The 288,358-nt window shown below is 42.0% G+C and overlaps 7 protein-coding genes across 17 annotated transcripts; 5 read left to right on the top strand and 2 right to left on the bottom strand.

The window, feature by feature from the left end:
* The first annotated feature begins 112,275 nt into the window (after positions 1 to 112,275).
* On the top strand, positions 112,276 to 145,895 carry LOC113961771 (lipase member M-like). 2 transcript variants are annotated; one of them, XM_027672332.1, is made up of 11 exons: positions 112,276 to 112,721; positions 116,588 to 116,654; positions 137,070 to 137,181; positions 138,326 to 138,443; positions 139,111 to 139,309; positions 140,024 to 140,133; positions 140,811 to 140,947; positions 141,465 to 141,611; positions 142,665 to 142,736; positions 144,279 to 144,350; positions 145,515 to 145,895. In XM_027672332.1, exons 1-11 carry the CDS (start codon positions 112,652 to 112,654, stop codon positions 145,746 to 145,748), a joined length of 1,338 nt encoding a protein of 445 aa, XP_027528133.1. In that variant the 5' UTR covers positions 112,276 to 112,651; the 3' UTR covers positions 145,749 to 145,895. The 2 variants fall into 2 exon arrangements, with proteins under 2 accessions (XP_027528133.1, XP_027528134.1); XM_027672333.1 differs by lacking the exons at positions 112,276 to 112,721; positions 116,588 to 116,654 and adding an exon at positions 135,427 to 135,620.
* Positions 112,689 to 119,497, top strand: TMEM72 (transmembrane protein 72). Of its 4 annotated transcripts, XM_027672336.1 has the most exons (5): positions 112,689 to 112,721; positions 116,588 to 116,654; positions 117,065 to 117,128; positions 117,857 to 117,996; positions 118,182 to 119,497. In XM_027672336.1, exons 3-5 carry the CDS (start codon positions 117,118 to 117,120, stop codon positions 118,640 to 118,642), a joined length of 612 nt encoding a protein of 203 aa, XP_027528137.1. In that variant the 5' UTR covers positions 112,689 to 112,721; positions 116,588 to 116,654; positions 117,065 to 117,117; the 3' UTR covers positions 118,643 to 119,497. The 4 variants fall into 4 exon arrangements, with proteins under 4 accessions (XP_027528137.1, XP_027528136.1, XP_027528138.1 ...); XM_027672335.1 differs by lacking the exons at positions 112,689 to 112,721; positions 116,588 to 116,654; positions 117,065 to 117,128 and adding an exon at positions 117,135 to 117,270; XM_027672337.1 differs by lacking the exons at positions 112,689 to 112,721; positions 116,588 to 116,654; positions 117,065 to 117,128 and adding an exon at positions 117,191 to 117,281.
* Positions 145,896 to 148,496: 2,601 nt separating the features above from the next.
* Positions 148,497 to 163,505, top strand: LOC113961803 (lysosomal acid lipase/cholesteryl ester hydrolase-like). Its single transcript, XM_027672414.1, has 11 exons — positions 148,497 to 148,571; positions 148,784 to 148,865; positions 152,494 to 152,632; positions 153,960 to 154,074; positions 155,115 to 155,313; positions 155,920 to 156,029; positions 158,875 to 159,011; positions 159,585 to 159,725; positions 161,156 to 161,227; positions 162,153 to 162,221; positions 162,971 to 163,505. Exons 3-11 carry the CDS (start codon positions 152,501 to 152,503, stop codon positions 163,202 to 163,204), a joined length of 1,209 nt encoding a protein of 402 aa, XP_027528215.1. The 5' UTR covers positions 148,497 to 148,571; positions 148,784 to 148,865; positions 152,494 to 152,500; the 3' UTR covers positions 163,205 to 163,505.
* Positions 163,506 to 166,204: 2,699 nt separating this feature from the next.
* ANKRD22 (ankyrin repeat domain 22) lies at positions 166,205 to 194,254 on the bottom strand. Of its 3 annotated transcripts, none has more exons than XM_027672416.1 (8): positions 194,233 to 194,254; positions 193,280 to 193,384; positions 176,796 to 178,156; positions 170,718 to 170,909; positions 168,808 to 168,915; positions 168,404 to 168,481; positions 167,445 to 167,543; positions 166,205 to 166,675 (listed from the first exon to the last, which is right to left on the bottom strand). In XM_027672416.1, exons 3-8 carry the CDS (start codon positions 176,814 to 176,816, stop codon positions 166,598 to 166,600), a joined length of 576 nt encoding a protein of 191 aa, XP_027528217.1. In that variant the 5' UTR covers positions 176,817 to 178,156; positions 193,280 to 193,384; positions 194,233 to 194,254; the 3' UTR covers positions 166,205 to 166,597. The 3 variants fall into 3 exon arrangements, with proteins under 3 accessions (XP_027528217.1, XP_027528218.1, XP_027528219.1); XM_027672417.1 differs by lacking the exon at positions 194,233 to 194,254 and adding an exon at positions 193,540 to 193,820; XM_027672418.1 differs by lacking the exon at positions 194,233 to 194,254 and having other exon boundaries at positions 176,796 to 177,109; positions 193,280 to 193,421.
* On the top strand, positions 193,936 to 216,176 carry STAMBPL1 (STAM binding protein like 1). 4 transcript variants are annotated; one of them, XM_027672413.1, is made up of 11 exons: positions 193,936 to 194,235; positions 205,567 to 205,761; positions 206,666 to 206,883; positions 208,248 to 208,323; positions 209,730 to 209,825; positions 210,493 to 210,847; positions 211,427 to 211,509; positions 212,433 to 212,570; positions 213,195 to 213,307; positions 214,819 to 214,918; positions 215,873 to 216,176. In XM_027672413.1, exons 2-11 carry the CDS (start codon positions 205,678 to 205,680, stop codon positions 215,927 to 215,929), a joined length of 1,320 nt encoding a protein of 439 aa, XP_027528214.1. In that variant the 5' UTR covers positions 193,936 to 194,235; positions 205,567 to 205,677; the 3' UTR covers positions 215,930 to 216,176. The 4 variants fall into 4 exon arrangements, with proteins under 4 accessions (XP_027528214.1, XP_027528211.1, XP_027528212.1 ...); XM_027672410.1 differs by having other exon boundaries at positions 193,939 to 194,235; positions 211,427 to 211,551; XM_027672411.1 differs by lacking the exon at positions 193,936 to 194,235 and adding an exon at positions 194,348 to 194,465 and having other exon boundaries at positions 211,427 to 211,551.
* Positions 216,177 to 216,637: 461 nt separating this feature from the next.
* ACTA2 (actin, alpha 2, smooth muscle, aorta) lies at positions 216,638 to 226,868 on the bottom strand. Its single transcript, XM_027672415.1, has 9 exons — positions 226,762 to 226,868; positions 224,050 to 224,221; positions 222,592 to 222,720; positions 221,157 to 221,267; positions 220,572 to 220,656; positions 220,322 to 220,483; positions 219,887 to 220,078; positions 218,804 to 218,985; positions 216,638 to 218,070 (listed from the first exon to the last, which is right to left on the bottom strand). The coding sequence occupies exons 2-9, from the start codon at positions 224,176 to 224,178 to the stop codon at positions 217,927 to 217,929; spliced, it is 1,134 nt and encodes a 377-aa protein (XP_027528216.1). The 5' UTR covers positions 224,179 to 224,221; positions 226,762 to 226,868; the 3' UTR covers positions 216,638 to 217,926.
* A 15,692-nt stretch (positions 226,869 to 242,560) lies between these two features.
* FAS (Fas cell surface death receptor) lies at positions 242,561 to 254,855 on the top strand. Of its 2 annotated transcripts, XM_027672424.1 has the most exons (9): positions 242,561 to 242,658; positions 248,335 to 248,488; positions 249,033 to 249,167; positions 251,175 to 251,283; positions 251,777 to 251,841; positions 252,202 to 252,279; positions 252,422 to 252,495; positions 252,985 to 253,009; positions 253,808 to 254,855. In XM_027672424.1, the coding sequence occupies exons 1-9, from the start codon at positions 242,629 to 242,631 to the stop codon at positions 254,251 to 254,253; spliced, it is 1,116 nt and encodes a 371-aa protein (XP_027528225.1). In that variant the 5' UTR covers positions 242,561 to 242,628; the 3' UTR covers positions 254,254 to 254,855. The 2 variants fall into 2 exon arrangements, with proteins under 2 accessions (XP_027528225.1, XP_027528226.1); XM_027672425.1 differs by lacking the exon at positions 252,202 to 252,279.
* The last annotated feature ends 33,503 nt before the right edge of the window (positions 254,856 to 288,358 follow it).

Raw genomic sequence — 288,358 nt, 5'->3', positions numbered from 1 at the left:
TGGGTGACTGAATATCTCTCCCTCTCTCTCTCTCTCTCTCTCTCTCTCCATTCCTCCCCCCCCTCCAGCTGCAGCCAGCACTCCCTAATAGCCAGTAAATTTAATCTTTTATCTGAATGCTAACAAAGAAAGGATGAATTCAGAAACCTTAAACAGACCCACTGTTGATTTCAACACAGCTTGAGACAGCCTTTTTTAATAATACAATATTCCAAATTTTTAGTGTGCTTGTATCAAATTACATTTCCTCTTAAATGAGGAGATGGCAACATTTCTGTTGCTTAGAATTTTTGACTGGCATAACGCAGCAATGAAATCATTATTATCTGAAGTTGTTTTAAATCCCCAAAGATTATTTCTAAAACAAGTTATTTCTGGCCAATACAACACAACTTGTTATTATTAAGAAATTTTTTGGTGAGTCAAGAATTAAACTGAATGTCTTCAGGTTGGGAAAATAGTACCCTTGTTTTCATCTTTTTCTCACTAATGCTATTTGATTGTGATCTTCCTTAATATTTCCTGGACTTATTATCTGTAAATAAATGCCACAGTGTTCACACAGAATCTATGTTTAAGTGGAGTTAAGATTAACAGTGCACCTCAGCCATTTCAAGTAACATGCATTACAATACATCACCTCAGGTTCTAGAGTTAAGGATAACTACATTAAGAATTCTATACATATTAGGCTGTTGGACTGTACAATTAAGATACAAAATTGACCTTATCTCTGGTTGTAACTTCATCTACTAGCCCACATGATAATAACTAGAGCAGTTTAGCATCTCTGTCTCTAGATGCAGCTCTGTTTCTTTTTCAAGATTAAGTTTTTAAAGCATGTTTAAACTGCTTATTTCCACATAGTATGATACTCTGATGGGAAGGAATGAATCTAAAATGTTACAATCAATATTAACTATTGCATGGTATCCTTAGCATGCAAAGTTAGGAGTACTTGGAGATTTTAAGTGTTTCAATATTTTTATGTATTTATATTCTTTTGTAACTAAACTCTGAAATTCTTTGGTTTATCATATTAAAAAAAAATAAACAAGGCATCCATATAAAATTCTTTCTTCAGTTACTGGCTATATGCCCTTAATTTACCTCCATCTTATTGTCATTCTTGTTTTGCTTAAGAAATCTTTTTTTAATAGCAGTCTTACTCTTGCAACATTCCTCCACGATGGTTTTTTCCCCCCCAAGACTACTTATCAGGTGAAAGCTTGAAGGCTTTGCCATCTTGTTGCACATCCAAGCAGCTGCTAGAAAAGGACAACTCCAGTGTGATTTGAAGATCTTTCTTTACTCCTGTCTGACTTTCCTGTTTCAAGTGCTAAAACTATTTTCCCTCCCTACTGACATGTCAGGGTTCTAAGCTCATCCATGTGTAGTGAACAGGACTTTTTGTATTAAGCATTTGCAACAAATCAATATTAACTAAGTCACTTGTTGGATTTATCTGCAGAAAGAAAAATAATTTCCCCAAATAACCAGATTTCAGATAGAATTGCAAGAGATCTGTTCTCATCACAGTAAAACAGCCGCCAACATTCAGGTACACAGAGATATCCATAATGTATTTTGGCCCTGAAAGATTCCTTGGAGGGCAGAGGGAGAGATCAAATAGAGGTCAAGTGAGTAACTGTTTATAGATGGTTAACTAGAATGACAGAGAACTGTGGTAGCTGCTTTTCCAACAGTGTTTAAAAGTTTAAGCTTGCTTCCCTGGGAGTTTTGCATGTGATTTCAATGGATGTGAAACTGGCCCTTAAGGGCAGAATCCTTCTCTTCTTTTATCCCAGCAGAGCACATCCCAAGTTGCTCTAACCTTTCATGAAGAAACTCAAAACGTGATAAATTTTCCTTGGGTTTAAGTTTTGTTATGAACATAGCTCTTGGCCCTCACTGTGAGGAGTTTCCTGAAAGCTTGGGGTAAAACAGAGCCAAGTTTGCCGTGTTCTGCCTCTCCCCTTGAGCACCAAGCTGACGCCGGGGAGGGGATTTTATTCCAAGAGTGTTTCAAACTGTGTGGCTTTGCTTGGGTTTCGCTTGGACTGTTCAGGTTCACTGAGCTTGCAGGCCACTTCGAGGAACCTAGACCTCAGCAATAAAGGTTCACTATTCCCAGCAAGGAGAGGTGTCTGGGAGGTCTGGCCAGGGCCAAGCTCAGCTCTGCCTTTATACTTCCTCCATGGGAAACTGATGCGTGGAGAACCAGAGCATTAGAACCGAAACAACCTGAGTCTGCAGGGAAAAGATCGAGCCCAAAGGCCAGGTCAAAATGGTCAGGGGTCCTTACAGCACCCAGTTCATTTCTTTCGGGCTTTCTTTAGACTAATCAAATATGAGCTGCAAGTCTCTTGGAATTTTTTTCTATTATTTGCTTTTAATTTAAGATAGGCATGAATAAAATACCATAACCCAAATATCTACAGACTTTGGGGATTTTCAGACTCTGAAACAACCTTTCCAGCTGCACTCTCCCTCAGCAAAGACCAGGGGCCTCATGGTTTTGTCTTATATTAACAACTTGCATGGTGCAATAAGAACAGATCTATAGAGGAAAGCATTCATTCCGTTCCATTTTAAGGGTTTTTTCTTTAGCCTAGCTGTAGTCTCATCACAAGGACTGAATCTCTATTTAGCAAGTGGAGTACATGCCCTTCTGGAGTTCATTTTATGACTTTGTTTCATCCTGAAGCAATCTCATTCACACATTTAGAGACAGCTCTGCGGTGCACAGTAAACAGGGATAGGGCATCACATCCCTGATGCTAATTAAAACCCAAATGTAAGTGCAACCTCAGAGCCACAGAAGCCGGGTCCGTACCCTCCCCGCACCCCGGGGTACCAGCCCGCATCTCCTCGGGCTGCAGGCGCGGGTGGGCGCAGCCGCTTTCGGTGTCCTGGGGTGCCCTCTAGTGACTAGAGACCGGGCCCAGGCTGGGAAGCAAACACCATGGAAAGCCTTTCCTCACACTTTTTTTGCATTTCGCTTTCGGTTTTTAAAAGTCTTCTTTTATCTTTTTCTTTTTTTATCTTTTGTTTGTTTGTTTTTTGTTTTGCTTTGGGTTTTTTTCCTTTTTTTTCCTTCTCTTTTTCTTTCCCTTTTTCTCTCCCTTTTTCTTTCCCTTTCCTTTTTTCTTCCTCTTCTTCTTTCTCTTTTTCTTTCCCTTTCCCCTTTTCACTTCCTTTTCATTTTCGTTTTCATTTTCATTATTTTTTTCTTTTTCTTAATCCTCCCCATTCTGCAAATATTCAGGAAAAAACATGAAAATTGGAATTTTTTTAAAATTATTTTTTATAATTTAAAACCTCAATTATTTTAGTGTTGCTTTTAGAAAGTCCTATCGTCAATTAAAACCACAAACACAGCCATTTTAGAAAAGAGTAACCACTGAGTCACATCACACAAAAGACCAGAGTAATTGGTAAGATAAAAAACAAGCAAGAAAAAAAAGAATCATGTGGGAGGGAAAGGATAGTGTGCTGTGTGCTCAAAGCCAGGCAACAGTGCCTGGGCAGCATATTCATGGAATACATAGAGTCCTGATGGGACAGATAATGTAAACTAAATCTAGTTTTCATTTAGAGATTTGTTCTCTGGGCTATGGGCAGCTGTATTAATCTCACATTGAAGTGAGATCCAGCAAACCACTTGTTTGTGGTGATGGAAACATTTCATTTGCTGGAACTGTTCTGACACTCGTTGTCTAAAGTTGCCAGATGGTAAAAATGTTTAGTTTGCAATAAACAATCATTAACATCACTTAACATACATGTCACTCACACTACAAGAACATATGTCTTACAGGTCCAGGCCTAACTTGGGCCTGGAAATTGGGACACACTAAATGCCATCATTTGCTCTCTTGCTGGAGTGGTGTTTTACTTGTAGCTTTACTGGATCTTACAACCAATAGCTGATTGCATAACTGAGCTTTTCAAAGTCAGCTCCTCAACCTTTGCTCACTCAGAGGGAAACACTTGCACAGAAACAAGTCCCCAAAGTACATGCCCTCCCCAGTATGCTAGCAGAAATATCAGCTAGTCATTTTTCCTCTTTGGAGTAGCTCTGGTCTTGTGGCTTGTAGTTACTTTTCCTAATTTCTGCCTCAGAATTTGGGCTTTAATATATGTATCAGGAGATTATCACTATACACACTGAAACAGAGGGACTAAGACCAGCTGGTACTCCCACAGTATCTTTCAACCTAATGGATCCACAGCTGCTTTTAAAACTTCAACCATCCAAAAGAGCATCAAAGAGTCATTCAGTTATAGGATCTGGAGAAGTACAGTAAAACCATCTAGCCCTTTTTTTCTCACAGTGCAGGGTTATTTCTGATTGAAGATTTATTGCTGTTGTGTTCAATTGGTGCTTAAAAGTTTTTAGAGATTCAGCTTCTATTTCTTCCATCAGGAGGCTTTTCTGTAGTCCAATATGCCTTACCATCAGAAATCTTTTCTTCCTAATGTCTCTATTTTTAATTCCTTCCTTCTGGAGAGTAAAAATTCTACTTATACTAATTTACGACTTTACAGTATTCCTCTCTAGAGATGGTTTCTATTTACTCTTTCATCTACACAACCAAATGACAAAGGCCCATATTATTTCATTGTCATACATCATGAGTCTCAAAAGTGTTGCCGTTGTTGTATCTCAGTTCACAAACATGGACTGACATTTGCTGATGTGCAGGTGGTTTTATATTTTTTAGCATCTGCATCTTTGTTAGCTCACTAAAAGCAGTTTGCATACTTTTTTCAACATGACAAAGACCATATAGGAAAGGGATTCATACAGACTGAATTTCATGTCAAGAAGTTCAGCCATGATTTTGATTGACCAGACTGGAACACAGTTGCCCAAACAGTAAACATTTGACAGAAGCATCTGAGAAGGCCTTGTAATCTCATTTTTTGGAGTTCCTCAGAAAAATCAGTATATTCATGACTATGTGTCTGCAGGAATTGGTTCCTCAAAACTTGCCTCATTCAATAAAAAACACTGAGATTAAACAAGGCAATTTAGAAGAAAATCTGTCAGACAGTTTTGCATTTCTTCTAATTTACAGTGACTGCTCACATTTTCGGGAAAAAAGAACTAGCTCAAAATGCTTGTTATGTATTTAAACCCCGCACCTTCTTGTTTTGTGACATGTACATTAAGCTAAGCCCTAAGAACGTGACATACATTAAGCTAAGCTCCAAGAGCCTCAGTCTTCCACTAGGGAATAAAGTAGGTGTTTAAATTTGGCATAGTCACCCTGTTCACACATGCATACAATCAATTCCCCAGCATCTGCAGCACAGTTTACTTACAGCTTTTTTGTATGTGCTAATTTAGCATGTACACAAAGCTCTGACAGTATATCCCAGGTGGAGGGCTCGATCCTTGGCCCCGCTCCCACTCCAGAGAGCAAATACAGCACAGAGGTGTCAACATCTGTTAAGAGCTTCACAGCTGGAAACTCCCCATGTGCGATGAAGTGCCCAGTGCAAGGCTGGCCGGTGCTTTCCTCTCATCCTGCCCTGGTGCAGCTCCCTCGGTGGTGAGTGTTTGGGGGCAGCTCTGCTGTCGGACCTGAGCTCAGTGCATTACAGAGGGAGAGGACCTCACTGACACAGTACAACCACCTAACACGCACTATGACATTTACAGTGCAAAGAATACAGAGGAAGATGCATGAGAGCAGTACAAAGGCCACATTATTTCAGATCAGAGGTGTATATAGTCCAGAATCCCCTCTCCAGCCATGGTCAAAGAGCAGATATTCAAGGGTGGAGGCATGGCTGAAGCTTCCTGCAGCATGCCCTCTCGGCATATGGCCCAGAGTCTGGGCTCAGCTCCAAGAAGGATGTGAAGCTCCTAACATCCCACTGATTTCAGCAGTTTCAAGCAGGTCTCGCATCATTTGATTTTAGCAGGGAATCAGAAACTTCAGTAGAAAGAAAAAAGCATGTATATAGACTCTAGTTTTTTAAAAATTTTGCATCATTCTCTATGAAAAACAAAATCCAGTTTCCTTCCCTACTCCACCCTGATTATAAAGAGCTTTTTTTAGCTCCTGCAATATCTGAAAAACTGCAGTTAGAATTTATAGAATAGTAAATGTCTGCCCTGAAGATAAAGTCAAGAACACCTGGAAAAAAGAATAATATTGGACCTTCCTTTCCCAGCAGGAGCTGATGGCAGTATCCCTGTGCAATAAAGTACCTATCAATAACTTCATTGGAAAAGTGAAAACAGTAGAGCTGCTAGGACAACATGCACCAGAAAGACAAGGAATTCAGGGCAAAGAGAGACTTTAGGCTTGTAAGATCGGTCCTAGAATACTGAATCCGAGAGGTTAGAGGTTACAGTGGTGTTTCTCCCTATGTCCAGCTGGCAGATTACAGCCAATTAGTTTTTCTTGTGAAGAAGAACAAAATTAATTTCTGTAGTGTGCCCATCTAAGGGCATAAATGATAGTTTTTTGCAATCCCCTTTCCCAGAACAACACCACAGCAAACATCCCCTGCTCCCATAACTGAGGAAAGGAGAAGGAATGTGCCTGGACCAAGCCACTCTGAACGAGAGGCCAGTATCTGATGTACTGGCTCGTAAATGACACCAGAAGATTCTCTCCAGATTTACAGCCTCATTGGTTCTGTGGGGGCTGTAGTTTTCTCTTTTACATTTCTTGGAGGTGTTGCAGGCACTCTCAAACAGGAGATCTGATGTGGAAACAAAAGCCTTTCAGATCTCCCACAGAAGGTAGCTTTTTCCTCCCAAGCAAACACCCTGACCAGGTGGACTGCCTGCAGCTGGGATGCAGGAGCAAGAGTAAGTTATTTAAAGGTCATAAAACCCCTTGGGCTTAGCTTTTATTTGTGGAAGGAAAACCCAGGTGGCAGATGCTTCTCTGCACTCCTCCCAACATGTGCCAGTGAGAGCAAACCTGCCTGAGAGTTGTCTGCAATACAGGTGAAGCAGAAATCAGCTGTGTTGGCTGTATGAAATATACATCTATGGAGACAATGCTCTTTATAAAGATGTCTTAGCACCTCGTAGATTTTATGAAAGGGGGGTCAGTTCCCTGAATGGGGACATCAAGTCACCGTAGGTCTGTGGGGTGCCTGCCTGGCCTCCAGTTGCCATCTCAGAAATACCTGAGTCTATAAGCTTCTTATCACCTGGCAGGCATGATGCATACCTGAGCTCCTCCAAACAGCATTAGAAGCCTGTATCTAGGCATCCAAATCCCACACAGAGTATTCTATCCTGGCTCTTTATTCCCATTTTAAGGATGGGGGAACCAAGGCAGAGGGTTATTCTGGACAATGGCTGCAAGAGCGTCCTTTCATTTGTCCTGAAGCAGTGTCTGCGAGGACAAACCTTGCTTGCTGCAGATGAATGCTGCCAGCTCCAGCTGACTTCAGTGCCTGGTGTGAGAGTTCTGGTCTTTGGAAAACAGCTGCTCAAGGAGCACTACGGCACTAAGAGCTATTTATGGAATTTGGGATTACACAGGAACCCTGTACTAAAGGCAAGGCTAAACCCAGGCTCTCAAGCAGTGCAGATTACTGCCATAGCTGCAGTGATCCTCAGCTACAATGGCTCCTTGTGAAAACTGAGAGACTTGTAGATGTTGCCAGAGATCATTAATATTCTCTGTCTTCCATTTACCTACTCCAAGTCATGGAACCGACCCCAAGTCCCTCATGGGACATGGGGCAAACATCCATACAGCACAAGCATGCTCTTGCACACTGCACTGAATTGCCCTTGGCATGCCTGTGCTGCCTGTAATCCCCATGAACACACACACACTTACATATGCAGCTCAGCCAGCACCACTTACTGCTCTGTACCTTCAACTCTGCCTAAGCCCAACTTCATTTACTTCCACACTTGGGGCAAATGGGTATGGGATGTTGCAATGATCTATGCAGCTTAAAGCCAATGGCCCTGGGAAAGTATCTTGTGTGTCTATGGGGAAGTGTAGAGTTTCTGGCACGTACATATGCAAGGCAGCAGCAACGTAAACAACAGGCATGAAGCACATGGCACAGCATCTTCTGTCCTGACTGACAGAATGACAGTTGTGTTGGAGCATTGATTGAGAAAATGAGGAATGATATGGCTGATCTGTATTGCCCCTGCTTTGCCGTCTGGCGCCTTGGGAGAAAATTGCTAGGAAGAGAGCAGCACTAAAAAGCAGCAAACATAGTCCCAGGCATGGAGAGTTCAAGGCTATCAGATCCTTGGTGGCCTGGGACTGCTGCTTGTAGAAGGGTCAATACAGAAAGGATTAACTCACTGGCGAAGGGCCCAGTGAGTGTGGGGCTTCCTTCCAAAACCTCCCAGCCTGAAGGGCTTTATTCAGCTCTAACTCCAGATGCTACAAAACAAGAGGAATAGGAATTTCCCAAACATTTACTCTACTAGGGCTATGAGGCTGGAAGAGAGAGGGGGATGCTTGTTCTCATTAGGGAAAACCACCTAAAGCAGCAAGGTAGGACAATGCTGAGAAGCAGGGGCACAGGCAGATGAACAAGAACTACCTAGTACTTGGAATAGGACCTGACTCAGAGATACCAGCTTTCTTAATGTCCACTGTCTGCAAGCCCAGAGGTTGCTTAAGGCATGCTCAGCAGCTGGCCCTTCTGTCTAGTCTCCCCAATTTTAATCTGTGTCACCCTCTCATCCTCCTTCCCATGACTTTGCTCAACTCATACATTTATACTTAGTTCATTTCCACATTTTTTTAATTTATGCTCCTCCAGCTCCCTACTTCTCCCCGCCTTTTCCTTTCTTTTCTCTCTTCATTTTTCTGCCTCTCCTTTTTCTCATCCTGTCCTTCCCAGGTGCTCCACTCCACTGGAAGCACCTGATAGAAGAGTGCATCTCACACAGCCCATTACAGATGTGTAAGCACTAGAAATGTCCTTGGGCATGTAGAATCTGTACCTTTGCGAGATATTGCACAAGACATCCCACAAAATCCTTCCCGAGCAATGGCCCTGCATGCAGGAAGGAGGGCTCAGAAATATCTGCTATCCATGTCCTCTGCTCTTTGGGTGTGTCTCTGATCCATCAGATGGTACTTTCAGCATTTCTGTGCTCTGTGACTAATACCAGATCCTCCCACATGTTTTCATTTTATTTCTAAGAACTATAAAGCTGTGGAGGTTAAAAAGTACATCAAGGTTTGAGAACTCCAAGATTACACAATACAAGGAAGGATCTTCTGGTCTGAGTCCAGATTCCATAATCACACAAATAATCCTCTTATTGCATACCTCTTTCACCCAGTCTGCTGACAGAATCTTTCAAGGTCTGAATGCTTGAAAAGTTAAGGACTTTCTCTTAATTGCAGCCTTAATTTATTCTTTATCCATTTATCCCTAACTTGTTCTTGCATGATACAGCCTATGGTGTAATGAATCTCTTCTCCCTTACTTACAGACAATACTTTCAGCTAGTCTTTTTGGGAGTTTTTTCAGATTTAGTTATGACAAACCTTTTGGTGTTTTCATGTCCAGTGCAGTTACTGCAGAAGTCACAAGCAGGACTGTCAGCTCCAGCCTCATCATACAATCTTCAGTGTCATCCTTCATCTATTTCCACTTGAATGGGGTTATCTAGCTGGTGCCATCTCACTCTGGAAGGTTACACTTCATTTAGATGTATTGAGTAAATTCTCAGGTCCACTGATACTCCATCTTCTAACAGCAAGGGTAAAAGGGCACAGGATTGTTTATGTTGGTTTCAGGCTCAATCATAATGTAGGGTTTTGTCTGAGTGGAACTGCAGAATTGGAGCAGCTGCCAGAATTCAGGAAAACTGCAGGATTCCCTTCAGATCAAAGACACACACTTTCTTCTTTATTCCCACAACCAATGCTAAGGAACTCTGTTGTGTGCTTCAAGAAAAAAAAGTCATGTTTTCCTCCCTCATCTCTTTTTTTCATTGGATCTGATTGAAAATTTCTCATCAAAGCTTTTTCAGTAGACATTTGAGCTCTTGATGAAGAGGAAAAAAGTCTCAGTGCCCTTGGAAACACTCAATTTTTCACTAAGTAAACAAACCAAATTATTTTTAGATCAGAACAGCAGAGACAAGGGAGAAAAGCAGGAGGATACTGGGTCACAGTGGAAAGACAATATGTTTTGTGTCAAAATGGAATATTTTTCAACCAGTAGTACAAGCTCATCAGAAGTTCTTTAAATTCAACTTCTGAAAATCTCCGTCAACCCAAAAACTGTTGAAAAATAAAAATCTGTGTCTGCTTGCCAGTCTGTTGACTCCATTGATCCAAGTCAGGAGACAGGCTTTTGAGTGGGGACTGGTGTCTGAAGCAGAGATACATGCTTTTACTTATGTTACAGAGTTAAAATTTTGTTTCAAAGAATCTCCATTCCATCCCACTTCTTGACATCTTATGGATTTTTAGGAAGCTGTCAGATGGCCATTTGTGCAATATCTATCAGAGCAGGTTAGGAGAAAGCTTGTTCCTCTTCAAAAAGACCCCAATTCAAGGAGAAACCTTTCTCTAATTAAGCACAGTGAACATCAGAATATTGCACTCAGAAGCTGACAGTCTGTGCAGTGCATAAGCCGCCTTCTTCTTCAAACCCCTGGAATTATCTGGCATCTGGACAATCGGTTTTCAGAAGTAAGGGGTCTTGAGCTCTTATAAACAGAGATCCAAGTGTTGCTGGAGCAGAAGCAAGAGTGATCTTGCAGCTGAGCAGATCCAGCAGCAAGAAGACACTTAAACCTGCCTAGGCAATCCTGGCATCCAGCAGCAGGCAGTACTCATGGCTGGACTCCAGGTGTCAGAGATACAGATACACTCATGCTGCACACTGGAGGGGCACAGTTAAAACAACACTTGTGTGTTTTTGTAAAAGCCATCCAGAGGATATGAGGGCCACCAAATCCCAGCAACCTGAATAAGAACTGTAGTTCAGCTTCCCATCTCAGATTCAGCTTGGTACAAGTTTTGAAGAGAGAAATAACCTGGAGAACAAAGGCAGGTGAATTCTGTATGGGAACGTAACGCAGGTCTCTTGCCAGGCAGATGAGACTCTTTTTGGAGGAGTTTAATTTTGATGTCAGGCTGCTCTCCTTTTCAAGAGCCAGTGATGAATTTTGCACCACTGAGTTATGCTGTCCTGTGTGACTGTAGCTCTGTTTATTTTGAAATCTTGCTGTGCTGGAGGGAATTTACAAGCCAGCAATATTTCTACTTTATGGCACTTCCTTCATCCACATTCCTTTGTCTGGTCATTTACACGGGCTGGGCCCACGAGGAGAGGTCAGGGGGGCACTCAAGTGGTATCTAGAGGCTCAGAATGGAAACATGTTTTCTCACGCAAAAATAAATAAGGGAGAAATGTTTTCATTGCAGAAAAGGAGTAAAGGCTGGGATCACCTCAGAGAGCTACCAGGGAACAGCAGGCTGCCCAGCCAAGGTAATTAACAGCATTTAACAACAGGCACACACTGTACATAACATGTCTATTCTAGTGACACCCTCTTTGGCTTTGGCACATGTAAGTTTGCTTGCTTTGAATACTCAGCAGCTGAAATGCAAAGCTGAGATGCAGTTACATCTGAATGAACAACTAAGGAACTGAGGGGCAGGTACATGTCTCCTCTGTGCTGCACCTGAATGTAAAACAGTCACTTCCTGTGGACCACAGATGAGGATTTTACATTTGAAGAGGCAATAGATAAAAAAAAATAAATTCTCCATGCCAATACTCTCTCTACACTGAGAAGTGGTAGAAACATTTAAGGTCAGGTTGGATAGGATTCTGAGAAACCTGATCTAATTGAAGGTGTCCCTGCTTATTTCAGGGGGTTTGGACTAGGACCTTTAAAGGTCCATTCCAACCCAAACTATTCTAAGATTCTATGATGCCCCATCTCTGCCCTTCTCAGGAGCTGATTGAGAATCCCAGCTTGGAATACTCTTCATGTAGAGTTGCTCGGAATCTTTATCTCATCTAATTTCTTCATTTAAGTCTGCAACGAAATGAAAAAGACATTTGTGAATTTTAAGTATCTAACTCCCCAACCAATCCCACTGAAAAATCAACTGACCACCCAAGCCTGAAAGATCTACAAGCATGGCACAGTCTTACCAAAATACCAAGAGCACCCAAAAGAGCGATGTGACTAGCATCAAAGCTGGGGTAGTTCTGGTTAGGCTGCAGTTTCCAGCTGGGTCAGCAAGGTGCCGTAGAGTGGTGTAAACCTACAGGAAGCTTTGTCACCATGCCCCTTACCCAGCAGAAAGGACTGAGCTCAGCGGATGTGATTTGGCTGTGTATACCTGCACTGTGTATCTCACCTTCAGTCCAGAGGACCTCCCTCCTTCACATGCATGCAGACCACCACCTGCAGTGGAAGGTCTCAGCTACTTTAATTCTTTCCATGTATTTGTTACGAGTCCTGTTGGTCTTGCTTCTGCCTTCCCACCCCAATATGACTGTATTTCTGCTTTAGATTACACAGGCAATTCCCACACAGGCAGTTTGTTAAATGTCCTTGCAATGACAGACAGTACCTTAGAAAGGCACAGAGTGCTGATTTATCTGAGGTTACTAGCTACAGCACGTGGTTTAAATCAGATCCTCGTCCATGAACAGTGATACAAGGGAGAACTGTACTTAATGGTAGTGAAGGGAGCACATCTCCCTTCTTAATCACACACAGATTTCCAGTTGGATAGAGGCTTGGCTGCCTATTTGTCCTTTATTACATAAACCATAAACACACACTCGTATACCCAGAACTTGTCCACTCTAATCATCTATTAAGAATTCCAGATTCCTTCTGCACTATCCAGAGATCTTCTTTATTATAATATCCTTTCCTAAAAATTTATACAAGCTAACTTCTGTTCTCATCCTATTCTCATCTTTTCCCAACTGTACTGAAAAGATCAGGTTCCTAAAGAAGCTGGTTTTGAGGCTCCATGTAGATGTCCTTAACTGGGTAAGTACAGCATTGTCACTTGCAGAGATTTAAACATTCAGCAGATTTGATTCTCTGACATTCTCTTTCATACTAAAACAGCTCATGTGAATTGAACGCTCTTCATCAGCTCCAGTGAAAAGCCAACCAGATCACCTTATGCCATCTCTGAGCAGCACGAAATACATGTAGAGCACTCATATAGCTCTGTTTCACAGCTGGATAGTTGTGAGATAATCTCTTCTCACTGAAAGAGGTTCAAGGAAAAATGGTTGGACAACAGTGTTACCTTAAATTGTCATGGCATTTTAACAGCTATGTCAAAACCTAAATCAGATGGGACATTTACAAAGGTACAAAGCAGAATTAAGTGCTTGCTTCTCAGTGGCTCTCATGAGGAGCTGGACACCTCATAGATATTTGTGGCTTTGAAGAGAGAATCCAAATACTGGACATGTGGGTCTTGCCTAAAATATCCTTACAAAGTTTTTTTTGGCAAAGCCAGTTCTACCAGAAAGATTAAAGAAAAGCTTGTAAAATTCCATTTACCATCGGATGTAACTCAGACATGACATTGTAATGTCATCAGAGCAGGATTGCTGACGTGAACAAGAGTGTTGGCAGCGACTTCCATGGGACCAGGATTGGCTCCAGTTTTCACATTTCCTAGGCATTCTTTGCTAAATGCTATTTTATATAAAGATGCATTTGTTTGGACTCCAGATGTTCAAGTAACCTCCTGTCATATTTTGTCTGCATCCCAGCTCTCCCATCTGTGATCTGAAGTGTTATGAGGTAAAAGTGGAAGGATTTATTTTGATCTCACTTCCATCTGTTTTACACTGACTCCTCTCTTGATTTGTACCAGTGTTTGAGAGCAGGGCTAAAGTGCAGTTCTGCACTGCTCTTACCAGTGTAAACCCAGAAGGCCGGGACATTCACTCTGAACTGACCTTTAGCAATTATTTGCAGAGTTATTTGGGATAAACAGTTGTGATCCAGGAAATCAGCAAACCCCGTGCAGGCACTTGTTCAGGGAGAACATCTGCTATGAAACACTTCAATTGTTACCAATGCTTAACAGATGGGCACTGCTGAGGCTAATGATTGTGAAATATGAACTTTACAACGTTTCTGAGCAACCCATGGCAACTTTACTACAGCACATCCAGCGCTGACATCTCTTTATCTACTTATCAGAGTGCTCTGAAGGCAGCCCTGATTTGGAAGCTCTGGGGAATTTGCATCAGTGCCAGCCTTGGTTACAGAATAGGAAATTTATGAACACTTCTCTTAATGGCTGGATTATAACCAAACTGACAACCTGATTCGGGCTAGAATGGCCCACAGTCATTGATGGCAAAGGCTCCTTTTGGGTGTCAGAATATAGGTGGGGTTGGAGATCTTTCCCCTCCAGTTCCTAAGAAATACGCTTCTGTTCCAGGGCTTGTCTGCACTGTAATTTTCCATGACTGGTGCAGACAGTGGACGTCTGAGGGCAGAGAACCATTCTCAATAGATTAGAACCAGCCAAAAAGTAGCATCAGGAATGTCTGTGTGGGCACTTAAAATCAACTTAGAGTTTGCACCAGCTTACATAGCACAGGCATTAGTCTAACGCTGCTGAGCAGGTAAAGATGCATCTGCAGGCAGCTAAAGACTCCTGGTTCCAGTATTTAATTCTGTAAAAACTTTGTGTTGCAGAATCCCAGCTGGAGGCAGCAGGATCACCAGCATAGGAAACAGGGAGACTTGAATTCCAAATGGGTGAAAGGTATCCTACAGCCATGCAGAAAAAAAAGCAAAACAAATCAAAAAATCCCACTGTCCAAGAAATTCAGAATGACAAAAACCTTCTGCTTCCATCTTCACTGTGTCTTGGCAGATATAGCCAACAGATCCAGGGCAGTGGGGGATGGTTTTTTTATCTCCTTATGTTGCAAGAAAAAATTCTCAGAGCACTTTGTTGGAAAGAAATCATTAACACAGGAAACAAGAATTAACAGACTGCAATCATCTTTGTTACAAATGAGATGGACCCAGTTTGTCTCCCAGCTGCATCACTGGAAATCCACCAAGGGAAGCTTTTTGGACATAAAGATTCTCCAGGGCTTGGAGCACAAGCCATGTCACAGAGATTACAGGAAGTTTTCTGCAACGTAGTGCTAACAGTTTTTACAGGAGACCTGAAAATTTCCATGCCTGGTCCAGAACAGAATCCCCTGATGCTCAGCTATCCTGTTCCTCCCCAGGTCTGGCTGCTGGACCAATCCTAACACAGCCAGCAGCCCAAGGTGATATCACTTGCCAAGTATGAAGTTTGGGATTGAAATGCCTCATCCTTTCTCATTTTACTTGCCAGCACTATCCCTAAGCTCTAGTCAGGGCCTCTTATTTGCCTGAGAACTAAATTTAACCAAATAGTAATAAAGATACTTTGCATGCTCATCTGACACTAAGAGAGAAGAACTGGTGGACAGATTATTGGCATGTGGAATGATCTCTTTTCAGACTTTCTGTAATACTGTGGCTATTAAACTACAAGATCATTAATAATACACCATTTAGCTTGTTTTTGAAGGGTGGAGGAAGGACTGAGAATATATGGACGAAGAGACTGAGGAGAAGAAGCTGGAACTTCTTCTTCTGGCAGCAGGCAGGGAGACAAACCCCAGCTGTGCATGTAGCACACTTTGATGTATTCGTAAGGCGTTGAGATAGCACAGTCATTTCCAAATGTATTTACTCACGGTGGTAGTCCAGCCAGCTGGTGTGTCTGTGCTCCAAGCTGGGAAAGATCCCTGGTCAGCAAAAGAAGATTATACTGGAACTGGGGCTGTGAGGAAGCCTGGCTGCTTGTTTCTGCTATAGCTAGTATCTCCTGGTGAAAATATGAATGCTTTTAAATTTTGCTTTTATGACAGCAGACCCTGGTATGGGTTTGAAGGATGTAATATTCTGCTGCTATTTTTTTTCCCCGTGCACTGAGAGAGAGGAAAATGAAAGCTGAGATGCTTTAGGCTCACTTAAGCAGAAAATGCCAATCTTCAGATTTCTCTTTTTTTGAGCTCTTTTTTGTTATCACAAGAAAGATGCCCCCTCATCTCTGAACTGAAACTGTGTATCAAAGGGAAGAGATGTTTAATAATAGCAAACAGGCGATAAGAGTTCAAGTTTCCGCCCTCCCACTGAGTGAGGAATTAATTCTGGGAAAGCCCGTCACAAACCCTTCCAGATCTTCAAATCCTCTCCAAGTCTGCAATATTGGACTTAAAACTGCTGTACAAATGAGGGCTGTGCAGAGCCTGGGCTCTCCACACTGTTACTGCATCACAATCCATTTAGCTCACACCATTTTACTGCAGCCCAATAACCCATGTCAGCTGAAGCAGGACTGGCAGTAATCCCAGCTGTCCCTAGTAACTAAGGAGAGATGTTGGTGTAACCTGAAACCCACGAAGGCACCCAGGATGTTACCACTCCATAAAGATAATCACTTAATGACATAGCTCTTGATTTCTCTGGCTAATTGGTTGTATTCGTGGACTCTTACATGAATGTTGTGCCAAGGCACAGAGGGGTCTTGTAAAATGACAATGTTCACCCCCCGGGACAATTAAAGGTGCTGGTTCTCACCTGACAGATGCAACAATCTCTACCACATTCTCAGCTTTCACATCTTCCCTCACACTCCGTCTGAACTGTCCTGATGCAACTGAAAGTTATGTATTAAATAACCTATAACTTTATAACTTTTTTGACAAAATGCTCCTTGACTTTGATCAAGAAGAAATAGCCTTCAGTTACTCCAGGGGAAGTTTAGATTGGATATTAGAAAAAAATTTCTTCACCAAAAGGGTTGTCATGCATTGGAGCAGGCTGCTTAGGGGAGAGGTGGGCACACATCTTTACAGCATTGAGAAGACTACTTGGCAGGATCAGCCCAGTCACATGGGCCTGGTGCTCAGCAGCAGCTTTCCTCATCATGCTCATAGCACAGCGGCCACTCCAAATTCATTCAGCAACCTCAAACCCAGGAGGAGGAGAGCACCAAGGGGATTCCATAATTATCTGCTAAAGCCTCAAGCTCTCAGCAGGCACCACCTGCTATGGCAAGTCCTGCCATGTTCAAAAAGCCCATTTTGCTCCCCATCAGTTTTAATGCTTTTTCTATATTCTAGTGCTCTTCTTAGACACAGCAACTGGTGCCACTGCAGGTTGTCAGGGGAGGCCCTGCAGTGGGAATGGATGCTGCTTTCTTTAAAAATCACTTCTATGAAAGATTCTCCTGGAAAGGAAGTTTTGCCTTTGGCTCAAGATCCCCTGTGCCTGGACAAGTCATCTCAGCAGACAGAGAGTGCCCCAAAATAGAAATAATGGGACCAGTGACAGGGCCTTCATCTAGCAGGCATGACTGATGCTGCCAGGGTGGCGGGCTCTTCCCCTGCAGCATGAGAACACGGCATGTCTCATGGGAAAATGCAGACCTGTAACCCTGATGTGCGAGTGCCCGCCCTTACGAATGGGTTGTGACGGGCTGACAGAGCTTCACAGCTTCTCTCCTGACTGCTGCCCTTTCATACCTCATTATTCATGTTTATTCTGAGGTATATATTTTGGCTGGGTGGGAGAACATGTTTCTTTCTTTAGAATTTTTTTCTTTCTAGTAATCAGTGATTAGAGTTCCTATTCCTCCTGTAGGCCAAGTTCAAAGACTGATGTACAAGATAGTGTAAGGTGGATTTAGTTATATTCTTATCACTTATCTACAACCCCAGGCAGATAAGCAAACCACTCATTATACACCTAGGGCAGAGCGAAGCATCATTTCAACTAGAAAACCTGTCTCTGACTGGTATCTTTTTGCATACTTCACTTATTTCTTATTTTTACTCTTTACTTCTCTGTAAGTGAAGAGTACTCAGGTGATGAATTACACTGAGCTATGAATGATACCACTCTTAGCCTTAACTTCACAAATAATTCAAGTGAAATTCAGAGGTAATACAAAGGAGTCAAAGAAGAAGTAATAATGAAGAGTCCAGAGCCACCTTCTACCATGTCATGCACGATCAGGAACCTGAAGGAAACTGTGATATGTACAAATCTGAACTCCCTCTATGACCTTCCTTTACCATGTAAATCTTAATAGACAAGGCAAGACAATGCTTTTTCATACAAAGGCTTTGCAATTGTTATACTGCTGCCATAAACTGTGGATGAAATTATTCAGAATGGAATAATCATTTGGTTTGCTGCCTTCAGTCACATAAAGACAAAATATCCTGACCATTAGGCATCATCATATAGGAAAAAGTAGTAAGACAGTCCTCTCCTCGCAACAAAGATCATGGTTGTAGCATTGCTGATTTTGCACTGTTTGCATTGTTTTCACCCCAGAGACTTCCCAAATGGTCCTGCTAAGGCCTGCACCTTCAGAGTAGGCAGTTCCAGACTGTATAGGACGCCACGATTAAGTCAATTTTAATTTCTGCAGCTCTTTCTTATGCCACCCAGAAGAATCCCTGCTGCTTAAGGTCAGTCAAATATAGTCTTCTTTTTTGGGGGGCTGCATTGGTTTGTGAGCAGTAATACTGTTTATAGCTGTGCAGGTAAGAAAGGGTTAAACAAGCTTTATGTTTAGAGCACCTAAAAGGGTCAAGGGGTTATTTCCTTCATGTGTAACCATTTGACCAGGTGCAACTGTGGAATTTTCCCTTCCTCAAAAGCCTTAAGGTATAGATTACTTCCCAGAGGTGCATAATTAATTTAATGGCCCAATCCTCTGTGGATATGGCAAAACTTAGAAATATTGAGCACACAGTGGCTGGAGAGACTGCAGAGATTTGTTTGGTAAATACCATCATCAGCCCTAGCCTCACTTTTACATGTATCATCATTTAGGATTAGAGAGGAAACGGAAAGGGAAAAGTCTCTGTCTGAATCCTATTTAAGTACGTGAGTTCAGCATTGACTTCCATGAGTTATTTCTGAATTACCCTTTTTAAAGCAACTTCTTTTTCCCTTGGCACTTCAGTGATCCAATCCCAAGATACATGATAAAAATGCACCAGCTTTGAGAGTCCTGGAACTTTTTTTCAGAGTTCTATCAGAAGCAGATCACATCTTTAAAGCATGCTAGTGAATTTTATTGCTTATGAATGACTGTGGAAAAACAAACAAACAAACATATCATACAATAGATATTACTTTTTTTTGTTTGTTTGTTCCTTATTATCAACACATTAGACCTGAAAGGATTTTTGACATAAGAGATATTTCTCCAATTTATTTCTATGTAAGGAAAGTCATACACACCTCACTGGAGCCAAAGGGAAAATTCCTCTTTTCTTCAAGAGCACCAGGATGGTACGTCAGAAATATGAATTTTGGATAAGAATTTCAAGATCAGGCAAGCAGAGCACACCAGCCCAGAGATTCAAAGACTTCACTGTTTGAAGACTCCACTAGACACTGTAAGGCCTAATACACATTTTTGCAAGATCCTGAGTGGTACTGAGGTAATGTGGACAGTCAATATTTTCTAAATGCTACTCAAAACAAAGAGTCAAAGCTCCAATTTAATTTAACTGTTGGTGAATTAAAGACCTACACCTCACTTAGCCTAAGATTCAACCAGTCAAAGTTAAGATGACTAAAAATCAGGCCCTGAGTAGAACCATGTTTTTCTAAATTGCCTGTATCTGTGTGGTAGCAGCTGATGGAGGGTATCACAGCTCTAGAAAGTGATTTATTTCACTTGACTTAGGTTGACTCTTGGCCCTGTCAGTCTCTCTCTACATCAACTGAGAATAAAAACCAGATTGAGTAAGAGCTTGACTGTTACCTGCATGATTAGATAAAAGGTATCTTTGTTCTACTAACTTTGAAAACATTGCCCCTGTTCCACCCTAGAATGTCATGGACATTTCAGAACTGATGGCATCATATCAGAAGACATTGACTTTCAGAGTCTAGCTGAAATTAGGGTGGATTTAAGTTTTGGCACATATTTATATTTTGTATTTGGTTTTGTTTGCTTTTTATTAGTAGTGGTTCAACTCAACACCTGAGAAGCCCTGAATGAAAAAAAAGGTCTTCGTTAAAATTTTAACACCCTTGCCACTTCAGTTCAGAGTCAGGAGAGCTCTCACTATGCATGTAATTGTTTTTCCACAGTAAAATGCTCTTTGCTGAAGGATAATTGATATGAAGCTTAAAATTCTAGCACCAAAATACAAAAAAAAGTTAATAACTTCTCTAAGTATTTGTATGGGCCTCTGATTCCATCCTCTGGAGTCCCATCATCTTCTTCAGGGGTGGGCTAGTAAATTGTTTTCTTGGCTGCCTCACTGGCCAAGTTCACCCACACACATCTCATGTTTCAAGGAGTCTGATCCCTTAGGTTCGTGTAATGTAACCAGTTTCTTTCCTGCAAATATGAAATGAGCACATGATACCATTTCATTTCTGCTGTTAGATCACAGGCAATTCACTGGCCTCTGAACTGATGGGGAAGAGCCACCAGGCACTCAGTCTGCACAGGCAGAGAATATTAATCATTATGTAAATGTGTGTCTGTATTCACAGGCCAAACTGTGACTGTATCAGTTAAGAGCTGAAGAAAAGCAAAGACTGCTTCCCAGTATCACCAGCTGAAACTGTCCATAAATGCAGGATTTTGCTTGTTATTAGGAATTTCTCTCCTGATTAGTCTATTCCTCAAAACCACCAAAAATATGAGGGTATTTCTACCCACCAATCCACCAACCAATGTCTTCATTCTCTTCACAAATGAGCTGGGCTGAAGGAACCCCTCAGCCTTCATCCTACTGATCCCCTGCCCTTTATTGCTGGGCATAAAACAAACTCAAACTCTTACAGCTTCCCTCATCCTCTGCCATTTGGGCTGCATTACAGTCTCCTCAGATATTCACAGGAGTACAGTCACTTTTTAGTCCAGAAAGTCCTACCAGACATACTTGCTTATACAACCAGGCTAAGCCCCAAAACTCCTTGCTCCTGCAACAGAGACCTCCCACATGAGTATGGTGATACTAGGAATGTGTGCTGGGCACTAATATTTCCTTAGATGTCCTTGGCCCATCATGTCTTTACAATGTTTATGGTTTTTTCGCCTAATCAAAAGATCTAAGGGAAGTTCAGTGGAATAAGGTAGCAAACCTGCTATTGGGGGAAAGGGAAGATTATGTTAAATAATACCTGTTTTAGCTAGGTTACAGTACAGTGAGTTGTATATTGATATTTTTCAGTATCTGCCCAAATCAGGAGTAACTCTGCAATCTTTCTTCCTGTGCTAACTCCTATATCCTACAGAGGACTAGAGCAGTAGGAACCGGCCAACAAAAATCCCAGTGCTGGGAGCTTGGTGGTACCAGGACACAGGCTCCCTGCCAGGATCTGCTGTGGAGGGTTTCAGGTTGGGGATTACAGGTATATTCTGGTGTGCAAATTCTGTCTACAATGCTGAGATGATTCTGAGCTACGTGTTAGTCTAGAAGACACGTTCAGCCAGGCTGCCTTAACTTTGGCCTTTGCTGCAGCACAGTTTTCTCCAGCTGCTGGAGTGGTCTGAGGCTGGGAAGGCACAAAGGTGGTATAAAGTCACTGTCCTGCAATCTTTCCCAGGGATAGGAGTCATGTGCTGTATCACCTGTAGACCTATCACATAACCTCACCCCATCAGCCCAAACCTAAACACAGGTCCCTAAAGGCACACCTGTCTCTTTGTTTGCAGTCTGTTTAAAGCTGGGGGAGCGGGGGGACGATGCACGGCCACACACTGCTCAGTACACCTGACCAATGTTTCCCTCTGAAGGATGGACCTGAACTTCAATAAAACTAATCAAGAAGTGGAGGAAGCAGTAGATGTTAACAAGCCACTCATCTTGTAATCCTTTAGGGGTGACTTTGGTGGAGCTGCAAAATTGATGTGTAGCAGTGCTCTACCGAGCTGGGAGCTGCTTAGTTTGACAAAGTGATCTCGGGAAGGTGTGGAGACACTGCAGTTATTAACAGATATTGAAAGCCTGCATGCAAGTACCATGGAGGACAGACAAATTCACTGAGGTGCCAGAAGGACAGATAAGAAGGGATAGAGAAAGGAAAGTAACAAAAGAGTATGGCTGTCAGGAGTAATTTTGCTGATATTACTCAGAGAAATGATCCCCTCCCTGCTTCAAAAATGTAAAACTAGACTGGATAAAATAATAAAAAAAATATATACAGTAGAAAAAGCAATCTGGACTCAGCTTCCAAGGGTGGACCGAGAGTGATTCCAGGAAGACTTTGTCTATCATCTCCATGCTTGTCTCAAATTTCAGGTTCTCCTGGGAGTGTTCATTCAAATTTATGCAAAGTTGAATTAAATAACATTGGTCTACTGTGTATTTTACCATAAATTCCACTCAGAATACAATGAAAAGATATTTCTAAAGACCCATAAGATTTTGTCAAATGAACAAAATCAAGTGGGACTTCCTGCCTGGATATCTTTGTTTTGAGATTATCCAAAGGCTTTTTCTTGACAGAGATTCCCCAGATTATTATCATTGTTGTTTCCTGTAATAAAAAAAATTCCTCAAAAGTTAGTTTGAATGAATGCTGAATCTGTGTTTCTCCAGCCAAGGAGCCCTTCCCAAAATCACTGGAGGCTATTTGCCACTGTTTTATGTTAGTCTGTCACTGATAGATTGACTGAATGCTCAACTGTGTCCGCCTGCCAAAGATCAATGGCTTCCTCCAGAAAGAAAAGGCCTGGGGGGAAGTGGAATGCCTGGACCAAACAGCTTCCTGGTCTCCCATGCAGTTTATGGGTCTGATAATCTTCTTGCTTATCTAAGGGCAACACCAGGGTTCATCCCCATCCATACAGAGTAGAGATATGCAAGACAGTGTCTCTATCAGTGCAGGGGCCAGTGATATCTTAAAAATCACATGAACTATCTTTTTTTAGTTTCCTCAACATTTTATTATCAAAAGAACATAAGGTAAAATAAGACAAGAAAGACAACACTGTGACAGACTTCCTTATGCAGCAAGTGATGGGCGAACTCTGCAAAATTTAGACATTATTTGGTCTGGATCAATAACTAAAATACATTGGAGTTCACTTGTGAGCCACTCTATATAAGAGAGAGCTACTGACAACCTCTAGAGAGTTGCAAGAAAAGCTGATAAGACCATCAGGAGTCTAGAGCACATGAAACATGAGGAGAGGCTGAAGGAACCTGGTTTTTCTAACCCAGGGAAGGAAGGCAAGACTGGGGAGGAACTGATTGCATCTCCTACTTCCTGAAAGGTCTTGTAGCAAAGATAGAACCAGACTCTTCAGAGGTGTACAGCGAAAGGACAGATCACAACAGAGACAGGATAATTCCAAATGGATGTATGGAAGACAACCATCACTGGGAGAGGACTTGGAACAAGATGACAAGAGAAGACAAGGAGAATATCCCCCCCTGGAGATTTTTCAGAACTTTCTTGGATGAGATCTTGAGCAACCTAACCGCAGGTTGAAGTTGGGCCTTTTTTGAGCAGACAGACTAGATTAGCTTCTGAGGTGCCTTCAGATCTAAATTCTTCTGTGGTTCTACAATTGCATTTATACTGCTTGAACCTACTGAGACAGGGTGAAAATGCCAGTGACAGACGTATTTTGCTAGCATGACTTCTGGCTCTATCTGGAAGAACAGAGCTTGAATTGGATTCTAGAAATGGCTGAGTTTAATGTATGCATTGATTTGCCAATAGCTGTGTCCAACGCATAATACAAGGTCAAGCAGATTTATTGTAGCATTTTAATCTTCACCGAGTTCAGAACACCTGAAGCAGCAGCAAATCATCCTCCAAACTCTCACAGAAACCTTGTAGTGGCTCAGAAAAGATTCAAATCCACTTCAGATTTTAGAATAATGTTCAGACTGGATCTTGTTTCTTATTAGGAATTAATTTAAAACTGGAATAGTGGCCTTCTGTTTGGCCTTTACTCCCATACTGACTTTAACTCAGTGCTCTTCCATTGAATCCAATGAGTTCACTATTGATAAACCTAAGGATAAATGGGAGCAGCACTTACAGACCTCTGCAAGAACAACATAGGGAGTTCTGGCTGCTCCTTCGTGCTGCTTTACCCTCCTGATTCATCCCCCTGAGCTAATAGACTTGTCCCACTGTGGGTAGCTGTATTACTCCCTTCTCCCTCCAAAAAGAGAAGCAGGAGATGCAAAGGAAGAAATAGGAGAGTGCTTCACTTACTTTGGGACCCATTCCTAGCTATATATCCATCTGTGGTTAGTTATGAAGTCACAGAAGCTAGAAGAAGAAAAAAGTAAGAAATATTTCTCTTCTGTGACAATGGGGAAGATTGTTCCTATCATTCCTCCCCCACCTTCCCCCAACCCCTTTATACTATAAAGGCAAATCCTTTATATTCTCACTGGTGAGCCTAATATATGCCACAGGAAGGGAAGTTAACTCAAATACAAGACTAGAAACACTCTAGGACAGAAAGAAGAAATTGACTTTAACACAGCAGTTGCTATTAACTAAAACTGAACATCTAATCATATTTCTGTGGATAGAGGGCCAGATTCAGTTTCTTAGGGATAGCAGTGTGGAAAGCTGCCTTTTTTTCCCCCTCCATAAACTGCCCTATTTTAGCTGGAGATAGAATCTTTCTCTTCTCAATTGTGCCAGGCACCAGAAAGAGGTTAGAGTGACCTGCCTGAGGGATGACTCCCCTTCCTATCACACAAACAACTCCTAGTTTGCACAGAACACTGCTCTTGTGCTGCTGGAGCCTTAAAGGTTACACAGATTACCACTAAAAAGCAGGAAGTCCTATAATTTGTTGAGGAAAACTGCGGGAATGAGTTTGGGCCATTATCTCTAAATATCGTGTTTGCACATGACCTCTGCAGAGCTGTGAATGGCACTGCCAGACGAGGAGCTAGGAGTTTAGGCAGCACAACTCAAGACTGACTGACTTCAATGGAGCGATGCTGGATGGCATCACATGAGGATACAATATTTGACACGTGTCCCTCTATAAAGAAAAAAGATTTCTTGGCATATATCCTACCTTCAGTATTTAAAATTTGAAAATAGCCTTTATTGCTTTTTAATTGGGATGAAGGAGGGAGTATGTTTTCTTTGGATCTTACTTCAAAGCAGATGATCAGTGTTGCTGAAAATAAAGAGCCTTGTTTAGGCCTCTTCTGATCTTACCCGCTAAGCAAAATAAACTCAGATGGGAGCATCCCCTTCCATTCATGCTCTCAATGCATATCATTTCCCTTGAAGGTTTATTTGAAAAATAAGAAATGCCAGGCTTCAGTTTGCATTGAGCAACTGCCTGTTCTCAGGAGATTCAGGTACCAGCAACCCTCACCAACCAGTCCTTTTGGCTCCACACAGTCAAAACAGAAAGACAATAGTCAAGAGTCCGTGTCTTGGAGCTGTTTCTTTCTACATATTCATGTGTTACAAGAAACCACCTTGAAAGACCACTAGTTAAATACAGGGGATAATATACAAAAGCTCTCATATGAATCCTCCCCCTTCTTCAACCCAGTTTCTCCTGCCTAAAGGAGAAAAGAAATTAATTGATGGAGAGCTGAAATGATTACCTTTTCCTGGCCTTCACATCTGCATCAACTTTATTTAACGCAAGCAGATGGAAGATGGGAATAATACTGCATTATAACACTGATAGGGAGCTTTCAAATTTGTTGTTCCTTAGTTGTTTTCTTGAATTAGGAATACAGCATTCAAGCTGAGAAGACCAGTGCCTGCCCTTTACCCTGCCCCTGAATACGAAAAACTGGATCCTCCAGGGTATGTTGTGTCTACTCCAAATTAAAACTTAAGATCAAGCGCCGAACCATGTCCCAAAAGGACTACACAATATAGACACCAAACAAGAAGAACAGGAGCACATCTGATGACTAGAATGTTTGCTGTACTTCTGAAGAGCCATTTAACCGCTTGCTCAGCAGAACTGGTTCCCTATAGTGAACACTTTCCTTTTCAATGACAGGGCAACCTGCTTCAAGAGTCAGCTGGATTCATCAAGTAAAGATGGGGGGGACTTAAATTTCAACTTGATAGTCTACCACAGGACTGTAATAACTGGGCCCCAGACACAGCCAGAAATTACCAGAAAATGTATGCACATTAGCAGTTTCATAACAAGGAAAAAGTTCAACAGTCCTCCATTGCCTCCTGTTGCAGTGCAGCCGAGTTCTCAGTACAGATTTCTGTGTCACTATGTACTTCACTTTAGCAGACACCAAGGACCATGTGTATCACAGAGTGCTAATGAACTTCTCAGTCTAACAGGGTATGTTGTTAAATTACAACATGGAGCCTAGGAATGCATTATGACCATTTAGAAAGTGTTACTGATGCACTATTTTAAATGCTAGAATTTCAAAACCTGAAAATACTTGGCTGGAAACCATAGCAGCTCTGTCACAGAGGCCCTGTGGGACCTTCTGGGAGCTGTATTTCATGTGCTTCACACTCCTGTTGTCCCCTGGGCATGATGCTAGGTTGGGTTAGATCTCCTGTGATGCATGACGTTCTCTCTTCTTGTTCTCCTCTCAGGCCTTGAGGTTGAAGCAAGAAGCGATAGATGACATATATCTTGAGTTCAGTAAGGCTTATGACACTGTCCCAGGTGACATTTTCAGAAACAGAGAGGAAAACAGTCTAAATGAAGCTTTTCATAACTTTATGCCAAAATTATATATATAAAAAAGTTAGAGATCAGCTATAAATTGCTTAGACTTACCCTAGAAAGATATATGGTATGGGATTACTCAAGGGTCTCTTCTGGCTCTGGCACTACTCTTTGTTTCTGTTAATGATTTTGGCAATACAAGACGGATTACCCTTTCAAAGCCTAAATACAATACCAAAGCAGTGAGATGGAACAGGGGGAATAAAGACTGGATGTTGTATTTAAGTTAAAAAAAACTCAAACAACTGAACACCAAAACTTGACCAATTTAAACAATTATTAGAAAGGAAATTTGTGGCTTGCCTGGTTACAAGTCAGTATTGAGAAAGGTCAAATACTGTACTTAGGAAGAAATAATCAACTGAACAAAAGTCAAGAGATGGTGAACGACCAAGAAAACAAAAGGTCTACAGCAAGTGTTCTGGGGACTGCAGTGGATAAAAATCTGAAAGTCAGCCAACACTCCCACCCTGCTGTGAGAAAATCCAACATGAAACAAACAGAAATGCCTTATGAAAGGCTGCAAAGAAGTCTTCCAGTCTGTTCAGTAGTGGCAAGGTCTTAACTGGAATATGGACTGCAGTGTCAGGCACTGAACTAAAGATACGGATAATTTTGGGAGATTTCTCTAAAAACAGTGATAATAATCAGAGGACTAAAAAAACAAACAACTCAAGAACTCCTGGCCCTTACATGAGGAAAAAGATTTTAAAACTAGTATTTAATCTTTGGAAGAAAAGCCTGAAGGCCACAAATCTTCAAAATAATGTGAGGGAAACAAAAAACCAAAAATCTCTAACAGCCATAATTAAAGAAATACTGGCATATATAGCCTAGAGATATTTGAAACTTCATTGTTGTAGACTTTTAGAAACAGATCGATAAATACATGTAAGGAAGAGGACGGTGCAATTAGTCTTGCCATAGGGCAGTGGGTTGGGCTACACGACTCATTAGATGATTTCTCCTATTATTGCTACAAACCTATGATTCCATGTGTGCTGAGCACAGCACCTAGACCACAGAGTTGCACAGGGACATGAAACCAGCAACTCCCATGAGACACTATGAGAGCATGTCAAAGTGGAGTAATGTCTTTTAGCTAGGATGTTATAGCTAAAATACTTCAGTTTTCAAGCATTCTGTATTTTGACAAATATAATCTAAAATTGCTGCAGGAAGTACACCGTTTTTCTCCCCCTGGAAAGTTTCCTTCTACTTAAGTCCCAAGTTCCATATAGAAAAGTATTTTTGAGGCAAAATTTCAACCACCTCCTTGTACTGGGTAAGCATATTGGAAATATGATGTGGATTGTTAACTCTATAGCTTTCGCAGTTTAGATAGAATGTAGAGGAAGGAAAAGATAACTCACACTGGAGAGGGGACATATTTGTGCAGGACTCAACCCTCAAGAATTCCCTGAGGGTCAGAGCAGTTAAATGTATAGCTTCTGTAGGCTTCTTAGGGAAACTCACTCTGAACTGACCTAACAAATAAAACCCCACCTACTGTGATTTCTGGCACCTAAGTGATCCTTTCACTGCTGCACTGTTGCTCTCCTGTCAAACAGGCTCAGCTCGGTGGCTCAGTTGTCACCTGGCAGTGAATCATCGCAAAACTTTGCTGTTTTAGCTATCTTTTTTTCTCTAGTCCAATCCACAAAGAGCCTCAGCATTAGGAGTCTGATATTGAAATGGCAGAGTTGTAGCCCCTTCTGCATCTCAGTGTTAACTGTGACCACACCTCTCCCTGCCCCTTGGATCCTCCTTCTTGCACTGGAGTCCACCCCCTTCCCTGTCCCTTTCCAGATGGCACTCAGGAGTGGGTGTAGTGCAAGGACCCCTGTAGCCCCCAATAAAATTTCCAAATGGTCTTAGCCTTAGATGAGGGGGGGGAGGGTGAAGCAAGAAGCTTCTTTCCTTCCTCCTCCCTGCACTGGCTCTCCAAATTCTACTGTCTCCATGGTTAGGGATGACAGCTAACAGCAGCCCTGTCTAATGGGTCAAGAATGTGGCAGGGGTTCCACAGCACAGAGGCACAAACACCAGCTCCCCAACCCATAAGGGAAAGTTGGCAACCAAGAAAACTCCCCAAACCCTGGAGGCTTAGTGCTGCAGCAGCTTTTCTGCAAAACCAGCAACTCTCACAGGCAGTGTCATAGTGAAAACTCAAGAGATAAAGGAAGAAAACCTCAGAAGTGTTTTGCATTCTTCATGTAAGATGTGATGATTTTAATGGGCAGCAAGTACTCAATAGCCAAAGCAGTAAATATATTCAAGGTGTCTAACTCACAGTGAAACTCCTTGTGATGCAGGGAATACGTGTGGTTGAAGAGTTAAGCCTGAGGTCTTCTATCCACAAGAAAGAGGCAGCTGAGGTACCTGCACAGTTGCCTTTACCCAGCCTCCCAAAGAGCAAATAAACTTAACCCCCCACACTTCTATTTAACTTTCTGTAGAGCCTCTTATTTCTTTCTGTGCCATCTTCCTAAGTCACACATACACACTATTCATAAGAATAACTCTCCTTTACAACAAGATTGACCCCACCATACGTGTTTTCAGAGCTCCTAAGGTGATAATGAACCTGAGCCATAGCTGGGGTGGGCTGAGGCTACAGGCATTTGTTGCTTAAACTGTTACACAAGGTGTTACACTAACCACTGGCGGAGTCCACAATGGGTGAACAGCAGCTCCCAGCCTGGTGCAAAATGGCAGTCCCTTGATTCAGAAATTAAATTAGTGATTGGGTGCAGAACAGAAGGGAAATGGGCTGGTGGGGGAAGGAGGAACACATGCTGGTGGGAAAGGAGCCTTTGCTTTTCCTGTCCGATCCTAGCACCTTGGCCTTGGCCCTGCAGGTTCCAGAAACTTCTGCTTTATCCTCTCCAGGCTAGAAGAGGCTTTTATTTTTAGAAAAATCAGTGCCACGTGCAACTGTCTTAAGCAAAGGCAAACAAAATAAAACCACAAAAAACCAATCCAAAACACCAAGACCCCAGACAAACTTATGAGGTTTATAAGCAGTTCAAATCCTGGGTTATCCCTTCACTAATGGGGTTTGTCTGGTGTTACAGAGATCCGAGCCTGGGCCACTGGTTACAGGGAACACAATGGAATTTGAAGTGTAATTAACAAAAGAAATCCCACCACCTGCCTTTAACCAGCCCACATGTTTCCAATTGGGCTTACAGCCACAAATGGATAAAATTGTGCTAAACAACTATTTGAGCACGTGACAGAAAAAAGCCTCCTGAGTCATAAGCCAGATCCAGATGCTAAATGGCCCACAGGAATCAAAACAAGACCATGTTCAGGAACATGGGTGAGGGGGAAAGGGAAGGATAATTTTGCGAAGAGAAGACCTTAATACTGAGCAGCCCATTTAGCTGTAAATGGCAGCTGTTACCAGGCTTGTGCTAAGATGTTGGTGACTACCTCAGCCTGAAGGAGTCAGGAGAAGAGGCTTCACCACCACTTATCTCTAACATCTGCAGTAAGGACCCTTACACAAAGCCTATGCACTCCAAAGCAGTATAGCTGTCTTCTTGTCTCTGCACATAGCTGGGCATTTCAAAATGGGAAAACATTCAGCAAATGTCCAGTAACTCACAGAGCCAAGACAGGAACATCATGCTCCTCAAAAGGAAAAGGTGTCTCTCACTTTTGGGAAATACAAAAATCTGCCAGCCATCTGCTTTTATCCGGTGTTTGTGGTATGCACAATAGCACTTCATGTTGACTGCCCAAGTCTAGCTCTTTAGACAGACTTGGTGCCAGATTGTAACAGGCCTTCTGATACCTACTGTGACCCTGAATCAAAGGATTCACAGGAATCACTGCTAGGCTGGAGTTGCTCCACTTCTGTAGTTGAAATACAAATGTAAGTAGCTAATTACAACCTCTTTTCATCCCAAAACAGAACCTTTTGAGCTTTCTATGATAGTTACTAGCAAGCTGCTGCTGCTAATTATTTAGGAATAGTAGCATCCTCTGAAACTCAAAAAATGCAAAGAGAATTCAGATAAAAGTTTTAGGTCCTGTTGTGTAAAAAGTGCCCTCAAGACAGATAATTTGCACCCAGCCCTTAGGTGCCCCCAGGGATCTGCTGTCTCCCAGAGAGAGGAGAATCAGATGCCCAAGAAAAATAGAATTGCCTAGTGACACTCCCCCAGCTCAGGGCACACAGATCAAATCAGGCTTGCTTCCAATGAAATGCCCTAGGTTGAGCCTTCTGGAGTTTTCTAAGAAGTCACAGATGAACCAGAAACATAACAGCTGGCCCCGGCCCTCCGCTTTGTACCGTCAACACAGATGATTGTCAGCTACAGCCTCAGCCCCAGTGTTTGGGGACTCTCCAAATGCTAAAGCAGCCACTTCCATTTCAGACAGCAGGGCCAGCTCTGGAGCCTGCTCACAGCCCACACAGATGAGGAAGAGGATGGTGGTGCTACACTGGGTGGGTGCAGAGCGCACATTCAAAAGCCCCCGTACAGTATGTGTTCAGTCCAAGAGGAGACTGGGTAGCTCTGGTATGAGGTACATATGCTATGTGCATGTGTGATGGCACGGGACTGGCAAAGGTCTTTATGTTACTATCAGTCAGAGTCCTGGGTATAGAAGCTCAGCACTGCCAAGTGTTACCTTATAGGGAGGAAAAGATTCATCCTGGTGGGCTCTTTCCACACACCCTTTGCCTGGGACAGCTGTTTGGTGTCAGTGTCTTTCAGGTGGCTGCTGAGGACCCCTTGGGTTGTAAAGAGGCTCCGGTTTTCAAGGCTCAGCATTACTGCTCTGCAGAAAGAAATGTAATAGGCAACTGGGATTAGGGAGGAATAAAATAGGGTTAAGAGTCTGTGCTGCATAGGCCTCCTTAGTTGAACACCACTGATGCGATCAAAGATGGCTCTGCTAAGGACCTTCTCTTCCCAACAGCACAGCCTGGGAGGGTAATGCCACTCCTGGGCTGAAGTTGCATAGAGAGAAGCACCCTGTGACACTGGCAACAGTCTTGCCCCAATTGTTCCATGGTCACTTACATTATTACTGGAACTTTTCTAGCTCTAATTTCTATTAAAAAAAAAAAACAAACAAGAAAGAAAAAAACCACATTGCTAGCGTTAAGATTGCTGTAAGACTATGGGATTTAAACCTTGTGATACATATTTCTTATAAAAGCTATAGCCAAAAATCAATTTAAAAGAAGCTGCAGCTTCCGATACACAGTCACATATCTCTGGAAAGATGAATTAGATTACTGTTGAGACACACACTCCACCCTGCCTTGAACCCTGTGAATGCATGGGTGGAGAGGCAGCCAACCCACTGAATAAATATAGTCCAAAGACAAGTACAGGGGAGCTGAGGGACGGAGAAGGGGCAGGTTTTGCCTGGCCAAGTCCTTGAAAGTAACACTAGCTACGTGGTCTGCCAATTCTGCCAGGAGCAAGTCTGGGATGCAGCCCAGCTTCCCAATAACCTCAGTGCACTGTGCCAAGGAATCTCAAGCATACTGTGCTGGTAATCAAGTGTAGTGGGTACTGCCAGCTGTTCAGTTCCTGCCCTCAAATCAAACTGGTGACAGGAATGCTGAGACTACACCTACCAAGCCTACTTCTAAAAGGGATTATCAGCTCCAGCCTTCTCCCCACAAAGGCTCTCTGTGCCAGCAGGCCAGTCGAAGGAGACAGGGGCTGCTGAGCCTTATTTCCTGCTGTAAAAGGGAAATGTGCTGCATGGCAGCCACAAACCAGGAGTATTATTGATGCATCCACCTTTAAAGTGCTGAACGCGCTGCTTGGAGTTGGTCAGCGTGTTGGTTATTAATGCCTGCTTGGAAATCTAGGAGGAGAGTGGAGTTTCCACATGATGAAAAAAAAGCCATCAGGGAGGAAGAACAGGGCTGATATTCTGAAGTTTTCCTGGGAGAAGTAAGGTTTCTCCCTTGAACACATCAGTAGCTGTCCTTATAAAGATCAAAGTCATAAGGCAGCATACTCAAATCTCTCCTTGCTCCTTGCTGCTCCTTCCTTGTTCAGCCAAGTCTATAGCTGATGATGCCTGCCCTTGGACATGGCTGACAGGGCTGTCTGGGAGCTCAGACAGACGGATGGCAGCAAGTGAGGGCAAAGAGCTGACAGTACAGGACTAGTGTGAATTTGTGCATGCAGGTCTGAAACAGATCTAGTTCCACTCACTCCCTGAGAGATGTTGTGACTTAATCATAGATGCAGATGGGAATACACCTCTCTACTAGCAGAAGGAAGCTGGCTTGAAAAGAAATGTTTCCTGTGAAGAAGGGAGTGATGAGAGATCTCTGAGAAGGCCAAGACAAGAAGTCTAGGATGTAGCGAAAGGGGTTTTGATGAAAGAGGACTTGTAATAGGATGTTTGAGAAAAGAGTAAGTTGTAGAAATATAAAGGGAAGAAGAGGCATGAAGATAGAGACAGAACAAGGAGGGAGGTCAGAGAAAGGACATGGGGAATGTAAAAGGAGGAATTTGGTATGGGGAGATACATTGGCATCAATCTGGTAGTAGCAGTACTACTAATTTGATGCTCAAATGCAGAAGCCTCTCAAAAAAACCCAAATACACACAGATACTCACACCTGGATCAAGCTATTCACCAGTGGGAACATACCTGTGGATGAGTCACAAATAAAGGAGGATCCTTTTCTAGATTATTTTTAATGTAATAATTAATATCTGTTCTTGAGCAAGATGAGCTATTGTGAAATGCCAAGGGTCTCCTGGCCAAGCATATAGCACCAACTCTATGGGCACAAAATGGACTTTTTCAGAATTTATCAGTCTTTTAGTTACTAGTTTCTGAACTGGAGTTCACTTAAGAAAAACCCATCACCACACAACAAAACCCAAAACCAAACAAAACCAAGCAAATAGGACCCAAAAGAAACCCAGTGAGCTTGTTTTGTTTTAAAAAGTGACAGACTAACTGGATAACTTTCCTTTACATAAAGAAAAAACTCATGCATTTCAAAGCTCTGTACTTTTAGCATTAATTGAAATCTTCTATGCAGGCTGCAGTGTGAATAGGGGAGATCATAAGCAAAATAGTTTATCAAGACTTGATGTTTTGAAAGTTGCAGCATTAGCCCAAAGTACTTAATCTAAACAGACCTGACTTTTGCTTCACATACAAATAATGTTAAAGCACAGGTTCACTTCTGGCTAAAAGGAGAAACAAACAAACTTGGACATGGAGAAAGGGGTGGCTTTGAAAAATCTCAGACCGGGATTTTCAAAGTTCCAGTGCACCATGGTTCAGATGCACCATCCCATTAATTTTAATAACTACCTAAATTCCCTAGTAAGCTTTGAATAACTTCAAAGTTAAATTCTTCTTATATTTGGGTATTTCCTTTACTTGACCCAAGTTTGTTCTTTCACAGTGAAAAGAGAGGTGAAAAGAGTGTTCTGTGCATTCTGCTCAGACAGAGCTCTGCAGGCTTCACTGCCTAAGTTTGCAGTGGCCATCATCAGTGCTGCCTTCTCTCCCACACACTCAACTCAAGCCCCCTTGAATGCTATTTGTTTGCCTTGCTGCTGACAGAGATTGTACAGATCACTTGGGAGAGGACGGTAAATCATAACTATTATGACAAGCTGCTTCTGACAGCAGGTCCCTCTTGTCCCGTTTCTGGAACCTTCTGGACTTTGTTTTATGTGTTTTTGTGGTCTGAAATATTCTATAAATCTCTTTCAACCTTTCAGAGCCTCTCTTTGTATCTCACTCACACAGTTCTGCAATTACCTATTGGACTGGGAAGGTCCAGAGCTGACAACTCATTTTTAGCCTAGCTACAGTTACTGTATCACCTCACTAGCCAGTTCCTCATTAATTTTCCATATTAAATTTTTATGAAGAAAAGAAATATTTGAGCAGGTATAGAAGATGCACAAATAGTAGATTCATAAAACCTTGAGCTCAACACCTTTCCATCTGCAAAAACATCCTTATAATTCCAGTTATTTTTAAAACATTCTTCCGCAAAGAAATGTAAACACATTAAAACATGAGAGCTCTGTGAGGAAAAGTGATTTACCTTGCAGAGAGCAAGGACTGAGGCTTTCAGCATTTTCACTGTAACTCAGTACCATTGTGCCCCAGTTTTTTCCTCCACAATATAGAAATAATAGCAGGGCACATTTTCTTTGGTAAAAAACATCTTTTTGACAGTTTTGTTTTTCCACGAAGGACAAAAAAGATATTTTGTTTGGAAAGTGAAATTGGGAGGTTGCAAACTGAAGACTGGTTGCTTTAAGCAGTTCTCTAGGTAAAATTATAAATTAGGAAAGTACTGTCTATGCACCCACAGGAGTTATGCACATTAGAGTTTTGTGCTAACTCCTGTTGGTCATCACAAGCTCCTGGTTCTACATTTTGCATCAACATAAGTCCATCCCCTATTGGTATGTAAATAAAATGTACACTAAAGTCAAAAGCAGTTGAAATGACTGAATTACTGCAAAGTCAGAATCCTACCAGGCAGTAGGAAGCTCAGCAGTGTGCCAGCAGGAAGAGGGATAAATAGGAAGGAAAGAAGATGGCAAGAGGGAATATTCACAGAATTGTCCCACACTCAAGACAATATGGCTTTGTGTTCAGCTGAGGCTTTTGGAAAGGTCTAGGACGCTCCAAGCAAATATGTGCCAATAAGAAAATGTTCTATTGGTTTAGATTGCTCTTTTTAGTAGCTGTAAAATGAGAAATCAGAAAGCTAAGAATGAATCAGTGTATTAATTATGCCACCCAAATAGCAAAATCATACTTGATACCTGCTCTGGTTTGTGCTGCAATAGAATTAATTTTCTTCCTAGTAGCTGGCAGAGCACTGTGTTTTGGATTTAGTATGAGGATAAGGTTGATAAAACACTGATGCTGTAGTTGTTGCACGCCAAGTCAAGGACTTTTCAGTTTCCTATGCTCTGTCAGTGACCAGGTGCACAAGAAGTAAGGAGAAAGCATGGCTGGGACAGCTGACCTAAACTGGCCACAGGGATATTCCACACCATATAACATCATGCCCAGTGTATAAACTGGGGGAAGTTGGACAGGAGAGGTCAATCACTGCAGGGATCCGATGGGCATCGATCAGTGGATGGTGACCAATTGTATTGTGCATCACTTGTCTTTCTTGGTGTTCATTCCTCTCTCTCTTTATTATCTCCCTTTTCATTGCAGTTATTATTAAATTTTACTCAATCTCAATTATTAAACAGTTCTTATCTCAACCCACAGGTTTTCCTTTTTTCTGATACTTCTCCCCATCCCCTGGGGGATGCAGGGGGGAGTGAGCAAGCAGCTGTGTGGTACTTAGTTGCCGGCTAGGATTAAACCATGATTCCCTAAAAATAAAAGCTACCCTAAGGAGCATTTGAGAAATATTGTTATGAATACTTGCATATACATTTCAGAACCATGATTGTAAGTTAATTTCATTACACTATTTACTTTTTAACAATCTTTGAAATAGATGTAACATATGGTTTACATATGGTTTATTCACATCCTTGAAAGACATATGTAATGTCAGTCATTTGAAAAAGTCTTATCCGATTCCATAATATTGAGCAGTACATTAGTAACATATGTTTTATAAGTTTTTTCTTCTGTATTAATGACATAAGGAAATGCACAAACATTAAAGTTTTAAGAAAGGGAATAAAAATCTCATGAGCCTAAAAATTCAAAGTAACCATAAACCAGTGACTGTGAAGAGTGACAAAGGACTTCTAGGTCTAAAGAACCAAAGCTGATAGGTAGCAAAGTGCTTTCAGTTTGAAAATAGGGAAAACCTTGGAGACCAGGAAAAGCATTTTGTTCCTGAATAAATACAGTTCATTCACAGTGGCTTCTGTGTCCTTCCTCAAAAAGGGTTTAATTTTTAAATAATTCTAAAATAAAATAATACCCTAATTTAAATCGTTAAAGCTCCATGAAAATGGTACTCCTCATTTCAATTAAGACTAACACACACCTGGGTTTCCCTGGAAATTAGCTGTTTTTCCAGCAAGACACTTTATAAGAGTAAACACTGCCCAGGCTGTGCAGACATCTAATATACTGGCAAGTCAAAATATTCCATGGAAGACTAGTAACTCCTACAGGGCTACCCATACGGCCAGAAGACCTCTACAAGTGTGTGGATCAACTCAGAAGCAACTCCACTGCACACGTGCAACTCTTGAATGAAAGAGAGGAGCTTAAATCCCTGAATTCTGTTTAAATAATTAAAAACTACATATATATATATATATTCATAGTTCTGTGACACACTTAAAAAAAATCACCTGTGAAAGCAGACACTAAAAACCACCCAAAAACCCCCAAATCCACAGTTCTATAGCCCAGCAAGTTTTTAGAGGCAATATTTTCTAAAACAATGCTTTCCTTCTCCCCATGCAATAAATAATCCAAAGGTGTCATCCCTGCATCTGAGGTCTGCTTATCTCAGAAGTTTTAAATACATCAAAAATCACTATGCAAAGTGAATTAAAGCAGTGATTCCACTTAAGCTAAGGACTGTAAGGTTGCAGATAAAATAGCACTGGCTTCTATAGATTGACTTTTCTGAGACTTGCTAAGTTATAAAAACATTGCAGTTAGTCCAGGAATAGCAGTGGAGAAGCTTGAGTTCTCTGGGAAGTAAACTTCCAAGCAGTTGTTTGTGAGCAGAGTTGAGCCCATGGTTAATTATCACTTGGGGAGATGCCATCCACATTTTGGCCATTAAAACAGTTCAAGAAACAGTGTACACTTCTGTCAGAGGCCCCTGAAGGATGAGAGGGACACCACTAGGTTGAAACTAATCACCTTTATGATCTTAAGCCAAAGCTTGCTATGCAGTTTTCAAAATGTTGGGATCCGCAGTCTGCACTGGCACACTTGTGGAGAGACTCATCTCCCCTGCTGAGATGATATCCTTCTCTCAAAGCAATGCTGAGTCTCAGCTCTGCCTGCAAGTGCTCTAGTGGCTGGTGGGATAGGGAGGGTTAAGCGTGGCTCTACTGTAGCAATCTCTCTTCATAGGATGTATTCCAGATATTACACTGAAGTGAAAACAACTGGGAAAGCTCTCTATTCACATGACAGTGGTGTAAAGCTTTTGCTGCTAATTACTGTTTCTTGAATGGAACAATGTTGGCTGAAAATCCCCTGAACTTGAGGTCAGGAAGCCACAGCTTGCTTTGCCAGAGGAGTCATGTAGACAAAGAAATGTGCCCAAACAGCACAGCTCATACACTCTCCAAGGGTGGCCTGGGGCTACATCACCTGAATAAAAGGAAAGCATGGCTGGCATAAATCCTTGTGACTATAAGCACCTGCTCTGGTTTTATAAGCTCTATCTTCTAAAAGATAGACATACATATGTTCAAAACTTAGCCAGGGTGTGCTGCAAATCCACAGTGAGCACAGTGAGAGCAGTAACAAGATCACTCGTTAGTCTCACAGGTCTCCACACTCTGGCTTGCAAAAAGGAACAGAAGTTCTTTCCATGGCCATGATCCCAAGTACTGACACCAGCTGCAGTCGTGCAAGGGTCATTTGTCTCAGTGTCTGATTCCCAACACCAGCCTCTCACTGCAGCTCTACCCAGTACTAGTTTTTTATTCTGCACCATATCCACAGCTGCAAACCAGGGGAATTCAGGTCCTGCATTTCTCAGGCTCCAGAACCCACCAACACAGGGATATTTCATTTAATGAGCTGCGTTCTCCTTTGACAGACATGACAGTTTTGACTAGACCAAATATATTCTACATATGCTTTTGATTAGGATCCACCCCGTTGTCCCAACATATTCCCTGCATTGCTTTATTCTGTGTTACACAGGGTCAGCTTCTAGATCTATGTATAACATGAGATAATTGCCAGTGACAGGGTGCAAAGCCCCAGGCCAACAGAGAAAGGGAGGCCCATGCTGCTCAGATCAGATGTCCAGAGACAGCTGCTCTCTTGTCACCTAGGTGACATGCGAATAACATGTCAAGTTTCTGCCTGTTGCAAAGTTTTGACTTCACCTTGATAAAATGTTCTTTCTTTATCAGCCAGCATAGCCAGTGAGCCAGGATGGTCACAAGGCACTTCCAAGAGATGTGTCCACGTCACTGTCACTCCGATGCTCAAAGCCAGCTGGTGCATAGAGGAGCACGTGAGACCTGAAGGTGCTCTGGGATATGGCAGCCATTAACAAACAAATTTGCTGGTACCTACAAGCCACAATGGGTGAGCTGCTAAGGGTCAGTGCCAGGGCTGATGTTTATGCTGAAAGAGGCTGTGGGCTTTTTTGCTTCTTGCAGATACATGGAGAGTTAAGGCTCAAACACTCCTTACTACAGAAGGAAGCGGCCACAGAGTTCTCATCCTCCAGATAAGGCTGGGATCCCTATCCCACTGAAACCATGGGCAGTTTAGTGTCCAAAAGCCTCTGGAGATGTTGGGGTGCAACCTTTTCTGCCACACACTGAGTACCCTCCATCCCTGCTGTCTGCCTTGGCAGCAGTGTCTGAGCATGCTTTATCAGGCTGGCTTTCCCTTCCAGATGTCTGTTGAGAGAGGATGAACCACAAACGAGCTTCAGACTTTACCTAGGCTTTCATAGCCTGAGTTCATCCTAAGAAAGGGGCATTATGGAAGTGTTCCTTAACTGCAGGCACATTCATATTAGTCATAAGTGATGCAGGACAGCCTTGGTACCACCTTAAGCCGCACCAGCTATGTAGTGCCTAAGGAAACTGCATTATATTACCTGTAACATACATGCACTTGCCCTCTCAATTTCTATCTCATAGATGGGAAATACAAGGCACCAAGCAATTCTGGGACTTACAGATCCTCCAGAGAGCAGAGAAATGTACCTGCCTTTACAGATTCTCACCATGTACATCTCTGCACATTGCCAGTGCTACCTCCACCAACTGCACACACCAAAGCCGGAAACTACAGGCAACCTGGAGAAATGGAAGTGCTAAAAATGAACTCATTCCAGAGCAGGAAGGGGCCAAGGTCAGTCTGCAGGATGAGTTCAAGAGAGTTATCAGAGGGAGGAATAACACAAGGGATTGAAGCAGGTGATCTGTCTCCAACTGGGCCACTCTTCAACAAGGAATATCTCTGCAGCAGGAAAGATTTTCTCTTTTTTTTCTGTGCTGTGGTGCTCAGCTGCCCCTGAATTTTGCAGGTGCACTCAGCTGAGACTCATCCCAGAGCCTTGCATTCAGAGCACATAAAAGCTATGCCTCCCCCTGTGCCTAAGTGTCACAACAGTGTCAGCCCATCTCACCGATCAGAAGCGAACTACAGCGGGGCTACTGCACAGCCCCTCAGCATGGTTCTGGCCTGCCAGCCACAGAAAGGAGCTTTAAAAACATGACTGAATGAGGTACTTCCATAGAAAAGCAAAGATTCAATACAGGCTTTATAGCGTAGTATTTGCAATATTTTGCCTGCAAAATAGAGTTCTTGAAAGAATGCATTTGACTTGCTCAAAACATGGCAATTTCTCTAAGCTTCTCCAGCTGAAAAACTTCTTCTAGTCTTACACAACCATGACAGAATAATAATTTGGCCTGTAGCCTTTCGCCCCAGGACTAGCTGAGGTGCCTGCCATAACACAGACTGTAACATAGGGGCATTTGGATCTCCTGTAACCCACCACCTGGTAGCTATTGAAATCATCCTATTTCCTTACATTTACTACTTGCCAACAAATAAAAAAATCCAAAAAACAACCACACATGCAAAACAAAAAACCCAAACAAAAAACCCAAACAAAACAGAATAATGGCCAGTCTTCGCGAACGAAGATTTTGGGGAAAGGTCTTTTTACCTTTCCAGCCTGCGCAATGGATTTTTTTAGGTGAGACACAGCATGCGCTGAACTGAGCCCACCCTTTAATCCTAAGGTTCAACTGCCGGGGCCAAGCAAGCTTGGACAATGGCAGTGAGGTCCTCAGGACGTAGGTTTGTTTAGAGTGACCTTCTCATAGATGGATGGCCTCACAGGGCTAACGAGCTACCATCTGCCCGGGGGACTTGGGATTCGAACCCGTGGTCGCAGCAGTGAGAGTCCTGCATGCTAACCACTAGGCCACCAGGGGTCCCCAAACAAAACAGAAACAACAACAACAAAACCCAAACAAACAAAACAAACCCAAAACCCTGCTAAAAAGCTCTTGGTCGCATCCTGTCAAAGGAAATTGAAATCTCATCAGTTTTCAGCAAGTCTCTGAGAATACATTCGACTGATGGAAAATCAAAGAGACAAGGATGCTTTGCTGGAGCCAGTGGCATTTGCTGAGGGTAAAATCACACCCAGCTCTAACCCACAGCCATGCTCTGCAGCCAGCACAGCTATTTCAGAGTTGCACAACCGAGCACAGACACACACAAATGCCTGCTCTCCTGTTAGGCTATTCAGTAATGGTATCTTAAAAAATCCTGGTTGGACATCAGCTGTCTTCAGGAAAGAAAAGGCCATGATGTGAATGTGAACAGTTGAAGGGCAACTTTAGTAAGGGACTTATACTCTTTGAGGAAGCTTTTGCCTTTATAAAGAAAAAGGTGACTGATCTGGTAAACTGGAATACAGTAATTTTCACTTCCTAAATGGTTAGGAGAGAAGATAGGCTGCTTCTAACATGTAACATGCCTCTCTGACACATGCAACATGCTATACATCACCTTGCCTACCTGGATTTTACCTGAAAATAGCTTCTATCTTTTGTGTAAGATGAGGCACAGACTCATTATTCTGAGGGTAGGTATGCAGCCTACGTGCAGAACAGGTGAGAGGAGAGGGGCTACGTCTGTGTTATATACATAACAGAATAGGGGAGGCACATGGGACAGAACATGGTGCAGGGAAATCAGGGTGGGAAAGACACTCATAGCAGAGATGGGTTTGAGACATGGCTGCTGCATTAAAAGGGATAATGAGCTTGTAAACAGTGTGTCCAAGCCAATGCCTGCCCTCCTATACATGCTCCACAAGCACTTTCTTCCTACCTGGCTCCATCCCCCAAAAACACAGACCATTTGGATCAAAGCAAACCCAGCATGTGGCAAAGCAAGGGAACCAGCCTGTCAGCAGGGGCTCACCAGCCCCTCACCACTTAAGAACACCAAGATCCTGCTTCCTGCCATCCCCACACAGCTCATAGAAACAGCCACTGCACAAACCCAAGCCCCCTCCAGGAGCACATACCTTGCCAGGAAGCCTTCACAAGTCCCCAGGTTGAACAGAGGAGGCAGGTCCCAGCAGGAAGTATTGCCACATCCAAAGACCTCCAGATAGAGGAGGGCAGATCAGAAGAGCACGTGGATATGCTTGGGACTGTAGGTCTGGGCCAACCCCTCCCCACAGAGCCCCCGGTGCCGAGGGCAGGGAAAGGCCCCCTGCCCCTTTTCACCATGTGTGTGGGCTGAGCAGGGCAGGGAGACCCCTGGCCACCACCCACCCCCAGACACAGCAGCCTGCAAAGCTAGCCCTCTGCTGAAGAGCAATTAAATTCCTCGTTAGCTGTAATTAGCAGGCACCCCTAAACAGAAGCCCAGCAGCAGGACAGGGCCAGTGGGAAGCCAGTTTTTGTGGCTTGTTTTATCAGCTCCCGTACGTCTCAGCTCCCTTTGCGTGTGCTGGAGCCTCACTAGAGGCAGCACCTCTGAGCAGGAGCCGGATCCGCATCTCAGCAGCGTCAGCCACTGACCCCCGCTGATTTTGGCAGGGTATGGATCAGCCAGCTCCCTGAATAGGCTGGAAGTAACAGCCTGAGAGAACTAAGCCTTGGGCTGAGCTGCAGCCACCAGCATAAGCTGCTTGGGGGTCTGGGGACTGCGTGCTGCTGACTGAACTGAGAGTAGCTCCCATTAGTTATCCCACCCCTCCTGCTCGGTGCTTATGCCTTCTTCAAACCAAGGTTTGCAGAAGTCTTCTTCCCTGGGTGAAATCTCTTGCCAACCATTCCACCCAGACAAAATGTTCCAAGTAATGGGAACTCACCTCATGTTCCCAAGGAGGATAAAAGATTGTCCTGGGCAGGGAGACCTGCCTACACTGTTGTAGTCAGAAATGCTGTCCATTGCATTTCTGGTCCTCAGCAAGTCAAGTGGGTCAGGCAATATAATTTTTCAAACTTCACAGCCAGAAGGAAAGGGGGTCCCTAAGTGGGCTACCGACCATTTGTTACAACTTACTTCAGCACGTGTGGGTGGCAAACTACTCTGTCTTTACAAGGCTGTTAATGTGTGTGGTCTAAAGGACCTTGATTATTTTCAAGGCAAAATTATCCGGGGATGAGAGAAACCAAGAGGCAGGGAAAAATCAGAAGAGAGGAAAAACTTGCAAGTGTACACTCCTGTTCTTACTTTGCTTCAGTTTGGTTTTAAATGGGGCTTTGCTAACTGGGTGCTAGGCTATGGGCTGATGCTGTTCAATCACCAGCCAGTATTGTGCTGTTTGTCCCCAGGATTCCCATGCTTTCACCAGGCTGGCACAGCTGCCTGAGTGCATGGCAACTCAAGCAGGAGAAGGTGTCAGGGCAGACTGGCACGCTGGGGTGGCTGCATCAGAGCTGCTTGGGCAATATTTCTCTGAACAGCCAGTAAGACAAATGTTACTCTGCCTGTTGTAGGGGAAAGGTTTTGGATCCTCTTAAAAGCCTGTCTCATTAGCTGCCAGCCTGTTTATTGTATGTCCACATCCTTTGATTAGTATTTAAGCACCTGGCCTTTGCTTTGTAGCACATGAGCTTCCTACAAGCCTTAATGCATTTATCTTCACAGATGAATGTGAGGGAAGGGAAGAGCTACCAACTCCCTTGGACAGAGCAGATCTTATGATGCACGTCTCTTAAATCCTAGACTAGCCATTTAATCCCTCCAATGTTTAGTGGTCTCCAACTGGTGCTTTAGGTCATTCATTATTTATAGTATATGCCTGGCTGTATGGTATTTCATTACCTCTGGAGGAGGATTGCAAACAAAGAGTCAGGAGTCTCTGTGTCCTCCTTAGCCTCAGAGACACTGCAGGACTTCAGACTCTTTGGAGATAATCCCGTGCTCTTTCAACTGATTTGTAAAGTTGCTCTTTGTAGGAGGGGAAAGGATCCATCGCTGTGATGTACAGGTCCTATGTTCAGTTTGTTACTGTCATATTGAGCCTGCAAGCTGAATGTAGAGAAAAGCTCACAGAAAGCAAGGTAGCATAAAAAAGTGCCATTATTTCTAGTTCACTACCGTATTTCTTAGTTCTAGTTCTCCAGCGGTAGTTCTTGCTGTGACTTCACAAGAGTAAAAAGCCTTTCACGACCGGGTAAGTTCTTCCCATGAAGCAACTGAGCAAGGCTCCTGTATTTATCTTGATGTGCTAAGTAGCCTGAGCTCCAATTCTTGTATTGCAAAGCAATCACAAACTCTCAGATATTTCTTTTTTGAGTGTGTAGCTTTCCACTGCAACCTCGCTAATTTTTCAATTTTTTTAAATGTAAGCCCTGTTTTAAAATGTCCTCAACAAAATCTTGGAAGGGGAGGCAAGATGTTTTATTAGACTAAATGACAGCTGGAGAAACTAGACAAGCCTTCAATTAGCGAAGACTTTTGCCTAATGAAAGATACTGCTTTTCTCCAGCATCCGTGCCTTGCTTGTAGCCTTAAACCACCTCATCTTCAGCAAAGTATGACAAAGAAAGCTTAGAAATCTTAGGAAGCCCAAACATTTAATCTCTACTGCCACAAAACAGCATTATTCTTAGGACTGCTCTGCCTGGGTTGGTTTGTTGTTGTAGGATAACTCACCAGTACTAGGCAGCTCCTATTTCTTAAACATAAATCACCACTAAACCTGTTTGTTTGAGTTCAAAACCAACAATGGTGTACTCAAATCGCAATAAATTAGTTATGTAGGGTAGCCCAAAGAAACACCAAAAACTACATTAAGGCAAGGAAGATACAGTAAATATTTTGTTAAGCTGTTGTCAGAGCATAAGGCAGCTACTTTTAAGCTATAGCTTTAATCTTTGTCTGGCTACAGATATTTGGTGAGTTCCCTTTCCATCTTCCTGATTTGTCTTCTCAGGCTTCAAAAGTTAGAGCTGGGGTAAAAGATCCTCCCACCTTTCGGCAGGTTTTGAGATACAGCTGCCCAGGATGCACCTGAGCTGAGAGTCTGCAGTATTCTTTCCCAGCAGCTAATGCAGCACCTGGGGAACAACCTAATGCCAAAATATCACATGGACAGAGAAAAAACATTTCAGGAAAGCATCACTCCTAAAGAGAACGAGGCAGACTGTAAATCTATCCAGCTCTGCCTCCCCTACAGCTGGGAAGGTCTCTCACTTCAGATTCCCTCCATCTGTCTTTTCGGCATTGGTCTGTCACCACAGAAAGCTGCTGACAGATGGCCCCGATTCACACAGCCACGCAGGAAATCCCGATAACCCATTATCACTGTGCAGGAATTCATCTCCTAGACAGGCATCCCTGCCCACCAGTGTCTGCCGCTTAATACACTTAAGTCCCAGCATCATTGTAGTTGCATCTTTTTAATAGAGTTTAAAAAAAGAAAATTAAAAATGAGCAACACCATGAGGCGCGTTCCGCCTTGCTCAGTAATGCTAGTGGGCAGCTGCTTGTGCCAGAGGGCTTGGAATGGTTTGTTCTTTTTCCTCAGTAAAAAAAACAGACTTTGGAGAAGTCGTAAAGTTTCAGTCAAGAATAGATCTGCCCTGTGGTACTTCTTGCCCAGTATCATCTTCTCAAGAGCTGCCCTGATACCAGGGTAAGGGAACACATGCTGCCATTTCTGTTCCTGCACAGCAAGAAAAATAAGTTGTACCATACAAAAGACATCACGTGCTTGACACTAAGGCTGAGTTGATGTAACTACTTTGGCTTAAACGCAAAATTATATTTTTACAGCATTACACTGACCAAGCTTCTATGAGGAGACCGGGACACAGAGAATAGCATAGTGAAAAACAAACTCTAATAGTACAGTGAGTAAAAAAATTATATTCTGGATCAATTATTTACATGCTGCCCCAAACCCCACATCTTTAGATCTGTTAAGGAAAGAATGTTTATTTTACAGTTAAAGAAAGATACCACGAGATACAAAAAGTTATTTCAGACATTAAATGAAAGCATTCCTGAATGGTGAAAATCATTGTGTACAGAAAGGGCACAGAGAAGGAGCCTTTGAGAAACCTGAATAAGAAAATAAATCTCTCCTTATTTGCCTTGGAGAGTCTTTTTTTTTGATGTCAGCTCAACTTTTCTTTGAAACCTTTACCATCAAGTTGCATACTGCAAAAGGGAAACAGAGATGTTTATTTATCAGAAGAGAATTGCAGGCCAGTCTCTGCCCAGGCTGGTCTCTGTCCTCTTTACAACTGCTGTGATGGCAAATACACCTCCTAACCCTGGGTAATGGTATTGCCCAGGATAAGAAGCTGCAGCAGCAGTATGCAAACCCCATCTGTATCTGGGGCACCCAGAGGGACAGTATGAAAATGTTCACAGCAAAGGGTGAAATGGCTTGAAATTGCATTTGTCATATTCTATTCCTTATGAATATAGAAATATAATTTTCATTCCTGTTCCTTTCCCCAGGATGGTAGGAAAAATCACTGTATATCCTGAATAAGTGAGTGAGAAAAAAGACCATTTGGAATTGACAATTAGTTTGTAATGTAAAGGTAAAAAGATAAGGTTTTCTCATGTATACTTTCAGTGCAAAAGAAGTCTTCCTGTTAAATTCCTTGGTAATTCCGTAATGTAAGAGTCACCCAATGCAAAAGCACTAAAAAATATTATTAAATTCATGCCTATCTGGAGGCTACAGCCTGTTACAAGCTCAGTATTTTCTCTTCTCAGTCCCTAGCCACAGCCCTCACCACCCTCATCATACATGAACCATGCAGAGAAATAAACTCTCTCCAGAGTGGACTCTTCTCTGGGGTCTGAAGCCATCTGTGCAGGGACAATTGGTGGGAGGTTTGCGCTGCCAACACCTGATGGTGGGACGGGGGCTGGAATCTCACACAGGCTGCTCTCAGACTGCAATCAATCTCCAGCTTGAGATGGATTTGGGCTAGTTCTTAGAAAAAAATTGACCTGCTTGGTTACTGTGTTTGGATTTTCTTCAAATGTGTCTTCATTGGATTGGATATGTTTCGCCATGGACTCATTAACGCCTTCCTCACAGGGACTAGAATGCCTGAATGTGTAATTTTCCTTTTACCCTGAAAATGTAATTTCCTATTGCCACCAGTGCCAGCAATTCTTGTTAAGGCTTTAAAGGGAGCCTTGCCCCTCTTGTACATCACTGTGTTATTCACAGTCTCCCCATAGCTGTATACAGTACATGGGGAAACTCAACCAAGGCCATTGAGAGAGTTGCCTATCAGTCAGAAAGCTCTGGGCACTGTTCCTGGGGTTACACATGGGGCAGGTGCAGTGAGGGGCCAAGAGAAGCAAAGGACACAGCTGCAGCTGCACATAGCTGCAGCCCATGGCCTGAAGCAGAGGCTGCAGACCATTGCACCATTTGTACACCATGGGGGAGCAAATTCCATCACTTCAGCAGGTGCCAGCCCTCCTGAGACCAGATCTTGGGTGGCTTCAGACAGATCCTCAGTGCTGAAGCAGTGCTTTCTCTGCCAGGAAAGTCCTGATGCATTTTCCCCACCATCACAAACCTTGGTGTATTCAGCCAGCTTCTTGTTTTCAGAGATTGATTTCAGGAAACTGAGATACCCAGCTTACAATCTCAAACTGTTTTGTGCAGGTGATCTCTAAAATGAAATCTAAATATGTCTCCCCTAAAATGACCTATTAATATTGATATTGATCCAGGCTCTGAGCAAATAATTGAATGTACTTCTACTATTTGGATAGCTAAATATTTCCAATTAAGAGTGTTACGAACAATGCATAATATGTTTGCTTCGGAGGAAGGCTTAAGGATTTAAAGCTCATGTTAGAAACATTAGCTGCTGTCACTAATGTGACTTGCTGACTTGAGTGTTTATTTTTTCTGATTTTTCCCCCATTCCCTCCAATTTTTCAATTAAAACTTAATCACCTGCCTGCTCACTCACTGCAGAAGTGATAGGGAGCTTATCAGCTGTCATAAAACTTTCTTTGGTTTCACATTTCTCTCTGGCAACACAGAGAAAAGGTCAGTTCTAGTACTGGCCTACACACTAAGCCACACTTTTATTGCAGTGTTGTGGCTTAAGCCCTTGCTTTAGAAATGTGCATTGGGTGTCGGATGGTGTGTTCATGTCCCATCTTCAGCTTTGCCTGAGTGTCTTCTAGTGAGCTGCATCGCCATCTCATCAGCAGAAACCAGGATCCAGCTCCTCAGGAACATACTTCTTGTACCTTCTTCTGAACTGGGTATGTTAATCTGGTTTTATGGCTTATTTTCATATGTTGAATCAAACTATGGTTGTCTCTGCATATGTGAAATGAGTAAAGAACAGCAGACCTGTGTCCCAGCTGAGCAGCTGTTCAGTGGAGAGAAATTTCTGCAAAGATCTTTACCTTGAAAAGCGGGCTGAGTAGGGACAGCAAAAACACCTTACCTGCTAGGAGACCACAACAGCCTAGTGCTGTTGCATTCATTTCCTTAAATAAGCCTGTAGTTTTAAAATGATCAAGGACTTGTTTAAGCTTGTAACCAGAGCAGTGGCTGGAGGGAAGCTATAAAGGGAGTTTGTGTATATGTACAATGATAGCAGTGAGAGAAGAGATTAGATAAACAGAAGATCATTTTACAGCATCATGTGCCCCACAAACCTCTCCTGGCAGAAGATGTATTGCATCCACTCCAAAACAATTAGCCGACCTGACAAGCAGGGAGTATTCACTGGGGGTAGGTAGCAAGGGTGATTTGTCACCGAGACCCCTAGGCTATCAGAAGAGCAGAGGCCAGGTTTTTCCTGGATGCTTTTATGGCCGGCTGTTTATTTTTAAGAATTAATTTATTCTTCCTAGTGGGTTTGGTGCTGCAGCATGCTAGAAGAGCTGTTGTGAGTGTCATATCCCTACAGGAAGAACCAGGGAGAAAAATTTGGCTTCCCTGGTTTTCCAAGTGCGGTGGAGGTCAGCAGCTTGGCTAGCCCTTGTGCAGACAGAGCATCAGGGCCTGGAAGCATCATAGTGATCCTCTGCATGAGTTGCCAACCAGGCTTTCACTCTTTCTGCCTCCAAAAGGGAGCATAAAGGCTCCCCAAAAAAGATTTTCACTCTGTACTGCTGTAAATGAAGAGAATCGTACACCTGCAAAGATCTTTTCTCCCAAGATGCTGAACATCAGAACTATCTGGAGGCTTTTCAATAATATGGGGAAAATTAAATTCCTGTTTCATCTGTAATTTTGGGGATGGCATATTTTGCAGATGCAGCAAAGAGGCAGTCCTGAGATGGAAGTGTAAGGAACTGGTGGGCCTCTGAGCCCCCCAAAAATATTTCAGAGTAGCTCTTTGCTCCTTAAGCTCTCACCTACTTCATACAACCCCAGGTGCAGCCCTACTGAACTCTTGCCATTCTCACTGGCTGGAACTACCACGTACCTGGGAAAACCTCATACAACAATCAACTGCCCAAACTATATCAGAAAGAAACGGAGTGAGCGCAGAGTCTGCAGTGCACTGGGGAAGATCACAGACCTGCTGGCAGAGTCCCGGTGCCCACTGCTGAGGCAGTGGTCCTTCCCGTGGTCCTGGTTAGCTGCCAGCTGGGCTGGGGGAGTGGGTGAGCTAGCATTTACCTGAACTACAGATTCATGAGTACAGCTGCTCTGTATCTTTGTAAAAAAATACTGCTTGACATGCATTTTTATAAATACTAGGCTGTTTTCATCTGGATCCTTTTGGCATTCCCGAGGATTGCCCACATAGCCAGATGAAAAATGTTTGCAACCACTTTCCATATCTGATTGGTTTTCCTCATTTGAGCCTAGCCTTTTGGAGCCCATGGCATTGTGCCCATTTCTGATTGGGAGGCTGAAAATTTTTAAAAGGAGAAAAGTAAACTTCAGATAATAATGATATAACCTTTCTGCCAGGTGGTGTTAGCAGCAGGAACAGGCAGAGTCAGACAGTGTCTAGAGTTTCCATTTAATATAACTAAAATAAATGGTCCTAGCCTCCACCTAATACCTTGCCCTCTAGAGTTTTAGGAATGTAGACTGTAAATCCCTGATCACCTTTAATTCCTGTTATTTTCTGAGCCCAAAGTTTATGTTATTCATCAACTGACTGAACTAAAACCTTCCTGAGAACTCCAGGCTTCTTGGTAAAAATCCCCCTAGACCTCACCTGTCAGAATCCAGTGACTTTTTAAAGCTCAGTGGTGTCCAGAAGTAATACTGCAGTGTTTGAAGCCCTAATGCATGAGCAGATATCCATCCCTGAGAAGGCATCACCAGAAAAAGGAGTTTTATTTGAGAACCACAAAGTCTCAGTGTGGTTTGGGAAAGCATTTTCTGTCACTGTCTTCATTCCAGAGCTACAGGCAATCTTTTAGATAGACTGGATCCATGCCACAGCGTGCTTGAAGATTCAGTCTGAAATTTGTACTTGATTCTCATGAGAAAAGTTACCCAAATATGGCATGAGTCTGGTACACAGCAGTCTTGAATTTCTTTATCCTAAATGGCTCCTATCCTGAACAAAAATGGAAAGGTAGTCCTGCCTATGTGTTAAATATCAGGGGGAAAATTAAAGACTTTTGCTGCTTCCCTTAATCTCCCACCAGGGAATATTTTTCAAGAGTTAATGAAGCAACGACAGAAGATCCATTAATAGGTAAAAAACCTTATATGGAATTCCAGATGGATGGCTTTTTCTTTTTGCCATGGACCAAACTCACACTCAGCATTTTTGATATGAAAGAAATATTGTTCATGACACTTCATAGGAGACTTTACAAGGAAACTGGCAGGAGTTGTTGGGCTTTCCATAGTGGCCTCCCACCTACTTACTGTGAATAGATTAAATCTGTTTCCAAAAGCAATAAGCCATTTAATTGATCAGAAAGCTTAAAGATTCTCTCTGAGGCTAAGCAACCAGCTTCTTTTTAATACAAGTCAATGCAGAAGAAGATCCTGCTCTACTGCATCAGCAGAGGAGCCAAAGCAGAGGTTTCCTCCTTGCTAGATGAGGCTGTCACTGTGTCTTCTAATGCCCTAACCAGAGCTGACCTGGGTTTTGCTGGGCTGCCTCCCTGGGTAAAGGATCCAAAAGCTACTAAAGGCAACCATATCCTGTGCCCATGAAAAGCATAATCATACTTGAGACACGTTTGAAATCAGTCATCTCCTTTGGGCACCAACACAAGTGTTCCTTGATGTGGGGATCCTGTGGGTTGAATGGACACCTGCTGCTTGAGCTCACTGATCAGCTATGACATTGATCTGGCTATTGTGCTGCTATAGCAGTAGTTTCAGAGATATGTTTGCCGAATTTTACATGTGTATAATTATTCTATTTAATGAAATCCACTGAAAACTCTCGTAAAAAGATCTTTGCTGCTTTTTGCATTTAAACAGGACTGGTAAGTCATAGAGCAAAGATATTCAACTAAACTGTTTAAAGGCACTTTTAAGGCTCAGTTTCTGAACAAATGCCTCTGTCCCTCATTTCTTACACATTACAGATGTCAGCAGACAGAGGAAGTGACAGGGTGGTTGTGCTTCTCTACCCTGGGCTGCAGAGGAGGAACCTTGCAACATTTGGTACCCGCTGACATTTCTGGGGCTGGAAGCTTCATACCAAAGCATAGTGCACTGCTGGCTAGACAGAGGCAATGGAAGTATGTATAGGGCTATGGCTTTATTTGTGAGGCTACAACTGAACAACACCCACCGGTTGAAAGAAGATTTTAAAAGACAGACTGTTTGCTGCCCCAGGCAGAGTTCCTACAAAGATTTTTAAGCATCTAAGTCTTATTTTCTATAGATGATCCAGATCTTGAAAATAGTATGATCTTTGGAGTAACAAAATACATCCACTTACAGGTCTGCAGAAGTTTGGGTCAGCAGTTCAGACCACTGGAAAAATACTTTCCCCCGGGAGAAAAAGGAAAATCCAGAGACCTCATTGATTTTGGTATAGAGGCTGAATAGTCTATATTTCTTTGCAGGATCATTCAGCCTTTTAATTTATACAGCCACACCTTACCACACGTGTCCAGTTTACCTTCCTGGTAAATTCTTCTTCCTGGCCTTTCAAGTGCAGGATCTCACCTTTCTTGGACGTCTCTGAATGATGCTCATAGGAAAACAACCCTCGAAATGCCAAACAGATGTGAAAATGCATCTGAAGAGGAATGTATGGGTGTTGTCTGTCTGTCATCACCCCTTTCACCATTTTGTCTCCTCCCCTTTCCTCTGGTGCCCACCTCTGCCAAGCTACAGACAGGGAAGCTAGGTGAAATGTGAAACAGAGTCCTGTTTCATCTGACCCTGTTTCTGCAGTGTGAGCTCTCCATTGGTCTTTACCTGGCTGTGTGAAATTCAGCTTCACTTCATTGAACATTTGCTTTAAGGTGGAAGAGTAGTGCTTTGTTATTTGGGGCAGGTTCCTATTGAAGAGCTGGTCTACCTTAATAAAGATCCTAAAGATAGGAAATCCCAGAAGTCATTTGTACTTACACAGAAAAAGCACCACCATCACCACTCTCTACGTTTGTATCCACTCTAAGAGGTTGTTACCTTTATTCTCATTTGGCCACACATTTTAAATTCAATTTTCTTTTTCTCAACCTGCTCTGAAAAAAGTCAAACACCTTTAAGCAAGCAGGTTTGTTTTGGTTTTGAGTTTCTGTTTGTTTGTTTGTGGGGTTTTTTTTGGTCAGAGGGAAACGCTTTTTTCCCAAAACATATGTTTTTCCTCTGAGATTTTTTTATAACAAAAAGAAAAGGTTTTCTGGCAAAATAAACACAGGCCTTATTATAGTGATTATCAGAACTTTGTTTGATAGAAATATAAATGCAGCTAAAAACTAAGAATCAGTATATGACCAGTTTTGAGCTAAAAAAAAAACAACAAAAAATCACATTCCCTCCCCCAAAGTACCAGAAATTTGCAGCAGATCCCTAGGGACTTTATACAAATATACACATATAGCCTAAATTTCTCAGCAGAAGTTAAAAATAAGATCACTCTGAAACCAACAGAGTGACACTATCTTCAGCTTCTTTCAAGAAGGGTTTTTTTCTCTTGCAACCATTTTCTCTACATTGTACATTCCATTTTCTACAGGTAATTGAACAGCTACGTTAACCAAAACTTTCCTACAATCTTCTTAAATTATAGCATTTCCCTGCAAATGCTTTGAAAATCTCTGATTTCCAGTGCTTTCAAAACAAAGACCACTTCTCCCCATCTTGTTCTTCTGTGCAACATGGGACAGAAGCATGCAACATGGGACAGAATATGGGCAACAAAGCACATTCTTGTTGCCCATATTGAGAAAAGAGAGGGCATGATTTGCTTCTTGCCTGTATCTGAATAACTCAACTGCCTGTGGTAGAATCACTCCTACATTTTTGCCACCATGGACACTTAAACTCTTCTTTTCACAGTGTCATTTGCTCTTCTGCAGAAGTCCACGGAGTTGCTGTGGGGACTTGAATCACCTTGGTGCCATCGTCCCAGAGGACCCCCATTAACAGACTGTGCCCACCCCACTCGATGATCTCAGAGGTATTTTCCAACCTTAATGATTCCATGATTCTGTGAAAGCATAATTACAAGGCAGAAACAAGGACTGTCCATGAAAATAAACAAAGCAAATCATTACTTAGTAAAAATGGACTGGATATGATCTTAGTGTGGCAGAATTTGTGAAAGAAGCTTTAGTTTAGGGAATAATATGTGACCTTTCTCTTTTTCAAGAGAAAGAGGCTCCTGGCATTCTTCAGCTCTTAATTTGCCTGAAACCTGAGCCACGTTGATATGGATCTTTTAATTATTGTCCTCTGTTGACCTGGACAAAGCATTGTAAGAAGGCTTCAAATCCATCATTCCAACACTTTGACTGAGTGCTCACCTGTTCAAAGGTTTGGTTTTGGTTGCTTTATTTTTTTGAAAAACTTGCAAGCAAGCAGAAAGAGAGAATATTTTCTACGATCAGTAAGCCCTTTCAAGCAGCCACTGTAAGACTGGGAAAAACATTTGTTCTACTCACTGATCCAAAAGACCAGAATTAAATTCCCAGAGACAATAATAATTAAAACCAGAATAAAACAAATAAAAAAAAAAAACCAACACAACAAAACCAAACAATTAATAAAGCAAAACCATGACTTGGTTAATTGCACTGGAATGAATTTGACCAACAGATGGCAGCTATGAAAAGTAAGATGGGTCGTGTTCCCAGCCATGTAAACGGAATGAAAGCACTATAACCCATCTGCCATGTAAAAATGTTATTAGTCCTACTCTTGAGAAAAGTCATAGTAAAAAAAACATTCTCAAGTCAATTGGGTTTGGCCTATTTGCAGCAGAAAATGCTGTGCAGGGATATTCATCACCATGCTGCAGTGTTCCCTGATTAGTCTATGACTTTACGGCTTTAAGGGCACACAGGTTTTATTTCTTCTGTAGAAAACCTTTTGACATACAGAGGGTCAGGATGAAAATGGAGGAGAAAGTATAAATGCAGGAATGTGCAGGGACTATTCTGCCAGATGACATGTAGAGGGCTGGAAAGATCCCAGGAATAATAAAAACACCAACATGCAAATATCAAAGCCTCAGGAGGAGAAAAAGAAGGCTCACCAGATGGGTGTGTTAGGGGCCAGTGCTCACCCTGGGGACAACCAGGAAAGCATCCCAGTCCTACAACACAACATAGGCCCCTGGCCACCAAGTGTACATTAGGATATGGGCACATAAACCTCTCCTCTGAAGATGCCTAAGCAAACAACAAACACCTCCAAATACCAGGGAAGAGTTAGACATGGCCAGATGCTTGAATGGCAAATGCAGTAGAGATGGAAGGTTCCCTTCTAGTGAAAGTCTCCATTCAGGTGACAATTTTTAATTGAAAAAATATAAATGTGTACCAGGTGGGGGGTTTTTTATTATTTGAATGATTTCTAGCTAAACTAGTGATTTTTGGTTTGAAAGAGTTTCATTTTTGAACTGAGAAAATTTTTCTTTGTTGTCAGCTATGTTTCTGGACATAGCTGGTACAAGAAGAAAAGGCAAGCAAGGAATATGGGACTCCCTACCCCTTATCATTTTCACATGGGCACTCCTTCTGGTCTGCTGCCTTCCAAAAGAGCACTTTAGCCAGGAAAGACATGAGTAGCAAAGAAGAGGATGAACTTGTGCAGCAGAGGAAAAGCTCTACTCTGACCCGTGTCAGGTGATCACAGGCAAGGATCAAACGTGAAGAAAAAAAAAAAAGCTGCTTCTGGTGTGCTCTTCTCGGCTTTTCAGAAAAGCTCAAAAGCAGCCATATGAAAACACAGAGACTGCTTATTTAATCTGGGTTTTAAACCTGAAGCAAGCATTTTAGTGGCACAAAAGGCAAGCAAAACAATGAAGGTTAAAGGGGTCTGTTGGTCTGGAGTCAGAGCCTGAAGGTGTTCTTAGGATGCACGTTTTTCTTTGTACTCATGATTTCAACAGGTGCTGATCAGACCAAGGTGCTGAATAAAGGCATCTAAAAGGAAGTATGGTATAACAGTGCAATAGCCTTGGCTATAAGGTACACAGGTGAGGACAGGAAGAAAATCAGCTCTTACCTGCCGCTCATCATTTCATGCAAATGTTGAACTGTCTGGTTCCTTTGAGACTGGCCCCTTCCCACAGAGGCAGAAAAACTAAGTAGATTTTGTGGGGTAATTAGTTGGCTTGCCACTTTAGGAGTATTTGAAGATCATGTTAGGAGTCCACCTACATTTGTAGGCAGTTGAACATCTTGTGAAATCTGATTCTGTTCTCTAAGACTTAAGAGTAATCCAGAGCTGGGGAATGCAATTAAGCAAATAAGTCAGAAGCATCAATGTCAGAGCCAGTGTATCCTGGTTTCCACAGTTCTTGGGGCAGCAGACTGAAGACAAAGTTGGGCCAGCGCATGGGCACCTATGAATTGCACATGCTGGAGGCTGCGTGTCCGAGCCTGGCAATGGATCCCTGAAAGAAGTGGAGAGGTGCTGGAGTTCTGAAGAGGCATCAACTACCAGCCATAGTGAGCAGCACACATTCACTGCCCACTGGAAGAGGGGTAACCACAGCGTTCCCAGGGTATGATTTGCAGGTGCTCAGCAGTACTCTGCCCCCTGGCCCTGAGCCAGCTCAAGCAAGGTGGTAAAGCACTTCTTTTGCTTCATGCATAGGGGCAGTGTGCTGGAATTTGTGGGGACGACATGTGTCTTCACACATAACCCCAGGTTCAGAGCTTGCAGACACCTACTCAGTATGAGTGATGACTGTGAAGAAGCTTCCCAGAACCAGCCTATGTTTTGCTGTGACTTGTTTTCTCCATCTGTAAACAAGCTACGGCATTGACACTGTGAGGTTCTGTGAGGGGAAGCCCAGAGATTTTTGGAGGGTGCCTTTAAAAGAGCTAATGATAATGAGCTGAGCCAGGAACCCAGTGGGGCCGGATTGTGTTGCCATGCAGGCTGTTTCTAATGGAACCAAGGCAGAAGCTGTAAATGTCAGGAATTTGTCTGCCAAATGAAGCATTATCTGTCAGCAAAGCCTGCCAATGTGATGGCTGTGACTGGGAGAGGTAGTTAAGTGAGTTAAGTGTTCCCTGAATCAAAATTATTTGTCCTGGATTATGTGGATGTCCTCAGTCAGCCAAGGGTAAACAATCAGCTTTGAAAGAGATGCACGATTTGTAGAAACACAAGAGCACCATGGCTACCCTGCTGACTGCACAGTATGCAGTGCAAAGGGATTTTCCAGTGCCTGGCAAGTGCAGTGCGTGTTGTGCCCCCACACCTCTCACCTCGTTCACAGCTCAGTTTGCACAGTGTCATCTCTCCAAGCGTCAGGGCAGCTGGAACCAGGACTGCTGACTACGTGGATTTTGCAGCTTATATGAGATTGCTCTGAAAAGCCACAGTTTCTGGTGAGGATGGATTCTTTGTTTCTTCATTGTTTTTCTTTATTTTCTCTCTGAAACAGCTTCACTTAGTGAGCCTGACTTTAATAAAGTTCCCGCAGCAGCCAAGCTACTGTCCAGTCTAAGAGGAACACAGCTACACATTCACTCCTGAATGTCTACCTCTCAAGTTGGTTTTGATGCCACTGATGAAAGTGGCACCTTAACTCAGTTCTATCAGTGCACCTCTGAGCTGGGTTTCCTCTTCTCTTGTTTTTCCTGTACCCATACTCTCACACATACTTTTGCAGACTTGACCTGCAGGTAAGAAGGAGCATGTTTCCCTATTCCATCGCCTTACAGCAGCATGGCAGTTCCAGACACAAAGGCCCGTATAGGAGCCCACCCATAAAATCCATCAGCCCTCTCAACCCTATGCACCCTTGGAGCACCAGGCGGTCAGGATACATCAGTATTTCTCAGCTCTTCCTTTAAACTGTAAACAGGCAGATCCCCAATATGCAGCAGCCCTGCCCAACCACTATCCAGCCTCTGGAAAGGGAAACCTTTTTCTCCCGTAAAATGCAAGAGGCAACTCCAGACCATTTTCTTCATAAATCTGCCAGACTTTCCCAGATGATTTTAGTGGATGCAAGAGATGTTCCATGTTATGGAGTACACAGTTCTTTTTGTCCACAGGATCCATAGGTTTTTAAATCCAGAAGGAAATGTTACAGTCAAGCAACCTGGTGTTTGGCATCACACTGGCTGGAGAACATCATCCCCTGTGGAGGGGTGAGCCCATCCTTCTGCTGGGGAAAGCTGTATTTTAAAGAGACACCTGGTCTTGATTTAAAAAACTACATATGATAGAGAACCCAGTACAGCCTCTGGTAAATTATTTCAGTAGTTAATTCTCTTCACTGTAAAAAAATCTGCACCTTATTTCCACGCTGAATTGTCTGGCTTCCAGTCCTCTAGGTCTACTTGGACCACACCTCCAAGAGAAGCGTTCTAGCATGCAGCTCTCTCCCTTGGCGGCTGATGTAAAGCTGGAACCGGTCACCTTTAAAAATTGCTTGAACTACATCTGCAAATTCTTTTTGTGAAAGGCTTAACCCCGACACATTCACATGTGCTGAGCCAACCAGAAAAAAAAAGAGTGATGGATAAGTCAAGTCCAAAGGTACCGCTCCAACCCAGTTTCTGACAGTAGCCATCCACAAGTATTTAAATACAAATATAAAACTTAAGGGAGGCAGAGTGGCCCTTTGCATGACAGATCTCTGCAGCTTCAGCCCTCAGGAGTTTACAGGGGTTTACAGGTACCAAGCTGAAGGTCGTAGTGAGGCTTATTGGCTGAGGCATAAGGCCACCCAATTTCTGTTCCTGTGGCTTCCAGCCTGCCTGGGCATGGGCAGATTGAACTGCCCTCTATTTCCATAGAGTTTCACAGGCATATCCTTTGATAAACTTTACAGATGAGCCCTGAGGGCAGGTTTTCCAGGTACCAACTCACCCACTTTTGTTACCTCATTAAAAAGCTTGATCGAAGATCTGTGATTTCTCACCAAAAGTCTCCAGTCACTTTCTCCTAATGTTTCCCTACACAGACCGTGACCAGGACCACGGTTTGGTACCTATCCAGTCACACTTGTACTAAATTAAACACAGAGAAAAGACTTTAGCTGCATTTTGGCTGTCTCCTGGACTCACAGCTCAGCATTTCTGGCTCAGTATGCACCACCACTACAAATGCCCTAAGTTGACAGTATCTGGTTTACATTTAAGACAGTTTATACAACTCCTTTGGCTAGGTTTTCACGAAATTTCCAGCAATGTATATAGCCAAATAAAAAAAAAAATCAGAATAGATTATTATGCTTTTCCCTGACAAATATCACATGCTTCTGTGTTTACTGTTACTGTGATGGCACATAGGTACACCAACCTCAGGCCAGGCCCCTTTCAGTGCTCAATGCTATATAGATACAGGAAGAAAAAGCCACTGCCTCACAACAAGTGAAGCCAGAGTCCTCTAGGACACTGCCACCTCCTAGAATGAAGTGTTGTTTCCTCCCACACATGAAGGTACAGGGCACAGAGACCACAAGAGAGTTTTGGATATACTGACTGACTGACAAAACCATCACCTCACAACTTTGGCCCGATTTGAAATGCACCAAGTGCTAGCAAGGGAGCAGGTAGTAAACTCTGCTGCTGATTAGCAGCTCAGGTGATATGCAGCGAGAGTGATGGGAAAGAAGTGCTGGCTAACCCTGACAACAGCACAGACTAGGAGATCACCCCCTCCTAGATGAAGTTTGGGTAGGACATAAGACTTTTTGTTCCTGGCTGGGAAATCTGCTGAGCACGTCCTAGCTAAAGGCATGACAGGGAACTTCTGGCACCAAGCCCATACCTCATGTAACCCAGTAAGGATTGCTGGCAGAGTGCCTCCATAGTGGGAGGTGGGCTACAGGTCAACACCTGATTTCATGCTGGTAGTCCAATGCCAACACTCAACTGCTGAATATAGCCAGAGGGCACATATTTGCTCAGCACACTTCACCGACAACACTGAGAAGATTGCTGGAGCATAATGATCCATGGGAAGCAAACTGATTCCTACTGTGATGTTGTTGGATTCAACTCCATTTACTTGTGCCCACTCGCTCTCAACACAGCAAACGGCACATGATACAAAATGGCCATGATACAAAATCCTGCGAGTGCTGATAGGAAGCTCTGAGCTTTCTGCAAGCATTTTTGTGGTCTGAGCTTTCCTTGCAGGAATATTTGTGGAAAGCAAGTAAGTGTGGGGAATAGCATCAGCATGACTTCCCATCTTTTATCACACTCATATTTCAGTATTTCTCTCCTTTGATAGATTCACCAGTATGATAAGCAGGTCACAAAGAAGTGGTGGAACATTTTCCCATTTGCAAAATGCAACCTAGCAGCACGACTCCTTGGTGTTATGATGGTGCCATTACCACTATACCCTTTGCTTGTAACACTGGAATTTCTTGGTACCTCCTGTACTAGGCTGTCAACAGGCAGTGCTCCCTCAATATCAGCGCTTGGCACTTTGCACACACTGACAGTGAGCGCTGCATCTGGATGAGAACATGAGGATAAAGTCTTGGCACAGTTTGTTGTTACTTGCAAGCCCAAGGTTCATGTCCCTGAACTCCACCTCTCATGCCTGCTGCTTGCCAAGGTTTAGAAGACATTCACCAGTGCAAGGCTGGCTCAACCCCCTTCAACAGTTAGAGTAGGCCACGCATACCCATTTCCTTTCTGTGCAAAACCACAACAGATATAAATCCCCTCCTGATTTCTAAGAAAGGATAGCAAACAAAGAGCAAGTTTACAAACTGGCCTCCTCTCTCCCCTCTCTAATAGTGCACAGTCATTGGCTTTGTGAACTCAGTAGTCTGTAGCAATTAATTACAACACATGCTGGGCAAACACAAGTTAGCTTACAAGTATATAGAGGCAGAGCTGGTTGTTGGTTTGTAAGTGATAAGGAAAACTCCAGTGGTCAGTATTTTTTTTTCTTCTGTAAGTTTGGTGCTCTATCACAAACCCAAAGGTATCAGGATGCTCAGAATGCAGACTAAGATCCCATTGGAAAAATCCTGTATGGAAAAATCAGACAAAGCAACCACTGAGCTCTGGGATGTTCAGAGGAGCAGCCTTTAACTTGAGATCCTTAGCTACACATGCTCACTTTCATTCAGACAGACAGGAAAAAAAGGGCTATAGAAAAAGAAAGCAAACATAAAGCAAGAACTTCACAAAAGAGAAAGCTGCCAATTATCCAGCCCCACTGCTGCAGCCCTGACCCTGCCCTGACAAGCCTCCAGCCTACATCATGGGACATTCTGCAGTGCTCAGCTCTGGCAGCACACTGTAGGGATTGCAGCTTCTTTTTGGTGCCTGGGTGTCATCTGGGTGTCAGATATTTCTTAGCTGCTCTCACAACCGGGCCGCTGCCCTCTGCACCTTCAGCCAGCATTTATTTTAGTGCTATGGTGCCTCAAAAGTCACCTCTACACCACATTCTGTTGCAGGAAGCAACAGAATTCCAAGCTTGTGCATGGTCATGGTGATTTCCAGAGTGTCACTGGAGAGCTCAGGGGCTGCATTTATGCTTTCCATCTCCAAGGCTTAATGCTCTTTAACCTCTTAATCAGATTGATCCCCCTATGGAGGGACAGACATCCTGTTTTCAGCCTGGCAGAACAGATTGGCACCTCTGTCCTGTATCGGTAGGCTACAGGGTTTGTGTCCCTACAGCCTTCCAGAGGTAGGGACTGTTGTGTTGGGGTGCCAGAGGTAGGTGCAGGTACTCAGTATGAGGCCACACACGCGGTCAGCCCAGCAGGATTTGCCTACCACTCCATGCTATGCCTGTACCAGTGCTCCGGAAAAGCCCTGGGCTACTGTTTCCCCTCCCACCTTCTGACTGTCCAAGCCAAACTGTGACACATGGAGGTCTCTCCATTTTGCTTGAAACATGAATGTGCTGCAGCTGGTCAGCAGACTATTTTTTAATGAAAAATGGCTGTAATATAATCATTTGCCAGAAAATCAATTTTCAGAAGCAACAGCTAATTTTTCTTTTGAAAACATCTGCCCCCTCTCAAATATTAGGGGTTTTTTCTTTTTCTTTTTAGGAACCATTTAAGATTTTAATTGCAAAGCACACACAAACTCAAATGTCATCCAACACTAGAAACTTGGGAAGGGTCACGGTATTTTCTAATAAAACATTATTTTCTGTAGAAACTGTCAGCAAAAAAAGAACATTGAAATAATACTAATGAAGAACATGCAAAACCAATATCCTCAGCTTTCCAAGTCTGGCCAGCATATAGACAAAGAGACCCCAAACTCAGGAGGCAAGTGAACTGTCTGCAGCACAGTGAAACTCTCTTCTCATTGTGTATCCACACAGTGGTGCAGCAGAAGCATGACTTCATAGGACGAAACACAGCAAGCCCATCATTAGTTTGGTTCTGTAGTAAACCCCACACAAGCTGGTCTCTCTACAGCTTCAGGAGGAAAGCAGCTGTAAGTTTATTAGGGCCCCTGCAGCCCTTGGCATGAGAGGGATGTTGATCTTTGCCAAGTCTCATGCTTCAGTCATCACAATTTTGATGCACACAGCAGTTTTCTGCTGCTACCATTTTTATTTAATGTGTCTATTTAAAGGCAACACTTTAAACCTGTTTTTCCTCTGGATCTGGAGAAGAACTGTTCTTTGAAATGGATTGATGCAGCCTGCTGTGCCAACTGCTTACAGAGATAAACACAGCTGCCTGAGCCACCCCTGCTCCCAACAGCTTGGCAAATCAGTGTTTAGTACATGCGAACATTCTCCACGTCCCTGCTCCTGGTGAGGCTGGTGGTGGGTATGGTGTTTTGTTGCTCAACACAGCCACACTGAGAACCCACAGTGGCAGGAAGCACAGATGCTTCCCGAGATCTAGATAAAGTCTTCTTAACAGGAGGTGCCTGGGCAGCCACTGCGGGTGTTGAGGGGAACCACTGCCCCTCACCGCAAGAGAAGAGTGTGAGGAGGTGCCCCACAGGAGCCTGTGCTGGCTGGGCTTCCAGAGAGGGGCCCTGCTGCCAGACTGAGCATTAATTGCTGCTGCTCTGCCTTTAAAAATAATGGCCCCAGGATGCAACCAGCTGCCTTGTTTTGCCTCCTTAGGGACCATGGCTGAGGGCCCTCATGGTGGGGAGCAGAGGTCCCAGCACAGCCTCCCCCTGCAAGGAGACTCCTAAAGAGTTTCTACTGGAGGCTGGGCCTGGGATCTTCAAAAAGAAGACAAATCTCCCTGGAGACCCCCAGGTTCAGCTGAGTGCTAGAGCCTGGATGAGCAAGGGAAGAAGCAGCCCTCTGTGTGCTCCTCCGCTGACCCCTGTGGTAGCCATGGGCCTGGGCCCTGTTCACCCCCTCCAGCTGCAGATTCCTGAGAGCTCAGTCCAGTTCCCAAATGGTTTCTCTTCCCCACTGATGCCTGTTTGTATTACGGAGACACCGCTGACTGGCTGAGCCTGACTCCTGTCACAAGCATCACCACAAGCCCTCACTTCTCACCAGGGCCATAACAGCCCTGGCCCCAGATTTCCAGCAAAATATCTGAAATTCTTCTTCAGGATGGGCCTAAAAAAGGCATGTATATACAGCCCTACTAATAAACAAACTTCCCCCATGTTGTTTGACCTTTTTAATATTTCAGTCAGCACAGGAAACTTCTGGTAAAGGGAATGGGCAATATTTCGGAGGGGGGAAACAGCCTGTTGGTCACGAGTTGAGCAGTGAAAGCTCCCCTGGGAAGGCCATGGGAGGGAAAGAGGCTGTGCATGTTCATTCCTTGTCCCTGCTATTTTCTCTCCAGTAAGAGATAAAATACCACCAAGGGCCAGGTCCAGCCACTCATCTCTCAATTTTAATTGCCTTTCTGGTCTTTTGCAGCCCATGTCTAAGGATGCAAACTGCCTGATTCTGGGAGATGGAAGAATAAAAAGAAGAAACAAATACTGATACACATTGAAATTTTAGGTCAAATATCTTGCTTTTCTCCCCAGGCACCTGATCCAGTTATTATAAGACACTAACAAGAAGCACTTTTTATTCTGTTTACATTCTGAGGTCATATTTTTTTCTGTTTTTCCTTCATTGCTTTATTTGGCTCTTGAAGTCTCTGAACTGCAGCTATGGCCAAAATGTTTCTCACCTGCTATCATGGAGCCATCCCTTGTACCACAGAGCCATGTAGTCCAAAGAGACAGGATTACCTCCCATCAGCTGAGATGAGGTACAAAGCAAAACCTTTGCTATTAAGTTCCCAGGGTGGGAGGCACTGCTTTCTCCCCAGCATATACAGCCCAGGCCTCTAGTCCAAGTGTACACCCTTCTGCAGCTCCTTCTCATTCTTTTTAGCAGAGGAAGGGCTTCATCACTTGCAGTCCATGACCTCTGTCCTGGGCACTAACAGCCACTGGGTTGCTGTCCCCAAAGGCAGCAGTGTCTTTCTTGGAGGAATCACTTTGGGGTGTTCTCCAAGCCCTGTGTGCCTCCCGTACTCACAAGCAAGAAACAAATGGCCTTGGAAAGTGCTTTGGCATACAGGGAGCAAGGAATAGCTTCAGTCTAGGGAACTGCCGTGTTGTACAGACCTAGCAGACGGCTATTCCCCCTGACTGCTTGCTGCTGCCCTGCCAGAGATGGGATCGGGGAGGATGCCCACCAAAGGGAGACAGGTCCACCCAGTCCTGCAGCAAGGCACTCCAGCAATGGCTGTGCAAGAGAAGGGCAGTGCCCAGCGCTGCAGCACAGCACTGACATCTGGGGCCAAGCAGGGGGCCAAGCACCACAGTGAGGGGCCAGGCTCTGCCTTTGCAGCAGACAGGCAAAGGCACATCTGTGATCTATTTCTTGTGCTAACAAGGATTCCCTGCATGAAGTCTTTTAACTTCCGATTCCTGTTCTTGAAGATGAGGCTAATGATAGTCCTAGGATCTCCTATAAAGTGAAGAGGAAACTTCAGTAATGCTTACAAAATCCTTCAGAAAACAGTCTGGGGATGAGCAAGGGTGATTTCACCAATAAGCTGTACATTAACCTGCAGCCTGACGAGTCAGGTTTGCTTCCGATTGTGGAGCAGTGCAGCCAGAGGAAAGTAGCTGTGTTGGAAACAGTTCTATTTTGCCCACCCGGACTGCAGTGGGATCAGCTTAGGACTGAAATAAGCTTTGGGGAATCATTGAACTCTGACCTAAGCTAGAATAATAGGATGTGTTTATGTCTGACAATGGGGGAGCTTTGCAGAAACCTCCAGTGAGCTCCATATGCAACACTGTTTTTATGGTCCTCCTAAGAAGGGAATTTCAAGGGATTGTATATGCCTTAAGTGTAAATTATGACATGCATTAAGGACCACCCACATCTAATGGATGGTCGCCTCAGCCCACCATTTTCATGGTGAATTGAGAACAAATTCCACAGACCCTCTGGTTTGCACTTCCACAGAATAATATATTTTCAGGTCAGCAGAGCTGTCTGCTTCTCACACAATAGGTTCTTTCTCCCTTTCCCCCATACCTGTCAATTACTCTCTGCCTCTGCTGTAATTTATGTTTTACTTCCGGACTGTATGACTAAATTCTGGAAATGTGTGAGGGTACAGCAGCTAGGAAAAGCCTGTTCCCAGCCATGGTCAGTGCGGTGTTACCACTCCAGAAATCCAGATGGGCCCAAGGAAGCCTCACAGATGCACTGCATTACTGCACAACCTGTGTTGAAGATGGCAAGACCTCTACCAATGGGCTTATTTTTGTAGTTTACTTCAAATATTTCATGCTATATAATACTAAGGAAAAAAAGTTGAGTTAGGTTAGAGGGTTAGCATTTAGAGGTCAAAAAATTTGTGGCTCAAAGAATAGATGCAAATAGATACATGGATCAAGGCAGTATGTAAGTCTTCAAACTCTTCCTTTTGTATCTGCTCAATATTGTAAACTACATGTGGTGTCTACCAGATGCCGCTGGAATGAGCAGCTTGTAATTGCCTGCAGAGACTCTCTCCCTAACCTGAAAGGACTATATTTAGGACCACAAAGCTGAGCCAAACTTAGCTTTTGATCTGCATTACTAGGTAATAGCAGAAAAAAATCATAGCTCCCTTGTTAAACTGGAGGTTTTCATTTTAAACTAAGAAGTGACTATTTTGCTTCCCAGGGCAGAGACTGCAGATGTTCTTTCGAACTACGTTACTCAGTTTCAGCGACTCTTCTGAAAGGTTCTCAGTAGGTTGATCTCATGCTGTCTTCACACTCAGATTAACTTTAAATTGAACCTTTAGCAGGTATAGCATGTCACTGTTTTGCAGCTCTTGATCTCCAGTGATGTTACTAAGCTCAAATTCTTTCCATCTTATCTAGAATAGAAAATCACTGAATTTTTTCACTGACTACATTTGAAACCTGTTTCTCTTAAGGATTAATCATTGCTGTTATTTTTGAAATGGAAAGTTTTTCTTCATTAAGTGCTGACAAATGAGATTCTACTGCATAAATATTCTTTGTAATAGACTGCTTGCAGTTCTTACATCTCAGAGCTTGTGAGGCTAGAAATAACAGTGGAGAGAAACCAGGAGTTTGGGATTTCCAGTAATGACTGAAAACTAGCCCTGACAAAGGACTGGAATATAAATGATCCAAACCCAAGGGTGACCATCATAATTTAGAAACACCTTCCTCAGCTTCCCCACAACGCTCAGGCTCTGGGACATTACTGTTATCAGTCTGGCTGACTTGGTTGCTCCAATGAAGAAACAGGAGGGCCGTCAATGAACATCTAACACTATTAGATTGTGCAGCAGCCAACTTGATCCCAGCAGCCAACCAACACACCTGTAAGGACTTTGCTCTAAGTGACTTTTTTAAAACAATGCAAAGCACTAAGTGTAACTACTACCTAATTCTGAATCTGGCCGAACTGTCTCTTAGAAACAAGCCAATAAATTTCGTCCTCACTTTTCCCTTTTTGTTGGTTCTGCTGTTTCCCATCACTGCTTTGCTCCTACCCTCTGTCAGGCTCCCTCTTCCCACCTCCTTTTTTCCACATGTATAATTCACTTAACATCAGATGCACTATATGTGTTTTCAAGATTTATGCAGTATAAACACATCTTGTCAGTAGGTTGTATTTACTGCCAATTCATTTACAATCTGACCATGGAATAAGCAGTTGATTTTTTTTCAAGTTGAAATGGTTTGGATTTTATGTAGCAAATATTTTGTGTTGACTGATTTTCAAACTGCCAGCCATCTGTCTATTATTAGCATCAGACCCTGACAATGGGAATATTCTGCTCATTAAATCACTGTTGAGCAAAGTGTTTAGGTTTTACCATTAGGAAAAAAAGAAAAGTTCTTCATGTTATGAATGGTTCTCAGGAGATATGTGCTACCATTTAAAGCCAAAGCTAATAAGATCCTCAGAAATCACCCTGTTCATGTTTCCAGCTTCAAAACCAAAGGAATGCATTCTGGAAAGGGCTTGCTGGATCATCAAGTCCACTTCTCATAGCACCACAAAATACAATTCCTAGAGGCTTGGCTTATATTTGGTTTCTCTATATCAATTTGCAGCAGATGATCACTGTCATATAGGCCTCCAAACTTCAGCATACCTACCTATACTCAGAGGGAATTGCAGATGCTCCATACAACTGAATGGTAGGGTCACCAGTTTAAGTGTCTAAAAATATCTCCAAAGTTTGAAAATAGTAGTGTAGCCAATGCTAAATGCCAGACCTATCTCAGATCTGACATGGAGAGATCTCACCCACAAAGCTAAACTGCCATTTACAGGCTCCCTCTCCTCATGACTTCAGAGAAAGGTGCCACATCTAGGCCTCTTGGCAAGGCAGTGAATCCAGCAGTATTCTTTCTACAGCAAAACTTCTGAGGGCACCTAGTGTCTTTTTCAAAGAGGTGGCATCCCTCCAGACATGCCCTGAAACTTGCAGTATAAACTCAGCAGCAGTCTTTTGCAGTCAGTGAAACTGATATTTGAGAAGAAACACGTAAGCATATGTGCTGCTTGTGCTGAGGACCAGGAATGGACGTCTGCATGCTGAGTGAAGTCAAATTCCTGCATGCACATTGCAAACCATGGGTAATTAAAGACAACATTCATTTTTGTGAGATGGTGAATACTCTGACCTCAGCTCAGCCAAATCATCACATTGATTTCACATGCCTGGCCCCACCAGCCAGCCAACCCACCTGTGAGGACTTGGCTCTCAGTGACTTTTTCATAACAATACATAGCACTCAGTATAACTGCTACTGTAATAGCAACCTTCAGGTGTAAGCTCAGAGGAGCAAAAGAAAGGATCATATCATCCTATTTTTGAGAATGCATCTTTTAGTACTAGGATGGTAAATAGCTGAAGAAAGAAGCCAGCATTAAATGAAAACTAAAGGAAGTTCTGGGTTTGCATCCCATTGCTGTTCAGAGGAGCAATCCTACTTCCAAGTTATTAATAGCAGCACAGTTTAATAACAATAATAATAAAAAAGACATCTGGATGAAATCAGAAGAGGGGAGCAGAACCACATGTACACAGGGAACCCAGGCATGTCCCAGGCTCACTCACATATTTTGTTACAGAAAAGCCAGAGTATTTCATTGAGGGAGGAGAAGGAAGCCAGCCAGAAAGCACTCGAAACCTGTAGCTCTGCTACTTTTAAACTAAACATCAGTACATTTCTGCTTATCTCTTTACCCCTGCAAAGACAGCTTTTGCTGAATATCCAAATGTTAATGGAACAAACCTCAGGGAAGACAGCCAAGCCAAGTATCCCTGCCCAGAATTAGCTTTTCTCCTTGATTGCTCCCTTTTTCATCTGTCCAATGTTTCCCAGCCTGTTTCTTTCTCCTTATTATGTACAGAGATCATCCTGACAGCCTTCTAATTCATCTTGACTTGTACAATAGGCTCCCCCAGCCCTAGGTGCCTCCAAGTGCATGTGGTTTGCAGCAATTAGGGAGGGCAGATAACAATTGCTTCTCACGTACAAATCCCAGTATGGATGTTCCTTGGCAGGGAGAGAGAGTTGCCTGCTTTGCTCTGCCCTTGAAGAGGGAGGATGAGCCAACTGGGGCAACATGAGCTTTCTCAGCCATGCATAAGCCAAGACATCTTTGGACACAAGAGTGACAAGGGTAGCACCATCCTGCACTGCCTTCCCTCCACTTATCAACCAAGCCCAGCAGACAACCAAACACCATTGCCATTTGAGAAGGCAAAGCCAGACAAGGTCACCAGCCAAATACACGACACAAGATCACTTGAGAGAGGTGCCTTGTTTGTACTTGCACAGGGAGAGAACTGAGGGCAGCTGTTCCCAGCTCTGCCCTCTCTGGCTTGCCTGCTTCAGGAGGCTTTGTAGTCCCTAAATACAGACCCTCATGATCCAGGTCAATGAGTTTTGGGTCCACAGATAGTAAAGCCACCAGGGACTATTCTGTTCCTCACGCTACACTGGTCAGAGGACTTTTTCCAGCAACTCCTATGTCTAGGCAGACAAAATCTAGGTGGGAGTGTGTAGCTTTCAGAGAAGATATCCTCTCTCAGAAGTGTTGGAGAGATGACTGTTCCCCACAGCTGATCACCACATCACGGGAAAGTTGCAGACTGGCTCCAGTGCAGACATGAGTGAAAATAAGGATTTATAGTGCAGCAGACAGGAGGTAATTACAGTCTGTCTCAATAGTTACCTGGGGACTAACGACCTTACACAGATGAAATGGTGAGGCTATTAAAACTGATTTTCTGAAAATACTCAAGCAGTCCTCTGACAGCTGGACAGACAGGGATGTTACTAGAATTGCTGGTCAGAGCAGTATCTGTCAGCACGCTGCCAGGGAAATATGCTGCAGGAATGGAGTCTGCCTCACATGTTGCTTGCAGAGCCTCCTGGAGAAACTCTGCTTGCAACAAGCAATTTGTAAGGATGAGAACAAGGAAATCCCTTTTCCTTCAGTTAATATTAAGTATCTTCCCACTTACCCACCATTTTTTTGATCTCCTTTATCATCTGCTATATAAATGCACAGCCTAGGAAGAAGCATTATTAGTATGGAATCAAGAGAGAGTAAGAAGAGGATTGATATTGGGAGGCTGCACAAGAAGAAATCTGGTAACACATAAAAGGGGGAATTTTAGGGAACTAGATTTTTCCTGATGCAGATACTCCCTATGAACTTTCTGTGGACTAAAGAAACAAAATCCACCAAGTGACAGATCTAGATGGAGTTCTTATCGCAGACCACAGTCCACAAGTCTTTTCTCTTACAGCTGAGGGAATGCCTTTGCAGTAACTCCTTCTCAACCAAAAAAATAAGTCTTTTCCCTAAATAGAAATAATATGGAAAACTGATCTCATTTTGGGCCTGAAAAGTCAATACGTCTCTACTACAAATGAAACTAGAAAAGAAAGGAGAGCAGAGCTCTATGAGGCATTAGCATTAAGATATAAGTACTCATGCATTTTTTACAAGTTGTCTCTAGTGTACAACTGCAACACACAGCTAAAAAAAGCCAGCATTTTTAATAATTCAAAAATGAAAGGACACCACAACCAGAAGCTGCTTGAATGGTCACATACAAGTGGGTTGGGAAAAAACCCTACAACTTTTCCTCCTCTTTATAAATCTCAACCATTTTCCTAGTCCCCCCTGAATGAACATCTCTCCTAACTTTCTGAATACTAGCCAAAAGAACTCACTTTTAAACTCTGCAAAGGATCCCAAATTGAAAAAGGCTACCACACCTTGGAAAGGCAGGATCAGAATGAAAAATGGCCTCGATAATTGGAGAGATAGTCTTAACGAATATGAAATTTGCTAAGTTTAAGTACAAAGTGTTCCCATCACAAGGAAAACTCAAGTGCGGAAACAGAGGAGAGAATGATGAGCTGTGCACTGACTGAACAGGCAACTGCACAGCATGAAATGGTCAAGTCAGAAACTCAATGAGTCAATGGTGTGATAGCATTGCAAACAAGACAAATTTCCTTCTAAGATGTTTTATCACAAGTGTTGTGTGTATATAACACAAGAGCAATGATTTCACTCTTCTGGAATACTGTATTCATTTTGGGGCACCACAATTAAAGAGAGATGTAGAGAACTGGAAAAAGTCCAAAGGATAGCAATAGGAAGGATCGAGGTATGGAAAATAGGGCCCAGGAAGGATAGATGAAGGAAGTAGATTTGTTTAGTCTACAAAAGAGAAGACTGAGGAGAAACGTAATAGCAATCTTCTCACATTTAAAAGGTCAGGAAGATTATGATCGATTGCTCTCCATGCTCACTAAGCGGAAGAAAAGAAAAATCAGTTTTACTCCAGGCAAGTCAGGTTTAAAGGTGTTATTAAGAAAGCTTTCTGACTATCAGCATAGTTAAATATTTCAGCAGGTTACCTAAGGAGGGTTTTTTATAAGAAGTCATGCAAACAACCATAAGCATTGTCCAGAAATAATCCTCCTGCCTAAGAGCAGAATGATGAAGGAGATGTCTGTAAGCTCATTCCAGCATTACAAGATTATAATGAATGTATGTTTTTTCATATTAATATTAGCCCCAGGAAAAGCTCAGAACCTGTGCCTGATCTTCAGCTTTAGAGAGGTTAAACTGACAATAAAAGGGGACAAAATTTCATCCTGGGGTTACCTGCACCTTTGTTTCTGAGCACACATCAAATTAGTATGTGTTTAGCACATGAAAACTGATAAATACATAACATACATGCAAATCAACTTGGATGAACACTTTTCCTCCATAAAAGACCATAGTTTGTCCCTGAATACCAAGCTTCTCAGAGACATTGGACTCCCAGTGCCATGTGCAGAGTGAAAATCTGTTTCAATACTTTATTACCAAGTTACATTTTTATTTCTGCAGCCTCTGTTTTGGTTCAATAATAGGGTTCTTTGCTAAAATTTCTTTCCAGAAAAATCCTTTTGGATTCAGTCCTGTTCTGGAAGAATGAGCTGACAGGAATTGTAGTGGCTTCAAATGCTCAAACATCCCCTCTCCCTGGAGTATTCTGGCCAATTAGCCAACACCGGATATCCAGATTTCTTGTCCAGCCCTGGAGGTACTCCAAAGGAGGTACTCCAAAGTTTGTTAGTCTCAACTCACTCCTGGAATCTACCTTTATATATTTAGTCTGTCACCATAAAAATACTGCATACTTTGGGGAAGAAAGCAAATAGGAAATAAATTCACAGATGAAATTTAATTTAAAGGTGTTACCAATAGTAGGGGAGAGAGAGAAGACACCAGTGGGTTTAGAGAGATTTTAAAACACACTCAGAGCATGCTAGAACAAGCAAGGACTCAAACTGGGGATAACCAAGCAAATTAATTTGGGGAAAATAACCTGAAACAAAGATTCTGCTCTAGAAGAGCAGGAGCTGAACGCAGTAGTGCTAGCAAAGACTTAGGAATGGCAGCAAGCAGCAAATTGTCTGAGCTTGGAGACAGCAGGAGCTGCAAGATGCTGTAAAACTGGGGAAATATAGCACATGCTGTTATTAGAGAAAAATCACCACCTTTTTACTCCATGCCAGATGACAATCAGATAACTGAATCTCCTTTCTTAAGGCTGCACAGCCCAGCAACAAACCATTTGGATATTTGGGTATCTCAGGCATTCCTGTAGCAGAAGATCCTGGTTTCTCCCTTTACCCTGGCATGTCCTGTGGGCCCAATACCACTGCTAAATGCATCCTCGCTCCCAGCCTTTGTGGGGCAGAAATGCAGACACATTTGCTGTATCTCTGAAATTCCAGAGGGGCTCAAACCCTTGCAAGCAGTAACAAGATAAAGCACAGCACTCCTCTGCTGCAGCCGTGGTGGGGAAGGGTACAAATGCTGTCCCTAGCCCCAGTCCCTGGAGAGATCAATTCCCAATTTCATTTAATTGCTGAATGCATGCAGCAAAATCTATATCTGACCCTTACCTTTGCTTTGCTCTTGCCTGAATTGTTCCAGCAACCTTTTCCAATCGCCCTGCCAAAGGCCTTCCAATCCTAGTGCTGCCTGGGCTCTGTTCAGGATCCAGACTTGGCACGTTGCAAACACCAAAATCAAACTTATTAGCAGGGAATTGGGAAGCTGTCATGAAACAAACAAAAATCATCCCTCCTGGTCCTCTTTCACTACAAACCAGTGTTTTCAAGTGAGACCAAAACACTGCTCAGAGGAGTGTAACACTGAAGGAAGAGACAAAGCAATACAATTGCAGGGAGCCAATTTGATTTGCAATTGCACCTGGACCAAGAAATAAACGACATCATTATCAGCAAATTGAAAACAGATCGGGGCTAAGTGTGAACTTGAATCATAACAGGAGCCCAATGCTGCTTACAGGGAGCATGGTTCTGGGGGAATTCAGAGAGGGTATGTTGTGATGATAGTTCTTGTCCCCAGATATTTATCCTGTAGCATGAAGCTGCTCAACAAACATACAGAAAGCCTGATAGCCAAAGTTCATAAAACTCCATCACATTGCAGGGCCCACACCATCAGCAGAGAGGTCTCATGCCTCCAGGAGGGAAAAGCAGCTAGACAAACCATCCACAGCCACAAGGGTGTCCCATTTCCAGGCTACTTGCATGCTGCAGACAGATGTCAGCTGGTGTTTCGTGTGGTTCAAGGATGTGGGTCAAAGTCGGGGCTGGTTTAACAAAGAAGTTCGATGGGGCTTATTAAGGACAAGCGATTCAAAGCCGAAAGTATTTAAATAAATGCCTCTAAAGCTTGGGGTAGACAATGCCTGCAGGCATGACATTTTTGAACTGGAGAGTAGAATTCCTCTGCCTGCTACAGAGGCTCTGTGACAACAGGGAATTCAGCAGGGACACATCCAGCTCCCTCACCAGACCATCCACATATACCTTCTCTACATGTAGTTCTCCCTCTCCTTCAGCCCAGGCAGTTGTTCAGGTATTGTTTGACAAACATATAGGTAAGTAAAATATCTTTGAGAGAATATTTTTGGGGGGGCAGAAAATAATATTTTCTGCAACGATATTAATAATTGTTGACATAATGCTATAAATATACATTTTTCCCAATTATCCTGAAATTCAAAATTGTGGGAAAACACACCAAAGATTTAACTTTTTTCTCCTTGGAAAAATGCTTCTTCCATGATACACACAGACCTGATTCTGGCAGGTACCAGCTCCACAGAATGACATGAACAAAACAGCTCAAGGAACTCAGCTCAGAGTCCCTCCCCATGACAGGATAAATGTAAGCTCTGGTAGGGTTACAACAGGCAGCACATAAGAAGTCCAAGTCCTTGCAGTACTTCAGGCATCCCACACCTTATTGCCTGTCTCCCCCACCATACTTCCAGACAGACCACTGGTGCATGGACAGACCCCATCCCTTCCCAGCCTAAACCTTGATGCAGAACATGCAATCTGTTTCCATTCACAGCCAAGGCTTGCTGAGCTGCCAAATCATCCACTTCCTTGCCAGATCCATACATTCTCATCCCAAAAGAAAGCGGAAGCTGTAGATTACAATTCCCACAAAACAAGATCCCTGAATTATATGCATATTGAGGGCTGCTTCAAACCATTGTGCCTGAGAGAAGGCAGCCCCTGCCATGCTGCAGGCTGTGCATGGGGCTGGTCTGCAAATGGTGTGAGCCACAGCCCCTTAGTATCTCACCCCAGTTATTTTTGGGGACCTCACATGGCAAGTAGTGCAGAGCCTGTGCACCACGACTGTGCTAGCACAGCCCCTTGGTTTGAAGGTTGGGTGTGGAACAGGGCTCCCGTGGCCTTGCCATGTCAGAAGATACCTTAATGCCTGCAGGAATAGCCCTGCTCTGGCCTACACAATTTGTCACATCCAAGCTTGAATAACCGCACATCTCCACAGCCTGCAGCATCACTGAGCTGTGAGGGGGAATTACTGCATGGAGTAGGATACTTAATGCAAGTTAACTGATGTGCCCAAGAGCATACAAAGAACTAGTGACAGTCAGAGGAAATTCCAGAAATCCTGAATTCTGACATTAGGCATCTCAGTGGAAACTACTCCTAACTCCTCTGGACAGCTCTGGAAACCCAGGTTTCATCTGCAAGAGTGGCATTGGATTAGGGGAGGGGGAAAAGGCTGATGTCGACCAGGCAACTCTGAATGTCAGGTGTTCTGGATTCAGTTCCTTACAGTTTGTTTTTCCTTCCCTGTAGGTACTCAAGCACTCTTTAATTTAGCATGAGTGACAATTCCTGTCTCAGAGGTGCTTGGTGAGCAGCCAGGAGCAACCCAGTAATAAAACACCTTCCCATTGCTGATAAGAGAGCATCAGGGAATTGTACTGTGAAGGACCCACCCTAGAGAAAGAATGCAGGTAGCCTGCGATGGATCAAGTCCAGCTTCTTCACTCCTCCCTCCCCCGAAATGGCCTGAGCAATAAAACAGCAAAACCCTCCCTTGCTGGTCTTGGTTGACAGCCGATGTTTGCAGTTTTGTCTAGAATAGCACACGGTCATGACCTATACCTGCAACACTGTCTACCTTCCATCTTAGCCAGATAGGAAACCAATCACCATGGGAGACACCCCTCTAAGCAAGGTCTGGGAGGCTTCCTCAGGAATCAATTCACACCAAAAGGCAGGCTATTTTCCCTGACATGGTTTTCAGGGCAAGATTCAGCCTCTGTCCAATGGCAAAAGCCATATGGCCACAACACATCACAGCCTGGAGCACCTTTGTCCCTGGGTGACACAAAGATGACTCTGAGGGCATCAGGACAGAGCACCCCTGGCCCCACACTAACTGATGGATGATGGTTAGAAGATACCAGGGACACTCAAAGTCAGGCCTCATGGTTTGTAAAATAAAATGCTTCAACAGTAGGCTTTACACTTTTTATGTGTAAAACACTACAAAGAGCAACTCTGAGAAGGAAAGGGCTTCATTTCTAACACCCATGAGACAAAGCATCCTTGGCACTGCAACATAGTCTTTCCTGGGCCACTGAATTTTTCATCAATTCATGTACTAGGAAACTGGTTCAAGGCCAAAGAGAGACAGGGATTTTCATTTTTTCTCCCAAGCATGTTTCCACTGAGGCTGTGAATTAATGCAGGCAGGGCCCTTCTCTGGGCAGAGCACCATGTCTTTGGGCAGGCACCTCCAACAGTGGAGGTTGAAGCTACATAAACAGCCAAGTTGGTCTTTACAAGCTGGTCAGATACCTGGCTATGAATCCCCAGAGACTGGCTGCATGCTCCACTTTATAGCAGGATACAGGAGGGCAGAGCCTCTACGTGGCATCTCTATGCATTTCACAAGACAATCATTTCTCCGTAATAAGTGCACATGGGAGGCAATCCTAAATCCAGTGGGACAGATGCTGGACCCCAATGCAGAAAAGTTGGGGTGGAAAATCTCTGAAATGACTTTCACTAAACATACATTTAGGCACCTGGCTTTTGGTCATGAAAGTACTTACCTCATAGTAGTATCGGTATATGACCAGGAGAGTATTTGCCATGAACAGAAGAGTTTAAAGGATGAAAAACTCAGGATGATCTTTGAAGATAAGCAGGGGAAAATACACCACTTACTGCCCTAGTCCAGCTGCTGTACTGCCTGGTCAGCAAGCAAAGCTGCTTTTTAGAGATTGAAGGAACACTCACTCATTATCCTGGAATATCTGACGGTTTGTGAAAGAGAGTTATGTTGACCAGAAGGGAACCACTCTCCATCCCTTTTAAAAATATTTACATATTTTACTTTTTTCTCCCTCTTCCTAAAGGTACTATTGAACTTGCCGGGATTGTGTAGGAAATTGAACATGAAAACAACATTATCCAGAGCTAACTCCAAAACATTCACATCACTGTTCCTTTCGCATATGCCTGTCTTTCAGAGTCCAGAGCAAGCAGTGGACTCCAAAAAGAGTTAAACCCACAAGTAGTAGACCCATGCACAAAATGTTGCCTCCAAATCCAGCATCCTCCGATGCACAGACATGTCTGATATTTCTAGGAGCACAATCAGACCACAGAGACATTTCCAGCCAAGCAGAGATGACATAACAGACTTGGTCTGGTCCTGTTTGGCTTCAGTAACTGCCCATAAAAAACAAAAATGCAGAGTGGTCACAGGCCTGCTGATAATTTGGGATGTTTCAATTTGTGAAACAAGCTCCACGTTTCTCTTGTGACTAGCCATGGAATAACAAACAGACTGATCTAGTTTCACTGCTGCTTGGATTGTCAGTTTGATTTGTTCTCAGATGTTATAGGTTACTTTCTGCTTTACAGAGACATTCAGCAAAGCAGAAACCCAGAGAGGTCCACAATGTAACGACATAGCTTCATAAGGATTTCAGTCTAATGGTAGTTGTAAGCTTTACCTGAAGGTGCAGCATGGTGTGTTTCTTCTGAGCCCTCTCCCTCCTGGTTTGTTTTTTTTTTTTGGTGAGGGTTAAGTTTATAATGCTTAATGAATTCAACTCCCTGAAGTTTCGCCCCTTGCTCAAAACATCAAAAGGTCTTGCTCCTCTCCCCCCCTCTTCAGGCACTTATTTTCACAAAACATGAGAACTGTGTCTTTCTGGTAAATTTGGATGAAATTAGTTGCTCCAGTGAAAACACTGGATGGGTGAGATTGAAAGGCACTCATACATGTACAAATGGGTTTATTTCATAGCCTTTGTTTCCTTATGAAACAAGAGTAAAACCAAACAAAAAACAAACAAACAAAAAACAAACAAACCCACAAAACCCCACAAATAAACAAAAAAAAACCCCCAAACCAACAAAAAAAAATGCAGAAAAGAGTGAAAGTTACTGAAAATAAGGAGGAGGCTAGAAACAAATCACAGCCAGCATGAGCAGCCATTTATTCACCCTTCAGTGAATAAAGGCAGTGTGTTTTTTCTCTGTGGCTTAGCTGTAGGATATTCTAGTCTTTGCAGAACAGATTCAGCTTTAATTCATTGTTTGACATTATTTTTATTGTTGATCTGGATGGCCCTGGAAAGAAAAGGATTTAAATTACAAAAAAAAATTATTCGCAGACTCAACTAGCTTTGTGAACCCATAAAAGAGTTTGCAAGGTTCATAAAACCTCAAAAGCCAGAAAATCCTCCACCCTTGATTTCCTCCGTCCTTCAACCCCAGTCTCAATTCACTCATTGCAGGATGTTATGAGTTGCCTCCTCTAACGGACTGTAACTTTTATAGTCAGAGATGATTATGTTGCCTTCACTCTTTCTTGACATTTCCCACTGGACTGGAGCCTGCGCTTGAGCAGAATCCCCCAGGTAATGAACCTGACCCTTCTGCTGCTGGCCAGTTGTGAATGAGCACTGGTGGGCTTGCTTGGCTTTGCTGTGATGCCAAGAAATTGTTTGCACAACAGCATATAAGTCCCTAATGCATTATTCTCTGTTTTTCTTTTCCATTCTGCTGAACGAAGAGAAATCCTATTCAGCTCCTGGGCAAGGGGAGTGCATCCTCTCTGCAGCACCCCCAAGTGGCTACCAAGTGATTTGGGGAGAACAGGAAATCATTATATTTTAATCCAATTGGATTATATCTTAATCCAAGCCTGAAGCAGCCTCCCCCTCCTAAAGGCCACATTTCATGTTCCAGTAAAGCCCTGAAAAAAGAATATTTTCAGAGGGAAATAATTTACACTGATATATAGCCTGTGAGAATATTCCCCAAATCCTGAATTCCTGATAGATCCCATGACCCAAGTCCATGTGTGTCATAGCCTGTGTAGCCAGTAGTTATCAGTTGAGGCTGCTGCCAAACGCTAAGCAGGAAGTTTCAAGCCTCTTATAGGAAATACAGTAGAGTCACTGCAGTGAAAATGCCCATTTTTTATGCCTGACATCACTACAAAGGCAGAGGAGATCTGGAGGTTGTACAGAGCAAAGGTTCTGGACACACATTAATTTCATGAAACCTCCATTGCATTTCCAGAGGTCCATGCTCACAGCCCTCTCAATGCATTTCTGAAAGGCCTTCACTGAAGCTATGTAAGGTTTGCTTTATCCTTAATGTAAACCTGCATGGTGCCAGTTCAGGGAGATACCAAATGGTGTCTGTGGAGAGGATTTACCTCACACAGGGCTTTGTGAAAGCTCACAGTCTCCTGGTGTCTCCTGGGTCATCACATCAAGCACAGTGATGACTACCTCAGCAGGTCCAGAGCAGCTCTCCTGCAGTGTTTTGCAGTGAAAAAGGTAGGATGTATTTCCATCCTTACTCCTTTGAAAGCATTGCTAGACAGAGAATGCCAAGTTTGATCCTGTCTACGACAAAGGCTGAAAACACTCTCAGGAGCCTTGTCCATACCAACAGTGTTTGTTGCAGCTGAGGACTAGGATATTTGGTCACCTTTGAGCAATGTTCATTCATGGGACATGTGAGTAGCTGATACATTAGAAACAAGGCCCCTGAGCCCAGCTTCTCCTCATGAGGGCAATTCAGACAGACAGGAATTCAAATACTCCTCCCTTAGCCCTACACACTGTTTGACAGCTCCGTGACATTTCAGGAGCTGCAGAAGCAGCCTATAACGTAATGCTGTGGGGGGACAGACAGAAAAGAGAAAATCCAGCCCAGACTGAGAATATCAAAAGAAAAACAATGTAAAGGAGAATAAAACACCTCCCAGCCAACATGAGTAAAAATGAACCAGTGACCTTGAAGAGAGGAAGAACTATCTAAAAAAATAAAATCGACCCCATAATACTTTTATTAAAATAAGACAAATACACACATTGATCTGAAGCAGTCACCAGCAAAAGAGCTTTAGGTCAAACAGCAAAATGCTGGCAAAGATACCGGAAACTGAGACGTGTATTAGAGTAGGAGCTGTGCTGTCTGTAGGCAGTGCTGCTGGGTACCCACAGCCACCCACAGCATGGGGCAGCCTTTTGCCAGCCTGCTCAGGGGCAACCACAAAAACCCAGGGGCAATCACTGCTTGCCTGAGGTGGCAAGTGAGAGAACTCACCCTGTGACCACCATGCTGAGAGCAGGTACTCACTGGCAACAGGAAGCCAAGGCACAGAGCTTGAGCTTCTCTACACAGCAAAATGCTTCAAAGACTGTTTTTGAAAGAAATCTTTCCAGAAGTGCTATGCAGCTATCTTTAAGAACATGATGAAAATACTAAATAAATCAAATACTTAGTATTAAACATTTACTAATCAGTCTTGATGAACAGAAGCATAGTTTTAATTGGAATCTAGTTGCTGTATTAGTCATTCACAGAACATACGTCTTGTATTAATGGTGGTGTTTCCTTTTCCCATAAAGCACACTCAGTTTTTCTCAAAAGACAAACATATGCTTCTAAAGTCTCCTGAAGAAGATCCAGGATCCTTCTTGGAAGCAGCTCCCATTGTGCCTGCAAGAAACCCCGAGCTGTTTGCAACATGGTACTAATCACAATCACTGCCAGCAGTCACAGACTTTATCCGAATAGGGAATTTTAACTCACCGAAACAAATGAGTTACTTATGGAGAAGGAGCCCCCCATTCTGCAACAACCACATCCAAATAGGCAGACAGACTCTTTCTGTAAACCAATATGGATAAGTGGCTGTAATTTTCCTAAGTCACCTTTAAAACATGGGCTTTATTTTCAGTTCAGCCAGAAATGACCTTGTGTGACTTTGGTTCTAGTCTCCTTCTCAGTCTGCAAATTATTACTCTGTAATAGGCAGAAGGACCTCACTCATATTACCAGTGTGCTGCAGCCAATGTGCTCTTTCTTGGAAAGAGGGTGGCTGCCAGAGTCCAGGGCTAGAGTGTTCAGTGAGTTACATTCATTACATAGCAAGAACAACTGAGAAAAAATAAACACTTCTCAAGTCTATGACTAACTGAAGCTGTAAATTTCAAACACTTATTACAGAGTCATAGCTTAGTAAAACAACACGGGATGTGTTACATATCAGAGGGTAACCTTTAAAGAAGGACTTATGCTCTGGGGAAAGTTTTAAAACAGAACAGGATGAATTTTATGTGCCTTTTTTTTCATGTGGTTCTTATAATTAACCAAACTGTCACAGAAAATCATCCTAGAGGTCTGGATTCAATCCAGCCCTCTCTAACACATATCCCATCATCCACTCCACTGCTGAAGTATCCATACCGTATTCATTAAATCATTAGAACCGGTGAACAATTTTTCAATAGAGTTTTTTTCCCAGCCCCTCTGTTTACAAATTTCCTCTAGGCAGATTGTGGGGATTTATCCCTCTTTTCATTTTATAGAGCCAAATATAGCTTTTCCCAAGGGACCAGAGCACCAGGTGCTTCCCAAAATGTTCTTACCGCGTCTACCCAGTGTACGTAACTTACTGCTTAGTCCCTCTGCCTGGTCATTCGGGGCACACGCCACGATTTCTGATTACTGACTACATAACCTTACTTGATTTAAATAGATTACCTTTGTTTCAAAATTAAACAGCAAAACAAAATCTTATTTCTTGGCTAAATGCATGTTGGCCAAGGGCTCAAAAATCACTCTCCATCAACAATACAAATCTTCCCATGTGCAAGAACTCCCAAAACAGAAAAAAAAGGGAAACACAAAGAGACCAGATGCTTAGCTTCTGGTTCAACAAATTGTTTACAAACAGGTTTCAGCTTTACAACCACTTCTCCGTACAATCATAAAGGGCAGCTACAGGGGCCCTGGAATTAGGTTTTTCTCCAAGATATTTGGGTGTTCAGACCTGGATCTTGGCTTTTTCTGGCATGGAAATCCACATAAAGGGAACTTGCATATTGGAGGGAGGGTGAGGACAAATCTCCGTCTGAGAAAGTTTAGCTCTGTGTATTGGGGATGGGCAATTGTTCACTGAAGGTCACAGTTCATCATGTCCAAAATGCTCTCAGACATCTCTATTACAAGAGCAGCTGGGATGCAAACATGCAGAGAGAGAAATATGTTGCACACATTTTTTTTTCCATATTTTTTCTCAGATTCAATCAGTGAGAAAATCTGTCTGGGTAAGGAAATATGTAAACACATGTGGTAAGCCATGCAAATATATGGAAAATGTCTGTTCTGTATAAGAAAGAGTTAACTATAGAAAGACTCATCCAGTGACTTCAATATTTGCAGCCAGAGAACAATCTAAATTTATCATTCTTTGTCATCTTGATACATATAATTTTAAAAGAGATCTAATGGAGCACCAGGGTATTTGTAACTTTCTATCAGTCAATGGTGGACCTGAGCTGTATGAATAATATTTTAAAATAACAGACTTGTGTTGGTTACAAAATAGTTACTTCTCCTCATGCTCAGTTAGGTGCAGAAGGCAGCTATGTTTCCTGGTCTGGTTGTAGAGTGTAATAGTGGAACCACAAGACTGGAAAGGTTCACCTTGTTTGTGAGTCATATGTTGTTTTGTATACACTGACAGGGCTATCTGTTTTGATTATACAGAGTAGTTTGAAAGAAGAGCTCACATCCATACTCTCATTCTTAGCTTTGTTTTTGATTCACATTGGCTGTTGTAGATGCTCAGTCTGTTCTCCAGGTATTCACATGGAAGTGACTGAGACATGCCAAATTTACCAGCAGCTTCTCGTTAGTGGCTCTTCCTTGATTATGACATCTGGTGAGATTGATGACAATAACAGAAGAAAAATGTGAAGTTCAGTCATTTGGAAATGACTGAAGTGGAGACCATTTTGCACAGTATGATGTTGAAATGTTAGGAATGACTGAGGCCAGATTTATAGCTCAAGCAGTTTTACATCTGTATTTCATTTGTGAGTAACCAATACAAAAAAATACCCTTAAAAATTTTAATCATTTCCCAACTGACCAAGAGCTCCAAATATTCTGTCAGCAATATAACCTAGACCACAGAATGTTGTTCTCGTTGAAAGGAATTTCCAGTGTGTTGTTATATGGCTAGTCCAATAAACCTGTCGTAGTCAAGGCTGTCAGTATCCCACTTTTGACTCTACAGAATGATCTTCAATTGCTGGTCAGTAAGAGAGATTCCTATAATACTTCTGGATATGACAAGGAGACCATTAAAAACTTTTAACTATATATCTGCCCCTTCATATATATAAAATATATATATTTTAGCTCATATCTACCCTTCTTCAGTAACTAATGGCCATTCTGCACATTGGCCTGCTGAAGCCACTTCTCCCCTAATACTGTCCACAGCTCAGCATGACAGAGAATCATGCAAAAATAGGGTAAGTTATGTGAATTTGGTGACCAGGCTGTTACCAAATTAACTACCTTTCAGAGTTATGCAAAACTGCTTTCATTTACAGTCATGCATTAGGAGCAACTGATAGTTGATGAACACATCTGATTAGTTTATGGCACACAGTGAGAACAAACTGAGCTTAAACTGTAATTAATGCTACCCAAATATTCTCCTTACATAGCACAGATGTAAAACCTCAGTCAAAATTATTCTATTTAACACACTTGATTAACACTGCCACACAAAATCAACAATAGCCCAAAAGTTGCTCAGGTTTACAAAATGAATTAAACCATCTTATTAAGCCAGTTAGTGTACCACTCACAGGTATGTATTGCTTTGTAATGGAAGTTAAGCGCCCAGTTCAGTGCCTAATCACTTTCTTGAGTGTTCAGCCACAAGACAAAAAGGCACTTAAATGTCCCCCATGTCCTTAGAAGGGCAAAAATAATAGCTCTTTCCTTACAAGGCAGCTGTTCTGCTTGCACACCATGTCAGGCAAGGTGATAAGACAAAATTCTCATCCAAGATACAGTAGATAAATAAGCAGAGACATTTTTAAAGCAGCTGAGCAAGTGTTGCCAGCAACAAAGGGTTTTATGATTTTTGCATGCATTTGAAGTCTGCGGTTGAATCATAAACCAAGATGCTCTGATTAACTTCAAAATTCCTATTTGCTAGTGTTATGACCTTTGAGCTGGGAGCCATCCTGGTTACCTGTCTGCCAGGCCCTCCTACAGGCTGATGGGGAAACATGATGAGTTTTGAGGGAGAGTTGACAGGATTTTCTGATGGGTTGCTGTACTCCCAGAACTATCCTCCTCCCTCCTGACAAGGTCCAACACTGCATTTATGAGAAGCAATTGAAAAAGAGGAGAGATTACAAGTCTGTCCTTTTCCTCTCCTATAAGCAGGAAGGCAGAGTACACTGACTGCAGTGATGGAAATTCAACAGACAGGGGAAGGAGGGTTCTTTGAACAGATGCCTGTTGCTTTTCAAGTAAACTCTGATAAGGTATGACATGCACATAATAAGGTAGGAAATGTCTTTCTGTGTTTACTTCTAAACCAGAGTTCCCCCCTTTCTGAAGATTTACTATCTCCTTTTGGCACCACAGTCACACAGGATTCACTTTCCCTGTGCACTGGCTGATGGGAGCTCTGGCTGGACGCATCACAGTTTGCTTGAGACCCCCCTGAGCACAAGGGAGCCTGTCCTGGTTTACCAGCTGCCTCCTCCACTGTACAGAGCACTGCCTCTGAAGCTGTTTTCTGTAGGGAAACTGGCAGGGAGGGAGACATGCCTTACAAGAGTGCTGTAAGTGCCCTGTCATCCACAGACCTTTAAGGAGCTCTTGAATTAATATGATTTCAATAAGCAACCCAAGAGGTCATGGCCAGGTCCTACCCAGTGACTAAAAGCCATTCCTCTTGGGAGGATATCGCTATCTGTTGCTCAAGCACATCATGGTTGGTCTGCATCCTTCCTTGGTGAGATTAGCACAATCTAGCAGGGCAGCTTTGGGCACCAGAAGGGAATAACAGAACCCCCCAAACAAGATTTAAAAGATAGGACTTCCTATACTTTGACTGACATGAAAAGGGATTTTACCTCACATAATGTGAAGGACATGAAACATGGACTCATGACTTAGCAGTGATGAGACCTAAATTTTCCAGTAAAGTAAGTTTTATCCAAATAAAACAAATAGAAAACAATAATAATTGCAAATAACACAAAATGGTCCCACCTTCATTGCATCAAGGCTAAAGGGATCTCCCCCCCTCCCCCAAAGCATGCAAAGAAAACCAAACTCAGTCTGTAAAAACAAGCTTCTTGTACCTCAAAGATCTTGTGAGCTAATAATGTTTGCAAGGCACTTTGAAGGTAAGTGGCACTCTTATAACAATGCAAATGCCTGTTTGAAGCACAAGTTACAACTGCACATGAGTGCCACTGGGCTGAACTGTGAACAGAATATCTAACCAGAAGCCTGCTCTGGTTTTACCAGACTGACACCATTCACTGAGTTTAGTGCCTCCCTCCATGTTCTCATGGATCTTTCTGGATCTCATGCATCTGCTTCTCATGGATCTTCACCAAGTCTGAAGAGAAGTTCTCACATCCCTACCTATGATAGACTGCCTGACCAGGAAACATTGGTATGCAGAGCTAATCCTGCAGGAGCTGAACATCTTAGACAACTGTGGGCACCAGTATCACTGAGCTACAGCCCCAAAGATCCTACTGAACTGATTCGCACTTCATTTTTTTTACTGTCCAAAGGATATATTAATTATTCAGGACTGCTTGTGCTGGAGATCTCTTCCTGATTAGGCTATGATCCAGTAAATCACATAGACCTACTCAAACTTTAAGGCAGATCCCTGGAGTCAGTGGTCTCATATGGTCAAAATCAGAATCTAAGTGCTTCGCTGAATCAAATGTGATTACAGGGAAAGCAACTGCCTGCAGTTAAGTCCCCAGAAACACACTAACTGTTGGCAAACAGCAACAATTAGCAAACATGAACAATGATAATGTCAAGATACACAATGTAATTATCTGTACACAAAACTGCAATATGAACTTGTATAGCTATGAATAAGGCTTTGTTTGTTAAACTGGCCATTTCTCAACACTTAGATGCATGTGAACAAGTTGAAACATAAATCAAAGATATAAGCCAGGCATCCTCAACACTGGTGCTATTAGTCTTTGAGAGTCTGGACTGGACAATGCTTTTTAAATAAAAGACATTTCCATAACACATGCTGTTTATTTTTTTCTTCTACTTCCCTGCTGGCAAAGATACCTACTGACCAGTTTAATTTTCACTGCTTTCAAATTTTCTGGCTGCCCCTTCTGATTGTAAACATCAGTGGAAAAACATTTATTTGTTTAGAAGTATGCTCTTGGGAAGACTCATAAAAGCTATTCTTCAAAATCCTGAAGCATAAGCCAAATTTGAGAAGTCTTGTAATTTTCATTCTACCCCTACAAAATGCAAGACCTTATATTCTGCACAAGTGCTAACAAAAGGAAGCGGGGAATCTTGGAATTTGTTAGCCTCACTACTTACTGACAGAAAATACATGAAAGTACCAGAACAGGTCCTACCCCACCAGGCAGTCGCAGCACAAGGGCTGCCAGGCAGCAAGGACACTCCAGAGGGGAAAGAGGAGATGGGTTTACATCAGTGCAAACTGGGACCATGTGCTACTGTGGACATAGTTGTGGGCACTGAACACTGGTCTGGGTGCTGGTCACAGAGAGAACTTTTGTTCCATGTTTCCAGCCATTTTGGTGAATTATAAGAAGGTAGAAGATTTGTCCCAGACAAACTTGTTCAAAATTCAGAAGGGAAATAAAGAAAGCAACAATTGTGGCGCTTTTTTTAATAATTATTTTTTAAGAGAAAACTGAGCCCCAGATGACTAACTCCTTTTAGCAAAGGTGCAAGGTTAACAGTGTTCCTTGCTCTTTGCAAATGCACATATTAGTCAGGAGCAAAGCAGCTTTATTCCTCATCTTTAGGTTACAATACACACCAGCTTTGAAACCAAGTAGGTTTCTTAAAATTGAACAAAAACCTGAATTGTATAAATCTGTCAGTGAAACGCTTACAATGCTTCTGACAAAGGAAAAATGCCTGGCTCCATACCTAAAAAAGTGATAAAGATTTTTTTAGCGTGATGTTTTCCTGTTCCTATCATCTTCAACATCATCTGAGTATCCTTGAAGGAAACATGATGTCAATTTAGAGGACAGGGATTTTTTGTGTGACTTGTCCTAAACATTGGTCAGCCTTTGGTGCCTCTGCCCAATGCAGTGAACAAGGCAGAGGGGATTATTCCTTCCAGTCAGTTATGTTGTGGAGTGGTTGCACTGGAAGAGCAGTCACTATCCTGTTACAATTTTGACTCTTTCCCACCAAAAGTCCTGCATTTTTAGTCCTTTCCCTCCAAGTAGATGATTTCTGCCTGAAGTTTATCCTGTGTGGTCTCCTGACAAATTCTTTTGTAGCGGAAGTTTGTGGCTCATCTGACAAGGCATTCACATCACTCACGTTCAGAAAAGCCATCCTTGCTTTCCTTGGGAACTCACAGCTTGTCTTAGAAGGTTCACATTTTTCATTTGCTTCCTCTCACGTGGAACTCCCAGGAAAAATAGTAACTTTGCAAGTGATTCTGCCGTTGTTTGCTGCAGGGTTTTCTTTACTGAAAACTCTGAACTCCCTTCTCTTCTCTGTAGAGACAAAAAAATTCAAGATAAATTAATCCTCTGGATCAGAAAGCTTTACCTGTACCTTTCAAACTTCACAAAGGGGAGTTCAGTATCAACCTGCTGGGAGAGGAGAGTGGTGCATTCTCCAAGCTCCTTGGACAATCTTAAGCAGAAATGGTCCTGTCTGGGATGGGGGAAGGAACCAACCAGCTGCTTACTTGAGGTGTCTTCACAGCCAGCTCTTCACAGACAGAAGAGTAGATGTGGAATGCCCCACACAGTAACCTGTATTTCACACCACAAGCCCAGACAGCAGCAGCAGCAGTTGCCTGATGCTCTGATTAGCAAATCAGGAGCCCAGTCTTCCTGCTGAGCTGAGAAGCTAGTTGTTAATTGACAGGTTTTGGTGATTTCCAAGTGTCATGACATGAGCTGGAGGAAGACAATTAGCAGATAACTGCAAATAGTTTATCAGGGAAATTATTTCCATCAGTGGACAAAACAGCAGTTTGCCATCAGGCTCCACAAGTTCACTGGATAGAGATAACATCCGTAATTCTGGGCTTACAATTTCTTAAGTGATTTACTTTTGGTCACTTTGTCCCTACATTCACCCAGCTAGTTTGACTCATTGTAGCCCAGCTGAAGAGGAAAAATGGCTGGAACAGTCAGTGTGCAGAGAGCATCAGCTGTATCTCCCAACTCCCCAGCATCTTCCTTCTATTATTCATCACACAGCACTTATGTATCCAGCCCACTTGAGCTAAAATGATCAAGAAAAGCCAGAATCACCTTTTGTAACAGCAAACAAAAGTTTCCAGTGTAGTCAGTGCTAAAAATACAGGTCATGGACTATTGCTCCACAAAACATGAGCCATGGGAAAGGCAGAACTCGTTTAACAGCTCCTCACAATTTTCTTCCTCCTTGATGGCTCAGCATGGGCTCTTAAGTCCTACTGTCTGCACAATACTATTGCTTTCACCTACCCTAATGCATCCTGTTCAACACTGCTCAGTCCCAGTGCCCCACAAATACAAAATTTAGTAAGATCCTGTGAAGGTAGGGCAGCATTACCCCCAATTTACAGATAGAACAGCAAGGCACAGAGCTAAAGATCACAAGTTGCCATGCTGAGAAATCAAGGCCCAGGTTCTACCAGGTTTTAGGTACCCACTTTAAGTGGGGCCATCATAGCTCCTTCACACTCCCCCAGAATAACACTATTGGCCCACATCTACCTATGTCTGTCAGTCCCAGGCCATCTTGAGTGCAGACACGTTTGAGGACACGATTTGCACAGTCTTTACACTGCCTTTGTAGGATTTAACCAACATTTGCCACTTAGCCACACTGATCTTGTAACAGCATCTTCTCAACTCTGCACATCCCCTTTAGACAGTCCCAAACCACCACAACCCTTCTCTTGTACACTCAGCACACAAGACTATGACAGTGATTAACCAGCCTCATATGCAACCAATTAACTAACTTTTCAGGCAAGTCCTCAAGACTCCACACTTCACTTTGTCTCCATAGGCATTTTTATCATGATGGATAATCTGTCTTCAGCACTGGCAAAATCCTCCTGGGACAGGTAACTTTTCTAGAGGTACAGAATGAATAGCTCTCATATGCATGTATAAAGCAAAGAGGAGGAATCAGAGGAAGAAAGGCCAGAAAAGGTATAATTGTATGAATCTGACCAAAAGAAAGGAAATGGAGATTGACTGGAAGAAATGGCTCCCAGACCAAGGAGGTGTCCAGGAAAAAGTGACAGATTTCCCTTTAGTTAAGACCATTAAAAGGTAGTTTGGACAGAGTTCAGGAAGAAATAATTGCATTGAGTTTTTGCATGCATCATATGCCAAATAACTACTGCAGAACTGGCTTGCTACTACAGCATTTGTTTTCTGTATCATTGTTTTGCAGATATTTCAGCTGCACAGAGGAGCTAAGCTTTACTCACTTAGGTGGAAAACAGTATCCTACTCACAGCTGGCCTTCAAACTCCAAGAGCCAAGTCCCTCCCACTTCCTGCTGGCAGGGTCCACAACCAGTGTTACAAAACTCTTCATCCCTCTTCCTAGGCAGAGCATTAAGGTACAACATGCAAGTGATCCTCCATATAAATATCACTATATTCCTTAGCACAAAGTTCACTGAACTTTTTGGTGTAAATTGCATTTTATTTCAATCAGGAAAGCATCAAAACTACAGGAAACAAAAGTAAACATGTTAAACCAAGCAGCACATTTATGTCCTCATGCTCCTGATATTCAAATTGCCCAAATCAGGAATTTAGCCAAACATATGACAGCCTCCTTCTGTCCTTCAGGATGCCTTTGCGAGGGAGGAAGAACTTCTTCACTGTGCAGGTGACTGCTCACTGGAACAGTGAACAGAGGGGTTGTGGAGTATCCCTCACCAGAGATATTCAAGAACTGCCTGGACACAATCCTGTGCAATGGGCTCTAGGATGACCCTGCTTGAGGAGGGAGGTTGGACCAGGTGACTCAGTGTGGTCCCTTCCAGCCTGACCAAATCTGTGATTCCAAGAAGTCAGTGGAGCTGGTGCTTTTCCTATTACAGTGTTGAAATACAGGACATATGTTCCAGTCATGAAGCCAGCGTCAAGCTGCACTGGCATGACCCATGCACACTGTGCTAATGTCACAGCAGACACAAAGGAGCACTGATGCACCTTCCTCTTGCCGTGAGAACTCAAAGGAGTGTTTTCCAATGACCTGAGGGTTTTACTTCAGCTTCATGGGAATGTTTTGGAGGGTCAGTTGAAAGGAGGAGCCAAGTCCCTTGAAACCAGCCACAACCTCACCACCCTCTTACACCCAAGTGTACACCTCCTTCAATAGCAGCTTTAGCCACGCTGTCCTGGAGGAGTAGTCACCACCACCAGCAGAGATGAGAGGCAGCAGTTCGTCAGAGCCTGCTCTGTATCACTTGAGAAGAGATTGTTCCAATACATTGTGTTAGTTTTATGAGACAGACAAGTGTCCATTGGGACATAAGGTGTAATTATAGTGCAATTTCAATTAAGAATCAAACTTTGGTCCAATAAGGTAAAAAGGTCAGTGCTATATCTAGCAATACAGATGGATGATGGTTTTGCACTTGGCTACAAAATGAAGGGAAATCCTAACTGGGCCAAAAATATCCCTGTCTTCAGCCATGATTTGCTGCCAAGCATCAATCCCAGAGCAAATTCTGAAAGGATATTTGCTGAGATTTACAGTTTAAGCAATGTATTATACACTCCTTTGTTTTAGCAGGTTCAGGCTGCAACTTCCTTTCTTTCCAGAAAGCTTTTTTCCTTTCTTTCTTCCTTCCCAAGCTTTGATCACAAAATAACTAGCTGAAGAGATCCTCCTTTACAGTGAGAGTGTTTCAACTGTCAAGTTTTAGATTATAGTAAAAAAGAAAACTCGCACATTGTCCTGCTGTAGCTTAAACAAGGATTTAAGAAGCAAACACAGAAAACAGACTTGTCAGTTAATCAGTGGGAAATTATCTCAGAGCACCTCCTAGGGGACAAAGTCTGAGAAAACATCTGGAAGGGAATTGGATGAAGCACTAAGAAAACAAATAGTTAGCATAGCATTCAAAAGGCAATGTCAAAACAGCATAACTTGTTCAAGCTCTAAAATTCCATCAAAAATTCAATATGCTCAAAAGGTGTTGGACACTGCTTAACATCAAAAGTCAAAAACTGGTCCAAAGTGACATGAAAGAGTATACTAAGCCATAGGCTGATTAGGAAACCAGCTGAAAACCTAGGAGGAAAGCAGAGGTCAGGTAAATTCACATGGTGGCTGGAAGCAGTAGTGCAGGCGAGCCAACCCCAGCACTACAACTGTTCTTTGGGGCTTTTACAAGTGACTCAGGCCATATACAAAGCACTACATCTTTACAAGAATTCAAAGAAGTGCTACACAGGAAAATTCTTTTCCTTCAAATACATCTTAGCCTGGAAGTAAATTCTTGGAAGAATTTACATCAGACTGGAATAGCAGGGCCTATCCAAATAAGGCAGACGTCACTAAAACAAAGGATTCATCTGGACCAGGCTAAAAAAACCTCAGTGCTTGGGCACAGAGAACTATGCCAACAAGATCTGAGCAGAGGATAAAATGCATCTGAAAGATAACATGAGAAGCAGAGTATAGGGCTCTGAACTTCTCACCCACAGATATAATGAAAAAGGAGCAGACCCTAAAAATGAAAAAAAGAATTGGCATATTATTACATCAGTGACAATATCTGAGAAATTGCAAATGGGGTCACAATAACTGTCCACGTCCCCCAGAGAACCCGACAGCAAATTATGGGTATAATCAAACAAATCTGCTCCTTCTGCCATAGGCAACGTTTTCACCTTGTTCAATAACACTGGTAAAAAAATTGAATAGCTCAGATATGCCTCTTGTTCAGAGCTAACTTGCTTCCAGAAACCTTTGGCAAAGTGGACAATGCCTCCAATAGCAGAGGTTTCTTATGAAAAGAAGGGTTATTATTTATCTATGCTTTCCAGAAATTGTCAAAAAAATTGTGATCTGAGCAGAAATGAACTGATTTTATCTTGCTCATACTAGTCAGAATTACCATCAACTTCACCAGGACAGACTTGTACCATAGGAAAAGGAAATCAGTGGGAGAACTTCCTTATGGTTTTAAATATACTAACACAGTGTGTCTCCCAAATCTGCTCATGTGCAACTGATAACAAATGCAGCAGCAGATCCATAATTTTGCTGATACAGATTTTAGAAGACATTAAATCCATGGGCAATCCCACCATAGTAAAGAAAGGTATCTTAAAAACTGCTCATGAGTTCACCTTTGTGGGAAACACCTTTTATCAGCACTGGAAGCACACCAATTATATGTTTTCAGAGCGAAAGGCAAGCACTGATTACCAGAGTCTCATGCTGACATGGAACCTTACTAGTGTCAGCACTGAGACAGAATCTATAGTAGAAAAAAAAAAACCCAACCAAAACCAAAAAAACCCACACACCAAATTTCTACCAACCTCTCAGTTATGGTGCTTGAGCCAGAAATATGGACAGAATAAAGAATTTTAAAAATTGGGAGTGTTCATGACAGCCCACAGCTGCAAAAAATGTGCAGGAGAAAGCTTCTGTACAAAAAGGCTTGTCACTTGAGTTCTGCTTTGGTGCTCACTAAACCAAAAGGCAGAGAAGCTGGTCCATAGAGGCCCAGAGCAAAAATGATTGAGACAGAAACTTTACACACTAACAACTTGAAGAAATTAAAGGAAGAGCCCAGGAAAGACCTGGCTGGCAATTCTCAGTCTTCTGCACCTGACAGTGCAAGCTGCCAATTGGTTTGGATATCTTGCTATTTCCAGTTTGATGTGACATGGGAAACAAAACTTCTCCTTGTCCTGACTGCTATTTGAACCCAGCATTTAAATCCCAAAGGAAGAGGCTTCATTAGAGGTGCTAGTTCCCAAACTTACAAGATACATACCAAACAACACCCCAAGCTCTAGCTAATTAACCTTTTATCTCTCAAGCTTTCAGCCCTTTTGCTGGAATCACACCACGGACATTGCTCCTGCACCTGGTTTTCCATCTTTCCCTGTGATCCCAGTGTCTTTGGCTCAGAGTTTGAATTCCCCATCTCCTCCAGGCCAACCCCTCACATTTAGTGTTCCTGCAGCCTGACAGCCAGATGTGGAGCTCAGCCTCAGGGCCACACTGCTTTCTTTTTCACTCAGACTAAAGAGCTGCATCAGCAGCTGACATCTATTTGTTTGGGTTTTTTTTTTAAATCATTTTACTTGCCCACATGTTCAACTGAAAAGTGCTCACAACTGCTGGAAAAAGCAGAGAGTCCAGCTTGCCCTGTGGATGCAACGGAGGAGCCAGCAGTCAATTCCTCTCTAGAGGTGCCTCCAGATCACACTAAGCAACAAGAATCAGTCCGGGAAGCCAAGCTGCTATACACAAACCATAAACTATCTGTCAACACCCAGACCTGATCCTGCCCAACTTTCTAAATAACCCAGACCCACAATGTTGTTCTGATGAATCTCAGAGCTCTGCCAACATTTCTTGGACTGCCCATCTCCAGCTATCAATACATTGAGACCCATATTCTTTGTACATTCATATTTTAGAGGCAAAAGCTGGGAATGAAAGTGTTATCCACTTCTAAAGCTCTCCCTGCACAGAGGTACCCACAAGGTGTGTGCTCACAAGCAGCCACTCACTGCCATTCCTATTACTCACGTGAAAAAATTGTTGAGCATGAGAGTTTGTTGTTCCCAACAACTTCCTAATGTGCCTGATCCAGATATGGCAGCAGAGCACTCCAGGTAGGCCGGTACCTGCAGGGCAACAAAAACCTAATATAATGCAGGAAATAAGTTAACACCTGAAGCAAGGAATACAAGGAGATGAACACATTTAATGCATTTTAAATCAAAGGGTTCCTGCCTGGAACACTTAGGAAAACTAGACAAGTACAGCAATAATGGGAATATTTTCTTGCTTCTGGGCAGTGAGAGGTTACTTAAGTACAGCCCTGGGCACATCAGTTACACAGGCTCAGCTTAGAATCTGTTTACACAGAACTGAGAGTGCATGTCCTGGATTTGTGTTGTAGCTTTTATTTGTACAGCCTTCCTTTGGGCTTCAGAGCTCTTCAATACTACACATAACAAAAATAAATTAGATAAGAGCAGAGCAGGAGCCCCAAGAACAGGAAAAAAAGACAACAATACACCCAGTGCATCCAGTCTGGCTACAAACTGCAGCGGACAGCAAAGTTTCCAAATTCTTTTGAAATATTTGACTGCTGCAGCGATAGCATGATGGATTTAGATTCAAGACACTGAAGAACTATCCAAGAAAACTAAGCCTTTGATTTGCACTCAAGTAAATCTTCCTCTGAATTAATCTGCCCAGCTCTGAGATAACACATGGATTATTTTTTTTTTTAACACAACCTAACATAAACAAATCCCCCACATGCAGTGAATGGTGGGGAAGCAAAAAGGAAAGCAGTTTTGTACTTTCTAAGGAACGGAAAAACACTTTGTCATTCACTCTGAGTTTGGCTTTCAGAAGTGCTGCCAGGGCACTGAGTGTTTGATATAACCAGTCTGCTACCAAGAGCTTCATTTAAGCACAGGGAGCTGCCTGCATCACTGTGTGATTCTCAAAACAACAGGGGTCTGGGTAACATCACCTCACCCACTCCTGCTCTCCCTCAGCTAAACATGACAGAGAAACTGCACCAAGAGCTCCAGCCTGATGAAGCCAGTGGGTACTTATACAACTGCATAAACTGGCATTACTGGTCCCCAGGGGATACAAGGCTATGAAGGCAGGCTGGCAATTTTCCAGCAGCAAATGATATCAGCCTTCACAACTGGGCATCACATACTTTTTTATCCTCTTCTGCCATCAGGAGCATCATTGTGTTGTTCCACTGCTTGTTGCAGGAACAAGACAGTGTTGTAGGACGGACCAAGGTGGGATGGGTTCTTGTTTAACCTGCACAGATCCTACAGAAAAAACATGTCATTATTTCTGTTCCTGAATTTTACGGTCAGTAAACCTAACCTCTGCAGTAACTCTCTCTCTGCCAGTCCTGGCTGGACTCAGCCCTTCTTTGTCCTTACAGTCCAGACCCTGTCCAGGCTGCAGGGGCTGACTGCCCACTACCCCTCTGCACTGCAGGCACGGCCCAAGTTGGAGGGCAGTTTCCTGGGTCTGGGCTCAAACCCAGCCCCCACACAGAGCCCATTGCCCACAGGCTGTGTGGGAACACACAGGTGTTGAGCTTTGCTGGGGGAAAATATCTCCACTTCTTAAATGTCTGCTGCAAAATCCCTGCTGTGTCTGTTAGTTTGTATTCCTCACCAGCAATTTTTTAGGAACAGCTGAGCACTCGGATTCCCCTTTCCCTGGGACTGAAAGCCAAGCAAACCCAGCTAGTACACACAGCTGTTCCTTCATCTAGAAAGAGTGTTTCGCATCTGGCTAGGCCACTCCTTGAAAGCACAGTGAGAAAACATACTTGGATATCAGTCAATTAACACAACAAAAGACACCTGAAGTAGTTCTTTTTGTGCATGCTAAATGCTATCCCTGAAGCCTTCTGGGTTTCTACCACAAGGATTTTCTCCATGCAAGGAAAACTTATCTATTCTCTTCTTGGCACGCCTCAGGCAGCATACTACTTATTAAAGACACAGCCCTCTTGTTGGAATAGCCAAATAGAGCCCGAGTTAGGAACATGGGTTCTTCAAGCGGTTTCTGCTCAGTGGTGCATCTGACAGGTTTCCATCACTGACAAGCCTTTGCCAAGTGATTGTGTCTATTGCACTGTAACTGCAGTTATGGAGATCACAGTTGATGAGTGACAGTAACAGTTTTTGACACCCAGTCTGATGCAGTCCAACATCTTTTCTCACATGGCTGCACTGAACCACCTCACAGCAGTTTGAAGCAACAGTCCTTAGGCACCTGTGTGGAAACTGGGTCACAGACCTGCACTGACCATCCCAGGACCACCCCACCTGCTCACAAAGGCAGGACTGGAAAGCAAACCCAGACCTGTCAACTCTCAAGACTGTGAATTCAGCAACAAACCACCTGATCACAAGTAAAATCACTAGGACTAGCAGGAGACCCAAGTCTTGCAGCAATGAAGTACATTCAAATTGAGGCAGACCTTGGCTGAAGATAAGCTGCAGCACTGCCAGGAACGAGCAGGGACAGACACACGATCTGCTGTTCAGGGCAGTGTCCCACATCTGAAGGGCTGCATTTTTACACCCCTTTTCAGCAATAGCTGAAGAAACAGCCCAGAGGTTACAGACATTAGCACATTATGTGGAAGGCTAAAGGGATCAAGTGAAATAACCCATGCCAGTTATTTTGCAATATCACTGGCCCTCACCTACTGCACTGTGCACAGACTGGTGGGTGGGGTGTGGAAGAAGCAGACAGCATCTCCAGCTCAACAATTCCCATTTAGAACCAACTGACTGTTTAAAGAGAAATCCTGAATTTGGGGTATTCAGACAAGTACAGCATTAGAGTAGTTAATATGCCTAAAATTTACATCAGTCCCAGAGGACCACATTTCCTGTACTACAAACCCCACAAGAAGGGGAAATTAGATTTTTCCTTCATCGATGTTTGGCTCTGTTACAGAGGCTTTGGCTTTTTGTCTTGCAGGAGCTTCCCTGGGGAAATTATTTCCTTGAGGTCTACTTTCTCCTTCTGCCTGGCCTTCACCTGAGCAAGGGTTACAGAGGGCCCTCAGCCTGATCATCAGGAAGTCTCCAAGACTGAGACTGTCCAGGATCCCTGCAGAGACCAGCTTTTCTCTGCATCAGGCAGCATCTTGCTGGCAGACACCCTCAAAGAAAGGGCAATTGCCCAGCAGCTGATCTACAGTTGCCCATTCCACTCCCTATGGAGAATATCGGGACAGGAGATGGCCACAATGCATCCTTGTAAGGCAGTGAGCACATGCATCCCAGAGGTGCCAGCCTAGACCCACAGTCTCTGTGGGTCTGAGACTTCTCATTCATACACCACACCCCAAAGTTATGCACAGAGTCCCCACTATCCTGCAAATGTAGCAAATCAGACCCCTTCCCTCCCAGATAGCATGGCTGTCACCCTCATGCCAAAATCTGAAGTTTCACCAAAATGCTAATGGGCAAGGAGCTGGAGTTCTCTCCTCCTGCCCTCCTCCATATGCATAATTTAAGCCTGAAAACTGTGTGAGCAGTAAAATACATCCCCAAGGAAAAAAAAAATCTAGTGGCTGTGTGTGACCTCACCCCAGTAGCATGTTAGTTTACTTCTAGATAAAGTTTTAATAGATTTTGACCTCCAACATCAGGAAGACCTTCCTCAACAGCCACATAGCCTGGCAGCCTACTCCTTTGTTTGTGCAATACTTTCAGGAACTTCTCAATAAAGTCAATGACAGGAGCATACATCAGTTTCTTAAAATTGTTAATTCTGTCTGTAGACACTTCCAATACCCTTAATATTCCAGCTACTTGCCATCCACAGAGAAATCATTTGAGAACACAGCTATGATCATACTTTACTGGGAGAAACACAGTTAAGCCTATAAAGATCAATGTTCAACTTGAAATGTAATGTCATTGCAGGAGTTAGTCATAGCTATATTGACTATTGGCTGAGTTTCTTGACTGTCACATAGCTGGGTCTAGAGAGGCTAGGTAAGGTTTGTTTTGCTGCCTGCTTAAACACACAGCACAACAAACATTCTACAGCAAGGAGACAAGAGCATGCCAACATGGACAAGTGAAGCTCAGGCTGTAGAAAAGCCACTGTTCATTCCCAAGTGATCCTGGGCAACTCACTTCACTTCTACATTTATATAATTTATTTTTCTGTCAGTCAGTTTAAAATATTACAGAAAACTGATATGCAGAACAGTAGATAATGCCTACATGGGCTCTCATACACAGTATGAGTAAAGCCTAATATGCTTTGAGGCTATTTTTTGTCCTCCATACCAACATAGTAACAATTTGCCATTGATTTCAACAGAAATAGGCACATTTAAATTATATTGAAACTTTGTGAAGGTCAGCACAATTCTGATATGACACTATGGAAAACAGCAAAAACAAATATAAACCAGCAGGCCAGGGGAGAGGGAAACACCTTCAGTAACGTGGCATCAGTGTCCTTCCATTCCTGGTCCCTGTGACATTTTTAACAAAATGTAATGCATTTCACAGGTAAAGGTTCTGCTAAAGCTAAGTTTGAGGTATGACATGTAGGACTCAGCAGGGCTGTGGAAGACAAACTCACTGCACAGAAGAGCTGAAATGGTGGCAGAGTCCTCAAGAAAGGCACAAACAATATCTCTGTACGTGCCAAGACAAAGCACAGGAGAACCAAGGGGTTTCAGAAAGTATTGAGGACTGTGAAGAAGGAAAGTTTACAGATGTTTGCACAAGTCTTCTCTGCAGGAAAGCCAAGTGACATGAAAACTTTGTGACCCTGTGTTGGCCTAAACAGCAGCAACCAGTGCACTGCACATGGCACAACTCTCACCCCAAATACCTCAGCCTGAGGATATGAGCACACAGCAGCTCAGACCTAGGGCAGATCAAACAGAAGATGTATTAAGAGCCACATTCCCCCAGGCCTTCCAGAGGGGCTTAGGAAAGGGTAAGGAACGAGTCAATGACACAAGCTCAGGCATCACAGGGAGAAGAAATGCCCCGGCTGTTTGCTGGGCTGACAATGCCAGCACAATTCAGTCATCAGCTACAAGCAGAGCCCAAGACAGTAGCCAGATGGAAAGGACTCAGTAGGCTGAAGCTGTGAAGAGGGACAGCCTGTAGGAGACATTGCAGTTCCTCTGTACAAAAAGCCGGAGTTAGGCACTGCTTCTGTGATCCAAGGGACAAAGCTAAAAGCTGCTGGTCTGGCAGCAGTGAGACTTCATGAGGAGCAGGGCAGGGAGTTTGGAGAGAAATTGAAAAAGCAACTGAGCAGAACAGCATTTCTGCAAAACTACTTCAAACTTCATTGAATTTACTTCCCTACGTAACACAGCTGACCAACAAACAGAAAATAAGACCTTTAAACAAATAGAACATTTACTGCTCTTAAAGACATACCTCAAATACAGGTTTGCTTCCAAACAGTAACAGAGAAAAAAAAAAGCCCCCATTTCTCAAGCCGTTTATCTGCACTCACTCTCCACCCCAACAGCTGTAGAGCTTCAGTTCTGCCTAATACCTCTCCAGATTTATTGGATGCCCAGCTAAAAAGCACTGATTGTTCCCTGTTGCAGTATTTTGCCACGGGTGAGGAATGTGGGAGGGATCCATAATATTTTTATGACTATTATATGACCTTCTGTTAACTTGATGGGATAAGTCACATGGCTCTCCCCAAGAAGAGGGCAAAAATCCCTTGAAATGCATGCTCATGGTGAGGCATAGAGGTCAAACCAACAGTGGAGCCTGAACACTGTTAGGAGTTTTAATTAAGAGTTATGAATCTAGATACTATAGGTTGCTATTTTTGGAGCTGCTAAATTAACATGTGAGTAAGAAACAGGAGGATCTTATCAAAAGATAGGGCACTTCTGCCTCCCACCATTAAGAGATATGAAATTTTTAAGTTCTGTATCTAAAACAGCTATGATTTGTGGTGCCTGATTTATCAAGGCCATAGAGCACCAAGGCAAAATCTTGCCTCTACTTCTGCCTCTCCTCATGCCAAGCAGCAGCTAATCCCCTAAAGCCTCTCATCAGCACAGATTGCATTTCTTTAAGAAGGGTGTCACCTCCCCTCAGTTCACTTAACACACTCTAAAGAGTAAAATTAGGTGGCTTCTGCCTAAAGCTAGATGATGCAACATTCTCTCATAAGAAAGTGTTGCTGGGTTAAAGGTGAGAGTTTTGCAAGCAAACATGAGTCTAAAGCAAGAATAACTTCTGTTATATTAGATTAATAGAGCTTGGATTCATTAAAAGAGAATTTTACCTCCAGTCAAGACCACTGTTTTCTGCCTTTCTAAAAAAGGCTAAAATTTCCTTTGGATTTCGTGCCAGAGTTGAAACAAGTTTTACCATAGGCTACAGGAGATTCATAATCCTGCATTCCTCAATCATAGGAAATTTCATATCCATCAACTAAAAATGCTACCACAGCTATTCCATAAACGCGTTAAGCCGCTGAACTAGCGACAGTGAAATTTTTATCTGCTAACACCCCTGAGAGGCAGCCTTAGCATGAAAAAAGGCAAGCTAAGCCCTAGCTCCTCTCAGGGCTCAGGATACCCCAGTGTGGTAAGGAAAACCCCATTCCCAGGAGAGGAGAGTGACTAAGGTTGCTGGGGGCTCACAGTGGGCACACCTACAGAGAGGGAGGATTTCACCACTTTTTCTGAACAGAGCACTGCAATATTAGGAGCCTGGATATTCAGAAATTACCTTCCGGGAAACTGCTGTTTGCATGGACACCAGGGAACCTGGCAGTTGGATGCAGAGCCTGCTTGAACTCCAAAACCTCACTTATTTCCCCAGCTTTCTTTTCTGCCAGAAAAGCACAAAACAGTCCAGGGAGTCAAGAAGTTTCTTTTTGGAGCTGGGGGAACTACTTTTTCATTCTCTTTATAATTAAAGTGCATCTCATCAGAGGACATGAGGGCAATTTACCTTCTCAAGGGGAGGAGATTGATGGCATTCAGCTAATGGAAACAGTCTGCTGGCTAGCAGGTGGTCCAGAAGTCCTATTTGTTTGTGCAGGGAGCAGTCCCAGGCAGGGCAGGTAAGCAGCGCACAACCCTTGCTACTCCCAGTAACCACAACTCACAAACAGCCTCAATCAGCACCTACACAAAGTCTACCAAGGACAAGAGTGATGAGCAATAATTTAGCGCCGTTTACAGCACCAGCTTGGATGAGCAGCACCATCTTCCCCAAAGACCTCAACATCACCAGCAGGGCCCCTGTTGATGCAGAATAACCAGGAAAACAGACCGTGGAGCTTGAAGGAAAGTTATGTACTTCAGACTCATGAAAGTTTCATTTACTCTGCTTATAGCTGCTAAAGGAAGGAATTAGTGGCACTGAATGTAACATTTCTGCCAAATACATTTATGGTAAGAAAAAAAAACCTTTCAGCTGAGACCAAAGCTATTTCTGGACACAGATCAGCTCCAGCAGACCTTTCAGGTGAAAAGTCAGTAGAGCTGCAGCAGGCTGTGTGCCACTGGAGTTGCTGGCAGAAACAGATCCACTCAATACCCTCTGCACCTGTGGGAACAAAACATTTGGTGAACTTGTTTTCAATTCCTTTGGAAGCAAAGCCAAACATAAAGCCTCAGACTATAGCAAAATGGGAGTAGCCACCCCTGCCCAGCTAGCCAGCAGCTGTGATGCTAAGGCTAGTGACAGCATCAAACCCCATCAAACTCACCATATATCGCCTAGCTGATCAAGCAACATTAGGTGGCAAATTCTTATGTTCTCCCCTATCTTTGCACCAGTCCTCAGTGCCAACAGTAACTCAGCTGAAGCCGATAAGCCCAAGGCATCTGTTTTGCTTTTAACCAAGGCTTGTGCCCAGCAGGCCCATTGGCAAACACTGAAACATTCATATCTCACTCAAAGCACCTCACTAGCACATGGGGCATGCTACATTCCCAAAATGCCCATCCAAGGTTCAGTTTGCTATAGCTGAAGTTGTCACCTGGCCTGAGACCCCACCAGGGTCACATGCTCATTGCAAGCTGCCCAGTTACCAAGCCTCCCCAATTTCCAGCAGAGCCAGACACAGCACAAGCTTCTGCCCACCCTGCCAGGCACCCAGCAGTGCACATCTGACCCTCTGGGTAGCATGTTTGTCTAGAAGAGGCACTCACCTTTAGAGCCTTTCACCCAGGTGTCTCCAGCTCCCACTGCCAGGCAGGTCCTACTTTCAAGGTGCTATTTTGGTGGGGAAGTAAAAGTAACACCAGCAACAGATGGGCAGGGGTCATTCCCTAATAGCTCAAAGTTCACTTTCCAACACATAGTGGCTGTACCCAGCTTAAAGCTGCCTTCTCCACAGAAACAAACGTCACCCAGCAAAATTTATTTAGCTGCTGCCTTTGATATTTAAGTATCCTACTGTGCTCCCATAGGCCACCACAACCAGCCAGCCCACCCTTCGCCTAAGAGATGACCTCTCCAGGTGAATCTTGGCTGAAATCCTGAAACCCCAACAATTCCCCCCCAGGTGCAGCCTGGGAAGCAGGAAAAAGGCTGGGGAAGAAACAAACAGAAGGATGCTGGCAGTAGATGAGCAACAATATCTATTGCTAGCCTCAGATCCCAGCTTTAAGTGTTGGGATAATCCTATAACAACATGTTGAGAACATTTCTGGAGGGTGTGACAGCAAGCTGTGCTTGGGCAAGCTGCAGCAGTGCACAGTATAAAGTGAAGTTCATGATCAGATACAAACACAATCAAATGCAGATATGTTCTGCTCAGGGACACGGTCTGCTTGCATAACAACATGCCTGACACTTTGCTTTCTTTTTAATGGGAACAATTTGTCAAAGAGTTTGTATCTCAAAGCAAGTTATAACTTTGTGCTTTAAATTAATAAGAATGCTTCTCTTTTCTGAGTCATTCCCATTCAGAAATAAAGCAATGCCAGCTGGTCCATAACATCCCCCAAATCATTATCAGCAGAGAGGGGGCAGTCCAAGCAAAGAGCTTGTTAACACCAGTCCACAGGCTGAAAGACATTAATCTGATATTTTTTTAAGCCTGTATGTAATTAGAAAATAATGTAGTACAGTTGGAGTAAGAGACAAGAAAATTTCATGCATCTTTGGAGATTTTATTCTAGGTTTTTTTCTGCAATTTTGACTCAAAAATATGCCATGAGCAGTAGCACAAGCCCAGCAGGACCACATTCACATATGGTCCTCTGCTGCAGCCAGCCCACCTCCTTCTTAACTGAGAACTTCTGAAAAATAAACGCTGTTTTCAGTGTTTGATTTGACCAGGACTTGATTTGCAAGGACTTACTGTGAAGAAGACAAAGGCAAATCTGAGACAAGTTACTTCCTATTTGGCACCAAAACCTGATCTGAAAGACATTCCTCAAACTCAACCCTGTTGCCCATGAGCAGATCAGATATTTGTCCTGCCACCCTCAATGGGCATCATGATGCTGGCGAGGGGAGAGGGTAACTCCACAGCTGCAGCATGCCTACAGCAGTTGAGCAACAGTCCTGTCTAATGTTTCATTTTTTAGTAAGTATTTGCAATTGAGAAGCAAATGCTGCTGCACAGCATGTTTGTAGTAAGCAAAAGAGAACAAATACATACCAGGGAGGAGGGATGTGGGAGGAAGAGGAACGCATAATCGGCTCCCAACTGTCATCAAGTGATTTCTCCTTCTGGGGGGTGTTCATTGAGAGAATGGCAGCAAACCTCCTGGATGCTCACATGAGAGACCTGAGTTAAAGCACTGCAGCTAGAAACCTCAGGCCTGACTCTGATCAGTCTTACGTGACAACTAAAAATGATCAAATCAGTATGTATAGATATATATATATATAGATGTCGTATAGTCTATAAGTCTGGGTTGGTTTTGCAATTTCAAGCTGTATTAAAGTGAGGATGTTTAAAGAAGGGCCTGAATCTGACCCAGGTTCGTATCCAAAGGTGACCTCAACTTCTGGTCCTTTTGCTCACAGCAGAAGACAGTGGCATTAATGGCCACACAAGCCAAGCGAGCCCTGGAGTTACCTCCAGCCTCCTCAGTTTTCACTCATATTGCCCCTTAGCCTTCTTACATCTTATTCCATCTTCATTTTTAGCTTTCTAAGTCTGTGGTGGCCTCTCAAACATACTAAATATAAAAGTGTGGACTCAGCTATGTAAATAAAATGGCTTATGTGGTGAGCACACATGAGAGCAGGGGGCCTTTCCCATGGATGGGAAAGCTGATTGCCAAGCAAATCCCAGCCCTGCACTCCTGCACAGAGAAAGGGAACCTAAGATTGAGGAGCTGTTACAACTTTTCTTAAAACAGCTGATCTTTTTCTGTACCTAGGATAGAAAATGGCAGTCACTGGCACTCTAAAATCTGCTTCCAGCACCAGAAGATGGAGACCTGGAAGAGAGAGGGCCAGGGGATAGGGACATGTGGGGAGGAATTTTTACGGATAAATGGTATGCAACCAGAAGGGAGAGATTTCTCCAGTTTTACTGTTGTGTTGCTGGTATATGTGTACATCAGTGTTGAACAGAGTTGACAACTTATGTGGGCAGTTGGAGATAATTTGTTTTAGTGACTCCCTTGTTCCTTCCTGAAAGAGAAGCAGCTCAGACTTGAAAAATTAATCACAGGGCAGTTCAACAGTGATGTTGACTGGATCTCAGTGTGAAGTGAGATGCAACACAGCCAGTGGTGAGCAGGATCACAGGGGAGGCCCAAGCCAGATGAATATAATACATGGCAGCAGTATGCCCATTTACCACAGACTCACCTGGATATTTGATGTGATGGACAAACTCACATTTACATCCCAGCTTGCCAGCTGAGGCCGGGACAGCCTCCCCTTCTTCCTCCAAATCACAGTAGCCATGGCAGGGTCACAAGGTTTGCAGGACAAACGTCCTTTTTTTCTGACTCAGTGCCTGGTGCCTAGGATGGGAGACAGAGTTGGGATTTGGGGTCCCTCCAGGGACTCCTCTAACCTTCTCCAATCTCCAGGAGGTCTGTCTCCTTTGCTGCTCCTTCTCCTTGCTCTCAGCCTCTTCCTATTCCCAGCCCCCCCTAGGGGTGACATGACAAACCTTCTGGCTTTAAACTTATATGCTTGAAATTCTTTTGGACAATCTAGTAAAAGAGGTGATGGATCCTGCTGTGCTTGTTTGCTTTGCAGCCTTTTGGAGGCAATGCCAAGTAAAATGAAGCCCCAGAATAAATCCTACTGAACAGGAACATTTTTACAAATAACCTCAGCTACACAGCTTCCAAGACCTTGAGCATTTCTACATCTCTACAGCCAAAAACATGTGTTTTGTATTGCTTCACATAAATCTCCCTGGTTATTTATCTGCATAAAGCCTTCCATAAATTGCTCACTGGGACTTGAAATGCAGCAAGCAGGCTCTTTGATGTATGTCTCAATCACCAGGTGCATCAATCATTGCAGTGTACACCTTGTTTGCTTCCATGCAGGAAGAAGTTACCGGTTCCCTTTGCTAGAAAAGAGGGCAGAGTCAAATGGTTTTGATGGATGGATGAATGTCTATGGGCTAAAGCTTATGCACAGAGCTTGTATATACTGCATTACTAGCACTCTATCCTCCCTCTAACTGATAAAATACTCCTCCATCAGCCTTCCTTATGAAATATACTCCAGACTAAGAGCCTGCACATGAATATTTGATCTTTTTGTGAGCTCCTTTTACACTACTGCATTTCCTCCTGTGGCGGGAATTCCTCTCTGTACAGGAATAAGTAGAACATTGGTGTTATTCTGTAGTGTTAAGGTGGTATTTTAGTCTTGTTGCAGACCTGCTCCACACAGAGGTGGATCTCACTCTTCATCATTACAGCACAACATTTAGCATTCATTTTGAGCCCTGGAAATGAATCATGGGTTTAGGTTAGAGTTTAGCTAAGTAACTTCCTTGATTGAGAGCTAGCATTGTATTTCACAAGGGATGTGCAGATTCACTGACAGGCGGGCAAGATTCATCATCCTTGAGTAAACTGTACTGCTGACATGTGATACTGTCTGGATCAAGGCATCACCGTGCCTCAGTTTCCCCATTCAAAATGAAAATGAGTCAGTGCAATGGAAAAACTAAGATCGTTTACTTTATGTTGACACATCACTCCTGTTGGCCACATTTCCAGGTCTCAATGATGAGAATCAGCCTGCATATACAGAACACTGTAAGATGTCATACTAGTCCAGGGAAAGCAATCCCTTGTGAACACCCTAACCCCTGCATGTAGCTCCTGCACTGCTGCTACAAGTTGCTGTCTCACAGGGTGACAGCTGATATTACAAATTTATTTTTCAGAGTGGAGGTTGAAGGAATGGAGAAGTTGGAAGAGGGGAGATGGAACCTTAGAGCAGCCTGGCCAGCAGTTCAAACACCTACTGTGACAGCCCAGAGCTCATATCCACTGATAGCTACTGAGGAAGAAATTGTCTGGCTATGGGAGCAAGCTACAATCTTTACTCAGGGGTCCCACCAGCAGCTGATTCAGACAGAATATGTGTGATTGATTTCATCCCTTCTTCAGCTCCTACAAATAGGCTGAAACTGTTCTGGAGTATTTCATGGGTAATTTTTCTGCCTCTGCACTGCTGCTCTGTAGTTATCTTTGGTGCCCCCTGGACTCTGTGCTGTCTTGTGACCTGTGATGTGGGGCTGGACGTCTTTTAATAGAGCCCACTGCTAGAAACAATATACTATTATTAAAGGTGGGGATGGGTCTTTCAATCTACAATTACCTCCCTCTTTGATCATTCCAGTCCCATGCAACTTCTTGTGGGGTGAAGAATTTTCCAGTGTCAGTGGGAAAAGTGGATGTGTGCTCACATGTACCCATGTGAGGTGAAATCCATGGCTTTCACATCCAGATCACCAGCTATGCATATATTGCAGTAAGTGATCCTAAGCACAGCCTTTTCCATCTGCTCTGCCTGCCCATATGTGCATTACTGATTGCTTCTGGACGCCTCTTAGATAATACTAACCAACATACCCACCTGCTAGGACAGCTTTGTCACATCAAACTCGGGAAGTGTTTTAGACTTCAACCCAGATGTGCAGGCTCTATGGAAAAAGGAGATGGACCTATTTTTGGTGTAACAGTCCATTGAGAGGCACTGATGCCAATTTCAGTGTGATGAGTCTCTCCCAAGTTCTGCAGCTGACTGACCCATGGTGGGGGTTCCTGTGTGTGTGGGCCACATGTTCTGTGTGACATGTCAGTTCATCTTTGAACCCATCTGGAGTTCCCACAGTCATCATATCTGAGCAGTTTACAGCAAGGGAGTCTGACCAAGCCCATACTCCTGCAAGAAAGAATGGGAACTGAGGGGCAGCAGACATATAGAGGACATGCAGGGACTTGTGCAGGGTATAGCCATGCCCCAAGGCCACACATGTAGCTCCCTTTATGTTTCCCTTCCCTCTTTACATGGAAGTAAAGGTCTTCTGTCATCCACCTGAGAGCCAAGATCAGTCTCATAAAGACCAGAGATTCCTAAGGAAGATGGACAAGGCCTGCAAGTCCCCACTACCAAGCCCAGCACTGAGCTCTGCTTCCTTTGCCCTGGGCATACCACAGTAACCCATCATACCGAGACTCCCCCTTGACCCCACTCCCTCTCGGTGGAGCTGACAACCAGCTCCTTTGCTGTGTTGCCCCACAGTGCAGGGCAGACAGTCCCACTGGAGAGGGCTTCTACCTGCAACCCAGAGCAACCCACCACTTGGTGCACCAGGCACATCCCTGATGAGCTCCCTGGCAGCTCCCTGGACAGAAGGCTCATGCCTCCCACTGCCTGGCATCCCCTCCCCCTCGCTAATTTGGGGGAGCATCCCTGTCCCTGTCAGGCCTCTGCTGTCTCCATGATGCTTTGTAGCTCCCAGCCCCACTCCTGCCTTAGGAGTGAGTCCTTCTAACCACTCACTCTCTGCTGTCAGCAAAGAAACTGCACAGGCAGATGAGAAGTGGTGAGATCAAAGGCATTTGTTGTCTTGGGGCTTAAAGTTGTAGTTAGAGTCTTGCATAATCACAAGTTGCTGGAGCTGGACACGAGCCTCTGGGAGCCCTGCTATTGAACTGAAGATCAAATGCATAACAAATAAATGTCATTTTGATCATTCTTGTTATTACAGCTTATGGGTTTTCATTGCATACATACATACACATGCATACGTGTGCATACATCCTGATGACACATCTCTGTGCCAAATACTGTGTAAAATGCCACAAGGTCAGCACACAGTGCCCAGCCCACTCTGTCTTGGAAAGCAGAGTGGCACTGGGATGGGGATTGATCCCAGCTGTACTGAGCACAATTGAGACCTGGATGATGGCCAGCCAGGAGCACCTCACACATGCTTCCACAGGGAGCCAGTGTTAGTCCAGTTTTTGGGAACCCTCTAAGGTTGGTGTCAAACAGGTGACCAAATAAGAGAAGGGAGGTTTATGCTGACATGTTGCCTTCCTGAGCAAGAGGAGTTAGCCTGGGAATGAGGTGAGGAGGTTTGCAGGTTTCACAGGGAAAGCAGGAATCAACAACAAGTCAGAGGCACAGTCTACTCGGACCCTTGGCCCTCATCCACTGGAGGAGATAGAGGTGCTGTAGAGGTCTGTGAGATCCCCACAAGTGTATCAGATGCCTTCCTACATCCATTTCTGTTGTTTGCCTTTGCCACAGAAGCACCAGCCTCAGCCCCTTCCTCTGGCACCACCCCCACATCATCCCACACTACAGTGTTGTGAGTTTTATTAACACCATATACCTGGATGAGAGTTCACCTCCCAGCCATTGCCAGGCACAAGGTACAGACTGTGCAAGGGCCAGGCCTGGCCCCAGGATGAACCCAGTGTCTCTCCTTCCTGCTGTCAGTGAGAGTGTCCCTAGGAGAGGCTGTGAGCACAAAGGCTCTTCATCAGCCCCTCCAGCTCACCCTCTCTGCTGGTTTAACCTCCAGCACTGGAGCTGTGCACCAAAACCCTCTGGGGCTGGCTAGTCTGATGTGGGACAACTGAGGCAGTGTACTGCTGAGCCTTAGCATCCCTGGTGGGGTGGGAAATTCCCAGAGGAGCAGATGCAAGTTCGGTAGCACGTTGATCCCTTTGATCTCAGAGCATAAAGTGAAAGAGGCCAGTTATTGATTTGTGTTTGCTGCAGCTCTGGACTCTCCCCAGCCCCTTCAGATCCATGTGGTGTCTATCATGCTTTTCTTGTTCAAGCAGTAAAACTTAACGGTGCCCTTTCATCCCCACCTTGCAGAGGGCTGGCTACAGCCTGCCTTTCCCAGGGAGCAGACGGACTGTCTGTGTAGTGGTGGGGTCCTGCTGTCCCCTGCTGGGCATCTCCAGCACGGCTTGTAGTGCTGCCCCGGGTTTGGAAACTCCAGAGGGCATGATTTTGTGGTTATAACATAGGAAGAGGGGGCACACTTAAGATTTTCTCTTTAGCTGTTCTGCTTATGTGGCTTCAGGCACCCACTGCCATGTTTTTCTCTGCCCCAGGAGAGGAAGGAGGTCTGCCAAGCTTGCCTCAGATGCTCTCAGTTCATTTAGACTGGTTTGGAAAGCTGTGGACCTCTGGGGATACAAGGCAGAGCAAATCTCTGGACTGCAAGGTGTTTGCACCCAGTGAACCCACAGTTGCAGGTCGGCGCTCACAATCAGCTGAGCCCATCTACCATCAGCTGGCTGCAGTGACAATCCATTTCCTCTCCACGCAGGTGACCTGGTGGAAGGAGGGCACAGGAAGGCAGCACATGGCACCACTGCAAAGGCTCTGGACAGCTGCCTGCTGGCTCCCTGTCCTTCAGTGGGCAAGGGAGGGTGTTGGTGTCAGTCTGTTTCAGATGGACACATTGGTGGAAGGACCTCTGCTGCCACTGCTCAGAGAGGGGACCAAAGCTGCCAAGCAAGGCTGCCAGACATGGTGGTTATAGCTGAGGACGTGGAGAGAGGAGGGAGGGAAAGAGCAAAACCAGATTTCCAAAACATTGTACAAGGCAGTTTGGGAACTGTTTTTATACACTGGGCAAGCTAAGTCAAGCATGTTTCCCTAAGTTTCTTCCAGAGTATGGGTTGTGGCACCCTGTGCCCCATCATGGACATCTCCACTCTCTGCAGTGCTCTTGCATCATCACCATTTTTCGGAGACAAACAGGAGGTGTGTGTGCTGCTCCCCCACAGCCTTACAAGGGCAGCCACTCAGCACAGGTGCTGCACTGTGGCCTTGATCACAGAAGAATGGCAGCAATGGTTGTGCCACAGCAAAAATGACTTGAGCAAAGTGTGAGAAGGAAGAGATGAAGGCAAAGACTACCACCACCATGAAACCCTAACATTGAAATAAAATCCTCAAATCAACCCATATATCACAGAAAGGAGCCTGTAAATGTGAATCCTGGCTGGCAGCCAAACTGCAAATGGCAAGCCTCTGTGCAAGAGAAGTGGCTTAATGTGCAGTGGAGACCATTGCTATTATGTGTCCTGGAACAGCCTGTGCTGCTGCATAGGTTTTGTAATGTTGGTTACAGTCTATTAAACCCCTCTAAGATCAGAAGTTCTCAGTCCTCTTCTGATTCCATAGCTCATTCCTAAAAACCTTACCAAAACACTCAAATGGCTCATAGCTTCATTAAGGGTATCATCTCCTCACTTGAACAGAGGCAGAATGAGAAAGGACTCTTCTACCAAGGAAAATCAAGTTTATCTGAGGTTGCTTTGTAGGAGCACTAGACAAAGAAATCCTAAATGGAAGGAAGGAGTGATTAAATGAGTGTAGGTACAAGTCAAGTCTGAAGATACCTGTCCAGCTCACTCCATGCTACCCTCCTGGGCACTGGAGTGAGAGAAAGACCTAGTGCATGGAGAAACAGTGGGTGAAGACCTTATGTTACCCCAGGCTAGGGGTTTCCCCACGCGGGGGACAAGGACCTTCAGGAAGGCTAAAATAGGCCCACTCAGAGGACGGAGGTTGGGCAATAGCTAAAGGAACATGGGAAGGAGATGGAAAGTTTAGATTGTTAATGTATTAATCTGCGTTTTCCCTCCATCACCACTACCGGCACCCATAAATTTACATTTATCTAAACCCCCGAGGTATGTTGCTTTCCAGAAAGGAAACATTGCTGTCAAGGGCACTTGGACAAAGTCATTTACTTTCTGAGTGAGAGCTCAGCGAAGTTGAATAAGAGCTCCAGAGTAACAGCCCAGCAGGCTGCAATGCCCATGTTGGCTAAGGGGACCCCCGTCACTGGAGGAGGCAGCAGCTTACTGCCTTGAGCGGTGCTGGGTGCTGCTGAAGGGTGGGTGCTGACAGCTCAGGGTTGCACTGTGGTGTTTTCTGCTTTTCATCAAGCCTAAGCTCATGGCTCTAAGTGATTCTGAAAGACTCTTATGTCTTTCTTTCATCTATTTGCTCTTTAAGTAGTTTTCATGTTTGCAAAGAGACACCTTAAATTCAATGCATCAATGTTAAAAAAAAAGAACATAGCAGCAAGGAAAAAAAGCATCCAGACTGTTTGCACAACCTCAGGGCTCTTAAGCTGGTTTGGTGATTTCTGGAGGCAGAGGGTGTCCCCGGAACCTGTGGCAATGTGCTGTGAGAGGGCATGGGGATGACCCAGGCAGTGCCCAGTCACAGCGGGCAGGGCAGCAGGGTGCCCTGGTTGGGCTTTTCCTCATTCTTCATGTGATCTTCCCTGCTGGCTGCCTCTGTTTTCCACTTTGTGTCACTCTTGAAAAGGAAGTTTTGACACACCAGTGAGTCACCAGTTGTGAAAAATGGGTAGTTCCTTCAAACACCCGAGGTGGTGCAGGAGGACAAGAGGAAATGTAAACACCCAAAGGCAGTGCCAGTGCTGCAAAGCAAAGACACATTTTTGGTTTGCGCCATTCAGTATTGCCCTAGGGATACTCTGGAAGTCCTTCTCCAGTGGGCTTTTCAATTTTTCACATGAAAAATGCGCACTGTGCCCTTGGACCAAGTCATCTCTACCCCCGGGTCAAGTCAGTACAACACATACTGTCCAGGTTCAGCATTGTGGTGTCAGGCAGGTGAGAAGGGATCACAGGGGACAGGTTCAGCTGGTTGCTGCCTCCCTGCAGGGCTGTCTGTGCATGAGCTGAGTGTGATTCACCCAGCCCCTTGCCTGCACCACTGCCAGCTTCACAGCAAGCTCAGTGAGGGGCCAAGGCTTCAGTGACTCGCCAGACAGTGGCTGCAGCACAAGGTGACCTCACTGACCTGTGAACCTGCAGCCCAGTGGCACCAGACATCCGTGCTGGGACTGTGCTGTGCTCACATACCCCTCCCACTGGGACTACCATGACCAGATGCTGTTGCCCACACCAGCTCTTCCCTGAGCAGCAGCATGTGGGGATCGATGGTGACCTCCAGAGAGATGCACCCTGTTGAAGCACGTAGAAGTGTGGGGCTGGGGTCCAGTGCAGGCCAGTTCTTTCTTGTCTTGTCCTTCTGGTATACCTAGGGCTGCCCCTCTCCTGAGGCAATGTGTCCTGCAGAGACAAGCCAAGGACCCCCAAGCTGTCTACCAAATCCAAGGCAAAGAGGTCAGAGTACCTGTTCAGCCCATTCTGCATGTTAGGACACTTGTGAGACCCTGATGCTGCTCAAATGGCTCTGATAGCTACAACACAAAACCACATTTCACTGGGGTTCCCAAGCAAAGAAATACAAATCTCCCTTGCTATGGTTGGCCAGAGTCTGTAGGACCTCTGTGAATAAATTTGATCTCCTTGTTCCTGTGGTTGCACATCAGCACAGACACTTCCCAAGCCATCCTAGTCTGGAGCCTGGAAGAACTTGATGGTGAGCAGCAACCATGGCAGGGGGCTGAGCTGCAGGGGGCAGTGGGGCTGGGGTGCCTCATTGCTTGCCAGAAACGTGCTGCTCTCTTGCCAAGAACAAATATTGTCATCCTCACAAATGGTTAACCTGCCGGGAGCTGCACAGCACTAATGACTTCACATTCATTTAATCAGCTTGGGCTTCCAGAGCCTCCTCCTCGGGAGCAGAGAAGGCCATGCACCCATGCACCCGGGGTACAAATGCTCCCAAAGCCGCACCCCTGCCTTACCAATCATTAATCACCCCGGGCCAGCAAGGAGCAAGCGGCAAGCAAGCAGGAAAAGGCCAGGTCTCCACAGCCCCCACGGGAGCAGCAGGAAGCAGTGCTGACCGGTTCCCTGTGGTGGCAGCTCACTCTCCGACCACCCTCCCCTGGGAGGCCCTGTGGAGGTGGCCAGTCCTGCACGCACAGTCCTTTCCTTCAGGAAGGTCACTCAATCCAGGGAGCGGGAGGCTCTGCCTGTTTCTGGGAGCTGCTGAGCTACACATGAGGTGGGGGCTCTGAAGAGGAGTTTCTGCCTGGCTGTACTGCAGTCTTCATCTCTTCACCATGCAGCATAAGGTGTTTTGGAGTGCCCTGGAGTACACCTGCCGATTGCTGGGCATCGCCACCGCAGCAGGTAAGAAGAAATTCTCTTTTTCTTTGTCACTAAAAGGCACTGAATGGGTGTTGGGACCCCCAAGCTGCCTCCCTGCCTTTGGCCGGGTGCAGCCACTGCCCCATCATATGAAGGGGACAAGGAAACTTGCTCGCTTTTGCTTTGGGACCCAGGGAGGGAGCATGCTGGGTGCCTGGCCAGGCTCTTTCCAAACACTGTGGGAGGTACAGTGAGACATCAGAAAGGAAGAGCCAGCACTCAGTATGTCAGAGGGAAAGATAAAGCACATATAGAAAAGAAAACTAAACCATATTCTTCTAAAACAGATAGGGGCACAGTCAAGATGTGAATGAGACTGAAAAGCAAAATACTCATGAAAGACTGCCAGGCTGCTCTGTGACATGTGAAGATGAAGGAGGAGCTCCTTGTGTTTTGCACAGTGAAATGTCCTGTGCCAGTCAGGATGGAGAGGTGCCATCCTAGCCATCACAGCACAGTTACTGCAAAAGCATTGCTCTGCCTCTCTAGTAACCTGTTGGGGAGCAGGCTCGGAGCAGTTCACATTATAGCTGCAGTACAAACATCATAAATTCACCCACCTGGCTAGTTGCATCCTCTCACCCACTGTCAGGGGCTGCTTTGGACCAGGGTGTTCTGGGTTTGGTGCCGCATCCGAGCACTTGATTTCAGGTGACATGCAGGTGTTTTGAGCCAGGTGTCAGACACAGCATCTCACCCAGAAGGACTGAACAACCCTCTAACATGGATGATTCTAGATGGGATTAGGGAAGAAACTAAAGCAGAGGGCTCAAGGGATGACTCTGGCACTGACTCACTGTTGCTGACTCACATTTATGGGACAGGACAGACAACACTTTCTGCCTCAGTTTCCCCATCAGTAAAGCAGAGATCAAGGTGCCTGATTTGTCTAAAGGCTGGAGGTATGAAGCAGAGGTTCCTGGTGAGAGGTGACTTGAGGTGGTATCTGTGGTTCCTGTTTCAGACCCCCAGGGATTTCATAATCAGACACTGTAGAGGAAGTCACAGCAGGCCCTCCTAACTTTGCATTTCCTTTATCAACTGCGGACAGCCATAAAAGACACACTTTGCTCTTGTCACAGGCAAAGTAAAAAGCACACAGGTCAGCTGAAAAGTGCACAGGTCCCCAAGGACACACAAAGCCCAGCTGGGATGATGAAGGCCCTGGAATGTGCTTCAAATGACTGATACTGATAACAAGCAGTGATTTGAGTCTCTGAGTTTACACAAACTCCCAGTAGATAAGTGCGCATCATGATGAGACTGCAACAGTGGGAGTTGGGACACAGCTTTAATCAGCAAATGCAAATCTCTTCATTTCTCCATCCCCATCCCCCTTGGGCTCCTATGAGCCCCATGCTGATCATATTCTCACTTAAAGCTCCCAGGAAACTCATAGAGACCTTCCTGGGATAAAATGTGAGTTTGTTGCCACGAGAAAACTAAAGCTAGAACAACAAAATTGAAAGTAATTTACAATGTGGAAGTGTGTTAGTGGAATATAATCTCTCTCTCCTTGTTTGCTTTTCATCATTTTGCTTCATCTGCATCTCTTTCTTGAGTTTTTCTTTAAATGAGCAGTGCTGTTGTCTCTCTGCTGAGCATCACAGAGCATAGGACAGCTGTACGACCAATCTCTGCGCTTTTCCATACCTTTGGTGCATTCCCAGTATCACCTGACTTTCCAAAAATGCCATTGAAGGATGTGCCTATGTTTTATTCCTCTATGTGTCTCAATGGAGTAAGAAGTCAGCTTGATGCAGTATTCAGTGCCTGATGAAGTGTGTGAGGTTTTTGCATGAAATGGAAACCACACTGAAGAGACTCCCATGGGTTTTGTTTGAAAAAAACTATGAAAGAGAGAGTGCATCAGCCTCACTAATTGATTCTGAGAAGGCCTGGCCAGCTCGATATGCTGCTAGTAAATTCAGGTTATGCACATAATATAAACCTCCCTTTCCCCCAGGATCTTGGAGTGTAACAGCTGTCTGCAATGATGTAGCTACAGGGTTTCTTCTGTATGAGAAAATGGCTAACTTGTCTTATGGCAAGTTAGCAAAATCAAATAGCCCTGCAGTTTGCTACAATATCGAGGCATCTCTCTAGTTCAGCGGTTTTAGGCCTTGTGATATTTACATCTAGGAAAGAGTTCCTACTTACTTCTTAATTCTCATGCTTTCAACCATTTAATTCCTAATCATGTGCCTTTAGCCACATGGTTTGGACAAAATCCAAATCAAGGCAGCGACTAGTCCAAATAAACACCTCGGAAACAGCTCTTTTCTTCCTGCAGATTCTTCATCCAAACAGCTTTGTGGACAAAGCAGAAGCCGTGCAAAATGAGGAAACCTCCCCATCCAGAGCAGAGGCTCGAGCGTAACAGCCAAGCTGTTGAATTCTGCATTCATCCACAGGGAATAAATGAATAAATGAATGAACTCCACATTTGTAGGGAAGATTATAAAAAACAGTTCTCAGTCACAAGATAGTAGCGGACAATACTTTGCATGTAGGATTACACAGCTCACGCAGCTTCACAGCCCTCTGACGAGACTAACTTCTCTGTGCTCTGCTCAGGGCTGGAAAGGCAGTGGAGGAGGGTGGCACATGGGCCCCCTGTGTTCCCTTGGCTGACAGGAGCTAGCAGCTGCAGATGACACAAGGAAAATACAGAGGGGCTTTGTTCAGCCCCAGAGGGAGAGCTGACCTTGGTGTTGACCCACCCTGCAGTCTTGATGGACAGTGATGTGCATCCTTGTTTGGGAGCCTGGTATCCTTCTCCAGATGTGGCAAACCACAAGTCAGAGAAATGGACCCAACCTGCATCTCAAAACTTGGGCAGTAGGCATTGAGCAGGATCAGTGGTGAACTTCCTGAGCACCAGTGAATGGGTGGGGACTGCTCAGTGAGGTGTGGAGACATCAAGTGCAGACAGGAGTGCAGTGATTGTCCAGAGTGATGCTTTGGCCATAAAATCTGGGCTCCATTCATCTCTGTGCTGCTGGCACTTGTGCACTGTGACTGCAGCTGGTGTGAGGCACTATGTTTCTGCTCCATTTTAGAAATAGTCTTGAAGGAAACTGAAGGATGTTGAAGGAAATGTTCCATCCCCTGAAGCTATTGGCCAATCCATCAAAGACTTTAGCCTTGTTAATACTCTTAATCCCCCTTAAACTGACTCCCTGGTGTGCTGTACTGGCTGGGGCATTGAGAGAATGTTCATTCCCTATTTTTAATCTGCCTGCTCCCATTATATGTTTTTCTGTTTGGCTAGCAAAGGATCTTGATGCTATGGCTACAGCCCTTTGTGAAGGCAGCTGGCACAGTTCCTGTGTCCTGCTGATGCCCTACAGCCCTGTGTTGGGTGAAGCAGGCCTGGGCAAGCAGGAAGAGCAGGGGAGTGAGGCTGGCAGGCAGCGGGGGGACCTGGGCAGAGATGGATGGGGTAGTGGGCAGTGGGCCCTGTGGCAACAGTGATGTGGTGGCGTGGTAGAGGGTGAAAGGGTCACAGGACACCACCGCTCACTTGCCCTAGCAGTCCAAGGCCAGCTGGTATCCCCAGAGCACCTTTCCTCAGCCCACACAGTGGCAAGGCTGCCATAATAGTAGTGCTTCTGGGATGGGTTTCGGGGCTGTGTGTCAAGGCCAGCATTGAGCTCTGACTCCCATGGGCTGGTGTGTCAGCATGAATCACTGATGCTGCCAGTCCATACGTGCTGCACTGCATGGGAGAAGCAGCCTTGCTTAGCCTCTGGGGGAATGAAGGCATTGATCCTGGGAGCTGGTAGGGCACCAGGGAATCGGGAACTAACCCTGCAGTCAGCATCTTTCCTACCTTCTCTTTCTAGTGCTGATCGGTGTGGGCGTAGAAACTCTGCAGCGAGGACAGTTCAAAAGCCTGGCTTTCTATCTGCTGTGAGTATTTTTGCCCCTTTGCTGGCAGAGGGTGACACAGTCAACCCCTCCACCATATATGGCACCAGACCAGACTGCAACAACAGCAGGGAACAGTGTCCAAGGCTTTGGGGATTTCAGGTCTCCATATTGAGATTTCAGAAAAATAAGCTATTTCTGGTAGAGAAAGACATGCTACTGCAGATTCAGGCAGGCCAGAGGTGACACTGGCTGCAAGTTGACTCCCCGGGGACTGGAGGGCTGTGAGCTCTCCTCCACAAACTATCTGAGCAGAGGGTGTTCGGACCTCAGCACACAGACTGTTGTGAACTGGATAGTAAATTCTGGCTCTCTGTGCCCCTTCTGCCACCTAGACAGTACACTTAAGCCCAGCCCTGTCCCCCTGACAGATCTACCTTTCAGTTTTTCAGGGGTTGCAGTTACTGTCTGTGAAGGCTTCTTCTTTGTCAGTTTGTTCCTGGAGATGTGTTTCACGTGAGTAGACCCTGCCCACTCTTCTCCAGCCTTGGTGGGACCTCCTAAGGCAACTTGCCTCTTACAGGCAACACCAGACCTGAGGGAGCTGCAAGTGCCAGACCAAAGGTCCTTTCCCTAGTGCCATGGCAAGTGTACTCAGGTAGGGGTGAGGTAAGTGGGGCCGTGTCCACCACCATTTAAACCTGTTTTTTAAACTAGGTTTGTGCCTTAATTTGCTGAGCACCAGCACAACAAACTCTGCTCTCCAGCATCCACTTAACACAGTATGTAGGGACAAGTACCGGGGTTGAGGAAAGAGCCAGATCCCCAGGGTGAGCTTCAGCTCCCTTCCAGAGACAGTGTAGAAGTTAAAATTGAAATGTACAAAATCCTTATGTACTTTTCAGAGGCTGAGCACTGCCACTGTCTTCTAGCATGAACTCAAAAGCCCTCATATCTTGGAGGCAACACCTTACTCCAGCTACTCAGAGGCAACAACTTACTCCGGATAATACACACTTGATTAGTGACCAAGTGGGCAAACACATTGAGAGATTGCCTGAGATGCTGGACTCTGGCAGATGCAGCCCTAGACTCTTGGCTTGGCTTACCTTCCCTGACCAACACACCAGTCTCCTGGAAAACCAGAGTGAGGATCTGCACATCTGGGTGGGTGACAGTTAGGTCCAAATTCTTGCCATGTGCTTGGTGCCTCATCCCACAAGGACCTCTCTTTCTCTCCCCAGTCACAAGCCTGAATCCCTGGCACAGGCCTGCTGGAAGCGAGCTAGACGCCCAGGGAGCTTCCAGAAATTCCTGGGGTACACGCTGCTTTCAGTGGCTTGCTTCCTGCATCCCATCCTCGTCTGGCATGTCACCATTCCTGGTGAGAAGCTTGTGTGGGGACCAGTGCAGACAGAAGAGGAGCATGGTCTGTCAAGGGCCAATGAGGGTGGGGATGTGTGGGGTGCTGGACCAGTGGCAGATGGTAGTGAGCTAGCCAGACCAAGCACTGCTTGGCGAGCTCTTCCCACCTGCCACAGCCCTCAGCCAACATGGCCTTCTCCCCAGGGTCCATGCTGGTGATCACTGCCCTGGCCTACTTCCTGCTGAGCAAGAGGAGGAAGAGCCCAGGACACAAAGAGATGCATCCCCAGACGGGCCAGTACGTGGACCCTTCAGCCACCATGGCAGCCCCAACCATCGTTGGTGACACTGAGCAGATCTACACCTTCCATGGGGCCCAGAGGGAGCAGCACCACTCACTTCTGGGCCACATGAAGAGCATCCTGAAGGGCAGCAAGGACAGGAGCTCAGCCCCAGTGACTCCTGCCCAACCAGCAGCCATGCCAGTCCCTCGCAAGCAAGTGCACTTCCAGGAGAAGGTGGTGCAGATCATCCCCTCTGTCAGCGAGAGCTTGGAGGACATGGAGAGTGAGGCTGAAGAGACCACATCAGACACAACACCCATCCTCACACCACCAGATGCCCCCATCATCATCGCCCCACTCAGCTCCACAGGGCTCTTTTGAGCCCTCAGCAGGAATGAGGACATGACAGACCTGCTACCCCTGGCACTGGCATTGCTCCCTGATGCTCCAGTAGCCAAAGGGCCCCAAGAAGTGGCTCTTCTTGCCTTCCCTGCACCCATGGTGGCAGCTGTGCCACCCCCCTTTTCAAGGGGCTGCCCACTCTACATGGTCCCACATGTTGTGGCAGGGCCAGGGGACAGGCAGTGGTTCAGCCAGGGTAGTGCCAGGACAGAGAGGTTTCTGCTCCCGTGGCCTCTGACATGGGTCACCCCTCTGTTACAGCACTACACATCAATGCAGCTGCTCCTGCCTAACATCACAGCCATGGCACATACCTCCCCTCTGGCAGCAGCAGGCAGGAAAGGCAGAGACTGACATGCCCCAGAGCAGCCTCTGCCGGGGCAGTTGTCTCCCTTTGGTCCTTTGTGCACATTGGAGAGCTCGGGGCTGGGACATGTTCAGCACAGGGCACTGCAGCCTGCAGGTTCCCTCACAGCACCTGCACCAGCTGCAGCAGCCTGGGACATCCAAAATGTCATTTTGGAGGTGGGCTGAGACCAAGCACACCCCTGGGGCTAGCACCTGCTCAGTACCTCCCCTGAGACACACCCTGAGCCCAGCAGGGAAATTACCTCTGGCCTTGGGAGCACCTATGGGGCAGCAGGGAGCACTCTGGGGCTTCCTGGTGTCCCCTGCTTGGACAGACCTCTTGATTTAGGAGAGCTTTGGGATTATATGGTAGCTCAGGTCCTGAGATTCAGCACTACGCTGGCACGGCAGACTGTGTGCCACTCCCAGTGTGTAATTATGGCCCCTAGAGGGCAAAGGCAATAATAAAATTACAGTGCTCTCTCACCAGTTCCCTCCATGCCAGCTCTTCCCTGAAAACTTCATCTCTGGCTTAATCTGCCTTTTGAGGACCGTTCCCTTATAATCAGGCATTTCCATCCTGTTCAGTTTATGCCCTTGGTTCTCTCCCACCTGAGAACACGTGGGAAAGAACTCAGGTGGCTGAGTTTCCTTGAACATGGGACATTAAGCCACACTGTCACAACTGTTGGGATGAAGAGTTGTGCAGACTCCAGACACACAGTATTGGGGTAAGACAATGGTAAAGAGAGAAGTTCCCTGAGACCTGCTAGACTATTTATAATGTAGAAGCCAATTAAGCTGGCTGTTTTTCTTCAAAATAGGTTATTTCTTTTCTTTAAAATCTCACCTTTCCAAGTGACAATCATGCTCATTTAAGAAAGCGGTGTAATCAGAAAACAGTTGAGATAAGAAACCGGTGGTATTTTTAATAAACTCTTTTAAACTCACTTCTAATTTGGGAGATGGATGAGGAAGAAGGTAAAAGATGTTGACTCACAATATTTGACTGCCTGTGTTTGATAATGAAACGCTGTCAATAAGAGAAGCTTATGAAGGGTTGCACATGCTTGTCATTCCTACAATCAGACATAGACAAAACCTTTTTGTTGCATCACCAGCATTTAAAATGATAGCTGGTATCAATCTGCTCTAAACATGATGCATGGATTAGAGACCTCTTGTTTCTGACTGCAGAATTTAACCTTCCCCCCATAATTGTGTGTTGGAGAAGAATCACGTACACATCTGGCTTTAGGGTGGATTTGCACCTGGAAAAATATTTTCAGAAAATTGCACCCAGTTCCATCCTAATGCTGCACAGCTGATAGCAGCAAGCCCAGGATCCAACCACAGCTCCACCCTCAACCTAGTGTGTTCTTCACATTAGGAAATAAAAAATAAAATTATTTTCCTCTGAAGTTGGTGGCAAACAAGCATACCTGCACCCATGAAGGTCCTGACCCAGCCATGCTAACAGGGTACCCACCCTTGCCAACTGCCCAAAAAGGTTGTGCCTGGAGCTGGCTCCCCAGGTCAACTACACATCTGTTCTGCAATTAGAACCACTCTCATACACAGAGTCAGCTTTCTGCATCATTCAAGGTTCTTCTTTGAACATTGCATAATTAATTACACACAGAGAGATAAACTTTGTTGAAAAGGCACCGCTCCCAGTGTATCAGGCAATCTGCTGACAAGAAAGACCGCAATTCTGCAGACTCCTCTCTAGCCCTCAGCAAAGGGCAGCCTGGGTGGGAACTGCTGCTCCGAAGCAAATTTCATCCTTCAGCCCTTACTTGCTCAAGCCCTTACTTGATCCACATGGGGCAGCAGGGCCAGCTGGCAAGGGGAGAAGCAATGTGGTGAGAGCACCTGTGGCACCCTGAAGTGTGTGGGGCACAAATTTCCTTGCTGTATGAAATTCTTAAAATGAGTTTGTAGTTTTTAGAGTCTGAAGAATTAGGTTTCAGTTTTTAGGCTCATCTTTTAAAAGTCTGTTGTAGGTTTCCCTTCAGAAGCAAGACTGGGGAAAGCTACAAGGTGGGATGTTTTTTCACCCTTCATGGAGACAACATTCAACCTGGTCACTTTTCTTGCCTGCTCCCTTGTGTTGGCCTGGCTCCTCTCCAGTCTCACAGCTAGCTGGCTCAGGAGATAAAGGCTGGGAAAAAAAACTGCTCATCTTTTCTGTGGTATTAAATTGACTGCTCAGTTAAGGTCCATGGCTGACTCACCCTGGAGTCAGCCAAGAGCCTGCATCAGTGCTAGGGAAGTGGATATTCCTTCAGAGGCAGACAATTTGTGCCCCTAAAAGCACCAGAGGAGTGCGATCCCACCACAGGAGCTGATCTGCTTCCTGGGTTGCCCCTGCCAAGAAGTCCATTTGTACCTCCTCTGCTCTGCTCCTCACCACCCATCCCACCCCTGGTGCCATATTCCAGCTCCATCAGCGTACAGACCTTGTTAGCCCAGAGGAAAAATAATTAGGCAAAAGAAAGCAGGTGGCTCTCTTCTTGGGTAATGAGCCAAGTAAATTCAGGGAGGGCCAGCCACAAATGAAGGGGATGGGGAATAAAAGCACCTCTTTCAGAGGCAGAAGGCTGTTAGAGCAGCTCAACTGCTTAAAGAAACACAGCCTCAGGCTTTCTTTAAAATCGCAGTGCAGGGAAATGTTCAGCCTCAGGGGGTGTCAGATGACTTTGCAGAGGCCTCAGAGATTATTCACTCAAGTGTACACTTCTCTGTTGGCCCCTCTCCCTAAATCTAGCTGAGAGGGTTATCCCAGAGGAAAGCACCAGAGATGCTGTGGAGGGCTGTGGGGGGTCTGTATGAGAAAAACTCATATATGCAGGGTAATTGCAGGAAAAGAAAAAGAGGAAGCACTTGATGCTATTAACTGTGCAGTGCAGTAGTATCTGAATTTGAGCTGCTTGAACTGTAAGTCCACACAGCACTACATGAACTCTGCTATATAATTTTTGCCTCCATTGCAAAAATTCATTACTCAGCTGATCCATTGAGATTAATCTACTGAGTTAGAGTGCATAAAGCTATAAACTCCTCTGGATTCACATACTGAAAGGAAACAAGATGAATCATCCAAACGAAATACATGAGTAAGGTAAAACTCGGTGAGGTAATCCTGGCAGAAATCCTTTCCTTCAAAGTTTCCATGAAAGATATCCCTGCATGAGGAAAAATTTTCCTGCTTTGCACGTGCGTGTGTAGTGGAAACACTCTTCAATGCTGCTTGACTGCTCCCATCACAACTTTGTGAACTGCTATGATGCAAACAATTACTCCATTATAAGTTTTATATGAAGACAAAACCAGATTTCGGTGCAAGCTTTAGTTACAATTCTTCTCTGCCTCCACTGCACACTAGTATGAGTAGCTGTTGCAGAGCCCCAGAGACAGCCCCACACGACCTGCCCTGCCACAGTGCTCCCACCTCACACCAGGTACTTAGATGGTCACCCTACAAACTCCCTAGCTCCCCACTGGGACTCGGGTCCCCAGGTTCTCTGAGCACTGCTACATGTTTGAAACATGGAAATGAATGTTTTACCCAAACAACAGCAGTGTTAGGAAAATAAGGTACATTTGAGAGAAAAGTGTTCAGTTTCTGCAGTGTCAGTACTCAAAATCAGCAGTGCCCTGCTTGTATCTGTGACTGCAACACCCATGGCAGCAAACGCCAGTGTCAGCATTGGTGGTGTGGGTGGCTCCTAGTTCAGTATTGAGTCATATCCACATGCAGGAGAGGACCTGTCTCCACTTGATTCCAAATGCTTCATGTTCACATACCTGCAACCCCACCACTCATCATCCCTGCACCTTCTATGCCATTCAGGAGATTCTTCCATGTGCTAGGCCAGAAATGCAGGTTCTGTTTTGTCTGGCCTCCCGCATTTTGTGCTGTGCAAGAAGTTACAGGAAGCAGAAACCAGATCCCAAACCTGCCTGGGATTGCTTGGAGCAAATTGCATAATGCAAAATCAGGAATATGACTTCCAGCCACCGTATCTCGTCTGGCATGCCACTAGTGAAATGACTGCATAGGTTATATCTGAATGAATGATTAAGGCACCTTTTGGATTCTAATTATAGGCAATTATTCACTCAGCATGTGACTAAATTGAATCTTGTTTTGAGGCTTTTGGCAAAACACCAGGAACCAACCCAGGTCTTTGGATCGCAGACTAAAGAGGGAATCCATATTTCAGAGAGAAAAGGAAGTAAGTAAAAATGGGAAAAAAAGGGAAGGGTAATGTTTACTGGCAGCTCTTCCTTGTCCCATCCCAGACTTCCTACAGCCCAGGAGGAAGTTGTGAACAACATCTTAACATTAATCCCCATTACATTCTCATCTCTTCTTTCTGCCCAGACACTCCTTCACTCCAAACCTTTGCACCCCAGAGCACCATTTAAAAAGAAGTATCGCCTTGATCAAGTCACGCTAAACAAAATTACACGTACTGTGACACGATTACACAGTTCCTTTCTGCCCCTCCCTCTCCAAAACTGCCCTGTAGGAGTGGTTGGGTTTGGTACTCACCCAGATACCCAACCTTATTTGTTAGCCTGCAGCTCCCTGCTGGCACCCAGCTGGTGCACAACCCACTGCCCCTAGACTTGCTCTCCCTGGAGTTACACGCTTGCAGCTGCAGTTTTGGGTGAGGCTTTCAACACTGCAGAGGGAGGTAACATCTACCAAACTGTGCCTAGAAGGAAAGAAGGCAGCAGACACAGGGGATATGCCCAGTGAAGAGAGGCTGTATGGCAGCCCTAGATAACTTGTTATGACTTTCTGGGTTTTTTTTGGCAAATCTCACCTTCCAACTCTTGATGCCTGCTTATGTGCTGCTAATATCACACTGTAAAAAAGCAATTTATTTTTTTCAGCATTGTTTTTGCTAGACTGCATTGCTTCCTTCAATAGCATGAGAAAGCAGAAGAACACAGGAGTTTTATTGTGCACAAAACTGAACTGAAGAAGCTCTTCTATATTGGCTACTCTCTCAGACACACTCGAGTAGAATCCTCTGGAGGAATTTGGTATAGTGACAAGACTTTTGAATTTGATATAGTAGCACTGCATTTCTCCCTTTCAAGGTGGGGAGGCTTACTCTGATTTCTTTATTACTTCTTTCCCTGTTGTGCCTATTGAGGAGACAGTCCCCAGCACGGGAACAAGCCTGTCTCCCTGCCCAATCAAGTGAAGCGACCACATCCCATTTTATGTCACACACTGCCAACTTATGTCCCCATACCATGTGCTCAGAAAGTCTGAGGCTGCCAATGAATGTGCAGGTGTATTACAACACTTGGATTCTCTCCATGCTCCCAGATTTAGTGGGTGAAGTCAGATGGGCCATTTAACCTGAAGCTCTTTTCTGGGATACATTTGCAGCCGCATGGCAAGGAAGCTTGATCTGGGAGTTCTTGGGGGATTGGACTTGAGAATGGAATTACACCTTTTAGCCACATATTCCTCTCAAAAACCCAGGCCCAGGCATGAGAGTGAACCTCATCTTATTCTTCTCAAAATAATTATTATTCCAGCTCAGCATCTGTTTCTCATGTGAGCATAGGCAAGCGCAGAAGAAATCATCAGCTGCATAAATGAAAATCCAAGTGTCTTCCCCAGCATAGACATATTATATGTTCCACACTGAGAGTGCACGTTGTGACAGTGTAAAAAATATAACAATCTTACTGTCAACATCTCTCGTGGAAGTGCCCTAAGAAGGAAATTGCAAACAAGTTCCTGCTGACTGCTTTGGAAATGGAGAAGGCTGTGCTTTTGTCATTACTTTTCCTGGCTCTTATCCAGTACTAAAATATTGCATTTATGCTATAATTATTTTATCATTGTTACTCATTGTTTCAAGTTTTCTTCCCTTCCAACTAGTAGTCACAGGCACAAACATTTCCTTATTTAAGCTGGTTCCTTCTAAGTCAAAATTAAATGCCTTTATGTTCCACTTACATAGCACTTTCGACCACGGAAAAGCTGGCACAAAATGGCAAAATATTTTTTGCTTTGTGTCCTGAAGCTACAACTAAGAATGCCCCAAATCCATTAATTGTAACATTGCTCTTTCCTGAATTACTCCATCAATACTCTGTATCTAGACAGGGCACCATGACAGATCATGCGATACAAGGCAAAAATACCATATGGAATTTATACTGCCATAAAATTTTGTTGCAGCCACTGTGCTGGTTCTGCCCTGATCAGTGTCCTGTGTGACATTCTGGACAGACTCTCTCCTTTCTTGTTACCTGCTTATAGCTGTAAATGACAGCAGAGAGATACCCAGAGCTCAGCTCCAGTTGCCTGCCCACCTGAGCATCTTCTGTGGCTCCCGCTCTTGTGTGGCTCACACCTGTGAGACGCTCATACAGCCACTCAGGACTGTATGGAACTGCCATGCAAAAGCTAACCTTTGTTACTCAATACTTTTATTGAAAAAGTGATTATTTGAGTTATTGCTCCACAAACAGCTAAATCAGTAAAACAATTTAAAAAAAAAGTGTAAGAAAAGTCAAGTCAAGCAATGTGTTAAATCTTTTTTATAGGACTGTAACTCCCATGTTGCTGGCATTCAGATCAGCCATTCAAATGGGAGTGTTTTCTTGCTAAAACAGATTATACATCTCAGGCAAGCACAGTGAAAATTACGAGTTGAATGGCATGCAATCAAAGCTAGGCTCAAGTACAAAATCATTAATGATTATTTTTAATCAAGTAGAGTTTTCACTTAACAGTGACTAGAAATTACAAGTTGAATCATATTTCTGAAAACATTCCGTGGATTTTTAATGCTGTAGTTACTAAGATGAAAGATAATTTTTATAGCATTTTGCATTTGCTCTATCCTTTTAAGAAAGAGTCTGACATCTTTGGAAACTTTCTTGTGAAGCTGAGTAGGTGTGTACATAGCTCAGTACCTGTGCAGGATAGCTGCTAAGAAGAACTGAAGCCAAGTAGAATTTCTGTTTTACTATACTGTGGTTTATATTTCATTTGATCTATTTAATCACATTTAAAATCTGATTTATTCAAAATGGTCATGAGAAACTTTAACAGACCGCTGAGTTCACAAGTCTATAAATTTACTCTGCCTTGGGTGAATCATTCACAAAGGGATGTGTACAAAAAACAGGAGAGGCAAACGGAGATTTTTTTCCTTCATCCTGAGCAGAAATATGGCAACTTATAGTTGAATTTGGAACTGAAATTGTCACATATGTTAGGAGTGGCTCTTTCCCCTTCAAAGACCAGAAAGCAGACTAAAAAAAAGCAAATATGTAGCAAACATAGACAAACGTGTATACATGATGATTAATTGCCCCGTATAACTTTTCCATCAGCTTTTTCATTCTGAGATGGTTTGAACACCTTGTGCAATACTCTGCTGCTTGCAGCATCGCTGTGTGGTTTCGTGGCAAGAGCAGCAGGACAACGTGCATCACTTCTCAGTGCGGATGGAGATGACTGGATGGGACTCTGAGACATGGCACATCAGGATGTGTATGGGAATGGCCTGTCCTTACAGTGCCACAGCTGCAGCTAACCAGCATTTCCTCAGCTCATACAGGAGGTACCACACCTCTTCATGCTATGATTGTATTTAACAAACCAGGTTCACCTTAAATGACCACCCCTATCTATTACTAATAAACAAGACAAATGTGCATTGCATAATAAGACCCTGCTATTTCATTCTGTGTCACTGCAGTAAATCCACATTGCTTTGATGGGAAATATAAAGATGATTGTCTCCAATTAGGTACAGTGACAGTATTTCTGACTGCGATTTCCAGACACAAATGCATGTGTGCATGCTGGGTGCAAACCCTCTGGGATTCACATGCTGACAGAGCTAACCTCTGCTGCACAGCTACACATACACTCAATGGGTATCACAGATCTCTTCAAGCCAAATGGTCTGTTGCATGTAAGGAAATATACCATGGCTAGAAAAGTAATAATGGTGTAAAGCAGCCTCATCACCAGAGTTAATATCAAACCAAATATATCAGAAACAGGAAAAAAAAAGCAACACAACTGAACCAAAACCCTCTAACCTGCACAACATCAAAAACTGGATAAAAAACTATGAGATTACCTATAAAATATTCTGAAGTCCAAGGATAATATCAAACTGTAAATGATCATGATAGTAATTTTCAAGCTTGTCATAGCTATGAAGAGCCATAATTTAATTTATAATGGTGTTATACATTAATGAATTTACTAAGATTTTATTGAAAGGTTGGTTGTAAATTCCATTAAAATTACTATTCCTGGAGTCATATGAGGATATAATGAGTTTCTGTTGAAAGAGTCATACCTCAGTCATACAGAAAAGGGTTGAAAACTGGGAACACCTGCTGATCCTGGAGAGTTTGTTTGTGTCTTTAAATGCACAGAACTGACTGGTCTGCATCACCCGTTAAAGAGAAAATATTTAGAATTCCTCTCATAAACAACCTCCTGCTTTCACCCTTTCTTCCCTATAATGTTCAGCTACAAATAGCATAAATTTTGCAGACAACAGGTGTTCATGATTTTAACCAACTTGTGCCCATCAGTTGTCACAGATGGACAATTTCTTCTACACCTGAAAATCTGGCTGTTGCTTTGCATAAACCAAGTGAAGATTACCTGCAAATCCAGTCTTCATTATTTACTAATAGCTTTGTAAATAAAGCAATCTTTAACAGATAAGGATAAAACATAAGGTAAACACTTCACAGACTCCAGACATGATCCAGCAAGAAACTGGTTCAGCCAAAATTACTACATACAAAGCCGAAGACAAATCCCAGAGGCAGGCAGGATGCCCAAGTGCATCTGAAATGGCACTAAACCCCATGTTTGGTTACTTCTTGTTGTTGGATCCAGGGACTGATTACTGGTGTGTTGAGTAGCCCCTTTTGCTACGCTCCTTTCTTTGTGGAGTGTTAGGTAGCAATGTCTAAAGATTGAAATAAAAAGAAAAAGCAGATAGATTAGTGCCTGAAATTCTGTGATTCTGAAAAAAAAATTTCCTCAAAATTCCCTCTGAGGTGAATTGCCATCTAAGGGAAAAAATAGCTGTTGTGAGTAGTGGATTGTATGTGCAGACCCTGTGTGCATATACACCTTGTATTTATGATTTCACCTGCTGGTAGATGGTAGCTGGTGTACTACGCAGAGGAGTCAGTTTGCAGTAAGCAATTACCTATCTCTGTCTTTGATTTAAATTTCTGGTAAATAAACTCCAAGGTTGTAATTCTCTGTAGTCCCAAGTGAAAATTACAGGCTAGTGCTCACAGAAGCCATCGCAGAGCTGACCGGCCCCTGATACTGCTCCCCCTCCCTGGCGCCACTGGCAACAAACAGCGTGGAAAAGGCATCACACGTGGGAAAGCCATTGCGCATGGGGAAGGCATCGTGTGGGAGATCTGCTGAGCTAGGCAATCCTGCAGTGGGGAAGGGAAGGCTGTCTCCTTCCACAGATAATCCCAACAACCCTCCTCAATGTCCCTTGCTAAGACATACAGTGTGAAAAGGACATTGTATGGTGACACGGTTCACTTCTGTGCCGTCTGGAACAGCCTCCGAGGTGTTGAACATGCCGGGTGAGAATTCACGCTACACAAAATGCTAATGTATCTTTCCATGTACATTCCAAACCCCTCAGAGACTGGGAACTCCCACCCATTTTTAGGTGGATCCTGTCTTCTCTGAACTGTCTTATTTCAGTTCCTCCCTTGTTGAAATTGAACCATGCACAGCCATGCAGAAAGCAACGTCACTGACTTCAGGGTGCTTCCTAAGCCAGTGCCTTCCATGGAAACAAATGCCTTCTTATGAAATTAAAAAAGCAGGTACCCAGTATACACATCACATACAAGTTTTGCATGGCTCATTGCCCATCAGGCTGTGTTAGTAATATCAGAGGGTCCATAATATTGGAATGACTCATTTATTAAAAATACTGATACATGTCTTTATAATTTGAAAATTATACTAGTCTAAAAAAAATAATTTTTTTTGCAATAACACAATCCCTTTTCAAAACATGAAGACAAGAGCAATCCAGCAGCAGTGTAGAAGCATATAGTGATTTTATTCAAAGGCTTAAGGAAGGATGGTTTAGCTGCCTTCCTGAGGGATTATGTGGTCTGTGTGTTTGTCTGCATGTTCCCTGGTTTTCACTTGTAACAGCATAGTCCTCCACAAAATAACTAAAGATTCATGTGTTGCATGACAAAAAGTTGACCAAGAGAAAGATTACAGGTGTCCTGACCAGTGAAGACTGTAGCATGATTAGGAAATTAGAAGAGGAAGAAGAAGAGCAAGAGAGATACCCCAATCATTGGAAATATTTAACTGGAGCTTGCAATCAACTGTAACGTACAAACAGATAGGAAACCAGTGTTGCTTCACCTAGCTCTCAGGGAACAATTTATTAAACACAGAAGAATTCTGGTAGGATTGAATGAAAATTCTGACAGCATTGCTAACTCCAAGAATCTACCTGCCTGTCAAAATTTTGTTTCTTTTTTTTCAAATATTTTCTTTTTTTTTTTAAGTCAAAAAAATCACTTCTTTATCTCCAGTAGTCTATTCTCACAAGTCTCTGTCAGTGCAATTTAATAAGGACATTTCTGTCTTTATGATTTATATGAATAAAATCTGACATCCCTTAGGGCACAAAAGGAAGGATTTCAGCCACAATTTTCATTTACTTATTTGAATATTCATTCAGATTAGCAAGACTGCAGTTTGAACTGAAATATCCCTTAGAAGCTGTTCAGACAAGTAGCAGGGACAGTTCATGCACAAAATCCTCCTAATCGAAGGTGCCATCTGGGAAACAGGAAGGAAACAAAAGCCCTGGAGACCAAAATTCCTTGAGAAGATTGAATAACACCGATGAGTGGCCCAACGTCCTAGTCATTAGACCTGCACACTATTTATTTCAAGATGTCAGGATGACCTGAATGAGATAACAGGAATATAACAAGTGCAGAGTGATTTGGCTGAGCAGTGGTGTAGGGTGCCAGGGAGTGCAACAGCAGGGAGATGTCAGCCCAGCTTTGCAGCTGAGGGGCAGGGTGCAGTGCAAGGGGTACAACTCCTAAAAATGATGCTGCCAGAGCCAGGTCTTAGCTGGTACCCCATATGCTGCTCTGTAGGGATGCTCAGACCAGAATCAGCCTGAGGATCACTGCACCACAACTTGTTGGACAGTGAAGATGTGACCAGTTTTCCTGTTGGCTTTCAAAAGGAAAAACAAACTGCCAGCTTTTCAGACCTGTTTGTCCTCTAATATTGAAGCCTCTCTGGTGCAGATTGACAGACCCACTAGCAGAGAGGTTGGATCCGTGAGGCATCCCTGCTGAGGGACAGTGTCCTGTTACACAGGCCTTGGGAACTCACTACTTTTCAGATGGTCACTGTTACCCGCTCCAGGGGAGCAAAACAGCCATGACACCCCTCTGCAAAGGGATCTTCCTGCTTCAAGACACTTCACAAAATGCTTCTAAAGGTCATCCTGATCATAAAAAACACATGGATTTCCTTTTTTGACAGTAAGAATTATGCCCTTGTCTGATATTACTTGTTTTAATTAAAGAATATTCTCTTGCTTCATGAAAACTTGGAATGTCTAGTGCAACATCCAGTGGAGCAGAGCTTGAAAGTGGTCCGTAAGTTTCATTTGTCCTTCGTGCAGTGTTGTGGAACTGTGTGTTGGCACTAACATTTTAGAAGTAAACTTCTTTCACGTAGCAAAGGAATGAAATATTTTGTTGACATAAGTAAAACAGAACATGTAGATTCTTCATTTGGTTTTGAAAAGAATCACTTTGAGGTCAGCAGACAGATTTTGTCTTTATAAGGGAAAACTTCTATTGAAAACACAGACTATATTAGATAAGCAGCTGTGCTATTTAAAGTGCATTTCTATATCTAAGGTTAAAATATTTTTATGCTCCATTTTCCTTACAAAAGATCAAAACAATATTGTAAGTCTTAAGTACAAAGTAATCGTCTTAATTTTATAATTACTTTATATTTCATTTTTTGTTTTTCTGTAGTAGGCAATGGGGGAAAATTAACGTTGACACCCAGAATTGAACAGTAGTTTGTATTGATAATTGTATCTTCACTTTTTAAAGAAAAAGTATTGGATCTATGAGTTAGCAATACCTTTGCTATTTCAAACAAAATTCCTACTGTGTGTAAAGGTACAAGTGAAAAAATAAGGGCTTTACAATTTGGAAAAAGCACATCTATGATTATCTAACCTGTTGACACAGCAAAAGTTAGCGGGATATTGGTTTTTATGCATGAAAAAATTCAACAAACCATGATGGAGATGATTAGTAGTGGAATTCATATTTGAAGAGAATTTTCCAGCAGAAAGAAGGCAAGGAAAAGAAGCTCATGGGAAGAGAGCCGGTGGTCTCAGCTTCCAGCCACCTCAGTGCTCAGCCCTGACCTAATCTCATTGCCCACTCCAGGCTGCTGCCAACTCAACCTCGCTTAGCCCAGTTACAGGTATGCAAAGATCCCAGTTTGAGTGGAGAACAAAGGTTTTGTGATCCTGTTTCTAATCCCCCTCAGCAACCTCCTGCTGTCTCAGAGCAAACCTGTTACTTTAATTCTTAGCTCTAAGAAAAACCCAAGCCACTCTGCCCAGAGTCCCTCTGACCCATCCTTAAAAATAGCTGGGTAGGTCCTGCTGATGCCAACACAAAACTGACCATAGCACATTGCATGACCCACCCCACTCTCATTCATTAGTCCAAGCCTGCCAATGCTTAATGGCCTATGCTCAACTCACCAGGACACTCACTAGCACTGACTGGTGCACACTGAGTGTTAAGTCCTGCATAGTGCTCATACTGGTTCCAGTTCTTCTCCTGGAGGATTTGAATTCACTCTCCCAAGACTTTCATTTAGCAACAACTGCAAGAGAAATAAAGCATACTTAATTTTCATCTTTCCACACGTGTAGGCAGATTTGTGAGTTCCTTTTTTTCTCTAATTACAATAGATACCTATGGGGGTGATGAGGTATTACTCTATACATTACTACGTTACTACAAAATCAACAGAAGGATAAAAATTACACCTGCAGATTGTGGGGCAAAACAATTTTAACAGTTATGCAAAGCTTATAAATTGCAACACAGACTTCATCTACCCTCAGAGGTGAAGAAATCCTGGCTTCCATACATTTCACAAACTTCAGCATCAGCCAAAAATTATTGTAGAAATAATTGCTGTTTTCACAAATTGTATTTTCCTTGTATAAGTTAAAAGAGAGGCTGGTGCTGATCTTTCCATTTGCAAGCTGCCCCTTCTATGGGTGACTGGTGCTTGGGCAGGAGGCCAACACTACCTGGGACATTCCCAGACAAGGAGCAGAGTGTGAGCAGAAGAGGCAGGCATGCAGCCCTCTCTGTCCTTCATGAGCCCTTCCTTTTGACACTTCTTACTATACCTTACACCCTATACACCCAAGATTCATAATTATCTAAGTGCCAGCTCAGAGCTACCTCACTCATCACTTACGAATATTGTGCCACTCAACCTCATTGCTGGAAATCCACAGGCCAGCCCATGCCATTGACCTTGATGATGAGCACCAGGAATATTTTTGCAGGCCTGACAGTGCTGAGGAGAATCTTCCACCCTGTTCTCGCTAGTGTTCAGCACCTGTTCTCACTAGTGCTTTATGCTTTTGCACTCCAGTCTCTCTTTGTGTGGACTCCATTGGGAGGAATTCCTTCACTGTTTGGACCTGTAGGGTCCATTGCTGAATAGGAAAGGTCTGCCTTCACCCCCCGAAATACACCTGTCCTGGGGGCCAACAGTGGTCCAGCCAAGACAACAGTATGAGGCTGGTGGCTGAGGGCAGTTTTTGCATTATCAATTGTATTATCCCAGGGATACTGTGGAAAGCGCACTGTTAGACCCTGTTCTTAGTTCTCAGTGCTTTACTCACTCTCAAGAAACAACTGCTTGCACCATTATGGCATGAAATGTTTTTAAAGCCATAGGAGTGCTTGAGGGGTTCCTTCTGTTTTTTGCTGCTTTATGTTCCCTTGGATACTCCTGGACGGCAGCTTTCACAAAAACAAGTCTGTCTCTCAATAAAGCATACCTCCCCTTAAGGGCCCTCCTTAACATACTTAAAATAGCCAAATGTTTCTGATAAGTGCGTACACTAGCTGGATGAAGAAGCCAAAAGGACATATTTGATCCATGATGAACTGCTATATTCAGCTGTATACAAATATCTTTCATTCCTAAGTCACTTCCAGAGCCAGGTCTAATTCCCAAAATAGGAGGGAATGGGGAGAGCAAAGAGTTTACAGAAAACATCAAAATGCTAGCGATTATATGCTGGACATTGCTGGGGCTTTCATCCATAAGGAGCACTGAAGGAGTTGACTTTCATAAACTGAGTGTGTAGTCAACAATTTATACAGAAGCACTTATTTATATAAGGACACCTAGAGAGACCAGTTAAAAGTTCATTTACATATGATCACATTTGTGAAGATGCAACCACACCTCTCACAGCAACATCTCAACCTTTAAGCATTTCCACTTAATTCTACACCTGATTATAATGTGAGTAACTTCCCCTGAAACCTGTCAGTTTACAACAGAGTGTGCATGTCTATTTTTTTTAGAAAATCAACCCAATACTCACTCTTGTTCATCTTCTTTCCCCACCTCAAACACTCACTTCAAACACGTACTGCCAATAACCTGCAATGACTTTATCCAATAGTTTACTGTTTATGGTATTATGCCATTTATACCTTGTCCTTTCATGCAATATTTTTTTTACTGAGTTATTTTTGTCATTGAAGCATTGCTTTGCACTAAAGAATGAAGCTGGCTTTGTTCACCACGAGTTAATAGCACATCTTAATGACTTAGAATAGCATGAGGTACTCGAAGGCAAGTATGCATTTAAACACTTCACTCATGAAATTCATGTCAAGCTTCAAAAGACACTGATACTTTAAAAAGGGGAAAACCTGCTTTTCTTAGAGGGAAGATGAAAAAACTTAGAGTATACGGAAGGAAATAATGAGAAGATTCAAAAAAACACCCCATCCCATGTGTAGAGTCAATATTTGAAAACACTCCATGTCCTAAATCATTTCCTCTCCTAATTCCTTGCCAGAAACTGAACTCAGACCTTTCTATTTCTCTTTGAAGGCCTGATAACAAGTCTTGTAGGAACAAGTCTTCTCTTGAGATTTTCTTTCATATTTCTTTCTGATCTGTAAATATTAAAGAAAATAACTTCTAAGGATATATTAAATATTTTTAGTCCTAACAACAGCCAGTATTGGAAGAAGAAATCATGCAAGCTATAAAATAAATAGAAATGTCAAAGCCTGTTCAAAACCTTGCTCAACATTCATTTCAGTGTCTAAGCTGATCTGTTCTGTGTGGATGAACAGTATCTGTAAGACAGAATGAATATTTGGACAAACAAGTATAGCAAAATGAACAAGAAAGAATAATTGGTTTCAAGATTTAAAAGTACCATGCTGGAAAGGCAGAATGTAAAACCTACTGAGTTTATACCAGAGAACATAAGCGGAAAAAAAAGCCTCAACTCAATCATACTTCTGCAAAATTTGTACTGTAGTTGTAGTGAAGACACCAGTCCTGTGGTGAAACATGGCTCCACAAAAAGAGCCTCACAAAGGCCACTATCCTGAAGACATAACTGTCTACTCAGAACTACCTACCTAATTTCCATTGCTGGACAATATTGGCCCACTCCCAATATGCTTGAGACCACTGACACAAGTCTGCCCATTATGGTAATGTTTCCCGAGTCCATACAGATTATAGAAAAGCATACTAGTTTCATAACTATTCATTTAGGAAAAATCTATTCAATTCTGTGACCATCTGAGAGATGAAAATATAAATAGAGGAAAATATCCTGAAACCACTCCTGCAACAATGTAGAATTATAGAACAGCAACAAGAGCATTAAAAGAATAAAAGAAAAATATGTGCAATAACATCTGTAGAGGTATCAAGAGTCAGAGTTCCTTCCATCCTTTCCAGATAACATGAGAAGCTGGAATTGGTAGGTTGTTAGTAAAAGAGAAAATTGTTGCAGGTTTATTGACAATTTCATTAGTTATGATAAGGTATATCTATGAATATATTTGTTTTCAAAATTCCTGATCCTGCTCTGCCACTCCACAGAGGCTGGTATTCTCCTTAAAAATCCAGCAATCTGTGATAATAAAAGAGCCTTGTTATAGCTGTTGTGTCTAAGGAGCTGGAAAGCACGAGGTTTAAGGATAAAAGGAGTCACCTCTCTCTGGTGCTACCTTAGGGAAAAGCTGAAGTGATAGTAGAAGGAATGGGGAGCGGGGAAGAAATAGCTACTTGTTGTCAAGGTGCTGCATGATTGGGGAAAAAGCAGTGCATGACCATCATTTCACTGCCATCTTTACCCAGAACAGCTTCCTAACATTCAGGAATTGAGTTTCTATTCTTCAATAGCCACAGTTGCTCAGCCAAACTCATGACTTCTGGCACAAGGTCAGTAATGCTTTGAATTATTTCTGATCCAAAACTGATGAAGACTTTGTGGGAGCTGTAAAAGATGGTATCAAACCTGAGCTTGAGGATTTACTTTAATATTTGGAAACAAATATATTTCATTGTGTTGTTTTGTTTGTAACTCATGTAGGTGACCATATGGCTATTTCTTGAAAAGTTCCTTTTGGATAAAGAGGAGTAGCCTGGCTCACCTACCTTGAATTTAGGTAACTGTGTGATAGCTGCAGAGGTATGGGAAAATGGAAAGTGAGGGAATAAGAAAGTAGCGGCTTTAAACCAAAAGAAAGAAGTCTAGCTCAGTAAAACAGAGTTTTTTTAAACGTCTGTTCCTTTTTCTGCAAAAGGAGCCAAGTATTTTCAACACACAGGTTGTACCGGAATGTAGTGCTAGGAAGTTAGAATTGTTGTTCTATCATAAGAAAAAAATAGGCTATCATATTACTCTGGAAAAAAAGTTTAGAGGTCTTCTTGATTAGGAAAACAATAAATGCAGTAGGTTTTTTGGTTGATTCAGTCTGGCTTAAAGATCTGTTACTGGGACAACAGAAGTTCAGATGTGGCCTCCAGGGGTTTGTGTCAGGTAGAGAGGATGCTGATTCAAACACTGCATTTTCTTTGAGCTATGAGTATGTAGGTCTTCACAGACAGTGGAGCTGTTATGTGTGCATCTAAGCAGGATAGTTACCCTTCAGATTTTTTTGTTCCTTACTTGCTGAACAAAACTGGATGTCCCTCTACTCAGGGACTCAGCATTAGATTTAGCAAAACTTTCTTTTCCTTTCTCCATCCTCATCCTATAGAGTTGAAAAAATTTTGCCATTAAGCAGTTTTGTATACGTTTCACCAGCCAACTATAAGTAACTGCTCTATTAAGGTTACTAAGTTTTCAATTAAATGATATTTACTTTTTTCACTTTATTTCCTTTTTTCACTTTATTTACTTTTTTTATTTTCAATTGTCTTTGCTTTTTTCAGCTAACTATCAAATAACTTGTTTGCACTTTGAAAACTTCACTGACAGTGATTGATTTACTTACAAGTTGCCCAATAACACCAGTTTCCAGGGTTAACCAGAAATGTTTCCAAATCCATCTACAGAACAAATGCGTGGTATGGTAATGCAAGTGACCTACTTCTCAGACAAATGAGTGAAACCCACTTTTCCAAAAGCTTTGCTCCTTTCCTTGGATTCATTGATATTTTTGCCCTATCAAGAGCAACATCCTGGTCCACACCTTAGCAGAGAACCCGGGTTGCTGCTAGACTCCCTCAGATAGGTGTTTGAAATCAGCTTTGTTATGTTTAATTAACAAGTAGAGTCCCAGACTGGCTCCATTTACTATTAGGCAGAACTTCCCTCATCAGAGACCCGTTGGATTACAAGTGCAGAGCAGGACTACTGACAGATGAATGTATCGGTTTTTGCAGAGAGAAGATATGGCTGTTTGTTGCTGTGATGTGTTTGTTTCAGGGAATTACTTATTCAGAAGAACTGAGAAGAATGGAGAGAGCTGTGGATCCTGAAGCATTTATGAATGTTGTAAGTTGCCCGGTGGAGTGACCTGAGGGTGGACGTAATGCGTGTCTTACAGTAGAGAGGTTTCTAAGTGTTAGAAAGAACAAGGTAGATAAGCTGCTTTATTTGACCTATCCTCTGTAGTCACTGTATATAGTATTGCTTTCTCTTCTATTCTCTTCTGTTTGCATGTCTAACAGCACATCTTCTCTTTGATAGAAATTGAGGCAAACACCTTCCCTTAGTAAATCTCCAGAGTTAATTTCCTTTTACACATCACTTACCAGTTTGCTGTTGCTGGCACTATCTGCATATCTGAAAGAATGACCATCTGGAATGTCAACATTTCATCAGCAAAGAAGTCTCTAGATAACTAGTGGTGACCAGCATAGATCAGAAATGGCCAGCTTTTCAGAAGAAGATCTTTCGCCAAGCAAACTTGTTTAGGTCTTTAGTCGCTTTTTAAAATCTTGGGGTTTCTGTCCTGCATGACAAAATACATTGAGTAATTCTCTGAGTACAAGTTATAAAAAACAACTCTCTTTTGTAACAAACAGGTTGAATGTTACAGGGCAAAAGTAATATTTACTTCAGATCTTAAGATGGGCTGTGCTAGTGGTTTCCCTCATGACTATGCCCAATCTTGTTTTTTTCATAATGTAGTCAACTTCTCAGCAGTACTCATTGAATCTATGCAGTTCACAATAGGGTAGTTGTGAAGCTTTCTGGGTTTCTCTGAAAGTAGTTTAAATAAACTGGTTACAGCTTCCATTGCAGCAGACCAGGAGCATTGCGCTCAGGCAGCTCCTCATCTCAGCCACACACCTTATCTCAGCTCATAAACTCCTGCTATGAGTTTATAGTGATTCTTTTATCATCAGAATGCAAGGTCTTGTGATGATTGTATAGCAAGAGTATAATACAATTTTACACAACATATTTTAACTGAGTGGTAAAACCTTAGATATAACAAAAAGAATAAAGGAAATTTGTTGTTGTTTTTTTGAGGATTACGATATCCAGTCTGATGATGCTTTATTCAGATGCTTAACATATGTGGATTAAATGCCCAATCTGCTTTCTAACATTTCTTCATTCTGACTATCTTATGCATGTAATACATGAAATGAAGTTCCACAAGCAAATGCATTTGTACCTTCTCTTCTAGAATGAGCTCATTAATTACAAAGGGTACCCCAGCGAGCAATATGAAGTGATGACAGAAGATGGTTATACCATTACCATTAACAGAATCCCTTATGGTACTCAGAATCAAGGAAGCTCAGGTACAGTTCTTTAATATGATAGAAGACCAGCCTAGATAGGGCATGTTCTAAAAAGTGATACCTTGTATTTGTATAATGTCCACCAAAGCTTGTATACGAGTGAAATTTTAAGAGCATTCTGGCTGCCCTGAACAACCTGCAAGATCTACAGAATTAATATCAAATATACCTATTTATAATAAAAATCCATTATAATATGAAGCATATGCCTCCTAATAAGAGTTGATGAGTAAAAGTTAGAAAAAAATAAAAATAGAATAAAGGTTGTAATCTGCCTAATCAGCCTGTTTCGAGAAAGCAGTTGTGGCTTCTAATTTTGCTTTGGTTTTGCTTTCATGAGGTTAATATCAGTGACTGATTCATATTTTGAGTAAAGGAAACCTCTGCAAACAATCCCACACCTTCATTCTCTGTATCAGAGTTGAGAATCTCAAGCTGAAGCAGCTGAGCTACACAAACAATGACCAGAGGGTGCCCAGTTAGATGTCAGGCAGATCTTTCTGTAAATCCTTACAGAAGCTTAGAAGTTCTCTCTTACAGACAGGGATATTTTGTCCTTATGATTAGTTGATGCAGGAACAAATCCCAGTATTGAATAATATCCCTCAACTACAAAGAAATGAAAAAAAGTTATGAATTGTTGTTTTGTTTCTAATTTGCTTTTCAGCTTTGAAACCTGTTGTGTTTCTCCAGCATGGATTATTGGGAGATGCTAGTAACTGGGTCATGAACCTGCCCAACAACAGCTTGGCCTTCATGCTAGCTGATGCTGGGTTTGACGTTTGGATGGGAAATAGCAGAGGGAATCGCTGGTCAAGAAAACATCAAAAATATTCCATTGATCAAGATGAATTCTGGGCTTTCAGGTAGACAGAACCATTGAAGGGCATATCCATTGCCCATCCTCACATATTAATTTCAGCTGGCTAAAAATCCTACCTTTTAAAAAGCATTCTTTACCTTCACTTTTGCTGAGGTGCCCCTATACGTGCATGTGAACTGTAATAGTAATGGAGACTACTTTAATTACTGCTAGAACAGGTTCTTCAAACTACAGGCATAGCAGCAGAGCAACTCAGAGGAAACTGCACAGGTGATCTCCAAGCCATTCCTATGCCCTGGAGGCAATTTTGGCAGCTATTAGAAACATTAGTCTGTATATTACAATATCACAAAAGTGGTAGAAGGAAAAATGTAAATAATTTTTTCATTTATTTTAATGACTGTTTAGAAACAGGCCTTTTTTTTAATGCCAGATTGTATAAAATGTGTGATTCCGAGGAAGGAGCTCTGTTATTTTATCATCACCTGTTTCTTCTGTATATTCAGTTACAATTCAAACTGACACTTCTTGAAGCTATGGTCCTTCTGTTAAAGTCAAGGGAGAAATTACCCCAGAAAATCTTGAGTAGTATCTTCCATATCCAGTGTCAGGAAAACACAGAACCTAAAACAGATGAATAATTCACTAAATGGTTCAGACTGTTTCTTTGCTGACAGGCCACTAATAAAAATGGGAATTCAATTCAAAGTCTGATTTTTCATTTGTGCATGCCTCTCTTTCAATCTCCTGACTGCAGTTTTGATGAGATGGCAAGGTTTGATCTTCCAGCAGCAATAAATTTCATTGTGGAGAAAACAGGACAGGAAAAGTTGTACTATATTGGATATTCACAAGGTACTACCAATGGTAAGTTACACACAACAGATGAATGCTTCAGAAAAACAGGAGTAAAATGTGATTTGAGATGCTGAGCTACTGAATGTACCTGGGGTTTTCATTTACTCTTTGCAGGTGTGAAAAATACATTTTGCATTTATTATAAAGACAGTAAAACATAATGGACCAAATACATTGCTACTGGAAATCTGTCGACTTAAAATTATACTGGAAATTACTGTGGGCCGTGAAAATTGTTTCTTTCCAAGATGCAGGGGTGTGCCCCACAGCATCTGATCAGTTGACCAAAATAAACAAAACAGGAAGATGAGAGTACACAGAGAGAAGTTGGCCAGTTTGGACCGGATGTACACACAAAAAAAGAAAACATGAAATTGGACTGACAGGAAGAAAAACAACTTCTCCTCATATGAAATGCATGAATGTACATCAGAAGTATGCATTTCTGTTTAAACAGGCCTGCAAGAAAGCTGCAAAGGCAAAATATAGAAATTTCTCCAAAAAGGGAAAAACCTACAAGCTGGTACTCATGGAGATGAGGGATTTCACGTAAATCTAGGCTGAACCACAGTCTCTGAGCAACTAACAAGGTTGCTTGTAGGCTTGAAGTTGCAGAATAGCATTTATTAATAATGAAAAAAATGTACAAACAATGGTTTTTTAACTCAACTTTTTTGTTTTCTCAGCTTTCATTGCATTTTCAACAATGCCAGAGCTGGCTCAAAAAATCAAACTCTATTTTGCATTGGCACCTGTCACTGCTATTAAGTACGCTAAAGGCCCCGCCACAAAACTCCTCTACCTTCCTGAAAAAGTGCTCAGGGTATGTGATATCTTGGTTTCGACTGTTTAACTGTAAACTTGCGTGTTCACCTCTTAAAATGGTTAAACAGAAAGTATAGGGCTTTGTGAAGTCTACTTATTTGCATGTGGGTAGGTTTACCTTACAACTGAAGCCTTTGAAAGTTCAGACTGGGCATTAAGAAAAAGCTTTGTATCGAAGGCAATACTGCAGCACTGGGATGGGTCACCCAGAGAGGCACAGAGATGCAGACCCTCCAAGGTGTCCAAGATTTGTGCAGACAAAACCACAACTGATATGCAAGCTTAAAATTAATTGTGAACTGGAGTTAATGTTTAACGTATCTCTTCATTAAAAGTGATGTAACAGAAATTGAGTAATGCCCAAGAAGGCTGATGCAATGCAAAACCAAGTTATTTCTTTCTTGTTTGTGGGAACATCAATTGGCAAATGGAGAAAAGCAAGTAAGAACCACTGACAGTGCTGGAGAAGAGGAACAATGTACATTCTTAAGTGAATGTTACTTTGTATTTCACAGGGTATGCTTGGCAAAAGAGAATTCCTTCCCCAGACTGAGGGTCTAACAAGGATAATAGCCCCTGTCTGCAGCCACCGAGCTTTTGCCAGCCTTTGTAGAAGTGTCTTCTTCAGTCTGGGTGGCTGTAACTTGAAAAACATTGATGTGGTATGTATAACTCTTGCCAGCTCTACTGAGTCTAAGCTTATGCTCCCAAAACTCACCTTCTATCCTGTAGTGTAAATCCTGAATTTCTGTTAGTGTGACTTGCAGGGAACAGTCCCCACTACCGGACAGCAGTATGTGCTGATTGCCCTATCACTAGCAGGGGATCACTGCCTCACTCCTCGGAAGAGCACTTGGCAGCATCCCTGCAGTCAACAGCTGCTCAGAGCCCCCCAAAATTCTGTAGTCTGCCTTCTGCCAGACCTCACCCAGGGCACCATATCCTGGTTCATACTGTGTCTGCCACTGGTCTCATGAGAAATATTTAGTATGCTGGTACACTGCAGAAGAAGAAATAAAACACTTCATGTTTTCTCTTTGCAACAGAGTAAGGAGCACATAAATTTCCCCTTGTCCTGCTCCATGCCTTGGATCATCAGGGATGTGCCCAGAGGCACAAGATACCTTGGGGATACCTGAGAGAGAGTTGGCAGACACAGTTATTAAGACATACTTGGGCACCTCATGCTATGTTCAGCTCTAGGTCAGATCACATCAAAACTTTGCTCCAGCATTTTTAAAAAAATGCCTCAGAGTGTGTTTGCCAAGGAGGGATCACAGAGCAGCTTGTTAAGAGACCTGGCAGGACTAAAGTGTGTTTTCTTTCAAATAGTCATGCATTCCTAAGGCAATTACATTTCCCTTTGCTGTTCTGTCCTAGAGTGATGCTCTCTCACATATGATCTGATACAGATTTCTGAAAAAAACCCACCTAGTTTGGGGTCTAAATTGCTGACTTTCAATTCTATACTTTCCACCTGTAGATTCTTTTAGATTCTCAGTCATACTAGAAAATGTTCTGATTGGGGATTGTTCTTCCAGTGCTACTCTTAACCTAACACATTGCCATATCTGGAGTAAATCTGAAGGAGTCTCCAATCATGCCACCACAATTTCTATTGGTTTTATCAATCCATGACACTGCTGTAGCAGATGTTTTGATGTACATTTGAATGGAAGGGAAGAAGACAGTGCTCACTGAGTATTTTCTTTCAGAACCGAATCAATGTGTATATTGCCCAAACCTCCGCTGGAACTTCTGTGCAGAACATAGTCCACTGGAGTCAGGTATGAGCAAACCCCTGGAAGACAAAATACATACTCACCTTGGAGTGAATAGAGAGGTTTAGAGATATCCTGCTATGAAGCCATGGCTTATTTCTTGGAGACACATGTAACTTGTGGTTTACAATTGAAATCTCAATTCAAAAGACTGTTTTTCATTGATCTTTCTTTTGCCAGCAGGATAGAAATACCTTGTGTGATACAGGCACTTTTGAAGCCAACAGTGTAGTGCTGCATTTGTATAAAAACGTGTATTCTGAAAGCTGTGTATCCAGATGTATATATCACTCTTCTTATGGGGTATCTAGTACCTTTTATAAATGATGTCCACAGTTCTGTACAGAACTTAGCTTAAGACATTAGTCATGTTTCCAGTGTGGAGTCAAGAAATGAGCAGAACTTAGGCTGCTATGTAAATGATCAATTTTACTAGTAAAAGCCCATGTAGTTTCATCTCTTGCTTTCAAAGTTCTCAGTATCTGGACAGCAATATAACCATAAATAATAAACTCTTTATTTAGTAGGCTCTTTATATCCCATACCTACAAGGTACTGCCACAGTACTCCTATAGCAGCAATGCTGATGGGAGCTGCCTTTCTGTGTTGGGGCTCACACTTTCAGGATTCATAAAGCCTGGGCTCACTCACAGAAGCCCCTGTAGCAAGGCTGGTTTCCTGGCTGCACCACAGGCTCTGGAGCAGCGCAGGAAGCAGCGCTGAGCACAGTGAGCTTGCAAGAGTGTGAATGCACTTTTCAGCACAGCAAACACATGGGTATGTCTGAGTGACATCTGCACAGGCATTTACTCAAAATTAAACAATACTTTTGGCTGTTCAAATAAGATATTAGATTTGATGAAGTTGCTTTTGTAACCATGACTTAGACCTGTAAAGAAAAAGGGTCCCAAAAACACAGTGGGGGAAGTTCTGCAAACTGACGCAGATGTAATTCAGCATCTAACCACAGATTGGCAAGCACAAACATGCAGAAGTAATATTCCTGAGTCTTCACTGTCCTTGCTGTTATTACTATTCAGGGAGCCAACAGACTTTCAATATTAAGCTCCCGTTGAAGGTGTCTCTCACAGTAGTAACAACCCATGCTGTAGGTAAAGCCAAGGAGCACATGAGAAGAATTAGAAATGGTGATTTCTGTACTTAAAATAGAGTGAGAAGAGAAAACATAAGATGGAGCCACTCATAGAGCTGAGTGATGGCAACACGACTGTCAGAAGAGGACAAGACAGTAACAGTGAGGGGAACTTGCTGAAGGCAGTTGTTATCAGCAGTTTTCCAACCTGAACAAATTGCCTGCAAGGACATTTCTGGGTCTTTCTGCAGAGGAGATGATTTTTTTGGTTCTGACAAAAACATTTGACTCCTTTTCACTGTTTGACATTTTTAATTAATTTACTATTGGCTCTTTCATAGCTCTTAGAAGAACTTCTGTTGGGGTTTTAGATAGGAGTCAGAGGCTCAGCAGGAAAAGAACACACAAACTTAATAATGTCTTTATAACTACCCTTCTCTTATTCACCCTTCTAGGTGGCCCGCTCGGGGAAGTTCCAAGCTTATGACTGGGGAAGTTCAAAGAAGAACATGGAAAAATACCAACAGGTATGTTTTGGTGAAACAATATTACCACCCTCAGACATCACAGAAGCACAAAGGAAGAGAGCAAGTATGTGGGAAGAGACACATTTTCAGAATATAAGTAGATGAAAATATTACTACTTTTTACTTGGGAAGTCAGTGGAGAAAGCATACAAGCATTAATGGAAACAATAAATTTAATACATTTTAAAAGGAAGAAAGAGCAGGGAAGAGCAAAACTTTTTAATTACATGATCAATGGGAATAAGAGGAAGTAAGGGCAGAAATTATATAAAATGGATTTTGAAAAAGAAAATTAATGGAAAAGAATAGAGACATCTTACCTACTAGTGGATCTGAAACAGTTGACAATGCATGAGAGTTCACAGAAACAATATTAGGAAGAGCACAACTGAAGAACTAACAGCCACTCCTAAATTCTGGCAGCCAGAGACAAAAGGACTTTTTCCTCAAGAAGACTCTGAGGAACATCTCCATTCAAGACTCTAATCCCATCCTTGACCCTCCTACCCTTTAGGTCTCCACAACAACCTGTCATTACGAGCTACATGTTTTAATTATGGTTTGCATGAAACACAAATTCTTTTGGTTTGACATGAATTTGCTTGCTCCTGGAAAGTCACTGGATGCCTTATTGGTTTTGTGTTATGAGAAGTAATGGGATAAATACTTCCTGTGTTCTTTCTTCATACTATTTGTGATTGTATAATCTTGTCTCCTGTACTTGCTCTGGCCGCTGTTTTCCAAACTCAGAAGTCCTAAGATACTTTCCCTCTCCTCCTACAGAAGCCACTCCATGATCCTTTTCATCCTTGTCACAGGTGTTTTCTAGCTAGATCATGTTTTCTGGGACTGACCAGCACTTCAAAAGGACCATGATTGGGGTTTACCCAGAGGCATCCTGACATCTTCTGTCTAGTTCCAGGTTCTTGCCCTAAGATTCCTAGTAGAGAGGGCAAAGACCCAACAGTAACTCTTTGTCAACCCAGGAGGCGTTTTACCTTTGACGCTGCTATCAGTTGAGTAAAAGGCGAGCAAGAGAACTTCCTTCCTCTTCGGTTTAGGCACCTCTACTTCGAATAGTGACAGAAGAAAGCCCAAAATGGACATTTAAAGTTTTCTGTGCTCTCCTGGACATTCATTCCTGTACTGCTTCATGTTTTCTAGACTATTCCTCCTATCTACAACATAGAAGAGATGACTGTACCAACTGCAGTGTGGACTGGAGGACAAGACTTGCTCGCAGATCCCAAGGATGCAGCCATTTTACTGTCTAAAATTAAGAAGCTTATCTATCACAAGAAGATTCCTGAATGGGCACACCTGGATTTCATCTGGGGATTGGATGCACCTTTGCATATGTACAATGAAATTATTGATCTGATGCAGAAGAATCCTTAACCCACAACCAGTAGCCTTACCTGACTCATTCAACAATATTCAGATTCATTTGGTACGAAAAAAAACCCTCTTCTGTTGCATCTGGAGTCAAAGAAAGGGTTCCTCCTGCACACCCCATGTCGCTCCAATGCCTTTTGCATCCTGATAGTGCACTTCATATTTTCTGGCAACCCTGTGGCTCTGTAATACTTTCTTAATTGATACAGGTTAGATTCTGTGATAACCATACTTTGCTAACAGAGGACAGGGTTTGCTTGCAGCCTGCTCTCTTCTTTAGGCTGTAACAGTAACAAAAGCTGGATATATTCAGTGATCTCAAGATGTTTTCCATTCTTCATATTATTTCGCAGTTTATTGGGCTGACAGTTATTTAAAGGCATAGTGTAAGCCAAGACTAACTCTAACAGTTGTAGTATTTATTAATTTTCTTATTAAATGAGATGATAACCATAAAGCAAAAACTGAGTTAATACAAAAACCCCTCACTCCTGAAAAGAAGATGGTTTGTCTTAATTTTAAACAGGACTGCTCACTGTTTTCATGAGGAAGAGCAAGGGACACAGGGAGACCCAACAGAAAACAATAGCCGGTCTCATGGTTCAAGCATGCACTTGGAAGCTGGGAAACTTGGGTTGTAGGCCCACCCTGAGATAGGGGAATATTTACAAACTTGATCTCTGCTGACAACACTTTCAGGATCTGTGTACATGATCTTTCCAGTGTGGGAGAAAGGAGCCGATTTTATTTTGGCAACACTTCCACAGGACACTTTAGTTCAAAGTTATACCCTGAACCCAGCAGGAATCTCACATCTCCTTCTATTTCCCACGTAAGCTACTGGCTACCACACAGCTGAGCTGTTCTGACCTTTATCGTGGCTCTGAGCAGCCTCTCTGGAGTTTAAACATTAAAATGAAAAGCACCCAAACATTGCTAGAAAGAATCCATTATCTCCACCCCATGGGTATTTAGAGCACTTTGACCACTACTGAAAAGGGCTGCTTTCAAAACAGTGCTGAAGAAACTGTCATCCTATTAATTTCCCAGGATAACTATGACCCTACCAATCTTCTTTCAAAGAGGTAGTTACTGCACAAAACCATTCAGTTGAAGGGTAACCTCCCTGGTTATTAGGTTACAGCATGGTAGGTCACCATCCCTCCACAATAAAATGCCATTAGCTTCACTGTGAAAAGAAACACAGTGCATTTAGGGGTTTCCTTTCAGCATGACAATTTCATTCTCCATTTGAGTGAAATGTTAATGTGGGCCAAGTCTGGGATGCTATCCAGGGCAGGTACAGCTGTTAGACTAAGACAGTTCACTGGTGACACTGTATGACCAAAGGACCAGCGCCTCACTCTGCATAATGGTTCATTAGCCAAACAAATTAACCATGGCTGTTGCCACTTCTGCACCTTTCCCTTCCAAAACAAACAACAGGTCTGTTTCATCTTCTAAGCCCACTACTGAAGCCTGTCCTGTTTCCTTCTGCTTCACAAATGTAACTAGAGTTTGATCCAAACAAAACAGCTCTCCTCCAGACAAGGACATTCCTTACACCAAATACAAATTCCTGGAGTCAAATACCCTTCAGAGAGTCAATCTTTCAACTCTCTCACTGCTTGTAGGGGAAATGTATGAGGACTTGAGGCCTACATTATAAGTTTTCCATACTTTCAATGGTAAATGAAATTGCAATATACCTGAAAGTAGCCAGAGCATTCCTTAAGGTCACCTAGGAAAGAGCTTGCAACTGTGCAGCTATTTTACTACCTGAGACACCATAGAGGAGGCAGGGTGTTGAATTTTCTGGAACATCAGTAAAAGCAGGTTGGGCAAACAGCACTGGACACATTGTGGGGACTGTTGATCTCACCTTGGGACATGAGGAGGGATGAGGCATCATGTGATTAATTATGTGATTAATCTGAGTGATTAATTTATCATTTAATGGAAGTTGTTGTCACTTACAGACATCAGAGAAGCCAAATTATTATGCTTTTCACTGAGAAAATACCAAATTACATTTTTCGCTATCCCAAACAATGTTCTTTACTTTGTATGTAAAGCAGAACTGCTACTGTGCCTTCACTGACATCCTGTTATTTCACTCTTTTCCTTCCCCCACTAGTCAAAGGTATCATATCATTTGCAATGGTGTTCCCAAGAATACATCCCTTTCATCTGGTGTTCTTCTAAATGCTCATCAGCCCATGATGAAACACAAGTTCTTCTGAAGACACTTGTGAATGAATTGGCTGAACAGGCTGATCCTCACATAGGATTCTGCTTAGTTTATAGCCCAGCTGCCCAAGGGCACAGAACGAGTCCTTCTGCCCATGGTCATCAAACCAATCTCAGTGAGGACTGAGCCCTCAGGCTGACTATAACTAATTCAACCATTAGGCAAAGATCTCCAAAGATACCATGTTTTTAGAGCTGATGAAAATGGCTTGGGATAAACAAGACCCCTTGTTTGTTCCCTCACTGGGAGAAAGGTTGTATGTTGTGTTCAAGCATTCTGTGGCACTGGAGTGTGACAAATGCAGAATAAGATGGGTTTGATGAGTTGTGATGCTCAGTGGGAAACAGATTTAGGTCAATCTGGAATCGTAAAGTTAACATAAAGAAATTAAAAGCAATAGCAGAAACTCTTCTTGAGAGACTGTGTTGAGAGAAGCTGGACACTTCCTCATTTTCATCTTAAAAGATTATATTTGAAGCAGCCCCTCAGTTGGGCAACAGTACTGGTTAAGGTCTGCCACAGCCCCAGCAAACTGGAACACCCAGGTCCCAGCTAAACATCCTAACCACTGATTTGTAGGTAGTCTGTAAACTCTCCCGCTCCATAGTGCATTTTGGGTTTGTGAATTAAACCAGAAGATCGTTTTCATCACAAAGATTTCCCCACTTCTGAAGCATTGCCAAATCAGCACTTAAACACGCTCTACAATACATGCTGCCAGCTCATGACACTCGCAGCTGCTTCCCTGAAGTGCTCATTTTGTTTTGACTTCCTTTTATCTGCGCAGGTTTCTGCCAGTGAATCAGTCTGCTAGTGGAGACGGACCAGGCACAGTGGCAGAAGACACAAGCAAGGCAGTCAAAGCAGAGGTAAGTTGCTTGTATGTATGTGTTCATGGTCTCTTTCTCTGTTGCCTGTCTCCACAGAGATGTGCTCTCTTGATTTTGTGCAGTTGGTTGTAAAAATAGACAATGTTTTGCCTCTCTGATCTGTAAGCCTATTGCTATGCACAGAGGTGCTTCTTTGCTCAAATTAGAAGACAAATAAGTTTGATGTGCACAAAGGGAAGAAAAAGAGCAACTATTTAATTTTTCTCTACTTGTTTTCTTCAGTCTGAGAACAAGGGAATGAATGTTCCAGAATTGCAACAATGTGTGTAATCTGGACCTCCTGTTCCTGCCGTGTAATGCACATGTATGTTTTGTTAGTGAGTAAGGCAGCAAATTCTCATATGTGTTTAGTCACAGTCGCTTTTCTGGTTGGTGTGTGGTTGCCTTACAGCTACTGTGAAATAACTTTTAGACTTCTTAAGGCACAAGGTTAGAAGGATGAATTTCGGAATGGCTTTCATCTTAGTTTCACTAAATCTTAAAAGTACCTAAAGAACTTTCAAGGGCATTTCTTTCTCTGACCATTTTTCCATCTAAACATGTTCTTTTATAAGAGTTTGGTTTCACTAAATCTTAGAAGTACCTAAAGAACTTTCAAGAGCATTTCTCTCTCTGACCATTTTTTCATCTAAGCATGTTCTTTTATGACAGTTTACCATGCCCAGTAGTTACTTAGTTATTTCACCTCACTAGGTGGAAACAGCTGCTCACATCTCCTGTCTTTATTCCTAAAGTTTAAGGGAGTAGCAGCCTGCCAAGATTGATAGTACTCAGCCCGCTGTATCTCATTTAAAAGGTGAATACCTGGAAGTCCATGAGCCATGCCAGCTAAGCCAGGTGATGACGGAGTGCATTGAGGAAAGTTTGCCCTAACAAGAGGAATAATTCAGCCTCTGCATTGCCACAACTAATCTTGGTAGTGATTTGGAAACAATCTGAGCAGAAATTTTTCTTCCCAAATGAGATTCCCTGTGCAGGGAGAGAGAGGTATATTTTACTCCCACTAGAACAGAATAAAACAGCAGAAGGCAAAACACTGTTGCACTGCCTGAGTATGTAGTTGTGAAGCTTCCTGTTTTGACAACAGAAATTAAGAAGTATTTGATATACAAAGGGAATCAAATGGATGTGTCTTGATGCCAAGTTTAAAGTTTTGGGTGTTTCCAAATGCTGCCTCATTTCAACTGTTTGATGACTCATGAGATTTAATTCTTCAAATTTGTTCAGTCAATTTTAAAGGTTTAATTGAATATCACAAAAAGTCAAAACATATTTTCCTATAAGGATGTTTAGAGACTGAAAAAATCTCCTGGTTACCCCTCTCTCATTCCCACAAATCCTGTTCATATTCCCCATTACTTGACAGGGAATACTTTCTTATTTTCTCTTGATCTTGATATTGAACATTTCCAAGTAGAAATAAACTTCATAGAGCACCATATCTCATCATAGCAGATGACTTATGTCAGAAGCAGACTCAATAAACACGTGGCTGGATGAGAACCTCTGTTCTTCATTAAAAATTACATTCTCCATGTCTAATGTCTGGTTTAAGAAAGACTTGTCTCCTGAGTCTGCTTAACTTCCTAATGAAAACTGTACAACAGACACGTGTCCTACGAAATTCACTCACAAACCATGCATGCTGTAGCTGCTTTGAAGCTACATGGACACTGAAAAGTTGACTAGCTCACTCTTGGTGACTGCTCAGCTGATTGCCAGACATAACAACAGCTGCCTTCAGCCTGCCTCCCCTCATGCAAGGTTAAACCCTGTTGAATAGTCCTTCCCTGACAAACAGTCCTCAGGAGCTCCTGTGAACCCCATTACCTTACAGGCTTGTATCTCAGTGCTGAACTTGGCAGATATTTGACAATTACATCAAAAGTTAATTATGGGATGGACAGAAAGGTGAACTAACATGAACACACCATGGTCATAGAAGTATGTCCTCTTCTTCTGAGGAAATCAAGCTCACAGGAGCAGTAATGTCCCCAGTCATTACTGGTGAGGCAATCTTACAAGACACCTTGATGAGCTGAAGCCTTACACGCATTTCGTGTACCTTTTGTCCCATGGATTCTATTGTTGAACATTTGGGTCTCCTGCCTGATCTTTATGGTCTTTATACACATGCAGAATGGCTGCTACTTTTCCCTTCACAGCCCTCATTCTCTCTTCCCACATTCAAGCACAGCATACAAAAAAATCAGATGTATAAGGGCTTTTCCAGAATGTGTGAGCACAGTACTGAGCTTCATGCATTAATCTTTTTTGTACAGTTCTTTAGAAAGAACAATCCTATCCCCAAATCCCATCCCCTGCAGCGGTCTTGTAGGCAAGGAGCACTGAACTTGTGAGCACTTCTCTTGCTCTCCAAACAATTTTAGCCCATAATCTCACACTCAGTAACTTTCTGGGTCACAGAATCTGTTCTTCCCTTTCCTAGGTTGTATTCAAGTCAAAATTTTCATGTTGAAAAAAAGGTCTGGGAAGGTCACAGAGAGCAGTATTCCTGCTCTCATTGACCTGGGTTCTGGAAAATAAAGACTGAAGCTTGGAAGCAGTATCTCCTACTCCTACTGTAGGTGGAGTTGACACAAACTGGTACTAGGGTCAACTGCACTCTGCAATTTCTATTCAGAAAAGCTAATCTGGCACCATCAGTCAACCCAGGAAAGGGTAAGATCTCACCTCCCCATGACCAATGCAAGATTTGCACTGTGGACAGCCATTTCTAAGACAGAAAGGAGACAGGCCCTTGGCAACACAAAAGCAGTCTCAGGATCCACTGCTCACTGCTCAGGCTGCTTGGCTGGTGGCCAAGAGGTAAGACTGACTGGGAACTGACTCATGGGTATTTTGGGGAGCCACACATGGCCACCTTGTTTGCTTCATATTCTCAGAGGAGCTAATTCCAAGCAGGACCTGAACCTGGTCTTGGGCACATCATCCTGTGATGAAAGCACAAGCTGGCACTGAACTGGTGCAAGTATGTTCCCCTAAGCCAAGTACATCTCCTCACAGAGTCCTTGAATCACTTCTAGCCCCTTCATGAGCCTCATTATCTGATCCCTCACCCCAGTATGCCACTGACAGCCCTAGGAATGGCATTTGATCACAGAAGAGGAGAGGGCAGGTTTAAAGAGAGCCCATCCTGATCCTCTCTCACCTCATTCCTGAGGAGACAGGAAACAAACAATGCTTTCTTCTCCGTTCACCTCTTCTGCTGGCAGAAGAGTGGAGAGAGATAAAGACAGGCAAGCTGGGTGATAGTCATCTGAGGTACTCATGCTTCTTTGTCAAGCTTCTCCTAGACTCATACCAAGAGCTGGCCTTGCCTATTGACCACAGTTCTCTAGGAATCTATAGAGTGCTCAGGCATATTCTTGCGCGGTATCCCAAAGTGTTTTATTCTCCCGTTCTACAACCCTACCTGTTAAACAGGGTGAACTGTAGACAGCCCTTTCTCACACAGATACTTATTCTGCCCTTTGGGAAACAGACCTTGGGCAACCTTCAGGAGACTCCTACCTGGGTCTTCTGGTGGAATTCCACACCACTCCCTTCCTAACAGGCACACCCCTGCATGTGCTCTTTCACACAGCCTCAAGATGTGGTGCCTCCTCCTGCTGCTCTGCTCCCAGGGAATTGCCTTTTCAGCAGGATTCACAGCACCCTCCACTCTGAGTGCAGACACAAGCCCGTGCAAGAAGACTCGCAACCCTGAATGCTTTATGAATGTTGTAAGTTGGGTCACCTACTCTCCCTTTCTTTCTAAAGCTTCTCTCCCAGTACCATTACCACTGTTCCATAACTAACAGTCCTTGTCAGGAAGCTAAGAAGGGCCCCTTTTACATTTCCCATTTTCCCAGTCTGCTGTTTCCAAAACCACTGCCTTAGAGTCACCATCAAAATGAGGGCTGGCTCTGAACGTGCCAGGGACATATTGCATGAGGGCAGACACATAGCACTGTGTCACAGTGCACAGCCAGAGAATGCTGGCTGCTACTTTTGGCTCCAAGGCTAGGCAACTCCCCAGAACTCCAAGACTAGGCAATCCCCTGGATGCCCAGGCTACTGAATTTTGATCCCAGAAACTGGGCTCAGACCTGGACTGTGGCTAGAGCACAGATTACATGCTCCAGTCCATATCAAACTGAACAACAGACTTTTGCTGCATGTGTTTAGGGTGAACCCCAAGAGATATATGATAAACGTGAAGCTGTGTCATGCCCCATGGCAAATGTTTGCAGCCAGCTTTTTTAATACATGTTGGTATTTTGGGCTACCGCAAAAAGGGAGGAGTGCAAACCTGGCAAGAGGACAAAGAGCCCTCCAGCAACAGCCTGGAAGAAACCTTGATTCTCCTATCTGAACAGTCTGGGCTGCCACAGAGAAGAATTCCTTTGCAGTGGAGGCAAAGGCTGGTTTCTAATCTCAAGTGAAGCAAAGGCCTGCCCTTCCATAACAACCTGTTTGCTCAGAGGTAGGAGAAGTTGAACCCCTTCTTCAAACAGCAGATTCTCACAACACAAACTAATCCAAGATGGCTTGCCCTGAATCACCAAAGATTTCCTCAGAGTACATGCAAAATTAGGTGTAGGTGGTCTTATGAGTTCCTTTGACAAGGTCTCCACCCTTGTTTGCCTTGCCTGCATGGCTTGCCTAACCACACTTTGGCAAGAAAGGATTCATTATGGACCCTCCCCACAGCTTTTGGCATTGTCTTATGCAGATAGGGCGGCATATTTAATCTGTAGAAAGGTACGATCTGTATCACCCTTGCAAAACATGACAAATTGTCTCCCGAAAGGTTAGTCACTGAGTACAGTTCTGCCTTGTCCCATAATAGGGAGCCAAAAACCAAATAACTACGATCTAAGCAGGTCTGGAGAGGACTTTGCTGCGTCTTTTTACAAGACCTGTAATATTTATTGTCAGCCAAGGTCCTTGTGGCCAGGGGCCTTGCTCTGCCATCACAGTACATCTCACATCCACACTGTTCATTTTGGTTACCCTCCAGAACAGGACAACTTGCACATTAACAAACTCTCCTTTGGCTTTCCACAGAGTGAAATTATCAGATATCATGGGTACCCCAGCGAGGAATATGAAGTTACAACAGAGGATGGATACATTCTTGCTGTTTTCAGAATTCCTGCTGGGAGGAACAGCCGAAACACAGGTGTGACAGGGTTATAGGACATAAAGAAGGTCTGAAAGCCAACTTTTACCTTGGTGCCCTCCCCTTGGCACATGCAATGGCATGTACCACACTTTTCCATCTCCACAACAGCATCTAGTCAGAAATGTGGTTTGAACACTGAACCCATCTGAAGTCTGCACATTCGCTGTCTCTGTCCTTATTTCAGACTTTTCTAATAATTTTGTCATATCCCAGTTTGGGGTTTTTTTGCTCAAATGACCTGTGGGGATGGATTGGTAAACTGGATTTGGGAAGGTTTTGTGTTAGCACACTAAGTAATAAACATATAAAATAGAAGCCTGATAACAAAGCCTCTGAGGTTAGGTATACGAATATTCATTCCAGGGCTTCTGAAGGACAGAGATATTCTTGAGGAAGGAGGTAAGAAATCATGTCATCAGTGAAAAGCAAAAGCATTGCATCAGTTTCATCACATTTCCTGAATGGAATAAAAATTTCCAGCTGAAATTTGAAGTATCCTGGGTACTGCTACTTTGTTTAGTACTCCTTGTTAGAATTATAGAATTATTTATTTCAGATGCCTTCTCTTAATTGGATCTCTTCCTTTGGAGACCATTTGGACCAGCCTGACTCTCAAAGTAAGGCTAACCAAGGTTAGATGAAGGGCCTCTCAGCCCTGCTCACTTGGTTACCTAAGAGTGGATATGCTTCTTTGGATGAATTTTTCTTTGTCTTCCATACACTATTACTCCCTCAGCAGTTTTCAGCTTTGGGTAGATAGTTTCAGGACAGGCCCTGTAAGTTGGCTTTCCAGTGCTAGAAGAGGTGGGGACAGGCCTCCTCAGTAAATTCTTTATTTGCCAGACCTGTCATAAAATGGCTATGAAATGTCATAAAAAGGTTCCTGCTTGCATGGAACAAACCTCCAGGTTTCTCAGAACAATATCTAAGTATAGTTCTCCTGGGAGCTTTTTGAAGAAGGAAACCTCTCACAAGCTGAACTCTGCACTTCAATATTAATTACTGCTCTAATATAAGAATATTTTAATCTTTTTCAGGGCAAAGGCCTGTAGTCTTCCTACAGCATGCTTTTCTAGGAGACGCTACTCACTGGATTTCTAACCTGCACAATGACAGCTTGGGCTTCATCCTCGCAGATGCTGGCTGTGATGTCTGGATGGGAAACACCCGAGGGAACACTTGGTCTTTAAAACACAGGACCCTTAATCCCAGCCAGAAAGAATTCTGGAAGTTCAGGTACTCTGTAGAGAGAGAATTACTCAACATAGAAACTCCAAGGGGACTAGATAGCTTCAGCCTTATGGCTTTTATCTAAACCAGCATCGTAACAGGATCTGCACCAACCAAGGAGAGTAAAGAACCAGATGAAGAAGGATGCTCGTAGCTACACAGAGCTGGGAGAATTGGCTGGGGAAGAGATTTCAGACACTGGGAAATGAAATATCATGCTGTGGAAAAGGGAGTACTGTGAGAGGGAGAGAAAGAACCTCAGCTAGAACAGGCTGAGCAGCCTTGTCTAGAGATCTCTAATCTCTCACAGTTGAATTCAACCGAGAAAGACGTGTTTTGTAACCCATGCTGGTGAAAGCATTGATTAAATTCAGTTCCCCAAGGGCTGCAGCTGTCAGGCAAAACTGGCATCTGCTCTACAGAGAGCCCAAGGCATCAGGCAGCCTGGCTGTACAGCTGTGTCCCTCTGCCCACTTCCCCAAATCAAGCAGACACAGCCTGCAACCTCATCCTTCAGTGGGTCCTGTTTGGTGCAAGGAACAAAACTGACATTCAGTAACTCACACTGTGGTGGCTGAATTATCCGCAAGCTTTTTGTGTTTCTCCCTTTAGCTTTGATGAAATGGGTAAATATGATATTCCAGCAGAGCTGTATTTCATCATGAATAAAACTGGACAGAAGGATGTATATTACATTGGTCACTCTGAAGGCGCAACTGCAGGTAATGTTAGGACACTTATTAACAATGATTCATGTTCCTATCTGATCAGTAGGTGGGTTTCTCTATTGATTCTGTTGTTTTTCTTTTCATAGAGAGTTAGAAAAACATAGATGGTTTTCTGCGTTGAGATTTGGAACATATGCAAAACTTCTCTAAAAACAGTTTTGGTCACTGTTAATAAGCAAATAAACCTAATAGCAGATGCAAATATTGTTTAACTTTTTAAATAATTAGAGACATAGAAGTGAACATCTACTGGGTACTTCAGGTACTGTCATTGGCTATTTTTCTCAGCAATCATAGAATCATAGAATCATAGAATCATAGAATAGGTAGGGTTGGAAGAGACCTCCAAGATCATCAAGTCCAACCCCTGATCCAACTCCAATTACTATATCATGGCACTAAGGGCCACGTCCAATCTCTTTTTAAAAACCTCCAGGGATGGTGAATCCACCACCTCTCTGGGTAGGCCGTTCCAATGTCTGATAACCCTCTCTGTAAAGAATTTTTTCCTAACATCTAACCTAAACCTCCCCTGGCAGAGCTTGAGCCCATGTCCCCTTGTCCTATTGTTGGTTGCCCGGGAGAAGAGACCAACCCCCGCCTGGCTATAACCTCCCTTCAGGTAGTTGAAGAGAGTGATGAGGTCGCCTCTAAGCCTTCTCTTCTCCAGACTAAACAACCCCAGCTCCCTCAGCCTCTCCTCATAGGACTTGTGCTCAAGTCCCTTCACCAGCCTCGTTGCTCTTTTCTGGACCCGCTCCAGCACCTCAATGTCCTTCCTGAACTGAGGGGCCCAGAGCTGAACACAATACTCAAGGTGTGGCCTCACCAATGCAGAGTACAGGGGAAGGATCACTTCCCTGCTCCTGCTGGCCACACTGTTCCTGATGCAGGCCAGGATGCCATTGGCCTTCTTGGCTACCTGAGCACACTGCTGGCTCATGTTCAGCCTCCTGTCGATCAGCACCCCCAAGTCCCTTTCTGCCTGGCTGCTCTCCAGCCACTCTGTCCCCAGCCTGTAGCGCTGCAGGGGGTTGTTGTGGCCAAAGTGCAGGACCCGGCACTTGGCCTTGTTGAACTTCATTTCATTGGAGTTTGCCCATCTCTCCAGTCTATCCAGATCCCTCTGCAGAGCCCTCCTGCCTTCCGGCAGGTCGACACTCCCTCCCAACTTGGTGTCATCTGCAAATTTGCTGATGATGGACTCAATCCCCTCATCTAAATCATCGATAAAGATGTTAAAAAGGACTGGGCCCAGCACTGACCCCTGGGGGACACCACTGGTGACCGGCTTCCAACTGGATGCAGCTCCGTTCACCAGCACTCTCTGGGCCCGGCCCTCGAGCCAGTTCCTGACCCAGCAGAGAGTGCCCCTGTCCAAGCCGTGGGCTGCCAGCTTTTCCAGGAGTATGCTATGGGAGACAGTGTCAAAGGCTTTGCTGAAGTCCAGATAGACCACATCCACAGCCTTTCCCTCGTCCACCAGGTGGGTCACCTGATCGTAAACGGAGATCAGGTTGGTCAAACAGGATCTGCCCCTCCTAAACCCGTGTTGGCTGGGTCTGATCCCTTGTCCATCCTGTAGCTGCTGTGTGATTTCACACAGGATAATCTGCTCCATAAAGAATTCCAATAAGAATTTTCATTAAGGTCTTTGTTTGTATTGAGACATACAACTAGAATCATAGAATCATAGAATATCCTGAGTTGGAAGGGACCCACAAAGGTCATCAAAGCCCAGCTCATGGCCCAGCACAGGCCAGCCCCAAGAATCACACCATGTGCCTGAGAGCATTGTCCAAATTCTTCTCTTCTTGAGCTCTGGCGGGATTGGTGCTGTGACCACTTCCTTTGGGAGCCTGTTTCTTGTGAACAGGATGGAAAAACTAAAAAGATAAAACAGCACATATAATACATAATTTAAATTAACAGAAGACAAGGAAAAATAACCTCAACATTACTGTCATGTGACTTAATGTCAATCCTACAATTTAAAGTGTAGTTCATGAGTGGCTATAACTGGCCACATTACTGTTTAAAAGCATAGTGCCCGAGACTGAAAATTAGGAAAGAAAAAATATTATTAACTTCTTTTCTCTTAGGCCCAACCATTAGCATTAATTTATTTCATGGTCTCTGAATGCACCTAACTTTCTTCTAGCGTCAGCTGAAAGCTCTTGATATTTATGGTTTATATGTAAGATCCATGAACAGATATTGATCAGAAATGAACAACTGCCAGTTCATTAGTGTAAACAACCTAGAAAAAAAAGAGAAGGAACAGTGGGAAAACCATAATATTATCACAGCTCCAGATCTTACCTTCTTTGCCTCTCATAAGAGATTTAAAGACCCTCAGGGCAAAACAAACTAACCATCTAGGCTTTCTTCAGCTACTGGTGATGCAAACAATTAGTTGAAAACACTCAAACCTCCCAGTATTCAGCTGATTATTCTACAATTTCCTCATGAAAGCATAAACAGATAATATATATATATTATATATATTATATATATTATAATAAACTATAATCTGAAAAACTCATTTTTTATGAGTGTTTCTTGAACTTTAGAGGGAATTAATGTTGTAATGAAAACCTCATTGACATGTTGCCACAAAAACTGTTCTGATGACATGCTCTAAACCTCAGAATGAACTTTGCCTCCCAAATAAAATTAGTTTCAGGACTTATCTTCAACACTTGCCTTAAGCAAAACGCAGCACAGACAAACATGAACAACAGATGGCAAATCTGGTATCAGTACCTACTGTTTATGTATTTAATTTATCTGTAGAAGATATCTTCACTAACTCAGTCTGTCTCTTCTCTGTTTGCAGGCTTCATAGCATTTTCTACATACCCTGAGCTGGCTCAACGGGTGAAAGTGTTCTTTGCTCTGGGTCCAGTAACTGCATGCCCACATGCTACAAGCATTCTGGTTAGGATAACAAATCTTCCTGAACCACTGCTCTGGGTATGTAATTTTTCCTTCTAAGGGGCCCGATGCCTTACTAACCTTCACGAGGTTCACTCAGCATGAGATGAAGTGTTCCCAAACAAGTGACCTGCTGACACTGAGCTAGGGATGAATTGAGTGCTCTTGAAAGATCTGTTCCCAAATTCCATGGGGAAAACAGTCAGGATACAGAGCTTTCAGCAGCAGATCCCTGTGAAGCAGGAGACTGGTGAAACTCTATCTTGTTGTACTCTTACAGTTTAACTAATATTTTGCTGGCCTCACGCAGGAGGAACTAAACAAGTGCAATAGCAGCCATGGCAGTCTCTAGGACTTCAAAAATGATTAGGCACTGAGGTCATTACACTAGAAATAGAAGGATGGCTTCCTCCAGGATTGATTATAATAATATGAAAAAGGAAGAATAAATGATGCATTATGGGGAAGAGGGTGTTTTAAGGGGTACTGTGAGGATAAGCTGTTTCAGCACTCTGAACACTGCTCTAGGAGGCTAGGCTATTAGCTACAATTTCCTGCATAAAATGTTTCTGTAACCAGAAAAAAAAGTGTTGCACTTTTCCTTTCCTTCAGTTACTATTCGGCTGCAAAGGAGCCTTTCACCAGATCGGATTTCTGAAAGGACCCGTGACACAGTTATGTACAAACCTGGATAAGTTTTGTGCCCATGTTCTCTGTTACATAGCTGGAGGCAGCATAAAAAATCTGAACACGGTAAGTATATGCAAGAACACCTACTCAAAATAAAACTAAAGTGATTTTGGAAGTTACACTTGTACATTTTCTCCTTATCTAGTTATTGTCGTGCATGTAAACATACATAAACCACAACATAGTTCTCAGCAGACTGAGGGAATGCCAGGACATTGTGTGCTGTCAACAGCAGCAGCATGACTAGAGGTAGTGATGGATGGGACCAACAACTTGGCACATTCCAATTCCAGAAAGAAAAGACTGAATTCAGACTACACCTATATTGTATATGTCAATAGATGTACCCTCTCTGGGGGCTAAGCCAACCAGAATTGGTCACACACAGATGTTCTTTAAAAAGAAACAGTGAATGATGGAGTTGAATTTATTCTTGGCAATACAGTTGCCAGTTTCTTCCCCTGACATGTGGACACTGGCGTCCTCTGAACACTGGAATAGCTAAAAGTCAGGAAAAAGCCCCTTTTTAATTCCCACTTTTAAGACTACTTGCACCAAAACTTGGTCCCAAAGAACAACCGTAAAGGGCATTTTCCCATTTTGTTGACCTTAGAACTGGACCCAACAGCTCAATCTACAAGGTGCAGAGCTACACAAAGTCCTTACGTTGTGCTGAGGAGTGCAGCACACCTACAGTGGGATTCACAAACACTAATGCATCAGTCATAGGGGACAGGAGAGATAGAAGAGTTTTCTGTGTGCTTGCCAGCATATGGACACTGTGGTGTCAATCCCCTTTATAGTGGCCAAAGTGCAGAAGCTGGCCTGTATAATGTTTATTACTGCAATATCTGTAATGACAGGGAGGCATTTTTTCCATCTATAACCACTTTTAAAAGCACACATGAGAAAGCAGTTAGAATCAAAGGTTCAATGCAAAAGAAATTAAAGGCATCGCAGCCCTTTTGAATTGCAGAGCTAAACCATTAAGATATTTCCTGATTTGTGTTAAGTCACTCATGTGGTCCTCAGGGCAAGGTAACACAGCTGAGGAAGAATCTGGGGAGATGGGACTGGAACATCTCCCTAATAGAACTACAAAGAATACAAACAAGCTGGCTTCTTTAGGACTAGGAGTAAAGTGAATAAAAAACCAAATCTTCATAAGACTTATACATGCATGGGAGTCTGGTGTGAGATGGGAAGTCTACTTTGAAAGAGTTGAAAGGTTTTTCCCTAATTTTTCTGGGCACAGGATCCCACAGCAGTACTGTCTTCGTGGAATGTACTGCTTTCCCAGAGAGGGCATGCAGATACATACTCTTAACCAGCTCTTCTGAAGTCTGCTTCTCCGTTTTCTGCCTGATATTCAAAGAATACCCCATTAATATGGGGGGTTTATACAGCAGCAGTATGTTGCTCAGTTTCTTTGCATTTTTATTCTGTCACAACACCGGGTCTCTGTCTTTATAAAATTTCTGCTTTCTCCTCAGAGTCGAATAGACACATACGTAGGACATTCCCCAGCTGGAACATCAGTACAGAACATTGTTCATTGGCAACAGGTATAACTGTGCACAGATGTATAAACAGTCTCTTACTACTGCTTTTTATGCAACCAACAGCCTACAAGGAAATCCAGAGATGATGGATCTGGGAAACCGACCGTCACACTTTCTCACCTGCTGCCACGAGCACCTGCACACTTAATGTAGTCTAGAATGTAGATTTGCTCTTGAAGATACCCTTGACAATGATTCCCAGCAGTCAGTCCCACAGGATATAACTAGCCAGGAAATGGAGAAAAACCACTGACAGCTAGTGACTTTACAGTCTATTTTGCCGGCCTCTAACAAAGTCAGGTGGATAAAAGCAAACACAGACACAGCAAGATAAAATAGCAAAGACAATACAGTAAGCAGATTTCTAGCACACACCCAGTTACTTAAATCCTTGAAGCAAAGGTTTTCTAAATTGACAGGCCCTGGATTTCTTTCAGCCTTTATTACATACAACTACTCACAAATGAAATTACTTGTCATGTTCGTGCAAAAAATAAAATCACCAAAACAAACAAAAAACTCCAGGTATATGTACTTAACTCTTCACTCATCAGTCCTGCAAGGCATATTACACTAGACTAGTAATAGCCCTGACACATTATAGGCATTCAGGTTCTCTTTCCATGGGACAACTGAACCCAACTCTGTATTACAAACAGAAACCCCAACCTTAGTTACCCAAGGTAGTAAAGCAAAATTTTAAGTAACAAAACATACCAAGGGTGGAAGATAAGGATCATGATAAAAAATTAGCAAGAGAAAAGGCAATGAAGCCACTTATCCTATGATCTACCCTCAATATCCAGGAAGCCTGCAACCAGAGAAAAGTGTGGGAGTAACTCACAGTCCACTACCTGAGCACTAAAATGCCTCCTGCAATCTGCTTCTTGGTCTCCTGCCACTTTCATTTTATCTGTTCTTTTAACAGCTAGCACATACAGACCAATTTCAAGCTTACAACTACGGCTCTAAGGAAAACATGAAGAGATACAACCAGGTAAGGCAATATGGTTTCCTTGAGAACTCATTCTTGGGTCCTGGTAAAACTAAGAATAGAAAAACTCAAATTTTAGCACATGTGAATGCTACCAAGGGAAAGAGAGGTCTCAGGTAACATTTCAACTGAATCACACACAAAAGTATAAAAGTCTATTCACAGACACGGCATGGACAGATCCTTGCAGACAGCTAACAGAAGTTCTTTTTGCCTCCCCTACTGATGCAGGGATGTGTCCAATGACATGCCAACTTAAATGTCATTCCCAAAAGGCAAAGAGCCACACCCAAGTCCTGGGACTGGATGGGTACAGTGCTCCTCAATTCCCCCAAAATATTCGGGATCTGCCTTTCAATTAAGGGAGGAAATTAATTTCACAGCTACAGTGATCTCTGCAATGGACTGACAATCATTTCCCTTTTAATCAGCACATTTGACTTGCAGTGTCCTGTGCTGTCTGCTCTTCACAGACAGAAAGACTCCAGAGATATAATCAGTCCATTTCTATCTCACATACTGTCTCAGAAATTTTCTAGAGTGAAATTATAAATGGCCAAATTATTTCCTTGTCACTTAAGTTCCAAGCATGAAAACTAAAATGAACAGTTGCACTCCATGGCCCAACTAAATTTATAGATCTTCACACCCCGAATATCAGGAAAGAGAAGGAGAGATGTTGTCACAGAATCCTTCCCTAAACATAACTTTTGATACAACAGCATTTACTCAGCCTTCTCCCTTTCTTACAGACTGCTCCTCCTGTGTACAAGATAGAGGAGATAACCATACCAATTGCTGTTTGGAGCGGAGGAGAGGACACATTTGCAGATCCAAGAGACACGGCAAGGCTACTTCCTCAGATTAGTAATCTAATTTACCATGAGCATTTTCCTACATGGGGACATCTTGATTTCATCTGGGGCCTTGATGCAACTGAGAAAATGTATATGAAAATCATTGAACTAATAAAAAAATACTTTTGAAATTAATGAAAGCTGAAAACATGAATGTATTCAAGAATGTACTGCAGGGATCATTTAATTTGAACAGCTTTTATTTCTACGAGACTGATTTGCCTAAGCCTACATTCTGTTGTTCTCATGCATATCTTATGTACCCCATCAAGGCATTCCCATGCCAAATTTGTGTCTTCCTATGGAGATCTAAAAGTATGATTTGATCATTTCTCTGTTGAAATGAGCACCTTTATTTACATTAAATTATTTATCCCCTTGACAGAGGACTTGGCTTTTTTTTTTTTACTTTTTTCCCTCCTCACAGAGATCTTCAAACGCAAGAAACTGAGCAGACAATAGGTGACTACCAACATGGGTTTAGGAGGGGCAGATCCTGTTTGACCAACCTGATCTCCTTTTACGATCAGGTGACCCACCTGGTGGACGAGGGAAAGGCTGTGGATGTGGTCTATCTGGACTTCAGCAAAGCCTTTGACACTGTCTCCCATAGCATACTCCTGGAAAAGCTGGCAGCCCACGGCTTGGACAAGGGCACTCTCTGCTGGGTCAGGAACTGGCTCGAGGGCCGGGCCCAGAGAGTGCTGGTGAACGGAGCTGCATCCAGTTGGCGGCCGGTCACCAGTGGTGTCCCCCAGGGGTCAGTGCTGGGCCCAGTCCTTTTTAACATCTTTATCGATGATTTAGATGAGGGGATTGAGTCCATCATCAGCAAATTTGCAGATGACACCAAGTTGGGAGGGAGTGTCGACCTACCGGAAGGCAGGAGGGCTGTGCAGAGGGATCTGGATAGACTGGAGAGATGGGCAAACTCCAATGGAATGAAGTTCAACAAGGCCAAGTGCCGGGTCCTGCACTTTGGCCACAACAACCCCCTGCAGCGCTACAGGCTGGGGACAGAGTGGCTGGAGAGCAGCCAGGCAGAAAGGGACTTGGGGGTGCTGATCGACAGGAGGCTGAACATGAGCCAGCAGTGTGCTCAGGTAGCCAAGAAGGCCAATGGCATCCTGGCCTGCATCAGGAACAGTGTGGCCAGCAGGAGCAGGGAAGTGATCCTTCCCCTGTACTCTGCATTGGTGAGGCCACACCTTGAGTATTGTGTTCAGCTCTGGGCCCCTCAGTTCAGGAAGGACATTGAGGTGCTGGAGCGGGTCCAGAGAAGAGCAACGAGACTGGTGAAGGGACTTGAGCACAAGTCCTATGAGGAGAGGCTGAGGGAGCTGGGGTTGTTTAGTCTGGAGAAGAGAAGGCTTAGAGGCGACCTCATCACTCTCTTCAACTACCTGAAGGGAGGTTATAGCCAGGCGGGGGTTGGTCTCTTCTCCCGGGCAACCAACAATAGGACAAGGGAACATGGGCTCAAGCTCTGCCAGGGGAGGTTTAGGTTAGATGTTAGGAAGAAATTCTTTACAGAGAGGGTTATCAGGCATTGGAACAACCTACCCAGAGAGGTGGTGGATTCACCATCCCTGGAGGTTTTTAAAAAGAGATTGGACGTGGCCCTTAGTGCCATGATATAGTAATTGGAGTTGGATCAGGGGTTGGACTTGATGATCTTAGAGGTCTCTTCCAACCCTACCTATTCTATGATTCTATGATTCTATGATTCTACCAAACATCAAGGAATCCAGCCTCAGAAAAACTCATAGAAGCATTCTGCTGCCCTCCATGCCTACAAAGCACCCAAATGTCTGCTCACACACTCTAAAACCCTCGATTTTGAAGACCATGGATGGCAGCTGAGGAATAATGAAATGCAGACCCATCTGGCAAGGTGCACTCCAAGCAATACAGGTTCCACCCCATGAATTATTCTTGACACTGGCAATGAAGCTGTTTCAAGCACTCTTGAGATATCAGCTTCGACTTTTAGACAGCTCTGTGTCTTGTCCATTCTTCCTTTAAGCAGGTTCTAAAACATGGGAAAGCAGTCAGTTGTTTTTCCTTTCCAGCCATTAGCCCTAAGAGATGGCATCTTCATTATCCATGGAAGTGCCTCACATCTACTCACATAGATCTGGCAGGTAAGAGCGCCTGTCCCCAGATTACACATAAAGTGTTCATGATTACAGGCTCAAACAGGGAGCTTGGTTTCATAGGGTGTTTCTGGCTGCAGACTCAAACTCAAATTGCCCAACCAAGACCCTTTGCAGTTGGACTTGGCATCCAATAGAATAGTAACACTGAAAATTATCTGTTTTCTTCAACACAGGAAAAATACACAAGCTGGTCCATGCACCTAGTGTAGCACCCATTAGCAATGCTAATCACGGCATCTATCTACTGCACTTCTGACAGCTTATGGGAAAAGGCCAAAATTGTCAACAAAAATAAAGATCCATTAGATCAAGAAGGCAAGATACAGCAGCCTTCCAAAGGAGATTCCCTTTTATTGCTGCATTATTAAATCACAAAGCAGCGGGACACTTTAATACCTTGCTTACAAATGCAGGTTTTCCTCTGCTTTCACCTATGCAAGATAAGATTCATGGATATATTATTATTATTATTATTATTGGTATTATCCCCTGCTGCATGCATCACTCTGAAAAGCATACTATCCTGCTAGTCCCATGGGAAGGATACATCTGGTTCTCATCAACAGCATTTCATTTATTGATTTTTTTCTTTAGTACACTGTTTATATTGGAAAGGTAGTCAAGAGACCTGTTTCTCTACTGTGCCAAACATATTTTCATTACTATTTCTTAATGTATTAAAGTGATCTGGGAATTTACTTTCTCTATGGTCTCCAGCAAGCCATTGAATCTCTTTTTGCTGTGTCTTACATGAAAAAAAAAGAGAGACGATAATCCTACCCTTGTAGCAACATAGTGAGAATTAAGGTGTGTGAAACTTGTAGGAAGGATGGAAGGAAAAAGAGCTCAACTGAGAGACCTATTTTCCCAGTCACTCCCATTGTGGGAAGAGAAATACTAAGAGAAAGGGTACCAGACTTTGTACAACTGCTGCAGCATATTGTTTAGTTCCCCTATAGAACAAGTAATGTGCACTCTAAAGAATATTTTATTTTTGCATTGGCTGCCAACCATCATATGCAATGTTTAGGCTTCCAGATATTTTATAGCTAGCTTTCAAAATCCACAGACTGCAGAAGTCAAGTAATAAAACTGATGAAGAAGATGGTAAGGGCAATATTTTGACCACTATTGCAATCATTCATGGCTCAGTAAAATCAAATTAACTCCTTTCACCCCACACATGGCCTTGGGGGTACTGACAAGTCTCACACAAAGTTGTCAAAGTCTACAGCAAGGAATGGGTGGATGTGGACCAAGTTTTTATCAGGTAACAGCCTTCACCCTCTGTTGGACGTTTGCTGTTATGCAAGGTGCATTGTCAGATGAGGTAATTTGCTGCATGTTTGAAAGTCCTTGATGACTAGGAAGCTTTTCTTAGCATGCTTTCAATGTTGTGGAACTGCAGTCTTCTTGCTATATCTAAGGGAGTCTCCCCATCCTGAAAGAAATAGATGAAACACATTGCAATATGATAGGTATCGATCAAGTACAAGGAGCTTTCCTGAATTTGTCACCCAGATGCAGTGGTCTCCTGTGTAAGTTCCCCTGTCACATCTATGCTCTAAAACAAAACTTTCAGAACATGCCAGAGCTAATACTTCTTTGAAGACAGACAGCCATTCCACTGTTTCCTGGGACTAATATCCAAAAGTCGATTTTGGATATTAGCACAGTTTTAAATCTTAGCACAGCTAAGATTTGGATTCAAGAGCAACATGGGTAATACATTGCTCACCTCAACTCAGTAATGCAGATACTCCCAGGTCAATATTGATTTGGGCAACATTTTAGCTATTCTGGTGACAGGAGCAGCTTGACTTAGCCTCTCTCAGAATAATGGTGTTCAACAGCATGAAAAGCACCTAAGAAAGCTCTTACCACTCCCCTGTAGCCTGCTTCTTAGGAACAGAACTGTAGAGCAGCTCTGAGTTAAGCAGATGTACTGTAAAGACAGCTGAGATGTGCCAAACCAGGGGACATAAGGGCAGTGTTTACTGGTAGAAATCCAGCAGTGAAGGATTTGTACTTCAAAGTTGCTCTTGCCAACAAAAGCAACGGAGCAAACGTTTTATACGAAACAGGAAACAACTCCACTTCCAGGAAGCTGAGCACCCTTTTCTTTAAACTGCCGCACACCAGCTAAGACTTACAGCACACTGATTCACCCTCATGATAAGGAAATACAGTTATCAATTTCACCTTCCTACCTGATTCTTTACTGAAGTGTCTGCATGAGCTTCAAGCAGTAGAGGAATGACTTCCTGATTTTTCATTTCACAAGCATAGTGAAGGGCTGTGCTACCAGACTGAAGGGAGACAGAAGCAGATGAATTTTAGTTCTCTGAATTCTTTAGTAGACTTTAAGCAAGTACCTGTAGCCTTATCAGTTTCCCCCAACAGCTGGATGCAAAACACACATCAGTTTCTACCACAACATACTACACAGTAAAACAAATACATTATCATAAGAGCAACAGGAACAAAGAAAAAAAATCATTCCTTCCATGGGAAGCAGCTGCTAAAACAGGTCTGATACCTTCAGCAGGAAGCCAGTAGTTCTTTACTAATTTCAGAGGATTCAAGGATATTGATCCCAACAACACTGTTTGCTCGCACTTCAGCATTTTAGAATTTGGTTGCTGATAAAATTGGGCATTCTTTTCTATCTTAGAGTACAGGAGGTCTTTACCACACCCAAGTAGGCTAGTGGATACAGGACTCTGTCTATGGCAGATCAGCACACTCTGATGACCATGAGTACACACAGGGTCTAGCCCTGTGGCATGATCTTTGCCCAAAAATATGCTCCAGTCCAAGAACTCATAAATGCTGATAAACTGAGACCCTTATATCAGTAGAATCTTTATAGGATCAGGTATTTCATACATAAGTATCTCAGTCCAGCTTACCTGGATTCTCTTATGCGGGCATTGTTAAAAAAAATTAATTAGTTGATCAGTGGGGATTATTTCTGTGTACATTAGTATATTGAAAAACTGCTGCCTAAGTGTCAAGGGGAAACACTGAATTCTCCTGGTACATCACAGTCAGTTCAGTACCTGATCCCATTCTATAGCAGGACTATGTTGCTAGAAGATTCTGAAGTCTGTTTTTAGAATTGTTGCATGCATGCAAACCACATTTACATTTTTATAAATCCACTTACAGAGTCTGTAGCATTCACATCAGCTCCAGCTCTGAGCAACATCTTGATCAGGTTTTCATTCTGTTTAGTCTTTGAGACCTGTTTGGTGCAAGAGAAAGAGTAACACAGTAAGACAGTTCATCTATATATAGTGCTAAGTAAATTTGGGCTAAGTACTGTGGTTTTTTTCCAAAAAGAAGAGTGTCTTCTGCAAATACCAGGTTGATGCAGTGCTACAATTCTGTTCCTACACCAACTATATTCACAGCAAAATTTCTGTTTCTTCTGTTGTATTCATCTAGTCCTTGCTTTAAGAAAGCAGTCCTGTGTACTATACAGGTTCCTAGCCTGAAATACTGCCATGAAAAATGTCATAAAAGGAAAGGGAAAGATACAGTGTTTTTCCTGCTTGCATCCAGACTCACCATGAGAAGATATCCAATAAGCATAACTGGCATGAGGATTATGATGAGCACATAGTCAAGGAAGGTAAACCGTTTTCTCACAGCATAATGCAGGCAAGTGCGGTCCTTCTAAACACAAAATAACTCTGATTAGCACCAGATTCAGTGATCTGACTTTATTTGTTTAATATTGACAAGAGTAGACCATTTTAGATTTCACAAGCTTTCTTTTAGACTATCTACTGGAAATATTCCTCTGATTTTCAAGCAGAAACAGACACATCTTGCATTTTGCTTCCTTCAAGTAGAAGCATATTTAACACATATAGGGGCATGGAAATTGGACTACACATGCAAGGAGGATGTGGGATCCAAATGATTCCATGTGTATGTCTGCACACTTGGACATGGCTGCAGAGACTGAAAGGACAGAGTGGACATCTCATGGGTACTATCACCACCCATGAAGTTAAATTAGCGGGAAGAATCCCCACAGCTCCTCTTCTTATGGAGGTGCTGGTTACTGAAGCAAGGACATATGAGACTTTAGGACATCTCCTTTGGGACATCTGAGAAACACAGGCAAGTAGCAATAACCACCACAAATTCCTAGTGAGAACAGAGTTTAAAGAAACTTTGAATACTGAATGTACCAAAGCAACTAACGGGCAGGGCTACAAAGTTTTGTGCTAAAGTGTTAAGCTTCTCGCAGATTGCCAAACTGGAATTTGACAAACTAGGTTATGGTGTTACACAGGGGCCCAAAGTAAGCAGAGAAGCCCTTCTGTGCCACCTGCTGTTCCTCATTCTCAGTCTTGAGCACCACAGTTAAGCTCTGTGCCCAAGGGCCTTATTCCCCCTATGAAGGTGAAGCAGGGAGGCATTTAAGAATGCCAGGCATGGCTAGCAAATGGCTACCAGTGAAATTTAAACTATCTTAATGCAAAGCACTGAACCCTTTAAAAGGGTCTTTGAGGTAAGATGGACAGCTTTCTGCATTAAGAAGAATAGGTGGGATAGAATATTCCACAGGCCTCATGAACATTTGCTGCCCTTCTATGAAAGGAAAAAAGCACTGGAAACCAGATATGTGAGATAGCCCACAAATGAGCAGGAACTTGATAAATGTTGTCTTGTATGAGATGATATAATACAATTGACAATGCTGTGGGGTTTTTCCTGGCTATTTAGCACCCTTGACATCATAAGAATAAATTACTAATGAAGCCAGAACACACATCTTTCAGCCACTTTTTATTTGTAACCTACCAGAAAATTTATCACAAAAACACTTTCTCATCACGTTAGGCATGGTACTTAGCTGTTGGCTGGGGTTAAACAACAACAGCAAGGAACGTCGGTTTTCTAAATTAGAGAATAGGGCAGAAAGACAGAGAAGGCTTCTCTCCTTGCCCCCTAGGATGCTACTGCTCTGTACTATGACAAGCTGCAGGTCTGGCGAGGAAATAAGGAATGTTTTTATAGAGTCAGTCTCTCTTCGGGGACACATTTGTGAAAGATCAACAGGCTCTTGTTCAGACCTTCCTTTTAACCAGGGTGAAGAAAAAAGCAGAGGAAAAAAGACTACAGAAGAGACAGACAAAGGTGGAGGGCAAAGTGAATGTGGAGTGCTGCATGGGTAAGCAGGCAGAATCCACTGGGGACTGGGGATGGCATGCAGTGTTACCTAAACGGGGAACATGAACACAGAGAAAAATTCAGGTTTGCAATGTTTATTATCTTGTGTGCATTAACAAGTTAGGCAAAGAAATGAGGAGACAAACAGAAACATATAGGTTTACTGAATTATAATTTGGGGGTTATAGTTATATCTCAGTAGGAAACAAACATCAGGTTTGGCTGTGCTTGCCAGTGTGCCCACTGGCACTCCAAGAATCTGAAAGAACAGTTGTAGCAAAGTGTCCACTTACCTTATTTCTGAGGTTGACATCAGCATGTCTTCTTAGAAGATAGCTAACTATCCTGTTGTTTCCCTTTTTACATGCACAAATTAAGGGGGTGTCTCCACTGAAGCTGTCCTGGATATTCAGATAGTTGCAGTTGCGCTCCAAAAGGAACTGAACTTTATTGAAATCGTTGTTATAAGCTGCCTGACAAATGGGCTGAAGGGAGAAGATAATATTCATCAGTATATGTTTCATTAAGACATCCATACTTCCCATTCTGACTTACTACTTGCACATCCCAAAATGGACCAAAGTTGTAGTTCTTGGTGACTTCCAGAAGATGGTGGTAGGAGACACTTCTGCAGCTGCCACACAGCAGCTCTCAGCCCTCAGCCCCAGAAGTCACAGCCTTTGCACAGTGGAATGAGTTTTCTGTTAATTTTGGATGTTATTTCTATAATCCAAGAAATAAATACGGTTTATTTACAGCCTTTAAAAAAACCAGCTTCCAATCTTACAGGAGCTGGTCACTGTATTAAGCAGCAAGCAAAGACAAGCCCAAGTACTCTCTGAGTTTACAACAGGTTTTCCCTTTGACTGAGCACTTCTGAACAGAAGGTACCACTCCTGACTCATCAGTTCTCAGAACAGAACCACATTTCAGGTGAAAGTTGAGAAAACAACCCCCCCGATGTTTCTTTTCAAGCTTGAAGCTAAACTTTTTACCTAAAAAATATATGTCTGTATGCCCACAACTCAGATCCTCATTGGCTTTGGAGAACTGCTTGCTGCTCAACTTTTCCTTGGTATTTCTACACATCCTTGACCTAAACTGCAATTCCTTCCCTCTCCAGCAGCACGAATTCAGACTAAGGAGAGGCTGAGAATGGCAAGAGTAATACAAGTTTCTAACAGCCTAATACAGGCAGAAAGTAGCAGTGAGAGGTAGGGCAGACTGGTAGTATTTGATTTCTCCAGTTGAAAAGAGAACAATTTTCTTTTTTTCTGTCTCTGATACTGAGGATTTTATTCAACATTTTATAAAATAGTAGTTTTCTTTAAATACTGTCTGCAGTTTTTCCTTTCCATTCTCCTTTTTTCACATCCTAAATACACTACATGAAAAAAATCTGGCCCTGAACTCCAAGCTGTTTCCTCACTCTGCCTGCAGTTACTTCCCTCCCCTCATACTCTCCCCCCATATTAAAATTATTCTTCTTATTTGTATTTTCACTTCAGCAAATTTTGATCTACAACACAAGTTTGCCTCCAGCATCATTACTGCTTCTGGACAGCTGCAGAAGAAAGTGATTTGTTTCCTAAGAAAATATTTACATGTTTACCAGACCTTGCACCACTTCTTGTTTTGTTTTTATTATTTCAGACAAATATCAACAACAAATACCTGCAATATTGTAAATTTGCACATCTGTCTGTATTCTTATAAAAGTCTACATATACCATTTGCTATTTTGCACTCCCCCAGAATCAGAACTGTTTTAATGGTTTTGAGGAGAAAACCCTCCTTTAAACCCCTTTTGGTGTGACCAGCACACAGGTGCCATCTAAATGATCAGCTTTCTCTGTCATGCCAGTGTCTAGTACTGTATCTTCAGGTCCAGGAAAGAGAAGGTAAGTGGAGTCTGTCTGCACCTCTGATTTCCCTTCTATTCTTGCTTTCAGGTATTGCTTTGCTTATTTAAAGATGCAGAAGATTTGCTATTTGGTTGAACACCTGATCAAATTGTAGTCATTTACCATATAGTTTTATTCTTTCCTAGAATGATACTTGCTAGTTCAGCAGCTCACGTCAGCAAATGATTTGCTTTTTTGCTTTTATTTCTGTACTTGCTAGGCCACTAAACCCAAGGCATTTCTGACTGATACTCTCGCTGACCCATGGGATCTTTTTCTAAACCTTACACTACTGCTGAACTCAGTTCTAGAGCCATGAATAATGATGGAGCACATACCACTCCCTAGGAGACCACATTATTTAGGACTGAAGTCATGCACAGAGACCAGCACATATGACTCATGCATGCTATTTTACCTACCGAAACCGGCTGTTCTCAGAAAACATCCAGGGCACAAAGAATGTAAGGAAGCAATTCTCATCCATTCCTACAGCTAATACATGGGTAATCGATGAACTTGAAGTATTTTTTAACTTATTGTTATTCCACTGCAGTGGTGGTTCATTGTAGAAATTATTCTCTCCTGCATTAATATGTTCTGTTCATGTTTAAAGAAAAAAAAAAAGTCAAACTTTTTTCCTGGTTTTATGGGATTTTTTTGAGGCCCACTCTGCTGGTTTATATTCTAGAAAATGCCTCTTTTAGTCAAAAAAAGGTGAAAAGTCCCATGGATCAAACTCGTAGTATACCTCCCAAAGTGGCATGACTGGAAGGACAAACACAGTAGCAGAATATTTAAGTAAGGGAACAAAGGAATACAAACAACTATAAATTCATTATATTGATATCAATAACAATAGAGATTCAGAAAATGTGTTAGGAAAGAACACAAATCAGTGTTATTGCAATAAACTTGTAATAAATTTCAAATAAGTGGCAATCAGTCACCTGTCAAAGAAAGGCAACAGCAACAGCAACCAGTGGCAAATGCTGTATTAGACAGTCTCTCTCACAGAAAGAGAAGAGAGTTGTTATAGAAGGCACTTAACTGGGATAGTGAATACAGTTCTTGTCACTTGTGTCCAAAAATGAGATCAGACTATGGCAGGATCATGAAACATCTCTACAACTGAGGAATATGAAGAGCTTGAAGAAAGACTGATTTGCTTAGCTGGGCCGAGTACAGACAAGGTTGTAGGTGTTCCAAAATAAATTAAAGGGTAAGTGTTAATTGATTTCAAGGAACAAGGTAAAAAAGGTGGTATAGCTGGCCAAGAAATTTAGCATGAAAATTATGAAGAGATTTCTATGAATCTGCAGAGCTAAATAACAAAACAGGCTTTCAGTAGCAGCAGAATGGACTCAAAACCTGACTGGCTCCAGGCTGGAGCTTGAGCACATGCCAGGATTTCTGTGTTTGTGAAGTCTCTGCCACAAATCACTCTTCCATCTCTCACTTTTTTGGGTTGCCACTCTGGCGGTCCTATCTAAAGGAGGACTAACTGTGCTTAAGACTGTTTTAAACAATTCTCCAAACTTTGCTTACGAGACTAATAGAGTGTCTTACAAATAGATAGTTAGATGGCACCTATCTGGAAGATCAGCAGGGAGGCCAATTATGGTGTTAGAACAATGTTAGGTACAAGTAGTAGATTCCATCCAAAACCCAAGAAAACATATTTTCTTTAAGTCTACAGAAAAGCTTGGAGGATAAAAGACTGCAAAACCTCACTCAGTTATCTACAGTGTTAGAAGACTGCCTCAGCAGTGATACAGCTTAACAACCAGCTTCAGATTTTCATGTTATTGTTATCCACCCATCATACACAAGGGGGGAGTAAACCTATGGGATACGTACTCAGAATAACTGAGTGTCACATGCAAGGTGGAAGCCATATCCAAAGAATCGAAAGTTCATGCCTCAGACTTGGGCTCAGGTGTGGAGTAGAGCAGGAGTAAAAGAGCAGAAATCTGATGGCAGTGGAGGACAGCTTCCCTTCTTAGAGATGCACTGGCAACTGGAGCACAGATATATTGTCTATAACATCTCCTTTCGGTATGTGTGAGAAACAAAGGCCAGTGCTCCCACAACAAAAAACTCTGAAGAAAGCATCAGTGGGAACTGAGTTCACAACTTCTGGAGAGGTTTGCAGTCCAAGATAGAGAGTGGCTACTCTTGCCTACACCACATTATTTATAAATCCCTGCATCCTGACTGCCCCAGAGAACTCACAAAAGACCCGGTCCACCTCAAAACGTAGCAGGGCAGACCTGGCATAGGCACAACAAACATTGCACCCAATAAAAACATGAGCTCAGGTGTGAAGGGAGGGGGAGCAGGACCAAGATTTCCAGCTTAGGCAAAGAAGAAGAGAGCACCTCTTTGAAGTGTCTGGCAGCAAAGCCCTTCTCCTCTGCTCCTAATCACACATCTGCAGCACCACTCAACATTCAGACAAGATACAAAAGATGAGCCTGACAGCACAATGCTGCACAAAACACATGATGGAAGGGAGGGAAAACAGAGAATCACAACAGCAAACTCCTTTCCCCCTGACCAGTTGTGCCTCTTCCCTGCCATAGTATCAGGGCTAACCATGAACTAGAGCACAGTTTGCCCAACTGAAAAAAGTAAAGAACAGACACTGGAGAGTGGAGTTTGAAGATTATATATGCCAATGATTGAGTGCTTAAAATCTCTCTTTCTACAATACTTCTTCTTCTGCAAGCCCTTCAGACCAGGATTTAATTGTTCAGTATCTACTTAAGGCTTCAGGAAAGGTGAGAAGTACTCATAGGAGAGACAAGGGTTTTCATGGCTGAGATCACTCAATACAAGATAACCAGAGGAGTGCAAGAATAGCAAAAAAACTTTCACTGTCAAGAAATTCAATTGCAGAACAGATTCTTTGACTTTTTTTTTTTATTTTCTATTTTTAATTAATTGTGGGACATGTGATTGGTAGTTTATTCATATCCAGATGAACGGCCACGTCTGAATTTGTCTTCTTGTTTTCAGGGTTTCTTGTATCTCTCCCTGCTTAGTTTTGCTGGGCTAGTGATAAACTTCGAGCTATTTAGCAAGTTCTACCACACATGAAATAAAGGTTAAAGGCACAGTATGAAGTTCAAAGCATTCAGCCAGTAGAGAGGAGGTGAAGGTAAAGCCTGTCTTGCAACTAGGAGAGCAATTTCGGTTTATAATTGCTTCCTCCTTTGAGAACGGCCGGGGATTGCCTAAATTACATCAACACTTTGCAGTTGTTTAGACAAAAAGGAGATACGTTGCAGTGTCAAAATATTGTGAATCAATCCACAGCCTCTTCCTGTGTATTAAATTAATTCAAAGGCACAGAATGAACTAAACAGGGAAGTCTAAATCATATTTAGGATGCTGAGGAATGCCCTAATATCCAGCTCATACTCCTCAGAAAAGGCAACTTACACTGTCTTATTTTTACTTCTCTAGATTTCTGTCCTGTAGAAATGAACCATAATTTACCTAGAAAACTGTATCTCAAAATTTTTAAAGGAAGAAAGCTAATGTATATGAGAATATTGACTAATAAGCATGGAAAATATGGACAGCATTTGAACATGCTTTAAATACCCATTTAATTAAGCTAGATCATACTGGTTTCCTATGCAATACTATCTCGGAAGAGTAGACCTGGAGAGAGGCAAAAAATCATTTCAGAATAAGCTACAGTCCATTCACCAATCACCTTTTGAATGCACAGATTCAAGATCCTCGTAATACTGAAAGAGGAGAAGATACTTGATTTCATTGCATAGCTTTTTAAAAATAAAAGAGTGTCTTTCAGCACAGAAATGTAACCTTTTAAAGGAACAGCTATGTGATGCTATCTCCAGAAAAAGAAATAGCAGTGCAGCACACTGTATTCATAGTCAAAAAGGACCAAAATCCTTACTTGTTCCCATGTGTACAAATGGAAAATTTGTAAAACAATATGTTTAGGTAGCATTTATGCTAAAGTCTAGGAAAATACTAAATGAAGCATGGCCTGTGGACAAAACCATAAAGATAAGTTCAAAGAAAAAAGAAATTCCTTCCTAAAACAAGTTTGCAGGGAGGAGAATGTTTTCTTAGGCATTAGCTTTATTATCTATATTCAATGTAAGCCAAGGGGTTGTCTGATTTTGCAAAGTTGTCTGTTGCTTGCACCACGTTCAGAATCATTCTGATCTCAACACAGAACAACAAAAAATGTTGAACACATACTTCGTGAAGTCACAATAATTACACTGGTAATTGTATTTCCTTTGCTCCTACCAAAAATACTTCTGACAACTCGTAACAGGCAAAGAAAAACATTTCCAAAGGGAAAAATGTTCCAGATCTGTATAAGCCCGTGTATGAGGGGCTGCGAAGGGAACAAACCAAACCCAGTGAATACCCACACCTTCAATAGCTTCAGTTACTGTGCAAAATATAGTCACGTACCTCTGAGTAGAGTATCCCCATGCCTATTCTTCACTGCTTGAGTTCGTTCTTGTTCAACCACCCAACAAGTTAATCACACTTGAAATGCTCTTGAGCTTGTTTGAAACTGGTTAATATTTAACTTAAAAGTATCACACTTTCTTATGCTACATTTCCTTTCAGTGCTTTCTACTTGGTAGAATAAAACAATTGTCTTCAGAAACCCAACCCAGGGAGGTAAATGTGAGAACAGCAGCTTGCAGAAGACTGACAGAACAAGTTACAACACAGAAGCATTTTCCTTTGTCATTTTTGCAATAATATCCGTCAGTTGCCTAAAAAGGAAAGTAGCAAAACAGGTCGAGGAGAGAAGGAGGGAGAGAGAGAGGAAGAAAGTTTTACAAGCGAAGAAATGGAGAATAGAATAAAAAGCATGAAATCTAAAACTTAAAATAAGTAACTACGAATGGTAGCTAGTGTGCCACACAAGCTACTTCTGACTAAAACATATTCCAAACGCTCTGCAAGAACATCTCAAGACTCCTGTCAGGAAAAGGGAAGCAACTAAATTCCACGCCTTTAATGAGACCTCCCAGTATAATTATCCTCAGTCTCTAATTAAACAGGCCATCTGCTTTCATCACCTTTTGCTCAATCTTCTCTTCCTAGCCCAGCCCAAACAATGAATATGATTCATGTTTAACCTGATAATTTTATATGTTAATTCAGAAGAGAATTATTGTTGATGGCTCTGATGATAAGATGTTGTACTACACTCAGGCTTTCTGAGTAGGGCATGTGTATTTCAAGTGTCTGCACTCACCTCAAAATATCTTTTCCCTTTATATTTTAAATTCACGTTTCCTTTATTTCAAGCAAATTTTAAAACAGGTTTTAAAACATATGCATGTAAGTATGCATCTTAAATCCAAGCCCTTTACCTTACATTTGAGAACCTTCATTTCCATATAACTTTCATATTTATTCTCCAATGAGGTGGAGGACCATATAAAATTACTTATACTATCTCTATCCTTCTCTAAATAAAGTACTAGTATAGCACCACGGCTGTAGTGTTTGTTTGCTGACACCAGTTTTAATGGCTGTTTATCTGAAGAAAATTACATTGACATGTAACAGAAACTGACATCTACCTGTGACAAACTCACTAGGATCCTCACAATAGATTGCTCTTTCAGCATGTGGTGAAAATTCTGTAGGACTAATAACATGGAGGAGTGAGTAACACCTCAAAGGTGAAAAGGTATTCCTCACCAGTACTTCTTCACATCCAGCTCCTAAGGAATTCACATCTTCCTGCATCAACTGGCCAGGTTGTTGAAATTTCTCAACTACAACTTGTTGAAAGACACGTCAAATCACTATGAAGTTACATATAACAATTCAGTAATGTAATTAATCCTCTCCTAAGACAAATAAATAAATGTATAGTAATCTGACAAACTATTTTAAAAAACAACAAACAAGCTAACAAAAAAAAAAAAAAAGCCCATCCTCTACAAATCAGAGTAATAGCTTCAGGCAACACTTCTCCCAAGATAGTGTAAATTACTATTTAATCCAGCATCACACCTCAGGTCCTCTTGAAAAGCACTTTGGTCAGAGCTTCAGTTGGAGAACAGATAAGCAGCCCAAACATGATGAGGTATGAGATTCAAACAAAGCTGTATAGTCAAAGGTTCGCTTCTTTTTCACATATTGCTTTAGTGTTCTTTGCCATGCTTAGAATTAGAGTCCTGAAAAATTTGATTTTTTGTTGTTTTTGTTGAATACGTCTTTTTTGTCCAAAAGGTGCCAAGACTCAGTACATGGGCAGACTGTCACCTACTCAGTGTGTAGGAAACATGGTTCTTACTTCCTGCCAGAATTTAACAACACTACAAAGGTTTCATATGAGCCAAAAGGGAACTAAGAGTTTGTCAGAAGGACCTTCATCAGGGAAATAATACAAGAAACTAATTTTTTAAACTAGATATCAATCAAACTTCAGAACAGCACATTCAATAAAAGACACAGAAGATATTTGTCTCTTTAATTTCCAAGCACTAGAAATCATATTGCTCCAAATGGCTTGAGTTACACTGCTCCAGGGAAAGAAATCTGCAGTCTGGTGGAGCTGTGTGTGCAGAACAGTCATAGGATATGCATGTTCCCAAGAAATGCACTCCTGGAATGGCCAGTGTCAGGACAAGAGGAGCACTCTCCCCTTACATTTTCCCTCAGAAGACTATTAGCTACTTGTGCAACATCCTTGTAGCACTGTAAGGATCCCCTGCACCTCTGCTTCAGGACAGGATTAACTCAACAGACCCACCAAGCACAAAGAAGCCCCTCTGTGGCATAGAATGGAGCCTGAATTTTATAACACTTTAAACTGAACTGAGCTATAGGCCAGACCACCTGGGGTTTAGTTTTGCCACAGCATTTTTAGAACAGAATACTTAGTCTCTCAGCTTTCCTGGTTCTCTAGATAAGGACAGCACGTCCTTGGAAGTTTCTGTATACCTCCTCGGTTTTGTGTTTCCTATGCTTTTTGCATATGCATTAATTCAACTGTCTCTTTTCCCTATTCCGGTGGATTAACCTATCCTTTGATCTTCATTTGACTCCTACCAACAATATCAGCAAAAATATCATACATCCCATATACCAAGATGAAGTAAAACAGGCAAAATTTACAGATCATTCCAGGCTGACAACTCTATAAAACAAAAAATGTAGTGTTATGGTGTTAGCTGGGAACACTGCAGAGAAAAGTCTTTGGCCTTAGTCTCACTAAGCAGTGGTATCAGACCTGCCTAACTGCAATGTTTTTCATTGAAAAATCACTTTTTTGGCTTTTTGACAGACCGTACTCTACATAATAAAGCAGAATTGTTTCTCTGGTGACTCTCAGGTTCTGTTTATTAAAAAGTACTTACTTCACTCATTTGCCCATACAAGACAGCAGGTCACTAGCACTCACATTCCAGAGAACTTTCTTCACCAGGATACCAGGCCAATTTCAGTGAGGACCAAGCTCCCCAGGGCTGACTATAATTAATTCAGTGATTAGGCAAGGGTCTCCAAGATATTGTGTTTTCACAGAGCCCATGGAAATGGCTTGGAAATAATAAGAAGTAGTGTTAGCATCCTCTCTTGACTCGAAGTTTATACAATGTTTTCATTTAATTCAATACCTGTGAATCCCTACAGAAGCAAGCTAATTCTGAGCAAACTGGTCTTTGCATGTTGTGGTGTCCACTGAACAACAGATGTAGGAATGTGTGTGTGATGCTAAACACACACCTTTCAAATCACTTGTATTTTTATTCTAAGATTACCTAACAAAGATGGATTGTTCCTGAGAAATCTGCAAACAGCAATTCAGAAAACAAGCAACAGGTGTGGAACCAGCGATCACATCTGCTTCTGTACTACCCACAGCAGCCGAGATCACGTTCCTAGGTAGAAAGTGTTGAGAAAGGCTGGATTCTTCCTCCTCTTCATCCAAAAATAAAGTGGTCACAGCACTTCCTGAGACAAGTGGCAGTACGGATAAAAATCTGCCACAGCCTCAGGGAACAAAAATAACCTAGTCCCTGCTAAGTATTCAAATGACAGGTTAGATGCCTCTTTACCTCACCTGCTCCATGGTGCAATTTGGTCTTTCAGAATGTCGTGCAATGGTGTTATTTATCATAAAACAACTCCACTCCTTAAATACTGCCAAACAAGCAGCACTTTAACATGCTCTCCTATACATGCAGACACCACACAGCACTCTACTGCTACTCCTTTTATTGGCACAGGTTTCTGGCAGTGAATCAGTCTGCTAGTGGAGACAGACCAGGAACTGCAGCAGAAGGTGCAAGTAAGGGAGTCAAAGCACAGGTAAGTTGCTTGTACATATGTGCCTGTGGTCCCTTCCTCTGTTGCCTGTCTCCATAAAGATGTGCTGTCCTGATTCTGTGGAGTTGCTTGTCAGAGCAGACAGCCTGTATCCTTCAGAGCTGCAAGCCTGATGTTATGCATCAAAGTGCATGTTTGCTAAAGGAGGAGAGGAAGAAGTCTTTGACCCATGCAAATGGGAAAAAGGAGTAACTGATAGTTTAATTTTGTTCTACTTGGGTTTTTTTCCCTTGGGATATCCCTTTGAATGCACGAAAATCTCAGCATTGAAAACGTGTACATAAATTGAACATTTTGCTCTTATAGCTCCGAATCCATTTAAGTTTTCCTTGTAAGTTAACCTGGTGATTCTGACATCTGCTAAGCACATTAAATGACGTGGTGCCTTTCTGTCCCGTTTACAGTGTATATGAAGAAAAATTATGACCCTCTCAAGAGTACTCTGATGAATTTCTAAAAGGTTTAAGGTTTATTTTCATTAAATATCAAAAGTCTCCAGAAATGGCATTTTCAATGTATCTTTCAGATACCTTCCTCTACTTTTTTTTTTTTTTAATATTTCAGTTAATTCCAGTTTGCCATGGTAAATGCCACTCTTCGGCACTGTTTCATTGCATAAAAAGACTAGATTACTGTTCCAGGCTCCAACAGTCAAGACTTGGCCATTGAAATTAAGGAGACAGTGTTTGCCAAGCTATAGAGTTAATTGGTGCAATATATCTAATCTAGAAAACATTCAGATAAAAGCCTTGAAACATGCCAACTAAGTCAGGTGACCATACAATATATAGAAAAAACATACCCTAAAAATGGTAACAATTTAGCTACCCTACTGCCTCACCTTTAGTACAAAATCAAACTGTGACCTATGCTGAACTTTCCAGTTTTGTTCCTAAACAATGCTCCACATGCAGAAATAGACGAATGTGTTTTACTTTTGTTTGAACTGAACGAAACTGCAGAAAGCAGTGGAATATCTACTATAAAACTGAGCTTCCAGAACACACAGGTGGAAGGATTTCTATTCTATTGACAGAAGAATTGGAGTATTCTCCTACAAAGTGGACTACAGTGAGTTTGGATGTCAATAGTAAGGGTATATCCAAGTTGTGGTTTAACCCAAATGTTCTAGTGACTCAAGGCATATGATAGATTTAATAAAAAATAAAAATAATTGAGAAGTCCCTCCCTCATGAAGAAGTTCAGAAAAAACAAAAATTTTGCCTATTCTTTCCACACTTTCCAAATCTTAAAGATTTTCCCCAAGACTGGTTTTATGACCTGTTTCCTCCACGCTGATTACAAAGGTGGCTACAGCCAAAAATCAGGTGTTTAAATGGATAGAGAGCACTCTACAAATTCTATTCAAACAAGTTTCACTGTGATCACCAGACAACCCTTAAAATTCATAAAAATTCAGCCTTTTGTCCAGGAAAGACAGATTTACAACAGGGAAGATCATGTGTGAGAGAGAAAGGAAGGTACTCAGCACAAACTAGCATTGATGTCATACAAACACATGCCCCCAGGTTGGTTCCTTATCATCCTGGAGCCTTTGACTCATTCCTGACCCATATTAAACAGGGTGAGCTGTAGACAGTCCTTCCTCACACAGGTACTTATTCTGGCAGCACCATTGGGAACAGGCCTTGAGCAATTTTACAGAGACTCCCCCATTTGGGTCTTCCTGTGGAATTCTACACCATTCCCTTCTTAAGACAAACACCCTTGCATTTTCTCTTTCACACAGCCCCAAGATGTGGTGCCTCCTCTTTCTGCTCTGCTCCCAGGGAATTGCCTTTGCAGCAGGAATCACAGCATCCTCCATTCTGAGTGTAGACACAAGCTCATGCAAAAAAACTCGCAATCCTGAATGCTTTATGAATGTTGTAAGTTGGGTCACCTTCTCTCCCTTTCTTTCTAAAGCTTTTCTCCCAGTACCACTAACACTAACAGTTCCTGTCACAAGGCTAAAAGTAGGCTCCCTTCAAAAGGATCCCTCCAGAATTGTGAGCACTTGCCTGGAAGAAACTCTGATGCTCCTCTCCAAACAGACTGAGCCAGAGAGAAGAATTCCTTTACAGTGGAAGCAAAGGCTGGTTTCTAGTCTCAAGTGAAGCAAAGGCCTACCCTTCTATAACAACCTGTTTGCTCAGTACAGTGGTAAGGCAGCTGGAAACCCTTCTTCAAACAGCAGACTCTCACAACAAAAACCCCAAGACCCCTTGCTCTGGATCACCAAAGATTTCCTCACTGTGGCAAGTGTAACAGGTGGTGCTGTGAGTGAGTCTGTAATAGGAGATCCACCCTACATGGCTTGCCTAACTACACTTTGGCAAGAAAGGATTCATTATGGACCAGATAGAGATACTGACGCATGGTTACTCTCTAGAAAGATACAACCTATATCAGCCTTGCAAAACATGACAAAATATCTCCCAAAAGTCACTCAGTACAGTTCTTTTTTGCCCCATAATAGGGGGTCAAACACCAGACAACAGCCATCTAAGCAAGTCTGAAGAAGACTTTGCTGCATTCTGCTACTCTTGTAAGTCTGTGTAGTGCTTGAGTACCAATGCTACAGCAATTACTACAATTTGAATCACACAGCACAATGTAGTGTACACAAACCACATCACAGAAACACACCCCAACTATTCTCACTGCCGTTTGCATCCTCCGGCCTCCGTGGCTAAGGCATGGCATATATTGGATCATCCATGAAAGAGAGAGACGTGGTTTGTTTTTTTTTCCCTGCAGGAATCCCTTTTGGTGTACCTTTCTACCAGTATAACACACAGCAGTAGAGAAAAGCTAGCAATATGTAATCACATTTATCTTACTGGCATATTCTTGGCTACGTTCGTGTTCCTGGACAGAAGCAGCCTCTAAACACCTTCTACACCAATATCTACACAGTAAATGCATCTTAATAAACTGTCCTTTGGCTTTCCACAGAGTGAAATTATCAGGTATCATGGATACCCCAGCGAGGAATATGAAGTTACAACAGAGGATGGATACATTCTTGCTGTTTTCAGAATTCCCGCTGGAAGGAATAGCCAAAATACAGGTATGACAGTTGTAGGACATAAGGAAGGTCTGAGAGACAACCCTTACATGGGTTCCCCATCTTTCCCCTTTGCACATGCAATGGCATGTTCCATACCTTTCCATCTCAGCAAAGGCATCTAGTCATTCAGCCTAGAACGTGGCCTAAATTCTGTACATGGTTAAAAAACTCCTGCAAAACCAGATTCTGCACCCCAGTTTTAACCACACATTAGCTGCTACTACAGACTAAGAAAACCTCTTCTGTTTTAGGGAAAAAGCCTGCACTTTTGCTACACCATAGTGTTCTAGCAGATTCTATTAACTGGATTTCTAACCTGCCTGTCAACAGCCTAGGCTTCATTCTTGCAGACACTGGCTACGATGTCTGGATGGGAAACAGCCGAGGAGACACCTGGTCTTTAAAACACAAGACCCTTAAGCCCTGCCAGAAAGAGTTCTGGCAGTTCAAGTACTCCATGGAAAAAGAATTACTGAAGAAAGCAACATTCAAGGAACTAGCAAGATTAGGTGGTTACTATCAAAATGCAGAACCTTTTCCCTTCTGGTTCTATGAAAAAGAATACCTTCTGAACTATATGAAAACACTATTGTTTTTCATATAATCTGACTTCCAAGTGGGACATGCAACATCTAAGAAGACCAGACCAACTCTTTTCCACAGATAGAGCCAATTCTGGGTATGTCAGGGGGCTCATAAGAAGGACTACATGATCTGGATGGGCTCTTTTGGAATCAGCACATACAGAAGCAAAGCTGGAAGTACACAGATCAGCTCTGTCCATACACCATGCTGGTTTCTTTGGGAACAGGCTTCCAAAACTGGGAGGCATCTGTAGCCTTGAAGTCTCCCACCATTACCATGTCCCAGGTGCAGAAAGGAGACTGATCAGCTCTGTTGAGAAATCTGATCTACCACAAATGATGTTAACTGGGAGAAAAATAATTCTTGTAACCCATGCTGGTGAAAGTATTGATTAAATTCAGTTCCCCAAGGGCTGCAGCTGTCAGGCAAAACTGGTACCTCCTCCAAAGAGAGCCCAAGGCATCAGGCAGCCTGGCTGTACAGCTGCGTCCCTCTGCCCACTTCCCCAAATCAAGCAGACACAGCCTGCAACCTCATCCTTCAGTGGGTCCTGCTGGGTGCAAGGAACAAAACTGACACTGTGGTGGCTGAATTATCTGCAAGCCTTTTGTGTTTCTCCCTTTAGCTTTGATGAGATAGGAAAATACAATATTCCAGCAGAGCTGTACTTCATCGTGAATAAAACTGGACAGAAGGATGTATATTATGTTGGTCACTCTGAAGGCGCAACTGCAGGTAACGTTAGGATTGTCTGGGCACAAAACACTGTTAGTGTTTATGATCTATATATAAGATATGTGAGCAGACACTGGGATTTATTCCATGGTGTACCATTGTCCTTTTAAAAAAATAAACGCAGAAACAGAGGGAAAAATGGGAGAAGTGGCATATCGCCCCATTCTTAGACAATTATTTTCCTTTCTTTCCATATGTGCATTCTAAGAGTCTTTTTGCAGAATGAATAATTCAGACCAAGTCACCACCTTTTTTGTCTTTAGATACTTATGTCAACTGGTCAAAATTCTAACACAATCCATCAGTGGAGAAATTTAGACATGTTCAGAAAACAGGATGGGATGAACTCTTTTTGGTTTTCATTCCTTCCTTCCTTCCTTATACTCCTCCTTTATTTGTGTATTCACTCTCACACAAGTATGTGCTTAGATACAAGAAAAATTTTGTTCCTAATCCTCAGATAATTATTGCATTGCTGCATGCTAGCATAAACATACACAGTCTTTTAGAGACTGCAAGCCAAAAAACTAGTTATTTTATTAGAGTTTAGGGAACTCTAAAGAGAATTTGAATTTGAAAAATCTGATTAATGGACCTTCTCCCCGAAAAATAGCCTTAACCCAAAACTGTCAGTTCTGAGAAAATTGATGTCTGGACATGCTCTAATGAGCTTATATCCTTAGAATTAACTCTGTCTTCCAAACAAGTTTCAAGCAAGAATCATTCTCCTTAGGTCTGCAGGACAGAAATGAACAGCCAATTGAATGCTAATCTAGTCTCCCTTCTTTGCTGCCTACCGCTTTTTTATTTATTTGGTCTGTGGAGATCTCTTCATTAACTTGACTCTTCTGTGCTTGTAGGCTTTGTAGCATTTTCTACTTATCCTGAGTTGTCTCAGAAGATTAGAGCATTCTTTGCTTTGGGACCAGTAGCCACAATCACATATGCTACCAGTCCTACAGTAGCATTTACAGGTCTTCCCCAGTCACTGATCACGGTATGTCATTTCTCTTTCTAGAAGACATAGTATTGTCTGCTTTGTCTCTACTGGACTCATGTAACCTGAACTTCTAAGGAGTGACGAGTTAGAAGTGAATTCAGTGTATCAGACTGCTGACAGTGCCTGTAGACTTCAGACTTCCCACAGAGCTAAGCTGCAAGGCTGGATATGGTATCTCTTTTGCAGCATCTTTAAGGTAACAGGCACACTTTCATCATTATTTATTTATATCAAATGTTTCTGAAGGAAACTCACAAATACCAGAACAAAACAAATCTAATATAGTTTACTAAATCTAGCCTTAAGCACTAATAAAAAAATGCAAACAAGATACTCCACATCTTAATTTTATTAGACATGCAGTTCATTTATGTTTGTGAAATATTTATTTGTAAAGTGATAAATAAAACCGAAAGGGAAATACCTATTTCACACCAGAATGTGTCAAGCTCATAGAATTTGCTCAGAATGGTGAAAATCATGCATGCTATACTTTATGTCAAACCACAGGAGCACATCCTCTTTCTGTCCAAGCTGTACCCATGATGTGACTACAGAGCATCCAGCTCTACACCCTTCTCATTTGTCTGATCCCTCTCTCCTTAGGAACACTCACAGTACAGTTTGTGCACCTGCCTGAAAGAAATATTAGGGCAAAAAGGGACTTCCTGTATTCTGCAGTCATCAGTGCAGCCAACTACATTTCTTACTGAGATCAGTAGACTAAAAAGAGATGGATAGTGACCTTCAGGACTCACCTAATAAGAAGCAGGAAGAACATGTGGTATGCCCTTGGGAAGAACACACTATAAATGGTGGTCAGATGGCAAGCAGCTTCAGCAGTCTTGCCTCTAGTTAAGAGGCAAGGCTATCACAGAAGAGGGAGTGATAGTTTTCTGCATGAAATAATCCTGCAACAATGAAAAAACTTCTGCACTTTTCCTCCCTCAGTTACTACTCGGCTGCAATGGAGTTCTTCACCACAATGAACTGATGAAAGGACCTCTAACATGCTTCTGTGGATCTCTGGGTAAAGTTTGTGGCAGTATCTTGTGTCTCATAGCTGGGGGCAGGATACAAAATCTGAACACGGTAAGCATGTCCAAGGAAAGCTTAATACAAGTAAATCTAAAGCAGTTTTGAAGGAAAAACAGTTCTTTTGCCTGATGTCTATATACAGTTGCAAGGATGTAGAGCAATGTGCTGGGGCTGTCTCCTCTTCTGGGGCTAAGCCAAAGAAATTTTGGACAGGTATCAAATGTTTTTAAAATGGACAACTGGATGAAGAAAGATCTTTTTCTCTTTTGGACAATTCATATATTTTCCTTCCTAAACAGGAAGATATCTGGATCATTTGAACATAAGAGATGGTTTATTTTTGCTTGTTACACATCAAAACATTTCCAGTCAAAACTCAAAGCTGTTTCTTCACACTTCTTCCAAAAGCAAGAATGCATTCCTTTACTCTGACTAGTACCTGTTTGTCTTACAATCCTAGACATGTCTGTTCTCCACAGACCTTCTATCTCTCATGCCCGGACTATTTAATAAGTGTTCGCATAAAAAGCTCTCACACATGTAGCCTCATTATACTCCTCTACTGATTATGCACAAGCATCATATGAACTGTAGAAACTGGGAAAAACAAAGGCCATACACACTCCCCAAATGATATTTTCCATATGACTAAGGACTTATGTTGAAAAGACTCTTCCCAGAGGTATAAAATCCTGTGTAATCATTCCTGCTGTAAACTCACACATTTGTGAGTCTTTCTTCAACTTCCTTGTATATATTTGAAGAATATTCTATAACAATGGGATTTTAACACAGCAAAAATATGTTGCTCAGAGCCTTCACAGCTTTATTCTGTCACAGCACTGGATCTCTGCCTTTATAATGCTTCTGCTTTCTCTCCAGAGTCGAACTGATACATATATAGGACATTACCCGTCTGGAATATCAGTACAGAACATTATTCATTGGCATCAGGTATAACTGTGAACTGACATATAAACAGTCTCTTACTAATGCTTTTTATGCAACTGAGAGCCTACAGGGAAGTACAGAAGTGATGGATCTGGGAATCTGCCCATCACGCCTTCACACCTGCTGCTGTGAACACCTGTCACAGAGAGAGCACTGTTTCCCATGGCTCAGCAGATCATTCCCTGAATTGCCCCTTTGGTACCAGGCTCAGATTTCCCCAGGGCACATCATGCATCTCCATGCTGGGCTCTAATGGCATCCAGCCTTCCTTCTTATTTATAAAGACATTTGCCTTGAAAGATGCAGAAGTGAATGCAAGTGTGGTCTAGGCACTTGGCAAGAAGCAGGAGGATAATGAAAGCTTTAGCAGCCAGGGGATGATCACAAAGAAGTCATCTAGGTTAAAGCTTGTCTCCTAGAAGGTTAACTGCAGCCTGGATCACCTCCCAAAGCCAGTTAACTGCACAAACCCTTCTGCTGGCACAATGGCAAAGAGGGGAACTGCCTCTTCTGCTGGCATCTCATGCCACTTTCAGATCTAAGCTTATTCTGTCTATGCTCCAAATCAGACCAGGGCAAGAGAGCATTGGCTCAGAAACACATCACTGTATGTGCACACAACTGTGTCACTTCAGCCAGCATTTAAATATATGCATGCTGCTGCACAGCCCCCTGCCTACAACCCCTAGTATCCAAACCACCAGCACCCAGAGCCAGAAAACAGAGATGAGCTAGCAGATTTCTATCATATCCTCAGCTACTTAAAGGTTTGGATTAAAAAAAATGCACACACGTTATCAGTAAAACAGATTCATCTTTTATTATTTTTATTTTAGTTTAGAAAAACCACATTCAAGAAGACAACAGCTTAGTGCTAAGCTGATTACACCCTGCTCCCCATAGCCAAACTCTTGTAAGCAGTACAGAGCCTCTGGAATTGTTGCCACTACTGTGAGCAGACCAGACAAAACTGGCACACAACAGTCAAGGTGTGTGAGGAGGCAACACAAGCACGTAACAGCCCTGACACACTCCTGCCTCACAAAGAGCTAACTTAGCTAACTAAAGAGCCAACTAAGATAATGCAGCAAGATTTTAATAACTAAACATACCAAGAGTGGTGGCTGAGGATCAGGAGAGAATGTTAGCAAGGGGAAAGGCTGTGAAAACACTTACCCTACGATCCATCCTCAGTATCCCTGGAATCCTGTCTACTGCTCAAGACTTGACTTCAATCACATGCAAGAAAACAACTTCTGCATTCTGCTCTGTCTCTTAACACTCTCCTTTTATATGTCCTTGTTACAATACTAAGATCTAATATGTGCAGACCAATTTCAAGCTTATGACTATGGCTTTAAGGAAAACACGAAGAAAAACTAAGAATAGAAAAATTCATATTTTAGCCCCTAAAGTGCTACAGAAAGAGGGGGAGAGTGGTCTCAGGTAATGTTTCACCAGAATCTAATACTCATAATTGTCAAAGTTTATTCACAGACATGGCATAGACAGGTCCTTGCAGACAGCTAACAGAAGTTCATTTTGCCTCCCCCATTGACTCAGGGACGTGTCCAATGAGATGCCAACTTACCTGCCATTTCCAAAAGCCTAAGAGCCACACCCAAGTCCTAGGACTGGATGAGTGCAGAGCTCTTCACTTCTCCAAAAGTCCTCAAGGTCTGCCTTCCAGTTAAACACTAAACTGGAGAGAAAAAAAAAGTGAAAACACATACCTTGGTTTTCAGAAGCTATTTACTGCAAAGGCATTCAGTACAGCACAGTGGAGACTATTTCCATGGTGAAGTATCCTGTGTGGAAAAAAGGAAACAGGTAAAACTTGATCACTAGGAGCTTACTGCCTAGTCAACACTCGGAAATGCTGTGCTTCTCTTGAAAACACTTGCCTGATTATTTTTTGAGATTTGATCAGATCAGCCAACTTGTAGTGAGCTTTGTGAGCCAGGGCAGGTTATTTTATGGGTGGCACATTATTTTACAGGCAGAGAAAGATTCCAAAGACTTCTCAGACACCCTCCATCCACATATGTGGTCTTTAAATACCTGAAGCTTGAATTTTGGAACGAGCAATGTTTTATTTCCAGTACTGTGAATGGTTAGGAAACTGCCCAAAAAGCAGTCAAGAAGAAAAATAGCAGTACCACTCTTTGATAAAAGGAGTCAATTTAAAAACATCTTGTGTGTGGTCCCTTACCACAATGTAGACAAATAACCATCCTGCAGTAAGGCATTTGGCCCAGATCTCAGATGATCCCCATTTTACTCTTCTGTATTTCTTTGGTTTATTCTGTGATGATAGGCAAGTCAGGGAATGGGGTTAGGGCAATGAACAATAAGAGGGTGGCCTTCATCACTATGGTTTTACAGTAGGCAGTGCAGAAGGGAAAGAGAAAGAGAGACGCTTGCACAGAATCCTTCCCTAAACATAACTTTTGATACAACAGCATTTACTTAGCCTTCTCCCTTTCTTACAGACTGCTCCTCCTGTGTACAAGATAGAGGAGATAACCATACCAACTGCTGTTTGGAGCGGAGGAGAGGACACATTTGCAGATCCAAAAGACATGGCAAGGCTACTCCCTCGGATTATAATCTAATTTACCATGAGCATTTTCCTGCATGGGGACATCTTGATTTCATCTGGGGCCTTGATGCAACTGAGAAAATGTATATACAAATCATTGAACTACTAAAAAACACCCTTAAAGCATCACAAAAGGAATTAATTCCTCCAGTAGAAATCCCAGATACTTCTATTTAGCAGTAGAATATTGGTATAGGGATAGGTGTAGAGGTTTACAAGCCATTGTCAATTGGTTTGCAATTTCTTTACATTGCTTTCCATGGTGTTAATCTATTTTGGTGACTGCAGTCTTTCTGAAGCAGTTGAGGTACATGGGGATGACCACTGAAAATACAAACATATTAGCTGGAACACTTCAGGGATCACTTATTTTGGAAGACTCGAGCTTTTATAGGAGTGATTTTGCTAAAATTGAGATTTCATTTTCTGTTTCCTTGTAGATCAGTACCACTTATTCCACTTGAGACAAAGGTGTTATCCCAAGAAAACTCAAAATGGGAGATAATTTCTCTGTTGAAGTATTACCGAACTTTGTTAAAATTAAATAATCTCTCATCTTGATAGAGTGTTTCACTTGTTTCCTCTCCTCACATTACCAACAGTAGAAAGCCAGACACAAAAGATCTTCACTTGTAAGACTACCTTGGCATCTAAGCAGGCAGAAGTTGGCTATTATGGCCTAAATGCGGAGAAATCCAACACCAGAAGGTGTACATCAGAGAGAAATCACTTGATTGTTGGACAGATGCAGATACTCTCCTACCCTCACACTAACTAATGGCTTGTTAACCCCCTTATTACAAAGAGAACAACTGTCTTCATGCTCATAACCTGGCAACTGAGGATTGAGAAGATGGAGGCATAGCAGCAACCTGCACACAAAAGACAACAGCATCCATCTCAATATTCCTGCCACTATCAGTAAAGAAGTTGTTTAAAATTCCTCTAGGTTCTCACTTTACCATGTCAGTGTCTTCCACTTGCTCACCTATAAGACTGGTCCAGGAGGTGAAAGACCACATCTAAGGGCTCATCATTACAGGGCAAGATAGGGTAGCTCAGGCACTGTAGCTGTTTCTGGGTGGAGACATAAGCCCAGATTCCTCAATCAAGACTTGTGGAAAGTGAAACCCATTTGATTGTAATCCGGGAGATAGACATCAATATATAAACAAAACATGTTTGTCTCATGCAATATAGAAAACACGTGCAAAGGACATCTTCATGCAAACACGTGCAAATGACACACCTTCTATAGCAACCTGTGGTACCAGTGGGAACTGAGTTCTCAACTTCTGGAGAGGTTTGCAGTCCAAGACACAGAGTGGCTACTCTTGCCTACACCACATTATTTATAAATCCCAGTGTTCTGACCACCCCAGAGAACTCACAATAGACCTGGCCCACCTCCATAACGTAGCAGGGCAGACCTGGCATAGGCACAACAAACACTGGACCTGATGCAGACAAGAGCTCTGTCTGAAGACAGGGGGAGTAGGATCTGGAATTTCAGTTTGCCAAAGAGGAATAGGGTGCCTCTTTGAAGTGTCTGGCAGCAAAGTCCTTCACCTCTGCTCCCATTCACATATCTGCAGCACCATTCAACATTCAGACAGCACATACAGGATGAACCTGACAATGTGATGTTGCATAAAACATACAATGGGAGGTGGAAAAAGGAGAATTGCAACCACAAACTCCTTCCACCCTGACCAGTTGTGCCTTTTCCTTGCTGTAGAATCAGGGGTAACTGTGAGCTGGAACTCAGATTCCTCATGAACCAGAGCACATAGCTCTGCCCAACTATAGAGAGTACTGGGCAGATGCTGGGGACTGCCCTTTTAGGGAGGTGAATGAAGGTGGATCTAGCAGTGCCTCAAAATCTGGTTGTGTGGACAGAGATCTGAAATTAGGCTTAATCAGCCTGGAAACAGCCACCAAGGGCCACTCCAGGACATCAAGTTCAAACTTTCCTAGAGCATCTTCCTGTGCTGTACACGAATCAGCCACAGACACACCCTGCAAGAGGTTACAGTGAAGCATTCAGGTCTGTGACCAACACTGCTTGGGAAAGAACACAATGTGCAGTGTCTTCAACACTCAACATCTAAACCAGCCTAACATCACCTCTGACCTGAGTTTTACAAGTATTTTAAACAGAAGACAATTTCCAAATACTCATTAGATAGGCGCTGCACTTACCAAAGTTTCCTACAACCAAGCTTTATCTTCTTATTGGCATTCATCAGAAATGCAGTCTCCTATCTGAACAATAGGAATACCCACTCTTTACACTTCACCTTGGAAAACTGTTAGCTATTCAGACAAAATCCTTGCAGCACTATAAGTGTCCCTTCCATGTCTGCTTCAGGATGGGATTAACTCAACAGCTCCACTGAAACCCTTCCATGGCATAGGCTGGAGCCTCTAACAACCAGCAACAAGTTGTTCCTTGCCCAGATCAGTCCCTCCTGTTCTTAAAGCAGGACCAAGACCTGTTGCCGCACTCCACAGCCACCAGCACCAAGAGTGGTACTTCAAAGCTGGGATGCCCAGCAGCCAGAACGGCCTTGCACACAACGAAAGGACTAAAAGGGAAATGCCCTTACCGTGTTTGGGGGTGTAGGATGAGCCAAATACAAGTATCTTAGACCACATCTAAGACTTCCATGTCCAGGTTTAGGCCACAGGAAAGACATCAGTATGATCAATATCTGCTTAGCAAGTTCAACAGAAAGACAACAAGCAGGTCATCCAAACATACCATGGCGTGAGTAACTGCTGTGTTGGCAGGACATTCCCATCAGAGATCTAGGCCAGCCCACAGCACTGCCTGACTTCCGCAGAAACCCAAGCTGTGACCCCCTACCTCCTTTGCCTTAGGGGAGGAAGTTTCTCCTGTCCAGCATCCCTCCTCCCAGGCACCACAGCCCTACGCCGACCACTATACCTTCATTTTACCCCTTCTCCTCTTCCTCCTTACTCACAGACAGCCTCATCAGCAACGCTGCTAACAGCGTTTGCTCTCAGTTAGCCCGCTGCAAAGTTCAGGAGAGCCCAGGTGAGGTGTGCGTATCCTCCGGCACACAGGCGTGGCCGGGCCGACACCGGGACCGCGGGAAGTGCAGGGGGGGACACACGCCAGGTGAGCCGGGGCCACGCTGCACCCCCGGGCCCCTCTGCCTGCGCTCGCCGTCGCTCCCTCTCCCCCCCGCGGGGCTGCAGCGGCGGCGGCGGCGGCCGGACCCCGCGGCGCAGAGCGGGACGCGGCCACGCCGCTCGCCCGGCGCGGCGCAGGCTCCTCCCTTCGCCCCGCACCGTAACCCGGGCGGCTGCGGCGGCGCAAGGCTTGGCTCGGCTCGGCGCCGCCGGCACCTGCCGCCCTGCCCGCCGCTCCCGCGCACGGCGCCCGGGGCTCCGCGTCCCGGCGGGGCGAGGCCGGCGGAGCAGAGGGAAGAGGAGGAGGAGGAGGAGGCCCAGGCCGCCCCGCCGCTCCTGCCTCCCCCCGCCCCGCGCTTTGTCCGCGGCAGCCGCCGCGGCGCCGCTCACGCGGATGCCGGACCCGGTAAGCGGCCGTCGCCCTTCCCGGTGCGGGGAGCGCGGAGCTGCCGCGCAGCCGTCTCCCGCCGTCTCCCGCCTCCATCCCGCTGCTCTGCGCCAGCGGTCCCTGCGGGAAGAGGGCGAAAGGGGCTGGTAGCCCTTCCGGAGCCGGGAGGCGGTGGGAGCCGGGGCCGGTAGCAGCTTCCTCCGCCGCGCCGGCCGGCGTCCCCGGTCCCGTGCCCGCCCCGGTGTCAGGTGCGGCGACCCGCGGAGGCCTGTCGGAAACAGCCCTCCTCCGGGCAGGGCGGAACTTCGGGCGGGAGCGGCCCCGGGCGGGAGCGCGGCGGGGAGCGGGAGCGGCTGGCGGTGCGGGGATGCAGCGCGGGCATCGCGGTGCCGCTGGGGGTGTGCGGGAGGCGGGGGGCTGCGAGCCCGGGCCGCCTAAAGCTGCTGACTCCGCTGCGGCTACGCAAAGAGGTGGTGACAGGTTGGTGGGGAGCCGAGTCCAGAGTGTTACCGTGTTCCAGGGAGAAATCACACTGATAACAGTATTCTGGTTTTTTAAATGATTTCCATATACATGTGAAAGATTATCATCGGAATAGAAAGTGAAAGAATGTGAGAAAGTAGAAATTGTGTTCGCTGGGTATATGTAACTCTCGGTTTCTGCTCATGTACTTCATTTTGTACCTGCCTCCTGACCTCTGTAGGATCGAAGGTGTCCTTCCGAAGTGCATGGACGAATGTAATTCACTCCGCTCGCACAGTCTGCTCTGTTTCAGAAGGGTACCCAAAAGTCTCTTCTGGGGAAATTCCTCTTGGTCTGGAATTATTTTTATTTAATATGCACATGGTTCTGAATACTCAGAGAGGTCATGGGCAGAAAAAACCCACCGTTTACTGAGAATGGGAAGTGGTGAGATTATGAGATCTTGGATGGACGGTAGTTCCGAGGGAGTCCATCCCCAGGTGAAGACCAGCTTTGAGAAAGTTCTGTCTTCACAGAAGTGGGCTTTCTCCTCTTTGCAAGCTAAGATGCATGACTGTCCAAAGCTGTACTTAGCATATATTGATGAATTACCTTAGACCATCAGGTCCTAGAAAATAGGATACAGACTCAGAACTTCATGAAATACTCCCAGGAGGATGGAGTCTAGGTTTGTTCCTGTGGGTGCTGCTCAGGCAATATATTGTGTTACTCTGAAACAGGCTGGATTTTCTGACATACTAAAAATATTTCTGCTGGTATCTTGCATGTCTAAGTGCTAAATATTTGAATAACTAAACTGAAGGCCAGTGTTGACAAATCTGGAGTTTCATACATCACAGGACACTGTAGGAATGTAGGAAGCATTCATCCCAAAATCTGTATCATTCTTTAGGTACAAATTTCATAGTTGGGAGGGGAGGGTTTATAGTATTTTTAAATGGTTACAAGTGCAGGGGAGTTATTTGGTAGTGTTACATTTAAAAGTAGGTTTCAGTTTCTTGATCAGTCCTGCGATCATTTGTATTACTTGGTACTGCTATGCAAATACTGTGAAGGCATTTCTCATGTGGTTTTCCTTATGTGCATGAAGCATGCTCAAGTTCAGGCCTTAAGGCATTTTCTGAAGTTAATCACCAAGCTGAGGAAGAGTATAGCTCAAGGTGAGGGGTCATGAAATCTTGAGCTGCTGAGGGAATGGCATGAAGACACTGAGAAAATGTTGTATAAAAATATGTACTTGGTTTTTGTTTGCTGGACATGCATGAACAATGTTTTTTCTGGTCTTTGACTTCTAAAATTTTATTTTTGCATCAAAGGTTACACCTCCAGTTTGTGTTCTTAAAAGTAGTTTGCTGCCACATATAGAAAGTCTTTATCTATACAATTTAAAAAAAATTAGAACATCTGGATTTTCATGCCAGGAAACATATTTTCTGGTCATAGTTTCCATTATAAATAGAAGTATCAGTCCATAAAAGCAAATGATCTTGCTTGTACAGTTCCTGAATGATCCATATGTAGTTGGTTAGTACTGTTTTTGCATAGAAATCCCTTTTATAAAAATCCAACATTTTCAATCTTGCACGGCTGATGGTGCCTCTTGGTAATGCTGTGAGTCAGTAAGCTCCTCAGACACAACCCGTTGCCTACCACTTCCTACTGGCAGCTCCAGATGACTCACAGTTCAGCACACAACATACGGAATTACATTATGGAAGCTGTGGGCTCACTACATAATCAACGTAGGAAGTGTCTTCCTCTTTTAGCATCTCTGAACCATTGTCAAAATGCCCTCAGAGATATCTATTGCTCTATGTTGACTTGGAAAAGAGTTTGTATGGGCTGCAAAGATCAATGAACTCATCCTGAGGGGAAAAGCAAATAATTTGAAAATAGACTCAAAGGTAGTCTGCACAGCTTCACTGGGATGAATAGCCTGGTGGCCTGCAAGCATATAAAATGTTAACCACAAATCATTGCACTCAGCTTTGATATTCTGGATAATTCAGCTGACTTTCAAGCAGCCCTGTGAGCTGACTGTGTTACAGATCACTGTGCTGCTGTAAAACTTGTGCTTAGCATTGTCAATCTTAGCAAACTTACATAAGAGAAATTAAATATTGTAACTATCCCAGTAGAAAAAGTAGTCTAAATTCTCCTCATAGAGCCAGACATTCCTGTTGTTTTTCCCATCTGCTCATAGCATGAGACATCCTGAATCATCTAGGCTAGGGCAGAAGGTTAAAGATTTCATTATGAAATCAACTAACTGTATTATCTTAATATAGGCATCGTACTACAGAAACATGCCGGATTAAATGGTAGTTATTTGTATTGGTTGATCACACTTTATCCTGTAGGTAATATTACTATCCATTTCTTACCTGCCCTTTGATTACTTAACCATTAGTGTACTAAACAGTCAGAATCCTTGGAACTAGTGCCCCAAATTATTTTTTCTAGATTTGAGGCCACAAGACAAGCTTCATTCTTTATAATAGGCAATTTAATAGACTTCAGATGAACTGTGAATTTGTGTGTCAGAAATGCTGAGTAAATTTGGTTCTCCTTTGTTTTCTCGCCTGTATTATGAACATAAGAAGTAAGACAGAGTAGGAATTTGTCATCAGATAGAAATTGCTTGTTGCAACCAGTTATGCACTTAATTAACAAGTGTCCTTATTAGAGGCTATGGAGTCTGAAAGTGTTCAAAATGAAGTAGGAAATATCGCCAGAAAAATCATTACCTTTTATAGGAAAAAACGGAAGATTCTTAACCCTCCTAGCCTAGGGCAGGAGAGTTTCTTCTGGGAGAAATAGGGCTACAGGCAGAAAAAACTGTGAAACCTAAGACTTTGCAAGGAATCATGCTTTCTTTGTGCCCTGGAAGTCTATGAAGTTGCAGGCCTCTGTGCTGATTTTTAGCCTCTCATATGTTTCCCTTAGCAACACAGCTTCTTGTCTTCATGGTGGAAGGTAGTTTTATCAATGATGTTCTGTATTTCAGGTGTCTCCTATTTTCAGTATTTCACTTGAATCATCGAAGAACAAATTATATAACAACAGCTATTTCTTTTATTTCTGCCCTCCTATGGGTTACTGTGCCCTGGTACACTAATTTTGATGGGGGATTGTTGTGGATTTCCTAAAGGAAGGAAATGGTACTGTTTTTCTACACCATGTCTAGAACATCCTTTTAGTGGGTCACTGGAAAGATGCTGTTCTGTGTTGCATAAGTTTATTTCACTGAATGCCTAAAAAGGCTATTGCTTGTAATCCAAGACATTCTACCATTGGTGATACTTTATCCATTATTTTAAAAATGCTTTTCTGCTGCAACCAAAAGGTGTTACCAAAAAAGGGAGAGGGGAGAGGGATTGTTTCAACACAAAAAACCTCAAGAGAAAGATCTGTCAGTTCACGAATGTTCAATATTTCCAGTCCATTTTTCAGGACATTCTCTTAAAAGTAACTAATATTTTTGTAGATAGAGCATATTAATAAATCAGGTAGCAAGCCATCATCAAGGTATACAGCTCAAGTGCATAGGATTATGTTATAAAGCACAAACATACTAAATGTTGATTTCAAAACAGTCTGCATAAAAATGAATGAGAAAATAGTTGAAAGTTAGAGGTCTCCTCTGTGCTTTGAAGCTAGAGGAAAAGCTTGTAGGTTCTGCATTCTCATACTCTATAGGGAGTAATAGTCAGGTTCTTGCATGTGCCATGTTGGATGTTACCTGCATATTGCAGTGGTTTATCACTCTTACAGACCCAGTAGCAAACTAATTTTATTGACATAGCTACTTTATTCATAGCACTAATATTCATATCTGTGCCAAAAGGAGAACTGTCCCTAGAAGACAGCCAATCAATTATATTCAAGGAATTACATTGACTAACTGCAGTCATCCAAATATTTGCAGACCAACTTTAAAAGCCTTCAAATAATTATTCTAACTTCTTTTTTGACTGTGAGAAAACAGAGCCTTGTGCCACCCGCTTTTTCTTTAGGTGAAAATAAAGCTCAGTTTTGTGATGTAAGATACAGCACTGAGCGGCCTGACCATATAAGCAAGGCATGGGTTTGGCAGATCTGTGCATGGAGGATCTTCCCTGCATGTGATTTCTCCCTCTCAGCACCCAAGCCAATGAAGGTGCTACTGTCTATACGCCACTGACACGGTTTGCAGAGAGACCTCTCGGCAGTGTGCTGGGACATGGTGGCACTGGTCCTTCACCAGTGAAACAGGAAATAATCTTGACCTGCTTCTAGGAGAGATGATAGTATAGCTTGGAAGTTGCATCTGAGAGCTAGTGGAGCTTAGGAGGAGGTCTTAGCAATGCTGTTTAAATGAAGCCATGGACCTAAGGACCGGTGTTTAAGTATGAACCATTCCTGAGATGGGCTTTTCTAGAGCCAAGCTTAGTAGCTCCTACTGTGAAGAGCAACTTCTCCATTGAAAGGTGCAGAGTTTTTAGGAAGTGACTCCTCGCAATGCTTCCTTTATTGAAAGGCCATTCTGTTGGGTTTTGTTGATTGAGTATTTCCTCTGCACAGGAGAATGATCTTGTCATGACATTCAGTGCTTTGCTGTTTTTTTTCCAGAAGAGACTCCTTACTATACCAGCTGAATCACTTGCTGTGATTCTGAACGGTTGTTACAAAAAGCATGTTGACAGATGAACAGGCTGTTTCTTTTTGGAGAAAACCAGCATTTGCTATTTAGGCTGGTATTTAGGATATTTATATATCAAACCCAAGTGTGTATATAAATTGTTATGTGCTGTGCCAATACATGGCCTGGCATTTCAAAAAGAACCGAGTGAGGTAGGTGCCTGTATTTCTAACCTATTTTCCACCACATTCACTTGAACATCCCCTTCCAAGTACAGAAGTGTCTGCTTCATGGATGACTTATTGGCATGAAACAGTCCCTTACCTTCATTTGGCAATCGCTGGCATGCCCTATTTAAAATTTGCTGAGACAATTTAGTTCCATTATGGGTAATTAAAAGATGTTATTTGCACTTACTAATTTGGCTGTTTTAATGAGAACTGACCTCTTTATGGTTTAAGCTGCATCTTTATTCTAGGATTCTGTAATCATCACACTTCCTAGAATAGTAAATTGAACTATGACTATGTTAACTTCTCATGACAATATTAAAACAAGATTTTTCTTGCCATGGGATGAATGCAGAAAAGTTCTCTCAAAAGCAGTTTGTAAAAAGTAGAACTATACCACATTTTAACTCCTATATTAGCAAGTATTTCTAGGTATACTGTAAGGATCCTGATCCCAATGTACTGAAGTGAATTTTTGTGGGAACCTCATCTAGTCTTTACATTTCACCAAAATATCAGACAAAAGAATGAGAAATTCTGAAATAATCCATTATTAAAAACATGCAAAGAATAAATCATTGCATAAGTAAGCTCCTGTTATTCTTAACAGAACCTAATCTTTGAATGAAAAAAGTGCTTTGGAAAATTTTACCAGTGATCTCTTTAATGCAGTTTTTTAGTAAGACCAGTAGTCAAAAAATTGGCAAATGTTGATGACAGCAGTGAAGTCAGTGTTATGAATAATTTCCTTAGGATTTAAAAATGTTACAAAGAAGAAACTAATATTTCAAATTAGCTAATAACAATGTTTCAAAGTAATCTTAAAAAGTGAAACTAAGTATTAAACTAATATTTATTGAAGTTAGTCAGTTACTTGTTTAAAAAAATCCAAAAAGCTGATTCAACATTTAAAAGCCTCTTCTGAAGAACTGAAGAAGGAAACAGAGCTTCCAGATGATCACAAGGTGTTGAAATTCAGTCCTCTCAGTCTGCAGTCAGCTACTTTCTGTGAGGTCCTGACACTCTGAGCTCCTCTTTGTGCCCGTGTCCTCTCCGGAAGGTTGGAGCACACAGCTCCTGCTGGGGTGCCGCAGTCACTGTGTGCATCCTTGGGCAGAGCGTGGTCCCACTTGGCTTTGTTGACTTTGCCGTCTCACTCAGTCGGGTTATATCAGTGAAGGACACATCATACTAACCAGACATCTCAGAGTCTGTCACAGCAAGGTGTGAAGACAGATACAAGCTCCTTCTGCCCAGGCTGTGAGCTGGCTCCACTGAAGGCATTGCAGATACAAACTGCAACTTAAATAGCTCATACTGCACTTGAGCTGATAAGCCTTGCTGTGCAGCCACGTGTACCACCTCTCACTATCACACCGCAGTTAACAGCTTGGAAAATTAGCAGGGCTGTGCCTCTCGGTCTCTGAGAACAGGCAGGGTGGTTCATTTGTCCACATCCATCCTGGCAATTGTGTGAAACATCATCATGCAGCAAACTGTGAGGGCATTGGAGAACTTGTGATGAATTGTGACATTATACCTCTCAGAAAAGCATGAGAGTTTGTGCATGCATTCCCCAGATCTTCTCATACCAGCTCTGTCTTATTAGCCTACTCCTAAGGTACTTGATATGTCTTGATCTATTTATTCTATCTTCATGTACTACTATTTGCATATACTTTCAGTTAAAATTGCTCTCTCCGCTTTTCACTTCCCTGGTGCTTGGTACCATGCTCGTTAGCCTGAACAGAAAAATTACTTTCAATGCCATTTAAAATATTGATTTTCTCACTTTGCACTGTTTCCTGTGGCTGAAGGGTTTGATTTAATAAAGCTGGATTTTTCAAGGATTAATAATAATAATAATGGCCCATCTTCGCGAACGAAGATTTGGGGAAAGGTCTTTTACCTTTCCAGCCTGCGCAATGGATTTTTTAGGTGAGACACAGCCTGCGCTGAACTGAGCCCACCCTTTAATCCTAAGGTTCATCTGCCGGGGCCAAGCAAGCTTGGACAATGGCAGTGAGGTCCTCAGGACGTAGGTTTGTTTAGAGTGTCCTTCTCATAGATGGATGGCCACACAGGGCTAACGACCTCCATCAGGCCAGGAGACCGGGATTTGAACCCGTGGTCGCAGCAGTGAAAGTCCTGCACGCTAACCACTGGGCCACCAGGGGTCTCAAGGATTAATACATAGCATAATAAAATGGATCATATAGGAAAACAATGGTTTTTGAGGAGCAAATGGGATTTGGTGAGGAGTGCTATACCAATGAAATCAAGAAAAGTTTCTTAACTGTTGAATGGATGTTAAATGATTATATTCTGGTAATGACTATCAGAAAACTCATAATTAGAAAAAACTTGATTTGAATGACAAATGTCCAGGCATTTCTTCTCAAACAAACATTACTTAAGTTGATCTAAGTTAATTGAAATGCCTGAATTAGTAAAGCAGAAAAATGCATCTTTACTCTTGGAATTTAGAGCACTTTACAGTCTAATAGCCTAAGTCAGCTTGAAGCTAGTGTTGCTATTTGTCCCCTGTGATTGTGGTTGGAGTATAGTTCACTGTATTAGCATAATTATTTTGTATATTTGAGTATAATTAGTTTCAGTTATACAGAGTGGTTGGGTATTTGAATTTATCTTTGCTCTTGTAAAGTAAAATATAAGTTTATTTTCGGAAAACGAAGAGTCACATGTCAGAACTGGGCAATTTTTGTAGGTGCTGTACAAGCTCTTATGATGCCTTTTCAAAGGCAGTTTATATCAATCTAGGACAGCACTGCCTCAGAAAGGAACTAATGTCTGTTTTGCTGGCTTCATGGTTCTGCCTCCTCCTTTGCGTTTTGATTTTGAGAAGAAAGTAGTTAAATTTAAAAGTCCATTTAATTTTAATTTGGATCAGCTACAACTTGCCTTGAAGTCACTGGAGCCAACAAAATTAGAGTACAAAGAAGCATGGTGAGGGTGAGGTGAGCCCCCTGGCAGTGTCATGCCCTTCAGCTGGCTAAAGGTGACTGTGAGGCTGTGCTGTGAAGAACATTATGCACAGAGGCATTCCAGGGAGCTGGCACACATGCCTGTGGTGGTGTTTTTAGTAAAGCTTAACTTTCTGCATTTTAATCATTCATTATCCTGCCAGTGTGTCCACATGTAATATATTGAAGTGCTGTCATAAGGCAGCCAGAGTTCTTTTTAGAATTTTTTTCTTAAGTTACACTGCCACCTGTAATAGCTAATATATTTGAGTCTTATTTGAGGTTTTAGTAAAAGTGATACAAATTCATCTCAGTATTTCTTCTTTATTTGCAATGTCTGGTTTTTAAAGTGTTCCTGAAGCTAAATTTAAAAAGTCTGTTTCCTCTTTTATTTGCAGCCATTCTTCTGCTAAGCTCTTGCACTGTGACTTGTCATATGCTCTGTGCAGAGCTTCTTCATCCTTTCCAGGCTCTGAGGAAGTGTGAGTTTCTGCTATTACCAGATGTCTCCTCTTTAAAATACCTACTCTTACACTTTTAAAATTAATGCTATTACTATTAATCCTTCTTTAGGTTAACAATTCACTGAATTAACTTATGTTTATAACTTTAATATTAGAGGAAACCAAGTTGACAAATATTTACAAGTAAAGCGTTCTGTGATGTCTCCCTGTGCCGTTTTTAAAGAGATTTTGACTGGGGAATACCATAGGCTTTTTTAACAAAGATCTCTTTGGGAATACTGGCCCCCCAAAACCAAACCAAACCAGTAATTAGTGGCTCTTGTTTGCCACTTGCTGCACCAACTTTTTTCCACTTGCCTACCAGCTCGGCTGAGAGATCTTCAAGCAGTGGTGATAGTTGAAAGAAGTATTTGATCAATATCCCGTGTCCTCAGTAGGGGAGCATCTCAAGAACATTCTCTTAAATGTCCATTTCCTCACTAGACTTCGGTGAAAGTCTGTTGAGAGAGAAAGCCTTGAAAAATGGTTTTCTTGCTCAGAAGCTGCTAAATGAAATAAGGAATTGAACAGAAATGCATTTCTGCTGCTTTACTTTTGAAGGAAAAATTTTTGTTATACATTGAGTGACTAGAATATTTTGCAGTTTGTTATGCTTGGATGCATACTTTAGACCAAATCCAACCTTCCATTCAGGTGTTGTAGATGTTGCAGTTGCTTCTAGGGGAAATAAAATAAAAAATCCAAAAGTAATGGATAAGAGAATGGATAAATAGTTTTAAAATATATGCTTTTTAGCTCCTTTTTTTTTTGCTCACTTAGTTGTTTGGTTTGGTTTTCAGTTTTTGTTGCTAAGCTCCACAGATCATAGGAATGCAGAGTCTCTCACTGATGATTTCATTTCTGCTCAGAGTCTGAAATGCATGGGCAGAAAGTTAACATGGGCTCTGCACTGGCCAAGCTTTTAGCCCTCTCCTTTCACAGTCTACCACATCTCCAGTGCTTCAGCTGAAGAAGGGCATCAAGTGGAACTAGATGTAAAGCAGAATATTTCCTGGAGTAGGCTAAAGCAAAAATATTTCATTATTGTTGTCCCACAGGGCCTTTCTACAGTTTGTGAATAGGTAATGAGTAGGCTCTCCTGCCAGGCTGATCATTTACGCCAAAGCTCCATGTATATAAAATTGAATTGTTTAGAGAGCAGTTTCCGTTAGCACTGCAACCACAACTAAGATTGCTTTCTTGGGTGTGTAAGCTATGTTCCATTTTTTTTGGTTACAAATGGTACAAGCAGTTTGAATACCTAAATTTCCAAAAAGCAGGCCTTGAAATTGAATTCACATATCTGTGACATACCTTATGATGAGACTAAAAACCTTGAAAATGAAAAACATTGGTATAAAGGCAGTCAAGAATATACTCATTGAGATCGGGAGGTCATACATGATTCAATAAAGTGGAATGAATATACCAGTAAGGGCTTTTACAAGTAAAACAGGATGATTATGACTATTCTAAATAAAGTGTATTACTTAAATGAATTTAATGTCTCTTATAATACTTGCACTAATGGTTAAAGTTTAGGACTAATCTAATAGATACTGTTGGTTTTGGGAAAAAATGAGGAAGACACAAATACAAAAATCAATACCTGAGAAATACAGCCAGCTAAAAACACAATAGGGTTGTTTTTCTCTAACCCAGAGTCCTCTGGCCTCTAGAAAGAGGTAGGCTGAGAAAATATCTTTGCTGAACCCACTCTATGCTTTTACAGAAGCATAAGCATATTTATTGCAACATATAAAGTGCCTTCGACATTCAGGATCAAATCTGTTTAGACTGAGTGCACAGAAGGGAAAAAACACACTAGACACTTAATTTTCACATTTCCTATGTAATTTAAATAATTCATTCCTCTTTCAGTGTTGGGTTTTTTGGTTTTGGTTTAGTTTTGATCAGGTTTTTTTCTGAAGACCACAACATCTAAATACTTGTCTTAACTTGTTTAAAGCTGTGCAAGGAGCAGTTATTATCAGTTGACTCATCAGAGTTCATCGTATTTTGAGTGTTTTTGAAGTCAGCAAGCTGTGCAGGTGGAACACATGGTGCTTGAAGTATTTTCTCTGCTTTATGTTACTGATACAAGTTTGTGTGTAAAATTTTATTTTTAATTACAGGCTTAGCAGGAAATAAAGATGCCAGATTCACACTGTTCATCAAAACATATGCTCAAGGAAGCACAGATTCTGTGATTAGTCCTCGAACTTCTGAGTTTTTCACTTAATGTTTGAAAGTTGGGCATTTTTTAAGTTGCTGTAAAAATTGTAAAAGTAATTTGTTATATCATGTTCAAATCCACTGTAATAACATTAGTGCAGGTCAGCTAATCCACAACTGCACTGAAAGCCCCCATGCATTCCCAATTTAAAATCTAGATGCTTGGTGAGTTGTAAATTATTATTAAACATGGAAGTACTGTGTCATCAAAGTAGTGAGTGAGTGCTGGCATGCAAACTTATGTGACATTTGAATGTATTTCTAATCTGAATGACTTGTCTTATTTTTTCCAGCACACAACCACAATCAACATATCTATTTTCAAGTTTCCCTTGGGCTATTAAACCCTGAGACATCTGGTTGCAAATATTGAGCGCTGGATTGATACTGCCCTTTTCAGTCAGATGGAGACTTTGGAGGAAAAGAGCAATCTCCTTGGTTTGCAGGCAGACAACAGCATGGAACAACCATTCACTGTCAGCTCATTGGTGCGTATTACAAAGAAATGCTTCAGTGGCTGAGCAACTCCTCTTTCAATTAGGAATCAGTTCAAGAGAGCTGTTTAGCAGTGTTGGCTGTCAGCTCCATGGGTCTCTTCCTGCATGCTACCAGTTCCTCCCACATTCTGCCTGATGGTTTTGTTGGAATTTATTTTATTTCTATGTGCGTGGTTTATGGGATTTCAGCAATCGGGTTTCTAAGAAGTTGAAACGGACATTTTGAGTAGAAAGAGTAATTTCATCAAAGTAAGAGGAAACAACTTGCACTAGCCAATTATTGAGCTACTTAACAGGAAGGTAATGACCACAATAAGAAGCTATGCTTCTTCTTCAGTAGTTAGTTCTGACTTATTTAACTGCCTCATTTAAAATTGGAAACAAAGATTTGAAGTGAACTGTTGACTGAATCAGGAGAACTTATTGCTCTTTGTTAACTGAACTATTCCAAGCAGTCAAAGCTATACATCATGTAATAGGAGTCTGAGTATTCAGGACCTCCATCAAATTATTTCAATAACTTAAGACAGACCCTTGTAGAATTCATGTGTGGGGGATTCTAAAGGGTTCTATTGCCTTTGGTAATTTCTATAGGGGATTACTTAATTTTATCTTTTTTTTTCTTTTTTTTTTTTTCTACAGGGGTTTTCCTAATTTTGTCTTTTTTTCGAGGGGGGGAAGGGAGATAAGATCACTTTTTATTTTAATTGTAATCACAATTTATTTTTCAACTGAGAAATATGTTAGAATGTTTCAGCTGTGGCTAGCGGTGGGGAAACCAATGCCTGTTATGAGAAAAAATTAGCTGAAGATTTCCCTTGAGCTTCTTGACTGAGACCGCTTACTGAAAGTGAAACGGAATATTCTCTTTGCTAATCAGTCTGTTCCTTTTCAGAAAAAGCTAGTAGCTATTCCTGACCACACAGACATCTCTGTGACTCCAGAAGAGAGAGTACGTGCCTTAAGCAAACTTGGCAGCAATATCACAATCAATGAAGATATCACTCCACGCCGTTACTTTAGATCTGGAGTAGAGATGGAGCGAATGGCGTCAGTGTACATGGAGGAGGGCAACCTGGAGAACGCTTTTGTTTTTTATAATAAGTTCATAACGTAAGAAACCAAATGTAGTCTTTACAGCTTATAATTCTGAGTGAACTGAAATGGAGAGCTGCAGTGAAAACCCCTGTAGATGAGGAGAAAATTGTTCAGTGTGTTCTTGCAGAATGACTTTGTTCTCTGGAAGTCTTTATGCTAAGCACAGGCTTTGTTAAAATTGCATCTCACCTGTTTGTATGGTAGTCCTACCCATCTCTTAACTGCTAGGCATGACTTAACCTAATACACAGAGGTTGGAGTTTACTGTGCAGGCCATACCATGAGCACTGTTGCCCACAGATTATTCTGTATATATCAGCATGTTGGTTAAATACAGTGTCTGACTTACAAAGCGATGTTTAGATAAGATTTCTGAGCCTTTAGTAGTTATGCCCTATGAGTGTCTACTGATCTTAAAGATGGTAGTATTGCAGAGCACTTTAAAAACATAGGAAAAAAATGGCTTTTTGCTTATTTTTCACTTTCCTTCACAAGGATCAAGTTTGTTACGCAAAACCTATAATATATGTTCATTGTATGATTATTCTCCCCACCGCAATAAAACAGTTCTGGCCAGCTTTCATTACAACTATCAAAATAGACGGCCAAAAAATATATTAGTGGCAGATTTAAATGTTTAACCTAGCTAGTTTTGCTGTAGTGTTGCTTGGTTTGTTTTATTACTTCTGAAAGGTTTTTTTTAATATGCATATTCTAAAATTTTTATAATAGGAAACATCCTTCCTCCCTCCTTATTTTCCTCATGGTCCGAAAACTAGACCAAACCTTTCTTATCCCACTTGATTTTAGATTTATCTATGTCCATAAAAAGAGGGTCTGGAGGTGAACATTGTGCAACTTGCTGAAAGAATGATAGCAGCTGTATATTCCAAACTCTGTGCAGTTGAGTGTTGCCATAATTTATCTGTCAGGTAGCTGTGCAGCTCGGTCTGGTAAAAATAACTGCTTTAATGATAGTCAGTGTCACATTCTTTCTTTAAGGTTCAGCATTTTGGCTAAGAATAGATAAAGACAGTAGAAATAGTATTTATTAACGCTGAGTAGAGTGGAGGTTGCTTTTGATGGATATTTTTAGGTGCTGCCTGCTAGTTAGTCCTTTTTTTTTAATCCAACCCACTACTAATGAAAGCCAGACTATATATCAGATGTGGAAAATAATCTCCTGTCTTTATCCTGTGTGTCTCATGCAGGTCCATACAATAATGTGTTATTTTAAACATGTGTGTAGAAACATGCTCCAAGTCATCTGGAATTCAGTGTTTAACAGTTATGTGAAACTGATTTTTCTGCCAGCATAAAAGCTATTATGGATATTTCTCTGAATTCTGAGGCAAACACATGCATGTTTAATTTTCTAGATTATTTGTAGAAAAGCTGCCCAGTCACCGAGACTATCACCAATGTGCAGTACCAGAAAAACAAGATATTATTAAGGTAGGGTTATGGTTTCCTGGCATTTAAGAAATGTTTTGCACAGAATCTCTCAGTTTTTTCTTAGCACTCCTTTTCCTCCCATGCACACATAATCCATGGCAGCCACCACAGCTTGAATTTCTGATACCTTTCTCCACTAGCCATTCATGTTTTATTTTGGTTTAATTATTTGATCATTACTGGAAATTAAATTATCAGTCTAGAAGGTGAATGAGAATGGTTGCTGGGCTGTTGGAAACTCAGGTACATCTATTTCTGAAAGTTTACATATTAAAAATACAATATATTAACAGTACTTAGTTTGATTCTGGTCCCAATTATGTGCGTGGATAATGGTCCAAGCTAATGATTGCAAACAGAGGGAGAGATATGTGGCATTACTGGTGTCTGTGCAGTATTTGCTTATTCTGCTAAATAAGCAAAGTATATTTTTGCTTTCTTTATTACCAAATATATATTTACATAGTTTTTACCAGGTTTTTTCCCTCAATTTCTATACAAAATAGTTTTACTTGATTTTTTTCCCCCTCTAGAAAATGAATTTCAAATGCAGCCTTATACTGAGCTTTAAACAACTGGAGTTGCCCAGTGAGAATTGTTAGAAGGAGCACAATTGTCTCTTGCTTCATGCTCCCATATTTGCATGCTTTTTCTGCTGCTAAAGCTGAGTGTTATAGTCAAAATCAAAATGCTTTATGCCAAAGTTTCGACTGTGGCCACAATCTAGGGAAAACATACCTACTGAGAAGGGGCATCCAACATGCCTCCCCTATGGCACTCAGCAGAGTTAAGCAAATGGTCTCTTTCCCTTCCTTGCCTACAGCCCCTGAATTATTTTGTAGTAGCCTTCACATTAGTAGAAAACATTGGGCATTGGTTTTGTTTTACAAACAATATTGTTTTGTCTTCCAGGGCTGTCACAGAAAGCTACAGGGCTCTTCAAAGAAACGTTTTTTTCCCCCACCAGGAAACAGGCTTATTTAGGCATATTTATGACCAGGAAGTCAATGCAATGATCCTACTTGAAACTTTGAAAGTTGGCCTTAGCTTTTTTTATAAATTACACCTACAACAAAAACGTTACTCACCACACTCTGTTTAAACAAAACAGAGATAACAGATTGCTATTAAAAGAGCTGATCTTTCCTTGAGATAAGAAGTAGCCATGTCACACCTTTCACTAATATAAATTAATATAACTTTATTGAAATCAGCGTACTATAGAAGTTTCATAAGCTGATGATTTAGTATGTATTTCTTCCTTTTTTTTTTCCTGGGAGAAGAGCAGGGTTTTTTTCTATTTTGTATTTTTTTAAATCTATTACAGCTGAGTTTGTTTTCCAGGTGGTTCTTTTAAAAAGTGAAAAGTAAACTTACCTATCTTTCTCCCCCATTCCACCCCAAAGAAATTGAAGGAAGTTGCATTTCCACGGACAGATGAATTGAAAAGAGATCTTTTAAAAAAATACAACTTAGAATACCAGGAATACATGCAAAAAAAAGTAAGTTTTATATGGTTATTAAATAATGGTTTACATGAATATTTTTCTGTCATATAAAACTTAAAAATTAAGCAGTAAAATGCCAGGTCTGCAATAACCTAATAATTTTCTGGGCTGATTAGTAATGACTTTTCATTTCTTCTTTAGAATCAGCTTGTCATTTGAAAATAAGTGATGCAAGTGTGTGCTAGGAAATACATATTCTGTGATATTTACTTAATAACTGTCTACAAATATCTGGATAGGTCTTTGGTACACTGATTCTGTTTTATAAAGAGGATTCAGTTGATATTTATATCAGTATGTGGAGAAGTCCCTTGACTCCAAATATGCTCAAGTTTGAATTGAGTCTCTAAGTAACTGTAAATGCCTGCATCTTGTGTTTTGAAGTCACTGAAAACAGGATTTATAGTTTAAAAACTTGTCTTGGAAAAAGCATCTGAGAAAATATGTATTTTTCTTTCCCTCCCTTAAATACTTATTATCTTTTCCTTACTACTTTTGGGGGTATAGTTTTATTTTCCAGTTCAGCAAATAGGTTCCAAAAGACTCCATTTTTTATGACAGGATTTGATGGCTTTATTAAACTGCAAGATTGCTGCTTTGCTTTCATTTTTTGTAACTTTTTCTGTGTTCTGAGAATGCCATTATATTGCATATGTTTCAGAACAAATGTAACACTGAAATTCTGAAGAAATTAGAGCATCAAAAGCTAATAGAGGCAGAGAAGAAACGAATTGCACATATGAGGCAACAGCAGCTTGAATCAGAACAGTTTCAATTCTTTGAGGATCAGCTTAAGAAGCAAGAACTAGCTCGAGATCAGAAAATCAAAGAGAGTGTGGCTATGTCTGAACAGATAGACGGCAGTATGCTATCTTGTATTTCTGTACCAGAGAACAATTCCCTATCTACTGCAGTGCTTGAGAAAAAAGAGAGGAGCGGCACATCTGGCTGTGCTGGACATTCACCTCCAGTAAACCGGGTCTTAAAGCCAGCTGCAACTCTAAGTGCTGTTCAGAGTAAGTGCAGAGATTTCTTTTTTCCCCCTATTTTTTTATCTATGTGCATATGTATTTATTCACTGTGAGGATTTCCATAGGGAAATAAACATGAGTCGATTAGTGTACACACAATAGTTCTCTATAGTTTCTTCATTTTAAGAGAGGACATTAGTTACAGTTTCACATTTTCCAGTTGAGTACCAATCAATGGATCTAGAGAGTGAAACTTAGTGTTCCTCTGGAATGAAGTCTGCATCTTGCCATGGGACCTCAAGGGAGCAGAGGCAGAACCTGCAGTGGTTCACCCTGAAAAGCCCTGGCCTGGGAGATGATATCAGGCTCACTGTTACCTCAGAGACAAGCTAGTGAGCATATCTTATGGGCTGGCCACTTCAATTTAGATGAAGTGCTTGTTCTGTAGATTTATTCTTATTAGAAATCTATGATGTGGTAAATATAATTCTTTCACCTTTAATAATAGAATATAATATACTTTGTGTATTTCCTTATTTTAAGGATCTTCACTGTGTAAGCTGTAATTGCCTTTTTATCTCTCTTTCTCTCTCTTTTTTTTTTATTTTTTTTATTCTTGGTTAGCTCAACTGGCTGAAGCGCTCAGAGGTGTCATTTTGCCCAGGGATCTCTGTCACAAATTTCTGCTGCTAGCAGAGGCAAATACAGTAAGAGGAATAGAGACATGTGGAATTCTCTGTGGAAAACTGGTACAGTTTAATGCTCACATTTGTACGGGGAAGATGTATTTGATTGTACTGTGTTATCCTGTGATGTATTGATTTCAGAGTAGATCTAAATGATCAGTCTTTAATGTAATTAACTTCATATTATAATCTGAGTGATCACTTCAGCATTGTGGGCTTGCTTTACTGGGAAAACATCTGATCAAAGTACTCTGTTGTTGTTATAAAATGTAGCAAGTTTTTCAGCTGCTGTACAACACAGGCTTTTGCGAGTACTTTCTCTGGCATTCATCTAAGGTAAGTGAGGTTTAGTTACAGGACAATGAAATATAAAGACTGCTAGAATACACTGGAGTCATCAAATTCATAGTGCCACAACAAAAAAGAAGAAGAAAATCCCCGGATCAAACTGTAGAACATCTGATTTTCAGTCTGTTTTTTTTCCCTTTGACCTAGATAACACTTAATGTCCTTCAGAGCAGGAAAAGGTGTCATGGCTGATGCTGGCATACAAAGAATTTTAAAGATGATATCAAGTGTATTTGAATTGTATGGAGAGAAAGAATAGCAACAGTAGTCATGTTCAAAGTTTCACAGAAAATAATTATAGTTTTCTCAAACCTCTTGTATATGTTTTTAATTATTTTAAAGGATAATCTTTTCACAGTGATCTCTGAGAATATTTCAATACAACAGTCTCATGTTGTGACTAATGCTACCCTGTATGCTTTTATAATAAAGTGCTGAGGCATATTTTCAGGTGCAGTGTGTTAGTAGAGCCACACTGGAATCAGTGGAGCCCATCCTGTTTTGTTTTAGCTGATAGGCTGACATCTTTCAGATTCTGATTCAGCATTTATTCATTAGTTCGTTTGTTCCACTCTAAGTCAACGTTTGTTTTACAGACACATAATGAATTTACTATTACACATGTAATAGTGCCAAAGCAAACTGCAGGACCAGACTACTGTGACATGGAGAACGTGGAAGAATTATTTGGTATTCAGGATCAGTATAATCTCCTCACTTTGGGTTGGATCCACGTACGTATGATTCATAAATTCTGGCTTTTCTATATTGGCTCTAAATACCGTGTGAAAAAGAAACCTGGAAATAAACTTAAGAAACAACTGGAATAATCCAAATGAATTTGCTTACTTAATTCTAATTGTAGTGATGTAAATGAGCACTAATGTTGTCCACAGAGTATTTCTTAATGCAGTTGAGGCATCCTGTTGACATTATGGGCCTGCTTTTGTCTGTGCAACTTTTGTTTATATTTAGGGGTATTTTATTACTTTCTAATGCCGTATTCAGAAGTTGGGGAGGGGGAGGTATTGTGTTGTTGAAACTTTATATTCATTTCACTCTTAGGGATTTTGTACAATCAAGGAATTTCCCTTTGTCTTGTGCTTTTTCATTCAACCTTTCCCTCCCCATGATCAGAAAACTGCTTATGTACCTGATTGTGAATGTGCCTCCATGAATCTCATCCTGAAGAGCCACCCTAACAATATAGAATCTGGGCTAATAAGAACTTAAGAAACCAATCTGAGAAAGTACTGATGCTTTCACTTGTCACAAATTATTGTCCCTTCTTGAATTTATGTTGACCTTGATATGTAAGAATTATTTCATGATGTTGAGTTTTCCCTTTCTTTTTCTAGACACATCCAACACAAACTGCATTCTTATCCAGTGTTGATCTTCATACTCATTGTTCTTATCAGCTAATGTTGCCAGAGGCCATTGCAATTGTTTGTTCTCCAAAGCATAATGAGTGAGTTCTGATTTTTTTTAAGTAATATTTAGATACTTTTCCCTGCTCCTTCTCATAAAATTTTATCAAATGCAAAGAGTACGTGCCAGCTCAGATAAAGGGCATGAATATCGAGTTGAGTGTTTGTTTTCTATAAGTAGCTCAGACTTGCACAACATTGTTCTGGTTTCTCTCTCCTCCTCCCTTCCCAGACCCAGGTTTTAAATTTTGTTTATTTTTAAATTCTGCTCAACAAAGTATTAAGGACAAGAGCTATTCTTCTGGAGTCCTCATTGCCAGTGGCCTACCACAGATCTATCTTCATTCTGTCTAGTTAAGAAAGTGGAGGGAAATTAGGCATATTTCTCTAGAATTATATGAAAATTGCAGTTTGTGAAGCAGAAGGATAAAAATTACTTTTTTTGATAATAAGAGTCTATTTTTCTATTTCACAAAATATAAACAATATATATCTGAAAAAAAATATGGAACTGTGTTAATAATAATGTGAAGGTTTATAATGGAACAGGTTGCCCAGAGAGGGTGTGAACTCTTAATCCTAGGAGATATTCAAAACCTCACTGGACATGGTCCTGGCAACCTGCTCGGGATGATTCTGCCAGAGCAGGGGTGTTGGACCAGACGATCTTCAGAGGTTCCTCCCAGCCTCATCAATTTTCTGATTCTCCTTTGGTGTGCTTGGCATTTCAAGGCACCAGGGCTAACTCCATTGTTTAGACTGTGCATTTCTTCAACCTTTTTTTCTGGCCTTCTGCCTCTTTAGATGGCTTCAATGAACCCTGTCCTGGATACCTAACTTCCTATATGGGCCATTCAGGTAGCAGAACTGTGAATAAAGATCGAGTGGCAAGAGCACAAGCGCTAGGCTTTGTAACCTTGAGCATATCTGTGTACCTTTTCAAATTTCTGATCTTCAGAACTTCTTTCACAGTTTATGCTGATACCCTGTAACCAACTCTAACCTGTAACATCTATTATCTGGTGCTGTCCTGCAGTTAATAGGTATCAATCTTCTTTACAGAAGGGTGAGGTTTCTAACATTTTATTCAATACCCAAAGTATTAGCTCACACATGTGCAGCAGTGCATTTTCTAATGCTTTGTATTACATGATTACCTAAAGGAGTGGTAATCACCACTAGTCATTTAGACAGCTAGCTTAAAGGCTGTTTTTCTTTTAAGTTGCCCTGGGTGAAATGCAATCCAGAACACCTAAGTTTCTGTATGAACTAGCCTTAGCCCTCAGTAGGCTAACCTGCCGAATGGGAGTAGCACCACTACTGTGATTCTTTTTCTAACCCCCTCCCTTCATCATCTCTTCCTTTATAGGAATGCAACTCCCTTTAGTTTAAAATACCTTTAAAAATCCAACTCAGCCTGGGCTCTTCTGTATCGAAGGTCACCAAGTGCCATTCTGTTGTCCTTCTCTTCAGCTAAGCTATTTGTATGTGAAACCTTGGACATGTATTATGGGAGCAGTGTGTAACAGGAGTTTCTTGTTTTGCTTTCCAGCACCGGCATCTTCAGACTTACTAATGCTGGCATGCTAGAAGTATCTGCTTGTAAAAAGAAGGGATTCCATCCACATACAAAGGACCCTAGGTTATTTAATGTAAGTATATAATCCAACATGGTTTTGACTATTTAAATTCTTGCCCATTAATCTGCTATGAGCAGAAATCACATGTGCTTGAGGTTAGATATCTTAATAATTTTCCCGCTGTCTTAATGATTCATTACTCTTAGTTGACTGACTAAAGTGGACAGCAGGAGACTGCTTAAGCAATCAATAGCAGCCATGAAATGAGTGTTACATGCTGCCATTTAAATGGTGGCTAACCAGAGGCAGTTACCATCAGTCAACACTTCTTGCCTGCTGCTTTCTAAAGGAGCAAAAACCACATTTTCAAATGGGAGTTATTCCTGAGCTCTTCAGTTTTTAAACAAAGAATCAGTTCAGTTCATCTCTCCAACTGTAGAGTCCCAACAAAACATCCTAGCTGCTAAAAAGTGCTGCTATGAGTAGGTTAAGCCCTATTTCTTTCATTGCCCATAATTTTCCCCTGGCTACCATATCTTTTGATAATAACAACTATGTTGTAATAACATAGTAAGCTATATGTATGGCTCAACAGTAGAGTCAGTCAGAGTTGTCTTCCAGATAACAGTAATATTTCTTATAAGTCTTTACCTTTGAATAATTAAGAATTTGGGGTTTTTAAATAGGCCTCACTTTAAATACAGAAGCATCTCATATAGCTCAAAACAAAGAGATCAAATACGGAGAAGTAATGCTGAGAGACAGTAGAAATTACGTTGTTGTCAGACTTTCTGAATGTCAGTATTAATCCTCAAAAGAAGGAGAAGTCGGGGTTCTTTGTTTTGTTCTGTTCTTTTATTGTTCATTGCAGGGGTAATGAGAAGGTAGTCCAGCTCTGAAAAATGTTAAAATTTTTTGTTCCAAGTGGGCCCTTTTCACTGGTCCTTTACAAACGTGATTTACAAAAGTTACTGGCTATTTTACTGAAACTGATTTCTGTCAATAATGGGTTGACTTCTTCTGCAGCCATGTACCCATGTGGTTGGGAAAGACATAAAGATAATTGTGCTGGATCTGAGGTGATACGGATGGATGATATTGATGTTGTTCTACAAAAGGCCAAAACAGAAAAATGGATTCCTGTTTTTCCTACATTTTCAGAAATTACTTTTATATTTATACATTTTAGATTGAATGGTTTGATATTTATTGCTGTAGCCTGTTTTGGAGTTATTTTGTTGCTCTGTCAAGGTGGTCTTCAGTGGCATTACCCCTGAATCTGTAAACAACCCTCACCTATAAAACACAATAAAATGAACTTCAAACAACAGTAACTGTGTTGAAATAAGTAATGTTTCTTTTATCACTTGCTGGAATTGATTGACTTCTGAGAATCAGAGATTTACAGTTGTTGGCTTTTTGTGATTTCCAGCCACGTACATCTATTCAGTACTTCAGTGAATTTACATTATGTAGTAGCGGCAAATAGATCAGTTTGGGTGATTCTTTTTTCCATCCTTTCCCCCCTTCCAACTTGGTATAGCTCAAGTTTCAGCTAACAGAAAACACTTAGGAAAACACAAATCCTTTACCTGAGAGCTGACCCCCATCACATCTTGGGATAGCAAAGATGCATCAGAGTCCTTTGGAGAAATGTGTCTCCTCCAGCAATCCTCTAATAGAAACTTTCAATTTAAAGACACTTCTTATCCTGCAAAGGATTCCCTGGATCTATCTAGAATTAGATAAAAGGATCTAGATAGAGTTAGAAGGAAGAACCATACAAAGTTATTTGCTTTTACAAGAGTTTATTTAGTAATTGTTCCAAGAACTTAGATGACCTATACTTTAAATAATGAGGTTAGTACAAAGAGGTTTGCAACATGTGCTAACACTCAGAAGCTGGACAAGATCTGGAACACCGGGGTTATGCAGGTAAATAACAGGTGCTGTTGCAAAGAGCTTACAGTTTGAAAGATAACAAGTAACAGGAAAGTGAGATAAACTATTGAGTTTAGGGAGGAAAATAGGTTAACAAAAATAAATAGCATTCTTTATCTTGAACTCTAATGAATACAGATTGCAGCAAGTTCCTTAGAAGTGACCTTTTCCAGGTCTGTCTCAGTGAATTCTTTATTCATATATATATACTTTTCAGATAGTATTACTGACTTCAGCTTCTGTGCATATGCTTTTAGCTGACTATCAGTTTTGATGTATTTAAGATTATAAAAGGAATCAGAAAAATCACAGAAAAAGAAAATTGTCTAAATTATTTTAGCTACTTTGATTACATTACTCACCCCCCCACCCCCCAAAAAAAAAGTTCTGAAGAGAAAGTGTATTAAGCCAGCTTAATTACTCTTTAGATCTTGCTAGAAATCACAACATGAAAATAATAGGCTGCACTCATCCTGAGGGCATATGTTCAACCTAATATTGATGTTTAGATATGCTCCCAAAGGAACAGGTTTTGTTTCTTCAAAGAAATGTTGTGGTACACATTGTACACCTCTGGGCCATGTCCTGTAAGCAATTAGCTATTCCAGCATGACAGCTGTGAATTAAGAAGTGATGTGGAGAGATAATATTTCCAGATAGAGCAGATGCAAAGCAGAGTGCCCATGCTCATCCTGATATCGAACACATGCTACGCTCCTTTGGTACTGCCCAGAACTTTGGAAAAAATCACAGCATGTCCTGTTTGCAGATTAAAATGTTTTCTGAGGCTTAACTTTGAGAACGTGCAGCCTGATAGGTAAGCACTTTCTGGCATTGGTATCATTGAGGTAAAGGTACCCCTTTTCTGTTAAGCCCAGTACGGTGTAGTAACAAATTCATGTCACAAGATGGTGCTTCAAACCAGCTGTAATGGCATCTCCACACATGCACGGCTTGGCTTTTGGTTTTGTTTTTTAAATAGGAGCAGCAATTTATAGCATAATTAAAATTTATTTTAAAAAAATACACAGTATCCAATTAATTAGATTAATTACGATGAAGGATTTATGGAATGAAATCATAAGAATGTATTTTCCTGAATACATTCACACGAAGGAGACATAAAAAGATAAAGCAATTTAAAAGCATTTGCGGTGAACAATGGATGGGCCAGCTTCATCATATTCCTGTTTGCTGATCCACATCTGCTGGAAAGTAGACAGGGAGGCAAGAATAGAACCTCCAATCCAGACAGAATACTTGCGTTCAGGAGGAGCAATGATCTGTTTAAAAAATAAAAGCATTAATCACAATTGTCTACTGTGAATAAAATGCATTTTTTTATACAAAATTAGTAAAGCAGTGATACATGATATTAACAAAAATACTGGATATATGTGCTAGTGTCATCACTAGCATTACATCTAGCCTTTGCTGCAAGCAGTAAAGTTAACAATTTGTTATATAAGTGTATACTTTCAATTTCTCTTCCTGAGTCAGCCCCTATATTAACCTCTATCCCTGATGTATTTGTATACTCACTGCCTCATATGAGAAAGGAGAGATAATTGCTCTGGAAACAAATAATGATAGTCCAGGAGGACTTGGAAAAACAAGGAGGAGGAAGATTGGTTTGTCAGAGTCTCCTTCTTTTTTGAACTTGTAGGCCAAAGACAAAGCCAGCATTTCTCTCTCCCATGTCCATCAAATAAAAAGGACTGAAAAAATATCACATATGGCTCCAGAAGAAAATTTATGCTGCTGGGTCCACAGTATTCTTCTTTGGCCATGTTAGGGCAGTTGGCAGAATTCAACATGAACAAGAAATGAGAGATGAGGACTCTCTTTTTCCAGCACCAAAGTTACTAGGTGGTGATTATTTGCTAAACAGTCCACATGTGATTCAAAATATGTTAAAAGCACTTACTTTGTAAAGTGTCACTATATTTCACTAGATCTTTAAGGACTTTGTAAATGTCAGCTTATATAGTCTACAAATTATTCCACCCTACATACCTTGATCTTCATAGTGCTAGGAGCCAAAGCAGTTATTTCCTTCTGCATCCTGTCTGCAATACCCGGGTACATTGTAGTGCCTCCAGACAGCACATTGTTGGCGTAAAGATCCTTTCTGATGTCTATGTCACATTTCATGATGCTGTTGTAAGTGGTTTCATGAATGCCAGCAGACTCCATGCCTGGGGAAGGTACAGAACAACACTGAGGAAGCAGATCTGTACAGAGACTTAAAATTGTTAACATAGAACATGAACTTTAGCATCTCTTTAGGAGATATCAGTCTTCAGAGCTTTGGAAATCTGGAAAGTCATTCTGCAGTTGCCTAAATTATTTGCTTAAGAGTTCCTTGGTGTACAGCTCTCCTCTCCCCCTTATGCACACGTCTCCTCCTTAAAAAGAAACCTGGGGGTGTGGAATAGTAAAGTTTCCATTTGGCTTTTGCAGGCAATCTCAATTGTACTAAGAACTCCTTATATGGTCTTGGAATAATTTGTTTTCTTTTTTCTTTTTAAATTAAGTTAGCTTAGACACAGAACACTCAAAATATGTCCTAATACCTCTAGGTATGCAACTACTTTATGTTTGAGCTGAAATTCTGCCGATTGGCAGAACTGACATTGGATATCTGTGTGACCTAGTTGCAAATCTGCCTTCATGGATGTTGATTAGCATGGCATTGCCTTGGCTTTGCTCTGAAAATGCGATGAACCACGGATACAGGATGTTGAGCAGTCTTTTGGAAAAATAAAAGTAGGTCTGCCTGCCTGCCTGCCTGCCTTCCCCTGCCACCCCTCCCCACTCCTGGCAACCACATTCAAACATACAAAATGGCACAGGTCCAATGCCAGAAGCCAGGAATAAACATTGTGGGTTTATTTTGGGAAAGCATTTTGCCTAATTGTTTGACATGAGGTTCTTCCCACCATATTAACAGTGCTGTTCTGAAAGATTATTTTATAATGGATGCTAGGACAGCTTGTGTATACGTCTGAGTGAGTTAGTAATGGAACAGAGTCAAAAGAAAATAGGGACTTGATATTTATGTACAGTTTACCAAGGTAGAACAGTCATTCAACTTACCAATGAAAGATGGCTGGAAGAGGGTCTCTGGGCAGCGGAAGCGTTCGTTTCCAATGGTAATCACCTGACCATCGGGAAGCTCATAGCTTTTTTCCAGAGAGGAGGAAGATGCAGCAGTGGCCATCTCATTTTCAAAGTCCAGGGCCACGTAACACAGCTTCTCCTTGATGTCACGGACAATTTCACGTTCCGCTGTCAAGAGGATTCAGTCTTTACAATTGCATTCAGGAAGGACCCAGACATACTGACAAGTTGTTCCCTTTCATCCTCCAACACCCTCCCCATATTTTAAACAAATCACTGCTAGTCTTGCAAGGGACTTTCATGTTGAATCCTTCTTGTGCCTGTGTAACTGCAGGACCACTGCTAGTCCTTCTAAAGCCAGTAGAAACACTGCACATTAAAAACTCTCCTCAGTCAGCAGCATGTCCTTACCAGTGGTCACAAAGGAGTATCCACGCTCTGTCAGGATTTTCATGAGGTAGTCTGTCAGGTCACGGCCCGCCAGGTCCAGACGCATGATGGCGTGTGGCAGGGCATAGCCTTCGTAAATTGGCACGTTGTGGGTGACACCATCCCCAGAGTCAAGCACGATTCCTTTGAGAAGATAACACGATTCATTCCCAGGCCCTCATCAACACACGTAACTATTTCTAAGTCTATGTTGCACTCCCCAGAGGCCTACCTGTGGTACGTCCAGAGGCATAGAGGGACAGAACAGCTTGAATAGCTACATACATGGCTGGCACATTAAATGTCTCAAACATAATCTGAAATGCAATGAAAATAATTGTCTTAATACTGGGGGAGTTCAGCTTAGTTGAAGCAATCGACTGAAAGAGAGGTAGAATACAAGATTTTCATATTTCTCAATGGTTTTACAAGGTTTTACGAGGAAGTAAAACACAAAATCTAAATCCAAAAATATTTGTCCAGTAAGGTATCTCCCTGTATTTGGCCTATATCTTTAAGGTATTAATATAGACACATGCTCATATTAAAGATAATTTTGTAATAGGCCTGGGCATAAAAATAGATTAAGATGACATAAAACTTGGACAGACCAAAGTACTCACATGTGAAGTGGATACACTGATTTTCTAAAGTAAAGGTAATAATATGTAAATAAAACAGGTGGTCACTATGCACTTTCCATCTTCCATAACAAAGGGAGAGAGACCGCTGGGCAACATGACTAACTGAAATGATAAAGGTCACATCCTGTTGAACTGCAAAGTTGAATTATCCCATAGCTTTAGTGTGAGCTCACCTGGGTCATTTTCTCACGGTTGGCTTTGGGATTCAGTGGTGCTTCAGTCAGCAGAGTTGGGTGTTCTTCAGGTGCAACCCGGAGCTCATTATAGAAAGAGTGATGCCAGATCTGAGGATAATGGAAGAAGCCAAAGGAAAGAAACACCATCATCCAGCAGCTCAGGATCACTTCCAGACAGGAATTGTGCTCCAGCACTCTGCTTACAGCCCTAGATATAGACTAGTGATGTTTCTCATGCAGTTGTTATTACTGCCTTCATAGAGATTACCAGAATAAGTGTAGAAAGAAAAGCACTATCCTCAAGTTTTATTGCCAGTAATATATGATTTACTTTAAGGACACATAAGTTAATGAAAACTGATGTTATTCTTACAGTAGAAGAGAGTGAGCAGGACAGACTTGGTTCCAGCAATGCTATTTCAACTACTGAAATTTAAACACTTCCAGAACAACTCTAGAACATACACAGAGTTCAACAAATAATAGATTTCTTGACAATTTCATCGTTTGGTTTGTAGAGGCCAGCCCGAGAATTCATAAAAAGAAATGAAGGTAAATGGTTTGTGGGGTTGAAAGGCAACTTGTATTTATCACCTCCACACAACTCATTCCTACAAGCTGTAAAAATCTGAGGCCAAGTGGATTGCAATGAGGAGGTTAAGACACCAATAAGAAGTAAACCAATCAGAAACTTTAGTCTAAAGGCCAAGAAGTTTTTGCTAAGCTTGTTTTCAAGGTGGTGGTGATTAGGGATCAGTTAATATGTTTGGATCTAAAAGACTTTGCTTTCAAGTAAAATCTACAGTACTGTGACTCCACACATTTACAGTGCGTTGTGATGTCCTCACTGTTCCAAATAGCTCCATTTTCACAGAACAACATTAAATGGAAATACCATTTTAGAATCACAGAAATTATATTATCTGTACAAATTATGACTATATACATAGTTCTGGAAGCCTTTCATCCAAATACTGTCTCTGAAATGGGTGCATTGCAGTGCAATATTGCTAATCTTTCAAGCATTAAAAAGTATGTGTATAAACAGTGCCCTTCACATAAGAATCACATACACACTTTGCATTTTTGCAGAAACAGATACTTTCTTAATTTCCATTTTCTTACTAGCAAATTGACATATTCCTTTTCTTTCTTTCTTTCCTCCCCTCTCTTCCCTCTCCTTACCCTGCCACCCCACCCCCCCAGTAATTAGCAAAGATCAGATGGGAGTAAAAGAACTCCCAATGACTATTTTGATGGACTTCTAGTGATACTCAAGCTTTAGATGCAAGTTAAGCTTGGCTGTTAACAAGCTTCTCATTAAACCACACTGGATAGCATGATACTCTCATCTGAAATTTAGTGAGTAAATATTTGGTTTAAGTAGTTTTGCTTACTAGTGATACACATCAACTTTTCAAAGCTGAAATACCTTCTCCATGTCATCCCAGTTTGTAATGATGCCATGTTCTATGGGGTATTTCAAGGTCAGGATTCCTCTCTTGCTTTGAGCCTCATCACCTACGTAGCTGTCTTTTTGACCCATACCAACCATCACACCCTATAAAATAATACAAATTGAGTTAGTCCCTCAGGGAGAAGTGTCACAAAGTAGACAAAACATTACCTGTACAATAAACCCAGCTGCCAGTTATGCTAGTTACAACATACTTTACAAAAACCAACATATGCAGAATTATTCATTGCTCTTAAATTGCCGATATTAAATGTTTAGTTCACTTAAATCCCCTGGAGTTCATGTTTGCACTACAGTTTAAGTAAACAGGACAAGTACAATATTAAATACATCAAGATAAAGTGGAAAAATAAAGTTGTTTTAATGCTTGTTATTATTTAGGGATGAACTGTCTGCTAAATTATAATGAAGTGGAGTAAAAGCAGAAAGTGATATTGTGCCATCTAAGGGCCAAGATGGAGCGATACACACTTTATATTTCCCAAAGCTTAAGTTTCAACATTTTTAATCCTCTTTTTGAACACTATAATATTGTAATTAGAGAAAGACAATTTAAATCTAATGGTACAGGCTTTTTTTATAGGTATTTTCATGGATCCTGTAGTCCTAGCTTCTATACTGACAGGCAGATATTTCTCCAATCCCGAAGAACTTAAAATGCATTTGCTGGGTATATAAAGTGCCACATCTTACAACCAGCTTGTTTCTTTCCACCAGGGCCTTAGGTGACGTGGAGGCAATTAGGTGGATCTGCTAATTATGTGAATTAGTTTGTTGTGGCCTAGCCAAGCTGCTCTAGTTCATGCTAATGATCCATCTCATAAACTCCCTATATTTAACAGCTCAGATAATAAATGTATTTTGCAAACTATTAAAATATAGTGGAATGCATCATATACTCAAATGTAAACCTTGAAGCTAAAGAAACTCAACCCTAGGCAGATGCCCATTTGTGATACAACTAAATTAATAAACTCAGGAAGGTTAGTAGGAAGCTGACTAAAATCTACTTCATCATTTAGTTTTCCACATATTACCAATCATTAGCTTTAAGGGCAGTCAAAATTTCCAGATATTTCTCTGTAGGGCTTACTTGGGTTTTGGGTTGGTTTTTTGTTTGTTTGTTTTTTTAAACCAGCTGTACTCACCAAGTTCTCTGGTTGATTCAAAATTAAGGGGCACAGAAAAGGTGGTATAGAAGGGAGAGAAAAACTTTAGAAGGATTCATAAGGCAAGAGACTTGCTTTGACTCAGGTGAGTGCACTGCCGGACTTATTTTGCCTGGAAATACTGTGTTACACAGATCACTCCAGGCTGGACAAGCCCCAGACATAGGAAATGGTGAAGAGCTGGGGTCAGGACAGCAAAGCCCTTCTACAAGTCCAGTAAGGAATAACCAATGTTGTTCATCACCTGGTGCCTGGGACGACCCACAATGGATGGGAAAACTGCTCTTGGAGCGTCATCCCCGGCAAAGCCAGCTTTACAGAGCCCTGACCCATTGTCACACACAAGGGCAGTGCTGTCTTCTTCCTCACACATCTTCTATGTCAGCGTCCTCTGGCCCTCCAGACAGAAAACAGCCCTATGAAAACAGCAGAGAAGAATTAAAACAAAACCAGAAAACATACTCAGGTATCAGATCCCCCTGAAGACAGAGATGGCTGTATGAAAGCAGCAGCACAGCAAGGAGGGGCAAGGCCCCGGTCTGGTAATCGAGGGCTGCTGGGCTATCCGAGGGAATGGGCTTCCTTTTGAAAGTGTGAGAGGTTTCAATCATGTCTGCCAAGGGGCTGTGTGCACTAGGCATTATCCAGGGAATTCCAGAGGAGACTTCCAGCCCCGCGGCAAGGGCAGAGAGATCAAGGAGCAGCAAATGTTTATCTAAATTTGGTCACAGAAAGCCACGGCTGGGGGTGGGAGATAAAAGACAGAACCGGACTGACAGCTGCAAAAACAAAGATCCATTTGCATTGGATTCAGCACAACTTCTTCCACTTTTCTATCACCCTGATAAAATCCTGACATATGTGGAAAACTGTCAAAGGTAAGAGCACTTCATCTTTCCCTTTTAGTCCTATGCTTCCCAACAACTAACCACATGAAATGCTACGCATGTACCAGGGGTGTTTTCCTGAGGCAGATATTAACCCACTGGGTGAAGATGGCCAATTAAGTTTGTGTTGAACCTTTTAAAAGAGAAGAAATGTTCTAAATCAAAAAGGAAAAAAAAAAGAAAGCATTTTTCAGTCCTCCCCTAATCACTCAGAAAAAAACCCCACTTTTAAAATGAAGCCAGAGACAGTATGTATTTTTAAAACAGGCCATTTCATATGCTCTATCATCATTTCAAAGCAGCTAATAAACTACATTTGTAGAGTGACAGAGCAATTTATGTTGGCTCCTTGACTCAGTAAAAAGAAACTGTTTTCTTCCTCTGGCAATAGGAAGATAATATGGGTAATAAAAATACTTCAAAGGCTTTGTATTAAAGTCAATTACAGAAACAAGCACTGAATACCAGGACTCAAGAAGAACTATTTGCTTGCAATTTATAGTGTGTTAGGGAATCACTTGGCTCACTCCGAGCCTGGGCTTCCATGCAGAGTTCAACAAATTGCAATGTGTTAACAGCTAAAGGAGACAGCTGTCATCCACGGACCAGCTGGCTCCACATGCAGTCAAAACCTTCTGCCACAGGAATACTGGAAGCGCAGGACAAAGTGGAAATGCAGTCAGCAAGAGCCATGCCCAATGGGCAAGAGAGTCCACAATCTGTTCATCCTCTACCTGGATGGAACAAGCTTGGACAGTTCTTCCAAATGCTTCGAGATCCTCTGCCTCTGCCCAGGCAGCCACCAGACATGGCTGCAACCCTGCTCCTGCAGGATGAGTGGGCAGAATTCCCAGGAGAAGACACAGAGAAAGAAATCCTAAGTTTGTGTACTCCAGATATTTTATCATTACAATTGGGAAAGTAGGTTGCAATTTCTTCATTTATTAAACTCCTGGGGAAGCAGGCTCTTTACATTCAAATATTTACTGAATGGAGTACAACTATTATCTAACATGAATGAACAGACTGGTTTGGACAAACCATTTCCTAATTAGGAAATAGGCTTTTCAACCATCTGTTTTTGGAACTGAGTTCGAGGTCAGGGGGTTTGTTCAAACCAATGCAGCTAATGCAATGCCAAAAATCACTGGGGGGAGGGGAAAGAAGGGGGCAGGAAAGGCTACATTTCTGAGCCTAGTGGACTCTAAATGAAAACCATATTTAGTAATAAAGCACAAAAAGCTGAAAAATCAGACAGAGGGCTCTGCTGCCAACCAGCGAGTTACAGCTCAGGACTGCTATGGCATGCAGTAGCAACATCTTACAGCAGCAAATGTCACTGAGTACTGTGGAAGACAAGACATTTTTCTCCCAAGCAATCAATAGTCTCTAGTCTCTTCTCCTTGCTTTACTTCTAAATATAATCAATCACTTCACCAATCTCCACAACAAGCTATTAAAGAGAACTTCAGCTCCACAAGAAGTCTGTGTGTGTTTCTTAATGAAATGTTTGGCATTTTACAGAACAGTAGTTTCATATACATAGAGACAAGGATGAATACACACACATCCTCATTTTATCCTATTAGACACTGCTAATTTGCACACTTCCAGCTCATCTTGCAGTCACATTCCCCAAAACACTCATGTACTTTACACTGGGTTAATAGCACTGAAGCAAATCTGCTATGAAACGCAACTGCATACCCCTTCAGGAACTTTGTTCTGTCACACACTAACACCCCAAGGTCACACGAGTTCATTTAAACCTGGACATAGCTGTAATTCCAGCTGTGGCAATACACAAACCATTTCTTTATACAATTGCTGAAGTGCTGGTAGAATCAGCAAAATTATTAGGTAGAACTTTTCTGTCCCTTTCAGAAGTGCTATAAAGTCAACTCAGTATAGATACTACAAGTATTTTATCAGCTCAATTCTAATAAGTAAGTTTGCTTAAGAAAACTACAGCACAGCAGTGCATCCTCCTGAATAGCTTCCATTTGACATTATTTAATTGAAGTCCTCCAGCAATCTGTAAATCATACTATTGCTTCCATGCCACTTACCCTGACAGTGCTTGGCTGGGGATAGCTGCTCTGGGATGGTGCACTCTGTATCTGAAAGCTCTGAGGTTATATAGCCCCTTCAGCTCTTCTCCTCCCACTAGCCTCCCAAACAAGGAGCAGAGACAGACAGAGACAGAGCTGAAGTCTTTAACAAAACCATATAGGGACCTTAATACAAAAACTCTAATCTGGGTGGCCACAGGCCCTGGGTCTCTTCCACTGCATTCCAGTGTAGAGCTCATGAAACAGGAGGAGACTTTCAGCTGTGTAATCTAAACACTTTAAAACTTCAGGAGAGTTGCTAAAATACAGAGAGTCAGAGCGTGCCCACAATAGACATCATCTGGCAGGAGGATCATGTGTTCAAACAGGAGAGGTCCAGGACTCCACAGTACCATCCAAGAGGCAGAATGAGAAATTGGAAGACCAGTCACTTATAACAGGGAAGGTGTTTTTAAAGAAACACTTTCCTGTCCTTAAAGATTTTGACAAAAACAATGAAAATATTTCTGGCCAGCTAAACAGCTTCTCAGTTTTTCTATGAAGTCTCTTTAAAAGCTTGGCATTTTGCTTGCATATAAATATTGCCCATAGGCTTAAAGGTAGTAAAAAAAGTACCTGCTGTTGTTTATGGTTCACAGAGAAGTCTTTGAAGGTTGTGAAAAAGTTCAGTTAAAAGATTATTGTGATCCCCTCTGGATTATGATGGGTTAGAATCCATTCTGTTTCTCAGTCAGCTTGTTTTTCAACCCTGGGACCTGCAGGCCAAATATGCCCTAGTGCTACTTCACTGAAGGCCACAAGTCTGGACTGCCATAAACTCACGTCTCAAATTGTTTGTAGTAAAGTAGTTGAATTTTATAACCCCAGCTAGCTTTTCCATTGAATATATTTTTAGCAAATAAAGGAACGGTTCTCCCTGTACAAGTTATTTTCATCACAGGCCTCAATTTTTACAGCTGTAGCCAACTGTTCTCTGGACAGACTAATTCTAGTGTAGCAGCTCTTTCATAGCCAACATTTTGTCATTAAGTTTTTACAAAATACCAGAAACAGCATCTCTTAACTCCAATGCTAAACCTTACAAATTCAAAACTGGTCCAAGCACACAAGCCAAGAAAGATGTGAAAATCCAAGTGAGATCCTTGCTTTGTGAGTCTTGTTGCAATAGGGAGAGGCATCGTGCGTTTGCTTACAGAGTGCTTCCTGCCTAATTGAGCAGCCTTAATACAAGAAAATCTCCCACAAAACCACAGTGAAAGTTTTTCTGATGTGAAAATTTAAGGAATAAGCTAGTAGTGGAGATAGCAGATAGACAGAATTATGGATTGAAGACCAAAAGGAATTTAACTTTTAAGGAAAGGAACTTTGAAGGAATGTAACTGCCTTGGAGAGTCAGAAACAGAAGCTATCAAATGTTGAAACATGAGCCATGCAAAAGCTATTTATTATTTCACTGCTAGCATCAGGGCAAAAGACAAAGATTTAAAAAAAAATAGAAAAAGAAAAAAGGAAAAAAATTTAAAAACCCAAACCACCAAGGTAAGTAACCTAAAAGAGAGGATCTAAACAGGCCCTTTTTTTGCATATCTCCAACTGACACTCAAAGGACAGCCAAAACCAAATTCTTTGTTTTCAAATAACACTCAATAACACAGCTGAGAACACTTGTATACATCATATAGTACATATGGTATTAGATCAGGGAACTTTGGTCCAGGGGAAGAATTTCACACAGCATAACCCTTCAATGCAGCATCAAGTCTGATTTTGATAAAAACATCAATTATCTTCTAGATTAGAAGAAACACAATCCTAGGTTTTCAGAAACATCATCAACTACTACTCCTTAGAAATACCAAGACTGGGACAAAGATGCAAAAGAATCCAAACTTTTTGCCTTACTGAGCAGAAGTTTGCACTCCCAAAAAAAGCTTACTAGTGATGATGCTATAGCAGATACAGCATATATAAGATTGCAGAGCCAAGTAAACAACCCTTCAGTAGAACTGATACATCATTCACACTGCATCTCAGCATAACTAGAAATATCAGCAACAGTTTTGTACAAGAGGCCTCTGTGAACATTAAGGAAAGAGTGGTCATGCAGACACCATAGACTTGTACCTCTATTGAGCTTCGGGACCCCTGGTGGCCTAGTGGTTAGCATGCAGGACTCTCACTGCTGCGACCCAGGTTCGATTCCCCAGTCCCCCGGGCAGATGGAGCCCGTTAGCCCTGTAAGGCCATCCATCTATGAGAAGGTCACTCTATACAAACCTACGTCCTGAGGACCTCACTGCCATTGTCCAAGCTTGCTTGGCCCTGGCAGATGAACCTTAGGATTAAAGGGTGGGCTCAGTTCAGCGCATGCTGGGTCTCACCTAAAAAATCCATTGCGCAGGCTGGAAAGGTAAAAGACCTTTCCCAAAATCTTCGTTCACGAAGACTGGCCATTATTACTATTGAGCTTCATCACGACACCTATAAACAGCCTGGTGCACACCACAATTCCTGCTGGTGGTAATGATGGCAGCAGCAGCACCTTGGCTGCTTTGAAGAATGGTGTTTTGGGTGGGGATCACACATCACCTTACCTGTCATGGGCACCAAAGATGTAGGAGTCCTAGTTTTCAGGGTGCTCATGAAAAAGACACAGCTGACAGAGTCTCACTCAGAGCAGGTAGTTGTTGATATGGTGACACAGAGTAAACACCAGTTGTTTGGAAGGACCTGCTGTATGAAGGACATTTGTTAGAGACAGACATAGGCAGACTAGAAGGAAGAAGTAAGCCAGAGGCTTGACTAAGCAGTAGTGATGGATACACAGAAACAGCAAAGGAAAAATGTAGAGATGCTGCCCAGTCATGCCTCCAGCACACAATGAAGAGCAGTGCTCAGCAGGCAGCATGTCTCTGCAGTGTGATGTTATGGAAAGTGCTGGGGCAGGAAGGAAGCAGGCAAACAGGTGAACTATGCAAGGAAATTAGGTCAGTCCAGCTCGAGGGACATTATAGAATGAAAGTATTCCTTTCTTTTCGGTGAGTCCATGCTGAAGTTACGGTCACACAGTTATTACTGGACATAAAAGTACATCAGTGGTTTACACCTTTTTTCTCAGCAACTTAGGTTATTGTCAGAAGGGTGGGGGGGGAAGGGGAGAATGTACTTGGCATGAGATATGAATAATGACCTAAAGAGAACTGAATAGAACAAGTCTTCTGAGAATCAAACCTAAATGCTGGGGATCAAAACTCTGAACTCTCCTCTGCAGCTATGGACACAAAAGAGCTTAGCCCAAATACATATATATGTATGTATGTGTATTATATATGTGTGTATATACAAATATATATATATATATATATATATATATATATATATAAAAGGTAGATTGGTTTTGTCTGTTTCTTTCTTTCTTTAAGAAAAAGAACACAACACCATTCCTGAAAGTAGTTGACCTTTTCCTCTGGAGGCTACTTCCATCACCAGTTTCTGCTGCCTATCTTTCAGTCCTTATGCCACTCATTTGTGTAGAAATCACAGAGCACAATTGCCTGGTGTGTCTATATCCCAAGGTTCCCATTCTTTCTTTGTATCCATAGCCAAAACCTATGTTTTTCATTAGCCTCCCCTCAGAACATTGTTTTTCCAAACTAAACCCTTTCGCAGTCTCTATCACAGGAGTAGTCTGGAGTGCAATGAGAGAAAGAAAAACAAGAGGAAAAAGTAATTTTGCCTCTCTCTTAATACCCTTTTCCCTGATCTCTTTATAGAGACACTAGCAAAGCTCCAATGCACATTGGGAACTTCCCTATTGATTTCAAGCATCTTTCAATATATCAGTGGAAACTCTTAGCTACATCTTCCTTAAGTTCTTTCTTTTTCAGTAACTTGTGCAGATTTCCATATGGGCCCAAAGTGTACTTGGGACTCCACGGCAGCTGTGCAGCCACCATGCCTGGGAAAAGGGCTCCAGCTGGCCTGAAGAATGCCAGCTCAGAGGCCCCACACCAGTGATTAGATGCCATACTTTTTTGGTAAAGGAGGACAGAAGCTGCAGGCTTATCCCAACTGCTATAGAAGACTGTGAATAAAGTAAACCCTTTGCTTTACTTTATAAGGGAAAACAACTTCTGAGATGTGCGTGGAGACCTTCCTGCCTGAATCCAATTGGCTGTTTAGGAATGAGGCTCTGCTAAATATGTCTCTGGCTCCTTTTTATTTGGGGATTCCTTTCATCTTCGTAACATTAGCAGAATCTCTAAATGTTTTGGTTTGTCTGGCTTCAGGCCCTCTCCTCTATCTCATTGATAGGCTTTACACTTCCCCACCCACTCACACACAGCCTCATTTTGAGAAAGACAGGAACAAATAAGCTTTAGGGAGCAGAAAGTTGCTCTAATAATCTGATTCATTGCAGCTGTCACACAGTATGCATCTGTAAAGTGTCAGATTAACCATAAACTGTCAAACCCATAGATTAGCTTTCTCTATGATTGTGAGGCTCTTGCACTCTAAGAACTAAGCCAAAATTACTCTAATCATTCTCAAATATGGCAGTTTTCAACCTACAAAGTTTAGAAAATAGTTTTGCCACTGCCATTCAAGAGCTAAAGGAGCCAGTGTTTGCCTCCTGGGCCTCTTGAGCACGGTGATGAAGAATGTTAATTCACAACCTTCCTTCATCTTCTTGACAAGGTATCTTCCTCCATGGTAATGTGGTAGTTATCCTTCATTCAAAATCAAAGGAACACGTTCAAAGTAAAAATGAGATAATGGCTCTCTCCTCATTCCTTCTTAGATAAATAAACAGAACATAAGTACAAGCCCTGCTGGGTCAGGCTGATATCCTTATAGCTCAGTATCCTGTCTCTGAGATTTCCTGATACCAGATCTCAGGAAAGAAATAGGACTTCTACAGTGGTATTTTTTTTCTATAGCCTTTCTCCTTTCATATATGCAGCAGAAGGATTTCTTGAGACAGGAGTTTATACCCATGTCTTCATGCATAATAGATGCACATTTTCCCACCATAAATTTGCATAATTTTAAACACATAGTTTTGAAAGCCCTTGATGATTTTTTTTTCTTTTTTTTGGTAGATATAAGCTCTACATTTTGTCTGCAAGGCATCACCCATAGTTCACACTCCAGCTGGTGTAGACTTGCCTAATATTAGAAAGAAAACCTCAAATATATCAGAAGCATTGTCAAAGGAACTTGTCTATACCAAGAGCTGCAAATCCACCAGAGATCATGGATAAGCCCTCAGGCCACTGGCCAAGGCCAAGCTCTGCTGGCAAACTATGCAAACTATCAGCAGCACCTCAGTAGCTTGTTCACAGTTCATGATGACATATCTGTCTGAAATTACATTGTAGATAAGGGTTCACAATAATGTTACATTGGCATATCTCCCAAGAGTTACAGGAGAACAGATTCCCCTGACGATTATCAGAACCTCTTCAGTAACATGCTGTCTAAATTTGTCAAAATGTAAATGAAATCTTCCCACTCTGGAAGACAAGTCCTGTACTTCTAAGGAAGTCAGACCTACACTACACGTGCGTGGAACAGGTAGAGCACAGGGATCCTTCCCCCACAATGACTTCCAAGCTCCCCAACCAACATATTCCCAGACTGACAGCAACAAGGAGGCCAATTCCCACTACATTTTTGCAAGTGGCTTTCCTGTTATTATTTCACCAAGAGCAAAGTTTCAAGGTGAGTTTGCACAATATAAGAAATCAGATGGTTTCCATAAGAGAAATTTGCTGGAAGCGATTTTCATGGAGCTATTACTTACACATCAAACCTGTGGGCTCTCCATGCCTAGCTATATCACAAAGCCTCACAAACTCAATGCCTGTATCAGCCAATTTGGCTGGCCCTCCAGCAAACCATAAGGAAAAGGACCTCTACAAGGTCATCTCTTTCACTGGTGAATTTAATAATTTGCTGGAGCGCCAGAGTTTCACTTTTTGTAGTCAACACATCTTTGCCCATAGGCTCTGGATTATGACAAACTGCAGAGTTACTCTCACCACAAATGTCACCAAGCCAGTACTTGCCTCTCCCAAGGGTTCATCTCTGGTCTCCAGCCCCTTTTTGCTGGCACCTGGGTTGGAGCACTTGGAGCAGTTAGGTGTCGCTGCTGGGCAGGACAAGGAGACATGGCTCTGCTGCAGCTTCCTCATCTTCTGTATGAGTCACTCACACAACCTGCATACAACTGAGAGCACAGCTGAACTGTTTAGTTTTTTTTAAATCTACACAAGAACAACTGTATCACAGTGAAGGAATGAGCATTACTGGCAATAAACACAAGAACGTACAAAATATACAAGCAGAAATCTACCACCTGTGTGACTAAAGTGAACATATACCTTCAAAAATATCTTAAGATAAAAAGGAAACCTACTTTTGGAACTGTCATGCCATTATATGAAAGTGTATGTTGTTATGTGCAAGAGTAAAAAATAATGTGGCAAATGCAAACATATTTAATACATGTGCATTTTCTGTACCAGGGGGGAAAAAAAAGCCAGAAGTCAATTCAAAGTATTGCAAAACTGTTTGTGGCTTTTTTTTTTAATTTCAACTCCACTGCAAGAGGGTGCTAAAAGAGCAGTAAAATTGGGCATGCACACTGCAGCAGGTATGAACAGCCTGCATCCACACAGGTGTTCCAAAGAACAGGCCAAAGTGCCTCCAGAACAATTAACATTTATTTTCATTAGCCCTTAAAAATGCTTGAGGGGTTTTCCCCAGGAAGAAAGGCAGTTCAACAAAAATTTCAAGCATGTAATGAAAAGAAGTAGCTAACTACAAACTTGCCAGATGAACACACCACTCTAAGTTAACCTATCACAGCTGCCAATACAGAATTCAAATAATAAAAAATAAAATGAGATAATATAATAAACATTGATGAATAAGGCTTTATAAAAATGACTTCTTGTAAAGCTTTTTTAGAGGAATATTACAAACACATTTGTAAAAGCCCTCTAAAGTCTTTTATATTCTAAAACATGAAATAATTACAAATAAAGCAAATGCAGGTCTGACATATGCAGAGTAGCAAGCAAACTGCCCCTGAAGCTGAAGCCTTTCAGCACAGCACAGGGAAATCACTGCTGAGTGGGTGCATTTCTGTGGGACCTTCCCTACCCATCATTGGCCTTCATCAGTGATCTAAAAATAACATAAGTTACAGAAAAATGTCACAGATAAAATGTGTTTTTATAACTTGCTACAACCTACATTACAGATCTAAGATAAAACAGAGTTCTCCCCAACAGAATCCTGTTTATAATATGAAGCCTTGAGAAGACTCTTTCCATCTCTGACCCGTACAAAAGGATCCTTGCCCCTCCTTACCTCCATGGAACTTTTGCTGACTGTCATTTTGGTTAATGAAAACAAGGTACAGACAAACAAAGTGGTGCCTAACACTGCAGCCTGCAGGAAGGACAGGACTTCACAGGTGCTCTCCTCTGCCTCATGAGCAGCGTCACCCTGCCTCTGTCACACCTTCCTGCACGCATCCTGGCTGCTGCTTGGGCCTGGAAGACCGTCCTGCTACCTAGTGTGGTACCCAAGAGACTGACAGCTGACGATGGTTGGTCACTTGGCCAGGAGGAACTTAGCACACAGCTATTATTCATGCTCTAACACATTTGGCTTATAAACCACTCCCCAAACAATGCTAAAGCCTCACAAGAAAACTGAAGCAGGTAGGTTTTTGGTCCTTGTTCTGCAGACGCATCTTAGTTACATAAGGTAGTTTCTTCTTCCTCTTTCTTACAGGCACTCGTAAGAACTATGGAAAAGTACAGATAACATGCTATTTTTGTTTAATAATTTGGTTGGTTTTCTGAAAGTGTACCAGTACTTTCCAGTCAAACTCAGGGTTTTCTTTTCCTCTTCCACTAAATGTGTTTTACATGCCCAGATTTAACTGTTTGCTCAGATTTCTTTCTCAAGCCAAATAAAGATTTGTTCTTTCCCTTTTATGAATGTAAGGGAGACTTAGATACACAATTCTGAAACAAACATAACCATCTTTCAGAAATACAGAAAAACTCAGAATTCTGCAAAGCTTTTCCTCATTCTAGCCCATTTCAAGACCAGTTGTTGTACCACTGGTGTCATGGGGGATGAAAACTGCCAGGACTCAGGTCTAATATGCCTATAGTTCAGTGGGAGATTTCTGCAACCTCAACTGCTTTTTGATCCATTTCTTAAGCAGGATAAGATCATATATACTGTCCTGTATTACACACACGAAGATCTTCGTTCGCGAAGCCTAGCCATGATTACACACACCCATATAGTGTTTCCATAGGGATTGGTACAGGTACAGCTCTCCATTCCACTGACAGAAGGCTAACATTTCCCTGATTTCACTGCAATTTTAAGGACTTCAAGAATATTCCAAGTACCTTTGGGCAGAAAATGCTAAAGCCTGCTGATTCATATTCTGTTCTTCCTGCAAGTCAGTAACACTAAAAGAAGGTCTCAGAATTATAGTTTCTACCATGTTGTCAGTCCTGTAAGTACTTCCCAAGTTTCTCTCTCTTTCAGTTCCTTGCTAGTAACTTGTTGAAAAGATGTAGTAACTCCTTTCACTGCTGCAAAACACTTTTGTCCAAGGATCTTGAAAATGCCTGGATTGTTTCCACATCAGGATACCAGAACTACACAACTCTTCCAGCCTCTTAATTAGAGCCTGTTACGTACTGCATTGTATTTAGCTCTCTCTGGAAATTCATTTACAAGGTCAAATGCTCAGACCTCTTCAAAACAATATAAATCATTTCCCTGCACACTGATTAGTCTGTGCTACACAGCATGAACACGTTGTTTAATACAAGGAGAAAATTATGCAATTAGCAGATCTTGCGCATAAATATGTTCCCCTTTCTGAATTGCATTTAAATAAAATAGTGTTGGTACAGTGCCACTTGCACTGCAAATGCAAGGCCAGGCCTTCTCAGAAAAATAGGTTGGGAGGAACAGGAGACAACCGCACTTGGGAAAAAGATTTAACATCTGTGTTCTTTTATTCTGCATACACAATACAAGCTACTGTTTGCATGAGGGCTAAACCTTCCCCATTGCCTATATTTTAATAACTTATAGTTATTCTTCTGTAAATTGTTTTTGTCAGATTCTGTTTTTCAGGTAGGCCCCCTGAAAAGCAAACATGTGGGGTTTTTACCAGGTCACTCAGGAATAGTGGAACAGCAGCTGGGAGGGCAAGGAACAAGTTCCACGAATCAACAACCTTTCACTGCAGCAAGATGAGACACCCCAGGCTCTGCCATGTGGTTAGTGCAGGGCAGACTGGGCTGCCCCTTCAGCGGGGGGGGGGGGGAGAAGGGGTTGGTGGCCAGCCCTGCCTCCCAAAAAGAGGGAAGTCCCCAGATATTGATATAATGTATCTTTACATATGCTTTGTGCATGTGTAGTGAAATCTTATCTTCAAATAAGACAACATCAAAATTACCATTGGTCTCAAGTAAAACCATGGCTCACTGAAGTGATGAAATGAAAGCTGAGAATTCAGTCCAAAACCTCTACTTCAAGAAGGTAAGACAATTTCCCTGTACTATTACAGTAAGTGGTTGTGAGTCCCTCTTCATTTCCCAAATGAAACTGAGGGACCACTCTCCTCTCAGCTGACTACCCCCAGGCAGGGAGGTTTCTGAGTATCCCCAAGCTGGGAGAAACACATGGGACACCTGTGGCTGTTAAAACTGTGGCCTGCACTGGCACCAGATTCTCCCGTCTATCCCAGGGAACCAGAAATGCACATGCTGCTGTCCATCCTTCTTCGGTCCCTCATCCAGTTTCCTATTCCTGCATCTGAGCTGGCTGACAGCAGGAGAGGCAGCTACTGTGCAATGTGGAAAGGCTACCTCTTTCAAAATACTTGGCTTCCAAGAAATATTTGATAAATGATTCAGCTGAAAAATATCACTAACGTCTTATCTGGGAATTTAGCAGACTGTTTCAGACAGCAAACATAAATGTATCCCTCCTTGTTATGACCACCCTTAGAGACACACTGCTTTCTAAGCCCATCACTTAATTGCTGATGAGAACCACTGACAGGAAACAACCAACTGCATCTTGAAAGAAACATGAATCAGTCTGTACTATATACTCAATTCATTTGCTACAGCTCATAAGAACTTACTATGCAGTGGACTGTGCAGCTGAACAGAGAAGATATGACTCACTTCTGTAGCTGCATAAGCTACCCAGCCCTCTCTGCTGTTTGTGCGATATGTGTGATAGAAATGGGTGAGTAGGTGAAGGTAGGAAACAGCCATAGCCCCCTCATCTCCAAACTTTGTTCCTATCACAACAGCCTCTCTCTATCAGGAGCTGTTAAACATCTACCTGAAGCATAAGTCCTGGTTAAAAGCACACAGCAGTGCCCAGGAGACAAACATTCAGAGCAAGATCACAGCATCCTGTTCTCACTCTGAAGAACGTTTGATGTCACAGAGGATGCTGAACTACATCTGAGATATCAGTGGGAGGGATAAAACTTTTCACATCAGTGTCATGTCTCCACCACCCCCAAAGAATTTCAAAGGTTAAGAGATATCAAAAGAAACCAAAACAAGACTGTTTGGAGTCTCAGCCACAAGGCATTGCTTTATCTAGTTTCACTTATCAGATGATATCCCAGAAAGAGAAGCATGACAGTGCAAAGCAAAACAATGGAACTGAATCCCAAAGACATAATATTTCTTACAATCTCAGAAACTACACTATGCTAAGATCCTTTAAAATGTTTCCTTTAGCTTCTCCTGCTCACTATCTTTAATAAAATTTGTCTTAATTTACTTTCAAATTATAATGAAAACTGTTGAAGGGTAGCTGTTTGGGTGTCACTTACTCAACATCAGAAATAAAGTCATCTAATACACCTGTTACTGTCATCTTCAGATTAGAGGTTAAAAGCAGAACTAAAGATCTCGTTTTACTCACATTTACCTTTTAACTCCAGACATTTCTTTACAGATATTCCCTCTCTCATCCTTGGTACAAGGATTCAGTCTTGGATTTTACTCACAAATTAAAACAGCAGTGGTCTGTCCAGGCAGTGCCTGAAGGAAAAAGGTTTGAACACTTCCTCACCCCTGGAGAACATCTAACATCCCTAGCAGATTATCTCAAAAGCTTTTACAGCTCATCTGTTACATATTTGACAGTTAGAATTTGCTGTACATCAAGCTTCAAAAGTGTAAAGCATAATCTTAGTAATAGCATCTTCAAAAAACAACTAAGACCAATTAGCTTGAAAAAAGAGAAAAGAGCACCAGCCAGCCTCTGAAGCTAAGCTGCCTGCTGCAAGATCTGGATGGAGACAGAGCTCTGCAAAACAATTAAAAGATATGCATTTACAGTCTATCAAGTCACATAGTCTAATTTGAGTGAGCTCACTTAAGTCAGCCCATGTGATATGCAAAATACTTGCTAAATAATGCAGCATCCAGTATCTCAGCACTCCCTGGTACAGTGCACACACAGAGGACTGGGACAGGATGGTCCCATGGCTAAAATAAAGTCAATAATCAACTCTAAGATAGAAACACATCTACATTTATGGTAAGGTTATAGTGATTGGCTGTAGGAGCCACCAGGCATCCAGCCAATTTGCTTTTCCAGTCTAAGGAAATGCTCGGTTTGTTTGAAAAATGATTTTTTTTCCCCTGCTGTGAAGAATGCATTGACGTCATCTGAACTGGGTCTGTTGAACAAAAGCATGGATCCAGAGTTGTGTCAGGAAGTTGAATTATGAGAAAAAGGACATCCGTCTGTTACAGCTTTCTTTTGGAGGGCCAGGGCCTATGCCCAGTTCTCCTTTATCACCATCTCCAGAGAAGAACTGCTAAAGGGGAAAAGGTACTTGCTACAAGTTTCAGTTTCCACTGTTTTGTTCTAGTCGGGTTTTTTTGTTTCCACTCTTGTTTTCTTGCTCATGTGGGTTTTTTTTTTTGGTAAACACTAGCAGCTATGGTTCAACAGGCAGTTATATCAGACCTCTATTATTTTTAAAATAAACATGCTGCATGTCAGAACTTCCTGATTTGATATAACACCATGCGGCACCCTTATGAAAAATCCCACAGGGTCTTCATAAACCTCTCTGCTCACACCCCACTTTCCCACTTCTATGAAGTCCTATCAGCTTCTCCACACGCAGAACGGGGTGTTTGGTCTACCACATCATCTGACCAAGACCCTTTCGCTATACCACAAATCCAGATGATTCTAAGTGTTATGAAAAAAGGGAGAAGAGTAACCTCCAATTGTCAGAATCTGGCCACACCACACTGCAACACAGAAGCCAACAGTCACTGTGGTTACAAATCTTTTCTGGTCTACAAGACCTTAGAACAAAGGGTGCACCTGGTGGCTGGAGCAAAGTCACTGTTTTAATATTTCACAGAAGATTTGGAAAACGATAAAACCATCATAAAACTGTACTGAGCAAGAACTGATTATTTAAGGACTGATGCCACTCCAGTCATTTCCCAGTAGTGTAGCCTGATGCTTGTGATGAGAGTCACATACTAGAAGAGGTTTGAACCAAGGATGAAGGAGATGCAATAGAGCTGCACAAGTAATGGATTGCTCACTCTAGTACTTAAACAAAAAGTCAAAATTAGGTTGGTTGTTCTGAACCAGAGGGAGGGGAGAGGCAAAACAGAAAAGCAAACTAAATCAAAAGGCCGACAGAAAGTGCCACAAACAAATAAGCAAAACAAAACAGAAACCTTGGGTCCAATTACTAAGTGTTCGAGCTTTATCTTCCTTCCCTTTAAACTTCAGGGTATTTCAAAAACATTAATCACATAACAAAATGTATAACTTTAAGTATCTCTAAAATGTACATTCTGCATTCTCTCCTATTTTCCTCCCTTTCCAGCCAAATCAAGTTGTCCAAATACAAAAGCTGTGTGCCCTAATCCACATTTTAAGGCAAACTTATTATCTACTGAAAGACAGGGGAACAAGTCAATATATACAAGAAAAAAAAATGCAAAGTTAACAGGAAGACAAAAGTAGTAGGGAGTTCTTAATAGCTCCCACATTTATTATATTAAGGTACCTCAGTGTAAGTCTTCTGTTCAATAATAATCTTCTAATGTGTATTTTAGGTCAAAGGAGAATTTAAGTTTGGCATAACTACTTTGGTTAAGTTATACTACATTAATCTAATTGTCCAATCTTAATACAAAAGAAGTGCTAAAAATTACCAATATGCCAAAACAAATCTAAACAAAATACTAAAAAAAATTTAAAAAATCTGTAACAATTTAACAGAGAAGCAAGTAGTAGAAAGCAAGTCAGATCTTATGCTTCCTCCCCTGTTATTTTCCTCCTGGAATATAAATATGGATTCAACATTCTGAGATGAGACCAATACAATGCAAAGGGCTCTGGGCCCTCAATTACGTTTTATTGCACCTTGACAATTTTCTGTTCACCTGGAGAGACTAGTTAAGTTAATCCTCTCAGAAACTTAGCAATTCATAATGTCATAATATCCCAACAGAGTTAGTTTCTCTAGGTGCAAGTAAGTTTCTGGAGAAGGAAGAAAAAGTTTGATGCCAGTTAAGGCATGACTACAGATCCCAACTCAGCAATTCTAACAGTCAGAATAATGTGATCATGTGTATTCAAAATTATTCCTTTGGTGTTTTTGCAGCTATCTGGAATAGAATTTCCTATGACCAGTGTACATATGTGGATACAGGACAACAATAACAAGGAAAAAACAAAACAACAACAACAACAAATCCAACCAGCACAGTAAAATAAAATAAAAATAAAAACCTTCACTTTAATTCTAGGACCTTGCATTTCTAAAGGCGGAATTGCAAAAGAGCTAAAAAGTGCGTGTTAACTGTTCCTCGGGTTGCATCTCGCCCCAGACAGATCCCTCTTCGCGAGTTAGGAGAGGCGCAAGGCCATCTGCTGGCAAGAGAAATACCGCAGCGCCTGCACTGCTTAACATGCCTCTGCTGACACCCGAATTAAGCTTTAAATGAAGGTTGAGTAAAGACAAGAGTCAACGCTACAACTTTTACCAGCCAAAAAAAAAGCTGCTGCAACCCAATGAACACAGAAAAGAGCAAAACATTGACCTTCTAGTGCTCACTGATACCAGCTCAGGATAGTCAAACAACAAACAAAAAATCCTGCAAACACATTTCTCTTTCTTCATTATATATATAAAACTCCCAAACAATTACGTAAGGTATGACTGCAAGCAACATTCAGGCACTACTGTTTTGACATGAATGTGGTGGCTTCTAAAATGTCTCTCAAAGCTCCCTATCAAGACAAAAACACTCCACCGCAAAACAGCTACATGCACACAGTCATCACACCCCGGGGGGGGGGGCAGGGAGGAGTGCAAACCACACGCACCTAAGAGACATTAGCTACATTAGCAGAAGATTTTGGATAACTGGGGCAAGGGACATATCAAGGTGTTACCCAATGCTAAGCAATGCCTGCTGAGGGCCCAGGCACATACAGTTTTGCTTTTAGGACAAAACACAATCCCCCGAGTGATGAATTTGGAAATAATTTCACCAAGCTTTCTGCTGCAGCAGCCATCCAGATCCGGACAAGTTGCTTGCAGTCCCTACTCCACCCCTACTCACACATAAACTTCCACTAAAAGTAGCAGCCTCAAGTACACACTGATTTGGGTTTGCCCAGTAAGAACTACACATATGTAACCCAGGCGCTACACCCAAGAGAGGTGTCTCTTGTTCCTTACATTCCATACTGCCATTGGGAACGCAAAAAGTTGATTGTTCAAGGATACTCCAAAGGCAGCATCTCTAAAAATGTGTCAGCAGTACATTTCAGTTTATCCGGAAGTGGTTAAAAAGCCCGAAATATTTAAAACAGCAGCTATTTTTTGGTGATGTTATGAACCCAGCTTATCTGTATGGCAGCTAAGACCCATACTAGCAGAAAAGCTGAAGAGTTTCTGAAAATCTGAGTCATAAACCACTGGAAAATGGTGTTTAAAATGAAAATGCCAGCTCGATTGCAACCATGTCTTCCCAAGGCAACAGCATCATGTCAAAACCTGAAAGATCAAAACACATATCGATAACTCACACCCTGACGTTATTTCTAACTCTACAAAGGAGGCCAGACTACCAGCATTTCAAAACACTGAAAGCTTGCACGAAAAACACAAGTGCCTAGAAAGCTACAAAATGTCACAGGCTTGAGCAATCCTTTCAACACGACAGCAAAGGGCAGTATCTTCTGCTGCAGTGGATTTAGCCTGTTCTGAGACTGCTCCATTCCTACTGATTCGGGACTCCCTACCCTAAGCCTGTCCTTATCAATACTACAAAAGCGGAGTTTCTGCCCTCGGTGGGGAGGACATTGCTTCGCCCAGCAGCTAGGACATGAAGTCAATTCCTCATTCCCAGCCCAAAGTCCGTTGGCTTCGTGACCTCGGGGCTGTGCTTGCGTTCACAGGCTGCCAAGTGGGTGTGTCTGACGAAGAGTCGCGATCCCCGCGGAGCTCCGGACAGCCGCTGTGCCGGGCCGTGCCCGCGGGCTCACCCGGCGGAGGGGACCCTGCCCGGGGCCGGTTCACCGCGCCGGGCACCTCCGGGGGAGCGACAGCGCTCCCCGATACCGCTGCCTGCCCCTCCGCGCCGCCCGGCCCCGCGCCAGGGATGGGCCGGGCGGTGTTTGCCAGCATATGGGAGGAGCCCGGTGGGCAGGGCCGCCTGCCCTGCCGGGACGGGCGAACTGTGCTTTGCCGGAAGGTGCGGGGCAGCGCTGGGCAGCGTCGGGATGGCCCGGGGGCTCCTTCCCCTGCTCCTCGTAAGTGTCCGCCCGGGCGGGGCAGCGGGCCGGGCGGCGGGGCGGTGTCAGGCCGGGCTGCTCGGCCGCGGGCGGCGGGACCAGCCCGGGCGGGGGCTGCGGGGACTCGGCACAGCCGGGCGACGACTCGGCACAGCCGGGCGACAAGCGCTGCCCGGGTGCTGATCGCCGCCGGTAGCGACAGGCTTCTTACCGAGATTCCAGCTAACTCGTTTAGGCGATGTTTTAAAAGGGAAAAAGAAAACCCCCACTTTCAAGTTTAGGCACTTTATGATGTTACAGCCACTTCTGAGGGTGCAGGGCAAAGGGAAGTGGGTGTTGTGGAAAAGCGGACGGAAGAAAAGGAGTATGGATGCGGGGCGCTGTCAGGGACATCGGGTCGTGTGCTTGAGGTGGGGGGACGCAGGGACAGCTGTGGCTGGCCTCGCTCCGCAGCTGCCGGTGCTGTCCGGAGACGCTGGATGGCAAGTTGAGCGTCCCCCACGGCCAGCACGGTGAGACCCGGCACCTGTCCGCGCTGAAACCACGTTAGTGGGGGAGCTGTCTTGCACTGCGCCTCGGGACATCCATAACACAGCCATTCGGTAAAGCAACATAAAAGCAAGTACCCGTGAACCACTATGACAGTGACCCAGGAAAAGCTAGAGGAATAGTCCAAGCCTGGCGGCATGGTGTGCAGCATTTACTGGAAGCAGTGGGGCAGGGCCTTCCCGTCTTGCCTGAATCATCCCTGTGCGCACAGTATGTGTCCCAGCAGCTTCATAGCTTTGGTCTCGTGTCTCACTCTCACTGGTAAAGTTACCTTCACAAACACCCATTCTGAAGGGCTGCTGCCAACAGGAAAGGTTAGGAGGTGTGTCGGTGCTCAGCCCAGGTACAGGTGCCTTAGGCCAAAGAGCTGTAGTGGCAGCAAGCTCCAGGGCAGGAGACCTAGGGACACATGGCTGCCCTGACTCAGCCTGGGCTCTGCTAGAGCCGCCCCCAGGCAGTCCTGCTCCCAGAGTCCAGACGTGGGATAGTGGGGATGAGGCAGGTAACAGTGAGCCCTGCTGCATAGCAGAGCCTCCCACTGCCTGGAAGTGTGGATGCAGTACACATTGCTTCCCCAACCCCAATTTTCACCTGTTTCAGAGACAATTCACTGGAGCTGACATTTAAAGTCTCTTCACAGTGTGGTTACATTGCTAGCAAACACAGTTTGTTTGCGGTTTGTTGGGTTAAAATCAAGTATTAACGTATAAACCACTCAAATTCTGATCTGATTTACTATATAACAGGTAATAAACTATCTAAAGCATTCAGAGAGTTCTGTCCATGCCCCTGCACAAATCGCCAGAGCATAGTTAAATACAAAGGATTTTCATCTGCTGACAGAAGGGTGTATTATCTGTTCCTCTACAGGAGCAGCAAACCACTGGCAGAAATATCAGACTGACTTGCTGTGTTGGAACTATTCAGAATATGTATTAAGGTTAAAAGTACTTTCTATCTTATCTCACTGCTCCCAGAGAATATATAATTTATATTCTTATTTTCAAATTGTTTCCATATTTGAGTACCCCTTAGAAAGACCATAACACTCCTAAATACTTTCTATTTTATTTTTTTTTTTAAATTAGCATCTTGTTCCACTACTTTTGAATCAGTAAACCTGGTCAGGATTTGGCATGTTGTTTTGGTTAAACCAGAACATGAAAGCAGTTTGTTGAATGAGACCTCAATTTTGCAAGGAGCTCTGTGCTGCACTGAAGTCACAGGGATAGTCACGCAAAAATAGCAATGGTCTATGTAGTCAGAAAACGTCGAAGTTCTTGTAAAAAGAGCCACAAAACATACTACTTGGAGACACTCTAAAGGAACAGAACTAAAAAAACTCTGAAGAGAGTGAAGTGTTATCTAAATATTTTATCTAGATTATTTTTTATCTGATATGACTACAGAGCAGGCAGTTTTGTGGAAATTCAGAAGACATACCCTTGAAAACAGGACTCCTACATTACCGTGCTGATCCTTCTTTTCTCATTTCACGGGAAACTAATACACACATTTACATGTACATGCATAAACAGCCATAAAATGGGTTGCGATGACCCAAGATTCAAGTGAAAATTATAAGGGCCCCAGTTCTGGAAACATGTCTGGGCATGTTCCCACAGCTAACTGCCTTTATCTTTGCGGTAACTCACTGAACAAAGAGAAAGTCAAAATAAGAAAACCTTATTGTTTACAAAAGCAAAAAAGGAAAGAGTTGCTAAAGTTCTATGCTGTCCAGCTCTTATTCATCCTTAACGACAACGCCAAAGTGAGGTGAGAGCTGTTAATATTATTCCAACTCTTCCAAATTGTATTTACTAGGTGTTCATTAGTACAATACTCCTGAAAAACAAAATTAAAAACCAAAAACAAAATAACAAACGATACAACTCCCAGCCCCCAATGTATTGCTGTAATTTGCACATGAGTCAGCTGAGATGTGAAATAGTAATTAATTGAATTTGGACAGTGACTATTTTAAGAAGCTGGACAATAGCTGAGGCTTCTTGTTTCACAGGTACTGAACATGTGCCTTTTCAAAATTTAAGAAGCTCAGGATGCTTCTAGTGGCGGAAAAATACCAACTCCCATTGCTGGGCTCCAGAAAATGGAACTAGTTTCTTTTTGTCCTTCTCATAAAAGATTCTAGAATGTGCAATACTATTTTTAGAGGTTATTTTGGTGCTAACTATGAACTGCAGCCTTGGTGGCAGAAAAAAAAAAGAGTTGGAAGGAAAATGATACTGGAGATTTTGGAAGCAGAAATTACATGTCATAGTGAAAGAATTGGAGTAGAGAATCCTCTTAACATTACTCTTTGAGTGAAAGTATTCTTTGAAAAAGCTATCATGAAAGAGTTAATACAACGGAGATTAATTACAGAGAAAGGTGTATTAAGATGGTGCTAACTCTAGCAACGCAATTTCCACTAGGCAAAAAAAAAAGCAAGAAAAATCCCCCATCCCCCTTTTTTTAACACTTAGAAAGCCCCTGATGAGCTCATGCACCTTACTCCATGTAACAAATGTGTAGTGGAAAAAAAAAGGCCACCAAGTTCTGAAGGCATCATCCTTCTCATTCACTGGCATCTATGGATTAGAAATGAGAGAAGTGGTTTGTTAAAAATAAAATGTATTGTAAAGGTAACAGGAGAAAGCAGAGACAATTTTTTTCTCAGGGTTAACATAGGAAAATTTTAAAAAGTCCTGTATGCAAATTACACATTCACACACTTTGAAAGATGGGATTACATGCCTATAAACTATGTCTGCAGAAGCTTTTCAGTTGAAGTAGGTTGACACGTTATGAAGAATACTCTGATAAAGGAAGAATTGGAGGCCTGAAAATCCCAAAATGACATGAATATTCAAAGAAACTAAAGTTCTTGTCACTCTGCCCTCGGAATGCAGATGAAAACAGGTTTTATAAGTCTCCTTAGCAAATAGCTGTTGGTGAAAGCATTTTGGAGGACTCAGTTGGAATGAAGGAGAGGGAGCAGGTAGAAAACTCTCTTCATTGCCTGGGCAATGCAAATGGAAAGAAACCAGAAAATTTGGGCCGTGTGATAATTTTTATGGATTCTGTTAAGGTTAGGTGCCCCTGACTGATTGATCTTCTTCCCATTGAGTGCTTAGTTCAATCTAAGTCTTCAGTTTAGATATGAAAACTGCTTTTCTTTTTTTTAGGTTAAGATGAGAAAGTTAAAAGAGAGCCTCTGTGAGTCATTTTAGGCTGAGAACATACAGCTGCTGCTTGAGTGTACAGATCACAAAAAAGCACCTATCATCCCTGCCTGTATAAAAGCCCCTAAAGTGCTTCCTTTCTGATATTAGTGTTACTGCTCAATGACAACAAAAAAAGCAACTAAGGTGTGTACAGGAAGAGAAATTACTATTGACTCTTTTTTTTTTTAAGAAACATGAAAATTTTTATATAGAAAGTGGATTGCCTTTAAGCAGGTGAGAAAAGGAGAAAAAATGTTTGAAAAAATGAGGGCGTTGCTTTGAAAAAAATCTCCACAGTTTTATTATTATTCCTTCTATAGAATGCCGTTGTAAGATGTCTCTGTGAGCAGAACCAATGTAGGTGTTTGGTGCTGCTTAAGTGTCAGATTCTGAGAAGTGACCCCCACTTCTTGTAAGTGTGCCAGGAAGTTCATCTCCGTGAGCAAGAGCAGAGGGCTTCTATCTAAAAATTTATGACACTGTAGCCCTTCACTGTACCAACATAGCTCACTTGTATAAGAGCATAAAGAAGAGGCAGAGAGGTTTGTTCATGTGAGGGAAGATGTGTCCCTGCACACACCGTATTTGCAGGCATTTGGTAAACACACCAAAAAAATCAGCTAAGTTTTGCTGATATTAGTAATTTAGAGAGTTGTTTCTTTCTTTCGTTATATCCCATTTTCTGCATGACTCTCTGGACATTTTCTTCATACTGCTTTAGGGAAAGCCAAACTAGAAAGGTTGTACATTCCTGACTACATTTTAGTAATTATTTCTTAATTGGACTTTCTAACCCAGTATTTAGTAAGACAGTTCTCCCAGGCAAAAGGAAAACAAATCACTCTAATTTGACACATCCCTTTGAAAGCTTCTGCTAAGGCCTTACATTGACTTTAAACTTTTAAAAGCATTACACTGGGATTCAGAAAAGAGCTCTGTGAAAGCTTTGACAGCAAAGGAAGAGAGTGCATTGATCAGAGGAAGTGATGGGCTGAGTATCTATACCCACAGATACCCAAGCTTCTCTTCCAGGTGCAGAGAAAGGTCTTCTTAATTTCAGCCTAGTAACTAATATTATATACATTTTTAAACAGATGGCTGCCAAGGAAATAAAATGCTTTCCACCTTCCCATCTCTGAATAGACTAGAGGATCAAAAGAAATGGCTACTTTTAGAAGTCAGAAGACCATGATCATATTGATTACATCAGTTATGCAACAGATAACACTTCCTTCACTTGAGACCCCAGTTTGATATCCAAATCCATTTTTCAGCAAGTTAATATAAAGAGTTTTCTGCATCTAACTAAAGTAATGGTCAGTATGCAAGCAGTACATAGCTCCATTATATAGATATCTCATATTTAGTGCATACAGAGTATATACAGAATTCCCCAGAAACTATTGCTGAGAGGAAGGCAAACTATAGCAGATTTATCCTTTTCATTTTCCCACCTCGCTCCAAAATAGACAAAAAAAAGAAAAAAAGGAATGGTTTGACCTCTCGTTCACAGTGCTTTATTATTATCATGGAGAATGATATGAACTATTAATAAAGCTATTAATGGACTACTAATAAAGCTCCTACTGACTAGTAACAGAAAAAAACCGCAAACAAACAAAAAAGCCCAAGCACTGTGCAATTGAACTTGACATTACATTCAAAGAAATTCAGAGAAATTGATCAGTTGTAAATGAATTTGACAGGAGAGTGCCTGTAAAGGTAGGGTTCCTGGCTTTCAGTCTAGTACATGTTCTCACTGTCCATTAAATCTTCTATAGTAATGAACAGTTTTAATAAGCAGGTGCATGTCAATATGTTTAGCTATAAAGTAACACTTCTGATGTGACTGCTAGTATTAAAACACACCTACAGTCCTTGATAGCTTTTTGTCTAATTTGCTGTTTTTCTGTTCTAGGTGCCTATCTTAATTATTGAAGCACAGTGCAAAAATTATACTGAAGCTTTAATGCACATAGACTACAACAGGAGGATCATTGCCAGGAGGGAAATTAATTGTAACCAGGATGAATACGATTTAGATGGTCAGTGTTGTAAGAAATGTAAAAGTGGTGAGTATCATTGTAAGATTGTGTTTGAGAAGTCATTAACAGCAGAAACCATAGCATGGACAATTGCTTTGTGCTGGGATAAGTGGCATGAGGTGGTTTCCTAGATGCAGTGCTTCATTCTAGCTGTATCTTTCTTTGTTACAGGACATTAGCCACTTCAAAAGTATTTCTTGAGCTCAGTGCAGCAATAACTTTTCACTGCAGATAGTAGTTGTCACATACCATGCTTGTTAAAAAAGAGCCAAGAATTACGCATACTTGAAAGAGGTTAAAAAAGTGAAAACACATGCTTTTGCCTCCAAGATTCCATATATTCATGGTTGTTTCAATTTGTTTGGTGTCTTCTCCTTCAGTCTTAAATTGAAGAAAAAGGGGGGTAATCAGATCTTACATATTCTGCATTCCTGAAGTGCAAATACGTATGCATAAAGAATATAGACTCCGTATTTGGAATCAAAAAGTATTAGGGAATAAAAATAAATTTCTGATGAAAGTCTTATTGCTGGTGGCTTCTGTCCATATTCTTGTTTTTCTTTCTCTACAGGTTTTGTTAAAAATATCACCTGCCCAACAGATATTAGCAAACACTGTGCTCGGTGTGAAAGTGGAAAGGAGTACACAGATCACCTCAATGATTTGAATGAGTGTAGGAGATGCTCTTTGTGCGACGGCGTATTTGGTATGTCTGTAGAAATGGCAACTAGTAATGACTCTTCTTTGATACGGGATTTCACTGAAAAGTCTCCACAATGCCTGAATAGTGGGTAGCATGCAGATTCAAAACTTTTAGTGGTAGAACATAAATGATTTCATAAGAAAGTAATGTTTATCCTCCGGTTCCCATTCATCAAGCACAAAGTAGGAAGAAGAATAGTTGGTCCATTATTTATCCTTATATCTGCCTTTGCTCAGCCAAAGCCAAAGTCCTTGCAAAGCAGAATCTATACAAACTGGTTAGAGGCCAGGAAGAGAAGCTCTTCCTCTTCTTCACTCTCTATTTAAAAAAGGGGTGTAAGAAGCAATGATGGGAGAATTCCCAATGGTTTGTTTTGTAGTCTTCTGTGTAATTACTTATATTATTTAAAATTGCTAGAGCTGATAGATTGTTGTCATTTATACATTCAAGATGCTGTGTGGGACATAGGGTCAAACTATGAGACTAATAGGCATGCCCTACTGGGTCAGACCAGTGGCCCACCTACCCCAGTATTCTGCATTCAGCAGTGGAGGCAAGAGGTGCTATTTAGAAATAACACAAGCACTTTCCACTTTCTATGGTCTGTTCCCTGCAAAGTCTATCAGCATCCACAATTGTGGGAAAGGACATTAGAAGATCCATTCCTACCTAGTCATTTTAGTTTCTATTTATGAGCCTTTTGTGCATGAAACTCCTGGGCGACCCCAGGTTCCAGAAATTCATTTCCTGTTGCATAAATACTCATCACCAATTTTTTTTTTTCAAATCCATTAAACTTATCTCCTACACATTCTACCAGGTGTCCTGTAGATCTAGTATATTGGGATTTAGGAAATGATAATTCTTCATTCCTCATACCCAAAATCAAGTTTCAGTGAGTGGAGAGACAGCTCTTAACTCCAGTATGGTTGTACTCAGATCACCTGCTGGAATATCAACCTCCAGTGCTCTCCTCTTCTTGTAAGACCCCAATATGGACAGAAAATTTTCCTCTCATTTGCTGCTATAAATAAGCATTTTTGCATGGGTGATGAAACTGACTAGAGCTAAACAATTCAGTATTTTGTACAGCACCACAAAGGACTGAAGGGATTTAAACTGAAGGGAGGAAAAGGGTAATGGGATAGCTAGTCACATTATTCCATGGACAATAATGTAGTTGAAGAAAAGTCAATAGAAAACCTTAGGCAAGAGGAAAATTACCACTGAATTTCCATGAGAACCATTCTTAGGATCATTCATGTTTGCTATTTTCATGAGTTGCTTCAGCGCTGGTTTCACAATAGAGCTTCATCAAATTTTGAAATATAATGTGGTTTCCCATTATAGCAGGGCACTGAATGTAGTAATTATTTTTTTATATTTTTATATGCCTAAGAAAATAGCTTTCGTAGTAGGTATATACTTACAGTAATTTTTAATGCAGAAATATTTTTTCACAGATGGAGATGGCATTATCATATACACTGAGGATAGGAGAAAATTAATTCATTTGTTTTGATACTTAACGCAGAATATTTCTCAAGAATATGTTAGCTAAAAAGAGAGAGTGGAATTCCTCATCACTGGAGGTCCTCAAGAAAAGATAAAATTTGTTGTCTGTAAGGGAGAGTAAAGAACCCATCTTTAACATTAAGTGAGGAGATGGGCTATGTGTTTTTCTGAGTTTCCTTCTGTCTTCCTTCCCATTCCTTCTGAATGGGAAAAAGAAGTTGGGATTTAGCAGTGCCGAATGAGTTCTCTTCTGGCAGGAACTTTATCGTGTGATCAGTTTTCTGAGCTCTCGGCCAGCAGAGGTCTCTCTGACAGCTCCGAATTCCCAAGGCTCCGGCAGCCCGGCTCCTCATAAAAGCTGTGTATGCGTGTTCTAAAGTTAAGCCTCGCCGGTGCCAGCAGTGGTAGAGCTAACAGCACGTAAGTCTGAGGAAAAGATCTTGTGAGCAGAAGCCTGCTCTTTCAAACTAATACACTTTGAGAAATTTATTTTAGGTTTGGAGGTTGTAAAGAACTGTACCCCAGAAGAGAACACGGAATGTGCCTGTGTAAAGAACCATTTTTGCAATTCTGTAGCATGTACGGAGTGCACTCCATGTACCGTGTAAGTTTATGCCTTCATCACTACATATGAAATTGTTAATATCATATGTTATCACATTTTTTTCCAGCTAGTTTCAAGACCGAGGCTAAGGTAATCTATAACCTAAGGGAAAGCATACTAGTTTTCCTTTGCATGTGAGATGACGTAGTTGTCAGCTCAGTTTGCATCCATGGAGGTTTTCCAAAGGCATGCAGAAAAACTCATATGTCCACCAAGACTGTATATACTTTTCAAAACACGTAATAAAATATCTGAGCTTTCCTGTTGTCCTTGTGTGCCCTACTGTTACATTCAGAAAATAATTGCACACCTTCTCCCACTCCCCCACTTTTCCATGCTATTTTCATACCTTTCATTTTAATTTCTAAAGTCCTAGACCTTGATATATGAAATATTTAGCTGATAAAATGTTAGAAGATAGTGATTTGTTCTTTTGACAGTTTATAAAGAGACAAAAAAAAACCATAATAATTTTTGTTCATGTTTTCTGCAGATGTGAAAGTGGCGTGATTGAAAAACAATGTACTTCAACTTCAAACACTGTGTGTGGAATAAAAGGTACCATTTTAAAACCAAGCAAGGTTTAGCATCTGCTGCTTTGAGAGGCTATTGCAATTGTAGTTTCTACACACTGGTCTATAGTGAATCGTGACAGCTAAGGGCATGATACCTCCTGGGCCCTGTACTGACCTCTGGAGTATGATTTTCCCTTGCTCATGGTGCAGATGTAGGAGTTATTAAACCTTTTCAGGGGCAACTCATGATTAACTTAGTCTTTAACTGAGAGGTAGCTTTTGCCATTAGGAAACAACAGGAAGGCTTTTCAAATCTGACACAGTCTTGTTTAAAATTTAGAGTGTGTTGCTGCATTGCATTTCTTGAGTTAACTTTCATGTGAATTTTCCAATGTTCCAACAGAAACAGGAATGCCATGGTGGCCCATAGCTTTGCTACCTGTGCTAGCACTACTAGCAATAGCTGGAGCAGTGTTCTGGTGTAAGTGATTCCCTATTCCTTATTCCTATCATACTCTCAATAAGATATTCAGCTGCTTACTCAGATGTAATTTTATATTCTTGGAGTCTAATGGATAGATACATTGTTCTTGATTTTAAAAATTCCCTTTTTTTTGTTTCAGGGAAGAGAAAACAGAAGGGTCTTACAACCAAAGAGAACCTAAGTGAAGTAGTGTTCAAAGCAGAGCCTTCTTATGTAAGTATTTTTGTGTAGATCACAAAAAACTCAGCTTTATGCAAGGAACTCTGTTCCATTTCAATTAGATTGGGATTCCCCAAGTGTGTGTGTGCCTCCCTTCTATTATTGAAGTAAATTTCACCACAAGGATTCTTTTGGGAGAAGTAAGAGAAACCCTTTATAATTCCTTCAGGATTTGTTGGCATGCTTCCCAAGTTACATGACCAAGATCAAAGCTTCATAAGTCATCAGGCCTCCACTGACCCAGGGTATCTGTCCTCATGCATAATTTTAGGCAATAGCAATTGTGAGGTGATTCCCCAGGCTTACTCAAGTCAGAAGAGGTCTGTCTGTCAGATCTGATTCCCTCACAAATAAAATGGAGGAATCATGGAGAAAACTAAAAGAAAATTAAAGAAGTGTCATGAAATGTATTTATCCTCTTATACAAGGTTGGTGTTTTACAAAACGTGTTTCTACTCATTTCTCTCTTCCTTCTCTTTTTAGGAGAACGTACCTCTCATAGACACAGGTAAGAGACAAGTAATTTCTCAAAATTCAGTAGAAAAGAGATACAGATATGTAAATCCTATGCTAAAAAAAAAGAGTATTTTTGTGTAGACTGCTGGTGTCCAGACCTGTCATTCCTGCACAACAGTGAACACTTACTAGAGAAATACCAGCTCATATTGTGCTCATTAAGGCATTTAGTGGTATCATAAAAGTTTTGCCTCAGGAGGAATTTCTGTTGTATAGGAAGCAATTACTCATTGTCAACAGGTGAATTTCAGTTCTGCATGGGGACATGGACAGAAACAGTAGGAGAAGGCAAGCTGCATTTCTAGAATCATGGATAATTATGCTAAGGGAGTAGTACCACACACAACAGTGGGATTGCAGAATCACAAACCTACATTATCCACAGTAGTAATACACAATAGGAAAAGAACATAAGCTCCAAAACTGTATCACAGCGAGAGACCTGTCCTGTTCCAGGACCTCTCCTAACAGTGTTTTGAGAAAAACAAGTACATGAGGGGTGACCAGACTTCAGTGATAAAGACAGAATAGGTTACAGAGGGAACTGATATTCTAAGTGATATAAAGCAATGTGGATGCAACCCTAAGTCTCTGGAATACATAGCATTTGGTAGGAACATGGAAAGGTAGACCTCCTATGTATTGTAAAAAATTACATATAAAACATACTGAATCATGAATACCTGAAACTTAATCTGGTTTGGATAGGAGAAGTATCAACTCTGAGTGCAGGTGATAAAACCCAGTAAGATATAAGTGGCAAGTGCATTAATTTGTTTTATGCTCCTAGATGCTGACCTGAGCAGCCATATTGCTGGTGTTGTGGAGGAGATGACATTCCCACAAGTCCTGACATTTGTTCGTCATCACCGTGTACCAGAACCTGCCATAGATCAAGTTATTCGGGATTGTCCTGGTGATACATCTGAACAGAAGATTAAGCTGTTTCGAACCTGGTATCAACGTCATGGGATAAAAGGGGCCTATGGAACTCTAGTAAGCAGTCTGAGACAGTTAAAAATGTGTGCTGCAGCTGATAAAATCGAGGAAAAACTGAAGGCAGCTGTTTCCAGCTGTCAGGAAGGGAGACAGTCTTATAATGGTGACACTGAGCAAAGCAAAACCTGCACTCAGGAAGGTAGAAATTCTTACAATGATAGTGCTGAGCAATGTAAAACATACGCTGGTAGTTTGGAAGAGACAGCACAGAGTAATTTGAAACTTATTTCTAATTAAATTAGTATTTTTCTAATAATATAAGTAACAAAGCTTTAAAATGGCATTTTCGCTGGCAGTTCTACTTGACTTAAGGAAGTTACTATAGGAACAACAGAGAATTACGATTTTTGTAGCAATATCTTTCCTTTAAAAAAAGTTTTAGCTTTTTTTGGTTGGTAAGAACTGAAAGAAGTTTTATGACTTGTTCACTAAAAGGTACAATATAAGACTGCAGCTATAGGATTCTCTACAAGAAGAAAAAAGTAGTCATTATTTGAAGAAAAGGTATTTTTTAAATGTATGGTTCTGCATTACTTAACCAATGTAATGCTTTGCTTACATTAAAATTGTGGGATGTTGTATTTCTCGAAGTGAAAACTTGGGTGTTATGAGTCTACAAAGTGTACCAGGAAGAATACTTGAAAAAAAGTTACCTATTATACCCCCATTAATTTGGAATAGGTGTTGCTGTGTAGATCCTATGCTGTTGCAAAAGGGATGTCTACCTTGTATAAAAGCACCTCTGTTTGTGTGTTGTATATTTGTATGTATATATGTGCAAGTTTTCTATTCAAAAGCTCCCAATTCTAAGTAAAAGTTATTATTTATGTTGTTCTCTGCAATGTTTGTAAGCCTCTTCTAATGTTAAAACCCTTCAAAGAAATAGGAGCTGAAGCAGCACAACAGAACTATGACTTTTGGAAGGCAACTTGCAGAAGGTATGAAGCTGTTCTAATGCAGAAACTGGTACAATGAAAACATCTTTGTCATAAAAAAAAAATCTTCATAATGCGTGACTTCTGTCTTTCTTATTGTGCAACATAGAGATGTCACATTTAGGTTTTCTTTTACTCAGGTTAGTGAATCACAAAAAAGGAGATCACTCTCATAAGAAATCCACCTCAACTTTCTTCCATCCCAAAGCGCAGAGGACTCGGCTCCTAAATTCAAAGAACCAGTATAGTGCTGGCAGCTGTGCCCTGAGGCCTTTCCCTCTCACACACCTATTTGTGCAAAGTCTCCCAAAATCTTTTAACAGAAGAGGAGCCCTTGCTGGAAAGGTTTGATTTTTCCAGGTCACACAGTAGGAAAGATGACTTTCTTTGGCTCTGCCATCAGCTACCTGGAGAAAATCTCCAGCCTGCCAACCAGTGCACGGGCGTGTGGGATAGGGTCCCATGGCTGCCAGCTGGTCCCAGAGCCTGGAAAGGACAGGGCAGGACTGGCTGCAGGGTGCCAGGGGCTGGCAGTCAACCCCTGGCAATGCTGGGTGCCCACAGCCATGTGGCATTCCTCCAAAAGGCCACTTTGCTGAAAGTGAGATTCCTGGGAAGGCAGTACATAGCCCTTGAGAGCTTCAGGCTGCTGCAGTCAGACAGTTTAATAGCCCTGCACCAGGCCTGTGCACCCATGGACTGATTAAAACTTAGCATTGTATAAATTACTTGTGTCTGTGCACAGGTCTGATGCTGTGATAATGTGTTGCTCTTTGCCATGTTTTGTCCGGGCTCCACATGTAGAGGAGACTAAAATACCTGCCTTTCAGAAAAGCAGCACAGCAGTGGTGTAGGCTGTGCCATCTTTCCTAGGATGCAATTGTGTAGAAGCACAGGAAGGCAGGGAGGTAAAAGGGAAAAAGGGAAAGGAAAGGAAGAAAGAAGGCTCCATGCTCTCAAGCCCTGGTAGACAGGCTGCTCCCTGTACCATGTCCCACCCAAGAAGGCATGAATGCAGCTTAAAGGTATTGGCAGGTGCTTGACTTGAACTTTGGCTTCTGGCTTTATGTCTCAAGAGTGAGGCACCTGGTGAGCAGAAATGAAGGTAGTCCACCTCTCAGGGTTTCAGTGAGTCAGTTAGTATAACCAGTCTTAACTATGTAGATCTTAAAATGGAGGCACTAAACCTCATAAATTTGTGACAGTGAAATAAAATGAGAACTTTTTCTTTCATCACACCGGAATTCCCCAACCTCGGTATAACAAGGATGGTTAAAAAAAAGTCCCTGAGCAATGAGTCACATTGTTTTTAGGAGAATGTGTGCTGAACTCAGACTGCCATTAACTCTAGTGGTTAGCATACATCATAATTTTTTTCCCTACCTGGAACATTGTGCATCAAATAAGAGGATTGATTATATTGTGCAGTTGGTTTTACAGAGGAGGGCATATGTGTCTGTATTGCAGTCAGCAGTGCAGGGTAGATTTTGATCAAACTTAAAGTATCTGGACCAGGGACTGAAAGCGATTTAGTTCTGCTGACCTGCAGTAAAAGACACAGCTTTCCACTGCCTCTGGTTTCTGACATAATTTTCAAACTAGGGCTGCACAGGCAAAAAACCAAAACCAAATCTCTCCTGTTTTATGGAAAGCCAATATCAGAAAAGCAAGTGAAAACTGAAACAGAAACTTGCCCGGGGAATGACTTGTCACGTTTTGAAAAGCAGATTACAAAGGAGAAGCTCCCTCTTCAGGAAGCCAAGACTTTGCAAAACAATTGCATTTGTTATTTAAATAGGAAAACCAAAACAATTGTTATTTAAAAATAACTACAATAGAAGAACAGGAACATAGAAATAAAAGGCCAGAGAGATGATCGTACTTCAGTTCCCTGCAAATTGAAAGTGACCACATGTGGGAGGGGCCTGTTGAGAAATTCCATGGACTGTTTTGCTGTGCACACCCACTCCAGCTTTCCCCCATGCTGTAAACTGTAGAATAGTTCAGGCTGCCCTGCAAGCAAACCAAATATCAGACAGATGACTGAAACAAGATCAATATTACATTGTGGTACCAGAACACAGGAATGGTTAAAAACAGCTCAAGTATACAGGACTGCCGCAATATGAAATAAATTATTTTCAAAGTTATTCTGCAGGCTGCCAGTTCTTGAAAAGATGTGTCTGAAAAATGAAGTACTGAGACTCTGTGCAAAGACTCTGAGGCGTTTCTGCACAGATAGTATGACAAGCATATTGAAGTGTGGGAGAGTCATAAGGCTTATTTCCTGCATGGAGGAGAGGAAAGGAAAACAATACCAACAAATTCATGAGAAGAATAAAACTGTATTGGGAAAACTTTTCTTGTTTTGAGGGAAGATACAACCTCAAAACTCACATCCCTGTCTTACTGTTTGTCCAATGCTTTGATTCTGGACTTGAAAGGGAAGCTTGCATTCCTGCTATCCCACTGCTAGGAAGAGCAAAAATACCCACCATGTGTATCTAGCCTCTAGTGCAGAGCTGTGGTTGAGAATTATGAGGGATGTGGGAACAATCACAAAACAATGTACAAGTCAGTGTTTTCCACATAGCTTTTTGGTGGTTTTCGTTCAAGTTCCTTTCCAAACTGAAAGGAAGACTTTTAAGGCTTTTGGAGTTCTAGAGAGCCCTTTCTCATCACTTTACACAGAGGTATTTTGCTCCCCCAATAAATCAGCAACTATGACAAAGCAACTATTTTCAACCTAGTGGGGAATCAGCAAAAAATGTCTGTGATCAAAGGAATGCTGGAAGGAAGGTCCTGAACAAATACAGGAAAGGAGTTAATGCTGGAAAGCAATGGCAGGAGGAAGCCAAAGGTGCAGTCCCTGGAGGGACAGCACTGAGCGTTCCACACCCCAGAGGCATGCAGGACACAGAGGTCACTTGACCCTGCCTCCCATACACCTTCCCACAGTGGTGTCCATGTATGACTGGCTGTCTACAGGAGAGGACCTGTGTGTGTGTCATTGGGATATGAACAAGAACCAATGAGACAGAAGTACCCAGTTTCATTCCCTGCATATTTATCCTACAGTCAGTAATGGGATTAATACATTCTCTAGATTATGAGTATCTGAAGATTTATGTTCTCTTTTTTTGACTTTTTCTGGTCCTTCCTTCATACTACATGAAGATATCTCCAGACATACCTCTGGGATAGCTGAAGCTGCAGGGAACACTATGAGACTCCTCAAATGGCTGTGATGCACAGTGAGGCCCCTGGCATGCCAGTCTATATCCCTGCTGGGGCTGGCTGTGCCCTGGCACCTCTGCTTTGCTGGGTGGGGACCACAGCTGTCACTGCAGCTCATGGGAAGGATGGCCGTGATCTGGGCTATATCAAGGGGTCTTGAGGTTCAAGGTCTGTCTCTAAGATGTGAGGACAACACCTACTCCTGTACTTTGGGGGGCAGGGGGCCAACTAAATTTGTACCAGACACTGTCCCTTCATTTATCCAAGAATGGATAGTGGTCACTAAATAGTTCCGTATTTTTAAACCTCTCAGTCAAGTCTCTTCAGTTCTTAATTCCTTTAAACTTGTTTAAACTTTAAACAACCGCGCTGGGTGGTGGTGGTGGTTTTGGTTTTGGGGCGCAGGGTGTAGCAGGCATAGCCTGCCTCGCCGTTGGCAGAGCTCACCAAGCGCTGCAGGCTGCCTTTGCCTGTCCCCGCTGGCAGGTGGCACCCTGTCCCCACGCAGTCCCACGTGTGTCCCCTCCTGCAGTCCCCAGGCTCCCCCCGGGCTAGCTTAGAAGGGACGGACGGCCTGCAAGAGCTCCCTCCCCATCGCTGCCTCCCCCGGCTCCTTCCCAGGCCTTCGGGCTGGCTGGCTCTCGGGGGATGAATTATTCTCCCGGGGAAACGAGCTCACACACGAAGCGAGCCGCAGACTGGCTTGACAAGGGCACAAAGCCTTGCTCTGGCAGAGCTCAGCCTGCCGTCGGGCTGAGCCAGTGCCAGCTCTAATTTTACATGCGATCCCTCAAGCCATATTCCAGAAGACTTAAAATTACACCTACAATGTCATAAAATGCTGTATGACAGCTTTTGTAACACTCCTCAGATTTGAGGATGAGCACAGCCTGACTCCCTTCAACTAGTCCTAGGATTAGGCAGCTCAAGAAAGTCCCACGCTGCAATGCCAAACTCCACTGTAGCATCACTAGTTTTAAATTTAATACCGCATGGAAAAACTGTGTCATAATAACACATCCAGGCTGCAAACTGAACTCTCTGAAATCTTGACTTGGCACTGTAACTGAAGGACGTGCAACAGTACCTGTGCCAACATGAACATGCATTGCAGTAAAGTCTTAGTAAATATTCACAAAAAAACCCAAATCAGTTGAGACTTAGACATTCATTTTGATTATTACTTCTGCAACTGCTAAAATACCAATCAAAGATCAAAGGTAGGCGTCAGCAGTGGCTATGAAAGTCTAGGAAAGACAGTATGGCTGTCCTGAAATTTGGCTCTCTGAAGGGTAGTCTTTGTGTCACCATAATCAAGTGAAAAAGCAACTGGTAAAGCTGGGGGAGGAGAAGGAGTGGGTGGTAACAGCTTAGAGGCTTCCTGGAGGAACTGGCTTATGAATAATACCCTTAATTGCTACAACATGCTATTGTCTTCTTTCTCTTCCAGGCTCATAAGTTAGCCTATCATTTTAAATAACTATACATTAAATGCAGTTTTGACTTCTGTTTTAGCTACAGAAATGTTGGGAATAGCCACCTCAGGAAGTTTGTTGCCAAGATTTTTTTTAATCTTACGAAATCTATGGCTGTTGCTCCCATCAGAAAATTGGAATGAGTGCTTGAAAATATATAATCCTGTACCATGAGACATCAGAGGTTGCAAAGTACTCCATACATTGTGGGCTTTTTTTGTTAGCTCTATCTTTAGCGAACAGCAAATTGGCAACTGGCAGTGCAAGGTACACAGCTCCTTTACTGAGATGTCTCCCTTGAGAAAGTACCTTATGGTAAGAGCTTTATTCAGATCTCCCTACAGCACTCAAAAGCCTTTCTCTGGTATCAGACACATTGGTGTGAGGAACTTCCAAAGAGCAACCCATAAAGATACTATAAGAAAAGCAATGAGCAATGTTACTCAGTGCAACTTAAGTAGTAATAATAGGTTACATGGACAGGTACTCACAGGCACCCTTTAGGGATCCCAGGGTAAGCGGTTTGATAAGCAGTTACACTCCTTGGGCTGGAAGTCAGCTTAAAGAAGACAGAAGTTCTCCATCAACCTGCACCTCAGGAAGTCTTCCATCATCCCCATATCACCATTGGCCAATCAGAGCTCAAATCAGTCCAGCAGTTTAATTACCTAGGCAGCCTCATCTCCTCGGATGGTAAGATTGACGGAGAGATAGACAACAGGTTAGCAAAGGCATATAGTGCTTTTGGAAAACTCCATAAAAGAGTTTGGCGTAATAAACACTTGAAGAAAAGTACAAAGATCAGTGTTTACAAAGCCATTGTGCTGTCTACTCTTTTATATGGTTCTGAATCATGGGTCATCTACCGCCACCACCTGCGACTCTTAGAATGCTTCCATCAACGCTGTCTCTGCACAACCCTAAACATCCACTGGTCAGATTATGTGACTAATATGTCTGTTCTAGAACAAGCAGCAGTTACAAGTATTGAGGCCATGTTGCTGAGAACACAGCTGCGTTGGGCAGGGCACGTCTCAAGGATGAAGAACCACCGCCTCCCTAAGATCTTGTTTTATGGTGAACTTGCCACCGGCTGCTGCAAGAGAGGAGCCCCGAAGAAAAGATACAAGGACTCCCTGAAACAACATCTCAGCCTTGGGCATATTGATCACCATAACTGGTCTACTCTGGCCTCCAATCGGGAGGCCTGGAGACACACCATCTATAATGCTGCTGCTTCCTTTTGAGAAAGCATGTAGGATCACTCTCGAGGAGAAAAGACAACACAGAAAGAACCGTGTCTTGCAGAATATACCACCTAAGGAGTCTTTCTGCTGTGCCTTTTGCAATCGGACATGACTATCTCGTATTGGCCTTATTAGCCACCAGCGTGCTTGTAACAAATGTGGATAGAACCTTCCTAAATCTTCATTCGCAAAGCCTAGCCATGATGATGACACTAACATGTACTTCCAAGGATTCCTGAGCTGTGGCACCACTGCAAGGTACTTGGGGCCGGCCCAACGCCTATGGACCACAGGACAGAGTTACATTTACCTGGTGACCTAGGGAATAAACACTGTAGGGAACAGCAACAAGATGCACAGAAAATTTGTGGGGTTGTATGTCCTCTTATCACTGCTTGCCTTTACAGCTGTAAAACTGTATTAACCTGCTGTCAGTGCAACCTTTTAAACTCTCTTTTTATTTGTAAATGAAAACAGATTAGTAAATCCATGAGTTGGAATTTGGGGGCTAGGCACAAGATAAAAGATCTGCTCTGTCTAAGGGCTGGAGTCAAGAGTCAAGCCTTTCAGAGACCAGCTTCCTTGTCCCTCATCCAAATGCATTCCTGCATACATCACAATAAAAATGCACAGATCTTCCAGGAATTGCAGTTTTTAACATCCTCTAACTCATCCAAGTATAAACCAACCAGTAATAGAACATGCAAAAGCATTTCTCAAAAAAAAATGCTGTTTTCCTACTTTCTTCTCTCAGCTGTGGACCCATTTCAAAGAAAGATAGTCATGTATTGACTTTTTTTCTTAAATAGAGGAAATGGTTCTTCCAAATGTAACTGAAAATATTGCTGTTCAGATTAAATCAATACATTATGTTTGGACAGTATCCAAATTCAGAAAATTTTAGCAAAGCAAGTGTTAGAAGATGTAAGTAGTTCAAAATAGGACTTCAAGTGAAATCCTGCTCTACTTGGATTCAAGTTAGCTATTAGGATTGAAGAGGCAAACTATTATCACTAGAAAGCAAGGAGAATTTTTCTTTTCTAGGCAGCATTCCACCTGAGGATCTAATCAGTCATCAGCCTATACTCTCTACTTAACAAATCTGAGCAGACTTACAGACAACCTTGGTATGGACAAGTCCATGGGGCATCCATGACAGAGTCAAAAAGCAAACAACAGACTTCTAAAATCTAAAAATACTAGAACAGACTTCTTGAAGCTAAAGGCATTACTTAAAATGCAGTGATGCCTGTCTTTTTGGTGTCTTGCCACACTATCAAACACAGAAATGCAAGTTCCTCTTTCTTCCAAACTCATACTCATGTGGTAGATGTTAACATTGACATGAAGCTGTGGCAGAACTTGGCTGGAATAACCCTCTCTGGTCTGGAGCAGAAAATTGCATGCAAGTCTCCCACTTTCCAGAAGCACAAGACTGGGCTATTTGAGGACATCTCTTTCCTCATCACTCTTGTTGAACCTGTTCCACTATGTGTACTTAAATATTCATTGCTGAGTAAGTTTGAGCTTGATTCTCTCTGTTCCAAGGTACTCCTTAATGATTAGGTTAGTCCCAGTAGTTATCTAGTGGACCAATGTCACTGAAAAGGCAGACAAGGAATTGTCATTTGTGAACCCAGTAAATGCACAGGGGCTCAGCACTGAGAACTCACTTGTAGCCACTGGCATCTACTGAGATATTAGGTACATAAATTCTTCTGTGGGACTAATTTGGGTTAGATTGCAGGAGTTCGCAAGAATAATACTGCTGTGAAGGCAGTATTACACTATAAAGTTATTTACTTAGTCACACCACACTGTCCTTCAGGAATTTTTTTTTGTATTGTTCTTTTTTCCTAATAACCTATCTGGGACTTTCTTTTTTGAAAATACAGTACTGTTTATAATATCAAACAGGAAATTAAGCTAAGGTGAAACCCAGGAATTTTTCCAGTTGAACAATGGACTCCAGAGAGGTTCCTATTTAGATAAGAAAGGGCTGGAAATTCCAGCCACCTTAAAATAGATGAACAAAAGTCTTTCTGCTTTAAAAGCCACTGCTTACTTTCTGAGACTCCTAAGACTAGAAGGGACTTTGAAAGGTCATTTACGCCAGTCCTTTGTCCTGCCAGTCCTTTGCCCTAAGGCAGGGCTAACTATATGTTTTTGTTCTATCTCAGAGATGGAGACTCCAAAATTCCCTAGATGATTCATATTGATATTTCACAACCTCTCCTCTTTAGGAGTTTATCTTAATATTAAAATGATCTCTTGGTGTATTTCCAAACTTCTACACCTTGCCATACACACTATGACATGGAGAAGAGATTGCTCCCTCCCTTTTTAAAACAGGAGCCTTTTCCATACTTGAACATCATTATCGTGCTTTTTGCTTCTCCTTTTTTTTTTTTTTTTTACTCCTTTAGGCTACACAGCACCAGTTTGTCCAGCCTTTCTTTGAGGGCACATCTTGTGCATAATGACAAGCACACAAAAATGAAAAGAACATTTTTTTCCCCTTTTTTACATGATCACATTAGCATGATTAAGCATGCTAATTCAGTTACCCTTGAATTTGCCTATGGTTATCTACCTCTGAAACTTACTAATTAGTCTCCAAAGTAAAAGTATACTTTTAGATGTATACAGTTCTGTGTGCATTGCAATCCACAGCTAAAAAAGACTCTCCCTCATGTGGCTTAGAGGTACATAATGTCTAATCCAGGATTCTTTTGAAAATCTTATGCTAAATTATTTTAATCTAATTCTGCTAATTCTCCTGTGTTCATTACCACCTCATCCAAGGAAGTAGAATTTATGCAGATAGTGCTTTAGTTCCACAAATACTTGGCAAAAATGTAACACCTTAAATTAATTTCCTTGGCCCCTAACCAGGCACGTTTTGCTAGTGTGAAGGTATTTTACGCATGACCGAGTCTGCTGTCACAACCAGACCTTGGCCTATTCTGGCTCTTTTTTCACATATCCTCTAAATGGTGCTCTGTGAGAAGCCCCATGGAGTTGGACTCTACAAAATCGTTGGGTATTACAGTGCTTTGGATTTCATTTCCAGAGAAAATGTTGTTTTCATCAGGATGAAGTTTGTAGTCACCTAGTTTAGCTATATGATATAAAAGAGCTCTGTGCATCTGTTTCCTTTATTCTGCTTTCATGCTAAGGGTCTGCGAAGGAATTCTCTCTTTCCTGTCTCATCCTTATTGTAACAACGCCACAAATATGCAGTTTATTTCTTTAAATGGGTGCCATTTTCTGTTACTGTGCCAGGTCCTAAGTAAATTTCTTAACTTTTTATGGGATCATTAAATTACTGGAAATGTTAGGATTTATCTCTTCAAAACTACAAGAACAAGACTTCAACATTTTCTGCTAACCAGAGTCCTTTAACCCCTGCCCCTTGCTGTCAGAGTTTAGCTGCTTTACCCATTTTCTCAATATTTAGTTACAAGTTACAGCGAGACCATTACCAGGAAAATTATTGTAATTGTGACCCATCAAAAATTAGTTCTTTCCCGGAATTAGTCTTTAAAATTTAATTTCAACATAACTCTTATCCTCTTTGTGATTGTAGTGCTTTCTGAATCATTGTAGTGGCTTTCTGAGTCATTATAATTGATCAACTCTTTCTCCACTGTTGGGCCATTGCAGGCAGTCAGAGAAGGTACTAATTCATTCTTTTAAGACATAACTCTTGGTGTGCCCTACCTTGGCTGCTGTCCCTACAGGGCAGCCAACACTCCATGCTCCACCACACATCATTACTGTGTAGGCAACAGCACAGCAACGGTAGCTGTGGACAGTAACAGTATATGAGACAGAAGAACAGATGAAATCTTTAGATTCAAAATTAAATTTTCCTCTTGAATATCAGTAACAAATGGTCAACCTCCTGGAAAAGAACCCTAAGCACACAAATTCAGGCATTCATTCAGAGCAGGTTTTAGGATGTATGTAGATAGGAACTCCATCAGGAACACTGCTCAGTGCCAGAGGAAATTCTTTTTAAAATACCTTATTGCTAAAATAAAATCTTAAATTACATTAGATAATTGGATATCGATAATACTAAATGCATTAAACTGAGGAAATAATCATTTCTATCCCTAATTCAAAGGCATAACTTTACATATAAACATATACATATATAATGAGTTATGAGAAGACATGCAATAATTTAGTTGAACAAAATAATAAAGAATAGTGAGAAACAGGCATCATGTGCCCTCAATCTTACATATCCATGTGTCCTGCATGCCATCCATTACTGCTGGGATTCCTTTCACATCAGGGGTTGTCAGCATCATTGGTGTATAGATCACACAACTAAGATCCTACAGATGTGATTATTTTGTAGTCCATCACTGCCCTGAAGAAAACTAGTTTTCAGATGACAGCAGTGAACCAGCTTATTACCAGTATAAGTTAGGATTTCAAATAATTTTTGGACCTCGAACCTAGGCAGAGATCTAATTAGCCATTTGGATCTACATCCTTAGGGATGCCATGTGACTTACCAGCTCGGAGGGAAGCTCTATGATCCAAGCTGGGCACCGGCTCCTTTGACACCCTTCCCTACACAAGCAGTCAGACTTGCTGCATTCTGATGAAGTGAGATGGAAAAGAAAAAAAAAATAGGGAAAATGTTTAGCAGAAAGCCCATTTGAATATAAATAAAGTAAATAGCATGTGCCACAGCAACAGATAAATGTTTGGAAGAACACACTGCTAGAGGGCTGCCAGCGGTCACATAGCTAAAACACTTCCAGGATCTGGGACATCAGTCACAATGTTTATCATGAGTCAAAACACAGGCGGATTCAGCAAATCAGTCAAGCACTGAACATGACCAACATCTAAAAATTCATTCTGAGGCCTCACAGGTGTATTGCAGTCTGAGATATGATAGTGTCTGACAGACGTTCATCTCAGCAGCCTCTCTGCACATCCACTAACCTGCCAAAGCTGGTTAGTGGCATCTGATCATCATCATGGCTAGGCTTCGCGAACGAAGATTTGGGAAGGGCTCTACCCACGTTTGTTGCAAGAGTGTCATCTGAACATCCATGTTAAAATACACAGAGCACTACTTGTAAATGCACTGTAATTGCAGACCTATAGATATGTCATATTTTGTCCTTTACATGCAATCATTTTAGTGGCCACAGAGGTACAGATGTTCAGAATATAAGCAACAGATGTCAAAATTCACTTTAATCTTCAAAAAATCTGTTTTTCTTTTTCCATCTCCGCATCTGTTAGTTTTAGTTATGCCAGATAACAAAAAACTAGGGGCACCTTTAGAATGAAAGCAACAAAGACAATGGTACAAACACCTCCACTAGTAGCACAACAGCAACCTGATACCTTCCTGCCTCTCCCTGGGATTAGCAGCACTGGTGCCAGCCATGCGGACAAACAGCCAGTTTCTCTCTGAGTATTCAAAATTGCGTTATCATAGAGCAGATATAGGATAAACTGTAGGGAGACATTCTGAATAATTAGGAAGAACTGTAAATACATGATAGGAACCCAACCAGTAATCACAACTGATCGCATATTGTTCATCAGTGCACTGGGCAAGTACCCAGAGCAGTACTGTAGCTGCAGGTACCATCAGGCTTATTCTGCAGTAAGGTGGACTTTTCAGTATCCTACTCATGGCACCACTACATGCACCAGTCTCATTACACTTTAGTATATGTAGAGAGGCTCCATGTTGCCAAGAGGGTGAAGAGGAGTAGTTACCCTACCAGGAGAAATTAAGGACAAACAGGTCATCTGGAGAGAGAAGCAGGTCCAGGGTGAGTACCTGGCAGGTTTGAGATGTGGCAGAAAATCGTAGATATTTTTGAAGGCTTCACATGCTAGTATCTGATCCACGGTAATATGAAGAGTGTATGAGAAGAAAACCATAGGTGAATAGGTCACTTACTTATATTAAAAAAAATGTAACGTAAATTAAAGGAAGATAAGGGATGCTATCAAAGCAGAAAAAAACCCCAGGTCTTATGGCTGCCTGTATATTAATTTGACACTTTTTCTGCCTTGGCCTGACCAATGTCAGTATAAAGTGTAACTCATGCCATTGCTGTAGGTAACACAGCTAAACACAGCTAATTTTGGATATGTAGCTACAATCAAAGAAAGTGCTTCCTTGTTTTTGATTGTCACTAAATCAAGTCTAAGCCTATTAGAAGAGTCCCTTCGAAATTGATAGATTAAATTTTCCTCACGTTTAGATGGCTGACAAAACTCATTCATTTTCACAGAATTACTTCTAATTTCTACCAGTGTAAGTTAGAGTGGAATTGCAACAGGATGATATGTCCTTACTGCAGGATTCAGAGTAGATCTTCCAGACAGCTGGTCTGGAAGGCTGCCTGTCACATTGTGCAATGCCTGCAGAAACTTTCAGTTCCATCCATGTGTGGAAAGAATAAAAATAGAGAACTGAAGAAGAGTCTGGTTTTGAGATGTGTAGGAAAAAGCCCAAACCAAGGGCTATGGTGTGTTGCATTATGGTAAATCACAGTAAGAGGACTTACTATTATCTAACATAGAGGAAGAAAGGAAAAGGAACTATAATACATAGAAGTTCAATCCTTAATGAGATGTTGATTCAAAATAATTCCAGGACCTAAATTTAAATAGGTAGGTATATTTGGGTTTTGCTTTTATTAACTGGATAAATGTCAATATTCAGTTTTGGCATTTTCTACTTAAAAATAATGAAACAACATGAAGGTTTTACTGTCTTTCAGAAAGCTAGACTGTTGCAGCAGCTGCAGTCATACCACTTCAAGTGCAATATAAAACTTTCATGTGACAAGCAATGTGACAATGGTTCCACTTAGGCTACATCTGCAAAAATTTGCTTTTCCTCCTTCACTGTTAAATCAAGGTGTCAAGAATAATAGCCAAACTGCATAAATGGCCACATTTATGGTGATCTTCCTATCCATCACCTGCCTATTCTTAAACCTCAGGCTATCTCCTTTCTTGGATTGTACTAAAATTTCTGTCACGGCCTCTAGCATCCCCAGTGATGAGGACAGAAATACACCAAAATATCTAAACATTTTTGGTCAGTGCCACGAAGGGGTCATCGATTCAGTTGTACCTTAAAGCCCACCAGGTTCTATGCTAGCCTTGTGCCTTTTCCCTAAGGTGCAGTTGTCTAGTCCTCAGTTTCCTTGCCATACCTTTCTTGGGGTAGTGGGATTGATGGCCCTGTACATCACTATGTAGCACTGCAGTGCCCAGCTGGTTCCCTTGGCCCGCTACAGTAAGTCACATATGCAGCTTTTCTTTGTCACACAACTGCACATGGAACAGCACAGCCTATTTCTGCAAGAACAGTGGGTCTGCTGCTGTTGCAAAAAAATGGATTTGTTGTACACATACAGACTGGGTGTGCAATGCACATACTGTCAGCATGATGTTCCTTAAAAGCAGTGGAGGTACTGGGTGGTGCACCCAGCCAGTGAAGCGTGTGCATGCCTGGGAAGGACACCAGCAAGGAACAGGTTGCCACTGCCGGAATATTTCCTGCAAGCTACTGCCAGCCACCTTCTTCCTCAGGAGTAACCTGAGAGCACACAGGGACTGAGCCAAAGAATTGTTCTGGCAACAGAAACAGCTTGAACCTGGCCACCTTGAGCTCCTAGCCCGTTCTATCTGATATATGCCCATCTTTTTCTAGCTTGGAAACCACCTTGTGCAGTTCAGGATGACAGGCAAAGAGACAGTTCCCAGTTTTGTTCCCACAGCCTGCTAATATATACCTGGGACAAACAGGAAGAAGAATGTTGGATGCTTTGCCTGGTCTTGAGGGCATCTGCTTCTGACCTGGCAGTGTTGCATCCTTGCCAAGGATCATGATCATGTTCTGCACAGAAACTTTCCATTGATCATGTAAGACTACCCCTGGAAGAAGAGGAATTTTATTAGTCTTTCCTTGAGGTTCTTAGTTTTCTCTCCTCTGTCACAGGTATGTTCCAGGACAGTGACCGGAATGGAAAAGCTGTGAGCTTAGTAGAAGTGTATTTTCTACTATTCCCCAGCTTTTCTGTCCTAGTTAGCAGAGGGGATCAGAAGCCCTGCCTTTCAGGACTTGATCCTGCTTCCAGTGCTTGATTCTTCTCATAGCATTCAGCCTCACCAAGGGAAATGCACCTTTGTGGAGTATTTCAAGATATTTACTGTTCCACTGTGACAGCCTAGTGTGCCTCTTTGCTCTCTTCCCCCAGGGAAAGCCAGTGACTCTCCGTGCATGGCAAATTTACCATGACATATGCCACCATGCATCTCCTAAAAAACACTTCACAAAAGGAGCTTATTCCCAGTACTGTTATCAAGAGTGAAAGAAGAAGAGTGGAGAAGAAAGAAGAGTGGAGAAAAAACTATAGGCTATTTCCATAATGTCATAACTACCTTGTTTCCTGCCTTCTCAGTCTTCTCTCCTAAGACTGCTTTACCGAGTGGGAGCAATAAGGCCAACACCAGTGAGATGAAAATAAGACATATCCAGGATATGTCTGTGAAGGAGCTGAAGTTTATGGCATCAGCTGAAATAAGGACAGAGAAAGCATGCTGGAAACAGAGATACAGAGAAAATTAGTTGAGTGAACAGCAAAAGAAGATGACTGACTGTGTCATGTTTCTGTGTCAGTAGCTAACAGAGATGCTGTAGAAATGGATATGCCACTGCAAGAAGGAGGATCATCTGTACCCCTTGACTGGGGCAATTCTAGAGCATGTAGACCTCTCTGCCATCCTGACCAAAAGCTCTGGAATGCTGTGTGTTCTCATTTTGCCAACAAGATGCAGAGTGTTCACCCATTAAGCAGCAGCACCAGACATGTTTATTCTGCTTCCATCATTATTTCATGACAGGGGAAGAAGATATGGATCTCAGCCCAAGCTCCTCCATTGCTCATCTGACCCACCAGTTCAACTTCCTCTTCCTTAAAAAGATGCAAGAATGATCTTCCACCTCTGTCCCTTAAAAAAACAAACATCTGGTCAGTCTAACCAGAGCTAGTTCAGTGCCTCTCTCTTCCCATTCCACCACTTCTCACTTCCCCTCCGGAACAGCGTTTTATACTTGTCTCTTTGTTCCACAGAGCCAGTGGTACAGCCTCTGCCCCCAGATATTCCACTTGATATGACCAAAAAGGAAAGAGAAGATATCTCACACGGAATCAGTGTATGAACATCTCATGTGATGTTTCTTCCTCCAAACTTGGCAGGGCATACTGGCTAGAGTTTCTAGGAGTGTTTACATGGAAGTGGTTTGGTTTTGTCTGCCTGCTTACTTGTCATTTGCTTGCATTGTTTATCTGTTTTCACCACTCTAGATACTCATACTAAGCAAAATTTTTATTGCAGTGGTGTACAGATCCTTTTCTGACCACTATAAAATCATGCACATGCTGCATCCTCTTCCTCTCTAGTCTGGGCTCTCCTAAAGTCAGGTGCAAATCTGAACATTAATACACCATGGCACAGTGTCATCTCAGTGTTACAGGAAGTTGTTTTTTTTCTTTGCTTTTGGGGTTTTTGGGTTTCTTTCGTGGTTTGTTTGGTTTTGTTTTTTTAAACTGGCCTTGCATAAGGACACTCAAGATCAGGGAACAGTTGTTTTATTTCCTCCTACCACATGTTAAGCAAGACTTCTTTCATTTTCTTGCAGGGTGTGCCAGCTCCCTGCCCCAGATGCTGCCAGAGCCCCTGGCATGGCAAACCCTACACAGGCTGCTCGTCATGAAGGCGCTGGCACTGCCACACCCCCAGCTCTGGCTCAGAGACTCAGCAAGCAGCTGTCAACAGAACAGATGCTGTTTCCCTCAAGGTCCTCTAGCTTTCCTTGCCCTTAGGCCTGGTGTTGTCCTCCCACCAGAAACTGGAGTACCAACACCTCCCCAAGATCACAGGCAGAAGCTGCATGTCTGAAAGCACAGCTTTTCACCACACAGACCCAGAGGGATTATGGCTGCCAACTGGGCAGTGGATCTACATCTGTACATAGAACATAGAAGAACAAAACTATATAGACAGCAGTGAAAATAATAAAATTTGGCAATTACAGAAGTAATTACTGATATGCAAGTTTTAATCCCATATGCAGTTTGAGTTCATGGCAAAATCACTAAGATTTTCTTGGCAATCAAGAGCAGAAATAAGCCCCAAACCAACTCGAAGTTTTCAAGATTCAGAAAAATCCAAATTCCCGGCTGGTTAAATGGGAGAAGTTGTGCTGAATTCAATACATCCACACTGATGCATGAGAAAACTTGCTGCCCATATTGCTTAAATCTGTGGGGTGAGACCTATCTAAATCATCAGGATCTAAATGTAAATTTGTTCTCTGGCCACTGATGAGAACATTCTAGTTCTCAATGCCAACCCTCAACAGATTTCAACAGATCAAACCCAGTAATCCCTACAAAAGCTGCAACAAGCATTCACAGGAGGTTGGACTTTCACAATGCAAAGACGTTTTCCTACCTCAGACTCAAAACAAACTTTTGGTAACACACTGAAATAAAAAATTTTCTTTGATGATTAGTTTGACAATTCATCTTCTCATAACAGAGAACTCTCCTAAGAATTAAGAACAGTCCCTGAGGGGGGTAAAATTAAACCAGCCAAACAACAAAAAGACCAAACGTAATCCTTGTTAAAAAATTAATCCCATCTGAAATTCTGTGTCTGTTTGCTGCTAATAAGAAAACTATTATAACATTTGTTAGAAAGTCAGGAAACAGCAGGGGCTACTCAGAAACTTTACCATAGCAAATTAATAGATTCAATAGAAACATGACTCGAAAGTAAGTTTTTCATCTCAAATAAAATCACCTGACCGGGAAGTCTCATCAGAAACAAAAATGTTCTACAGTCCAAAACAGCCAGCCAGGCGAGTCTGATCCTGCACACACAGAACTCAATGGGAGTAAATCTAGTAGGTTCCCTGGAAGTATATCAAATCTACCTTGACTAATTGTAAGTAAAAATAAAACCTTTTTAGATACATTAAATTTTACAAATTTTCACAAACATTCAAAAGCCTGTAGAAAGGAAATTTTTATCTCCCCTCACCAAAATGAAAATAATTCCCAGTTTTGCACCTATGAGGATTCTCTTGGCACTGACTGCTTGGAGCACACCCAAAGGGTAGGGAAGTCCATTTGCACAGCAGACAATACAGTGAAACGCCCAAGTTTTCTTCTGAACCATAAATCACTCACCATTTACATAAGCACTCAATTTTACTAAGTTACAGCCAAGTCTCCACCAGCTCCCAGAATGTGAATAGGGCTTACACAGCCCACAGTTCACTGAGCCTTAAGTTTCATACTGCACACCTGAGAGGCACAGCCCAGAACTTTACCTTTAGACCTTCCTGAAGCTATTGTGCAGCCAAGATCATTTAAGTGTCTGCAAATGCTCATGCAGGTTACAGGGTACTTGCATACTTTTCTTTTTAAAATTTTGTCTCAGAAAGTTGCGCCGGAAATAACATTCAAATTAGAAAAAGAGCCACAAATATTTTTCTTCTAAGATGCCCTTAATGCCATCTAACTTAACTGGCAACAGCATCAATGATGTTACATAAGGGTGATAAACCCACCTATTTGCCAGCAGAAAATTCATTAGGCATAAGTTATTTTCTTGACCATCAAATTATGAAACTTCTCCTCAATTTCTATTCAGCCTCTTTGAAGTGGATGTGCCTGTGGTGTTGGCAGGTTGTTGCTCTGTGTGCTATTCCTGGTCCATGGAGCTCTCTATTGATCTGTTGTGCATATAAATGCACATTTACAAGGAACTATAGAGAAGCAATCAGATAATACAAAGTCACTCAAAAAATTGGTGGAGTAGGAAACAATTTCTACATACCACATTGCCTTTTCAATTACTGCCATCAGAAAAGTTCTAACCAGTGTTTCACTTTTACTAATCTCGTGCAAATTAAGCAACACAGAGGATAGGAACGAGTTATGAAGAGAAACCAGCAGAGTCCTATGAAATTAGAATTGTCCCAAGGCCTAGGCTAGAGTTATATAACAGGATGAAGTCTGGATTTTTCCACTTTACCCAAATTACATCCAGTCAAATACTAGAAATGCACTCTTTAATCTCAAAGAAAAACATCAAGAGCTAAGAAAGAACAGACACTGAGAATGGCTGCCCTTATGCTGCTCATGAAGGACCCTATCCTGTGGCTGCATTGCCAAGGCAAGGGCTTCTGGGGATGAAGAAATTCCATGAAGTGACCTTTAGTTTCTGGAAAGAGATAGAGGCAAAAGTCAGCAGACTCTTCCAACTCTAACTTTCCTCCTCTTTATAGCAACAAAGGTTTAAGTGTTCCTTCCCTCCTGCAGATGAGAGCTCCACAGTACTTGGAGGCCTCTCCAGAAGCAGAAAGACAGAATACCCTGTGCCATTTGGATAGCTGGGGCACCTGCTCCTGCAGCCCATAGCAGTGACTTACTCAAGAGGTTTATGACAAAGACTACTTGCCATTGTCACAAGCAGGCAGCTCACAAGTGCCACTGTCTGCTTTGGTGGAGAAAACTATGCAAAGCAGGCTTTGTACAGACTAGAGAACACCCCACCATCATTTCCTCTACTCCACTCTACCTCCCTTTCCTGCCATCACAGGGCAGTAAAACTGCCACTTTCAACCTGAAGTTTTATGTGATAACTCCCACAGTGTATGAAAGTCTGTCTGTCTTTCATGTTGTTGCCTCCTTTTCCCAATAGCTTAACATGCTCTGGCCAGTCTCAAGCAAATCTGACTATAGGATACCAGGCACAGCAAAAGCTTTCTCCAGGTTGCAGAAAAACAGATGATGAGGAGGCAGATTTTGTATTGAAGAAAGAACTACACTGGAGATGCCACTGTAATTAAACACTGGGGAATCCAGGCACAAGCCATGACTCCACAATACTGGCATGCCATTAACTCTGCTGCTTGTGCAACACCTTGTCAGTCATGCCCACAGGAGCATTCAGTCCTTCGGATATTTATCTGGGGAAAGTGGGTATGTCATCAGTACAGGAAGTCAAAATCAGTTCTTTACTGCACAGTGTTTTCACACCTGGAGAAACTTGCTGTCCCTAAGACTATTAGGCCACAATCGGATTTGCTTGAAGGCAGCCAAAGGCTGGGTGGGAAGTTATTGGGAAAAGGAAGTGAGTAGATAGCTGACAACTGCACTAGTCACTAAAATAATTCTGTTTAGACAAAGATTACCAAAATATAACAAAAGTAATTGCTAAAAAATAAAGCTACTTCTGGAAGTGTTTACTTACGAAGCAGCTTATATAAACACAGAACTTTCTCAAACGTGAATATAATGGAGATCATACAATTTTCAGGGCAGTACAAGTTTCTTATGCAAGCAGAAGATTATTCAAGACTTCTCTGTTTTAAACATGACAGTATTAGGGAAAGACTTAGAGAAAGGCTAATACAAGATCAAAGAAATCTTGGATTGCACTCTGTAGAGAATTTCTATTTGTCAGGCTCCTGTTGCATGCTACTGGAGCTTCCACTGCCAGTTGGATTATGATTACTGTTTTTGATAAGAGGTGCAGACACGAGAGGCACAGCCCCAGCAATGTCTTACTGAGCAGCAGTTTAGGACATGGGTGCAGTATATATCAGGAGAGACAGCTTCCTCATTAGCCCTCGGGGGACACATTTCCTGGACCCATCTGCTCTTGTCTTGGGCAAGTCCTGTCATGAATGGGTGCTGTATTAAGCAAGTCTGCAAAAAGATCGTTGTGGAACCTCCTTTCTCCATCGCATCTGATTCCCATAGTACTTGGATCCCATCTTATCAGTCCATCCTGCTCACACAAGAGGTCCAGGCTGAGGATCACAGTACCACTATAGCTACACTGAAACCATTCATGTTCCAGAAAAGCAGCATTCACTTTTGCCCAGATATATTCCATTACTGGGTCAGCACTATTCTGGACTGTTCAGTAAGTGCCAACAACCTCAAAAGACAGCCCAGGCAGAGAACTGCAGAACTTTAAACAAATTAGTAGAATGAAGAGCCAATGGGGAGAAAATTACAGGTTTTATTTTCTCCTTTCAAGAGTACTGACAACCTCAGACAAAGCTGGATGACCACTAATGGTTAATCTCTAGCCACAGAGCCCAGGGACAGAGACTTGACTGGAAACCATTTCTCTTAGACCAAGATGTGAATTGAGTATTCTGTGTCTGCTTGAATCAGAAGCACATGACAAATGCTCTGAGGTCTTGCACATAAGCATCACACAAAAGCAGTACCAGGCAAGACAATGCTGAAGGCTGATGCAGTGCAAAGATCACCCCTAGAGCAGTGACCTCTTCACCTCTCCAAGACTTCTACTTATCTCTGTCCCATGCACCCAGCCCCTCAAGCACACACATAACAGGAAAACACATAATAGGACCCATGATCTGGTGGACCAAGAGTGGACTGCAAAACATACCTTGTGTCTGATCATCCATGCGTGATTTAATCCAGTACTGTCACTCTGCAATCTCTCTGTATTGCATTCTGCCTAACACTGAAGGAAGCCAAAGGACGATATTTCTCTCTGCACAGAGGCTGCAGAAGCTTAGCCAAGCCAAGATCCATGCTGCAAGGGTTGCTGCAGCATTCCTTGGTAATTCTTGGTAGGAGGCTAAAGGAGAATGCTACTTTCACAATGACAAGTTACAAATGATGACTAGCTCTGACATTGCTTAGAAAAGCTACTTCCCAAGAAAGTAAATGATCTGAGAAACAGAAGGCTAAAACACCAAGAAAACTGCTCCAAAATCCCTATAAGGGAACAGACCTTGTATCAGAAAACACATACATCCCTACATACAACACATCCCTAACTCATGCCAGTACAAAATAATAATTTTCAAATTATCTTCATATGATCCAGCTACAACCACACCTTAAACTGTCTCAAAACTTTTCAACTGACAGATCTGCCATGCAGACATTTTAAGTGCTCCTAAGAGCACATCTCACCAATGTCTGGACCTGCATGTGGTATGCAGATCCTATCACATCTTCTTCCAGCTACCTTTTCTCAATTTTGTCAAGACAGTCAACCATTCAGTGAGTGTTCTCTTTATTCCTCCAGGAACTGAGTTGCAGATCAGATCACGGTATTTTATGATGGTTCAATCTGCACTAACAGGCAGGAATTCACAAAAAGAGTGCTTAGGTTTGCCATGAATACTACCACAGTCATCAGAACAGTCACTGTCCTTCTGCTGTGACACTTCTGTCCTTCAAGCATAGCTTTCAAAGCCATGGAGCCTCTCTCACAGGATATTCCTGCTTGATGACCTCTCTTGGTCAAGTAGAAGGGTTTGTTCCTCTATGTCAGTCAGTTTTGGAAGGGTATTTGTATTGTCTTGGTTCTCTGATACAACACAACACAGCAGATGGATGACCAAACCCAGGGTATTTAAGTAATGAATGGGTTAGTATTATCTCCTAAGGTTGTTACTGGAGCACTATCACAGCATATTTACCCAACTTTTGCCATAGTTAAAGAATTGGGAAAAAAAAAAGGTATATTTTTTCTTCTTCCAACTGCAGCCTTACACTCTTCATCTCACTCCTGTGTGTCTTCCCTCCCCACCATCTGGTCTGGCTCTTGAATCCCAAGCACTCAAATCAAGCATAGGGAACTGCCTCACAGTCACTTGCTCTTATGAGTCAGAAAGGACTGAATATGCTCAGCCACAAGAGACCTTCAGAAAATTTTGATGCTCTACTTTAAGAAGCTAGTGCTTGTCATGTTTTTCATTAGAAAAGCAACATACTTGTTACAGAGTCAAAGGTCACCATCCTCTGTTGATATTTGAGTCTGATGCACAAGGGCAAGAGACCACCTGAAGGAAGGAATCATCAGAATAGTTCTAGCATTGCAAAAACTCATTATCAATCCTTAATGTAAACGTGTCCCCTTTGTTTGTCTATTATTGGACTGAATCCACTGTCATTAACTCTTCTGTTTTATATTTGAGAAATGATTGACCCTGAAGTATTTGAAGCAGATTTTGTGCAGTGACTCTCATGGGGGACTGGCTCAGATTTTTTATTTTTGTATGGTTTATACCAAAAACAAAGCTGTCCTTTGCGGTGTTGCACAGTTTGGCAAAAAGATCATGTAACCAATGTAAAGCTGTGTGCAAAGTTACAGGATTTTGGATGTAATTTCTGGCCAGACTCTTACCCTCCTTTGTTAATAGTATGTCATGCTTCTTTGCATAGATATGTGTACATTTGATGGATATAATCTTGCTAAAGTACAATTTCTTTTGGTGTGTGGTCTGCAGAGACAAACTGTTGAAGTTTGGCCTCAATGCAAACTGTAAAAGCTTCCTGTCAGATAGCAACTATCATAGTAAATGGTCAACTACACAGTCCCTTTTGGCATCAAAGGGTAGTGCCCTAATAATTTTCTTAAAAGAAATCTGAAGACATTTCCAGCTTTCAGCAGAGACTGTTTACGGTATTTGAACATGAGGAAGGTCAAACAGATTACACTTGGCACTGCTGAGAACTGAAAAGTTTTTGAGGAAAACCAAGAAAGTTCACCTTAAAAAAGCAGCTGAAAGATTCCAATTTCTTTACCACATTGGTAATAAAATGAGGTTTCAGAAACAGTCATGGGAGAGAACAGGGAATTTCCTAAGATTTCAGGACTTTTTGTCTATGTATAACCCTGTTCATATTTAAAAGCAAATACAAATTATGTAACAGAAGGGAGACAGCTACGTTATATATCATTAGCCAGCAGTGCATTTTGAGCTGAGTAAGAGATTATAAATGCAGAGACTTGGAATAAGAAACCTGCAAAATCCAGCCAGTAGAGAAAGGAGCTTAAATTCATCAGAGACCACTGCTCCAGTCTTTTCAAGTTATATAAAATCTGTTTGCTGAGATCATATTAGGACTCATGTAACACAGTTGGGCTGTTGTCCAACCCACTTGGGCTTTCCTTATCTGAAATGGAACTGCTAAGTTTCCTGGTTTACTAGTAGTTCTATTTATAGTCTATACATGCTTTCCTTTTACACAGAGGCACAGAAGGAGCAGTTCACCAGGAACTGAATAGAGTAAGTGCCCAGAGGATGAAAGGAGAGAGGTAAACGCATGGACAAAGTAGGGAGTGGGGGGTTCTAACACTGTTCAGGTTAACAGTGAGCTGCTGACAGGGCAGAAAGATGCTCCACACACCATTTGACAGATCTGTGCCACTGGCCTTAACCAGCAATGTGCTTCTGGGTTTTTCCCAGGACTGTACAGAATTGAGCAACAGGAGAACCCTGTTAACATATATCTGTTAACACTCCCTGTGTTAGGTCAGAATCTGTAATCCATATGGATCCTAAAGGGTTTCTCTGAACTGCTCTTTCTGATGATGATGATTGAAAACCCACCAGAGAATCATATTCCAGTCTTACATGATCCTTAATGCTAGTATGTCTTTCTAGCACATTACATTACTCTAATATCTAAGCAAATCTTCCTTTATTGCAGTGGAAACTCATTATTTCTATCCTACTTACAGTAGCTACAGAGAAAAAAAAAAGCTACTTCTTCTACCTTTGAAGCAGCCCTTTATCCATTTGAGGACCAGTATGTCTGCATCATTCTAAAGCTATACTGCTACAACAGTGCTGCAGCTAACATTTTGCTAATGTCAAGTGGAAAACCTTGATGTTCCCTGCGAGCTAAGCTTTGTTTATATGACCCAGCACTGTTAATGCGTTTTCACCCACTCAATCGTTTTTTCTGCCACTTAACCACTGGTTCCCCACAAAAACCTGTGATAGATGAGTTGATCTGTTTTAAAAACACATCCTATTTTTATCAGAACATTTCTTCAATTTATCAAGATCATTTTGAACTGTACTGACCTTCAATTTACTGAAGATATTATCAGACACAAGACATGCTCATGAGGCATCTGATTCTTCCACTTCATTCATCCTGTACTAGATTTATCTACATCGTGTTTCCCTGATTTGCTTATCTGAACAACATCAAAAGCCTCAGTAAAATCACAAACATCTGAAACTTACTCTTTCCTTCATGAACATAAGGCCAGTTACAGTGAGCCTTAGAAGGGAAATAGCCTCATCTGCCTTAAAATCCTTTCCTACTTCATTATGACGTGAATTTAAACTAAGCTGATGAGTCTTAGCCTTCAGTTCTTCTTTCCCACTTCTCGCTGATACAGAGAAAATACAAAGAGTGTCTGAGCAGAAGACACAAGTGTGTATTCAGCTCAGCTCAGCAGAATTTTACAGAAGAAGTTGCTGAAGTCAGCAGTGTACTAGGAGATACCAGAAAAAAATTATTACAGGATGAAAAGTAACACTATGATCAGTCTATTGCAGTAACATGGGATCTTCCGGAAGGTCAGAGTCTTCTTACCAGGCAAGCAGCAAATAGCTGGTGTTCAAAGGGAAAGAGTAGAAAGCATCATCAAAAGTGCATGAAAATTTTTAGAACAATGTGAAAAATGGTTTTAAACTGTAGTCTAGAAGTGAGCTTTATATCCTGTCATTTCCAGGAAAAGAGAAAAACCTACTTTAACTTGTTCACATATATCTGGCAAATAAAATAAAATCAATTTTCCAAATTTGTTTTTAATTAAAATAGCCTGAAAATTCTGAGTGAATACTCAAAAAACCACAAAAAACCAAACTAAAACAAACAAAAAAGCCCAAACCAAAAACATTAAAAAAAAAGAGGAGCAAGTACCTTCCTTCCTTAAACAAGAAAATTATTGACTAATTAGGCCTGCTCAGAAAAGTGCTTATAATTAGCTGAGTATGATCTCTTTCAACTATCTAAAAATGTGCTTCAGACATCACAGCTAGTATGATGATGACAGGTCTTTTTCCACACAGTAAATCCTTCTATAGTTTCCTAGTGTTATGACATGGAACATCTTCATCCACTAGATCTCATGAAATCATTGAAGATAATCAATTAAAAGATCAGTTAACTTATTGATAGAATCAGTAAAGTTGGAGAAGACCTATGAAGATCATCTACTCCAGCCTCCTGCTCAGGACAGGGAGAGCTTCAAAGTCAGACCAAGTTACTAAAGGCCTTGTCCAGTCAAGTTCTGAAAATCTCTAGTTCATAATATATTCCAGAAGTTATCCACTATGAAAGCCTTTCTTGAGGAGTGCTGCTGCAATTTGCCATGTAGGTTGGCTTTACTGCATGTACTGCCTCTGGTGCAGCCTTGGTCCTCTCACACTAGACACGGCCAAAGTCAATGATGCAGCATCACCACTCTGTACCACATACATGTTATATTTTATTCAAATAGGCACTCTTAAAGTAAGTGCTGCCAGCATATATTACTTGGAATGGTTAAGTAGCAACCAATTAATCTGAGGCACTTTTTTCTCCCATAATGTCTTTGTGCTTACAGAATCACCTATAAAAATCTTCCAAAACTTTTTAGAACTATAGTTCCACACATATTTATGGTATTATTTAGTGTAGAAAGAAACCTTTTGGGGCCTAATACAGAATAAGGAAGGAGGATTCAGCATCAGCAAGGTATTTGAAAAGATTCACAATTTTTTGCAATCAGAAAGAAGAATCTGCCTGTCAAATAATTACGCTGCATGGAGCTATGCAAATTGCCCTCCAGTGCATGGATAAGTTCTGGAACACCTCACTAGTGGAATGGAAAGTATGAATGCCTCCAAATGCTGACACACAGAACACGTAGGAGTGCAAAACAATTATGATTCACTTAATGAAAGCCCAGAGGCCTACTTTAGTTTCAACCACCTGACATCACCTAGCATAAAACAAGTCTAATACAGGTAGGTCTGCTGGCAGTGGCACAGCTGGAGGAGTGTGGGCACATAACTATTCTCATTACCAAAATTTCCATTCATCTATTCAGCTTCCATGGGAATCCCGTATATATCAAGAGGAATGCTCCCATATTCTTTCCCATGTGTTAGGGCATGCAGGTTGGCATAATGCTCAGAGCTCTTGGATTTAATTTATTTAATCTCTCTCTTCTCAGTTCATCACTTTTAAAGAGGGAGAACCTGACGTGTAAGGAAAACTTACAGCTTTTCTGTACATGTTTCTTGAAAAAAAAATCGTGAATTGAAACATACTTTTCCAATCTCACCCCTATTGTCAGCCAACTTGTTTTATGTACTAGATTCACAGTAAAAAAAGAAATACTTCAAATAAAGTTAAAATAAAAAAGGAAGAAAATTACAAAAGAAATATCAACATTTCAAAACTGTGATTTTAATTCAGACTCCTTTGAGAAGCAATCCTATTCTTAATATATTTCATCCCTGCTTGGTTCTGTCACCATTTTACATGTTGAAAGACAAACAAACACTCTGGAAATAAAACATGTGATCTATCACAAAGTAAATAATCTGGTGGATGTATTTCCTGGGAGAAAAAGGAGTTACAGTTTGCTTCAGCTAGTCCAATTCCCACATGCACTCATGCTAATATTTTATATAAAAAAACCAATTCGTTCTCACCACTGAACATCCCTGCTATTACTGAAACCAAAAATAGATCTATGAGATGCAATGAAGCATCAGCTAAGCTTACCAAGGCCCAGCTTCCCCTAAAGAGTAAAATGAACCGGCTGGTCCTGCTTCCATCCATCCATGTCTGCTTTTTTGCTCTCGCTGTTCCCATGAGCCTGGTTAGATGGACGCACACTGGAACCCTTGGACAGAGTTCTCTTACCTCTTTGCCAGTGCTTTCTGGCTGTCAAAATATCCCCTACTTCCCCATCCATAACATAATCCTTCCAAGTGTTGCAATCAACTTCTCAGTTCATATTTGCCATTTCAGTGCCATCACGTACCAAAGTAAGATTCCCTTCCTGAAAAAGCAGCACTGGCTTTTCCTGTAATATCAAAGTGTCATTTCAAGATGGTAGGTGGATGCTCCACCCCCAAAATTATCCCAAAATTCACTCCAATTTTTTTGCCAAGCACTAATTCACAGCTGCAGACAATCTCACACAGATACAAGAACTACTAAAGCTGAGGTCAAGTGACAGTTATGGTCTTGTTATACAATTTGAGGCCAGTTCTAAGGCAATTCAATTTTCCCCAAAAGATATGTTATTATGTCAGGTGGTCTTGTTTGGCCTCCATTTATCTCATCTACCATTAAAGTGATGTTATGTGACTGACATAAAAAAAGAGACTTCAGGATCATTGCTACAAATTTCCTTACAATGCCTCAGCTTTCCCTGCCCTACAAATAAATGTTTTGCAACATAAATAAGGGGCTTAGAGCAAACAATCTCTACCTAGAGGGGCAGTATGGAAATGAACAATCAGTCTTAAGATCACCCAAAGCGTTTGGCTGCTCTGGGCCTGGCCAGCTCAGGTAGAATACACACATGGGCAGTAAGTCTGACCATTTGAACTTACCCATTTGAATGAAGATGCCCATAGGAACCACCTAAGGAACGAAGAAATTCTGCTTCTCTGAGAAACTGCTCTGAAGAGAAAGGTAGAGGAGGAATTAAAGCAGATTCAGGCCAAAAAATCCAACCAGCCAAATGAAAAAAAACAAACAACAAAACAACATGATGTGATATTAGTTTCTTGGATAAAACCTGTAAGGATTGTATGTGGTTTAGCTGTAAAAATTGAGAGAAGAGGAATAAAGATCTAAAGGCTTAATGTTAGACATAAAATCTGGTACCTGAGAAATGGTTTGAGCTCCTGAATGTGGGTATCAGATGCACTGCTGGTGAACACTCCCCTAAGGAGTGCTAATACTTAACATGAGGAAACATCTCATTAATAACATGAGAATAAACACTTACCCTGACTCCAAAAGATAACTCTCCCCTGTGTACATTGCACTTACTCAGCTCTCACCAAAAAGGAAACTTTTAGTAGTTTAACAAAGGCTTGAACACTGAAAGAGACAACTTAATGACTCACCAAACACGCTAAGATCCCAAAGAAAAGAGCATGTCCCCAGAGGAAACATCTGGACAGATAAAGGGCTTTTTACCTTGTTTGGTTCTGGGAAACATAGTGTTTTAAGCCTAGCTTCTTCCCCTAAGTACACAAAAGACTAGTTTTCACAAGAAGTACTGATTTAGTTATATTTGTTGAAGAAAATAAATATACATATTACAATAAGTGAGTGACATGGAGACTCTGTTAGAGATAAACATATTCAAGGGAAATTTTTCTTCATTATCAGAATTAGTTAATCTTAAAAATAAATGGTGTTGGGGTTTATACAGTGAAAATTGAAACCAAATTAATCTCATTTTCTAAATCTCAATACTTGCCAAATTGCAGTGCTTCAGCTCAGACTTGGTAACATTCAATAAAAGATGGAAAAAACAGCTGGGAGCAGGCTGAATTTTTGAAGACTACAAATTAAGCAAATACACACAAATTTCTCTGACATCATAGTGTTAGCTTCTCAAGTGAAATTGAATTTGGCCTTTACTTACGGCTGTCTCAAATGCTGTTTATATTAGATTGACCACTCTGCAACTATTTTCCGATATTAGATCCCACTTATTTTGCTATTTCTCACAAAACAATTCTAACATTTTGGTTCTCCCTGCTGACACAGAGCACCAGGAGATGTCCACTGCTGTCAGTGGAACTGATTGGCACATCAGGGCAGCACCAGGTCCACTTTTCCAGTCATATCAATGAGCACCACTATAGAAAAACAGTCTTATTCTTGCTCTCAGCTTATAAAAGGCACCATGGGTTTTCAGCACACTGTGATGAACAACTGACAATTTTCAGATGCCCCTGCAAGATGATGCTAATGTTGATACCAACTATTTTCTTAAAATACCTCCCTGGCTCTCCCTTCTCACTCTGACTTTACCCTGTAAATAGGTTGAGAGGGAGCATAACCATTCAAAAGACCAAACTTGAAACTTGTCACTTCTATGGTGTACAGTGGAAAGGCATACATTCAACTGAGTAGCAGAAAGTTTGGAAATGAAGCAGCTGTTCTAACAAGTTGGAAACTGTGGGTTATCCAACTGTATAATAAAAGAACAAAATGTCTCAAACAGCAGCTTTGAAATACACAGTTGGAGTTCATATGTGGATTTGGCTACAACTCCCTCAAGTACTTGCTGTGATTTGGGGAAAGCTTCATCATAGAAATAAGAACATCTATGGTATTTAATAAGTTAAAATGTTTAGTCACAACATAGGTCATTGTTTCATGCAGGACTAGATAAAAAATTATCTTAATTTACAATCCATATACTTTATAATTCAAATAAAGACATCCAATTGTCAGTAAACATTGCCTTCATAGGAAAATGAGGTAAAGTTTAGCTTTTCCTGTATTTACATAACAGTCTGATCACCGAGGCTACTTGTTGTTACTGACTTGCCTGAAACCATTAATATATTAAATCTTGTCTAACTTAAAAATCATGTATTAGTCTTGAATATGTTCATAGTTCTTGCAACAACACTATCACCAGGGAACGAACATAAAGGAAATGAGCTGTACAAGGCCCACAAGAAAATGGATACAAGATTCTGCACAGTAACGTTGTAGGCACCTTTGTTAATCAGACAACATTATAGACTGGCACAACACATTTCTGAGAAAGAGTGGTATGCTGCATCAACATGTTGTCAAGTGGAAAATAAATAGAAGAAAGAATGCTACTAAAACACACCTGAGGCCATGACCCTAAATCCAAAACTGTAAGTCTTGTATATACCCTAAGTATCATCTGCCCTGGAATTTCCTTATGAAACAGAATAAGGCAGTAGAACTCTGACAGAGCATTCTGATCATAGTCAGAATGTCACCTGGAGTTCAAATAAAGAGATCAGCTGTGTCATCTGCAACTGAGAGACTCTTAAAGGGAATAGTTTTGATGTTGCTAAGTAGGAAAAAATGGAACACGATAAAAATTTAAGAATAAATGTATGCTTTAGTTTTCCTCAAGACTTACTTTTGTCTATACTGATGGCCACTGATGAAGTCTGCAGAGTCCTTATGTCCATTGGGTAGGTTAGTTTAAAGGTAGGGAAGATTCTTCAGGAGATAATGCACATGAATAATATCTAAACTGTTATTAAGCATATGAATACATATGCAGGAAGACATTGCTAATAAAGTAGTGATAGTAGTAGTAGTAGTAGTGACACATTCATTACTAGAAAAATTGCAAAACAAAGCAATAGTTTACCATTCAGGAGGATTTTCCAATAAATTATTCCCTGCAAAGTTGATTATTTTGAAGTAAATTGCTACTCCAGAAACAAGAGGGGGAAAAGCTTGCTGCTCTCACTACACCATGCCTTTTCTTGCAAAGGAATACATTAACAAAAACATTGTTCACCCTTTATTATTTCATAAAGTCACACAAATTGAATGGCCTTTTGAATAGCCCCCAAAATAGAAAACTTTTATAGCATTAGGGTGTTGAGAACATCTGTTATACTTCTCTCAGAGCCAAAAATAAAAACATTTAAAATGCAGGAACCAGTCTGTATGATGAGGTGCCAGATGCAGTTATAGTATAAATCAATAGTACTGTCCTGTCTTTTATCCTCTGCCTAATATACCTCTAAATCAAGCTCACGGGGGTTACTTTAACATGTTCATGAAAAGCAGAAAGGTCTACTGTGACATTTAACTCGTATTTTTTTTTCCCCCAGAAGCAGAAGTAACTCTCATCTTCCAACCCACCCAGTTTCCACTGTGTATTCGTCAGAAGTCAAAGACCAGCAGGAGGTCCCAGAGCTTTTTGTCCATTACTGTTATGTCCAAATAAGGAAAGAGACAGCCTGCAAGTCCCAGCTGAAAGGCAACAGGCACCATGTCCACCCAGGTAAAACTGGCACCCAGCTGCATAAGTACTTCTCCATTATCTTAGGGATAAGTGATGCTGGGAAACTTAATCAATGTCTGTCTTGAACTAATGTGCTTGTTCCTGTGTGTGAACAGAGAAGAGCACATAAACACTCATTTTTTGCTGTACTGGAGATAATTGCTGCAGTTTCCATTGTCCATGTTGGAATGGGCTTAAAATAGTCCAAACCACTGCCTGTCCTCTCTCATGTTCCTCTCAGCTGGCTTTCAGAATGGAAAGGCCAAAGGAAGTGACAAGGAGATGGACTAGAAAGATGAACTGCTTGAATAATCCACAAAGCAGCTTAGAAGCTCTGGCCTGACAGCTCTACTTAATGTTTAAAAAACCCCAAACCCAAAACCAACCAAAACCAAGACTCAACACTTTATCTACAAAATTATTTTCTCTAGAATAGTTGCTGTGTTGAGGTGAAGCTGAAAAACAAACTCCTATTAAAGTCAATGAGAATTTTAACACACAAGTCCTGTTGGAAAAGAGAGTTGTGCAAAGAATTTTTTGGAAGTAGCCTTCTCGACACTCTTTTAAGGGTTGTTAGTATGGTATATCTAATGATGAACTAACTTTCAGAAGTCTCAAGAAATGCATGAAATTACTTGCTCAGGCTAGCCATGGTCTTACTACAAGAGCAGGCAACCTAATTCACTGGTTTCACCATAAGAAGGAGCTTGGAGGCTGAGTGGTTGTGTATTTTCTGAAGAAAGACCTGAGTCCTTCTAGGCAACTGAAACATTTCCAAGATATACACATTCCTCACTGTTCATGGATTCCTTGGAAGTAGAGCTTTACGCAAAAATCTGTTTAGTTCAAAAAATACTGTCTTCTGTGAAGGAAGTGTTCACCTATTACTAGTGGCAAAAGTTTTGACATAAGAAGTGAAATAATTTCCAGCTCTTTCTGGAAAACAAGTCAGACAGATCCATAATTAGATGGACACATTCCTATGAAGGATATGCTCAGGCATAAGTTATACAGACCTCTGCTGAAGGCATGAAGAGGTCAGGTTTCAGGCAACACACAGCAAAGTTCACATTCTTTTCTTCCAAAAGACACACTTTCAGTATCTAACAGATTAAAAGAAACTTCTTTCTCTTCATTTTTTTATTAGCCTTCTAAACAGTCAGAGATCCAGATATTTAACAAGAGAGAAAAGAAACACTTTACATAGAGCAGGTATCAAGTCCAGCTGACATGCACAGGTAACTGTGTGCTCGTCATTTGGGTGAACATGGCTCTGACAATATATTCTCAAAGTACACCTTCTTCACTTTTTGTTGTGTTTCTTTGAGCTCTGCTGCCTGCACTCGACTGAATAAACTCCTGTGACAACTCTGTCTCTGCTTAGGGAAGAGGCTCATGTTATTCGAAAACACAATGTTAAATAAGGGATTGAAAGTATCTGTATTAAAAGAGAATTATAGTCTGAGTTTCTTTGAATTAGAGTTGGTTGCAATAAAACCAGCAATGTGCAAGGTCAGCTTTATCAGAAGCTTGTTAGCCGTCCCTATCTGGAATCTGAAACCAACTTGGAGCTGACTATCCCATCCCCCAAAGCTAAAACGTTTATTTCCTCTGCTTGTTTTCTTTTGACCTTAGACAAACAAAAGGTCATAACTTTTTTACTTATGAATCTCCCAGAAAGAAGATGATTCATATTCATGTCATCATGTGCTTTTCTCTGTAAGGGAAGTGATCCAGGACTTGAAACCAACATTCAACCATTTTCATCCCTGACCACTTGAGATGTTTGTTCTCATTAGGGCCATTGAAACCATTAGGCCAATCTGACCTCCTATATATCACAATCCATATATTTCTCATAGGTTGGTGCTGAGCAAGACTGTCAGTCCTCTAAAACAACCCTTAAAGTAGGTGCAGAGAACAGGAGAAAAGTGTGGTCAATGCTGCTTGAACTGGTCGTGGCACCAGGCAGCTGCTGGGGCCAGACAGGCTTGTGTGTGCTAGTAGCAACAAGGGGATCTCAAAGCACAGGGGAGATTGCATGAAAGGAGACAAAAATAAAACAGAAAAAAATAAAAGATAACACTGTCTTGATCCAAAATTAACTCTGCTTTTACCTCATTCTCAGAACCCTCTTACTTCCTTTTATTTCATCCCAAACTGCACTTCACTGCTCGCAGCCTTCCTTTCCTTTTCCTCTTCTGCTGAATCTCTTTTCGCTACTGCTAAAAAAAAAGAATTTGAAAACCTCCAACTTTCTCTGCATAGGAACACTGAAATTGGTCTACCCCACTAAAAAGAGTTTGGCTGCCTCTGTCAACCAGGAGTTTCCCAGCATATAAAGATTTGATTAATGTGAGATTTGAACTTCAAGTAACATTCATAATTACATTTTCAAAACAGAACTAAAAATAATAACAGAAGTTATTATTATGTTTCCACAGCAGAAAAATTCCCTAATTTCCCATAATTATAGCTAAGTCCCATGCAGAGAGGGTATAATCAGAATAATAAAACTGTTTGT

This window comes from Neopelma chrysocephalum, unplaced genomic scaffold, assembly GCF_003984885.1.
Source record: "Neopelma chrysocephalum unplaced genomic scaffold, ASM398488v2 Primary Assembly neopelma1_97390, whole genome shotgun sequence".
Taxonomy (NCBI): Eukaryota; Metazoa; Chordata; class Aves; order Passeriformes; family Pipridae; genus Neopelma; species Neopelma chrysocephalum.
Note: the sequence above shows the minus strand (reverse complement) of the source record. Positions and strands in the feature narration are given on the sequence as shown.

Excerpts from the sequence above, each read along its gene's own strand:
- TMEM72 (XM_027672334.1), top strand. The coding sequence starts at position 117,810 with ATGTGCTTGGTGCCTCATCCCACAAGGACCTCTCTTTCTCTCCCCAGT. Across the intron at positions 117,997-118,181 it reads CTGGCATGTCACCATTCCTG|GGTCCATGCTGGTGATCACT; the intron begins GTGAGAAGCTTG and ends CCTTCTCCCCAG.
- ACTA2 (XM_027672415.1), bottom strand. The coding sequence starts at position 224,178 with ATGTGTGAGGAAGAAGACAGCACTGCCCTTGTGTGTGACAATGGGTCA. Across the intron at positions 221,268-222,591 it reads ACTGGGATGACATGGAGAAG|ATCTGGCATCACTCTTTCTA; the intron begins GTATTTCAGCTT and ends CATTATCCTCAG. Across the intron at positions 218,986-219,886 it reads CTTCCAGCCATCTTTCATTG|GCATGGAGTCTGCTGGCATT; the intron begins GTAAGTTGAATG and ends TACCTTCCCCAG.
- FAS (XM_027672424.1), top strand. The coding sequence starts at position 242,629 with ATGGCCCGGGGGCTCCTTCCCCTGCTCCTC. Across the intron at positions 249,168-251,174 it reads TTTGTGCGACGGCGTATTTG|GTTTGGAGGTTGTAAAGAAC; the intron begins GTATGTCTGTAG and ends AATTTATTTTAG. Across the intron at positions 251,842-252,201 it reads CACTGTGTGTGGAATAAAAG|AAACAGGAATGCCATGGTGG; the intron begins GTACCATTTTAA and ends ATGTTCCAACAG.
- LOC113961803 (XM_027672414.1), top strand. The coding sequence starts at position 152,501 with ATGTGGTGCCTCCTCCTGCTGCTCTGCTCCCAGGGAATTGCCTTTTCA. Across the intron at positions 152,633-153,959 it reads CTGAATGCTTTATGAATGTT|AGTGAAATTATCAGATATCA; the intron begins GTAAGTTGGGTC and ends GGCTTTCCACAG. Across the intron at positions 161,228-162,152 it reads ACATTGTTCATTGGCAACAG|CTAGCACATACAGACCAATT; the intron begins GTATAACTGTGC and ends TTCTTTTAACAG.
- STAMBPL1 (XM_027672410.1), top strand. The coding sequence starts at position 205,678 with ATGGAGACTTTGGAGGAAAAGAGCAATCTCCTTGGTTTGCAGGCAGAC. Across the intron at positions 209,826-210,492 it reads AGGAATACATGCAAAAAAAA|AACAAATGTAACACTGAAAT; the intron begins GTAAGTTTTATA and ends CATATGTTTCAG. Across the intron at positions 210,848-211,426 it reads AACTCTAAGTGCTGTTCAGA|CTCAACTGGCTGAAGCGCTC; the intron begins GTAAGTGCAGAG and ends ATTCTTGGTTAG.
- ANKRD22 (XM_027672416.1), bottom strand. The coding sequence starts at position 176,816 with ATGGGGATACTCTACTCAGAG. Across the intron at positions 170,910-176,795 it reads TGGGGATACTCTACTCAGAG|CCCATTTGTCAGGCAGCTTA; the intron begins GTACGTGACTAT and ends TTCTCCCTTCAG. Across the intron at positions 168,916-170,717 it reads ATGTCAACCTCAGAAATAAG|AAGGACCGCACTTGCCTGCA; the intron begins GTAAGTGGACAC and ends TTTTGTGTTTAG.
- LOC113961771 (XM_027672332.1), top strand. The coding sequence starts at position 112,652 with ATGCAGCATAAGGTGTTTTGGAGTGCCCTGGAGTACACCTGCCGATTG. Across the intron at positions 137,182-138,325 it reads CTGAAGCATTTATGAATGTT|AATGAGCTCATTAATTACAA; the intron begins GTAAGTTGCCCG and ends CTTCTCTTCTAG. Across the intron at positions 141,612-142,664 it reads ACTTGAAAAACATTGATGTG|AACCGAATCAATGTGTATAT; the intron begins GTATGTATAACT and ends ATTTTCTTTCAG.